Source organism: Netta rufina (genome assembly GCF_964035555.1).
Source record: "Netta rufina genome assembly, chromosome: 3".
In the NCBI taxonomy this organism is placed as follows: Eukaryota; Metazoa; Chordata; class Aves; order Anseriformes; family Anatidae; genus Netta; species Netta rufina.
In genome coordinates, this window is record NC_140125.1 from 38,572,234 (window position 1) to 38,860,591 (window position 288,358).

At 44.1% G+C, this 288,358-nt stretch overlaps 3 protein-coding genes and 1 long non-coding RNA gene across 7 annotated transcripts; 3 read left to right on the forward strand and 1 right to left on the reverse strand.

Moving 5' to 3' along the window:
- Nucleotides 1-11,127: 11,127 nt before the first annotated feature.
- On the forward strand, nucleotides 11,128-23,795 carry CALM2 (calmodulin 2). Its single transcript, XM_084284588.1, has 6 exons — nucleotides 11,128-11,271; nucleotides 15,376-15,406; nucleotides 20,386-20,529; nucleotides 20,607-20,713; nucleotides 21,547-21,682; nucleotides 22,913-23,795. Exons 1-6 carry the CDS (start codon nucleotides 11,269-11,271, stop codon nucleotides 22,939-22,941), a joined length of 450 nt encoding a protein of 149 aa, XP_084140714.1. The 5' UTR covers nucleotides 11,128-11,268; the 3' UTR covers nucleotides 22,942-23,795.
- Nucleotides 23,796-60,361: 36,566 nt separating this feature from the next.
- On the reverse strand, nucleotides 60,362-225,040 carry TTC7A (tetratricopeptide repeat domain 7A; the record flags this gene model as incomplete). Of its 4 annotated transcripts, none has more annotated exons than XM_084284565.1 (20): nucleotides 60,362-65,201; nucleotides 96,046-96,248; nucleotides 107,385-107,519; nucleotides 113,254-113,351; nucleotides 116,604-116,720; nucleotides 145,077-145,237; nucleotides 151,569-151,641; nucleotides 154,637-154,694; nucleotides 161,423-161,540; nucleotides 172,653-172,757; nucleotides 183,985-184,068; nucleotides 184,462-184,599; nucleotides 194,194-194,257; nucleotides 194,696-194,856; nucleotides 198,156-198,234; nucleotides 204,843-204,964; nucleotides 206,651-206,781; nucleotides 222,020-222,188; nucleotides 223,902-224,065; nucleotides 224,890-225,040. In XM_084284565.1, 20 exons carry the CDS (start codon nucleotides 225,038-225,040, stop codon nucleotides 64,980-64,982), a joined length of 2,553 nt encoding a protein of 850 aa, XP_084140691.1. In that variant the 3' UTR covers nucleotides 60,362-64,979. The 4 variants fall into 4 exon arrangements, with proteins under 4 accessions (XP_084140691.1, XP_084140688.1, XP_084140690.1 ...); XM_084284562.1 differs by lacking the exons at nucleotides 223,902-224,065; nucleotides 224,890-225,040 and adding exons at nucleotides 209,510-209,564; nucleotides 221,242-221,300 and having other exon boundaries at nucleotides 222,020-222,105; XM_084284564.1 differs by lacking the exons at nucleotides 222,020-222,188; nucleotides 223,902-224,065; nucleotides 224,890-225,040 and adding exons at nucleotides 209,497-209,564; nucleotides 221,242-221,291.
- Nucleotides 225,041-225,251: 211 nt separating this feature from the next.
- On the forward strand, nucleotides 225,252-228,808 carry MCFD2 (multiple coagulation factor deficiency 2, ER cargo receptor complex subunit). The gene is made up of 3 exons (XM_084283685.1): nucleotides 225,252-225,494; nucleotides 225,947-226,106; nucleotides 227,423-228,808. Exons 1-3 carry the CDS (start codon nucleotides 225,367-225,369, stop codon nucleotides 227,552-227,554), a joined length of 420 nt encoding a protein of 139 aa, XP_084139811.1. The 5' UTR covers nucleotides 225,252-225,366; the 3' UTR covers nucleotides 227,555-228,808.
- A 12,807-nt stretch (nucleotides 228,809-241,615) lies between these two features.
- Nucleotides 241,616-251,245, forward strand: LOC311208433. The gene is made up of 4 exons (XR_014618339.1): nucleotides 241,616-241,721; nucleotides 245,440-245,557; nucleotides 248,667-249,047; nucleotides 249,687-251,245. It is a non-coding gene; the product is annotated as an uncharacterized lncRNA (long non-coding RNA).
- Nucleotides 251,246-288,358: the final 37,113 nt, after the last annotated feature.

Genomic DNA, 288,358 nt, shown 5'->3' on the forward strand with positions numbered 1-288,358 from the left:
CGTGGCTGTGTACTGGCCAATTTGGGTTGGAGTGTGCACAGCTCTTGGCCTCCATGCCTTCCACTAAGGAATCATACAGTCATTAGGGTTGGAAATCCCTTCAAGATCATCTGGTCCAACCATCCCCCTACCACCGATGTCACCCACTAAACCATGTCCCTAAGCACCACGTCCAGCCTTGCCTTGAACACCCCCAGGGATGGTGACCTCACCACCTCCCCGGGGAACCTATTCCAATGCCTGACTGCTCTTTATTGTATCTCACTGACACAGGCTGCCCAGAGAGGCTGTGGAGACTCCCCCCTTGGAGAAGCCTCCTGGACGTGCTCCTGGGCAACCTGCTCTGGGTGGCCTCTGTGAGCAAGGGTTGGGCCAGGTGACCTCCAGAGGTCCTTCAGCCATCCTGCGATTCCGTATTTAAGGAGGAAAGCAGGACGTTGGAACAGGAGTGAATGCCTCAACACCTGATATCCCCTTTGCCAGGTAAGCTGATAGTACAAATTCACCCTGTCGTAAGGCATTAAATGTTTCTGCTCTGACTTGCGCCTGTTCCCAGCTGTTGTCAGCACAACCATTAGCTGCTTGCATCAAGACATTAAGCCAAGTCCTGGCTCCAGTGAGGTCAGTCATAAAACTCAAATTGATTTCAGTGGCACTAGAAATTAGTCTCCCAGACAGTGGTCAGGAGGGAGGAGTTGGAGGGCAGTTTGCTGTCACCTAATGGGATGAGTTTCACTTAAATCGCTCATTTGGGGTGGTACACTGAACTTCCGTGTGCGAGTGTGTGCACAGCACACAGGCATGGCAGTTATGCCACTAAGAGACCCGATGTTGATAGCTACTAAAAGCGATTTCCAAACTTTCTCATACATGCAGATGACTGTTTCAGGCCTGAGGGATGTGGACATCCTGGCTTCCGGCTCTGTATGGCTGGCGGTGCCTCATCTATCTCGCACAGTTTAGTGCTGATACACTGTTTGTTTAATTACTCAACCAGAAAGAAGTATTAAATGGTGTTTCATAATTCCTTATTGCAATATGTGCCTTCCAGTAATTACCTCACGCGTTCTCTGATAGTGTAAGAAAAGCCCTCCCCTCCTTATCTCCTGCATGTACGACTACACACTTCTTTCAAACTGGATTTTGTTCTTTATCCGTTTTTTTTTTTTTTTCCTTCCAGTTGCATTTAGACTGCTATCAAGACAAATGTGCAAATCTCTGTGAATGCCCTTTGATGCACATTTACATTTCCCCCTTGCTTTTACAAAAATGCACACGGACTGCATTGTTTTGATTTCCCATTTCCTTTTCATTTCTCTGTAGTTTCCAGCTGTGACCGCCTTTTTAATATATTGTTTTCAGCCTCCTTCCATCCTGCACACATATGAGGTGAGATGTACTTTCTTCCATCCTGGACCTAAATTTTAAATTAATCATTAACCTGAACTTTTTCCTCTGAGCTTGCGCAGGAGAATCTACAGCTCAGTCATGTCTGCTCTCCTGTGGTAAGACAAGGCTTAGGTTTGTTATAATCACTAGCAGTAAATACTGTATCCATTTTTAGAGAATTATCCAATCTGCTCCTATTTCCTGATCTTTCTTCTCATTCCTTTGTTATGATATGCATTCTGCCTCTTAATTGTTTCCATGTGAAATGGCCTCAGTCCGAGCAGTTGCAGCGAATAACGTCCACTTCAAAATGTCAGCTTTTGGTTTCAGCAGATAACCACGGTCTGGTTCCTCTCTGCATGCAGTAGTGCTCTTTAAGGACAAGCAACGTCTTCTGCAGTCTTGTTAAGTGAAAAACAGTAAAGAACAAACCTCACGGACAAAAGGCAGCTTAGCAAATGTCATTTCTACCCGTTGCCAGTAATCTTGATCCCATTTTTGATTTCTGCACAGCTGTAACATTTTCCTTGCCTTTCAGCATAGCTAAATAGTATTAGGAACTAACTTAGCATCCCTCACATGGACTGTGCTAAAATGTCCTTTGTTAAATAAGCGGGGTGTCCCTATTATGTTTGCAGTGTCGAGGCTGCTTTGCTGAAAGCCCCTTCATCGCCGTGGAAAGCTCTGCTGGTTTTGCTGCATTTCCCCTGCTCGGTACAGGGCTGGATGCGCTGAGCTGCGAGGTGTGAAGGAGCATTCTGGAGGAGAAGGAAGCTAAATATATTCTGCTACAAGATTTCTGCCATTCCTCTCGCCACCCCCAGATCCCAGAGACTACAATGGCTTATGCAGGGCTTTACATATGCAGCAAATGGTGGGGGAGGAAAATTCCCACAGATGAAGAGCTGCAGCCCAGTACCACCACCTCCACCTACAGCACACAGCCTGCAGTGGTGCTGGGGTGGGGTTTGAGGGAAAGCTCTCCAATCGTTGCTTCCACAGAGAGGTCCTACATGACTGCATTTAGGAAAGGATGCCTGGCTACAGGGAGAACCTTCCCTACAGCTTTGCTGTAGCCACCTGGATGAGGTGGGGAGGAGGGGATTTCCTCTTCGACCCCCTGTGCTTAGTGCTCCCTTTTCCTTAGCTCTAAGGGACTTGCTAGCCTGTGGGGGTTATTTTCTTTCCATCCATCCTTTGGCCACCTTCCTACGAGCAGTCTGTGAGCTATCCATATGCCTACATGAGCTGGGTGCTGTGGATGCTCCCCGGGAGGCCAGGAGCCTGACGACATGCTCTCCATCTCTTATGAGCGCATTGCCTTGTTAGTGTTTAAGGAGCACAACTCCCTGTCAACGCAGAAGAGCAAACAAGAGTTTCCTCTCATTTGCCCCTGACTTCATGCTTACATAATCCCACTAATTTCATTTGCATGAGACCAGAAACAGATCCATAGTCTCTTGGTGGAGATGATTTTGCAGAGCTGTGATCCTAGCCAGAAGGGCGAGCAGGAGTCCACTTCCCATGCACAAACCTCCACACCAGAAGCGGTGTGCAGGGTGGCTCTTTTCTGCCCACCCGAGGCTTTTAAGGACATTTGCGGGCCTTGTATGCAGCGGGATGGAGGCAGAGGAGGGCGACTGAGCTGCCCTCCCTCCTCTCCAAGTGGAAGCGGCCTCGCAGGCTGTTTTTATCTCCAGGTACACAAAAGGAAATTAAACAATTAGAACGGATAGCTCAGAGCTGTATGCTCCGAGGGGAAGAAATTACTATCGGTTTGACAGGTCCGTAAGTGAATTACTTATTTATGTAGCTCAATAGATTTAATATTAATCACAGATGAAAGACGCAAGTTAAACATGCTTCGCAAACACGCGGGTTGACTCCTTATTTACCCACGAGTGGCTCGGGCTAGCCTTGCTGCCAGGACAGCCATGGACAGGCAAGGCTGGGATAGCGCAAGTGAAAAATGAATGAAAGCAAAAAAATAGCTCTTAAAAGTTTCAAATGTTGGAATTGCTCTAAGAGATAACACAAAAGAAGGATATAAAACCCACGGCTGGACGTCAATGTTTGCAAGCAATCGCACATCTGAGCTTCAGCAGCTTTGTGCTACTCTGGGGCATCAGACAAGCGAAACACGTTGCCCTCCCAACCCGCTGAGTCTCCTATTCCTGTCCAAAGCTGGCATGGGTAAAAGCAATCGGCGCCTTCTCATTACTTGCCTGACACTTTGCCTTGATACCACTGAAAAAGTCTCCAGAATGTATAGGGGGAGTCAACTGAATTTTTTAAAGCATCACGCACACAATGTACATCAGGTGGAAAAACGCTCTTGGAATCTGCTATCCCATGGGTGAAACAGCTGAGGAGAAGAAAGCTTCTGTCAAAGGAAACCAAAAGAAAAGAGCTTTGGAGCAAATTTTAGGCATAGTGAACTCCCTCTGAAATGTGTCTGTGCCGTCATCTTCTTAAAGATCCTTGAAAATTGTACGTTTTTCATGCCTTATATCTTTAAAAGTATCCCACTCTTTTTTTTCTTCTTTTTTTTTCTTTTTTTTTTTCCAGGCCTAGTCAATGTTGCCATCTAAGCAGCCAGAGGGTCTCTTCTAAGCAATGTGAAAAAAATGTGCTTGTAAAACTGTGCAAATACCTATTAAAAAAGGATAAATAAAACTGCTGTGGTTACGACTGCTGCATTTTGAGCTAGAACTGAATGCTTATTTACATGAGAGAGCATGGTAGTTCTGGTCTACTGATAAATAATGTGCATTAAAGCCTATGCAGCTTACAGTCCACTGAATAAAAAGTGGATTTCATTTGAAAAAGAGATCAGTGGTGTAGTGAACTACTACTGGTTTTACGCAAAATAACTCATTTTGAGGCTTACTGAAAAAGTAGCTATTTTGGTAGTAATTTCTTTCTTTTGATTTTAAAACACGTTTAGGACTTCTCCTAAAGGACACAGTGAACTAATACTCAAAGAAGAGTGCGGGTGAGCACTCGCGGCACCCTACAGCAAAGTGGCAGCCCAGATGCAGATGGCCATACCCTTCCCTTGGTCTTTGTGCTGTTCAGCTGGCAGATGGAGGCTCCAGCAGGTTTTTCAGCAGCTCTTTCTGTCTCCAGCAGGCCGTTTAGTGGCCCTTTGGCGCCAAGGATGCCCATGAAGGCCAGCAAAGGCATCAGGGCGAACGGTCAGAGGAACGGGGACACAGCCTGCGCAGGATGGGGTTGTGATACTTGACTGCTCGAGCAGCTAGCACTAATTTGAGCGGCCCAAAGGTCACAACTATTTATGCAGATAAAAGGTCAGTGGCAAGCTGGCATGCGGCTGCGGGCTATCTTGGTACGCGCTGCGCCCCGAGTGCTGATGTCTGCTTCTGGTTCACAATTTGTCTTTACGCGCAGACTTTCGGGCCAAGCTCTGGCTGAAATAAAACGTGTCGGGGAAAGAAGTCTCTGCCGCGTGAGTTGATGCCGCTAGGAACCAGTTGCAGTTTTTGTGGCTCGGGTTCGTCTGTAGCTAAATCAAACCTTTGAATCATTATTTATAAAAGACAGCCAAATTCTGAACTGTTTGCTCAGTGTTTAGTCAGCTCTTGCACGGATAAACTCCTGTGAAAGCTATGCCTGATGGCAGATAAGGGAAAAACTGAATAAGATGCTCGGGGTGCGACCCAGTGAAAGGCAGCCCACGGCAGGTCTGGGGGCTCCGGCAGCGGTGGGCTTCTGCCGCCACCAGTGTCTGGGCAGAAACCGCCCTGAAACTGCAGGACCTTACAACACGGGGCTAGGAGACATGGCCTGAATTGCCAGAGCAGGTTCAGGTTACGTGAAACACCACCTATGTGGGTGAAAAAGGGAAGCAGATATACCGTGTTTAGTCTAGGTTCTGTACTATATTTGAAACTTTTACAGTCAGTAAGTATTAGTGCCACATCCTTTGCTGTCATTAGGAAACAAAATCATTTCCAACCTTTGGTTCCAGCAGTTGTCTGCCCGCCCGCACCGATTTTAAACAAAACCCCTTAATGTTCTGTTGTAAATCAGTCCTGTACGGCCTGGTCTCCAATACAACGTGTGCAAAATATTTGGTGACATTTCATTCCCTAAACAAAAGGTAATGGGAAAGCATCATTATATTGATTTGTTTTCCATCACAAACGTATTTGGCAGCATGCCCTAATTAAGGTTGTAGCAATAATTTTATTATAAGCACTGCTTTGACTCCCCCGGTAATTTTTTAATAGGAGTTAGCTATTATTCTGTTTTTGTTTGCTAGTTTAAAAAATAAAAATAAAAATGTTGGAATGAAAAACTCCCATGTAGAAAGCAACCCAAGCTGGCTGTCTTCAGACCTGGAAAAGCATGTCTTTTCTCTGGCCATCTCTTCCCATCAGAATGGACAATTTCCAAGTTCTTTCTTGACTGCCCCACACCCAGGGAAGCTTAAGCAGTGGCTTGAGCACCACTTGCTGGGATGCATTTTGTCAAGCTCGTTATTTTCATATCCTTTCTTTACTCCGTGTTGCGTGGGGTCAGCTGTAGGCAAACTGAAACAGACCCATAAGAGTGGTGTAGTCTGATTGCTGAAAAAGCATTTTTTATGTGTGTTTTCCCACTGAAAATGACAAAATTCCAACCACTGCGTATTTGCCAGTACTTTGTCAGTTATGTTCATCAAACCAAAGAATCTCCATGGGAGAGGAAAGTTCAGCTTGGTGTCCATAGACACCCTGCACGCAGCGTAAGTGGCTCACAGCTGGCACAGTGCAGCAGTGCACTTGGTGCCTGTGCCGGGCTTCCCACGGATGAAGTGCTCTGGCCCACCAGTGGGAGTGCAGATGACTCTTGAAGACTTTCTCTTTCGCTCAGATCTCTTCAAAGGAAAGAAAAATAAGCCTTCGCAGAAACTGGAGAAATTGGAACGCATTCTGCCACTTCCTGGATTTCGTGCTACGTCTTGCGTTATTATTTTCAGTCCCTGAAAAACAGAACTGTCCTGTAGGTAATGACTGGGATTTCTAATTAGCACATCTCTGTTACCTTGGAGCAAATACATTTTCTATGCTTCCCCTCGTATTATGGTATTGTAGAAAATGAAACAGAAAAAAAAGCAAGATCTATCTCATAATGAGTGCTGAGGGCCATCAGTTCCTGTATTTCAAGAACATGGGCTAGAAAGGGGATTGTCTACTGCCTCTGCCCAGGCTGCCTTCCCACTTTCTGCATCTCCAAGGAGAGACTGCATTCCAGAAGTTTTCCTCATAGGAGTCCAGAAGATACTGTAGGCTGATGGGCAGTATTCCACCAGAAACCCTCATAAAATGGAAGCAGCTGTTTATCTGTTTCACAGAGAGAGAGAGGGAAAGAGAGACTGTGAGGCTCACCAGCTTTCTACCCTTTCTCCTAGCCTAAAGCCTATGACTAGGTCTCACACTGACCTCCAGCATCCCTCAGTTTTGTGTGAGTGCGCCCACATACATTTTTGGACTCTCCTGTCTTGTTTCCTTTCAGTGCTTGGTTACAGTCCAGTTAAAGACTCAGCTGTAGGTCACCTAAATCAGCTTTAAGATGACATCCAGCCTCGAGTTGGGAGCCATGTAATTCCAACAGCAGAGCTCTGTATCCGCTAACTGCAAAACTGAATGGCTTCTCGAGGGGCTCTGATGGTTCATGTTAAAGCACCACGCTGCTAGAGCTGCCTTGCTATCTATATCCGAGTCGCTTAAACTCTAATTCGGATATGTCTGCATTGCCTTCAACATTGACACTGCTATACAACATAATATTCTGAATGCATTTGACACATTCCCTTCTCTTTGGGACTCAGAACATCTGGAGATTAAATGTAGTGCTCTAATCTATGCACGTCCTACTGAAACTGAGGAGTTGGGAGGCATCCCTGGCCCTGTTCCCCTATAATATGTTTGTATCAGAGGCGGTGGTTTCCATTTAATGCTGTCAACAGACCTGTATTTTTTCCTAACAGCTACTACCGTCCAGGTGAGGTGCGGCTAGCTGGATAAGCAGGCACCCCAGTTCCTGCAAATTCTCTGCACTCTGGGTTGTTGGATCAATATTTGCTGTCAGGGTACCGTGAAGAAGGACTTCTCATTCAACACCTTGAAATTTTGAACACAGCACGGAAGTTCTTCCTTGCTGAGGGCTGGACGGGCCTTCCAAGCACATCTGAGTGGCTAAATATCGATTTGCTCCTTAGTTTCATCCCTGCGGCACTGGCTGTGTGATTTAAAGTTGGGACTGGAGATGAGGCCCTTTCTCAGGGTGGCAGGTTCTCTGCTACAAACAAAACTGAAATAAAATTGGACCTGCTACACAAAATCAGCCATACGCTATTTTCCCTCTATGTGCAGCAGGTAGATAAATGCTAAGTTTAAATACCCGCTACCAGCGGAGAACCTTCTTCTTCTTACCCGAGAAATTCACTTTTAAAAATTGCAATTAATTTCTAATTAGGTTGTTCAACTTATTACTATGGTCTACATAGAAATGACATAGCAGAATTTGAGGAGGCAGCTGTAGCGATTTATACCATTGCACAGTGCTCTGCGTACATCAATCCACGGAGTCCATTAAAGCATCATTAAAACTAGAGAATAAATTGAGTTTACACAGTATTAAATATGCTACATAAAGTACCCGTGAACGTTGCTGGCACATACAGCTCACCTAGTCTCCTACCTCAAATTGCTTTTGTAATTTGTTGCTCCGATCCTGGAACTGGACTTACATAAGGCAGTATTTCTGCGTGGAAAAAAAAAAATAATAATGCAGAGCACACACAAACATTGACAAATCTATTAGATTACATACCAGAGCGAGAAATTATCACACTAACAAGTCCCACTACACCGGGCCATTGTGACAGCCGGCTGCGTGGCTGCTGTGCCGGAGGTGTCCACCCGGCAGCCTGCAGCTGTACCCAGCCCGCTGCTGCATTTCCGAGCCTCCCGTGGCACACGCGGACCCACGGGGTGCCAGCCCGGCTGCTGTGCTGCAGCTCTGCGAGGAAGGGCAGCGGCTCCAGGAGCTGGGAAGCTGCAGCTTTACCTGCCCGTGGCTGCTGCTGGGTGGAGGGGTGACCTCTCCTCTCTGCCCCTCCTGGCAGCGGGGCGTTCGCTTTCACGCGCGGCGGCTGCTGGCGAAATTCCCTGCGAGTGTAATTGCAAGTGAACTTCATCGCTGATCTCTGCAACAGATGGAGTCGGGGTGGGGGTGGCGATGAAACCCACAGGAAATGGGTGCTGCTGAGGGAAAATGCAGATGGAAAACAGGAGACACAGAAGAACAGGGAAAGGGGAGAGAAATAGATCGGGGAACCAGAGGGCACGGGAAACATACGGCAGAAAGAGGATTATCTTCATGACTTCCTCAACCTTTAAAGGAAACTGAATATAACTGAATACTATGAATAATTTAATACATTACAGATATCCAATAGTTTAAAGGACACATACAGAAAAAAAAATATGCTATGGTGGCCAGGATCTCCGGGACGTGAAACACTTGCATTCAAGTCCTGGCTCCACTGCAGACCCTCAGGCTGCAATTAAAGAGCCTGCATTTTGTTTAAGCCCCGGGCCTAAGGTTTCCTATAGCCTCAGTGCTCTTGAGATGGCCAGCAGCAGACTGCAGGAGCAGGACTCGGACAACACAATGTCTCAAACATCCCTTCCACAGTCATTTGGGCAAATTTTTTGGGGTCCATTGTACAGAAACACCTAATTTCAGTCAATTCCTTGAGTTACTGAAGTAGCCTGCCTGTGAAGCCGGGTGTACAATGGTTCACCTCTCCAAAACATGGTGGAGATCGAGGCATAAAAAACTGTGATGTGGTTCGCACAAAGCATGCGAGCACCACCGTGGCTTGGGCTGCCCTGGTACCTGAGCCACTGCCATGGGGTTAAGGACCGGTGCCAAGGCAGGGCTTAATCCATCTGGCATGGCACGGCGCACACGTGGCCTTTTCCTTCCCAGGACCCATGCTAGGATCTCCACAGAAGACTGTTTTGCTCCACACGGGTGCACCAGCCCATGTGGCGTGCCAGCGCTCACGAACGCGCTGCTCCAGATTTGATGGTGCGACATGCATGCACCCGGAGTGCTGCTATGCCGCTTTTATCCCAAAGCTGGGAGGGAGGGGGTGATGATTTTTTTGGTCAAGAACTTGCCTGCAGTGATTCATGCCTCTGGGACTGCAAAGACGTTGGGAACGTCAGAGCAATCCTTCAGGGGGGCACGGGGAGGAGGAAAACTGCCGCAAGACATCCTCATGCCTCACCTGCTTGCATGGAGCACGGGCTAGCCACAGGTGAGGGAGGACTGACTGCTGCTGTTTTGTGTTGCAGAGGCACGAGGAGGCGTGCATGGCAATGATGTGGGCATTTATTGCTTTCTCTGAAAAGTATTTTCCTCACCTAGGCGCGTGTTACACGTTTAAAAAAGCGTTACTGGAGCTGGAAAGGATGATGGTGTGGATGTGCTTGGTTTTGAGGCTACGAACGTGTGTGTTTAAGCGGGACGGAGGCCTGAAAACCTAAAGGATCACAAAACAGCAACTTCAGATTTCAAGACTTGAGGCCAAGTTGAAGTATAACGTTGTTTTCTATGTTCTCAATGACCATAAGGTAAGGAGGAGAGGCTGAGAGGCGCTGGGGTTGGAGGAGTCCCCGCACACTGCCAGCAAGGAGGACTTGTCCTGTGTTTCCTTTGCTCCTCAATCCAGCGGGCACCAGGTCAGCTCCGCAGAGAGCAGGCCCGAGAATTGCAGTTCACAATCAGAGGGCAAAAATCACCGAATTTTCCCCCAGGAGTCTGCCCACACCAGCTCCCCTCACGCGCAGCCCGTTTATATGGCCTGCTGGCCTCGGGGGCTGCCACGGCAGGGGAGCGAGGCGTCTGTGCCACCCGGGAGCTGCTGCCCTGCCTGTGGGGTACAGGGGGCCGTAGCGTAAGCACCGTGTGCCACCTCGGCGACGTCTGCACTGCGTGGGAGCTGCTTGCACAGCGTGAAAAGGCGACGGGGAATTTGCGTTTGGGCTCGGGTCACAGAGTCAGGCTTGAGCACCGGTGAGGCTGAGCACCGGGCTGCGTTGGCCCCGCCGCACCCCGCATTGGGACCGGCCATTTTGCCTCGGGGGCGGCCGCCCCCTGCCCTCCTCAGGCGCAGGGGCAGGGCAGGGAGGCCTCCGCCACCCCTCCCTGTGCTGGTTGTGCCGGGCCGGGCCGGGCCGTGCTGTGCTGCCCAGCCCCGTCCCGTCCCCTCCCGTCCCCCTGCGGGCAGCGGGCGGGCGGCGCTGCCCCTCAGGCCGGGCCGTGCCCCGCGCACTGCGGGCGGGGGGAGGGGAGGCGGCGGCTGGCCCAGGCTGCGCGTGTCCCAGTGACGCATTGCAGGTACGAACCCGCCAATCAGCGCGCGCCCAGCGGAGTCCCTGCGCGACGCGGCTTTTTTCTAGAATCCTCCTCCGCCGGGAAAAGTAGTCCCTCAGCCCCCCCCTTCCCCTCCCTTCGCACCCGGCCTTGTGGCGAGCGGGGCTCCCCCCCCTCCCCCCTCCCCGGTCCCTTCTCGACTCCCCGGGGCGCAGCGCGGGGGTGCGGGGAGGCGGCGAGGGGGGTGCGGGAGGGCCCGCATGGGCAGCGCGGGGGGGAGCCGGGACTCGTTTCGCGGCGCCGTTTCCCCCGGCGGAGAGGGAGCGGCGCGGAGCGATCCGGGCGGGCGGTGAGGCGGTTTATGAGGCAGGGGCGGCGGGCGGGCAGGGCTCAGTGTGAGGCGAGCCGTCGAGCGGGCAGCTTGCTGGTGCGCCCCGTGCAGCCCTCCGCGTCCTCCGCATCCCGCAGCCGGGCCGAGACACCATGGTGAGCGTGCGGGGGGTGAGGGGGGGGGCGCTGCGGGGTCCTGCGGGGCGCTGCCCGGCCGCCTGTGGGGCTGGGGGGGGGCTGGTAACGGTGGGGGGGGGGTCACGGTGAGGGGGGGTCGGCGGCCGCGGGGTGCCGTGAGGGGACGGGGGGGAGGAGGGGGGAGCGCTGGTGGCCGCCGCATCCCGCCCCGGGTGCCCTTCCCGCCGCGGGGCGTTGGTGCGGATTCAAAATTCAAACGGCTCAACGGCCGCTCGGCTCGGGCGCCATGGCTGCGGGTGGGGGGGGGGGGCGGGGGGGAGACACAACGGCTGCTAACGGTCCGTCCGGGGAGGGGACCCGGGGCCGGGGGGGGAGGGCACACACGGAGCCTGCCACGGCGGCAGCGGCCCCGCGCCCTCGGCGCTTCCTGCCCCCCGGCTCCGGCCGTGCCGGGCTGCCGCGCCCGCTCGCACTGCGGCTGCCAGCGGCGTGCTGCTGCTGAGGGGAGGGAGGGGAGGGAGGGAGGGAGGGAGCCTCGCTGCGGCAGCTGCCCCCGCCGGGGCTGTCGCCGAGCACCCCAGCCGCTCTCGTGCTGCTCTGGAACGAGGGAAGCTTGATTTTTATTTTTTTTAATATATATTGTATTTTTTTTTTTAAAAATGGGTTTTGGTTTTCCCCTGTTGGGCACTGCGTTTTCATGGTCAAGCAGGGTTTGGTGTGCCTAGCAGAACGTGTGCTCAGGGTTCCGATGTTCTCTGTCGAATTGAAACGCGGTGGAATTCGAGCATTCCTTCCCATGTAGCATAAACGGTGCAGGCTTAGCTTTTCGTTAAAAGAAGGGGATATTGAAACATGCAAGGAAAAGAACGGTTCACAAAAGCAATGCCGATGACCACTTACTGCTATCTCTGCATTAAAAGAAGATGCAGTGTAGTGGAATCGACTTCTTTTCATTCATTACGTGCTTTTAAGGAATTGGATCGTTATGGACTTGCTGCGTAACATGAAAGATGAGCCCTTTATGCATTTTTTCAACCGCTTAAATTAAATAAATTAGGTGAATGGAAGCCTGAATTAGTTCCTTTGCTTTAGTTGTGAATGCAAGCAGCAAGCCTGTAAAGGAAAGAGTGGTGAATCTAGCAGCAAAAGGCCGTACTGGTTGTGGCCATCTGTAGAGAACCAAAAATGGAGTATCTTCAAGTAAGGTCTATCTAGACATGGGTGTGTCCAGGAGGCGCAGTGGCACTCTGGATGTGGTTACATGGGTATTGGTCTTGACAGACCAGACTGGCTAAACCTGTGGACACGTTGTCCAATGCTGCACATGCTAGATAAAGCAGGATACTTTGCTCCTAGAGCAAGCTCAAGCGTTATAATTTCAGCTCTTATCTGCTAGCCTTCCTAGTTCGTGTTCATTCAGTTAATGCTGGAACAAAGCTGCTCATTCAGACCTAACACCAGCTAAGTATACCAAAAATGCCCAGTTTTGGCAGGGATCTGTGGTATCTGTTGTGTGGTTAGCTACCAGCTCTGTCGGGTGGTGGTGAGGCTTGAAGCTGCCGAGGGTCGCAGGAGCGGTTGCTGCATGGCAGCTCGCACTGCGATGCAGCACCACCTCTAGGGGCTGCGCATGCTGGAGCCGCTGCACCCGCGGCAGCTCCCCACCTTCCCATGGCAGCTCCGGCTCTTTGTCAGGCCCTGGGCGGAATAGGAGGTGGGAGGTACTGCAGGCAAAATGGAGCTGCTGCAGTGCAGATCGGAGGAGGCGATGCGAAAGCTGTGACGGCTTCCCCCCTTCCCTCAGAGGAGGAGGCGGCTTGCAGGTGGATCTCTTCCCCGGGAAGGAGCGCGTTAAGAGCCCGAGCCCCGGGGCCGGGCCGAGCCACCGCGGGTGCCCCGCGTAGGGGCCGGGAGCCGGGCACCCTGCGCGGGGCCGAGGCCGCAGCCGGGCGGCGTGCGGGGAGGGCCGGGGCCGCGCTGCCGGCCCCGCCTCTCGCTGCTGTTGCGCAGTGCTCTCTGCAGAGCCTGGCGCTGCGGAGCACAGATGGTGTTTGTTCAGCCTCGCCCCACCTCCCAGCTTATCTTGCAACTGCCGGCTACCTGTGGCTTCCAGTAAGCCTGGTGCTCTTGGCGGCTGCTGTACCTGCTGCAGGTAGTGACAAAGCTTATCCAAATTCATGGTTAGTGGCTGTAGGGAGTTCTAAGGCTCTGGAAGAGTTTGGAACACTTAACAGCTTAAACGCTGCTTAATGTCATGTCTTTATATAAAACTGTTTATATAAAACAGTATGTGACTCAACTTGGTAACCCATAAGTATTGACCTAAATAAACTAGGTTCTTGCTACTTAAATCTGATCTACAGCTTTCGGTGGATAAAAATATCCTACGGAAATGTAGCGCATAATTCTCTGCACTTGAGCAATAAAAATGTAAATACCACACAAAGGAATGAGTCTGTCTGTGTTAATGATACACTCCAGCCAGGCACCAATCTGTTAGGCTTCTGTTAAGTGACCAGCAGAAGGCATGTGTTTTGGAGCCTAATGAGGAACCGATGGCTTTCTCACCAGCCTCACTGCTGCTGTTCTTGACTATATCATTTTAAAATAAAACATAAAAATTGAGTACTTCTGCAGCTGCTGAAACAGGAACAAGTGGAGTCTATAGCCAAAATGCATCTTGACTGCTCTTTCAGAAGTTGCTCGTGAGCATGATCTTGATTCTTGGAGTAGATGAGTCACAGGCAGTCTGAGAAACTACTTATCGCTGCCTTTATCTTGGGCTGTTGCTGCATTGTATGCGTATTTTTTGTAAGCATTTTAACTCATGTGGTTGCTCAAGCAGCTAATTGAACTTTATAGGAAGAATAACAGAAGCTAGTACCTTCCAGTTTTCGGTTAATGTAGAAATGTACATCAAAGTTCGTAAAAAAAAAAAAAATAACAGTGCATATGTCTTTATTTCATTAGCAGAAGGATGTGTGTGTAGAGCAGCCTTTGTAGGCAAAGGTAGCGATTGAAAATGATGCTCTTGATATTGCAGTAACTATAAGGTGTTGTTGATAAAATGGTCACAATAGGAACAAACCTGGTGTTAAAATGAGGCAGTGAGTGTGTTTTTCCCATGTTTTGAAGGGTTGACTTTTCAGTGGAGGTCTGTGTGGCAAAGAGCTCGAGAGAGCTTCCTTGAAGAAACACGTTGCCTTGTTACTGCAACTCCAATGAAGCAATGCTGGCCTTGTTTGAGAAATCAGTTGACTTGAAAACTTAGGGAAGGTGTTTGCACTGCTCTCAAACACCTTTGTGTTCTATCAGGAGTGAAATTCTTCTGGATTTGTTCTTGCAGACAGGTTTCTTAACTGTCAAATTGAGTGCATGCAAAGCTGTTCCAAGATGGAACAAAAAGCATAAACAGGTACTTACCCAACTACTACGGTTGCAAAAATATTAAGCCTTATAGCAGTGAACGTTTTTCTAGTGATTCTGTAAACTATTTTACATCACTGTAATCTGTAGGTAAGCTTGGAAAAAAAAATGGAGACCTCAAACTGTAATTGGATTGAAACTGCCAGATTGGGCAGAAGCTGTTGGTACCAATTATGTAGACTCGGGTTTTGCTGCATTGTCTTGGACCTACCTGAAGCTTGGTGTTAATTGAGGGGTTACTTTCTTCTCTAGAAGTTTCTCTAGTTACAGGATTGTCTCCCCTGAGAAGGGACTGGAACCTACCTTAAACTTTGGATTTGGGGGGCTACTGCTGCAGGATAGAGATGTGAAGTGTTTAGTGAAAGTATTACTACTGATAGTCTGGTTGTTAATGAGTTCTTTAATCTGGTTTGAAGGGATCTGCAGGCCTTCGGTTTGCCAATGTTGCTCGGGTAGCTGTTTAATATAGATGGAAATCCATTATTTGGGTGCATCAGATATTTACAGGGTCAGGAAATGAGGACAGGCTGCCAGTTCTTGGCAAGCAATCATGATGATTTTTGCGCTGTTCATTAGAAGTATTTTGGAATGTCAGAGGTAAATCCTGAAGCAAAGCTACCAGATTCAGAGGCCTATACAAGTCATATCTTTGCACTGAAATTCTGCAACAACTGATGATGTTCTCTTCTCTTGCAGGCTGATCAACTGACAGAAGAGCAGATTGCAGGTGAGGTTTTTGCATGCTGTGTTGGTACTCCTACTTGACCTGACACATCCCTTAATCCAGTGACAGTCCATGTTATGCAAGATATTTAGCTTTCTTAGATACTGAGGAAGTATTGTGGAATGATTTGTTGCCTAAATCTTAGTCTTCTGTTCTGTAAAACAACCATGGATACAATGAATTTGGAATTCTGCCCTCTAAAATAGATAATCCTTAGAACTTCAATTGCAGACTCAGGATTCTATTTTTTCCTTTGGCTACAGAACTGTCAAAGTACAAACAACGTGGGGGGGGGAAAAATTGTGGTGAAGACTGGGAATCTGAAGTATTTGTTTTAGCAGAAGGCAAAACTAATTTAGTTTGCAGTCTCCTGTCAGTGGAGGTGCCTCAGACTGGCTGTTGAGATGACAGCAGCAGACACTGGCTTCCTGATGACAACCGTTGATATGCCCTATTTGGAACTGCCTTGTGTGCCTGGACATAAATGTTCTTTTCACTGTTCTGAAGGCCTGGCGCTTGCTCTGAAATGCCCAAGCAAATATGCAACTCCTCAGTTTTGGTCCTGGCCCCTCGCAGTGGTTTCTGTGCACAGAACTATCTAGTAGTGGCTAAAATGTCTGGTTATCGTGTCTCCTTCTCATGCAGGCTGCACAAACTAGCATCTGTCACTGCCCTCTGAAGATTGATTTCCACCTGAGTAATTGATGTGGCTTAAAGCTGCAATACATTGGTAATGCAGGATTTGGCCTTGCCATGAACACTTTACAACTTAGGGTTTTCTGATCTAATGAGCGTATAATGTTAATGTTCGGAAGGCTGTGTGCCTAGCTGTCATGTGAAGTGAGTTTAGAGGGTGTTAGGATTCAGCTGATCTAATGGCAGCAAATCAAGCATGCAAATAACAGCCTCTAAGAGGTGTTGCTATTTAACTAGGGTGTAGCTCTTGAAGATGCTAAATACAAGTGTTGTAATGAGCAGTTTGTTTTTTATTGTAATTGCCAAATTCAAAGTGTAAGACCATTCTTCCGTAGCTCTTACTTCAACTTCAGAAGCTTGCTTTAACTCCTAAGAGACTAATGGTGGCTTTGTGGAAAGTCCTTAGTCTATTTATATGTTGCCATGGTACTGTCGTGTAAGCAGAAGCCAAATCTAGTTCAACTGGAGGTTTTTTTGTTAGTGGCCTGCATATCTTAAGGATTTTGTGATCAGTTGGGGCTGGTTTTATCAATTGTCACTGCTGCCTTTTCAATAATGGGTCATTGTTTCAGTCCAACTGTTGAGGCTGTATTTGATCTAGCTGATTATGGAATATAAACAGGAGGCTTACTCCTAACGCTACCTCAGGATTAGTGCAAATGTTAGCTATTCAGTGATGATAGGAGAGTAGTGCTCAGAGCCAAAAGGGAGTATTAATAAGCTTGTCATACTGGAGTAGAGGGTTTTTTCCTTTCTGGAAAGAATATTGGCCTGGCACTTTGAGTTCAGCTGTGGTATTTCATGAAGCAAATGTCTGCGAGCAAACCATAACCTGATGTGAGCCCACTGCTGCTCTGAAGGAACTATCCCTAGTAGTGGTTAGGAAGAGTTGCAGGTGTCCAACAGCAAAACTAAGCAGACTGCTTAAAGGCCAGGGCCTTGCATGGGAAGACTGAGAGGGTACAGGCTGGATATTGGACAAGAATTGTAGCTGAGTAATAGTCTTGAGCCCCTGCTAGTCCATTCCAGTTTATCTGAAGCATCTTGCTTTTGATTTGAAGGTGGGCTTAGGAAATTGGTACTAAAGGTAGAGACAGTGTTCCATTTCTTAATTACTTTGTTCTTCTACTTAAAGCAGACACCTGTCCTATGTTTTTAAAGCTTACCTGCTCTGACATATCAGAATGCAATTCAAGATTCCAGATGTTTTTTTACTTTCTGCTGTGAAAACTTTGGAAATCCTTGGTCATACAGGGCTGAAAAGGGGTGAAAAACTTGCTGGACTCATTTTCATGTGAAAGACCGACGTTGCAAGTTGAGTAGGTGCAGAATGTGAGTGGTAGTTGTAATTTAATTCAGGAAGAACTTCAATAGCCATGTGAATGGGTATCCCTTTGGTTAAGATTTGCATTAAGTGAGGTAAATAGGTCAGAACTATTTGGTGTTAGTGGTCAGGAAAGCCTAAAGATGCTTTTGTCCCAGAGCAACTGGTGTAGTGAGCTGTTCTTGTTTCCATCAGACCTCAGAGGTCTTGAAATAGATTCTGAACAAGCAGGCCTACGTGGGGTGTTCTGGTATGCCTTGTTCCTTAGTGTGCTCTGGTTCTCTGCTGGGGATCTGACCACAACAGCTATTTAGAACTTCTTTCACAGTAAAAATAGTCATGTTTAAGTCATGAGCTGCTGGTGGATTTGAAGGGAACAATTGATGTTCTCCTGTTAAAGCTCAGGCATAGCTGTCAAAGCTGTTGGAGTGTGGGAGTAGTGATTGTAACTCAGTGAATGAAGCCTGCTGCTCCATTTGGGAGGGTGCTGTGGTGCTGAGATGCCTCTGAAGCTGTTGTTGGAGAGAACAGCTTGAGCTAGTGCTGTGGGATTAGCCTTTCTTTAGTAGGGTGTGGAAGTAGTCTTCCCCTTTTCAGAAGGGGAAGGTTCAGAACATGCAGGTGGCCCGAAGGTGCCAGTAGAACCACTCACCATCATCAGGTTTTGGATGGATTAGCCATACCTACAGTACAGGAGAATTCTCCTTTAGTTTGATCTGAAGCAGTGTTGAATAGGAGGATTTGCCTTACTGCATGGGATCAAGATGGGATTTCAGAAGTGTTGCATGTTGCAGGAGCAGAGTTGAGTCAGTCACAAAATGTAAATATTTTGTAGATGCTTTCACTCCAAACTCTGCTAAGGTTTTCTTGTTCCATTGTGAATTGTCTGCTGTGTTTGTGGTACCAATGTTCTAATTATTGGAGGTGGTTCCTAGAAGTTGTTAGACTTAATTATATCCCTAACTTGATGCAGCATCTCAAACAGGAATATGCTGCTGATCCTTGATTAACCTTCTTTGTGTGTGATTTATAACTGATTTTCTCAGCCTTTCTCATATTTGAGTAAAAGAAAGGTAAAATTGTCCTTTGAGTGGGTCTTCCATTCAGAATATATTGCTCTATGGCCTTTGTTTTAGAAATCAAGTATTTTTGCATAAAATTAAATACTGCATTTTTAAGCAGTTGCTGTAGTACTGTACAGCCTGCTTCATGTTGGGTTACAGTGGTAGTTAACCCATGCTAAGCATGAAGTTATGACTAATTATTTTGAGTACCTGACTCTTACTGGAGACAGTTCATCTTTTGAGGTTCTTTGAATGTTGACAGCCTCCAGTTATTTCTACTGAGCTTGACCCTCAGAGCCTTTTCTGCTCTAATATAAACCTTAAGGCCCAGCGGAGTCACTTGTTGCCTTTAAGCTAACTGGAACTAGCCTTGAAGACTATTTGCAGGTTCCTGTGCATACAGGTTGTAGCTGCTTGTTTGGAAAAGCCTCTTTCTGCTTTGTGATTATAAAGTACAGTATTAGAACTGTTGCCTCTGGTCCTTGAGGTATCCTGGCTCTGATTCATGTGTGTTAAACAGCAGGGGTAGGCTTTAGGAACACTTAAAACTGTGAAATGTATAAGAATTTTTCCTCCCTGGGTGGGACTCAGCTGTGGCTCTGGTGTTAGCTGCATTAGAGCTGTAAAAAGCATACTTCTGTAGCTGCATTTTCAACATTTTCCAGTTCATACCTCACCTCCAGTGGTTCAGAGCATGAAATGGATGAAATATGACTTCATGCTGCACTTCATGGTGGCTAGCTCTGGTCTGGGAAACCTACCATCTGGAAAGCTGGCTGTTTGGCAGTGTTGAGGAACTAATTCTTGGGTGTATTTCTAATGCTTTTTAGCTAACAAATTCAAGAGCATGATCTGGTGTCCTGAATGCTGTAAAGGGCTCTGAACTGCACAAGGGAATAGATGAGGTTTTTCATGCTTAACTGTAATTTCTGTATGAACTTCAGACTAGTGAACTAGTTTAAGGTCATAGCTAAAGACAAACAGATGGCATGGATTAAAACCAGCTCCATTTTTGGACTGGACAATTAAACATGTTATGCTTGTATTAATATTGCTGGCAACAATACAACTATTGTAGGGAACTGAGAGGTAAAACAGTTGAGCAGTGTTGCAACTATTATTGAGTAGTTCTAAGGAAGGTTGTTCCAAGTTATGGTAGGGCTTGAAGCAATTTTCGGAGCAATTTTTTGGAAATCAGTACGAGCAGCGACTCTTCCCCTTGAGCGAGTGGTTATGAGAGCTGCTCTGTGTACAGTTACAGACTGAAGAGCTGCAGAAGTCAAATGGAGAGATGCAGAAAGCTCCTTTTTAGCCAAGTATGGCCAGACATTAAAACTGCCTCTAGGTACTGTCTCATCAAGTAGAGTACACAGTTCAGAGTTGCGTGTCCAGCAGAAGTGAGTTAAAACAAAACTGGTTTTCATTTGGTCGGATTAGTCTTCTGCTGGCGAGTCTGTTAGTAGCACTAAGTGCTATTAAGCTGCAGTATTTGCATTCTGAGGACCACTTTCAAGCTTCAACTGTAATCTCTACAACTTTTTCCTAAGAAACACATCCTGCTAGGGATGTGGGTCATTCTGGTTTGATAGGTGTTCCTTTCAGCTCTGTATTAGGGATTCTGGTTCAAGACAGGTGGAGGAAATATCTGAGTACTCCTGAAATGGATGATATTCCATCTCTTTAATCCCCACATTTTGACCTATAGTGGACTGGTGCGTTGCCCAGCTGCTGATGATTCCATGTTGATGTTAGTTCTAGCAGATGGAGCTCAAAAATGAACCTTTTTAATAAGTATGGAATAAGTTCAACTTAGAATAATAAACACCAATGTCTCTTGCATGATTAAGTGAACTTTGTTTGAAAGCTGGAAGGACTAACTCCTTTTTGTTGTTGTACAGAATTCAAAGAAGCTTTTTCACTATTTGACAAGGATGGTGATGGTACTATAACTACAAAGGAGTTGGGGACTGTGATGAGATCACTTGGTCAAAACCCCACAGAAGCAGAGTTACAGGATATGATCAATGAAGTAGATGCCGATGGTAAGATTTTACTAATAAGCAATTATTCAGTAAAGTACTGAAAAACCTGTTTTTCTAACATACTAATTATCTTGCAGGCAATGGCACAATTGACTTTCCAGAGTTTCTGACAATGATGGCAAGAAAAATGAAAGATACAGATAGTGAAGAAGAAATTAGAGAAGCGTTCCGTGTGTTTGACAAGGTACTAGATGTTTCCCTTAAGAAATCTTTGTTAGAAAAGCTCAGACTGATTTCTAATGAGCTTCCTCTGAACCAGGGACATTTCTAGTCCTGCTATTTATGACTTAGAGGTGAACTAGTCATGCTCAAGTTCACTGTGCTGTGGCACTGTGCCTGAAAGCCAAATGTGTCATGATGGGTGATTGTAGTGAGCTGCTATGTTATCTCACTTGCTTGGATACTAAAATACTTGCACAGGGCTGGTAGGGGAATTGTTTAAATTTTTAAAAGTGGTAATCCTTTAAATCTTTCACATAGTCTTTACTAAGTAAATTACTGTGCCTACAGTTAATCAGCTCCTTAAGCAAGGTGCATTTTTAATCAGAAAGTGCCTTGTAGTGTGGGGAAGAGCAAAGCAGTCTTGAGTCCATATCCACTATTTTGATAGCTGGTGTCTGAAGTAGGATGGAATATGTCAACATGGCCTGTGAAGGCCTTGTGGTTTTATGCTGAGCTTCCGTGGAGCAGGTGAAAAACAACTTCTGTCCTAAGAAATAGATACTTGAGCCAAATTGTCTCATGATTGAGTTGGTTGGTATGTCACCTGAAGGTAGTTCTGTCACAGAAGGGAATGTGTCTCAGGGTAGGGCAGCTGAGGTAGACTGTGCTGGGTAAGTTGTTTCTAAAATGTCTCTAAGATCCTGGACAATCCTACTGGAGATCTGCTTGCAGCTCTTGCTTGCCTTGTGCAAATGTGGTTCAAACTGTTAACTTTGAAACTTGCTTTGAAATATTTTATTCAAGTTACTGGGCCTTAGGGAGACTGGAATAGACTTGTATCTTTTTCCTTTGCAGGATGGTAATGGTTACATTAGTGCTGCAGAACTTCGCCATGTGATGACAAATCTTGGAGAGAAGCTAACAGATGAAGAAGTTGATGAAATGATTAGGGAAGCAGACATTGATGGTGATGGTCAAGTAAACTATGAAGGTAAGGAGCTGTTAACAGATTGTGACTGTGTAGCACCTTACATGCTGGTGACTGTAGTGTTCCTGATTGTTAATGCCCGGCTTAAACAGGGCAGTGTTCCCAAGGGAAATCCTCTCAGCAGTTGTTAGCTCTCTAAGCTAACATCTTTTAGTATGTATATAGTGTACCTCTACTGAAGTTTAAGTGAGTTATTGCTAGCTTTTGTGCCTAAGGTAACTGAACTGTGCAGTGTAAGAAACAACTTTCTAAATCTAATGATGTTATTAACCATTAGAATAAGGAAGCTAGCTGAGTTGTTAACATGTTTTGTTCATTAATGAATGTTGATCCTGAACCAAATCAGGGAAGTGTATTAACTGACCTGAAGCAAGTCACTCACTTTCATTAATGCTTTTTAAAATTAATAATTAAATGAGAAATGCCTCTAAAATGCCCGTGAACTTCAAGACCTTTAGAAAACCTTAAATGAAGTTCACAGGAATTGGCTGCAAACACTACCTTTTTATTTTATGGTGTTGAAACTTAAATGAAGTCATGCAGGCAGAAGGAGTTCTGTTAGACAATTTGCTTGGTGCTCAGAACTAAGCTTGCTTTCATTTTAGCTTCCCAAACAACTTGAGAAACATTAACTAAGGTGTTTTCAGGTAATCCCTTTACTGTTCCCAGGGTGTAGGTGTAGCTTTTGTTTTCAGGTACCACAAAGTCTTCAAACTAAATTCATGGTTCAGCAAGAAAAGTGAAGTTATACTGTGTAGTAACTCCCCATGTGCTGTGAATAAGTAATGGTTTGGCTGCTTAAAGGTGGTCAGGTGAATTAGCAAGACTTAAGCTATTCTGCCTTGAAATCCAAGCCGATGTCATGTCTTGCCTGAATTAGCTGACTGTGACTTAAGCAGAACGTACTGATCTCCTAGGGACAAGGCATCTAAGAGTGGCTGTCTGGGCTGATGGGAGATGACCCTGAAGTGTTTTATTTTGAAGTCTCCTTGCCAGTTCAGTGATGAGACTGACTTCTGATTAAAGCAGATGCCTTTGACTGTTAATTTTTTTAATTAAAAGGAGGTTCTTAGGCATGACTGGTAGAAAAGGGAGATGTCTTCAGGATACTTTTTGAATATGACTGGAAACAGTTTTTAGACAGCAATCAGTGCACTAGTGGGGCAGGTTACTTTTCAGATCTTGCAATTCAGATTTCTCTGAATAACTCTTATGAACTCTTTCCTTTTACAGAGTTTGTACAAATGATGACAGCGAAGTGAAGACATTGTACAGAATGTGTTAAATTTCTTGTACAAAATTGTTTATTTGCCTTTTCTCTGTTTGTAACTTATCTGTAAAAGGTTTTTCCCTTACTGTCAAAAGAATATGCATGTATAGTAATTAGAAGGCCATTCCTCCATGTTTTTCTCCTTTATCTTACTGTCATTGTTCTGATTTTTGGAAAATTGATCTAAGTAACAAATGTTGCATGTGGCTTACTCTGGATATTTAAGCCCTTCTGCACATCTAAGGTTAGATGGAGTTGGTTGAATGAGGGAACATCTGGGTTGTTTAAAGAAGTAGCTTTCTTTAGAAGACTTTGGTATGACTGATGTAACAAGTTACATAAAGTAAGTTAGGGTTTACCGTGCATTAGCAATTCCTGAGTTAAAGCAAGATAATGGCTCCAGTTCTCCAGTAAGTAAAGGAGGTGATTCTGCTGTTGATGATGGAGGGTGAATACTTGTGCAGGCCAAAACCATGTGAATAGCATTTATGTGGCTAATGCACTGTAAAATTGTTCTCCTAACTTGCTTCATAGTAACTTGTTTGTGGCCATACCAGTAACATGTTGTTGAAATGTGGAGTCTTAACGTTGTGGACGATTGACAGTCAACAATATGAAACTTTAAAGTTGCACTAATGCAAAACGGGTGTATTATCCAGGTACTCGTACACAATTTTTTTGTACTGCTGGTCCTGTACCAGAAAACATTTTCTCCTCTTGTTACTATGCTTTTTAAACTTTGTTTAGCCACTTATTTTCAAAAAAATCTGCTTCTGGCACGATTTGCCTCAAATCCATTCCAAGTTGTATATTTGTTTTCCAATAAAAAATTACAATTTACCCATACTGTTTCAATGTATCCTTGAATTATTTACAGGATTTGTTCAATACAGTTGCTGCTCTGTTTCAGTATGTAGCAGTTCGATTTGCTTATGCAATGGATTGGCTGTCTTAAAATAGCTTGGAAGGTGAAAACTTAGACCGTAAACTCCAGCCCTTTATTAGTATTGTTGACTTGAAGAAGCTTTCTTACTAGTAGTTTAAAATGTATTTTACAGTCTTGTGTGGAGCTTGGTGCTTCAATATACTTACCGTAGTGACTGGCTATGCCCACTATCTGTAGACATTGTGAACTGGATGTTGACCTAGTTCAATAGTTGACCTAAAATTAAAATTCCTTGTTCAGACAACTAAACCTGTTTGCTTTCTTTTAATTATTTTGGAGTTTATTCCCTATCAGCTGCTACCTTGGGGTAACTTAGTCTCACACCTGGACTTTCTGAAACTGCTGTGTCCAAGTCTGCCTTTCAGGATGCAGTCAGCTCAAAGCTTGTAAGGAAATCCTTCTCTTACTGACCTGCTAATGAGCATGATTGTGCTTGTAGCCCTAGTTTTTTGACAGCTTAAAAATAAAAAGTTTTAACACGGAAAACAAATGTGTTTTTTAACTAAGGGCAAATCCAAGACCTCGAAAGCATGCCAGAGGCTGTGTGCTATTTTGCCTCTGTACTCTGAATGAAAAATTGCTCTATATGTGCTATGTGATTATCTCAGCTGGGGATTCTGGCTGTCTTTAAACAAAGCCTTGGCCCCTGCATCTGGTTACTCTCACTGGTCCCAGCAAAGCAGTTACCTAATGTTTAAAACTTTTAATCATGTTTGAGGTATTTATACTTGGTGAAAATACAGATTTAGGACAGCAGATGAACCTGGTTGTAGCAATACTCGATCAAATGTTCATGATTACTAGTTTCCAGAAGCCCTGCTTCCAAAGGACTATAAGCACCTCTGGTTTTCCAATGAGGCTTGTCAAAATGTTCTGCCAGCATCACAATTCCTTAGAATTGTTTCTTGTGCATTGACAACTGGATTCACAAAGTTCACGGAGTTTGAATATCATGGCAGTTTGGGTTTGCCTTCTACAAAACGAGTGATTTGAAAAAACACTTATCCAGTGTTTGCCCTGCGGCCTAGCAGCCTGGACGCTGCCTTGTAACTGGCACAGAGTTCGTTTGAAAGGGTACCAGGACTACCAGCTGGGACTCTGTATTGCAGGACTATTGGAAGCCCCTCTTCCAGAGGTAAGGAGTGCAAAGAAGGGTCCAACAAGATGTTGCATTTGCTGGTCCAGTGTCTTGACTTTAGCAGTCCCGGAACTATTTTGAACCACAGTCTTCTATTGCAACTCAGCATGCATTATTAGAGTAAAAATAGGGAGTCTTATTTTTGGGAGATTGCCTTGGCCAAGGTGACTGCCTTTCATGTGATAAATAGGTGAGGAATGCTCAAAGGCAACCTCTACATGCTGAGCTGCTTGGTATTTAGTGCTTTGTCATTGTCTTTCTGATATCTAAATGAAATGCTTGGTTTGTAGGTCAATATTGTAAGCCTTATAGTTCTGTTTACATCATAGTGATGTAAACAGAATGGGGGTTGTAGTGCTTCTCAGTACGTTCTGCGGAAGGGAGAAGGGGGGAGCGTGTCTTCTGAGGTACAGACAAAATAAGTGGTGGAAACTAACTTCTGTGGTACAGCACTGCAGTAAAGCACCTGGTGGAGCTGCTTTTATTTGAAACTGGGAGGGGGGATCTGCCTGAAGACAGCTCCCTTAATGTATGGTGTGATACATGCTAACATCTGGAGCACTGTTTCATGGCTCCCTGGTAGAGGAAAGAGGAAGTTCATGGAGTAAGGCCAGTATGGGGCCACGAAGGCAGTGGGGCTGGAGACCTCAACAAGAGGAGAGGGTGAAAGCTGGTGCTCTGCAAGCTGGGTGAGGAGGGAAGGCTTGGTGGGCCATCTTAATGTGTGTAAGTGCCTGTTGGAGGGAGTGAAGCTGGGGACAACATTGCTTTCACTAGTTCCTACTGGCAGGGAAGGAGGCAGTCAGCACAATTTTAGAAAAAAAAAATCCATCTAAACAGAATAGACTTTTTTTTTTTTTTTTACTGTGAGGATGGTCAACGCTTGTGTGGGTTATCCAGAGAGGTGGTAAAGTCTCTGCAGGACTGGAATTCAACTGTGAGTGTCCTGGACAAGTGGCTGCAGCTGACCTTGCTGGAGCAGGGTGTTGGACTAAGTGATCTGAAGAGGTCCACTGCAATCTAAATGGCTCTGGAGTCACAGTGCCTCTACTGCTTTTGTAGGAGGATCACTGTGTGCTATCTTTGCTGGAAGCACTGAGAAGACATCAGCATGCTGATCAGGATGCTGTGTACTTCGGGCCTCTGAGAAGGCTGGGAGCTGTCCTGGAAATACTTCCCTGATAACCTGGCTCTGGATTTTTTTGGGGGGAGGGAGGGGAATGCCTCAGTGGCCAAGGAATAGTAGGTCTAGTGAGCTTGCAGTCTAAGACATAGCTGGTAATAGGTATAATAACAATAATAGGTATAATAACAGCTAATAGGTAAGGGAGAGAGTAAGTGAAGCCTGCTAATAAGGTAAGTGAAACTATTTGAGGGAGAGTATAGCTTAGTAGGTTGAAGATGATGATGCAGAAGCACAGCTGATCAATCCATTGAGGTAATGCAAACTGGGTATTTAGCCTCAAATGCAGTCACTGGTTTCCGAAGGCTTGGCTCTGCAGGAGTAAGGCAGCTGAATCTGCTGTGCTGCTGTGGTTCCTTCCAGGGGCTGCTTGGTAAAAACCTCCACAAAATAAATAGCAAAGTGACTGCTTATTTTTATGTATGTCACTTCTGCAAGACATCTATAATTTGTTTCTTGGGCAGTAGCTCAGTCCTACTGAGAGAATCTATGTTAAACTGAATTACCAACAGCTTGTTAAATAAGGGGAGCTTCCATAGGTTGGGATTAATTACTATGGCAGGGCATTGCTAATAGGAGCTGAAAAAACACTCACAAACTTTAAAAATTCCTTAGATTCTGCATTTTAAAATGTTTTTTTTTTCCATCAAGTCTGTCTTAATAGATAGTTAATTTTATTCTAATCCAGTCTCAGATGATAGATTTTTTCAATTAAAAAGTGTTCAGATTACCAAGAACTTCTCTGAAGTGAATTTGAAGACTAGAATGTTCCTTTTTCAGGTGAGAAAAGTAGGTATTTCAGGTGTCAACATGAATGAATACATTGAGATATGCTAGGTCAAACTCTTAAAACTCAGAAGGGATGATGGCAAAATAATACAGGTACTGCGTAATAAATGTGTACTTAATAGACTTTGAAAATCATGGAGAATCATCTCTGGGATCAAGAGAAGGAACCAGGAGAGAGCTTGTGGAGAGTTCATGTAAGTATGTTTATATGCCACTGCATTTCCCCATCTTAAACCTAGTATTTCATCTTTGGTGTAGATTTGACTGGAGTGAGAACTATACTGCTTGTACTCCAGATCTGGTTTTGAAAAGAAGTTCTATGAGGGTAGTTGCAGTGTGTCAGGTTGCTTGTTTCCTCTGTGCTTTTGAAGAACAGAGATCGTTGCTTTCTCAATATGAACTATAGAGAAGAGAGTATTCTGGTGACTTAAACCTGAGAGTCCTGAGATACGGTTCAGGAAGCTGCACAAAGATCTAGTTCAAGTAGAGTACTTTAAGATAAGCCTCTGAAGACATAGAAGACTTGAAAAATACAACTCTAGCAGTAATAACCTAAGATGAGGCATATTCCATGCAAAACCATTTGGAGATTACCTGATGCAATAACTATTAATAATCATTATTTACAGTTTGAGTAGGCTAAGCAAGAATGGGTCTGCATTTTACCTGGATGCTCTGTGTATGTGGGGTAACAGGTGGTTCCTGCTCTCAGATCCCACCGTACAAACAGGTGCAGGGTACCATGCAGTGTCGTATAATGACAGTGTGTTGCTTGGTGGCCTGTTTTAGGAGGAACTGGGTCAAAAAATGAGAGTAAAAGGGAACAGGGAATAGAGGATGAAATAATGTATCATTAGGAGAACGTGGGGGAAATAAGCTTGCAAACATCTAATAGTATCAAGCGTTGGCACTGTTGTCTGACACCAAGACCCTGGAGCTGGAGTCCTTTGCCTGCTCCTACAGGTTGTTCTCAAGCTGGAAGGGTGGTGGTTAAGCTCATTAATACTTCCCTGGTGGCCCACACAGGTGGAACTGAGTGTTTAGATTGTTCCAGTTGCACAACCCTTATCTTGCAGGTCAGATCTAGGTAGGTGTGCACTTGCTCAAAAGTTAAATAAACTTTCTTGTTAGTAAACCAGTACTGTCAGTGACGATGGACACCTTGACCAGCAAACAGCATCAGTCCTCCATCCAGCAGTGCTCCTTTAGTCATGAGCTATCATCTTGTGCTGTTTGATTCCTTTCATGAGAAGCAGTCTTATGGTGATCATTCAAAAAGGTGTGCTCCTTCTTTGCCTGAGAAGCCCTGAGTTTGCATTAGTCACCTATTGTACCCTTACAGCAACATGCGCCCAGTCCTGTGGTACCTTCTTGGAAGCCACTTGCTTTTTTTGGCAGCCAGAAATACGCAGCTAGCAGCACGTGGAATGAATTTCTGCTAGCTGTATCGGCAGGATTCTAGAAAAGTCATTTGTTTCTGGAATGAGAGATGTTGGGGGTTTGCTTTTTACTAAAGCTTTCTTCACAGTCAGTTACAGCACAGCATGCTACTATAGAAATAAGGCAAAAAAAAAATGTTCAACAACTTCTGCAATATCTGTTATTAACTTTGAAGCACTGGATGATAGACTCAGGAAGGCCATGTGGGGTTTTTCAGTTCCCATGTATTTCTGAGTAGTCTGAGCTTCCACCTGCAATAAATGTTTATTCCTCTTAAAAATGACCAGTTTTTCTGATATTAACTAAACTTAGAGGCTTTGCAAAATGCCTTGGCAGCTCTCTGTATCCAAAGTGGAAAGGCAGAGTTTTGTTACTGCTGATTGTCCCAATGGTTAGGGAGAGGGAAATCATGAGGTAGATGTTCATTCAAGGCCTACTCTGAAGCTCTGCGGTCAGTGTAGTCTTTCCTTTGATTTGCAAGGCCTTGAATATGCTTGAAAATAAACCTTAGTGGATTATGATGTATGAAAACTTCCAATAATTTGGATTGAGTCATGAAGTAGGGTAGTACATTGCCAGAAGTATTTCTTAAGATAGCATAGTTGAGACAGACTGCATAATTTATTTGCCTTTTCAGCTCTAAGAATTCTAGGCATTTTCCTCGAGTTAATATCTATACATCTATTTATATGCTACATTTTAAGAGGCTGCAAAACAAAAAATACTGGAAGGTTGTCTTCTGGTGACATTCACCATGAGGAAGCCATCCCTACTGCCCAGATTAACACACCACTTTGCAAGATCATCTGAAAGAGCAGACAGACTTTGTGATTCTTCCTGTTTTAATCACTCCTTATTCTACAAGCAGGACAAGTTTGCTCCACTTTGGCATCACAGCCTGTTTCTAGAGCCAAACACACAGGGAAGTTGCCTCTCTGTGCTAGCTGTTCCTTTCTGAAACCCTCACGCTATAGCATCACAACTGCTTTGATGCTGTGGGGGTCTCTGCAGACAGCAGCTTCCTGTAAAACCTCTTAAAATCCTCTTGTGGTTCTTTACTGGGAGTTGGAAGAGCTGCTGCAGAAAATCTCCTTTTCTTCTGGCAGCTTTTATTTTCCCTTGAGCTTGCCCATGTTCTACGCTTCGCTAAGGAAGCTTCAGCTAAGGAGAAGAAATGCTGAGGAAATCTCCACAAGGTCAAGGCTGGAGGCTCCTCATGGAATAGCTCAAATTGCTGTGCTGAAGATCTGGGATTTTTCTGCTGTAAAGTACATGTCGGGGTAGCTTCTATTGTCAAGGTCCAAATCGGTTCTATCTGGATATGTTTTCACTGAGAATGGCAAGAGCTGCCTGTTGGCTGCTGGCAGGGTAGAATGAAGAGCCATAGGAACAATGTCCTCCAGCTCAGCTGCCCTTTATTTCCTCCGAGGGGAGATGCAGACCCTGCCTTGCTGGTTTCACTGAGCAGAAGATTTCAAAGCTGACCTGGTATGCTTTTGGGGAAGAGCCTTGAGTCTTTCTAGACAAGAGGCTTCTCTGAGTTTGTGACCCCGCCACCCTGTATCTCTGGATTGATGAGCTGTTCCAATTTTTGCAAGAATCCACTCTTCCATTTCTAATGATTTGAGTGATGAAACAATTAGGATCTGATGTCAACTTGTGCTTTCATCACTCTTTGAGGAACATTTAATGAAAATAAAGACAAAATGATCGCTTACATTTCCAATATGTCTTCAGAGAATAAACTACACAAGGAACTCAACTGCCTAATTGGTCAGTGCTATACTAGGTAGTGATGCGGTCCAATTTTCTTCAAGAAGCCCAGCTCAAGCACGTGGCTTCCACAGGCAATTTTATCAGAAGGCAGAAGGAGGGTACCCATCTGTGAACCAAAAGCTTGTATCTTGCTGCCAAGCGTTTGTGTGCTTCCTTCCTACTTTGCTAGATTTGACAGGGAAAATGCTAACAACAGACTTAAAACTCATGAAGTAGTAGTCCTGGCACCTTATGTTTAAAGGCTATGGAAGCATTCATATGTATGTCAAGATGCACATGAGAGAAGCAATCGCTGTAGCTCACTTCAGAGTGTAAGTGGGTCTAGGGATCACTCTTCAGTAGACAATGTGGTCTGTATTGTCTATTTCACCTGAGCTTTGAAATGTTTTGGGGATTTTTGCTTTTGTTTTTTTTTTTTTTTAGATCATTTTCATTTATAAGCAGTATTTTATTTCCACAAAATCGCTCCAGCTTTGAGTGGTGTAGTGAAAGGTCCTCCCTGCTGTCTACTTGCCCTATATAAAGAGAGGGCATCCTGAAAAATGGGGCTTCTGCGTCTGCAGGCACATAGCCTGGGCAGATATCACTGCGGTTGCAGTACTTTCAGACCAGGACTGTCTAAAGTTCAGCTGTTTTGAAGGCAGGAAAAAAACACTCAGGCTTCTCTGTGCCCTGCCATGTGTACAGGTCCTTCATGTTATGGTAGGTTGTTATACTGCTTGATGGCATTCGTAATGGAAAACAGTTATTTTGAGGCAAAAACTAACAAACCATTGTGAGAGCTGGAACAGTAACAGTAGTGCCTCAACCGACCATGGTTTCTTTTCCAAAATCCAGGCAGTTTGTTTCATTCTGCTGTCCAGAGGCCCTCAGAAACTTACTTCGCTCCAGTAAGTATTATGCAAATTAATACTTCCACTAATAAAATGCACATGGATATCTGAAATGCAAAACGTCCATAAATTGCCATGCGTCAGCAGGGGCCTGGGAGCTCTGCATGCTCTGAGCCCATGCAAGTAATTCGAATCAGCTTAGCCTGCTAGATCATCACCTCAGCTCACTTCTTGGTTGTGGTGCTGCTTGGAGGCTGCCCCTTTCCACAGCAAAACCAGCTGAACAGAGTGTGTGCCTGCACCTCAGCTGCTAAGTGCAAGCCAAACTAACAGCCCTCACACTGGAGCCCTTGGTGCACCGACTGTGTTCTCCCCTTTGACTTCAGGGCGAGCATGGTAACCACAAATATGGGGTGGTAACTCCTTGGGTTATTGCTGAAAGACCACAGCTCAGCTATTAATCCCCAACCATCACTGGTAACTTCATCTCAGCTGGTGCCTGATATCCTGTTACCCTCGTAATCGTTTATTTCTATGCCTGTGGCCTTTGTAGTACGTGAGGGCATCAATCTTTTAAGCACAGCTTGTGGAGAACTGGACTGCATAAATTGCCTTTGTAATGGCCACGAGGTTACTGCTGGAAGCCAGCTGACACATGGGCTTTGCAGGATTTTGGCCAAAGTGTCTTAGGAAGGCTATGAAAACTCCTCAGCTTGTGCCATTTCACTCCTGAAGGCACTTGTGTGCATACTGAAAAGCAATATAGTTGTTGCTATTGTTAAGCATCCTATAAAAATAGAGAAGATAAACAATTTTTTCTTCCCTTGTAAGGGTTTAGAAGAACTCGGAGCATCTGCCAGATTCAGGAGGAGGTGTATTTTGGTGGTACGGCTATGCTGAGTTCAGATCAAAGATGAGCCAAAATATGACTCTTCCTTCAGCTGAAACAGGAGGGAGTGGATGGAGCACATATTGTGACATATTGTGTCTGTGGCACAAAAATGATGCATACAACTCCTTTCTTGCTTAAATTACACTTCCATATAATTTGAAAGGACTTCAAGCCCCTGCAGTACTGAGGCTGAGCCCAGTTGCTTCAGTATCAGCTCTCCTTCACCTGGCTTCTCTGGCTTCTGTAATACAATTCCTGATGTACTGCAAGAGATCAAAATCAAGGCCACTGAAGCTCCATTTTGGCACTTCACTCCCAACCTCCTCTATGTTGTTTACTAAATTGCCAGCTGCCCCTACAAAGGCAGTACTAACCTGTGCAGCCGAGCTGGCTGTGGCTTCTGTACAGTGCTGGGTAAGTTTCCAGCCAAAAAAAAAAAAGGAAAGAAAAGAAAAACCCAACACATTGATGTATGTTCACTTGAAGAACACTCAAGTTACTCTACCGCTGGAGTGTTGCATAAGATAAAGCAGCTGGTGTCGAAGTTTACCTGCCTGAAAGGAAAGTATTAATGCAGCCTCTTCCAGCAGAAATAAAGGCCGAGCCCTGCTGAGCAGCTGGGAGACAGCGCAGTCCCCAGTCAGTGCCATGCTTCACAAAAGGAAGCTTTCTCCTGGCACTGAAGGGGATGTCTGCATGACCTCCTGCAGCAGGGCTCGGGCTTTCTCTGCCCGTGGCCCAGGCAGGTGCAAGCTGCAGGCTGGAGAGGAGCCGGGCAGCCGTGTCGGGGTGGCAGCAAGCCCTGGTTAATGCTGTCGGCCTCCCGGCAGGATTACAAGCTCAGGCTTGGCACCCTGCTGACGAGGACGGCGCTCCTCGTGTCCAGGAGGCTCAGCTCAGCACCGCCAGCCCACACCGTAGCCAGGCGGCCATGCTGCTGCCTGGCCTGAGCATCTCCCTTCCCTTCCCCTGGCCTTTTGTAGGCTGTAATTCTGACTCCTAGGTGCTTAATTTGCCCCTTTTGTTTCACAGGGATCATGGGCACGTAACTCAGCATTGTGAACAAGGGCGTTTCATTTTGCTTTTAGGTCTGATGTTATCTGGTGTTGCAATACCTGAGCCCCTTTTTGGAGATGGCACTGAATATCCCTGTGTTATTTTGCACCTTCCCCAAAGACCAGAATTTATTTTTTATTTATTTATTTTTTTAAAATTACATTTTATTAGGAAATGTTTATTCAGGGGTCTATGAATCTCTCTGCAGCTGACACTCAAGCCCTTCTGTGCAGCAATTAGTTACAGCGCCACTAAACCTGGCACCTTAATTATGGGGTGCCAGCTCCTGGTTTTCTGTTGTGAAGTGAGCGCAGTCATCGCTGCTTTCTATTTTTGCATGGAAATGATTCACAACGTAGAATGTACTGTACTACAAAGGGGACGGAGGAAAATAGTGCCATGATACATGTGAGGAGACAGAAGCAAGGGCTTGCTCTGATTCACATGTGTACTGCCCAGGCAGGCCAAAAATGGCTTTCTTTGCAATTAGATACAAAAAAAAATCTGTAACCTATAAAAGGAAAGCCATTGGTCTAATGGCAAGCGATTCCGGCTGGCTGCTTGAACTCAAGGAAGGCGATAATTCAAAGAGGGGTGAAATGTCCAAACTCACTGGGCGCCTATTGTGACTGACTTCATTATCAGGCAGCCCAAGGTGCTGGTTTTTGCTCTTGAACAGCGCACGCATCTGTGCTTCAAAAATCAGTGCAGTCCGAGGAGGGCTGTTCACTGCTGTTTGTTAATTTTGTTCGACTGTAGCATCGTCATTATCCCGCATGCAGCCCCTGGCCGAGCCCAGGGGCACGTAAAGGCTGGCTGAGCTGCAGCCCTGCTGCTCTGCAGCTCAGGGGCTGCTGCCCACGTATTCCCCCTGGAAACACGCTTGGCAGAAAGGAGGCAGTGAGTGGGCTGAGCCCTGGCAGATCGCTCTTCCCCCAGCGCCACTGAGAAGCGAAAACAGCGCTGCTGAGAGCGCTCAGCTGGATGTCCTCTGAAATATGGAAATGTGGGTGGCGCTTCCCTCAGCACGGCTGCATTCCTGGGACCCCCTCACGCCTGCCAGAACCAGGTGCATCTCAAGGACAGCGTGCTCCTTGCAGGGCTCTTCCTGAGCTCTGAGGGTCCGTCGTCTTTGGCAAACTAGGAGAAGTTTGTGGTAGCTGGAGAAGGGGCGCAGTGCAGCTAACGCTGGCGGCTCCCCTCTCATAAATCACAGGCAGAATATTTATTAACACATGCCTCCCAAGAGCCTTTGAGATACTCTTGTGAATGACTCTGGGAAAAAATATACGCAAATGTAAGTAGAGCAGCTGCTCCTGGAAAAGGCAATTCAATGCAGCTCCTAATTCAATATTATTATTATTATTATTTATAAACCCGAATCAGCAGCAATAATGTTTGTGTACATTTTGTCCTTTGCTCGTCAGGAATTCATGCTTAGTTCAGCCATGGTCTTGGCTGTAGTTCTCACAGCACAAAGGCCCTTTTCCCTGCTGGAGCTGAATCTATTTGCCAGTCAACAATCTCAAGGTGTCGTTCATTTCTAGATACTGGGATGGAAATGGAGAATATGAGAATAGGATTTTTATCCTGCAGTGCAGATTATCTGTGCTGTACCTGTCACATCCAGAGCTCTGGAAGGGATGGTATCTTCAAAGAATAAAATAAACATCAATAGACTTCCTCAGTGTTTATTTGAAACTATAGCAAAGGATTGTATTAACACAAATCATCACGGGACAGCCAGTCTCAGTTAAGTAAATGCTAAACTTTTATTTGAAAATCCTCAAGGATCTCATTAGAGCTCTGTGCCAGGTGGCTTGTTGTGGTAGGAGAGCTGTTCCGAGTAAACAGCAACCCCTTAAATGAGTTACAGGTACTGCTGTTATACAACGATTTGCAACAAGTGATCTGTGGCACTCCTTAAAATTGCACTTCCAGCCCTGGAATTTCAGCCCGAATGTGGTGCGCTTTGCTGACAGATGAGGTCTGTTTGGCTGCTGTTTTGGAGAACAGCTTCATGCTTTGTTTATTTTGCTGCCTGATTGTTCTGTGCCAGAAACCTTCTCAGCTGACCTCGCGCTAGCGACTACTTACAAACGGCATCCATATGGAGGCTGCTGACTACGTACCCGAAGTAATCTCGTAAGCAACTGCTCCCCTTCTAAATCTCATCATCACCCTAATGGCACAAAGTGATGTGCTCCTGCAGCCCCACGGCCTGGGGGGGCAGCTTTTCAATTCCATAAATGCGTATCAACATCCTGTGCATGGCTTAAAATATAGCTACGGCCAGGAAAAGGATTTTGCAAAAGCAACGGCTCTCTGTTCTATATTCATTCTGAATTATAAACACAACAATATACACAAGTCCTACTTTCCGGTTGTTATTTCTTTTTTTTTTTTATCCTGGTATTAGCTGTCAGAAGAAAGCTCTGTGCTATTAACAGTCTCATGTCTATTGCTGAATGTCAGCTTCTCCACGTATAACAACGCGTTTCTTGCCACTTTTGTATTTCCAACATTCATTCTATTTATAAAAAAAAAAAAAGTCTTCTAACAGTCATGATCCCAATTGCTTGTGACGGTCAGGATTAAGGGCTCCTGTTTGTTTCTGGGGTCCGCACGCTAGGAAATGCCTTTGCTATTAATCATCTTTGCTTAATTAATCACCCCCAAGTCAAATTTGCTAATCTTACACGCAAAGGGCCCAACCTTTTAGTAGCTGTTGCTCAAGGAAGTTGCAACACTTTTGGTTGCAGCTGAGTGAGAAGGCTCGCAGCCCCCCACCAGCAGCTCGGTTATACTTCTCCCCTTCCCTGCTGCTCCTCGCCTGCCTGGCCTGGCCTCTGGAGCTGCGTTATAGGTGCAGGGAGGAGGAGCTGGCACGGCCCAGAGACACACGCTCTCCCCCATCGCAGCAGGCTACAGACTTCACCTTGCATTTAGCACCCCTTCCTTTTCCCAACCAGTTATGGTTGTCATCATTATGAGGCTTCTGTCTCGGGCACTCTCACCTACTGCAAAGCTCTGATGCTTGTTTTTTCTTGCAGTGCTCGGACACCAGTGTTTGTTTTACCACTTCAGTAACACGCTGGCTTGGTTTGGGTTACATCCACAGCTGTCTCCCCATAGCAGCTCAGCTGCTTGCATTCCCCAGCACGCCGGCAGCTTGTGTTTTGCAGGTGTCCTGGTACTTCCCCAAGGGTCCCTGCTAGGGGTGCTGGAAAACCTTTTTACTCTTCCTCAGTTGTTAAAACAGAAAGTAATTCTCACCTCACACGTCCCAACAATGCTTGTCGGGTTGGTCTTGTCTTTGACAGAAGGGGAAAACATATCAATATTTACAGAACCATTCCCAGGTGGCATAACGACCTCCAGCTGAAAGGATTTGCTCATATCTTCCTCTGACCAGGATATTCAGGTCAGAGATGCACATAGCAATGTCTGCAAGCACACAAGAGCCACAGCAAACCTTTCTGCTTCTCCGGGACAGATCTGTATCAGACAGCGGCTGTGGGGAGGGGTGTTCAGGTGCTTGTGCCTTGTTTCTTTTTTCTCTTTCAAAGCACACATGGTAGCTATTATTAATCACCTGCAATTGAATCCTTGTCCTGGAAGAATAACAAGCCTCTCAGTGAGGCAGTCGCAGAAGGAGAATGGCAGAATTGGTTATGTCAGGGTGTGCCGGCTGGTTTGTAGGCTGGCACATCCTCTACCTACTACCGCAGCCATCTGAGGTCAAAATTCTTGAAGAGCTAAGAGAAATCTATTAATATCATTCTAAGTACTGGGGAGACGATCTAGGTAAGAAGATCCTCAGGAAGGTATCTTTAGGGAAGCAAAATTGCTTATTTCCTATCCGTTCTATGAAAACTAATAAACCGCTTTTATGGGTAGTCTTTGAATGGTAACAGGCTGCTATCAGCGTGGTTTCTCTGCTGTGCAAGCAGCAGGAACTGTGCGTTCGTGGGATCTGCTGGAGCTGCTCTGTCTCATAGGCCTGGCTTTTCAGAACACATTTCATTCATAAACTCGCTGTCCTTTCTCATCTGCCACCTCTGCCACGCTTTTCCCATGCTGGTCTTTCATTTTAGCTCTTCTCTACCTTGACCATAGTGCTGTACTTAGCTTACCACTCATTTTTATTTCAAACATACCCACTCATCAATCTGATCTCTTAGTCTAAATCACTGGCATGAGGAAAACTGCAACATGAAAGCTAGGCAAAATGCTGCTGAAGTTTAAGAGGGCCAGTAAGCTGCCTTCTTTTGTAATAATTCATTGTAGTTTGTATTTATTATTTGCCGTAAGATTTTAAAGCAGGCTTTAGGATATGGGAGTCTAAGCTTCCCATACTAGATGACAGGAGTATTTGATGGCACATTCAGACATCCAAGCTGATGAAGGCTAATCCTTTGTTATACCGCAAAGGAAAGGCATCATACAATTTTTTTGCAGTGCATCTTGTGACATTTTAGATTTAAATGGGGCTTATATGGTTCATGAATTGGCCTTAAATCATCTACATGCTGTCACTAAGCATTCTCTTAACAGCTGTTCTTTCCTTTAGTTAATTACTTATCAAATGTCAGAATGTGATGGCTGAGTGAAACGTCCTGTTATCTGAACAAACCCTAACTTCTCAATACCTTCCCAGAGACAAACAAAATGAAGTGCTACATGAAAAATCATGAGATGTTCCGACTGCACAAAAGCTTCATTTTTATGCCTGACTAAGCGTGACAATCAAAAATAAGGGAGAGGGAAGGTGAGAATTAATAAATATACATTACCCTGCCTAATGATTATGAAGAGGCTTAGGCTGGACCACAGCTGTTTAAAGACCAAGGCTTTATTTCTGGAGACAAATTGGAGACTAATATGCAGTTCTTTTATGGAAGGCTATATTTCAAAATTAACTAGTGGAAGTTGGATTTGTTGTTATTGTTGTTTTGGTTGGTTGTTTTTTTGGTTGGTCGTGTGTTTTTTTTTTTCGATATTTCAAAATCCACTTGGTTTGTATAGCAAAATGTACGTTTTCATTCAGGATGGCATTCATAACCTGCATCTTCTGGAGAAGCAGGCTCAGCTGTTATCATTGATCAACATTACCCACGTTTGCTATGGCTAGAAACTATTACTTGCTTTTCATGTGGAGCAGAACTGAGCATTGAATAATCTACTCAAAATCCTAGGCTCCCTCTCATTTCCCAGTAAAAAATCAAGTCTATTAGAAAGAAACATAAATACAAAGAAAATGCATTACATAATATGTTGGGGCTATTTTAATGTCTGTGTTTTTCCTCTCCACAGGGTTGCTATATATATATATATATTTTAAATGGCTGAGATCAACTTCCACATATAACCAGGAGTGCCTTTTCTGGATTGCTTTTGATTGCAAAAAGTCTCATGTTTGGGCTGAAAATGAAGTGGGGATGTGTAGAGGAAAACTTGAGTTATGGAGTAGTTTAATGTGGCGTCCATGATTGCAGACAAGGGATATAGGTAGGACTTTGCTTTCATTTCAAGAGGAACTTTCCTAACCAGCGCTCCTGTTAGTTTTCCTTTCACTCTGAAATAACAGGAGATCCTGAAATGATGCATGAGAGTTTTATACTGGAGCATAACAAGTCTAATAAAATAAAGCCTTTAATGTGACATTGTAAAGGAAAAAAAAAAAAAAAAAAGGAAAAAAAGAAAAAAAAAAAAGGAAAAAAAAAAGTGCCAGAATCTGATATATATACAAAAGTATTTTAGCTCAGCAGTGTGAGCCTATATTTATTCTATATTTTGCATTAATTTTTGTGAATGGTGAGCAGGAATTGGAAAAGCTTGAGAGCTGTTTGTAGCTCTGCTCTGAAACGTGTGTATCTCATTTGTGCAGCAAAAGCCTGCTGGTTAAAAGGCTACAAAGGAAGGAGCAGCAAAATCTTGCAGAGCCCCACAGCAGCTCTCTGCAGTCAGCAAACAAAGGCCGGAGGAGTACGTTCAAAAAAGGCAGGCAGGCAGTGCTCTGAGGAGCGGGACAGAGCGTGCCAGCGTGTGGTTCCTTACTCGGGGACTCTGGCAATGCACAAAACATGAGGGTGATTCCTGTGAGGGAGGTCAGAAGGCAAGAAATATCAAAAGGTCTCTAGCTCTGCCATTCACAACGCCAGGGCAAAGGTTTGTTGTGCACAGTGCTGTGAGCAGCCACGTTTTACTTTGATCTGATATAAAACCATGAAGTTATTTGTCAGTCCTTTGTTATTCTTTTCCTCCAGCCAAACTTCTTTACTTGTTAGAAGGGAAGTATGGCCTGTCATGGGAGGCCAGGGAAGGTGCTTTGTTTTCCAGTATCCTGAGCAAGTGTTTAAAGGGGTAACAAAGGAAATCTTACTCCTTCTTGTTGCTAATTATACCTAAGAAAACAGTTGCATCTGCTTTTTATTGGTAGCGAGTTATTCTGTGCAATCTGAATGCAGCCTAGACAATGATGAAATATTTAGAAATGACTTGATAGTGATGCACCGGCAGATAATGGAGTTCTCAGCTTCTTGTTTACATTGCAGCATCCATATGTAATGCTCGGTAATGTATTTATTTGCTGTGGCATTGGCATGATTACCTGCATCAGTTAAAATGAGTGTTAATTTATAATCAGCTGTGATTGGAATACTGTTCCAAGGCATTGAATTATTCACAACAAGAAATGTGCCATTAATCAATCCAAGTGACTAAAGGACAGGTTTAAAAAAAAATATTTAGCTGCCTAGAGATGTTAATGATGTATTTAGGCTTTTTTTTTTTTTTTTTTTTTTTAAATCACAGCATACTGTGAGCAGCTACATTCCTTTAAAACCCCTGCTTATTCTGAAACTATTACTTAGAAGAAAATTTTTCTTACTTTAAAGTGCTTGCATCAATAAAAGTATGATAAGTAGTATGAAGTGGTATGGAGGGCTCAAAATTATTATTTTTTTTCCAGAGAGCTAATTGGAAATTAAAAAGACTAAGAATTATGAAATAATTATCTCCCTTTAATTCTAAATATAATAATTTGGCATATACACGTCAGAAGAATTTTCCTGTGTTACATACTATTGGCTGCGCCAAGGAAGTGCTGCATGTGCACACTGTAAAGCCAGGCTGCTGGAAGCTGAATGCATTAAGTAAAAAAAAAACAAACAACACACACACAACATCTCTTAATCAACATCAATGCCCATTGCTTGGTTGGGGCCATCGTGTAGTTTCTAAGAGCTGTTAGGCATTCTGTTCGTGTAAAAACCCGACTATCACCAAGCAAAGTTTCAGTGCATTAAGATGATTCACATCACAGCTACTGATGCTCAAAATACTGTGAGCTACATGTATTAAAGAACACGTTTTAAGGGCATTTACCTAGCCTCCAATGGCCTTTGCTGTTGATGGGCTGTATAAGGTCCGTGAGTCACCCAGGACATGTAATCACTGTGCCTAATAACAGGAGAAAACATCTTCCCCCAGGAGCAGTTGGGTAATGTTGGTTTTAATAGGCCCTTACCAAGCCCATCCTTTTCCAGGATGTAAGGGCTGTGGCTGGTGTCTTTGCCTTGTGAATACCCCAGGTGATTTCACCGTGAATGGAATATGAGGCATTGTGAAACCCCGGCTCCACCAAAGACAGTGGTAAGACACCCGTTGTGCTCTGCCAGGACAAGAGTTCACCTGCAAAGCCCAGCTCTGCCGGATGGGAGATGAGAGGCGTGGGGTCACGACTTGTGTCTGGCCTCACCAAGCGAACGGGGTGAAGTGTTGGCCAGCCAAGCTGGCATTAGCCTCCAACACAGAGGTTTTGGTCAACGTCTTTGAGTTTTGGGTATTTTGTATTGTCTAATGCACTCCCTCCAGCTTTTATACGCCGTAGGCTGATTCCTGCTTCCAGCCAAGTGTTTCCACAAAGCCGTGGGAGCTCCAATCCCCGCATCAATTCAGGCAGGATGGGGTTAGGAGAGCAAAGCTCACAGCTGGCAGCCCGCTGCTCGGGGATGTGCAGGAGCGCCAAGCTCTGCCGGGACTTCTCCGTGTATAGTAAGGGAGGCCGTGTGTGCTGAGGCACCGGGAGGGCTCGCAAAATTTGGCAGAGCAGCCCTGGGCAGGATCGCTTGTAAGAGCGGCCTTGCAGTGCTGAGGCGCAGCTGGTTTTATTCACAGCAGACGTGCACACGGCAGGGCAGCGAGGCACCAGCCACGAGAGAAACTTGCAGTGCAACAGGCTGAGAAACCTGAAGCTACCGCAGCGTGTGGGCACGTAAATCCCTAGGTAAATTTCACTCCGATTTCACTCCTCGCTGGGGTTGTTCATCCCCCCCTGCAGATGAAGCCATCTTATTCGGGTACCCAGCCTGGTTGTAGAAGACTAATATTGGATCCCCAGGCTTGAAAACTTCGACCTCACATTTTATTTAGGATGTTGGATTTTCATGCAAATTTCAGCACAGAGGGAAAAAATGTAACATCTGGTCTGTTTTTATGGCTTCCTCTCTAATCTAAGGTGGCAAATCCATTTAGCTAAGCTGTACAACATCATCACTTCTGCTTAATTATAAATCTGTTGCATATCATTTCGGTTTTCGAAAATGAATACGGATAAACAGACTTACCTCTAATCTATACTGATCTCTATCAAGAGATGAGCAGATGATAAACTTAAACCATCCAGTTCTATTCCAGTGCATTTCCCATCTGTACAGAAATGGAAAAATGTTTACTGTAATTAAGAACAAACACTTCAAGTAAATGATTATGGTAGTAAAAAAAAAAAAAAAAAAAAAAAAAAAAGAAAGAAAAAAAAGAAAAAGAAAGTAAAGAGCAAAATCACATGTGAGAAAATGTTGCTCCACATTGCCAAGGCCAGCTGACAGCAGGATACAGAGGGTGGGAAATATGCTCGTCAGTTTGAGTAATGGGCTCTGGTCTTCTCTTGGCAAAACACACGAGGTGAGCGTGTTGCTTAATATCTGTGCGCTTCAGTTTTGTCGCCTCTTAAATGGGGATAATAGCTCTCTAAAATGGGTCTGAGAACATTTTAAAGGCAACTGGTTTGTTTTTATCCTGGCACTGTATTAGTCAGAAAAAACAAAGCCACTCATCATCCAGGTCTACTGCTAAATTGGGAATGACACACAGCTAGAGTGCTGGGGGAGCGATGAAAGCGGAGCACACAGCAAGCTCTGAGGAGGGACAACGTGGCAAATGGCACCTAGCATGAGCTGCAGAGGCCAGGAGTGCACCAGCCTTCGCTCCCCATGGCACAGAGCTGTAAATATCACAACGTCTTGAAGTGGTACCTCGAAACTTCTGTCTGCCAGGCAAGCACTGGGTGCAGCCAGGGGACCAGAGCTCCCTGCCAGCTTCACGGAGTCTCGGCTGCAGAGCAGTGTGTGCCTCGGTTGGCACTTGTGGTTCCTGTAATCTGTCACTCCCATCTGCCTAGCTTTGGAGAAAAAAAGGTCTCTGTTTCTTCTACTTCCTACTCAGCATCCCTTGCCTGATGCAATTTGTCTTCTACATAAGGTATCTAAAACGCATAAAAAATGGTTAGCACAGATCTATAAGGATATGCATATATCCAGAGACGACAAACCTTGGTGAGAATGGGATTAGGTCTGTTCAGAGAATGGTGAACAGGAAATAGAAATGAGGAGGGAAGCTTTTTTTCAGTTTAGCCAAGCATAAGCATTATAAAGACTTCCTTATCAACTCTTACCTAAATTCTCACAGGTGTCTGTATATTCAAGCTAGCTCTGGGGCCAGCTGGCACACATTGTACACTGAACATCTGAATATCCCTCCTGTTATTTAGAAAACCACAAAATGCAACCCAATGATTTTTTTCTCTGGAGACAAAAATGATCACAGTACATTTATTTCATCCTTGGAGAAGAAAATATATACACATTTTTGTTTTCTTCTTAATTTCCATAGCTGCAGAAGATGATTAGCTTATTTCAGTGCCCTATTGCAATGCCATTCTGTTTTACAATCCTATAAAATTCAAAATAACGTGAAAAATACTTATTTACCTGTATAGATGTAGAAGCGTGATATGGAAGACTTTGCATGTTTAAAACCAAGCAGATTAAAAAGAAATCCAGCATTGCTTATTTGTGCTTGCTTACTTGCATTACTTTTCAGCTTGGATAATACCAATTAGATGGCTTGTGATTATTTCAGCTTGAATTTCACTCCAGGCTCCTTCTGCACTACCACAGCTCTTCAGTGGTTGAGTGGTTGTGAATCCTTTGGGGAAAAAGTTTATTTCTTTGTTGGAAGATGGAATTTCTTCTGGAATTTGTTTAAATCGCTGATGCCTGATGATGGATCCCAGTCTTTACCATGGACTCATTAGCATGTTAGTTGTACTGCTATTGTACTAACTGCCTTGGCAACCCCCTGCTCTGGCTTGGAGATCTTTTCAGTGCCAAAGAATTAAATCCTGGCCTCACCGAGAGCCAAGAGTGAGGAAGGCATGAAAGAAAAGTTACAAAATAGTAATTGATACGAGTCTGGCTTTAGTGAATTAGCCACGATGCTGGGGACCCCAGGCTGGTGCCTGGTTCCTTGCAAGGTGACCTCGAGTCCACATGGGGTTGACTCAGCACTAGCTCTATCACAGAATTACAAAATACCAGTTTGTGACCTTTTTTTCAAAGCAGCACTGGTCTGGCTGTGGGGCTGGATGTGAGAGGAGCCGGTCAGCGGGCGATGCAGCCCGGCTGGTATGGGGGGATGGGAACCCCCCAGGATCTGTTGGTGCTGTGTGAGCATCACAGCCAAGGGGCACAGCGAGAATGCACTTTCAAACAAATTTACCCTTAGCTGCTATTGTAGAAAGAAGACTGAGGACAGGGAGACTGTGAAATAAAGAACGAACCGTCTTGCGCCATGTACTCGCCTTTCCTGTCCAAATCACCCAGGATGCTGCCCGTCTGAGTAATGTGAAATATCATCTGAGCAATGGTGTCTCAGCAGCCTGAGGTTAGTCACCCGGGGTCAGCTCTGAAAGAAATGATTGCAAAGTCTCATTTTGGGAAACATTTGCTAAGACTCAGGAAGTTGAGACTTTAGCTGTAGAAAGGAAATGCTTTGGGGGAATGTTAGCTGGGAAGAAACACGGGGCTGCTGGCACGGGGTGCCTTGGGCATTGGTGCAAGCACCCTGGGCATCCATGTAAACCCAGCTGCGGCCAGCACCACTCGGCGATGCTGGTCACAGCTGCCAGACCAGTAGGCTGGCTGTGATGGTTATATCTGAGAGACTCTTCCGATTTGCACAGGTGTGGGAAGCGGGGACGAGATAGATGGACAGACAGGAACTCAACTTCTATTAAGGAAACTCAATTTCATTGTTTTTCAGGAAAGGGAGTCTGAGAAAAAAACACAACAGCCCATGGGAGACGGTGAAAGGGAGCAGATGCAGGCAAATGTGTAGAGCAACCATGGTTCAATGCAGTCTTTTATAACAAGACAGAAACTATGAAATGAAATTCTTGGACATATTTTGCACCTTTCCACCATTCCTCTTTTTGGGTTGACATGCGCGTAAGCAGCAGTGCTGTGTGTTTTCAGTGACATGCATGCAGTAGTCTATGAAATGCCTGCAATAATGCCTGCACGAAGTGGTTCACCTCTCGTTTGGAGCTTTCCAGCATTTTTGCAACCCCACTTGTAAAGAAAGCCCTTTTCTAACAGCCCTAATCTGGGAGTTCTCTGTTTGCTCTTCCCTCCTTTCCCTGGTATTTCTTCTTTTCCTTTTGTGCAGCCATAAACCGCTGCTAGCTTGGGTCTTGAGCACAGCACCTCCTTCAACACACAAACTATTGTAAGAAATACGAGGGGGAAGGCAACATCTCCTCCATCACCCTGCTGGATTTGCTGTTTACCTCCTCCCTGTCTGTCCTACCCAGCAGCGTTGGAGGGTCTGTGTGGGCGCAGCGTGGCTGGGTGGGTGCTCTCCCTAGCGGGTAGGGGTCAGCAGCTGATTTTGGGGTCTGGCTGGGGGGACAGCCCTGCCCAGACCTCTGCAATGGCACGGTGAGCTGTAGGGACATGGGAAACAGGACTGCAACGGGAGAAACCACGCTTAGGTAAATGCTAACCAGAAAAGAAGGCTCTAGGAGTAAGGGAGCTTCCTTATTGATAGCAGTGAGAGAAGGCCCAAACTCTGGTAGTTTTATTTTCTGGCCCCAGTTCAGGACTGTACTTAGGTCAGTGAATAATTTAAATTATTGGCTTCAGTGGGAATACTCGTGCTCTGAGGGCTGTGCATGAGTTAAATATCTTTGGAGCTGGGCTCTGGCGGGAGTGGTTAAGGTTGCTGAAGTGTTTTTCATTTTGTGTTTGCTCCATCCCTGGCACTTACAATTGCTTATAACTTGCTGAAACTTCATGCATCGAGCTGCGCTTTTCCAGATGGTTTCCTTTTGAAAGCAGCTTCATGCATGTGGGTTTGAGGAAAAGCAGTTCAGCCATTTTAAATGAGGAATGGCCTTTATTTCCATGCTCTGGCTTTAAAGGTTCACAAATGCTTTCACATCCATACAGTTGTTCTCAATTAGAGGCCAGCCTTGCGTGGTGTGAGGACCCTCTATCTTGAGACCCTTAAGACTGAACGCTTCATAGGGATGCAGAGTTTACTTGTTGCGTTTTTTTTGCAGTCATTTTATTGAAGTAGTCTTAAAAATACATTAAATGCTGTCAGCGTGCTGTATTTCCAGAGTTTTATGCCTCTGCTCCAATGAATGAAATAAATAACTGGGCCTCAATACTACAAAGTGCGACATATTCAAAGGAAATTGTATAAAAATCTTCCTAAAATGAAATATATAAGCTTACAGTGCATGAAATTCACCACTGTTGCTTTTGTTGAAATTTAAGAATGTTACATCCATGTAATTTCTACCACACCTCTGGAAGTGGAAGTGTTAATGGGGTTTTCTTTAAACTCAGAGATCTGAAGCCTAGTGAAGTGTTGCTGGTCTGCGGCTTTGGCTCGTGGGGTCTGGTTTGGGTTGTCTTGTGCTGCTTCCTGCTGCTGGTGGTGGCGTCAGGAGCAGAGAAAGGGGAAGGACGGAGAGAGAAGCGAGAGCAAAAGAGTCTGGGTGCTCGGCACTGTGGGCAGGTCTGGCCCCTCTCAGGTGGAGGTGTGGTAGGAAAATAAGTGTCATAGACGGGGCATGTTTGGTGGCACCACGTTTCTGGGAGCAATACGTCAGGAACTGTAAAGCTTGCTGCGGCTGTTTGTAGAAACCTGAAACTTTTTAGTGAGATCAAGGGCAGAAATGTGCTTGTTTTAATTTTGTTCTTCTCTGAGCAATGTCTCAGAAAAGTTTTGCTTTAGTGGAGGAGACTGGTAGGACAGAGTGTGGGTCATCGTCTGCAAAGACCTTCCTGGAGGTGTTTTATTCATAAGGCTCCCAGTGCTCCTCAGGCAAGAAAAGCTTTCCACTAAGTTGTGTGGCTGAGACTCACTCAGGAAACACTGAACTACTTTTGCAAGGCAGTAAGAATCCTGTTCTTTATTTGACAGCAGAATCTGTATGGTGGCTGTGGTGTCCTGCGTGCGGCCGTGGTGTCTGCTGCCCAGCTGCAGTGATGCGTGCCCAGGATGATGCACTGTGCTAGTGAGGGGTCCAGGTGCTGAGAGAGGGGAGATTCCTTCTTGTCTTGGCTGCTGCTTTGCATCCCTCTTCAGTGGTACCATTTCCTTACAGTTGTGAGAAGGGAAAAGCTGAAAGAAAATAAATTTGGAGGCTGTTGTGTCCTCTCAGAAAGAGCTGTCCCAATTCACATCACCCCTTCAAAGTTTTCCCAGCTCCTTTTCCCCAGCAAGCTCCTCTTGGTGATTTCCACCCAGCCAGGAGAGCAGGCGGGTTCCCCCAGCACACCCAAGAGAAAGCTGATGCTGTTGTGTCTTTGTGTCGTGGAGAGATGGGGCAGAAAGAGGGTGGAGAGGACGGGTGGGGCTGTAAAGGCAAATGGAGAAATGCAGGGGCGGGAAAGCCGCCCTGACCACGCTTGATAAATCTCCCTTTGACTGAGGCACATCAAAGCAGAAGGCAGTAATATCTTCTGGCATTTCCTACTTGGGACTATCACCACGGAGCTGGGCCAGCACAGAGCAGACTGGTGCCCCGTATCAAGTGGGACGGGGAAATGTTCCTCTCCCAGGAACGAGCATCTTCGCAGCCTGGGCGTTATCTGTGGCGGTGATATCGGCGCTGGTAATCAGTAACCAGCTAAGGATGTGAGGAGTGGTTTACTGCCCTGAAGCACATTGGGAACCATTTTAGATATTGGAAATAGTGTGGTCTGTTTGTGTGTCAACTAACTTTGCCCGTGCCCTGCTTGCAGTTTTCGCAGCATGATGTTGCTGAAGGGGTGAGGGCAGAGACTTGCTGTGGGGGTTTGCACGCTTCCTGCAGTTCCATGCAGATATTAAGGAAACACAACTTGTTATTTAGCCCCTGCTTTGTGCTGAGCCCTGTTGCTTATCCATGCACAAACTGCACTCCCATTCCCTGTTAACGAGCCCAGGCACCTTCTACTAAGAACACAAAAAAATGGGAAAACGTCCCCTGCAGTTTTACAGTGCCTAGCCCAGAGAGAATCCAGTCCCAGAGGAGACTTTGGACTTTCTTGAAGCTTGAATAGTTCTAAAGGTCGCTGCTCCTGTGGGAGCTGGGTGAAACTTGCACCCTAAGGTAGGGGAGAAAGTGGTGGTCATTGCTTCTGTGCTATGAGCACTCGGTACCATGCAGGTTGTGTGACAGCAGGTTTTGTGTCATTCCCTGTACGTAACGGATTGCTTTGTGCCCACCAAATGAGTGGGACAAGGTGTATGTAGAAGAGTCTGATTATACCTATGTGTCTTTCTGGACAGACAAAGTATATGTAACTCCTTAGTTTTGGGATGCACAAAGTTTTTTTTGTCTTTTACTGTACTATGTCAGATCTGAGTTGCTGGTAGGACAGGTGTGCCAGGAGACCATGTCTGTCCATGTCCTTCCAGCACCTGAAGGACCTGGGAGAGCTTTCAGGAGGCATTTGGAAATGTTGTTCGAGGAAAGGAACAACCTCTGAATGCTGCAGCCAACCTCATCCTTTGCTTGCTCGCAGCAGTGTTAGCTACGTGTGGCTTCACTGCGGTCAGAGGTGTGCCCTCCACAGAGTGGAGAGGAGCCCCGAGCACATGCTCCCTGCCTGCAGCTTGTTGGGCTGTCCGACAGATTTCACACTCGTGCCTTTGCTCTCACATCACCTCTGTGGTGAGTGGATCTGTAGTGCCTGAGTTAACGAGGTGCTCTGAGAAAGGGTTACGTTGTCCCCTGCTTCCCAAACGGAAGGAAAAGACTGATCAATAACTCAAGGCAACAACTCGATCCGTGGGGTAACTTTGCAACCAGTTATGCTTCTGCTGGTGTAGCCCTGGGGCTTCCCTTTGAGTAGGTGAGGTGGCTCAGCCATGCCCTCATCTCCCCTTTGAAAACAAACCTAATGATCTGTGACACTGATATCCCCACCTTGTAGTGAAAATGCCTCCTTTGATGGCTTTAAAATAAACAGCTATCTGTATAAAATAGCATTGCTCCATAAAAATCAATAGATCCCGGTGCCTGTGAACTTGGTGCCTTTGACCTCCTTGAGCTACTGTGTGAGCGAGGCTCCCGCTGTACCAATGTGGCTCTGCCTTTAAGGCAGCAGGGGACGCATGGCTGAGTTTTCTTTATGGTTGCTTTCAAGTATTTATCTGCACAAGGATAATGCGAGAGCTGTTTCCTCTTGTCGTCAGAGATGCAGAAAGGATTTTATTCCCCTGTGCTCCTCGAGCTTGTTGAGCACCAACGAAAGTGGCTCGCTCTTGCTGGTGCAGGACCAGTGCTCCTTCTTCCCTTTTGCCCTAAGCAGGGAGCTATTCAGCCTGCCCAGACTAAGCAGCAAAATATCTGTGTTTTGGAAACTCAGCCAAATCTGTTTTTCTAGGATGTTTCTTGCCAATGCAGCCATTGATGAGAGCCTGTCTTAAGACAGCTTAGACCCCACTGAAACTTCTGTGCCCACAGCTTCCCAAGGGTCTCAGGTGGGTGATTTTAAACCTGGATGTCCTAAAGCTGCTGCAGGTCTTGTGTGCTCCTCATTTTTAAGTTGGCTCTGAGAGGCTACCATTTACAACAGGGCTGCCCACGGGTGACTGCCTTAATGTGTTCTCTGCTCATTACTGCACGTTTGCTCCAGTTTGAAGGAATTTTCATCCTTTGCTGTAGCTCTGAGCAGGTTTTATTGCATCTCTTGCGGTACTCTGGACCCCAAGCAACACGCTGCACTGCAGCAGGAGCACCAGTGTGCCCTGCCTTTGCTTTAATGACGGTGCTGCAGGCATGTGGTAACAATAGTAAGGGTCGTGTGGGGTTGCCTGCTGCCTCCTCATGCCCTCAGCACGACAATGTATGCACTCACAACATTGTAAAATGTACTCCAGCAACCCCTGTGAAACCAGGGGGAGAGCTCAGTGCCCAACAACCTGCTTCAGCATCCTGGAAATTTCCTCTCTGCTTCTGAAACATGTGCACGCAGCCGTAATGCTGATGCAGAGGGGACGGGGCATGCACCATGCAGAGCCAAGTGCAGCCACGGGCAACGACAAGGTGGATTTCATTGCTTCTTCTCGTCTTGTGAAAGAAGCCATGCAAAGGACAGGGCCCATTAGCCCCTGTGAGCGCTCTGCAGGGCAGCCCTGGCTGAGCACTGCTGCCAGCCATGGGGATCAAGGGTGCAACAAGGTGAGAAGGGCCAAAGTGCTCGCTGGTCTTTCCAGGCCCAGTTAGCCTACAGATGTGTGTTACATTTACATTGTGGCTGATCGAGAGGGGGAAATTACAGCCCGGTAGCTGGAAGGGAAAAATTCCCATGCAGCACAACTGAGAGGAATAACCTTGGACTGTCAGATGCAATCGGGTTCAGGTATGATAATGGCGCTAAGCTTTGCCCTATTAACCGCACGATAGAGCAGCTGGGCTGGTAGATCCTGCGATGATATCTGAAGTCGTGTTTAAGATAATGTGGGCTTTTTGTCCAACACAGGGCTCTTCATCAGCCTGAGCATGCCCAGCGGTGTGTGAGGGAACACCCAGGGCCCGCTGGGCCCCGCCTGGGAGGAGCAGTCGCAGCGCCGCAGCGCGCCGAGCCCTGCTGGGTGCTCGTCCCTCGGCAGCCTGCTTGGCATGCAAAGATGCCTTTTCTGCAGTGAAAAGGGTTTGATTCACCCAGGCTGAGATCGCTTTTATTAGCATGGCTAAAACGCCAAGAGCATATACCGCTGATAACCTTCTGTTCAGTCGGATCATCTGCTACATATGTGATCCTAGCAGAGGTGATTTGGAGAGGTGTGTTTATTGCTTTGCACTTTAGCAGATACGGATGTTCCTGGCAGTTTCACAAACACGTCCTTGGTTAAAGTCTGTTGCTAGGCAATCGTTTCAGATAAGGAATACATACAAATCCCTGAATGCTCAGTTTTTAGGGCTCTGGGCACTCAGAAGAGGTGTGTAGCAGGGTCCTGCGTTTGTCCAGAGCACTCAAAATGAATTTTAATCTTTGTTGGCCTGGGAACACCACCAAATTGTAAGAATCTGCGGGATATCCCCCTCCTGCATCCAGCCAGCTGCAGAATAGGCAGGTCAGGTGAGCAACCAGCCCCACTCCCTGCCTCAGGGGATAAGGTACAGAAAGGACAGCGCCCGCCCAGGACTGCTCAGGGCAGACTCTTGCACAGGGAGATGACAGGCAGGGATGACTCGCTACCCCTCTGTCTGATTCTGTGCGTGTGATCCATGCAGCCCCTGCAGCTAGGGGCCACCTCAGGAGGTCAGCTCACACCTGTCACCCACGTGCCTCATGACCACCAGTCACTGACGCCCTTGGTAAGCCACGGTGGTTCTGTTGCTTAAATCTCACGGATCACGTCTACAACTCGGGCGGATTTCATCTAAAACCAAACCTGCTTCTGCGTTCCCACCTGCCCCATAGCTTTAGGCCACCCAGTTTTCACTTGTGCAGACCTGAGCAGTTTTCTCCACCTTACAGTCTGTCTTTGGGGCTTCCAAGCAATGCTGCTGGGCAGGGGGCAAGCAGCACTGCTGCTTTCAGCAGCAGGCTCGCAGAAAACCGTCTGGTCATCTCCTCTCCTGGTTTCTCCTCCGTGCAAAAGGCCGAAGCTACAAGCTGAGTGAGCTTGGCAGCAGCACTGGCTTTGCGCTGACTTGACACATAGGAAGCAAATAGAGTCATAAAGTATATGTGGCAGCGTGATGCGCACCGAAGCGATTCGGGGGGTAGTGTTTCCAGCGACTGTATTCTTAGTAACGGAGAGCAGCGGCCTGCCCACCTTCACTCCAGCAAGTTACAGCACCCACCAGGGAGCCTGACGGCAGCAGGGCCCAGTCCTGTCCCCACAGGGCCGGGGGCTGTGTGGGCAATGCCACGCACCCCGACCCCGCTGACGGGGGCCCCATGCTGCAGGCTGCTTCACGGCAGCACGGAGGAAAGCATGCCCGAGAAATGACTGTGCTCCCCCGGGAGTTAGGAGGGACCGGCCCGGCTAAAATGAGAGGAGAAAGTTTTCTACCCGCATAGCTACTAACTCTTTATTTGGAAATACAGGCGCTGTTTGTCTGGCGCTTCTTGGAGCTTTGGCTTAATATTAAAATGACCTCCGCGCAAACCCCGGAGGAGAAGAGAGGAGCTGCAGCTTGCTTTCCATCAGCTCTCGCCTCACAGCAGAGGCTCCAAAACTGGGCCGCAGCTGCCCTCACTGGTGTGGCCCCAGCGGGAGCGGCCGCATTTCCCTCCATGAGGCCGTTGCCCCGCGGCCTCCTGACCCACCCCGCTCCAGCCCCCTTCCAGCACAGGTTGCTCCGGGCACGGTCCCGTGGGGTTTTGGCTGTTTCCAAGCGTGTAACCCCCGCCCCCCACAGCCTCTTGGGGAAAGCTGCTCCAGTGCCCGACCACCCCAAGTGAATGAAGTTTGGTTTTTAAAGGGAATTTCTCGTGTTTCGCTGCCGCCACCAGCAGAGCCGTCATCTGAGCCACGCCGGGAGCCCTTCGATCGTGGATGTGCCCGGGGAGGGCAGGGCTCCTTCCTTCTCCTGCTGTTCCCTGGGTGCTGTGTTTGTCCCCACAACAGCCAGCTGCAGGCAGCAGGAAGTAGGGCTATCTGCTCGGCTCCCCGTGGGTTTCAATGTCTGCTCGCATACTTACGGGCACGAGAGTTTATATATGCAAAACCTAATTTGAAGCGCGGGCCCATCCACTTAGCGAGTGTTTTACAACCTCTGGTTGCAGGGTTCAGTCCTACCTTTGCACTTTGCTGCCTCTATCAAGATGCCCATGAAGGCACCTCGGTTGTGCCCTGCCTCTTCTCCAAGTTACTTTTTAACCTGATAAGAATACAATTATCATATGGCCTCTAACGCCCAAGAACATAAATGCTTGGGCTGCAAGAGCTTTCCTGTGTGTTCGCCGGGAAGGCTTTGATCATGGCAGTTACTTTTGGTGTACCCAACATCCCCAATTTTCCTGTCCATGTATCAAACACTGCGTGTTAGGGAGCCTAGAATAACAGCTGCTGCCTCTCATGTCAACCGAGAGGAGCACAGGACGCTGAAGTGTCTGGTTTCTCATCACTTACGGGATGGATAAAAGTATCTCTTGTACTGACTAGTGCATCAAATATGAATGATGCAGATAGAGTGGCTGTTTACACACAGTGATCTATTTTAGTTAAATTGAAAACACACACAAGGGAGTGTTTCAGCTTTGCGGATAGAAAACAGTGGAAACCTTTTTTTTGTTTTGTCTTTTCTGCTTGCCAGTGACAACTGGTTCTCAGGGGTGCTCAGCCTGCAGCTGGGAGAGGATGAGCTCTGTTCTTTTAGGACAAAAATCCAGGTATCGATCGCTATCCAGCCAGATCTCACGAAACCGGAAGGGGTGCTTGCCTCCCTTTATCATGCTAATTTTACCTTAATACTCCAATCTTTTGTACAGTGTTCACATAAGCATTTACAAAGCTGGTCCCTCTGGAGGATGACAGCAATTGTTTTGCTTAATGTTTAATGGCTTCCTCTCCCTCTGGACTCCGTGGCAGTGCAGCTTGTAATGAACAAGCTCTGGAAGGATATTATAGCCTCACTTCATCTATTAGGACACTTTACGTAGAAATGTATTTTGCACCACCATGAATTATACAAACACACAAATTAAAGATACATATGCAATAACTGCACACAGAGAGCATTGTCTGCAGCAAACTCATTAGCAGAATGAATTACTCGGTAGAAAATCACTTAACCTTTGTAGATTTCCTGGTACCATGTGTATTAATGCTGTTGCTTTGCTTTGAGGTAATGTCGCTCTGTTATCTAAAAACATGCTCCAGATTTGAAAATTAATGTTACAACATGGAGGTTTCCTCTGAACACGCTAATTATATAGAAAGCAGGACGTGAGTTCTTGTTTGCTTTCCCCTATCTCCTGTGTGCAAAGACTTCTGAAACCAGAACCAAACGATGCAGGGCTAAATTCGTTTTGAGGAGGAAAAGATAAAAATGAAATAAAGGGCTTTGGTTTCCATGGGTAAATGTTGATCACAAGTGGAAAGCTTCACTGCATAATCCTCATCAGGATTTGCCTGCAGGGCTCAGTGGCTAATGTTTTGCTGTGGAAAATATTTCTCTAGCAGCAAAAAGAGATGGGGGAAAATAGCAGAATAACTGCTTTGGTTAGAAAAACAATGCTCAATGTGCACGTGGCTCTGTCAGGAAGGCTGCTAGCAGGAATATGGCAACTGGAGTGATTTTGCAAGTAGTCAAAAACAGGATGCATCAGGAATAGCACACTGAGGGCCGAGGAACCCACATGGAAACGCACTGCTGCAGGAAGCTCTGTGTGTGGGGAGACCTCAGCGGGTAGGTATTTTTGGTGGCAAAGCATCTCTGAAGCTTTGTGTGGGATTTTTGTGAGAATGGCTGTGCAGCTGGCGATTTAAAGAGGTGTTGGTGACCTGACTTCTGACTCGTTCAGAGGCAAGGCAATCTATGGCCCTCCTGTTTGGTGGGAGAAGAAACTGGGTTTTGTTGAAGAAATTGGGTTTTGTTGGCCCCAGAAGCTGCAGGTGTCTGTTGGGGTGGGTAACCCACTTGGCAGCATGCTGCTGGCTGCCTTGCATGGGCACCGCGAAACAAAAGCAATGGGGAAAACAAAACAAAACAAAACAAAACAAAACAAAACAAAAACAAACAGGCTAAATAATAGGTGTTAAGTTTGCAGACTTATTTCAGGGCCATGCTGATGGAAACGAAAGTAGATGGTGATCCTGACAGGGACTAGACCAGATTGTTGTTCCCTGAAGCTGTTGCAATTACTGTTTCCTGAAGCCGTTGTATGTGGGATTTGTGGGGTCTGATGTTGCTTCTGTGGCACAGAGTTGATTCTACTTTTGTTGGCAAAGCAACGTTGTTGTTTCCAGGTTGGATGCTGTATCACCCTTCTATCTTAGATAGCTGTAATTATAACCCTGCAGAGCATGTTAGTAGAGAGCGAAGGTTATTGATTCCCACTGATACATTCCAGGTGATATTGGTACAAATGGCACGAAACTTTGGCCTCGAGGGGAAAACTTCAGTAGAGGGCTACCTGGAACAATTAAACCAATCGTACAAGCTGTGTCATCCTGAAATGAACCAACACGCAATATTAACCTGGCTGAAACTCCAGCCTCCTCATGGAACCAGTGCCCTGAGCTGCCTGAAAAGGCTGGCACCTGGCTCGTGTCGGTCCTGAATCCTGCTCTAGCTGTCAGCATCGCTGAGCTTTGCAAGTGAGGAGTAAGTAGGGAAAACTCAGTATTCGCTGCGTCTGCACATCAGCATCACCTGCTGCTTTATCCTCCGTCCTTTACATCTAGATGTTGTGAATTCGGTGTGGTGTACTTGCTGGCAGGGGAAAGGAGCATTGGGTACAGGGGGCATCATGGACACTGGCAGTGAAGTAAGCAGAAGGTCTGGGAGGGGGCAGGGGAGGAACCAAGGTGATGAAGAAAGGACAGTCTGAATCCCCCAAATCTCTGTGCACTGCTTTTCACTTGCTGCAAGAAAGCAGCTTCTAAGAAACTGCTAATTTAGCGAGGCCGTGGATCAACAGACTTCAGCCTCCTATGAATTATGTGAGTGCTCTTATTTATTGCTGGAGGTTATAACAGGTTAACTCTGCGTATCGGGATCATGAGATTTCTCAAGAGCAATATAAACTGCTTCACATATGGGCTGAGCAACTGAACTGTAGAGTCTGTAAAGGCTCCTGATCCAAAAGCTGTAATTTGCAGAGACAAATGAAGCAAGGTTATTTATTCCTGGTGGAGGCTTACAAGAACATACATTGTACCTACTTAGATTTATTTATTTATTTTTTTCTATAAGAGGAATGGGAGAAGAAGATGATACTAAAGTAGATTAGCAGCATGTCATCCTTCCTGTAAGAAAGAAAAAAACAACAAAACACAAATTTTCGAATTGCTCTTCTGGTGAAACCAGATCAGCTCTGATTTTTGAAACAGAGGCCACTGTCCCGGAGTTAGAGCACACTGCTTTGTAAGTTGAAGCTAAAACATAACTGTGTATCTTACCAGCATTATTGTAACTATACTCCTCAACTATAACAGCAGAATTCGAGATTTGGGCAAATGCGCTTGCTAGCTACTGAGCAACTCTTTGTGTTTCAGTTTTTGCACAGTGAAGTTGCAGAACCCACTGTATGTTAATGAATATTTCTGTTTGCGTTGTAGGTTGGCAACAGTGCTTTTCTTTCACGTGGGATGATTGGACGCACGGCTGCTTAGTTAGCATTTTAGTTTTCCTCGCATAGTTATCAACACGAGTGAAAATATTCATATGCGGATTTGAGAAAGTGGAGCCACTGTCATATCAGTTGCTCAAATGTTCAGAGAGGTGTAAGTTGAAGACATTTTTCAGCTGTGTAAAAGAGCTTTTATTCCCAATTTCCATATTGAATGGTAAGTCCTATAAGATGAATCCTCTTTTGTAAACCACATTTGCTCCTTGTTTTTACAGATGCTTGGGTTTTCTGTTTTTATTTTTCATAACACTCTTCCACATGCACACTTTCCCATCTCCCACCTCACCCTCCCAAATGCAATCATCTCTCTGCATGATTGACCTAAGTGATCACCATGGTTTCCAAGTCAATTCAGGTCCCTGAAGAGGACTTTTAATTAAGAAGCTCTAATAAGATCTAGGAGAAAACTTGTAAGTCACTGGTCTTCAGGCTGAGAGCTACAGATCCCGGGGGTGTCTGTGGCCAACCAGCAAGGCACCCTAAGCATGTCCTTTCCAGGAAGGTCGTATCCTACACGGAAATCTGCATACGTACATTTAAAGATCTAGACATCTGCTGGAAGATTCCTAGGGATCACAAAAAGTGGAAAAAGTCTTAAATAGGCTGCTTTTGAGAAATGGTAGTCACTGAGAAAGCAGTGAGACGAGGGCTGGGCTGCACAGCAGTGGCTCTTTGTGTCCAGGCACGTGTTCGAGCCAGCCAGGCTTAAATCACCATCGCCTGAATTGCAGATGAGTACATGGATGAGATTTCCAAAAGCACTTGATATTGGTCTGTATTTACGTGGCGGGAACAACCCCACCTTGTGTGCATGGGCACATATGAAGCAGTATGTGCTGGCGTTTACTCAGCATCTCATTACCCTCCATAAAACAACCTGTGCTGGCTGATGTGGTGCTTGGTAATGCCATGCAGAAGCACTCCAGGATGCTTTTGCACTGGGAGCTCCAGCACTGGTCACAAAGGAGAACAAGAAGTGAGACTGGAGAACATTTTGGACCTTTTTCAAGTCTGGTATTTGCTGAAAGCAAAGTTCCAGAAAACTGGAGGTGCATAAAAACTTGAGATAACTTTGGTGAATTGTTCTTGGCCGGAAGACAAAATGGAAAATTTAAATGTTCTGTGTAGATTGTTTTAGGACTAAACATCTTGAATTTCTCTTTCAAAATGCTCTCCCTTCTGGCAATTCTCTCAAAACTTCTGGTCATATAAATCCGAGTTATTGAAGATACTGCTTGAGGACTCCTGTCAGAACAATATTTTTTTAATTGGAATTTTTTTTAAGCTCTATTTAGTTGAAAATCTCCAAAGTTTTCCTTTGGAATGAAGCTCGAAACAAATTATTTTCTTTCAGCTTATTACTACTCGCTTAGCTGTCTGAACAAAAAGTGCTATGCGAGTTCCCAAGAGGGGATGATGGGAAGTTCAAAAAGAGAAGAAATTGTCAAATAAAAGATTCAGTCGTGGTAAGTGAGCCCCTCGACATGGCAGGGTCCAGGCCGGGACTGCTTGTGCCGAGGTGCCCGTGACTCCTGGCTGCAGCACTCCCCGTGCCTGACGTGTGCTGCCCTGGTGATTCACAGAGCAAGGAGCCTTAAATACCGCACTAATGCAACCTGTGGGCTGAGCCCTCCCTCAGCTCCCCTGCCAAACCCCAAAATCAGCAATTTGACCAGTTTTGCAGAGAGAAGCAGCCCTGGCTTGGCCGGGCTCGCAGCAGACCTCGTTTGTATCCGCTGCAAAGGGGGATGCGGCACCTCCCTGCTGCCCTCTGGAAAACCCTTCGTATCCTCCAAGGAGGAATAAGAGCGGCACTATTGTAACGGGGAAATGAATTGCTTACTTTCTGGATTTGGCAGCTTCCCGTTTCGGAAACCTGAGATACTGACTCCAATTTCTGCTTGCTGCCAGCCCAGGAGGAGGGGATCCAAGGCTGCACATCCCCTGAGGCAGCGGTCCATTTGCTAACTGTGCCTGCCGGACAATGCCACTTACACCGGCCACAAAAACACCCCTAACCTGTGCTGCCCAGAAAATCACCACGGCCTTGAACTCCCGTCCTTCTGAAGCAGCTCCCGGCACTGCGCATTCAGACGGCGTACGCTGGCCTCTCTCACAGGGCAGCGAAATACAGGACTGCTTGTTACTGATTAATTTATGAACATGCCAGTTTCCAGACCTAATTATGATATTGTGAGCAGCTGCATTATAAAAAAGATGTCTGACTTGCCATACATAATGTAATGGATCTTTTGCTTCAAGGACTCCGCTGCCCTTTGAAAGTCAATGAGGGCGGGACGCGGGCCTGGCATCGCCGCGGGCGTGCTGCGGCAGCGTGGTCCCAGGGCTGTCACGATGCATTTGGCTCCCCGGCCGCGGTGTGGGGTGGGGTGGGGGAAGAATTAAGGTTCAGAGCCACCTGTGCAGCCAGGAGGCTGTCAAGGGGCTGCTCCGCGGTCTGTTTTCACATGTTTCTGTCAGAAGTGCTGGTAAAGTTGGGCTTTGCCTCTGCAAGAGCTTTTTAGTAAGGAAAATGTCCTTTACTTTACAACATAGTGATTCCTCTTCTGCTGCTTCAGGACACGTTACTCTCTATAAAACCAACGTCTGTCCCATCTGCATGGTCAGGCCAGTCTGCCCAGCAGCTGCATCAGCTTTGAATGGGTTCCGAGCTGAGGCTGGCAGCTCGGCAGACTCAGGGGAATGACCTGCAGGGGTTTTCCCTCCGTGATTCAACACTTTCTTACCTTGGAGCGCTGAGAAAGCCTTTGGATCTTGCCCTTCAGCCGGTGGACCTGTGGGGACACTTTTGGCTGGGAGATGCAGCTCTTCGTTTTGGAGACAATGACTGCAGAGGAAATTGGTTTGACAGCCAGAGCTAAGTGAAATGCTTTCGTGGCTGCAGATGGCAACTGCATAAACCGGTGATACCTACTGCTACTTTCTCTAACACCAGTCTTTACAGATCAGTGGGTTATGTGCATTTTTTTGTGACACCTCCTGAGGGATGTGGCTGAAGACAGAGTCAACATTGCTGCTTTCCTGGCTCCACGAAAACCTGACAGCCAGAGACAGGAGTGCAAGACAGCATCTGGGCTGCGGGGACGCTTCCCATTTCTTCCCTCACCGCTCACGGGACTGCTAAACATCCAGGCTTCACACCAGGCAGGAATTTGGCACAGATATCGGAGTGAGTTCTTCCCCATTCAGCAGCAGAAAGACAGAAGCAGAGGTGTGATTAGGTTATTAAAAGATATTCTTAAAAGATACTCTTTCAAGAGTACCATGTTAAATTGCTACCAAAGTGCAACTGCCTTCTCCAACATGGGAAGGAGTCCACGCACATGGGAGTGCCCAAACCACCTGGAGCAAATCTGAGGGGGAAAATGCTTATTTCTTCCCATTTAAACAAAGGGAATATCAAGCACCTTTGTGATGCAGCAAGGCTAACTTGCCATGCACTCTAGTGAAGTTGAAATTGAAGAGGAGTGGCCAAGCCTATTTTCTTTGCGAGTTGCCCCTAAGTGGGGACTGAACAACCCAATTCTTCAGGTCCAGTTTGGGTTCCTCCCCCTGCCCCCACGGACACCCCAGCCATTGGTTTGCTTCCTTTCTCCATATGCGAAAGAGGGGAAAAAGCCAGAGCTGGTGTTTTTTTGCTTCCATTTCCAGCTTTTAAGGCTTTGCTGTAACCATTGAAGGACTTAGCTTAGAGGAACCCTGTCCTGCTCGAGCTGTGCTGAATGCAGGCATAACCCGAGCAGCCAGCTAGGAAGAACTGCTCTTCAAAAACCCTTCCCTTAATCTGAGCATGACACTAAGGGTCTGGCTTTTTTTAAGGCCCTTTTGAAGCTTGCCCAGAAGATTAACATGTAAATGCAAAGAATGCTCTGGAAGCTCTTGAATGGAGATAGCTATTTCCAAATGGCCACGGGATTAAACTGAAAACAAAAAAATAAAAAAAAAAAAAAGACGTGATTAATGGCATTGTGGCCAAAATAAGGTGAGTCCCTAAACAAGATGACTTAGTATTTGCATATGACCTTGATGTTAGTTTCTCACACTACCTTTGTTTATTTTTACTGGAAGAAGCACAAGAAAAGCACGATGCTCGCGTAAATCTGCATGAACCCAAACATCTGAAGCTACGCTGCTCCTTTTTCCTGGCTCTCTTCCTCTCTGAGGGCACGCTGCTTGCATGCTCACTCCCGTTTTTCCCATGAACTACAGGGTGTAGGCCCAAATGCCCTTTGCAACTGGTAACTTGCTAGGCACACTAGGTTCCCGTTAGTTAGTTGTTTCATAATGCCTCAAGTATCTGTGGCATGAATATATTAAAAGCACTGAAAATGGCAGGAAATAACTATGCATGAGGAGCATTTTTTTTTTTTCTTTCCACAGGGTCAATTTTATTCATCTGCTGAAAACATCTCCCAACGAGAAGAAATGTTAAGTTACATGGAAAAACGACCGCAACAACCGCATTAACAGTGTCTGGGCGGCGCTGCCGAGTGTGAAATGCGCCCCGGTGCCGAAGTTGGAGGTGCCTCTCCGTGCAGCGGGGCAGAGAGGCTCCTCCTTGCACCAGCACGCTCTGCTCTGCAGCGGTGTGGTGCCGTGGTCCCTTTCGGCGGTGTTAGCTACAGACTGGCACGTGTTTCTGTGGGGAGAACGAGCTGGGTCTCTTAAGACCCAGCGGCCAGGCCGGGGGAAGAGCTGGGAAGGGTGGGAGCAGCGCCCAGGGCACCCAGCTGGCACTGCAGCTGTCCCTCTGGGCACGGAGCAGCTCTCCTCTGCCACACACAGGGCCTGTGGGGGGGAGAGGAGTCCCAGCCACACACACTCCTTGAATGACTGCCGAACGTGCCTGTAACACAGAGCAGTCCCAGGCAATTATCACTGCGCCGAGACTGCTCTGGGGAGCCTTGCTTTCCTGGGCCGAATTGCAACTCTCGAATCTGGGTGGGTTTGGCTGAAAAAAGATCACGGCACTGATCTGTTTTCACTGACGGCTGTTTCCCGCTCCGTTGTCATTAAAGTGAAATATAAAGGAGCCAAACTCTGGCTTCACTGAGACTGGTAAAAAATGGGGCTTCGGGGGGATAACTGCAGTTCACACCGCAGCAGCCAGTGCTGTGCCTACCTTGGTTCTCAGCCAGTGAATTTTAAAGCAAACACCCTCCAGGACTGTTCTCCATTTGGATTTATTAGTCATTACCAAGAAAAGATAATTAGCACTTCTGAAACATTGTGATAATCAGTAGCATGAACTGTTACCAATAGAAACGGGCTGGGGTGCTGGTGCAGCGCAGGAACACGGCAGCTCTGCTCTGGGCACAGCGCCCCGCCTGTCCTCTGGACGGAGCGAGGACTCCGGTGGGCACAGCCTCAGCTGGAGGAAACGCTCATAAATACCAGCACGCTCATAAATACCAGCATCCGCGGAGGGGACGCCAGTTTACACGGGCTAAGGCAGGGAGTGGGGTCACCCCTTGGCTGCTGGGCTTCTCTGTTCACCTGCAGGCCGACTGACTGTTGGTACCACGTGCAAACCTGGCTGGTTAAAGGCAATGGCAAATATTGCTCCTTCACTGTGCAGCAGAAAAATAAGAGCTAGGTAGTTTCCTTTTGCTGTTTTTTATCTTTTCCCTGCTGACTCAAAGGAAAATAACCCTGTGGTGGAATGAAGGGAACCGGGCCGCACCTCGATCCTTCAGACAATGATGCTATTTTTTCCCCTTTTCTTTCTAAATTGATGAGAAAACTGTTGGACTCAAGTCAGCATTAAGACTCCAGAATCAGTACTTCCCTTATTATTCCCCAAACTTCCATTACTTATAATCATCTGTAATATTCATACGAGGGATGGGATATAAATCTCATGTGCTTAGTCTAAAACCCTAAGCATTAAGCATGCCGGGCTTCCTGCTATACAAAGGAGTATTACTTAATCAGCTCAGAGGAGTGGGTCTATTAGATTTATCAGTGTTGGTATCTAAATAAATACTAGAATGCATAGGCATGTTTGTAGTCTTTGTTTTTGTTTATCTGTACCTGAAAGTAAAAAATCCATGCTTAAGAACAAGTGTGGATGGAGGTTCTACCCCTGAAATACTTGCAAGTCTGTAAACACCGCCTCCTTCCTGCCCTGTGCAGAGCATTTTAGGGCAGTATAACCTCAGTCTCTAAACCTCAAAGTATTAGGAAGAAAACACAGAAATGTACCGGCAACCTTACAGAAATGCACTGTTCCAGCGAACGTGCTTTGTGCCCAGCAAATCCTGGGGCCGAGTCCAAATCCATCGCTGAGGCAGAGCTGTGTCTGCAGCTGATGTCGGGGCTGTGGTGTGGAGATGCCTCACCTGTGTAACCCCTCTTGATGCTGACAGAAGCTGCATCTTCTGGCAGCAGAGCACCTCAGGGCTGCGATTCCAGTGCCAGTGCCACCCCCAGGGGCACAAAGCAGCTGCAGGGCCAGCACCTGGCTGGCTGATGCACACAAAGCACCCACGCACCTCTGCACCTCTCCTAGGAAGACGAGTGTTGTGGAGGTCCCGGTGCCACCGAGATGAAGCTCCCTCCCTCAATGTGCTGGTGGCAGCTCAGGAGCTACACACGCAGAAGTAACGAGGTCTGCGAACAGCTGCTTGTCTGCTGTTACTGACCTCTTAGCACAGAGATTGCCAGAAGAGTCGCAGGGACCGAGGCACAGCTTGGACTTGAAGAGCTGTCTGGTTCACGGGGGTTACCATGGCAGTGCCCTGCAGACAGATGCTGCAGAGGAAGGCGGAGATGTCAGACCACAGGGACTCTTCTGTGTCTTAGACAGAAAGCTCGCTCCCATCCTGGGAACTGGTGGAAGGTAATCCCAATCTCTATGTGTCTGCCTGTTGTCAGATTGCTTCTAACAGTGGAACTGGCTTTAAAACACCTGGCTAACAATTTACAGACCATGTCAACACTAATTTCCCTCCTCCCCGTCCCCATTTCCCACTGGCAGCACAGAGCCAACCTCAGAGCACCCCACAGAGCAATGTGGCTCTCTGCTGAGACTTTCTGTCTCCATGAAAGTCATTTCATTCTGGTACTACTCTTTCCTCTGCTGCTGGTGCTACCGCAAACAAGTGCTGTGGCTGGGTAACACTGTCTTGGTGGAAACCTGCCTCTGGCCTGAGGAGCCTCGGCTGGGGCCTGCGTGCCACGGAGAAGCTGGAGACCCGATGGGCTGAGCGCTTTCTGCACTGCTTTCCCTCCCAGCACCTGGGTGAGCAGAGGAATATGCTGGGCTCTTGCACCAGTCTGGTGTCACCCCAAAAATCGGCTTGGGCGTGCAACAGGCTGCTTGGAGAGCTTGGTGTAGCCTGCTGCCTGGGCACGGGTGCCTCCAGAGGAGGCCAGGGCAGGAGCAAAAGCACAGGCACGGCCCAGGAGGTCTCCGCTAGCCTGCAGGTCTCCAACCAAGTGTAAACAATGCTGACTTCAAGACTGCTCCAGTGCCTCGGGGTCTTGCAGGAATAACCCCGACTCATTTACTGCCTGAGGATGTTAGGATTTCTGTAAGGAGCTAGCTGCAGACTGCAATACTGGGCACAGCCATCGTACACTGTGTGTTTCAGTGCAAACCCGCTTGTGGAGCAGGCACAAGCCTTCTTTGGTCAGGAACAGGCACGTGGCCCCAACTTCATGCGTAGGAAAGTGCCCACGGCTCATTTTTGCATCCCCTTTGCCTTGGGAGCGCCATGGCCGGGGCTGGCAGCTGGTTACAGCTCCAGCTGGCTGCAGGGGCCGCGGGCAGGTCACGCAGAGCTGGGTGAGGATCGGCTTAGCATGGGGTCCGGCAGCTGCCTCCCCGCCCCGGCCAGCCAGCGGGAGGGCAGGGGATTAGGAGCTCTTCGGACGGCTGCGGGGATCACGCTCGCATCTGATGCGATGCACAACATGCGCCTGCTTCGCTGCAGGCGCAGCCCCTACCTCTGACGTGAGATGTCTGCAGAAAATCCCAGGATTTGGTTTTCAAAGAAAAGCGATTCTTATACATGTGTGCTGCCTTCAGTGCGCCTCCCCTTAGCAGAATGCTGCTGTCTTTTAGGCCACGACAGGACAGGCACGAACAGGTTTGGTGCCGGGAACAGCACCACAGTCAAGCACAGAGCTCAGTCACTATCTGCTGGTAATCGCTTCGTTCCTCACTGGAAGTGAGGGAATGGGTGATTAACGAGAATGAAGCTCAGAGTTCATAATTAGCTACTTCAAGAAAGGCCTTTCAGTAATATGTAACTGGAGATACATAGATGCTTTTAATGCTAGGCCAAGTGTGAACTGATTGGGTCTTTGGTCTTTCTGCTTTTGTGAATCACACTACAATAGCAGCTTAAAAATAAAAAGTATTTTTAATTTAAACTGGTCTAGGCAAATGCCACACTAAATATAGTGTGTATATGCAGTATATAAGAGCAAGGCTAAGAAAAAGGATTATTAGAATAGCTGAAATAATTTTGTAAATGGCATATACTGCACATCTATACGGTATAACTGTCATTCCTATCCTGTCAGATCTGTGTGGAGGCAGCTAGGTGCTTAAATACAACTTGGTACATTAGTTGGGGCGTTTACTCCTGTTTAGAGCTGGTCTGGGCTTTAACTCAGGGTTTGGGGGTTTTATCTTTGGATTTGGGGTTTTCATCCTTAATAAAAGCTGAAAGGTGCAAGTGCTTTGAACTAGATTTGAAATAGATTGTACTCCAGCACAATCTGTTCTACAGACAGTCACCTTGAACCAACACTTTGAAATAAGTCTTTCTATTAACTTGAACAGGGGGTTAACCAGGCATCTGTGAAGAAAAAAGGCATTCTCTTTCTTTGCCTGTTGCTAATTCCTCTACAGTTAGACTCGTCTCAGCTAAGCATGTAGACCTGAGCCCCATCCTGGAATTATTTTGCCCAATTCCGGGTTACAATGGCACTTTTGTGTTAAATCCAGTTTCTTCACTGTATGTCTTTTTGTCTGTCTGTTGGTGTCTGTCCATTGAATGAAGAAGCCTCAGAGCTCCCTGGGTATGACAGTGAAGGGGATGACAGGACTGCTGGATTCGAGGTCCAGAGCGGTGAGGAAGCATTCGATGGCTGCTTCATTTTTCCCCTGAGCTTGCAGGACCTCCCCGAGGCTGTTCCAGGCCTGGTGGCTGGTGTTCTGGATCTGGATGGCGTCTCTGAGGACCTTCTGGGCCAGCTCCCTCCGCCCAAGCCTGTTGAGCACCAGGCCCTGCCAACAAACAAGGGAGGAGCGGTTAGCGGGGGCACCAGGCGGCAGAAAAAGGCGAGCCCAAGCTCCCAGCAGGCTGGGCAGACCTAAGCGTGCAGGCGCAGTAGCCTTATGCAGGGGATCCCCCCTCCCTGCTTCTGGAGAAGAGGAGTGATCAGCCTTTAATCTCTGCTTTTTCTGGTTGCGATCCTTTTGATTCTGTCATTTAAAACAACAGCTGTGAAGATTAAGCAGACCGAGTAGCTGAATTAACACCTGCATGTCTGCAAAACCCAGCTGAGGCTGAGGCGAAGTCCCTCAGCTCCAACATCCTCACCATATAGAAAGAAATGCCTTTCCTCTTGACAAACGGACTAGAGGGATGAGGCCCCTTTCCAGGGCCACGCTGGTCATAACAGCATTGGGGCCCCTCTGTCTGCTGTACAGCCTAAGGCAGTGTGGGGGAGAAGGATAGAGGAACCTTGTTAAAAAGCTGTCCTTAGGGTAAGAAAAGACACAAGTGGGTGTAACCATCTGGAAGGAACAGGAGGGGGAGGATGAAAGAAGCGCTAGGAAGAACGTGTTTTCCTATAGGGCTGGCGTAGATGCCTCTGAACCCACAAAGCATCTAATGAGCCGGGCTCCCTTTTAATTATACAGCCCCCAACCTCGCTGAGCACAGGTGGTCATGCTGGCTTTGGATACCACAGCGTATTAGTGGCATTTTCTTGCTTCCTCCTCACAGTGTTCACACCAGGATGAAGGCCTCGCCAGCTCCATCCAGATGTGGCCTGTGGGAGATGCTGCCAACACCTCCATGTTGCCTGCCAAGCGCTCAGTATGCTTGTATGCTGCTGCACCAAACCTCAGAGATGCCACCACCACTATGAGGTGGCCTCTCTGTGAGGACGAGCTTAAAGGCCTCGTCCTACAGCGTGAGGGATGGCCCATGCTACCTTGCCAAAGCAACCACCACGGTGCAAGCAACAAATGCCTCAAAATTTGTAAGGGTTATGCTCTTAGGGTCAAGTTCATACAAAGCAAGAGCTCACATCTAAGTTGTCCCTGTCCCCTGCAGAAAAAACAACAGTCCTTCCCCATGTAGGGTGAGGGACTGCGGTGTATAGATGAGCTCCTGCCATCGATTCCTCAGCCAAGGAGTTCAGCGATTCAAAGGTTTCCACATCAGAACAGCCCCAGTGATGGAATTCAGTTTTAGAGCGTCATGTGTAATAGCAGCCCAGTAATGAAATGCCATGGATTGGAAATCTTTTACTAAGAAAATACCACAATTTGATTTGGTGGACATGTGGAAATGTTGTAAAGGGAGAGGACTGCCTGGCTTCATGCGTTTCCTGATAGGAGACAGTACGTGGAAGCAGTCGTATAGATGAAGGGAAGCATTACTTCTGCCTTCAGTGGGTCTAGTTGCCTTCAGCTGATATCAAAAGATGTAAGAAACCCAAAAACTCTTGCAACTAGAACCCAAATTAAATTTCTAATGAAAAAATGTTGATACTTTTGGAATTGATGAAGATCGTTCGTCTTGTTTTGTTTGCTCTTCCAAAAATACCAAGAGATGCAGGGTACATCAGCATGAGTAACGCATGCGAGACAGTGATATTACAAATACTGACAGAAAACCACTACTTCGCCAGAGAGAGGAATTAAGAAGCACACATTTAGTCAAATATAGGCAGTACCGTGTAAACTTTCGCTGCCTCTTGCACGTAACTTTGACCTGAATGGTCAACTGAGTATCAAATCTCATCATTCAGAGGTTCAGTGGGGATGTTTTTCCTTTAGGTTCCTCTCTCTGCTGGAAAATGGCAGGGCCCCAGGGCCGAATCCCCTTGCGAACAGACACAGGTGGAACAGAGGTGGTCTGGTGGGACAGCCCGGTTCCCTGGAGGTAGCTGCCTGGAAACGGCCGCCGGCACGTACTGACAGACTGGAAGGAATTTGTGCAATTATAATTTGAGTCACCCGCTTGACAAGGATAATGAGGTTCAGAAAGGGCAAGTAGCGTGGCCATAGCAAGTCTGCTGCAGAGCCAAGAATAGACGGCAGCGATCTCGGCTCGTGTTTGTCCTCGACCACAAAACCACTCTTCCTAAAAACTCTTCCTGTTGTGCTGACCCAGCGGAGCCACTTCTGCTCCCTGCTGGCCGGGGACCCAGCGCCACCCTCGCCCTGCCGCAGCCGCCCCGTGCTCCCGGAGGGCCGCTGGCCCCAAGCGAGGCGCACCAGCCGGCGAGCCCGTGCAGCTGCTGCCTGTCATCCCTCTCCAAGCTGGAGGGGAATTCCCTTCCCGGCTGACATCTCGTGCCTTTCAACAATGCTGAAGTGAAATCCACCTCCTCGTAAAACCCCAGCGGCACCTGTGCGGCACAGAGCCCTGGTGTGCCCCAGCACCCTCGGCTGTGGTCAAGGAGCAGGGGCTGGTGTGGCTCCTTCCCTCTGCGGCTCCCCGGGTAAAGGAGCTCAATATCCACCCCCTCGCTGACACAATACTGGTTGTGCTAAAGGCTGCCCAGGTCCATGCCCTTGCCAGGTGTGCCCTCAGTCCTCCTCCCATCTTGTTCCCACCACAGACAGCCCCACGGCTGCCTTCTTGCCTCCATTTCCATTTGGGGTGGGCAACAGAAGCCGGGCATCAGGCCTCAGCCCAAGAAGCCAGGCTGTGGCCACCCAGCCCAGCCCACAAATGTTCCCAAACCCCAGGACTTCGATCCACTCCTTCGCCCACAGTAAGCCAACAGCAGATGGTGTCAGTCCTTCCAGTAAGGCCGAGCTGAACCGGCAGAAATATGCTGCTAGGTGTTTAAAGGGCAGGCTGAACATCATTAATTCTGGTTGCAGGAGAGTTTCTTCATTTGTGTTTCCTCTCTCCCCTTCCCTCCCTGCTGCTCCTTGCGAGCCACCAGCATTTTCTGAGAGCTGGAGGCTGCACAATCCCCAAGCCTCACTAACACGCAGCACCGAGCACTTCAGTTTTTTGTTTCCCTGAGGTATTTGCACTTGAGAGCTTCTCTTTGCTACTGAATTTCTCATTTCCCCATGGAGTCTGGCTTGCTATAAACAATGCCTGCATGTTGTTGCTATGTAGGTCCAGCTGGAATCTGCCTACAGTGCAAAAGAAAAAAATTATATATAAATTCAGAAAGCCACCCACTGACAGGCAATTTGCATTTTTATCTGGAAGATATTTTTTTAAAAGATTTTTCTAATGAAAGTTCAGTTCCTGAGTTTCTATGGAAACTCATCTGCTTGGTGTGCATGCATAATTTCATAAAGTCAGATCTCAGGAAGACGAGCAATTAGTATAAATACAAGCAGGAAAATGATTAAGGGTTTCATCCTCTTATTCTTGCAAAGGGAGGGTGGGGCTGGGCTTTGTTGTTTTGCTTTGGTTTGTATTTGCGTTTTTGCCAAATTAGCACAGAAACCAGTGCACAAGGTGGCCTGGCTCCTCTGCCACCTCCTGGCTAGCACTGGCACTTCTATTTTTGCCCAGTTATTTTCCTCCCAAAGATGGGGGTGGCCTCTAAACAGGTTCTTCTCCATCAGTTTTGGTGGTACCCATGTCAGGGCAATAAGGACTGGCTTCTTTTTGACTCAAGCATAATATAAATAGTAAAAAAAAAAAAAAAAAAAAAAAAAAAAACACACAAAGAAACAAACAAAACACCCAACCCCAAAGGTGTGTGGGAATCATTTTGCTTTGGAGCTCCCGTTAGGCAGCATGTCAGTAGGGCTTGCACCAGTCCCCTGCTAACCAGACGTAGCATTTCATGTGCTAAGTGCATTAATGTATCTGTACCGAGCTTGGATTGCAATTCACACAGTGATGTGATACTCAGCAATTGAGTGAGGCTGTTCTTGTTTTAGAACAGGAGACCCATGTTTCACTTTAAATGAGCAAAAAAAAAAGAGTTGTTTTCAATTTCTATTAATAAAGGAAGCGAGCAAAACCTCCCCCTTGAAGTCCTAATTCAGGAGGTCTTGGAATTCCTGAGCTGTGCCTTTATTTCTCTAGAGTTTGAAGAAACCTCCTTAAAAGCTGTTAGCTCATAAAACTCCCATAAAATAGTTCAGAAAAGACATTATGGAAGTCTACAAAATAAACCTCAAGCACAAGGAGGAATTTATTTTTAGTAAAGAAAGTCAAAACTTCCTTTGCAAATGTTTAGCTTGAACACCTGATGAGCAGCAGGGAGTTCTCTTGAGTCTTGGCATCCCTGCCTCCTTCCACTAAGGTGGCACAGATTTATTTGTTCTTTCCTTTCTGGCAAAAGATGTTCAGAAAAATATTTTATTTCATTCCAAGAAGGCTGCTTTTTGTTTTCTTGGCACGGTCATCTTCTGGGAGATCTGTACAGGTAGAGTAGCCTCTATTTTTTACATAGAGGCATAATTACTTTGCACACATTTTTCTTTTTCTTTTTCTTTTTTTTTTTTTTCTTTTTCATGAGACTGACTCCGAAGTGGGGTGGTTTTTGCCACTTTTCCCAACTGAGCAGGGAATTTTGGCCCATTATTGTCAAAAAGAAGCTACCTGAGTAAATTAGGCTGTAGACTGTTGCTGGGTACTGCTACTGCACTAGCTAATTGATTTCCAGGTAAATGGGGTATCCTGCCTCTCTACTCCAGCCTGCTATATGGCCATGTCACCAGCAGTTACAAGGAGGGTAATTAGCAGCTGGCAGCACACTGGCATACTGGAGCAAAGTGCGCATTCACGAGTGTGCCTATTCAGCAGAAGCCTGCAAAAAGCCTTTCAAGATGCATTTGGCACTTGGTGAGAACGATCTCATGTACAGGGAAAATCTGCACTGCTACATACACTTCTGTAATTATTTAGCAATCGGAGTAAGTTGCAAGCAAAATCTGTTGCATAAACCATGATATATCAAAGCCCTTTCAGAAAATGGCATGAAAGATGAAGCCTGAAAATCTTAGGTCCCCCAGAATAAAGACAGACCTGTAACTATCTGATGCCTCCGTGATTCTCCCCCCTGCATCCACGACCCTTGCATTTCTGAGGAAGCAGGAGTTTTTCTTAGCCGTGAGCAGTGGGGTGAATTTCTGTTGTGCTGTCACTTAGTCATGCAGAAGCTGTCAGTGTGCAGGGTAGCTAATCATCCATTCTGCTGATTCAGTGCAGGCTGTGGCAAATCTGCGCTATAAATCTGAGCTTTATTCTCTGAAAATTCACTGCAGGAATACCCGGAGCTGGGGGAGCAGTCAGGGTCGCTCACCGAATGCACTGAATTAGAGACCATGTCTTAATTTGCTGCCATAATGAAGGGTGACAGGGATGCAGTTTTGGAGGAAAAATCCTTTCTTGCAGCACTTCTGCTGCCTCTTTAGTCGAGTGCAGCTTTTCCTTCGCTGCCTTCCCTCTCTCCAACTCCTGCGCTGAACCTGCAGCATCCCCTGTCAGTCAGTGACGTCGAAGTGCCGCGTTTGACACAGCAAAGATGGGATGGAGGGAGGTGGGGAAGGCAGGCAGGCAGGGTCACAGCAAAATGCAGCATGTGGAAAGGGAAAAGAAGGAATGGCACCGGAGAGGGGGACTGCCCTGTGCTGGAAAAAGCAGACACCAGAGTTTCCATCTCAATTTGCAGCACTCCTGCAGTGCCCGTGGGCGAACCTCAGCAGGTTGGACCCTGAGGTTTCAGCTCTGCTACCTGAGGCACCAAAGGCAGCTGAGCAGCTCTGCTGCCTGAGCTTCCCTTCAGCCTTTTTGTGCGCTCTGAAGGGGCGTGGGCTAAGAGAAAAGATGAGACTGCAGGAGGCAGCGGGACAGACAGCCCAGCTGAGCGTCAGGACAGCGAGGTCTGTAGCCCACCATGGACCTGGGCACACCTCACCAGCCCCACAGAGGTAGCACTACCCTTTGGCAGGGAAATGTCCCCTGGAAGGGAAGGAGAAGCAAAAGAAAGGCAAGCCCCCACCCCCATGCCTGCTGTACCTATTTCGGTTCATCAAATGTTAGCAGGGATTTTTGTGCCGCGTTCAGAGCTTAATGGTGATAAAACATTTATTGACATAAAAAGCAAACCCTAAGGCAGCGTTTCAAACCAGGAGGCTCTGATCTCTTCACAGGGAGGCTCACAGAAGCCTAGGGAGAATGAAGAGAGCAATGTTTTTCTGCCTTGTTGGACTGGCGTCACTTAAGCTTCATTCAAAGCAAAATCGCTCACCGCATCTGAATATTCTCCAGATAATTCCTCCTTTGCAGAGACCTACGTGGAGATGAGGCAGCAAGCAGCGAAACCTAGCAAGCAAGGATGCCTCAGCCACATGCTTGAGATGAACAAAGTGCCGTGTTTGTTTCACACACTCTTTTCCTGGGGAAGGTGAGATTTCTCCAAGCCCTGATCTTAGCAGTTGTCATAGTAATGCTGCAGCAGAGCGCACAGCAGTTTCTAGCAGGACTCCAGGACTCAACCTCACCGTGCTGTCCGCACAAACACGTACAGAAGGTCCAAATCCAATAACTGATAGTAATTTATAACACAGAATGTATAATTTAAGGTGTGCGAGTACTTCACAACATGCAAACAGAGCCTGGTCAGCCTCGGCACTGAGAGGAAAGTGCAGTGCATGACCAGCACACTGACGAGCACCATGCCCACCGTCAGGTACCAGGCTAGAACACCTGTCTAGAAATCGGTTGCTCTGTGCTTTGTTGGCTGCTAATGCATCTCGTGCTGAATAATCTGCTGCTGTTCAGAGATGAGCCACAGCAGGGATGGGATCCAGGGTCGAGCTTATGGAGGCAGAAGTCCCAGGCTTGACGTTCTCAGGCTACGGCGCAGGGAGAACTCACCTCCCCTGTGCTCAGGGTGTGCACACTTACTTCTAGCGAATATTTTCAAGAAATTAGGGCAGCATTTAAGCATCCCTTGCCCCGGGGGGGGAGCAACTCTCTGCCTTTATTTGACAGCAAGCAAGTGCCTGTGTTCTGTCACACGTAGCAAGACGTTGCTGCATACAGCTGGGGAATGTCCAGCCTTCAGATCTGTACACCTGATTGATGTGAGTGCCTGCAGCATGCTGTGGCTGATGAACAGGGGGTTTCTGGCTGCTTAGGTTTCCTCCGGTGCCAATGCTGGATCTTGCCCCAGTCTTTAATGCACTGGCTTGCATGAAATCAGGGACTGGCGTGCACGTTTCATACGCAAGTTATCTGTGCCTCTCTGGACAGAATAAATCTTGTCCGAACGTATGAGTCACGAGCAGGTTCCCCTACACAGAAGGTTCAGCTCTGCTGAGGGTCTCTGTGCAGCTCAGTCCCCAGAAGGGTTCTCCTGAACTTACCACCAGAGCAGGCACTTGGCTGTCTCATCCCCGTGCTAAGCCACCGAGCTGCTGGGGAACAGAGGGGGAGCTCTGAGGAACGTGCTGCTGTGTGCCAGCCTGTGCCTCCCTCTGCTGTGCCTCCACCCCACCAGCTGCACGTCCACGTACCGCCTCGACATAAGATGTCTCAGGAGAGCTGTGATGTTTTCGTGTTTCCCATTTGTCTGGCACGAAGGGACTTCTGCTTCCTTCTCGCCTGTGGTCAGTATTGGGACAGTTTGCTCAAAACCTGGAATTCTTGCCAGTTCCTGCCCCAGCTTTGTGCAGCTGTGCCTTAGGTACCAGGAGGCAACGCATTCTGTTACTGTGCCACAGGCTACTTTACGAACTGCAGTACTACAGTCTCTCTCACTGCTCTGTCTTCAGTGTGATAACAGGCGGCTAAAACGCTCAGAATTTAAACTAATTATAACTGGTTTCCTTGTCTGTGAAGAAGTATCTGAAGGTTGCAGTATAATTCCATCCCTTCTCCCTTCTGACGATTCCCTGAGCACCTTCCGAAATATCATTTATGAGTTCATCTGTAGACAAGCAGACTTGACTACTACAATTTCTAGGCTTTAATTTGATCTCAGAGCAAAGCACCGCGTGAGGACAATACTGATTAGCTGAGCTGCATGGGATCTAGAGGGCTGTGGATGGCAAACCACAACTAAAGCTAATAATCTTCTGGAAGATCAGGTTGGAGCTCAGTGGAGAGGCATCTGCTGCAGAGTTGGCTGCAGGAAGAGATCAGCCCAAGGACAGTGTCTGTAGGCCTGGATACAAGGCTCGTTCTCCAGAGGTGAACGAAGCACTCCGGGAACTCGAGGGGTTTAAGAAATATTCAGGTTCTCCTTTTGTAAAGGATTGCGCAGATTTTAGAGAAGGGATCAGAAAAGAACTGGCGAGTTTTGTCTTTCAGGAATTTATTTTGGTTTCCAAAGTTACGTAAACAGAGCCTGAATAATGTGGTAATGAGCACCTTAGGGACGTGGAGAATAACTTACCACAACAAAGGAGCACAAGTGATTGGCACGGATACAGATACAGATTCCCTGGAAACCAGGATAATCCACTTCTGGGAAGCAGAACACCAGCTCTCCTGCTAATGGACCTTCCCTGACATCTCTCTGCTCACACTGCGGATCAGTTTTGCTCCTTCCAAGCACGAGGGAAATGCGCAGTTCCCCCAGGAGAGGAAACGGCTACTCAAAGCGTCTAAGTGATGGCTTGGGCTTCAGAGAGTCTCTTATCACTTTGTTTGTGATGGCTCCACTATTGTTTGTGATGGCTCCACTATCTCCTCTGGATGGATGGAGGAAGGAAGCCTGGCAACTGCAGAGGAAGAGAGCAGGCAACAAACCTGCAAAACAATTCTGTCCAGCGCTGCTGGGGACTTGCTGCACAGCCAGGATTTGCTCCGATGGCTCAGCCACTGAAGCTGCCAGCAAACGAGTGGATTTGCAGGGAGGGCAGCAGTGGGGGAGGAAGGTTTCTTCTGCGGCAAACAGAAAGGAGGAGGACAAAGCGTTTCCAATTCCTTGGCCACTGAGTGATTTGACACACAAACTTGTTAATGTGAGCATCCAAAATGCTCATTTCTCCTGTGCGAGCCAGGGAGACCGGAGGCAGAGACAAGCTCTCTCCCTCAAGCTCAGCTGCTTCAACACAAAAATTTGAGTTAAGACGCCGCTCTAAGGATTGCTTTTCCCCAAGGAGAGCTTAGAGCAGTTATTTTGGGCTATCTGGAGCACAGGAACATTCCTGGGATTCTGCAAGAAGCCTCAGAGTTGGGAAAACAGAATCTGCTAATCAGCCGTGGCTTGGAAGGAGGCTACCGACCATCTCCGAAAGCCAGGAGCTGTTGCTTTACCCTTGCCCTGCTTGGTGGAGCTACGAGAAGTGCGTGCCGGGCGGGCATCGTACCCACGGGCAGAGCTCCTCTCGGGGCCAGATCAGAAGCGCTTCTGGCCTGCTCCTGCTCCCTCCTCCCAGCCCAGGGACTCTCAGCTCACCTCTCTGGGACTCGCAGAGCGCCCCTGCTGCTGGGCAGGATGAGGATGGGCAGGAGGCAGCTGTCCCAGCACTCTCAGCACGCCTGGGGATGCTTCCCGGGACCACGGATCTGCGTGCCACGAGCGTGCCAGCGCCCGGTGGGGAATTCCAGCGGGGAGCAGCGGCCCACGGGAGACCCCGCGCTGAGGGTCCTCCAGCAAGCGTTGCACGGCCGACGTGCCATTTCTGGGAGGAGGTGTAACAAGCTATGTCACCCCGCAGAGCAGGCTGAAAATAGGATTGCACTCACTGTGCCATGTGGCTCGGCGGTATGTCAGGACATGTATTTTTAGGAAATTCCTCCTTTGGGCAGAAAGGGTGAAGTGCTTAGCCCGGTTTGCAGGCTGCTGGCCTTGCCCAGCTCCTTCAGGCTGAGTATGGGAGGACATTAGCCACTGGCTGGTCAGTGGATGCCCTTGCTGCTTGGATACACTGCTGCTCCTCGTCTGCTCTTCATCAGGGTGGTTGTGGAAGGGTAAAGGACAGCTGGTCTGCTGCTGCTTTGCTTTTGTTTCACTGCAAGCACGCGCTCTCAAGCATTTTTTAGAGAGGGAACTGCCCTCCAACAGAGCAAGGATGGAGAAAAAAGTAAGGCAGATCAACGTCTCGGGATGAGTATGGTCTCTGAGGAGCACGAGTAAAAATGCACCTTGCAGAATGAGTGTGTGAGGTGAATGGGGAGCTGAGAGACAAGAGCTCATGCAGAGAGAGGGAAAGGCAGGCAGTAGGGGATTTACGCAAGTTTCTGGAGAGGTAAAAAAAGTAACCTGACTTGGTAAGGTACTTTTTGGATGCACAATAGTGAAAAAATGCTGCACATCTCCATGTCCAGCCCACTCCATGTGCACAGAAGACACTGTGACTGGTCTGACCACAGGAGAAGGACGAGGTAAGACAGCACTGCCATCAGAACCAAATTCATCTCCCTGACAGACGCTTGCAGGCTTCCTGTTCTCCCCAGAACACCATTCGGATCAGGCAGTGTGTGCTCAGCTCCAGCATCTGGGTTGTGATTTTTTGGCAGCTGCACAGAATCTCTGCCATCAAGTCCCACCTGCCAGCCTCATGTCTGCTCCCACAGACCTTTGCCTGTTAGCAAATGTTTCAGACTCGCACTGCCAGCCACAGCAGCACCATTCTGCTGTCCTACCTCGGGGCAAAAAGCCCTCACGCAAGGACTCCTAGCTCCAGCAGGCTGCACGATGGGAAGGCTAGAGGACAGGCTTCTGGATCACAGGCAGAGAAATTCATTTAGGTCACAGTTTGCACTGCACTCGTTTCAATACCAACGTAAAGCAGATATTTCCCCCCTGCATTAACTGCATAACACCACTATCTTGTCTGCGACGTTTTAAGAAGCTCGGAGACATGCTCCACGCTACAGCTGTGCAATACGAGAATTTGTGAACTTGGTTCACCATAATGTGGCCTTGGGGGGGTTTTGCTCTGTCGTTCTCCCCTCCTTACAGACCTCTCCTTTCCCTTCTCTTGCGTGTCATCCAGTCCCAGAAGACCAATGCCAGTGACGTGCATAGCCATACTGTGTATCGCTTCACTGTTGAAACAGTTCAGTAGTAAACAAAATGCTGAAATACGGCACGTTCATCTAGCCTGGCTAAGAGACCTAGCCACAGAAAAAATAAAAAAAAGTGCAATTTTTAATTCTGTACTGGCAGAAAGGACTTAAACTTTCACATAAATTAGCTGCTATAATCATTCACAATCTGACCTTTCCCATTGTGAACCTAGGCAACGACGATGTGCTTTTGGTGCAAAGGACAATGCCTCTTGGAAATGCTCTAAGCTACTTTATTACAGTATCTCTAGAATTGCTAACAAGAGACAATCAGTGCTTTTTGATGTGGGCATCTGTCAGCACAGAAACAACCGCTAATTGTCATGTAATAACCACACCAGACACTTCTATAGCAGTCATCTTTCTGGAAGTCAAGCATGAAAAAATGTTACTCATCCAAGCCACAAGCATATTTTGTCCAGATCTGACTGTACTTCTGTAACTGTTTAGAAGACTGAAGTGATACAGTGCTCTTTTATAGACGGAAACTTGAGCTCACACTATTTAACTGAAATATAAGTGTAATAGTTTTTGTTGGAACATGATGAAAGCATCTAGCTTTATACTCTAATATTTGCATTTTAGTTTTATAAGCACTGGAGGTATACTGAGAAAAGATGCTGTTGTTCTTACGCAGCTATTTGTGCATGTGCCTTGTGCAGAAGTAGCCCAGCAGCAGAACTACCTTCACCACCTGGAGAAGTCCTCACTCCTACAGGAGCACCACAGGAGCTGCCATTTGGCAGGTACGTGGCCACACATGAACTCTGAAAGATGCTGAAGGAGTACAACAGTATTGACTAAACCACGTGTGGCGAGGAATAGCTAATTCTATTTTTATTAAAGGGCTGACTCTAGACAGCCTACTACCTATAGAAACCTTGAACAGGATTTCCTACAGCGTCTGTGCACCTCCTTTGTAGGCATGGGTTCACCAGCCCATCACGTAAATGGAGAGAATGGAGAAAATGGCTGCAACCTCTCAAGAACTAACAGGTGATTAGTAACCTGAATCAGATTTGAATTGACCGAACGTTTCTGTAGTGTATCTTTTCTTTAGATTGAACCACAGCTGCCTGCACTACAGACGAGTTATTTTACATTGCCCCATGGTTGCATCAGTTGGCAGTACTCTAATGATAGCCATTGTATTTAGAGGGGGGAAGAATGAATTTTCTTGAGAACCACTCAAGTACAAATATTGGTTCATCAGGAAAGAGGGTAAAATCAATGGCTCATCATTTCAGCAGAACAGTGGAAAAACTCAAAAGGCTAAATATAACGAACTGGGTAGCTCCTGCAATCACACAGAGATGTACACATAAGAGACATTTCAATGCTGCTCACAGACCAAAGCAAAAGAACCACCCAGCCACAAACACTGTGAGGTCTTTTCAAGCTGTATGGAGTGGAGGGGATATTTAGACAGCAGTTGATCTACCTCCGATGAGCCAGCCTGTGCATGTGTCTGAGATGCACAGGGAGGCAGCAAGGTGGCAAGGAGCTGCCGTGCAGTGGCACAGCACCAGGCCAAGCACCTGTGTGCCTGGGGAGTGCTGGAGCCAGAGCGAGGGAGGGAGTGAGAGGGGCATCACTAGTCATAATTGTGTCAAAGCCCCAGCAAAACACATGCTCCAGCAGCAGCCCCTGATAGGGATGATGTACTTGTGAAACATTTACATTTTCAGCAGGATGTTTCTAATTAAGCTCAATTGGCTTGCTCACCTGCTGGGAATCGCTGCTCCGCACCTCATCTTCCTCTCCTGCTTGAGCACAAAGAGGATGCAACTGCCTAGGCTACCGTGTAGCACTGTGTGCCTTGACAGTAATTGAGAAAATGGATGGCAACAGCCGTGTTTTGTGCTTGCTGCTCTTCTAGGAAGTAGGAAGATCCTTCTTTTCTCTTTTCTCTCTCTTTTTTATGTTACTGGGTTGCTTTTTTTTTTTTTTTGAGAGCATGACACTACTCAGGTTTTACAATCCTTTTGAGAGGGTGGGGGATTGGCAGGGCTTTGTGTATTTTCTTGACTGTAGGGCTTCATGATGGATAGTGGTAATAAACCCCTCAAAACTGAGGGAAGTACCTGTATGGACCTTAACTATGCTCAGATCGATGAGGAAAGGATGCTATTGAAGCACGCTACGGTTCGTAGTGCAAGGCACAACAGCAGCTGTCTTTAAAAACCTTTAAGAAAGGGTTTTATTGATACTGTGTAATTTTGTCTGAGGTATTTATGGTTTTGCCAGAAAGGACTGAGGCAGCCAAACATTCAGAGAAAGCTGCTGAAATTTTGTGGACTGCCAGCAGAGCTTCTGGCTCCTGACTGCTGTCCTAGGCTCCCTTGCTACCTCTGCAGCGACCCAGCCCTTCCTCAAAGGGACACTGGACTGTATCGGCCTTGTTGTACTGCGGCGATGTCCCACTGTGAAATGAGAAAAATGCATTTACTGGGCCACGATAATGCTGTTTGGAGCAGCCCAGGGCAGGCGCCAGGGTAACGCGCCTCACAGCAGCGCTCCCAGGGAACATGGCCCTGAATGCATGGCAGTCAATGAGATTTACAATTACCGGGTGTTATAACCTCGCTCAGTCAGGCAGGAAGGATGCAAGAGACCTCAGATGAGGGAAACGATAGATTCGCAGCTACATGAATACTCGTAAATACTAACTGAAATCTGGGTGGCAGGAGGTGCTGTCGCCCACCGCATTGTCCTGCGTGACACAACAAACGCACGGCCTGCTCTTAAACCCACTCCTCGAGCAGCAGCAGGGCAAGGGGCACACAAAACTGAGACTCCAGCCACCCTCCCTCTGGAAAGGTGACCTAAAATCCACGCCATATCACCGAAATCTTGCAATAGCGTTGAGCTGGCCTTGGCTGGAGGCCAGGCCCAGCTGTCGCTGCACGGATGCTGCCCGCCCTCCGCCCCAGCTCTGAGCAGAGCCGAGCTGCCTTTCCACACCTGCACCCATGTAAATTGCCTCAGCGTGGAGGTGTTGGTGCTTGCAGGGTGACAAAACAAACCTATGGATGCCTTATCAACAGCGAGCTCCACGCAGAATAGGTTTTATTTTCAGAAAAGCCCTGAGGAAAAGAAAAAAGTATCAAAATCTCCCGGTACAGTTTATCTGATGCTTTGTTTCTGAATGTCCTTGATGCAAAACAGCATGCTATCATCTCTAAAGATTAAAAACAATCCCTTCTTATTGCTCTGCTGGGTATTTTCAAAGAAATTCATGCGCAGATGAAAACAAATAAACACAATGCCCAATGGCTCTGTGGAGATTCCAGGCCTCTGGTTTCAGGTAGTCTGGAGACGATTTCAAAGGAACAAAGATCTCCTAAATCCTTGTCTAGAGCTGCAGCGAGGACACGCTGGCAAAACTTCAGTAGCTTTAATGGGGTGAGGCTGGTTGAGGATTTTGCACATCTCCATTTTGTGGTTTTTAGGGTATAGCTTTAACTGTCTAGAGTTTATTGTGTGCGATACTGGATTTGTATTTGTTTCTGTACTGGAACTTCAAGTGAAATAACACGCTTATTCAGGCTTGGTTTAAAGGAGAATTCAGGGTGGCTAGGTTGGTTTTCATGATGTTAAGACCTGTTTTTTTGTTGTTGTTGTTTTGTTTTTGTTTTTTTTTTTCCTGATGGACTAAGGCATGGGTGGAGAATGCCCTTCCTATCGTGGGTGTAGGATTAGGGTCCAAAATGACACAATTAAATGCAGTATAAAGCAAGCAAGCCTCCGGCACTGCTGAAGGAGCAGTTCAGCTCGCTTCAGTTAACATGTCTTTTGCTTTCAGCCACTGGCCCAGCAGGAGAATGAGATCCCTTCCCCAGCCTCCACTCTGCTCCCAGCCTTTGCTGCTGGGTGGCCACAGGAGCTATGTGACACTGAGGGGCTGGACACTTAGGAGAAGTCTGAAAATCAGCTTTTTTTTTTTCATTTTCTTCATTCCTGCATTGGCACTAGGCTGAAAACACTGCAAAGGTATACTTGAAGGTTTGGTTTGGTTTTGAAAGGCTGGGCAAACTCGTTCACAAGGTCACTGGCAAGCCAAAATAACTCCAGACAGCTCTAGCACAAGATGCCTGTGCCAAACACATGATGCGAATATTGATTTGGGTTGGTGGTGGTAGGGAGGATAACAGGGACAACGTCGAATACATAAACAGGCTCTGTTGCTCATAAACAGACTCATGATGCAGTATATCAAAATGCATACGAAGGAAGCCACAGCAGGTCATGCTCAGATTGAGCTACTGCACAGTTTCAATACTCTGGCTACTTTTTAACCAGCAATGTGCCAGAATCATTTTTTGCCACTTGCAGCTGTCTAAGGAGAGGAAAAAAATGGGAAAACAAGGTGACAATACTGTTACTAAGATAAATTTGTAGTAGAAAAGGCTGAAGATTGCAGGCTAGTGGGGTAGCAGATCCTAAAGCAAAAGCCAACAGGCATCAGCTTTTAACACAGCCCCTGCAGCTTGCACTGGCTGCCTTTCAAAAAAGAGTTGCTTGTTCCACACACACCAACTTGAATTTTGCAGGCACTTTTGTAAGATAAAAAGCATTCCATTAAAAAAAACAAATCTTTTATTTTCAAATTAACTTTACCCCTGCTATTGCACTGCCCATCTGCTTTGCTGCAGTGGAAGCTTGTTTGCCCTGAAGTCTACCTGCCAGCTGGGTGTTCAAACTGCCTGCAAGTTTTTGAAGCAGTACCTAACAACCTCTCCCAGGGCCTCCCCTTGCGTTTGTTGAGGGGTTACACTTCCACACCTACACCACTGGTTTGCTAGCTCACTTCTTTGAGAACAAATCCTATCTAACATCTAAAGCCTGAGTACAGCTTTTTCTCACTTGCCCCAAGCACTGGAACATGCTGCCATAGAAACCTAGGCCATCATAATTCCTTTTAATTTTAAAGATTTCTGAAAATTATTCACAGTATACGCTTCCTAGATAAAGACGTCCCTCATTAAAAATTTACTGAAATTATCACCGTCTCTCTTAACCAGACGTTCTGTAACACAAAATTTTTTCCTCATCTCCATGGGCTTGAATTTCCCTCTCATTTTCTCCAGCCTTAAAGAGATTCCTGAAATGAGGATGTAGCCATTTTGGCCTCAATAAATCCTTGCTGGATGCAGGTCTGTATCCCTTTCCTGCCTCAAATATTTTGATACTTTGGGCGCCTGCACCCAGCCTGTCTTGAAAGCTGGACAGTACTGAAGAGAAATGCTCAAATGAAACTTAAACGGACTGGAAACTCTCCCCCTATTCATCATCATCCACGTGCTATTTGAGCGAGTCTCTTCTAAAGGGAGCTCTCTTCTAATGCGAGATGCAGAGGAGCAGTCCCTCTGGTTCTTCTCAAGCTGTGACAGGCTCTATGACCACTGAGATGGAAAAAGTTTGCAAGTCATCTAGTTCAAAGCACGCAAAAATAGCAGGGCTGTGCTTTCAACAAGGCTGCTCTTCTGTTCCAGTTTGATGCCAGCTTGTGAGAGCAAATTGAGGAGTGCAAGACAATCAAGATTTAATCCATTTACAGAATTTCATTTGCATGAATTTTGATTTGAAAGGGTTTGTGCTACATGCATACGTCATGACTTGTCATAGCTGCCTGCACTGACACCGCATTATGTGAACATTCTTATTCCAGAGACTGGCTACATTGATAAAATCACTTAGTACAGCTGACCAAGCTAAAAATACATATATATTTTAAAAGGGCTGTCTTTTGGCTCAAGGATCCTGCATACATGCCATTTTTACTTTGCAATGCTGCTGCTTCCAATGCTATTTTATAGCTGCTAGTTTGGGAAAGCCGATTTTAAACAATGGGTTACTTCCCAACAGTTTCCTTTGATTGTTCTTCATTCACTATTCAGAGTAAGAGATTAGTTAAAAATGCTGGATGTTTCCAGGCTGTCTGACCTGCTGTGTCAGCCAACAAATAATACATAACAGCGTATTTCTCAGAGCTGAGCTCTTCTAACCGATGGAGACTATGGTGATATCCAGAGAAAAATAATTTAAAATGGCAGATATTTGAAATTAACAGATATCATATTTGCACAGTCATTTATTATTAGTGACAAGCAGTTCTGAGCTTTCAACATTGCTTGCCTGACCTATTTGCAGTATTCTAGGAACAACAGCAAGGAATCCTAAAATGAGAGTGCCTGCTCCTTCTGATGTCTGGAAATCTCCAGGGCTTGTGGGTTTTATCACTCTCTTTGTACATTTACTTACGTTTCTTGCTCTCAAGGCAAGACACTTTTCAGGCAAACAGGATACTAAATGGTCTATGAACCTGGTGCCAAAGATACTGCAGGCAATTTTGCTCTTAACACGCATGAAATACGTGCAAAATCTCTTACTTTCACTGAAGCCCAAAGGAGACCCTGGTATCTGCTTGTACCTGCAGAAGCCTGTCCCAAACTATCCTTATATGCATAAACTCAATTCAGAGAAGACTGAAATGATGTGGGGTCTGGCTGTATGTCAAGCCTATGTGATCTCTTTCAATGTCAAGCTTCGAGCCTCGTGATGCAGTATGGGATCATATATGATTTTGGGACTGCTTTTTTGTGGCATGCATTTAATTTGACCTAGCTTCATTTGCCTGTATTAGTCACTCCTGTGCTCTGCTGAGCTGAAAGTGACAGCCACAAAGAGAAAATACCATTGCCTGCCAATCTGGCACAAGAATTACTGTAACTGAAAGTTCAGAAATTCTGGAGGTTTGGTTTAGATGCAAGAGAATAATACTGTTCTCTTATTAAAAACCATACAGTCACACGTTAGTGCCAAACCTGTTCACCATCATCATCTGCTTTGGGAAACCACACAGGGGAATATTTACATAAGGATGAAGCTAACCTTTCTCCTCCTTGTTTAAAAAAAAAATCATCGCAATCTCAGCGCTGCTTGAGAATTTATTTGAAATGCAATTCATCGTTCATCCTTCGCTACCAATTAGGCGTGGCCTGCTTGGTATGTTATGCGTGGATGTGCTGAACAAGTGCTATATTTCAGCCGCACACTGCCTCTTTAGTGCTGGTTCGTGTCACGTTCAATGCAGGTGTTCGGGCCTGCGGTACACAGATTGGCTTGACAGGTTGTGGAGAAGAAGGGGGAGCTGTTGCTTGTAATACAAGGAGAAACCAAAACCACAAGGCTAAGTTTGCAATGGCATCTGATGAGCTAATAAGTGGAGCAGTGGCTTTTCATGATCCCCAGGCACACCAGAGGCGAGGCACGGGTAGTGGCTCCCCAGAGGATTTTCATTTCGGGTATCCCGCACTGCCCTCACTGGGCCTCCCACCCCGCCAGCCTCAGCATCACCACCTGCTAACAAACTACGCTCCTCCTGCCCCTGCCTGGCTCATTCTGCACACAAAGTCCTCTGGAGAATGTGGCTCTCCCTTTTCTTACTCCACTCAAGCCTGGGGCACAGCCCACTTGGCAAACGGTGCTGGGGACCCATCCCTTCTGCAAAGCTTCAGAGCCCCAAGCAGAAGAGGTGGCCCAAGGGAAGCAGGAGATGCTTGTTCCTGCTAAGGTTTCATAACCAAATCGTGGCCTGCTAACACCAGCTGATGCCCTGTTTCTGGTAGCTGAGATACATCATTTACATGTATGTGTATACACATACACGTGCATGCACCTCCCTGCTGCAGCTCACAGGATGCCAGACCTGTGTGTCTGCACCAAGGGCACTGTGGGCTACTGAAAAAAAAAAAAAAAAAAAGATGTTGAAACAAAAATCTCAGAATAACTCAGAGATGGCAGCTCTGTGTTTTGTTTAAGCATTGACCAAACGGAGTGAGGATTTGCATTTGGTGAACAGTGACATCTTGCACCTGGGATGGAATAACCCCATGCAACTGTGCAGGCTGGATGCCAGCTGGGGAGAAAGTTGCTCTGCAGAAAAGCCCTCGGGGAACACAAGCCAGCAGGGCACCCAAGCGGTGCTGAAGGCTAATGGCATCCTGGGCTGCATTAGGTAATGCATCACAGCAGACTGAAGTAATTATTTCCTTCCCTCTGGCATTTGTGAGATTGGATCAGAAGTGCTGCCTCCAGTTTTGGGCTCCCCAGTACCAGAAAGATGATGACAAACTGGTGAAGGGCAAGTGGAGGCCACTGAGACGGTGGGGGGGCATACTACTATGAAAAGTCAGAGACAGGGGCATTCATTCAGCCTTTTCCTCTCCAGGCTAAGGAGGGACCCGACTGCCATCTTCAGCTACCCAATGGGTAACTGGAAAAAAGATGGGACTGGGCTTTTCTCAGTTGCAATGGGCAGCAAGGGAAATTCTGATTGAACAGATATCGTGAAAAAAATCTTTATAAGCAGTGGTGCAGCACCAAAACATGGACCTGGGGAGTGGTGAAATATCCACCCTTGGAAATACGCAAAGCTCAGCTGGACACAGCCCTGAGCAACGTGCTCTATATCTGAAGCTGGCCCCGTGGTGAGCAGGAGGGGGGATGAGCTGACCTCGGAAGGCAAGGTCCTTTCTCACCTGAATTCTGTGATCCTAATGTGCCTCACGACATGTGCGCCAAGATCCGAGGAGCTCTTCACATCTCATCACTGGTGTCAGGTATCGTTAACACTTTCATCAGCTGGAACGCTGCCGAGCTGACTCAAACACTGAACGCCTTGTCTAAACACAATTATAAAGGCACATGGCACTTTCTGTGTATCCCAATTAGCCTTGTGCCATGCGTGATGACATTCAAAATTAGCTGACTTGGAGGCCTGTTCCCTACTCAATTCAGAGTTTTTACTGAACTTGCCTGTCTGCTGTGAAGCCTACTGAGGCTTACAATGGGAGGCCCTCCTTCAGAGGCACATTAACCATCGTTAGGATTTTAGCAGAATCAAAGCAACGCTCACACAGTACAACCCTAATGAATCAAACCCTAAAAGATGAATGCCTTTTAGGAGCACACATCACAGAGAGCTCCACAGACCTCTCTCTTCTTTCATTGTTCTGCTCTTAGGACATAAGGGGAGCAGCAGGTAATGACATCTCTCCCACACCGGCATCTATTGCTGTAGTGCGAAGTGCAGGCTCCTATCACCCCTGTAATCCTGTTTGGGAAGCTCTGTCGCAGCATTTACGTTCTTATCTTTGTTTAGTCAATGCTGGCAAAAAAAGCGTCAACAAATAATCTCCACTGTACAGCTTGGCACTACTGAGATGCTGCCATTTGTGTTCCCGCTGATTTTTATTCGCAGCCTCTAATGCTGGAGACAATCTTAGAAAGCAGATACAGCCCGGTAAGTGATGCAACTGGCAAATGGATGTTTTTACGAGCCTACTCTTTGTGTTACAATGAATGCTGAACAGGCCAACGCAAGCAATGAGAGAATCAGGCTAAATATGAAAACATCAATGCAGTAATTTCTCTGGAACTATTCAGGGTGATTTCTCCTCATTTCCTGCCTTAGACCTTGCATTAGGAGACACTCAACAGCCTCATGTGACTGATTTGGAGGTATGTGGTCTATACAAACAGACACCCACCTTGATTACATGGTCCCCTGACGCTCAGGGAAGGACAGCGACAGACTCTTCCACCAGGCACTGCAGAGCAGGAGCCCAACAAAAGGGGCTCCACACCAGCCTTGGAGCAGTCCCTCTTCTCTGGGAACCAGGTGGGGAGAGTGACGGGCACATCTGCCTAAGCTAAAGGCAATGTGCATGTTCACCTACTGCTCAAAAGGAGTTAAAATGGAGCTGCCGCCCCAGACTCACAGAAGGAAGGAGGGAGAATAAAAGCCCATTGTTTTGTTTATTCCTTACAAAGCTGATGGCTATTAAGCAAAGCATGACAGAGAAATTACTACCCACCCAACTTCCAAAAATACTAGGAACGAGAGCCGACTTGAAGCGAACATTATATTCGACAATGCCAGTGAGCTGCATGACTCCGGAGAGCAACCGCAAGCCCGAGCTGCTCGAGCCTGTTTCTGATTATGCAGCTGGGATGCTGCGCCCAGCGACTGTCTCCAGCCCATGCCCTTCCTGCCGGAGGAAAGGCTCAGCTAACTGCAGCAGTCATAAATCTCCCCACCGAAAGGTGATTAACTCGAAACCCCCTGTTGTTCTGTCAGGAAGCCATAGAAGGGCCGCAAATCCAGTCAGTCACATCTTGCAGATATGTATCTGAGGAGAATACATGGCAATCGCTGATATATGGAAACTGCTGCACTGTGTCTTCGGACAGCTTATGCAAGTATCACTTTCCAAATTAACATTCTTGCCATCTGATTCTCATTAGGCTCACTCAACTGTTCCGCTCATCTTCCATTTTCCTCCCAAGGGATTAACATTGATTTTTTATCTTGCGCACACACAGGAAGGTCACGATGATTCCTACGGGGTGGACTCATTCAATAAGGAACTACGCTATTAAACCCGACTTGACGTTATTGTCAATAGAGCTGAGCTGCCACAATGCTGGCTATTTTTTAAGAGAATTTCAGTGCAACTCTCCTGATTCCAGCGACATCCATCACACCACCCCGTGATACACACAAGTCACTTGACAACTCATTAAAATATATATAAGAAATGGAGGTCAGCCCTACTAACATTCAAACTGCACATCTAATTTAAAAAATAATACAACTCAATATAATTACAAAATGCTTCTGGGAATAGAGTATCTTCGACAGAAAAAGGAGACGGGAAGAAAGGACTGCAGGTGGGCCTGCAAGGCATTTTAGCTGGACGCTGAGTTTCAGGTCATGCAGGAGGAGAGCATGATTATTGTCACTAGTGGTCTGGGCATCCAGCCTGCACACAAAAGAGGCAAGAACTGTTTTGGGTTAAAGTCCTATTTTCAGTGACTTTGGGGGCTGCTCCCTTCCTCCCGAGAGCCCTCTCCTAAACCCATCGCACTCCAGTGTAACGGGGTGAGGTGGTTCCTCCCACATCTCCTGCTGCTGGAAGGCTGCTCCAGAACCTCTCTGCTAGGATGGCTCTGATTTAACCCTCTTAAATCTCCAGCACCAACATACAGCAGGTAAATACAAGCATCACCCTTTACTCACTGCAGCTTTTCTCTCTCCACGTTTACTATTTGTTTCCACATGTAGCTGCAGACAGCAAATGTATCCCTTCCCAGACTTTGTTTTGCTACCCTGACAAGTCAGACTCTTCTAGTCTCTCCCTTCCCCGACCATTGTACACGTTAATTCCCCCACCTCTTTTTCCAGCCAGGGCTTCTCTCTTCAGCATTTTGGCAAAAATATAGGCAAAAGTCACAGGAGCAATATGACATAGCAGCTCGTTGATAGTCTGGAGCTTTACAGCAGCACAAGGAAGAGAAGAAAAATGCAAGAGGAGTCTTCTCAACACATAAAAAATGTCACAAACAGGAAACCTATACTAAGTCCCTGCCTAAGGAGTCGTATTTTCCAAACTGCTGAGGAGTTCCTCCTGATTTCTTGGGTCCTGGATGGTTTGAGTGTTTTCAGATCCTCTTTCAACACCACTGGAAAAAGCTTCTGACCTAAGTGCACTTTCAGATTCTTTGTAGTGAATTTTGCCTTTCTTGGATGAAACAGCAAATAAATAGCATTGAAAGAGCCGTCTGGTGCAAATCAGGGCTGGGCTCATCTGCAGAAATCTACGAGGCAGAGAAGGATGGAAAAGAAGAAACAATCTGTTGTGGCTGTGTGGCCAGCAAACAATGGCTGAGAAAAGTGATTTTGTCTGTGGTCTATGCTTTACCTTGGTGTTTCAAAGTAAGCAGCTCCGTGCTTTTTGCAGCCTCTTCTACACCCTTACAACTCCTTCCCCTCCCCTTTCTTCTTACACACCTACGTGTCACCATTCACTTGTTCCCACATGCACTGGAGAACTGCAGTGATGAACAGAAAGAAGGTTGTGAGAAAACTTGCTAACAGCATCCCCACCTCCCCTAGTATTTCTAGGGAATACTTATGGGGCGGGCTAAACTGTTTGAATGTTTTGTACTGGCAGAGTGGTCCAAAAATACCCTGCTGGAGAGTAGGTCTTAGCAAACAGTTTCTTAATGCATCCTTCCAGTGTTTTCTCGTACACTCCATATTAGGTAGACCTAAGAGAGTCCCAGACTGTAGCTCTCCAAGCTGCATCACCGAAGACGTCACTGGTCTTCCTTTGGGTTGCTAGAATCTCCCGTTGACTGTCACTATTACTTACTTAATTAAAAAGAAGAAGAAAAAAAAAGGCACTTTGTTCAAGGTTGCTCCATTTTTGGAAAGACTTGTAACGACTGTCTACTCTAATGCTTTTTCCACCTTTAGGTCTGTCATCTCTCTCCTTAAAAATCCAAAACGCGTCTCACCAGGGGAAACTGCAGAACTGTGCTGGCACAACGATGTTCTGCTTGCACTGAGTCTGCAGAGCAGAAGGATACACTCACTGTCAGAGCAGAAAGGAAGCACCCTCCCTCCCTCCCCCCGCAAAAAGCTATTTTTTGCAGGCGTTGTCATATCTTATCCCCAGGAAGAGAAGAGGGCTGTGCTAGAAAGTCTTCAGATTCACATTTGCTCCTGTTTACTCTGTCCTTCAGAGCACGGCTATAACAATTCATCAATACAACGGAGGGGAACTCACAACCTACAGGCAAGGCAGACTCCTCTAATGAAAACAAATCCTTGGGAGAGGAAGAAGTAGTTCACAGATCTGCCTTCTAAATCCCACTCCCACTGCAATAATGTTTTCATCACTACTTACATTTAGGGACACGAGGGTACTCAGAGCAGTAAAGCGCATCGTTTGGGCTGAACAGTCGCAGCACTGTGCCCAAAACAATTTGTGGTCTAAAAGCCCAAGTGAATAGAGCACCACAGGATTCAAGACGCATAATTAGAAAAAAATAAGATCTCGTGCTTACAGAGCGCTTGTCATCTGAAAGTATGCACAGATATTAATTAAGCTCCGCTAACCCCAGATGAAGTGGATTAGTAGTTTCATCCCTGTTTTACGGAGGTATAGAGGGAAGCATGACACACAGCCACAGCTGACACTGCGGCGGGGCTGGAGCTGGCCGTGCAGGGGATGTGAGTGCCAGGGCTCCACCTCCTCCCCAGCCCTGCTCCGTGAATTGCCTTCAATGGGAAATGAAGGAGTTGCACTTCTCTGCTGTCTGGAAGAGGAAGGACCCACCCTGCCGCGTAACGGTAGCAAGGACACGGCCTGAAGAGTTTTGATAGAAAAACATGACACACATAAGCAAGAAACACATTTAAAGTTAAGAAAAATGTCGCGACGTACTTACAGCTTGGAAATGCATTGCTCAAGAACATAAAATGAGTCCGCGGATTGAAAGATTTAACAAAAAAATAATTTAACTAGGAAAGCTTCAACATTTTTGTATCTCAAAGAACAGTTTGACATTCATTTTGCAGTCATTATCTGCTGAAATTCAAGTTCTTATGACAGCAATTTCTCACAGATTCCCTCTGAATATTTGTAAATGCAGAAGCTGTGATAATGAAAACTCTTCTCAGAATTTATCACGAAAGTAGTACACCTGTCCACTTAATTGAAATTACCTGGGCTCTAACTCTGCTTATCATCTGTGCCAGAACAAAAGCAGGGTGGCATCAAATGCAGCTGGAAAGAACTGTCTCCAGAACACATTAAATGGGTCATTCATTCTGTCTCTAGACGCAATTATCCACCTAATTACAATTAGGACAAATGCAGAGTTTCCTAACTGCAGAGGGATGCGTTTTAATTGTGATGTTCAATTCTCTGTACACAAATACAAAAAACCTGAGCAAGAAATGTCACTAGAAAATGGGAACAGACCATGACATACTTATCTGCAAAACAGCAAACAAACTGGATAAACTGCGGACATAAAGCAGCTCCTTAGATGATAAGTAAATGCATTAATGTGAAAACTATGCTCTTTTATTCCCACATTTAAGCACAGAAAGCATTTTAACTTCAGCTTTCAAGGTAAAAATGCTTTTAATTAGTGTCCTGGCTACCTTATGAGACATAGACCTTGGTATGATAAAGCTATGATAATTTAGCCTTGCCAAGAATCCTCCTCATGATTTATATGATTACTTCATGCCAGCATGAAACGAATCCCCAAGGAAGTAACGCATGTCATCCTTAAAAATATTAAGCAATCAAGCCATGTTTTTATTATGTGAATGGATGCCTTTGAAAACAAGGATGCATGCACCATACTGTGAGGTAAAATGAAATAAATGAACAGAAATAATTCATTTCCATGTTCTAATCAGTGCAAACTGTAGTCTTCAAATTATCCCGATGCTACCAAATGTGAGTCTGGAGACAATAGGTTGACTCGTCTACTAAAATGAACATGAAATTGCATCCTAAGTACACAATGAAGGCCAAATTAAACAGTCCAAGTCTCTTTGTAAAGATTTTTTTTTTTTTATTCTGCTCTTGCATCCAACTGAACAATTAAGAAGAGTAGAAGACTTAAACAAAGCACTGGATAATTTTTAGAAGGCTCAAATCCAACCAAAAGCAAGGCACTTATCTTATACAAAAGGACCATAATCTACACAAAAACTTGTTCTTAGTCAAACTCTTCAGCTTCTAGCATTACCAGCAGAGAGAAATTTGTGTTCCATCGGCTAAAAGGATGTCTCTGGCAAGCAGAATGAAAAATATATATCAAAGACTAGAACTGTGTGCTTGCTGTATTCACAGACTGGGATGCCACTTCTGCAAGGACCCAAGATAACACTGTTACACTGCTCATTGCTATCATAAATCACAATCCATTCATTAGAGCTTCTGACCTTTCAGAAAAAAAGTCTAGCCCCTACAGGCACAAGAAGATGCAAAAAGAGCTGTGGTAACGAGACAGGGGTAATACAAAACATTTGGAATAGAGCATTGTATTTGTATAGGTAGTAATTTACATGAGAAGACCACCATAGGACAGTAAGGTGTTTTTTTAAACACTGATACTATAGCACTGTGTTTGAAGCTAAGCTAAATATTAAACCTAACCACATTATTTCCTTCTGTTTGCTCTTCTTAAAAAGAAGCATAAAAAGATCAGAGAGAGGCAACAGCAATAATGGAAGTAATGAGACTGGTTCTATGTTAGTTACCTATCAAATCATTAATGGGAAGGGGGATGAATAACAAACAGCAGTGTGCTATGTCTTCCAAAGGAAGAACAGGGAACATGAAATGCACCTACGATGAGCAGCACTGGGAACATTCGGAATTTATATACGAAGTTATACAGCACAAAGCAGACCTGTGAGTCGCCTTGCTGAAGGATATGGTGAATCTGAAAGCTAACCCAGGCTCCAGAGAAGACAAGTTCAAGAAGGAGAAATGCACTGTGACTTACTAAACAAGTAAAACCTACATCCACCTCAGCAAGTCCCAAGTCATAACATCAGGAAGTATACGCACTTGCCTTGCTCTCATTCTTTCCAAGGAGCTTCCTTATGGCTGCTGTTGAAGAGGTGAGTTAGATGGACCTTTGGTCTGACCCAGTACAGCAATGTCACTATTATGTTTAGTATGTCCTTTGAGGACTTCTCCCTCGGACATACTTAAAACCCAGCTAGACGTGGTGCTGGCTGTGGACTGGAGGACCTCCAGAGGTCCCTTCCAACCTCAACAATTCCACAACACTGTTAGGTGGCTGGTATCTCCCCAAACTCCGTTCGCTATAGAACCTTCTCCAGAAGGAAACCTGGCCTGCCTGAGGAAAGGCCAAAATCTACGTTCATCTCAGGAAACGAAGGTCCCAGAGCAGCCTACTGTCAATCTGTCAGCCTGTCTTAGCTGACCTGCATTCAGGTGAGTGGGAAGCATGTATTTCCAACTTCAGCTGGAAGGCAGTTTATGACTGTATAGCCCTTCTGTGTGGCTGCCAATCTTAAATTTCATGGTATAGTTGGAAGTCTCCTCAAGAACAAGCAGAACTCATGATTAGCACAACTGGTGTTACCTGAAAAGTCATGTTCTGTTTGACTTGACCGGGCAGAAAATTAAAATGTTCACTAGATTATATTTTCCACCTATTAATGTGGTCATAATAGAACACCAGAATACATTATAAAGACTGCTTTCCAGTTTAACCTTGACAAAAATTCACCAAATGAAAAACAGTATCTATTAAAAACCAATATATATTTCACTTTATTTCCCTATCAAGCATAGGGGTCAGGCAATGAAGACAGCTGTATGGCGTTCTGATAACAACCTTATCATCCTTGCCCCAGCCTTCAAGAGAATTGAGGAATCATTACAATCTTTCACTGCAATCTATAAGACTCAAGTATGAGTCAAGAAAATTCCTTTTTTCTTCGTTTCAGGGGTATTTTTTGTTGTTTTAATTAAATCTGACATAGTGACAGAGATGAGGGTGCCCATTTCCTTCCCTTTTAAATACGTGACTTTCTTCTTCCCTTAACTAAAACACGTCTTTGCAAGGACGGCCCCAGGAAGAGCTTTATTTGGACAAGAATGGGACTGCTTTATCAAAGGGAGGGAAGATTGAAGTGTGTGAGACAGAACGAGGAAAAATGTGGAAAAAAGGAGCCCAGCAAGTCTTACTTCCCACAGAGAACTGTGGTCCTGTAGCATGTGCAGTTTCTAAGGGTCTAAGCAGTGAGCTTTATACAGAAAGCACACACATTTGACAGCTATTGTAAACACCCTCCAGCCACAGTAAAACACATCTGTTTTCAGCTGTGCAGAGGAAGAGCTCGTGTTTACTATGGTGGTGACCCTTCCCTGTGTAAAACTTATTGACACCCGCTGGACATGTTCATTGCTAGGTCCGTGCCCTTCATTTGGAGCCAGTAATGCTCCTCAAGTTGGAGCTTTCCAAATATAGCCCTGACAGCCTAGTTCTGAGAGCCCTGGGGAAGAGCCTTGACTACTTTGCTAATTGATGCTGCTACACCAGGGAGAGCCAGCACTGTCTACAGCAGAGTTTTCCCTTAAAGTGGACTAGGTCAGTTGGATGGTAATTGCACGAAGTCAGACAGTAGTTCTCATTACCAGACCCTCGTTCCCTAAATTATTACACGCCCACAACAGCATTATTACAGAGGGAAAACTAAGTGCTCATGTTTTGCGGGAGACCAGCACTGAAACCGCATGTGTGAATTTAACGTATTGCATAGTTTCAAGCTACTTGGAGCTAGCTGATAATCTAGTTTGGCTTCTTGCATAACACAAGATGTGTATTTCCCTCAAGTAGGGGACAGAACAAACTGTGCTCAAGAACCTGTACTTTTATTAACAGTATGGCTAGCATTTTGATAATGCATATGAATCAGAAAGGATCCAGTCTCCTTTTGATGGCCTCAAAGAGATGCAGAATTTACCACTTGCTACACCGTGGCTTCAATTACCTAAACCCAGCCTAAGTTCTCCATGGGGACACCGTCTCATTCAGTACACAAGACAAATTCACTTAGCTAGCAGCCACTCAATATTTTATTTTTGCCCTTTCTATTTGATGCATAGCCATAAAAGCCTTGTTTACTGCACATTATTCAAGCTCTATTCTGAAGGCAGAATGATTAATTTCTTTACAGGCTTTTCTGTAGTGCTCATCAGATGCTTTGAACTTGCTATGTGCAATTTCCTAGCTTTTGGAAAAGCACAGAAAGGAATGCCATTATGTGGCATCCTAGAGCTACTGCCATGCTTCACATCAGCAGGGATAGACCAGACCTTTGCTATCTTAGCTAGCAGGTGTAAACCATTGGCTGCATGCCGAGCCAAGCTAAAGGAGATGAGGCACACACTTAAGCAAGTGATTTTCACTGATATTTGCCTGCACCAGAATGGAAAGATTTGGGATTTTAAGGAGATCAAAGGCTATGCAGTAGAAGTACTCTCACAGGTTCATGTTTCTATGTGCCTCTCATAACACCAACCCCTTCTAATCCATCCTTTCCAACATGCCCACCCTTTTAACCATACATCTCTGCCTCATTTATTAACCCAGTCTCACTCTTCTTGCCAGTCCAGCCATAAACAGTGTTATTACCTCATTGTATCTAATTTGCTATCTTTATTTCTATTATTCTCTTTTGAGTACATTTTTTCATTAACTTGCTCACAGAATCAGTTGCTGTCCCCTGAAATCCTCATCTCACTGACTTCTCTGCCTCTTCCTTGATTTTACTCCTTGAAGCTTACAGGGGATTGAGGGGAATGAGCATTCACAGACTCTTTAGAGGTTTCAGAAATACATATCTAATAAGCATATACAGGATGTGGTTCTTGAGACTGTAACTTGGACAACCTCAGGGATTTTCTTAGGGATGGTAAAAAGCACATTAATATGTTATAAAAGCCATTCATTCCTGACAAAACCTGGGGACATTAAAGCACTATAAAGAAGGTGTCACTGAAACCTCTAAAGTATTTTCTCTAGCCTCATTTTCAGAAACAGTTAAGCCATGTTGGGTGACATTTTCCAAAGTAAACTGGGCCAGAGCAGATGTGCATCTCAGAAAATGTTATTCCAAATGACTACAGTTTCAGAAAATTGCAAGCAAGTGAAATGGGAAGACACAGTATGTGGCTTTGCTCATAAAATAAGACAAAAATGAAAGCTATTTGTATCATGTTGGCATCTAACTTGATGGCTGCTTTGATAGTGGTGACTTGTCTGAAGTCATGATACCATCTGAACAAAGCACATCTTCCTATCTTCACAGATTTTGTAAAGGCTGGATCACAACAAAGCAATATTATTGCCCCATTAAGCATACAAGTCTGGTATATGCATAGCTGTTTTTTTGCTCAACTCCTGACATATGCATGAGCTATTCATCTGCTGGCTGTGCACTGAACTTTCATTATTACAACTCTCTCATCTCTTGCCTGTAGGTTCTACGATTTGGTCTCAATCATCACTTCACTGTACATTTGTCCTCTTGTGCGTTGATACCCTGTCAGTTTTAGGGCCGCCTGCAATCCTAATCAGGCCCAGATTTATGCTAGGGAATACAGATCTGCTAGCAAAGACTTAAGGCAGTCACTGGGATATAGAATTCCTGTAAAAATTAAACTGTTCAAGAAAGTCTTCTAAAAATCCCAGAGAGACCCGGTAAGGGCTATGATTAATAAGATACGTCATTGAAGAAGTATGATTAGAAGTTCTGATTTCATAAGAGAAGTGGGTTTTGGGCCTCCACAAAGCTCCTTGTGTAAAAATAATAAATAATAATAAAAAATGATAACAACAATTTGAAAGCTATCGGCCCTGAGTCTATAAAAAGGTTTTTTCTGGGGATGGTGCAATAGAAAGAATATTTGCCACAAAGGAATGTTATAAAAACAAAACAAACAAACAGAAACCACACAGAAATAAACAAATGTGGAGTCACTGTCCCTACAAAAAGGTTGGAGTTAAGTAGCGGCTTAAGACTATAGTTTTATCAGAAACTCATAGTTTGTCTTCGTTTGATTAGACACAAGATTTCAATACAAGACTTGCAAACACTGTATTTATCTATATTCTATAGATACTTAGTTCAAATCTTCCAAACATCAGTGCACTGCTTATTTAAAATGCGTAACAGTTAGTAGGAAAAGCAGCAAAGACAATAAAGCAGAGAACTGACTTCCAAAACTATCAAGCATTTGTCAATTAAAATATTTACTTTTGACACAAGTCCTAATTAGTTAAAAGCATTCAATCCAGTCTTAAAATAGAGGTTCGAGCTACCCAATTTATTCTTGGAACAGTCACTTGCTTGTAGGATTAGGAAGACAATGGCATCCAGAGCAAGCACGAACCCTCTCCCCTCTTATTACAGTTAATCAGCAACATAAATACTATAATGGAGCTGAGCCCCTGCAAACTCACCAGGCTGTGCATAATTTCGACTCCAGCTGGATTCACTGTGAGTGCCTCATCATACAATTGCTTAGCCTCCTCCAAATTGCCTTTCATCTCTGCAAGCCTCCCACGCATGTACAGTACAGCATGAGATGTGGGGAAAAGAGTAGCTGCCTCCTGGATACAAAAGCCGGCTTCTTTGAGATGGTGTTGTTCCATGAAGAGTTCAGCTGAAAAAAAAGCACAAAAACACCCTACCATTAGCTGAAATAATTCAGGTACCTTTCTTCACACTAATTGTATATCATCTCCCCTAAACATTAAAACACGAGGCCGTGATCCTGCACAGTGCTTACTACTGTGGTTAAGGTTTACTACCAGAAGCAAGTAATTGAATGGATATTCTGCTACATTAAAGGCTCTGTACAGACATAGATGGACCTCTTCAGGTGTTGACACAGGATAGCCTTAAGGATATACCAGAGTGCTTCCTCAATCAGGATGTAAACACGTACTCTACTGAGCCCTAAGGAAGCAGGGCTGGTAGCCACTTGGAGACATTGTACGTGTTTCCAAATAATCTGGGAAAAAAAGAACAGAATAAGCCATCACTGTCTACCGATTAGTTTAAACATGTCAGAGTAATAGGATACATCTGACCAAGCTGGACATTAAATAACTTCTTTAAGAGAGTATTTCCATATTTTAAAAAATGATTAAAAGTGTTTTTCTCTGCTTACTTGTCTAGTTTATGAGATAGCTGTCTCTTAAGTTTTCGGAGTCTCCATTAAAATCAAAGGCTTATATCACAGAGACTTATTTATATTTTGTATTCACAAATTTATCTCCTCACACATACTCTACAGAAAAAGAAAACAGAGCTCTTGGAAGAGACTGCTCAGTCATCTGCTTCCTTCAACTCTCAGCAACCATCCTAGTGGTTTTCTTACAAAGAAAAAAAAAAAAAGTAACAGGCATACTGATGTGCTTGACTGTCGATTTGTTTATCACATCATTTTTCATGCTAAACAAATTTCATAACGCATCTCATTGTTTAACATTTCTCAGTATTTATTATGCATTAAATCCTGGGAGAAGGCTTCAGAAGTGATGCTCAATTTTCACTGACACACATAACTGAAAAGGGAAATTGTATACATATATGTGTATACATGTATGTAGATAAAATAACTGTCTGCACAGCAGCCAGTGCTGTTAGGTTCTTAACCTGTTTGTGTTCTACACATTATCACTGCAAAAGCTCAGTGTTTGTCTCCATTTATTTTTATTTAAACTGATGTGGCAATGCAGCAAATATTGACAGTTCAGTAGCCCAATTCAAAATGACAAGTTCAGGCTCCGGAGCCAGATAAACAATTCTGAATTTAGACCCAGTCTCGAGCGCCCTGACTTTTAAAGGTAGCAAAGTGTTCTCAGGGAGTCTCTGTGAGGGGGGGAAATCAGCCTGAAAAATTAGGCCTCTCGTATAGCTTTGAAACTCTGCCAGCCTCAAAATGCCAGGAGGGCCAGATGACTCTGGGGACTTGGCATGCCAACACGGAGCTTTCTGGGTGAGAGGGGAGCAGGAGAGCATCTCAGCGGCTGTCCTGCCACGCCATTGGAGGGCTCCTCCTTGGCCCATCCGACGTGAGACTGGGCCCACAGACAGCTCTTCTCTGGCACACGAAGGATGACTGTGCACTGACACGGCATCGTGGCCTTCCAGATCTGAAGTGCTCCTTCTGGAAGAAGGGTGAGACATCATCGATAATAAGCTCGGCTATTTCTTAGCCATGCCTGGTTGGTGCTACAGATAAATGTCATTCTCTAAGGCTGCCAACTCGAGCAAAACAGTTCCTCAGTAAGAGCTATACCCTTTAAAAATGACTCATATACATTTCTGTCTGGTTAATCTTTACAAAATCTCAGCGTGCCTCCTTTCCCTCGACTCCAAGAGGGTGCAGCCATCTAATAACAGAAAGCAAGGCCGTGCAACTTGACAAGCTGAGTATGTGCACAGCCTTATTCCAAAGTTTGTGGGAGGACAGCATTTTTCTTGTGCTTCCCAGGGAACAGAGCATTTTCTGCCAAGTGCTGCGCAGCAGCTGATGTTGTGCATGTGGTAGCGATGAGGATGGGGATGTGCAAAGTGACGATTCACAGCCTGAGGACGCTTCGGTTTGCAAAGTTAGCACAACCCTAGCAGCACAAAAAGAAGGGGCGAAATCCCGGCGCTATTTGAAGTCAGCAGAAGTTCTGGATACTGCTGTATTAAAAACTAATAGCAACTAACAGCACAACGTGACCTGTTTCATTTCAAAAAAACCATCAGGAGCAAGGGGGTTTAGATGTGAAATCATGCACAGCCTGTGATTCAATGCATAGAAAATGGAGAGTACTTATTCTTTCTTTCAATGGTGCCTGTAAATCTTCTTCAGTAATAACAATTATTTAGAGGAAGTGCAGCAACACAGAATCTAAATAAGATCTACAAATTGTATTTTATGGTACGGTAATGTAGCATATTAAAGCTCAGTCCATTTCTTTGCAGGCTCAATAGTCAATAAAAAATGATTTAATGGTGTGGGAGGCCTAATTTGCATAAAAAGAGAATGAGAGAGGTGCCTTTGGGTTACAGGAGGGAAGGAGTGCACCCACCCAGCTAAAAATAGACATTTAGGGAAATCATTTAAGCCTGCATTAAAATGGGTTTTCTGTAAACTCATTTTTTACTTCTATTGCATACTCATTTTATTTACAGATGAACAAGATACACTTACGTAACGTGGAATAAAAACCAAGCTAGAGGCAGAAATCAAAGCCAAAAACCAAGGATTCATTAAATTTATCATGGTAATACTCCCACCTCCTCAACAGTACTGAAAGTACTGAAATGCCTGCCTCTGCATTACCTGGGTTAGCAGTTTCCGTTGGATTATTTAGGATCTCTCCTGGCATCACCTAATCATGCTGTACAGAAAAACCTGGCCAAATTAGCAGCCCTCACAAGAAGTTCTGTCACAGAGCCGTGGCACCCAGTGCCACTCCAAAGCAGACAGCAACTCCTCCAGGTGAAACAGGTACACAGCAGCATCTGTGATTCCCACTCTGTGAAAGGCTCGGTGCTTCAGGAAAACCATTTATGAACCTCCAGCTGTTGGACTACATCGTTCTTGGTGCTGGCATTCTCTGCAGCTTTGAATCCCAAGACAATGTTTGCAGGCTTCCTTGCCATCTCTTGCTTAACACCATCTTCGTAAAAGCTTAAACGAGTTCCCATTCTGTTTTGAGCTAAGTATTACCAACAACTCTCTGAATGCTACACAGCTGAGAGATGATCATCCTGGACATACTACTTCCTCTATTAGCCTCTCTGGAGCAATGCTAGAAACTGAGTGCAGGTGATCAGGGAATATTTGATCATTTTTGCTTACACACATGGGCTAAGACAGATAACACTGTGTGGATGTGCAGACACAGGATGCATCGTGAGCTGTCTCCTTTCCTTTTCTACTTGAACCTTGAGCCTACACCCACTGAGACCAAGAACAGCTATCCAACTGATTCCAAGGTCCAGCCTGGCTTGATTCATTTCTTTCCCAGATCCACCTTACGCTTCCATTTGTGCTCTCTCAGTACTGTCCACCCTTCTCTGCCATTCTTCCAAACAAGAAGAGTCTTCTCTTGTGGCTTCAGCCTCTTTTGTCTTGATTTGCAACTACACTTCCAACTGATACACCGGTCTTAATGCTGGTCCCAGTCCCTGTAAGCAGCCCACATCTCCACTCAGATGTATAACTAGCTCCTAACATGAGCTTCTAGTTCTTCCAGCTGTTTCATCTACAGTGAAGATCCTTAATCAAGTGAGAATTGCCAGAAGCATATCATCTACTCACTCACCAAAGACCAGTAGCAAATGTACAGAGCAAGAGCACTTCCAGAAGGCTGACAAAAGCTGGGTCTCCTGTAGTCAGGCTCTTTTTTTTTTTTCTTTTTTTTTTTCTGTCTCCAGGATAAATTATTTGACAGAGCTCTGTAAAGGAGCCCATCTGAGAAGCAACAACAGAGTGATCTACTCATGTCTGCATCACAACGCTAGTATAAGGAACAGAGTTGTCTGCCATCACCTTGAACATCGACTATTCTCTTTTTCTTAAGTGTTTCACAGCAGCGTCAAGAGTGATTGCACTTGTCACCACAGAGGCAGCACCAACTGTAATTCTAACCAAAAAAAATAAATGGATTTGAAATGTCTTTCTGCAACGTGAAGCACCCAAGAGTTAAAATCTCATTCCTTACAAATCAGCGTTTTCCAAGACGTGGCACTGAACTCCCACAAGCAGGCTGCTGCTCCACATTACTCTGCTCTGTGTCAGCCACATCACCTGCTCTTGCCCACCCCAGAAATGGGACTGTGTGGTGACACGGCCAGCGCCACATAGCCAGCTGACCAGCAGGACAGCACACCGGGAGGCAGCCCTTTACACTCAACAAAGGTGAGACTGCCTGAGAGGATGCCTGGAGAGGTGCTTTCTGCTGCACAGAGCTCATCTGCTTTCAGAAGCTATTAATACTTGTTACTGCAGCAGCCCTCAGCCAGCTGGAAAGACCCACTCCTCCGAGACAGCTCTCTGATCAGCGAACACAGAGCTATTACCATGACAAAGGGTTCTCCCTCTGTCTTGCCTTTCTGTCAGATGACGTTTAGTCACCCTCCCTTATTATGACACAGCCGTGCATGCAGACGTTTGACAACTCGCTGGCAAATGGGATGGAAGATCGTTCAAGCTGTATCCCAACTGTTATCGCTTCATTTGATGCAAACCTTCGGCACAGAAATGAACAGAACCTGCTACGTGTTCCCGTCCACGTGAGCTCAACCACTTACCCTTCTGAATGAGGCAGTAGATGCATTCTTAAAGGCTGTCTTTGTGAGCAAACTGGTAGCTAGCTGGAGCCCAGGGACCTGCTTTCAATTTCCGAGCTTTGGGTCTCCCAAATGCTGAAATGGCAACTGAGCTTCTTTATTTACAAATGCAGCAGTAGAGTGAACATCTCTGGAAGTGACACAGAACTACCACAAGCTATCCTCTATACTAAAATGTACAGTCAAGAAGTTATCTGAAATACAATAAACCCTGGCATGAGATAGCTGGTTCCTTTACATGAAGCGGGACCCCGCTCACTGGTGACAAAACAGCTCTGCTCCACCTGGGAGAGCTGGCAGGAGTGGCAGACCACTTTTTTTAGGCAATAAGGATGCCCCTGAGAAAGGTGTCATAAAAATGCTTCTTTTCGGAAAGTCAGCTTTTTTTTTTTCACCCTCTCTTAGATCACTTATTACTGGCTAAAGTCAAAGAAAGGACTTCTAAACTTTCATGTTCGAGCCTGGTCAAGCATAAACTCCTATATTCTGTCCCTTGTATGGATAAACACCCTGCTGCTTTTTTCAGGCCCAAGCATGCTCTATTACTTGCCCAAATGGTACCAGCAGCCGAGAAATGCTAGGGGTTGGTACCCTCTGTCGTTCTCTGGGCATCACTGGCAGTGCAACAGGTTCCTCTCCATCCGCTGGCTAAGGAGCCAGAGAGTGCTCAGCAAAGAGCACTGCTAGCTGCTGCCTTAGAAGTGCCTGTTCACTTTCACGTTTACACGGCCCAGATTTTGAGAAACGACGTGTGCTTTGAAGCCCACCCATGCCAATGGATTATCAGACCACAAAGCTTGACATCCTGCTCCAGCAGTGAGAAATATCCAGAAGCCTCAGGAATGGGGGAAGCAGTCCAAATGCCCAGTCTTGATAGAAAGCCAAGAATGCTTTTGACTTCTTGAATTCATTGTTAATAGTAAATAAATGAAACCAACCTGGATGGTGTAGATGAAAACCTAGAAGCCCGCTGAAGACATCTGATTCAGAAGAAATGGGGAATTTGGCCATCTTTAGGCTGCACCAGAAAAGACAAGGCCAGAGCTTGCTAAACGAAACCAGGAGGCTTAGCAGAACCCTGGCTGGCTTCTTAGCTGCACCAGTAACATTTTAGAGGGGACCAAACCAGCTCAGTTCATCATTTTGACCTCCAGTGTGAAGCATTCCTAATCCCTCCTAGCAAGCAAACGCTGCAGGACAGCCATCATTGCAGTACACCTTTATTCCCCTCGGTAACAGCTCTGGAATAAAATACTTCGTCCTGTTGCCCCTCACCAGGCTCTGGTTTCTCGCACTCCTCTGTATCACCGTAAAAGCCACAAAAATCAGCAGTGCTTATGGAGCTCAGAAATAATAATAATAAAAAAAATCCAGTAAATGGGGAGCTCTAAAATTTCAAAACACTTTTTTATTAAAAAAAATAATAAAAATAACACAAGGAAAATAAAACTAGAATTGCTTCAACAACCTGCGTTGCATCACAGGAGAGTATCTGACCCCAGCTATTCTGCAACGTCAGTAAAGATGTCTCCCCAACCTGATGATAAACACCTTTAATATCAGAGCTAATAATTTGAGGGGAGCTTAGGACTGCTAAAAGCTGAGGGAGGGGTGAGCATTTCATTACGTACGTGCAAACAGTGCAAATGTTTGCTGTGCTGGTTTGCTGTGCTGGTGAGCTGCTCCCTTTGCTGTCCCCGGGCTCCGTCCCTGCCCGTGTGCGGCTGTGCGGCCGCGGGCCAGCCGGGGCTGCAGATCCCAGCCCACTGGCCCCTGCGACATTTTCTCGTGGAACAAAGCCCATCTCCTCTAACACAGCTTTTTTTTTTTTTTTTTTTTTTTTTTTCTTCCCAGGAATTGGCCCATACTGAATAAAATAAATAAATCACAAGCGTTTTGTGAAGGGAAAAAAAAAAATGTTCCTGCTGTACATAACTCGGGGGAACAGATGTTTTTCCATTAGCTCACTGTTCCCTGCTACATTGGCTCTCTTTACATTTCTTGTTTAGGGCATGTTCATTACAATATTTTTTCCTAGCTTGTAGCATGTTCCTGAGGCAGCAGGTAGCCCTCTCCAGCCCCACTGTGAATACGTGGATAGTCATTCGAGTGATTTTTCTTTAAATGCTCCTTTAAATTAGCTGTAGGTCTACCTGGTGAGGTTTGCAGCCTGTGCTTAGCAGGCATTTAGCCAATCTTAGATCAAATTACCAGACCTACTTTGCTGTGAGTGGCCATATTTGGTAAAGTATTGGGCCAGTCAAGAAGCTAAATTGTCAGATATAAAGTACTAGTAAAGACAAACAAAGTGGACATTGTAGTTAAAAGTAAAGCTTAAAATAATAGAGCAACAGGAGCTGGAGTATTCAAACTCTTATTAAAACTGGCTTGCAGCATTCTAAAATACTCCACATAAATAGAGCACACAACAGTTATTACTGCCTGGAAACATACTCATGCATACTTCAGATAAGAAACCGCTCATTACTGAAAGAGCTTAAAACTACTTCTTTTCAGTACTGACACACTTTGCTCTCTAGGTCAAACGTGATTTTGTAAAAATGCAGAATGAAAGTAAGTTTTGGTCATAAATTTGAACCATTCCAAATATATTTTCCTTAGCCAAACATCATGATTGTGTTTTCTAAACAGAACGGAGGACTACTGGCATGATTCTGAAAAGAAAAAAGGGAGCAGGAACAGCTTCTAGGTCAGACATCTCTCTTGGTAGGAGAAGCTGGATGATCACCAGTAATCTCTAGGATTCTCCTTGCACTTCCTTCTGCAAGAAGAGGTAGGAGAAGAATGCCATTAAAGTTCCTTTTCTCCTCCCAAAGTTGACTCAAGTTCTCAGTCATTGGAAAGCAGAACAAAGAGAAAAAATGGATGCAGGGATCGCACGAAGACCACACCTCTCCTGGAGCCGTGCACAGCAGAGATGTGCACTGCAGCACCCTTCCCCAGCGCTCCTTGCAGCAGGACCCTGACAAACGGCTCTGTCTCAGGTTTGGGGCCAAGAAGAATGTTTAGGTCTGTTAATGTAAAAACCCAATGAAATGACTCTCCTCTTAAGAAGCCATTACATTTCAAGAAGATGCAGAGGGCTGGGTTATTTTTAAGAGGGACCAGACAAGCTGTATTCATCACAGTCTTTGCTTGCAGAGCACTTGAATACAGCATGCCTCCCAGTATTCCCCAAATCATGCCTGCTCCAGGGCAGGGACAATCTCTCTGGTCTTTGGAAACCACAGACCCCTTTCTCTTCCAAAGCTAACTGTGGCTACCTGCGGGGAACGGGAAGATCTGCAAGCCCACTGAAGAAACATGCTAAGTTCCCTGCTGCAGATGACTGTCCTCCCCACTGGGACTACAGAAGGGTGGCCACAGGAGAAAGTGACAATGCAGTTTTATGTAGGTATGTGAAAAAGGATAACGGGACTTACTCTAGAGACCACAGAGATGCATCAAGCAGCTCTTTGGCTGCTGACCAGAAGCTACAAAAAGTTAGCTTGCCAGATCACCAAGACAAAGTTCACCAGACACTGCTGTACAGAAAACTGAGGAGCAGCAGCCATGTATGCAGCACATGTGGACTTTGCAGCTGCACTTCCAAAGCTGCTCCTTTATTAGCTTTCCTACATAACTGCACTGTTCATAAACCCAGAAGTTACAGCTGAGAAGTCTGTGCCCTCTTAGCGCAAGATAACTATCTTTAGCACAGCACAGAAGACTAAATATTTGGGGAGAGTTCACAGCCTTGCCTTCAGCCACTGTTAATGGAGTGCACGTGTTCTCATGCACTAATTAAGGGATGCACTAACTAGGAGATGCATTAGGAACAAGGAACTTGTGCACAAGGCAGGTTAGCCCTGGACTCCTGTTGCAGCTGTGGATGGAGGGCGATGCTGTAACCATTCCCCCATCTGGCACCACCTGATGACTACCACACACGAACGGTCCCCTTGCAAGCCCACGTGCTGGCTGCCGGAGGGCTGTAAGACCAGCCCCATATAGCTGTGGGATCGCTTGCTTTGCATGCTCCTTTCCAACGTAAGCCCAGAGAGCTCTGCCCGATCAATCAGCTGGCACCATTAAGTTCTCACGCCCTGGGACATGACGAGGCATGGGATCTCTAATGGCTCTAATGGATCCCTGACAGGTTCACAGCCTGTGAACCTTCTACATCCATATCCACACACAGAGACATGGCCCGCTGCGTGCTTCTAGTGCCTGGGAAAGACGGATGCTTTGTTATAAATTTACTGCAGGACAAGGTTTAGAAATTATAATGGATTTATCTAAAGATTTATGAGTCAAGCAAAAAAAAGGTTAAAGTGTTAATAACAATAAAAGCAGCAATATGTGAGTCTTTTCCCAAAGGCAGACAAACATTTTCCTCCATTAAGAGATAGGAACCTGAGGTATGAAAAAGTTAGGCAACTTGCCAAGAGTCACAGGATGAGTCATTGACTGAAAAAGGACAAGTCCCAGCTAAACCCGACTGAAATCTACAGCACATCGATGCGGCTCTTTCATGAATACGAAGTGACTCTGGGTGCAGGCAATGCTAATCGTCTGTTATTTTCCACAGCTGTTAACCTGGGGGTGAGCTGGAACACAAAAGCACGTGACAACCTTGTCCGTTTCTAACCACATATTTCTGTATATTTGGTTATTTATGAAATATTTCTCTTTTGGAAGTTATTAACTTATAACTACTTCTGCTTTCCCCTCCTTCTAGATAGGAAATTCTGGGACAGAGGGCCAGTGATGTAGGACTATTCAAGTCAATAAGGCCACTACTGAGACCATTAAGCTGCATCCATAACAATAACTGACTTCAGTAATGAAATCACGAAGCAGTCACAATACATATTTTCCGAACATCAATCCTGATTCGAGTCGAGTGAAAAGCAAACATGAAACAAAACAAAGACTAAAAAACAGATAGAATAGGACAGAGAAGTTACAGGTTATAAAAATAATTTCCGCCTAAAAGAATTAACACCTCTGAGAAAAGCACACTGAAAAATAATTGTAGCAATTCACAGCTAGGTCACAGCAAGCAGTAGGTCTTTATTGCTTTTGTCTTTTCACACAGCAGTAAAAATGTAAACTGCCTAGAGCTATCTCTAGGATGATGGACAACAGACACCTGACTTCTCATCACAATAAACTGTGGTTGTTTTTTTTTTTGTTGTTTTCACAGCAGCTTCCTCTGCGATCTTAAATCAGAAGCATAAACTGCATAAAGCAAAACCCTTCAGGTGATTTTGAAGCCCACAGTACATTAATGAAATTTACATAAGCAAATAAATAAACTCGTGATTAAATTAAAGGATGATGCGTTCCAAAAGGTAACTTCTATACTAGTTAGGCAAATTGTAACAAGTAGAATGTCACAGATTTTGTACCAGAACTGAAGTCAAATTGGTAGAAAATGGCCCACAAAAACAGCTAAAAATATATATTTTCTGAGAAGTAGTGTGAGATTGCCAGATTTTATGTGAGAACTGTCAATTGTACAGATTAGGTAAATGAGAATTTGACAGGTTCTCCTGTGTACAGAACAGAAAATTATCAGCAAGGTTCTAGTGGGCTCTGCTTTTTTTTCTTTTCTTTCTTCTTCTTGCAAATAGTAGCAGAGGCATCTAAGAAGCAATCACAGCATTCAAATATAATTTCAGGTACACAACAGCGTGGACCAATTGTGGAAGAAAAGCTGTTTCTCTTAAGAGCAAAACTGCAGGGTCAGGATTCCTTTTGCCAGTCCCAAATTGCTGGAACGCAAACGGCAGAATGTGCTGTGCCACTCTGCTCCTCAACAAATGCCCTATATAAAACCCTTTCAGGAGTTTGGAGGTTGCCCCCGGGTAGAGTTCTTCTCACTGTTCTCTTTTCCCTTTAAAGAGTGCTCTGCCACACTCTTTGCATGAGTGTCTCAAACTGACATGCAAAACCTACAAGTCACTGGGAGATCCAAGCAGCCAAGGATGAAATGAGTGGAGAATTTTTTCTTGTTTAATAAATTTCACTGGAAACTCAGAAAAACTGGAACACTGTCAGTCTAAATACCATTTCATAGATTCTTTGCCTGTTCATTTTCCGCAAAATGTAAATAATTACTCCTATCAAATAACCTTCCTTAATGATGAACTGCTTACCCTCTTCATTTAAAAACACATTTTAATGATGACTGAAGTTTTCTGTGTTATGGGAAAACAGAGGTGAGCTGAAAAATTGCACTATTCCTATATTTTGTTAGATTTAATCAAGTGGTATTTCAAAAAAACAGGTGGGGTAGATGGGCAGATTTACTGATTGCTTAAGGTGTAGAGACCGCCCTGATCTCAGTTACTCCCTTAATACTTGTGTCATCTCATTCACTACTGGGGGGAAAAAGGAATTCCAGGCCGTCTCCGTAAACATCAGGACTTACCAGCTTGAAGCCAGATTTGTTCAAGAGCTGTCCACAGCTGCATAGGTCCTTGCTTCATCATGCTGCTCTGCATAGTTATTTCAGACATGGCCTGTTCCAGTCTTGATGCAGCAAGGGAAGAGGCTCGCTGTGATCCTGGGGACCAAACAAAGAAGAAGAACAACACATTTTATACTTGCTTGGGATACTGGTTCATTAGATGGAAGGTCTGATTCTCCACTCTACTGCATCAGTTTTGTGCAGTAAGAGCCACACTGAAGCCTGGTGTGACCAACTGGAGAAATATGTTTTATAAAAGGTTAATTCATTGAAAAAAGATGAAATTACCCATGTGCTGCAGCTCAAGCAAGTGAATTAAGAGACAGTAATTTTATAAAGGTCTGCTTAGCAGATTCATCAAGGAAGCAACTGTATTTTGCCCGTTGGAAAAGCAGAATTCGACCACCAAACATTTCCTAAGAATACTTATTAGCAACCTGTTTTATGAGCCCATTGTCACCATGCAATTACAAAACATGGCCTGCTAATGTAAAACCTTCGCACAGCATCGGCAGCATTCACAGAGCACACAGATTTCACATGACATCAATGTTGTCCTGTTGGTTCAGAGACAGCACGGTTTTCCATTTAACCTTGGGGAGCAGAGAGCTCAGCGCCTCGACTGTATTAACCTTTAGCATGCGCCGTAACATTTATGCAAGAATAAAGTATTTGGCGCCCACATCTCGGGGAACAAAACATCACATCGAAAGCTGCCCCCAGGAGGCAGGCACGGCCAGAGGCCACATCCTCAAGTGCAGCGTGCAGGGTTACACAGGTGAGCCGGCCTCTCGGGAGGGCGACCAAGGGGACCGCAACAAGGCAAGAAGCTACAAAATGAGATTTCAGAGATGGCTTTGTAAAGCTTTAGGAAATAAATATTTTAATATACATAGGTTTAATGGGACTTCAAGGCCAATAAGCTCTTTCTCTAGAGAGCTACTGTGACTGAGGCACTTGTGCTGATTAGCTTTACTCTTCTGCCAACCCTTGCAGGCTGACCTTGCAGGCCACATTATCCTGGAGTTAAAATCCCCCTTTCTCTCACAGCAGCCCCCTGAAGGAGCACCAGAGCATAGGAACAGGCTCGGAGAAGTACGGATGGCTCTGGGCAGGGGAAGAATCAGAAGGGCAGCAAACCTCTCACAGGACTTATGCACTAAGTGTTTTTTCTTCCAAAAGGGATGGCGTGCTTCTCCAGCTGGAGAGCCCGGCCTTCAGCCAGGCACCAGGAGCCTCCTGTCCCCCCCCATGCCCCTCTGCAAAGACACCCGTGTGGCCTGGGCACAACACGGTTTTATGTAAACCCGAGGCCAGGCTGCCTGCCCCTGGGGCTGTCCTGGCTAGGGAGAGGCCGCAGCCGCAACCCAAAGCCCGAGACTGCCATGGAAATACTTGTGCCATCATCTCACTGCTAACTGATGGCATTCATTTTCAGCAGCACAACTTCAAAACAGCCCTGCAGTGCTCAGGGCAGGCGCCTCCCCCAGCTCCCTTGGAAAATGCAAATGCGCTCTTCCTAGATGTGGCTTTAAAATTCCTGCGTATTCTCAGAGATACCCCTCATCCGCTGCTCCAAGAGATGACAGTGCAGTAATGCAGCAATTACGGCTTTAACGCTACGGCAAAAGCCATTCTGCTTTGTACGGAGGATTTATTACATTTAGCAGTTTATTTAGCAGATCAATCTTCAGCCTCTTTCGCTGTTTGGGATTCCTCCCCCTGCCCTGCCCACTCCTGCCTCTCCCTCCCTCCAGTTAGGAGAAATCTCACTGAAACACAGCTCCCAGGCATCCTCAGTCAGACAGGGGTTGTTTAACACAGGAAAAACCATCAGGCACCCATCCCTAGCCCCCCCAAGCACTGGCACTTTCTGCATATTATGAAAATTACCACGTGAATAATTAGCGATGCTGCTTAGGAGCACTTCATAGTCAGAGCAGACCTACACTGGCAAACGCGAAAAAACTGCACGGGCTTTGGGGACTGACCAGATCCTTGCATTTGCGCTCCTGATCCCGTTAGTGGGCTTCGAAAGCAACTTTCAGCATTACATTTCTCTGCCAAGACTGCCCTCTTTCAGGAAGGCTTTCCAGAGCTGTCTGTGGCAGTATCTGCATGCAGTGCTGCTCTGCCTGCATCGGGAAGAGGTTTCATTCACATCCCCAGTGCTTGGGGAAATCCTCTTCTCCTGGCAAGTCATTCCAAGGGGACGGTGTCACCGGAAGGCAACTTTGTGCCTTTGGAGACGTTCATGTGCTGCTGAGAGGCTGAAAAGCCACTTAGGATCTGATAAAGCATCCTTCCCTTGCAAAGAAGGCTTTAAAAGAGCACCACTGCGACCTAGTTGCACTCGAGGAAGCACAGGTTGGCTGCTCTGCTCTGTGTTAGTCAGGTAGCTGCCGGGGCAGAAAGCCTGCGATGTGCCACGGATCCTGCCTGCTGCTGTGTGCTTCAACCTGCACGGCCTTGGCAAGGGAACCCGAGTTACTTAGCGATTCACTGCCTCGGGCAGCTAAATGCAAACAGCCTCTGCTGTAAATTGCTAAGTAACTCGGGTTCCCTTTTCATGTAGCAGCCCTTTGATGCTTATTTTCTCTTCCATTCCAGCCTAAGCAAGGCAACAAAGCACCCCAGGCAGCCATCAGCTGATCCTTCCCCACCCCTGCATGGTCGCAGGCACAGACGAGCTCCTTGCTCCCACCACACACATCCAGACAAGGAGTCTCTCTCCATCCCAGCCCAAACCTGGATGCTCACAGAGAAGGTCAGCCTCGCCCTTTTGGACCGAAAGGAGCCCAGCCACAGACCTGAGCCCCAGGAGAGCAAAGCAGTGACCCTGGGGGTGGGCTGAGGGCAGCAGCTTCTTCCAGAAAGGCTACCAGAGCCAGCGTACATCTCCCGAGATGGGAGGTAGGCACGCATCACGCTGACACCGCTGACCTCAGGGTGGAGGGGTGAGCCGACAAAAAGCTGCCAGCGACATTAAAAAATGTCTCTGAATGCCTCACTACCAAGTACCTCTTTCTAAAGGACTGTAGATGTCTATATGCTAAAAAAAAAAAAAAAAATCCACAAAACCTGTCTCACAGAACTTTAATGTCAAGCCTCAAAATACATGCAAATCTTGGCATATGAAGATATCACATCCATTTGTTATTTTAGTGCAGTCTCTTTCTCTTTTTAATAGCTCCACTAGATAGAATGTAAACTTTGCGTTTTACAGTAAAGCCCTCTACACATTTTGGAAAGAAATCATAAAAATAATAAAATGATTTTGTCATGATGAGCTCCACGGACAAGCCGTACAAAAAGATATGTAAATAATTTTAAAGTATTGTGCTAGCAGTGATATAAGACCAAGAAGGACCACGTTTAATATTTTACATCTATGAAAAATCTGCTATCAAAATAGAAATGCAACTCTGTAGATTTACTAGGCTTATAAGAAACACAGAATTCCCTAGCCTAAATCACTTCAGGCAAGAGCATTATAAGATAAGACTAAATCACAAAAAGAATGAAACAGCAAGGCAGCTGACTGATACCAGTGAATTTAGCTAGGAACACTGCTTCAGTTAGGAGAAGATGAAGAAAATAAAAAGGAATTAATCTTCCTGGCAGCAAACCTAAAATTCTAGCGCAGCAAATAATCTCATTGTGGTCTGACTGAGGGAGAGGCCAGCGCCGAACCCAGCCGCAGTAATTCCCCCTTCGCCGTCGAGCCCAGAGGTCGCAGAGCGCCTGTGCGCTACGGCAATGCTCCCTGGGGTCCTCACGATGGAAACTGGACCCAGCTTTGAGCCACAGGCCCTTGCTGGAAACTGCCAGCACCAAGTCATGTGCTAAGGTGGATGGTGTAATTCCAGTACGAGCCACATCCTTTCCTCCACGGCAGGTGTAACAGTGTCAGCATGCAAACCTAGATCCTTGAAGCAGAGGAGGCATACGTTTCTTGGCTAAAAACAAACTCCCTTCAGTGTAAATCACTTTGGATGTGTGAAAAGACTGTTTAATGCTTGTATTTCACACTAATTTTCTCCTTCTGGCAAGAAGCAGCACAGCATACTGCACTTTCTGCTGAACTACGCTCCGCTGCATGCTGGCTGCTGAAATTGGGAGAAAAGCAAGCTGGGACTGGTACCCAACCCAGGTGCTTTTTAGGAAGACTCTAAACAGAGACCAAACGTGTCCGAGCTTTGCTGTAACTCCAGACGAGATGCTGCAGGTCTGTAGCAGAGGAGCAAGCAGAAAGCACAAGAGCTGGAAAAACCTCCAGGATTGTAGAGGAGACAACCCAGGGCATAAAAGCTGATTTTACTGCCCAGCATCAGGTATCATAGAGGGCACTTCTGCAAACCTTCACAATTACCTCCAAGTGATGACTATCCCAAATGATTTTTCATCACCAGGAAGCTTTTGTATTTGCACCCTTTCCAGACCACTTTTAATATACTAAACAGCACATAGCTATTCATTTAGTATATTCTCTTCATCTATTATGAATTTAGGTTCCCTTTAAATAATCCAAGGACTACAGAATACAGATTCATACAAGCAATAAGAAAAAGGTCCTATACAAAATAGAGAAACTTCTCTCAACAAAGAGTAATAAAAGGGAAACGGAATAAACAGATTAAGAATTACATAAATACATGCATATAGAATCAGTAAGATTATAATATCATAAATACAGATCCCGAGGGCTTAACAATATGAACAAAAATAAGAGCAGACATGCTGAATAATGTTTTGATGCCTGAGTGTTTGTATGCTCAAAACCTAACCTTGCAGTGCTTTTTAACCACTGATGGGTGCAAATGGAGGTTAACGAATATAATTCAATACAAGTCACATATTTAATACATACGAACTTGCCATTGTCTTCAGCTATATGTGCTGAGCATGTGACTTCAGTTTTACCAAGTCTATATGTTCAAGATTAAGACTTGGACAATCATTCGTTCCCTGTCCTGAAGGCATGAGACTTGTTTAAAATGTAATGTTTTTAAAAGTAAGCTTTTATACTGTTATATGCTTTTTTGTTTTTGTTTTCAGTTTCTGAGTCTGTGAAGTTCTTTTTTTTTTCCCAAGTGTTCCTCTACATACACAAGGTTAGAAAGTTGTTCCCTAAAACATAAATAAAAAGGCAAGTTTCTCACATAATCATCTGATTTTGAGAGTTAGGGTTTTAAAGGAAACAGCAAGTATCATGAGACTTGTGATAAAATCACAAGTCAGCAGCACTCTCTGAAAGTCTTCTTTCTCCTTTTTGCCAAGATTAGCTTTGATGTCTCAGTTATTTCCATCTGACTATATCCATTACTGAGAGTGTGTATTAACCATTGAATAACGCACCACAAGGTTCACGTACAAATCCCAGACCAAATCACAGTCCGGTCACAACTGACACTAACAGTTTTCCCAGACCATAGTATTAGCTGGCTTGATCTAAAAGGATTAAATTTTGACCAAAAAGGATTAAAGTTTGGAGGAAAAAAAAAAAGAGGAGGGAAAAGGAAAAGAAGAAAAATAAACTGGACTGAACTAGACAGTTATTTCAGAAGTACGGTGAACTCCCACCTAATACCTTTCAGGCTTGCCTCAGAGTGCTCTGTAGAAGAAAGCAGGAACCCATCTCAGCTTTACACATGGGGAAGCTGAGGTACAGGCAAACCACAGCAGCACACTCTGCAGCACAGAGAGGCCCCAGAGACAGATCTGAATCTCCTGACCCCCAGCCCAGCAACATCCACACAAGACAATAAAACATTCCACTCTCATGAAAGCACGTATTTAGGATGGGAAAGCACAGATCTTGTTTCCTCACCAGAATCAGTATCATGAGCATCCGGGAGCGTGAGATGCAGTCCGTTATGCTTTTTGATCACTGGTGTTTCGGTCACACTACTTCCTTTCTCAGAGCCACTGTAAAGAAACAAAAACATGTTATCTAGCCACCTTTCAGCAGGGAGACAACGTTCTCCACGAAGCAGGCAATAATCTCATCTGACTGTCTCTGAAACTGAAAATTTTAGGTGCTTCTTGAAGGTGCCTTTGTTACACCTCCATCCAGCAGTGGATGACAAACCTGGGCACTCAGAGACACCGTGCCCAGCAAGAGTTCCAGTGTGCATGCCACTATCAGTTTATTTTATCTAAGTGCTGGGGTCTTTGTCAACCACTGGATGAGGAACACGCTGCCAGCTAGGATGCCAGATGATAGAAGGACAACCATCAACACCTTCCTCCTCAATCTCCCCCCCAAAAAAAGAACCAATGTCCCTTGCTTTTTTCTGTAGGATTTATTCACAGGTCTGCTGTGATAATCCTTTTGAAACAGACCAATTACCACCTTCCACACAGGTGCTAATTTCTTCATTTCAGAAAGATTATTATTTCCTCTTCCACCTTTGTTCTGTTTGAACAGAGAAGGAAGATAAAAGCTACCACACGGCACTGCTTTATGAAAGGGAGATTATCTGGTCTGCTCTGCTTCTAGACTTCAGTCCTCACAGCAGAGCTTTTCCAAAGGGAAACTCCAATAAAAATAAAATAAAATAAAATAAAATCCCGTGCCTAATGAAAATTACTTAGTGCAGATCTCCTGAGCCTTCCTGTCACCACATAGACTGCCATCCCCCTAGGATCAGATGGTGATGATATCTGCTCTCACCATCCATTAAAGGACAAAATATCCAAAGGAAAAGTGACTGCCCTGGCTACTTCTTCTGGCACACTTCCAAGCCTGCAGCTCAGCCTTTGGATATTATTTCTCTCAGGAAACGAGATGTCACAGAACCATCATTGTGATAGATGCCCAGCCTTCCAGTTCAATCAGCCTTGTGGTACATACCGCATGGGATTCCCTTGAATTTGCATTGATCCAGCAGAAGAATTACCTTGGGACTGCCATTTGTTGTTTTTATTATTTTTTTTTAAACATGATTATTCTGTTATCACGAAAAACAACAACAAGAGATAAACTAAGTCTTGTCCTTGCCAGTTAATATTCTCGGACTGAAAGCCACTTAATTCATCACACTGGTAATCGTATTTATGATAGCTAATTAACCTCTTACTTGGGTTTTGGGATGAAATATTATAGGTTCTCTTAATGGACCCTGACTTCTTGGCCATTTGACTACTTGCCCAAATCTCTGGCCTTGACTCGGCCTCCCTGTTTTACACACTGCTTTCCATACTGCTGTCCCATTTGAAGTTATCGAGTGGTGACAGATACAGAGGAAATACCCATCTCAGTACAGCCAGAGGGACAGCCTTTTAACTAGGGAAACAGACTGAAAACCACGAGGACTACATTCTGCAAACAAGCAGCTTCCAACAACTTTAAGCTTTATTCTGAAAAAGGCCTGAAAGTGAACCACACATTGAATACTGCAGTACAAGGCCTTCAACCCAGAGAGCCTTTCCAGGCACCGTTTCGGTGCACGTAGCACGGCCTTTCAGTGCATAGGGACAGCAGCCAGATGATTTCCCTTCCACAGATGGCACTGGAAGGCTGGCAGTGGGACACTGAATGTCACTCCACCACCCCTGTTTGTAAAGGTAGTTGAGACGGTGGATAAAATGCTCACAGAAATTGCTGAAGGAAGCGTTTGACCGTGAGAGGCTGCAGAGGCACCAGCAGTTTGGTTCATCAGGAAGAAGGTGAGAGGGCACTTGAGCAAGACACACGAATACCTGCCTGGGGAGAAAACACTGGGCCCTGAAACGCTCCCTAGTCTAGCAGAGTCACACTAAGTTTGCACAGCTGAGAAACCAAGGTCAGAGAAATGCAACCAACTATAAGTAAAGTGAGATTTAACTCTGTGGGTGATGAGCTACTGATTGAACTAATAGAGAGTTTGGGGTGTAACAGTTCTGAACCTCACAGAAGAACAGGCTTCTCTTTTCCAAGAGGCCCTAAAAAAAGTATGCATCCACGTCCCACTGATAAGAAATCCCCTTCAATTCCTTTTAAAGTCCAGCCTTGAATATTTTACATATTTGTTAGCTGATACTGCTGCAATTTGCTTAAAACAAGGGCCTTCCTGTGCCACTCTACACAGTCTAAAATTGCAGGTATCAAGTTCATTCTTGTTACCTTTCAAGCACTATTTCCTAATAAGAAGTGCTTTCTGAAGTATTTCTTGAGAAAGACAAAAAGTCCCACTGGGGATAGCAGAGAAATACACATTAGAGTTTCTAAAAGCAAAAGCAAAGCTATTTGTTTTGTTCAGGCTTCTATGGCTAAAGCTTATCAAAAACCTCTAAAGCTATCCTATCTTGGCTTTTTAAATGTAACAGCCAAAGCACAGCTTGAGATCCAAATGCAATCCAAATTCTTGAACTATTTATTTCTCTGTCCTCCAACTCAATCTCTTCAGTCTCAAGCTTGCACCCCCCTCCTTGCAACTGTAAGTTGCATCCAGTCCTGTATGTTCAGTGCAGATTTGATCAGCTTCATGAGGACTAATCACAGGTATAAAGATTATTCCTGTGAGAAATACAAGACTGAAGCCTTAGCCAAGGATATTAAAGCCTATGGAAATCAATGATTTCAGCAGGTAAGAGACTATTTCTCTAGCACTGTGCAAACACCTTGATTTTAGTGTTTGGTCTGCTGCTCACTAGCTAAACCAACAAGGAATTACCAAAAATCCCTCAGGAACACTTGTACATAGACATGCACCATTCTGCACATCCAGTTCTGGTGTTTATAAAACCTATGTAAGTGCATGCACAAACAGGGGATCAATAAAACCTTTGACACCTGACATGAGTGTTCCATTAAGCACGCTGTCCTCTCCATCAAACATAGTGTCTATGAACATTACAGGCAGAAGGTAAATATAGTGTTGGGATAACATTCCCAAGATAGTTGTACAGTGGTATCACGACTGGGACAATAACCAAAAGATATGTGAAAAAAGAAAATTCAAGCTGGTTGTTTTCATACTTTCTGAACTTTTATCTTTTGGAGGGGAAGCAGGTGAAGAAGATAACAAAAAAGGGAACATTGTTTAAACTTTTTTTTTTTTTAAATCATGGATTGAAATATGACTTTTTTAAACAGTACTGTTTGTTACCCTTTTTGCAAAGTAACTGGACAATTAAAAAAGATAACTGTATTCCCATTATAAAATCTGAACTTGTTAGACTGTGAAGAAAACCTACCTGTGCTGTAAAACAGAATATACCATCTGCCACAACTGCAACATATGCCTGCATGTCACCAGAGCCTCCTCAGGTCCTTTATGCATCCATTCCAGTTTTACTTTGGTGAAGAGTAAGCTGCAAGATGAAAAAGAACAACTTCTGCTTTATTGGCACCTCAAATGTGGAGAATCAGTATCACTCTAGTGAGATCCTGGCAGCCAGCAATTTTTTTTTTACTTCCTTTGTATGTCCAGCTCCAAGAGAAAACACCGGAACACAAAACATTTCATTTGGCTCAAGTTTGATTCCCCACAAGGAGATGAGAGGATTAACAATATTCCTCAGCTGCAGTCAAATTTACGTCACAAAGCTGGCAGGACAGTGTTAAAAGCAATGCATTACAAAGCTAACAAGGTGAAACATACAGCGAATCTCATTTTATTGTGGACAGCATTAAAAACAAAATAAAAAGGAATCGCCATAATACATAACCCAGATTGCTTTTTTAGTCTGGCATCCTCCTAGAGCAATGGCTTATATAATGAATTTCAGGCAAAATGTGAGAAAAAACAAACAAAAAAAACTAATACGCTTAATATACCCAGACAACTATGTAATGCCCAACAGGAAGGAAATATTTCCTCTTCACCCCAGCTGACATCATCTTATGCCCCCTAGGTAAGACAACTAATAGCCCTTGTACATTTTTTTTTTTCCTAGGTAGTATAAGTTTAGCTACTATTCTTATACCTAGAGACTATGTACCTGCACAGACTATGGGAGGTCAGCAGAATTAGGTCAAGCTTAGGTTAGAAGACAGATTCAGTAGTGACACAACCCCCATTTGCTGCTAGTATGGCTATTAACATCATCCTTCAGGAAACTTCTACCTTTTTTAACTGCCAAGATCATTGATTTTATTTCTTATGTACTAAAGTAGATTTACATCTCAACTTTAAATGTTTTAACAAAGTCCAAGGTCTATATATTTTGATTTTGCTCAATATGGTTAGCAATCCATCCACTAGATGTACCTACACACATACAACAGCTGAACATCGAAAATCTTAAAAGTCAGTACTGTGAATGGGGGCTTGCAGACCCCTGGGGAACCCAAACAACTTCAGGAAGAGACAACAGCAGGTGCAATCTCTTATAAGAGAAGACTTTGCAGCTGAATAAGAGATTTTTCACTTGCAATAATTAGAAATCTGCAGCCAAGTCTCTGTAATTCTTAACTACGCTCGTGTGCTAAAATAGCAGTCCCATTCTGTATGAATAAACCTTATTTTTTCAGGAGGAAAAAAGTCACCAAAACACAACCCAATCTTATCATCTGCTACAGCAAAGTCTGCTTGTGGACACTGCTGCAGTTTGATCACACAGCTCAGGCTATCAGCTAAATTCCCCAGGTACAAACTTAGGCTAAGAAAGGAAGATCAATATTCACAATCAAGGGAATTTCATTCTGTCCTTTACAATTTTATATCCCTACTCTGTGTTTACCTTTTATGTTCTTGTTACTGGCCTGAGCAAAAAAAAAATGCTAATTAAAACATCCCCTCTTCTTCAAGTCCCTAAATGAAAGCAAGTGCCCTCGTTATGATTCAGTTACTCACTTTGGGGCTAGATCCATGAACAAATCAAAAATCACATAACTTTAGCAACTAGCTCTGCAGTGGAACACTACCACCAGGTCTTGAAGATGCCAAGCGTGGTTAGCTGTTGTGGTAATTTGCCTCTGGCATAGTGCTGTTCATGTTATTGTGTAATAGTATAGCAAAACCAAAAGGCAAGCAGGAAGAACGTAAGTAGCAAAAGGAATTAAACTATACTGACAAGGGTAGCAAACAATGCAATTAAACATAATTGCATGCTGGAAATAAAATCAGTACATTAGGCTATACATGCTATATGCTGTTTGTATTTCTCAGCTCCTAGTAAGCTTGGCACCAGTAAAAACAAAAATACAGGGAAACCACTGAAGTGAAGTAGGTGACACAGTATCACTCTTATCTTAAGCTTATCGTTTTATTACTGAGATAGCACTCCTGCTACAAATAAATCTAATGGGTCTTGTGTCCTATCGGTGTCTGCACTGAACTCCCAGGGGCACAAATAAAAAATTACGTATGCACAGATCTCACTTTATTGTATTTTCTTAATATCATTTTAGTGTACTTTTGTATGAAGCTTGTAATGTTAAGCAGAGCAGACTCTTAAAGAGATTCAACATATAAAAATAGCCCTGAGATTATCAATACAGTCATTGGTAATTCTGTTAGCCTCTGAAAATGAAAACAGAGTGATTTGGGCTAAAGCAAACATATAAATTACTGGTACATAAGCATAGGAAAAGAGAGCCAAAACCCTACAAATCATTCCTGTAATGTGTATCATTTCAGGGACAGGAACAATGGAAAATAACCAGTGCTTACTCTTGATACCGGACTCGAAGCTCCCTCTCAGAGCAGGTTTTCTTTTATCACGTACGTGGACAGTATCAAAAGCTTCTGTTCCCTGCTGTAAGGTCAGGTTACTTGCCACAAGCAAGCATCCCGATCTATCACAGCAACATTAACTGTCAAATTAAAATCTGTATACAGTTGACTTTGCTGAGATAAATTCATTTGTCTGAAGCTCTGAAAATTCAAAATTAGGTTTCACCATTTCAGTAGTATAAATGACAGAAATATCACTGTAATATGCCATGCATTGACAAAATTAGGGGCTGGAATACTGGGAGGCCCGAGACAATTTTCAGCAGAAAGAAAGCTGTTTTCTTTGACTTCAGCAGGCATTCAACATCTGTCTTCATAAAGGCCGATCTCAGCAGGTCTGAAGGTCTGGCCAAAAACTCCTACCTAGCCCTCCTGAGAACTTTTTAATGCCACACGGCTAAATGCTCAGCCTCTAAGGTCTCTTCATACTATCCACAAAGAAAACAGGCTGTTCTTGCTTATCTCTGAGAATTTAATTACTGAGATTTCATTTATTAATCATTGATTAATGAACAGTTAATGCTTATTAGCAGAAGGTTTCACATGTGCATACAGCATATTATCAATGGTTACAAGCACATCTGTGGAAGAAGTTGGGAGATGCTATGTTTAGTAATAACCCATTGACTTTCTGGAAGCTGTAAGAGTATATAAAGATTTATTAAGTAGTTAATTAAGAGTTTTTAAAGCTGCTTTAAAATGGAGTGTTTAGAATTAAATGTAGCCCTTTAGCCATACATTTTCACAGCATCACAATGGGATCTCCGTGCCCTACTATATGACAAGCAATAAATAATACTAACACTATAACAAACAACAACACATTCCACTGACTTCAAGTTTGAGAAACTAAATTAGGAATAATGAGCGTTATGTAGTTGTCTATCTATACATTTAGCCATCCCCTGGCTGCTTTTAACCCTTCCAGTTCACCAGAGCTGGATGGACAATTATGGATGTTAGAACAGAGATACCAAACCTCTGCAACTACTATTTGCACTTGGCGTGTCTTTCACTAAATGGCAGGATGCATGTGCGTGTTTGTTTGTGTGTGTTTACAGCCATCTGCCTGGAGAGAGAAACCAGAGTCCTAGGCAAGGCTCTGAGGACAGCAAAAGCAGTTTATCCAGTGACTGATTTATGGGGTGTTGGAGCAGCGTGGCTTCGTGCAGGTGCCGCTAGGCAGCACAGTCCAGCTCACCCTCCCTAGCTCTTAGTATTACACGTGGCCCTTTACTATAAAGGAGCACCGATAAATAATCCATGCCAGCTCCCTTGAAAAGCAGGGGAATGCCACGACCTGGATGGGCTGATGGCCCAGGGATGCTCCCTGGGGAACTGGGCAACATGGATTTAACACTGAACTCTTGAATTGCTTTCTTCCCCTCTGAGGTAGGGGATGCCAAGGAAGCTACAGGTGGATACAGGATAGAGACTGATTTAACAGAACTAGGAAGAGGATGGAGAAGACAAGAACAATCAAAGTTTTTTAATGCTTTTGATACATGGAGCTAGTAAATAGACTTCTCAGCCTGGAAAAGAGGCTGGGAGAAGAGATGACAGATTTATAAAGTCAGGAATAGCCTGAAGAAAATCAGGAAATCAAAGCAGTCAGTTGTTTTAATGCAAGAAGTGAGGAATATCCAATAAAGCAATGAAGCCCTGGATTTAAAGAGAGCAAATGAAGTGCATTTTCATACAAAGCAAAAGTAAAGTGCAAAACCCGTTGTTACAGGATGTTCTGAGAGCAAATATATAAACAGGTTCAAAAAGGGATTAGATGAATTCATGGATGACAAAGCCATCAGAGGCATTAAACACAGCCTAATGCAACCTCTGGCTCCGAAAGCCTCTGTACCAGTCAGCTGACAGACGCCGGGATGACATCGGAGGGGAAGGATCATCCTCCTGCCACGTTTCTACATGATTTTCCCTGTGCATTCACCAGACACCCTGCTGAAGACAGACAAACCCTTAGTTTGATCAAGAATGGCCATTCTTACATTTTGGGGTGGCCTAAATGAAACTGCAGCCTGCATTCTTTTTATAACCCAGATTGTCTGGTCTTGTTTTACCCGCCGGTATGAGAGGACAGCGTCTCTGGAACTGCAGTTACTTCACAGTGAATTAGCTGTTCAGTTTATCAGCTGCTGAACTTCGGTGGTGAGTCACCTATAGAAGCCAATTAGTTCAAGTATACTCTTTCACCATGATCATTATGGTTTCATTAACCTTCCCAAAGCACCTGCTAAAGCCCTTGTCACGTTATCGATAAGAAAAAATTGGCAAGATTGGTGAGCTGCTTTTAATCTCCTGCATTTCTGTTGATAACATCAACATCAAAGTTGCTGTCTTCTCAAATAACTCGGTGCTTCTTGCAGTCTCCTGACATTTAAGGGCACATTCTCTAGTTAAATTAATGCCAGCAGCGCTGACTGCAACCTCCCTTTATAACTTCACGCAGTGCCATATTATCTATCACTTTCCCTACAAAAATAAATTGATCATATTCTTTTACAGACATAGTCTTTTTCTTTTTCTTTCCTTTTCTTTTTTTTTTTTTTTTTATTAATGTCTCCCTGCCCATCTCCCCCCCAATACGAACAAAAAAAAAATAAAAACAAGAACAATAAACCTCAGCTGAGAAAAATAAGGAGGCTCAGAGCTGACATCTCCTTTAGAAGAATGTCCCATTCAGAGCCCAGGTCCTCCACAGCAGTAATTCAGCTAATTATGCTCCATCAACTACAACAGCACCGCACAGGATGAGCGCAGCTTTCAGAGGCAGATTCTCACCTATTTACAAGTGTGCACGATGAGGACGATTTTCATGATACAAGGCACCCTGCAGGTTACTGCATGGCCACAAAGATCACTTCTCAAGGCAGACATGTCTGTGGCCAGTCCAGTAACCTCATGCACCTGTTTCGGCATTTGGCTCCTTGCTCATGGTGCAGAGGGTAAATATCATTCAGCATTAATACTGCCCATCCATAAACGGCTCCTGACACTTGGAAGGAGGTCTTGTAACTAATCCTCTTTATCCACTAAACCCAGGCAGGTTGTCACTTAAAGAAAATAGAACAACTAACTAATAGTCTGCTGAAAGAAAAAGCACATTGATTTGCTGGAAAACAAAACACTGAAAGTCTCCTTTGTCTCCATCTTTCTTCAGAAGTGAACTGTATTTAGCCATACTCCCCCAAAATGAGGCACAAAGCCAGGTGATCAGCATTCTTTCTTTCATTTCCTTTCAATTATATCATTCATTTTGAATTCTAGATTTGCATTTTATTTTTTGTTAAGAACGTAAGAATCAAGGAGGAACACCAACTTTGCTCCCACCCACCTGCAATCACGCTTGGACTCCACAAACTCGCAGCTTGACGGAGCTCACTGGGATTACTTGACCTGCCTGGGGCCATCAGGCCTCAACTGCTTGTTCTTTCCTTTGGCTTTCGTTACCACTAGGAGACACTGGAAGGAGGTTGTCGTCACGCAGACACAGCAAGGCTTTACTCAACATTAACTGCTTGTACAGCCAAATTACTACCTTCACACTGAATAGAAAAAGAAGTTAACGCTCTTGCTATGCAGTGTTGACATTAACTTCTCCCCTCAGGACTGTACATTAGGCTTTCCTTTGCAACACTTCATAAGATTTTAAATGGAGGTTTAATATGTGAGTGGGTTTTATCGAATTGTGTTTTCCCTGACAGGGTCCAACTACATGCAGTATTTCCCATTGCACTGGACACTGCATGAGGACCTTTGAAAATTAAGGGACAGTTCCCAAGCATCCAAAGGCCAGGAGCTTAGGGGTCTCCCTCCTATTTAATTTCAATCATGAATTAGGTAAGAGTTCATTGTATAGCTTCCCGAGTATGTGGAGTGGTGGCAGTGGGGCCAGTATCACACAGCCTGTGCTGGGGACATGGGAGAGCCACGCTCTGTTTCTTGCCACAGCACGGCCTCTTGGCCAAACCTGGGCAAGTCACTTCAGCCCCCCGTGCTTCTCACTGCAGAGCAGACAACGGGAATGATCTCTGCAAAGCACTGGAAGAGCTGGGTTCCTCCTCATCACCTTCCCCACATGTAATCTCTTCACACTGGTGCTCTTACCTTGAGAGTTATTTATTTGTGGACAGGAAGGCCAGCAGGTTGAGCCCCCCAGTAACTGACCTCACCTTTAAAACATTTCTCATCTCTTGGGCCTGATGCTTCAGAATTTCATCAGACACGCTCCTGGGTAAATCCAGCCCACCCTGACTAAAAGGAAATTAATCTGGAAGGGCAGAACTAAGAAATGACCATGCTGTCACAACCCCTGGAATAACTCTCAATTTGCAGAAACGGAAAAGGAAACCAGGCCTAGGGGCTCTAATTGCCGAGCTGAGATCCTGCCAGACAAGAAAAGAGCAGTAACAGGGCAAAGCTGAAGCACTCATTACAGCGCCAGGACTTCCTATCCCCCAAGACTGCAGAACTGGATGCTTCAGTCACACTTCTAAGCTGCTGTGTTTTTCAGAAAAGCTTCTAGGACAAGCAGTTGAGGCAGCTTGTAGAGGAAAGGATACCAGGACTCTGGCTATTAAAGTAGCACTCAACTTCAACCTCCAAGTCACCTTAATCTGCAACCAAGTACGTGCATTTTGTCTGGGAAGGTAAGTCTGAATCCTGTGTCACACAGCTGAAATAGAGTGAAGTGCCTTCCAATTAACCCAGCATCAAGGTAATAAAAAGTGATAGCATGCACATATTATAGTTGTATAAATTATGCAACAAAATACTGTAAAGCAGACCTCCCCCCGGATTAATAAGATTACATTAACACACTAATGAATTCTTGTATGTTATTGATGCTTGGAGCTAACAGTGAAACTGCATCACACACCCACTGCATTAGTAAATGAGAACCACACAAAACTTGGCTTTGCTATAAAAACCATAGGCTTCGCCTAAAAAAAGGCTTTTGTTTTTTGAAATGCATTCTACAGTGTTGTCAAACAGATCTCACTCTTTCTATCACCTTGTTTTGGGGTAATATGATTTACGCCACTTTGGCACTGCTCCAGCAAAGCACTTACAGAAGACCTTCATCATGAAGCACATGAACAGACCTGCTGAAATCAACAAGTCCATTATTATTCTCCTTGAAACGAAGCGTGTGCTTAAGAACCTTGGTAGATCGGGCTCTTTACCAGGAGAAAGATTAGGCGAGTCTCTCGCAGACGACAGAGCACAGATGTGAGTAACGCTAGAAGGGCCGCAGCCTGTCCGCTGGTATTTCGAGCTCACCGTCTGTGTATCTCAGCAGAGGTGAAGACGGAAATCAATCTGCCAAAAGCCAATGAATTACACTACAGGATACTGGCTGTGAGGTGCACATGGACATGTTTCATCCTCCATTCTGGCTGAGGCAACCCACCATATAGTTATGACAGTTCAGAGGCAGTGGTTTTTATGAGAAGGGCTTGTTCAGCGAGTTATGGAGGAGAAGATTTTTGTGCTAGCCTGAAGAAAGACAAAGAAAGCCATGCTAAAAAGTTAAAAGAAGTTACGAAGTGAAACAGGTAGACAAAAGCTCCTTCACTTCAGAGAAAGCCCCGGCAGAGCAACCCCGAGTTGTCTAAGTAGACACAAAACCGCTGACTTCACCGAAGAAAATCCCAGAGAAAGAACTGGGTATTTTGCTACCAGTGGGAGTCATATTCATCTGCGTCTGCAAAGCAAAGCCATGATGTAAGTGCAGGCTGCACTAGCACCGGTGCCAGCTGAACAAGAGCAGCAGGAAGACACGGGAGCGTGACCTTTAAGGCAGAGCTGGCAGTCGGCGCACAGGCCCAGGGCTGGCCTTCAGCAGCTCGGTGTGCTGAAGATCGTGCTGCTGCACCTTCACTTGTTCCTTCACTGGTGAGACTCAGCGAAGCTGACAAACCTTGGTTTGTGCTACGCAGCACGCCGTCCTAAGGAAATGAGAGAACTGCATTCATGGCAGCGCTGGGCTGCCTTCTCACCACAGCCTGTTTGTGCAGACTCGCTAAATTGGAGAATTACTTCAGTTCTTCTTCATCCCACACAGAGCTACGACTGCAGGGCCGGGTCTTGTAGCCCTTAAGCTCTGTCAGGTTTGAGACCACGCGGGCTGGCTTTGGTGACGATGGCATTTTTCATCATGTTGTTACCTTCGCAGTACGGCTGTCCATCATCAGGCTGACCCAGTACCTCAGTATTACTGACCAAAATCAAAACCTAGCAGTGAATAGCTCTGCACATTTCCAGTCATCCTGAAAGCGGTCACCATGATTTAAATACACGATGGGAACAGTCCAACTGACTGTATTTTTTTATTAAATAAATCCAGCTTCTTTAGTATATGTGCAGACACTCTGACTTAAGTTACGAGTAAAGCCCTTTAAGCTTTTCAGTTTAACTTAAATATTCTTTATTTTCTTGGCACAAATATAATTAAACATAAAACAGTACTTTAGATTTTCTTCCTAAAAAAAATCCTGACTACACACACCAACCCAAGGATGCTGCCCACTTACAGAATACATTTCCCCAGCTTGTATCCTTCCCTACAACTTCAGTATGAGGTTTTCTTAGGAGAGAGCCGTGCACAGTCCTGCTAAACACAAACATCAGTTCAAAATCTTGCAGGCTGTGTTGTAGAGGTGAAGCTGCTTTTCTCAGCTTTGCTGGAAATGGTAACTTCACTGTGGTACACATGACTCCAGCAGGTGCACATTAAACTGTACAAATAAGCTGAGTCACTGCTCATGAGAAACAAAGAAACACCAGTATTGTCTCCTAACCTGTCAGAAATAGCTAACAAACTGCAGGAAGAACTGCCAACAAAAACTAAAAACCTCAAGTGGAAGGTGAGAAACGCATCCACAGTTAAAAAGAAAAATATATATATATAAAAGGAGAATCCATGGAAGATTTAGCCTAAAATCAGATTAACGGATTATTTTTCTACAGTATCTGTTGCACCTTTTCTCTTCCCAATATGACAGCTCTTCCAGATGTGCTGAGGAAAGATGACAATATTACAGACCCCAAGAACTGCATGTATGATCAAGAATATCCTTTGGGAAAACAGGCATAGTTACCACATTTTAAATGTTCACAAATAGCAATATTTGGCCTTCTTACAGTAATAGCCTGAAAACACTCCTCAGTCTAAGACTGTAAACACAATTTAAATATTAGATTGCTTCTTAACACTCAAGCCCCATCTCACTGATACAGTCCAGCCCAGGTGACAGGCTTAGTGGTTTGGGATTTATTTTTGGATTCTTCACCCACAGATTACTGGGAGGTTTTGTTTTTTTTTGGAGAAATGGTCCAGCACTTAGCAACCACTGACCTTTATATATTTTTAACACCACCGTGCTTTACAGACCTGAGCTCTGTTCCAAAATTTAGAGCAAACAGCTGCAATGAAGCAGGTACAAAGAACCAAACATTCAGGGCCAGACAGTCAGCTGAAGGGAATCAGCTCTGTTCAGCTGAAATGAATGCATTTTCATCTTTCTAAACTAGCTGGGGATTGGGCACTCAAGTTTCAAGTCAGGAAAGCTCAGGCAGGCTGCCTTCAGCTCCCTAAAAACAACCATGCATCAGATAAACCCAGAAGTAAAATACAGAGTCAGTGCAATTTGATCGGTTTATACCAGCTGACTTCCTCCTTTATCCCTTTAAATAAACTATAGATTTTCACAATTCTAGCCTGCAAATTAAAAAAAGAAACAAGCTGCTTGAAAGATTCCCAGTGACTCACCAAAAAAAAAAAAAAAAAAAAAAAAAAAAAAGAAATGTTCAGCTCCTCCATAAGGATACTGCAACTGAAAAATAGGAAACGAACAGAAGCAGAGACGAATAGCAAGCCCCAGCCTTTCATACGGAAAAAAGCTTTCTACTTTCCCTTTCCCTTTGTGCAGAGAAACCCTGCGTGGAAATGCCTGGCTCCTTCTGCGGGGCTGCGGCGCTGATTGGCGAAGCAGCCCTGCAGCAGATCTGCAAGGTGCCTGGGGTCAGACGCTGCATCTCCAAACCTCATCCAAAAAGGGGGATAGAAAAAGGCTGGACTGAGCTCCTTTGCACTCGGCTCCTGCTGACGAGACATAATGAAATCCCCACATTTATTCTGTTTCATGTATCCTGGTAATTCAGTGCAGAGCTGTCTGCAGAATAAGAGAACAGAGCATGCTGGGATAAATCAGAAGCGTGTATTTATAATCTGCCTTCTGATAAGTTAGCAGCATGTACCAGCGTTTCCTTGAAATAAGTCTGAAGGGGAGGAACAGATGTCAACCTGAAAGTATAACAGCATTGTAACTGCCCTGTGTTTTGCCACTAAGCATTAAAAATGCTTTGCATTTGTGTATGCCTATACTTTCCCTCTTAAATGAGGCCGTCATGCAAGCCAGCTGTAATCCACAGTACACAATTTAATTTCTATTTCCTTTCCTTTGCAACCAATACATCCCAAACATGGGCACAATGTTCCTCCCTGCTCCCTCCACACTGAAGGCATTGTACTTGCGTTATTATGCCCACACTTTTCTTGAAGTGCGTTGCCGAAATACCCAGAGTTACAGTGCAGAGCTCCTTATTCACTCCATGCAACTGAAAGCACTCAGGCTCTCACTGACCTGATTGGCAGCTCTGCCTCAGGAAGGCTTAACAGAGCCTGTCTTTATGTACGTGATATATCCTACCATAATTAACTTCCTCAGGGAATGACATCCAGAGGAACCTCAGTTCAAATACACAGCGTGCACCTGAAACTTGACATTTTGCATCAGATTCCTAGCACCAAGATGCGTCCATAGAGGATGCGACACTTACATTTTTCTTGACTGTAGCTACACGCCACTAACTAAACCCTGTCGTAAAGAGAAGGGCTTAAAAACTGTAGAAACATACAGATAAAAAAACAGCTTTCTTTGTGCTTGAACAGATCTGATTTAATTCGTTAGAAATCCAGAAGTTGTTTAAAATTACTGTGTGCCATTTAAAATAAGATGAAGTAATAGCTTCCTTCAGCCTCTGTGGAAAAGATTCAGAGCTGTAATGCTTTTTCAAGTAATTACCCTGTTCATCAGGCTTCAGTACAAGATGACTCCATGCAGAAGAGAAACGGAGAGGCCAGCTACGGGAGCCTCAGTAGCTACATGTACCAAGCTGAATGGTGATGAGAGCACTTTGCAGGCATTTGTCAAGTCACAGGGCTAAATTAGGCTAAATTTAGAGCTGCATGTGAAAGTATCAAGTCCATCTACCACATAAAAGGGTCTTGGGGGTGGCGGTGGGTAGGGATGGTGACTGGGTGAGGCAGCTCCTCAAACCGGCAGCACTGAATTAGCGCTCTCTCTCCTGTGTCCTGTGGTTCTGACTCAGCCGCGACCTGCTCTGTGAGGCTGCCCAGGGAAACAAGCTAGAAGAGGAGGGGAAGTCAGGGGGTGACACAGAGATGGCACAGCTTACTGCTACCCTGCCTCAGGAGGCACAAAAGAGCATGTCACTTGTGCAGTTCCAGGACAGCACAGCTACATCCTCGCTCAGGAGAACTGTAGCATTTGTTACCCGGTGCTCAACAAAGTCCTGTGTCAGCTTGCCCAGACAATTCTGAGCAGAATCAGCAGCATAAATCCCAACATGCTAGCTGTACAGAATTGTGAATTAAGTCATTGAGATCAATTCCTGTACAGAGTATTCAGGAGAACAGACAAATTTCTCAGGTATCTTTTCCTGGAGGCCCTGCAGAAATCAGTAAAAGCACAGACACATGAACTTCAGGCACTTTTAGCATGAACGAGACACGGAATGAATGAATTCAGAGAAACATCAGCTCTGTTGGAAGCTGACAGGTTCCTTAATGCATCAGATTTGTGATTGCTTATAGCACGGCTGAATTTTTTCCTGTGTGTTTTTCTCCCACTTTGTTCCTTACCTATAATGAAGTTCTACAGTAGCTGCATTTGACAGATCTGATACAGACACAGGCCTTCCCATTAATTTTTCCTCAGTCTGCTTCTGCTCTTGCTCTCTGCCAAGCTCACAGCTTTGTTTGTCAGGTCTCTTCACATATAAACTTATTTTTCAGGTAATACCTGCCATCCAGCCTTACTGCAGGGTTTTTAGTGATTCTAGTTACCCTAAAGCTCCTCTGCTGAAAATTGTAAATAATTTAATGCACTTAATTCACTCAAATCTGGTGAAGTCTGCTTCAGTAAACCTTGCAGATCCGTGTATTTCAGACCGCCATCTGTTCTGAGTGTGGTTTGCTGTTTCCAATGGATACAAATTCTGATCTTTATATTCAGGATTACAGCCAATGGTCAACTGAAGCCTCAAGTACAAAAACATCACCTTTGCAAAGCCACTGCATGGCAACCATCAGAGCGCATAAATTTCCAAGCCCATAAAAGCTATCATCTAGACGCTGCTTCGGTTGTAAAACTTAATCTACTTGGTTTGCTTCGTAATGCAGTTATGTGGAAGTTATCCCAGCAAAGACTACCCTGGGAAATGGATTAAACCACTGAAAGGTTTCTCCAAGCTGTGGGTTCTCCCTTGTTAAATGAGCTCCTTGCACTGATGGGGTTGCCTGGCATGGCTTGGTACAGCTCTGCACCACTGTGAAACGCTGTGCCCCGACTTCAGATACCATGCTTCACTGCTGCTGTGGCAGCACCTGCAGCAGCAGACAGAAGAGGTTTTGTTCAGACATACTAACTCCTCCCCGTCTAAGCTGAGTAACTGCAAAATTCCCCTATCTAACTGAAGAAAAACATAGCCAGGGCACTGGATTCATTCCTTCTGCTCCTCTCCCATGGGTTGCCATGCCTCAGGACACATCCATGTGACGATTTTTTCTTTTGATGCCATAAATAAAAGTGGAACTGCAATTTACTTTGCCAGATGAGTCATTCTGTGGTTTATTACTGCTGCTCAGGAAGAAGGTCTAAATTAGAGGACTGAAAGAAATACCACTCTATGGTGCGTCTCCATTTGGGTCCTCAGCCGCTTTTTCTGATGTTTTGGTTTGCAGACATGTCCCAAAGCACCTAAGACTACTTTTTAATCAGCATGGTGGGCTGGGAGAAGGAGGAAGAGACAACCTTAGAAGCCACGATTGCAGCTTTATATGCAAGGGACTGACGTACTGCTGGCTGCTGCATCACAATCTGTTTTGAACACTACTGGGATCCTGCAGGGAATTGTGATCTACAGTTTTAGGAGGTCTTGTTCCAGAGAATCCAGGGAATGAACCTGCCCAATTCACAAGCATTAACTTGTGGACCACACATCAAGAGCATAGTTCTGCAGGAAACACCACCGAGAAAATGCTGTGCTCTTACAGCTGCTACAGAACAACACAAGGTTAAAGACTCTTGGGAAAACACCACATGCTGATATGATGTAAAATGAAGCCTGAAACTTACTGCCTGCATTAACTCATCCTATTATTAATTTATTAAAACAGAAAGGAAGGCAAAAGTTCAGGTTATCATTAATAATCCCAACCAGAACAGTGCAGCAAAGATGGAAAGCCCAGCCAGTTCTACTAATTTTAGAAGGTTTCTATTATAGGATTTAGTGCTGTAGCTGATGTAGGGGGAGTAAAAAAAAAATCCAACCATCAAATGAAAGAGATGGATTCAGTAATATCTGGCCAGCTTTCCTTAATACATTGAACTAAATTGCTTTTATTTAGGCATTTAAGATTATGTTTGTCCCCTTAAGATTCATCCTTTTTAATACCCACCCCAACCCTTGTTAGGGCCATTAATTCATTTTAAATTAATTTTAAACCCCAAGCTTTAATTAACCAAAGATATTAAAGAGCTTAAGTCACATTTTTACGTGAACATAGGTGTTAAATCCTACAATACGGTAAAACTTCAGCTCTGGCCTTTATGTTCTGCCTCTACAACTATCTCACCAACTTCAGTGGGCACATTCTTCCTTACTTTCCACCTTAACCTGTGCTGTTGTTATTCCCTTACAAACTGCTGTTCTGCTCTGCCTCAGTCACAGCAGCATTTAACTGGTGGATAAAGTGATTACAAAACGTATGATGCATCACAGGGATGCTGGGAAGTTCAAAGAGAACATCACTGCAAGGAGACTGGGTCTGGGGCTGATACGGTTTATAATGGTAATGTACCATCTAGGAAACAGGCTTTTGCAAAAGAACAGCTGTTTCCTTCCTGTTTACTGGTTGACAAGCCGCGTCTTACTACCCAGAAAAGGTGCATCAGCAGATTTTCTGCTTTGCAGGATCAGCCTCAGAAAACTGTATAAATGCTTCAGGAAGATTTTCTACCTTCTCACAAATCCAAGTAGCAGACTGTGCTTTTCTTCACCTCTTTTCCTCCATTTGCTTGTCCAGTGCTCTAAATACTCTGCCACTGAATGACCAGACTATTATTTGGAGCAAGAAGCTGTTGCTTGAAAGAGGAAATGCATGGGAGAATCCTCTCCAGCTTTAATAATGTATTTAGTTTTATTGGAGGGTCATATACTGAATGTGTCTCTTACCCATTTGAAAAGAAAATTTCTGAACTTTAGGAAAGACAACTATTCATAGACAAGATAGCAAAGGGTCAGTGACCTCCTTAATAAACCAAAAAGGCGTTAGTTTTAACTTGGAATAAGGATGCTTGCACACAGACTGTCCAAGTACTGCTACAGCTTTGAGGCATCAGGGCCAGAGCCCAGTGCTGTGATTTCAGCTTGCTTCAGCAAATGCCATTCTTCCTCTAAAAATGTCCGCCTGCTCCTCACATAACACTGGCTTGGCAATAGAAAACCTTTCAACCCAAGTTTTATGAGACCTTTTTATTTATGGAATAATAATTCTTTCTGCCATTATATAACCCGGCGGTCACTTTTTGGCTATGATTTCTGGAAAAAAAAAAAAAAAAAAAAAAAAGACTACAGGAGGTCTGATACCCTGTTTTGCAAGGAAGGATGATATCTCCAGGCCCATCTGTGACACCAGTCTTTTACTGCACCTCCAGCACGTGCAAATTTAGGTAGTTGTGCTCATCATCCCTTGCAGCATCCCTCATTACCTTCCTTACTCATTTTGCTATTGCCTGTTACCCATGCAAATGAGCACGTAAGAGACAGAAACAAACACCATGTATTTATATACTCTTCATCAAACCCCACGAATTGCCCACTGCCCAAGTGATATCTAGCTCTTTATGGATTTGCATCCTCTGTGTCCATCCCCACCTGGAGCCACGAGTCTGCAGGCAGGTCCCCACTGCATGTGGGCTTGCTGTCCTGCTGCCAAGGAGCTGGGCAGGGGAAAGCTTGGCCCTGCCTGTGCCTTCCTCACCTGGGTGCCCCTGTGCAGCCACCTGCTTCAGGGAAGCTTGCAGAAAGTTAATTGTTGGTGGGACTTCAACCACTCCGCCAGGACTTGTTTCAGATCAGCCTGTATTTTCAGAAGCGTACAAGATATAAAAAGCCCAATTGCGTGATCCTTGCTTCTTTAGGAAAGCAGGTTAAAAAAGAAACAATAGGATTAGATCATTTCACTCTGAAGGCAAAAAACAGAGCAAATCCCTCCACGGACCTAAGGCCAAAAAAATCCCACATCAAAAGTAAACAAAAATTTCTAAAAATCTTTGAAAATACAGTAGTGGCTATTAAAATAGCATTCCACACAAAACTGATAAATAAGCATATTTCAGGGGCTGGATCAGAGACCGATGCCCTGCCTGTTGGAAATATTCCTTCAATAGCTAGAAACTTTGTTTTGTTTCTATAGTTACTCTCAGTACAAGTGGCCCTGACTAAGGCCGGAGGTATTTGTTATATAAAACCTCCCCGCAACTGCAGCCTTAAACCTCAGAAAGCACCGGTCCTGCCTGCAATCTCTATTCAAAGACTAAACTCAACATGCTGTAATGCTGATTAGTGTGCACGCTGGAGAAGCGGTTTAATGGCGCTATTTGAGTGCTGCAAGCACCACCAGCATTGTTCACAAGCAGCTCCTGAAGCCGCCGGCAGGGCCAGAAGGAATTTAGAGGGACTCTGCGCAGAACAAGACACGCAGCGACTTCCTCCCCAGACAATGATGTTGTTAGCAGCAGCTGTCATCTACAAGAGAAACTGGCAAGCCAGTTTAATAAAATTTGTTGAGTGGCCTTTGAATTTAATGGAAAAAAATGCGTGTCCCCAGTTCAGAGAGCACCGGGTAGAAAAGGCCTGTCCTGCAGCACTGATGTTTGTGTTTTGTGTTTTTTTTTTTTTCCTAATTTTTATCAGCTTACTTTGAGAAAGTTTAACTTCAGTAAGAAAAATATATGCCCTCTCTCCCTTGGCCTTTAATGTATTCTAGTTTTCTTTTTCTTCAAGGCAATATTTTCAAACTGCTATTATACATAATATAGGAAAGGTGGCTTACAAGATCCCAGCAGAAAGAGGGATGACAGGACCTCACTTTTTGAGTTAGTTGGCTGATGCTCCTCCTCAAGTACTACGTTCCAGGCCATCTGTACCATTCTCAGCTGTAATTTTTCCCCTACTTGGGTAGGGTAAAACAGCTTTACCATGGTGCCTTTCCTTCTCCTCGGCTTGAAATCTAGACACTGTACTTTTTCTTAAAAGGCCAAGAGTCCAAACAGAACTGCTTGCAAGCAACGATAAGCACGTACAAGTGCTGAGGTCAGAAAATACAGCCCTGTTTGTACACTTGTTTTCCTGCAGTGAGCATCTCTTCAGGTTGTGGCCAAGTCAATGACTAGTCATTTTTCTACTGCAGTGCTGACACAGGGCTATTTAGTTAACTTCTGCAATGACAGATGTAGCCATATATGCTCCAGAGCTGAAGGTTTAAGCCATTCAAAAGCTATGAAAGGCTGGGAAGGTATCTTTCTCTCATCTTTTCTTTCCTCCCTCAGTGCTGACACGCTGTACTATTCTTAGCATGCAGAAATCAGTGGTGTTAATTTCAGAGTTCACACATCAGAGGAAGCACTTAGAATTTATTCATTCATTCGTGAGAACCTGTACATGGTTTTGTCCTTAATGGTACAGCAGCACGCCTTTTTTCATTGTTGTTATGGCATTATTTGCAACCAGCCTTACAGCTTACTACAGCCTCATAAGTGCTGAAGAGCACATCTGCCCTACCCGGTAAGAAACACAATTTCCTTAAGGTGTTGTTTGGATACAGAACTGTTCCACCGCTTCTTCCCTGTACTAACAGTAGTCAGAGTGACACATAAAACCATGATTTCTGCCTCTCCCATGTCTTGCAACTAATCCCAGACTAATGACCTAGTCTATGTAGGCAAATAATGAGTACCTGCTGGAATACATAATTTGTGAATACTGTTTCCAGCTTTTCCTGGCATTGCAGCTTTACATTATACCACAGCTTTACCGTGCTAGACAAAAATAAAAATAAAAATCAAATTATTGTTCAGCTACGACGTTGTTTACATTGAGAATTCCCAGACTGACAATACATATGACTGCACCTTGTAAAATGAGACACCAGCTCTGCCATGTGCAGAGACCAATTAGATGGTATGAGAAGCAGATATTGCCATATCTAAATCATCATTTTTGCTATCAAATGTTTGCAGATCTAGGTGGAAAAATGAGCAAAGTCCAAATTAATACTCCTTGTACAACCAATGACAGCACACATTGCAAGGATTAGATAAGTTTCCAGTTCTGAGCTTGTAAGGCGTCTGAAGCTTCTTTTAAGACACTAGAATTATCTGCATACTTTTCAATATCGTTGTTACAGCTAATTAGCCAAACAAAGTACCCCCAAATGCAGCTTATTTTAGCTACCATCCTTCACAGTATCATCCTAGGGCTAAACTAATAAACAAGCATTGCAGAAGCTTAACGTGTTTGTTTCTAAAACCCCAGAAAAATCTAACTAAAGGGTAAGTCAAGCTTGCTTTGCTCTCTTCTTTTCTATAGCCATTCAATCCTTTATGAAACAATGAAGGTTTGATTCAGATGTGGCTTTTGTCTGCAATTTTTTAATTATTGTAAGAAATGTAAATGGACTTTGCTCAAAAGCAGCTTAGATATGTGGGACAAAATATGGCTAGCAAACCCAAGGAATACACAGTGCCTGAGATAACAGAGAGAAGAGAAACATCACCAAAGACCAAAAGCTTTCAGATGCAAATTTTCCTGCACTGCAAAACCACAGATGGTGCACACCAAATGCACAGAGGTGGCTGTCATTACCCTACAGGATCTCCCTTCTTCTTCCCACAGGTCTTCTGCACAGGACTATGCCTCCAGTGTGCAAACTCTTGACATCTGTAGGTGACCAGGACAGTATCAGGCAATTGCTGGTTGCTACTGAAAAGGACGCAGCATAACCCCAGCTAGCTGGTAGAGGAGGCTTCAACCCCATCACACTTGGGATTCTCTTTCTGTGGGTTCCTTGCCACTCTGCATTAAGTACAGCAAATATCTCCTTCTTTGGAGTTAAAGTGGAAAATCATCCACTGTGAAGGCTCCAAAGGGTGCATATATTGACACCACCCCCCTTTTTTCCCCTCAAGTGGACTTAAAAATAAAAGCTTTTTCCAGTTGGCATTTCCAAACTGACGATGTGCAGCCTCTTGATTAAGATGTGACATTGTTTATACCGCTGGCAACTCAGGGTATTCCAAGCACTTCCATCTGCTTTAGCACGAGAGGAACAAACAGGAAAACGTACCGTCCAGGTCAGAAGAATTTTTTTCTGATTGGAAAATAATTCAGCGTTTGTATCCTGACGCTTCCATGTTACTACACATGAAAGAACCCTAAATCACATGTGCACTTCAGATGGGGGAAAACAACCCCACACTTCTCCAAGCAACAAGTTCCCATTACTAGAGTGCACAGCTCTGAATGAGCCTTTCCACACAAGAAAGCCACAACTTAGGAAAATAGAGGACATCTGGCCGCTCTCCCTCACAGGAACCTCTTTCTGGAGGTGTGGAAAGAATACATTAGATTAAAGCCATCCCGCAATGATTAAAAATCCCCCAGATGTGAGATCAGCACAGCTGGTTGGCAGTGGTATGAACCACTCCAAGCAAACGTTGTCCTCATGCCACTCAGCAGCGGTTTCCTGAGGTGGTTTTGTTTTGTTTTAAACACATCGGGCAGAATCACAGACTATCCCAAGTTGGAAGGGACCCACAAAGATCACTGAGTCCAACTCCTGACTCCATGCAGGACCACCCAAAAATGAAGCCATATGTCTGAGAGAATCATCCAAATGCATCTTGAACTCCAGCAGGCTCGGTGCCGTGACCACTGCCCTGAGGAGCCTGCCCCAGTGCCCGACCACGTCTTGGTGCAGACCCTTTCCCTAACCCCCAGCCTGACCCTCCCCTGTCCCAGCTCCATGCCGTTCCCTCGGGTCCTGTCGCTGTCCCCAGAGAGCAGAGCTCAGCGCCTGCCCCTCCGCTCCCCTCCTGAGGGAGCTGCAGGCCGCCATGAGGCCTCCCCTCAGCCTGCTCTGCTTGGGGCTGAACAAACTGAAGGGCCTCAGCCATCTTGCCCTCTAAATCCTTCATCACTTTGTAGCCCTGCTTTGGAGGCTCTCTAATACAGAAACACAGAATCACAGAATTTCTAGGTTGGAAGAGACCTCAAGATCATCGAGTCCAACCTCTGACCTAACGCTAACAGTCCCCACTAAACCATATCCCTAAGCTCTACATCTAAACGTCTTTTGAAGACTTCCAGGGATGGTGACTCCACCACTTCCCTGGGCAGCCTGTTCCAGTGCCTCACAACCCTTTCAGTGAAGAAGTTCTTCCTAACATCTAACCTAAAACTCCCCTGGCTCAACTTAAGCCCATTCCCCCTCGTCCTGTCACCAGGCACGTGGGAGAACAAGCCAACCCCCACCTCGCTACAGCCTCCCTTGAGGTACCTATAAAGAGCGATAAGGTCGCCCCTGAGCCTCCTTTTCTCCAGGCTGAACAAGCCCAGCTCCCTCAGCCGCTCCTCGTAGGACTTGTTCTCCAGGCCCCTCACCAGCTTCGTCGCCCTTCTCTGCACCCGCTCAAGCACCTCCATGTCCCTCTTGTAGCGAGGGGCCCAAAACTGAACACAGGACTCGAGGTGCGGCCTCACCAGAGCTGAGTACAGGGGGACGATCACCTCCCTAGCCCTGCTGGTCACGCTGTTCCTGATACAAGCCAGGATGCCGTTGGCCTTCTTGGCCACCTGAGCACACTGCTGGCTCATATTCAGCCGACTATCCACCATCACTCCCAGGTCCTTCTCTGCCTGGCAGCTCTCCAACCATTCCTCTCCCAGCCTGTAGCTCTGCTTGGGGTTATCGCGCCCCAGGTGCAGGACCCGGCACTTGGCCTTGTTGAACTTCATGCAGTTGACCTCAGCCCACCGGTGCAGCCTATCCAGATCCTCCTGCAGGCACCCCAAACTATACACGGTACTACTCAAGGTGAGGTGGCACCAGCACGGTTTAGAGCAGGGGTTTTTGCAAGGATCTTTAAACCCTGGGCACTGCCCTGCACATTAGTACGTATTTGGTTTGCACTGGCCAGGGGAATCTCCTAGCTTTTTACTCTTCCACCTGCTACCTAGCTCTGCTTACCATTGACTGCTTTTTCCATCTAGCTCACAGGCACTGCCAATGCCTAGCCGAGGAGCTGCTACACAGCTCAGAGTAGCCTACGGGCTCCACAAGGCTCAAGGTTGCAACTGCAAGCAGCTGGGCAGCCAGCCCAAAGTTGTCCTTGTCCCTGCAGTGGCTCTGCCAGCAGTGCCCCGAGGAGCTGGGCTGCAGCTCCCTGCGAGGAGCAGCCCTGGCAGTGCTGACATCCCTCTAGCAATTGGTGCTCCTCTGCACACAGCAGCTATTCTTTGAGCGTCTTGCAGCTGGTGCACACCTCTCCTGCAGCATAATTTGGCAGGGAGCACCCTTTTTGTGGTCTGGGGCACCTGGCACATGCACCTGGGGGTGGACAGATGCTGCATCCTCCTCTCTTCCATTGCCATTTCTGTTACCCCATGTCACAGTGAATCTCTAAGCACTTCCACTGCAATCATCCAGGGAAGGCTGGAAGAGGCTCACTAGTCTTTAAATATAATCCCAGAATGTGTATCCTATTCCTTTTGCATCATGTTATGTCATTCCTATTTTTCTCTTTTTCCCACTTAAACTGAAATTTATTAAGCCAAACAAAAGATTTTTTCCTATCTGTTCCCCAACGCAAACATCTAATTTTTGAAGAAGTGGAGAAAACGACTGGTTGGCTGAACTCCCGTGGTAAGAGTCAGAGCTTCCTCTTTTACTTAGTCACACCGCTCTCTTGCCTGCTTGTGGAAGGACCAACTGGCTGTCTCTCCTATTTGTTATACATACTGCAGCAGCACGCTATGTTCTCAGCTGGGTTCAGAGCCCCACTGCTCTACCAAGAGCTGAAAGACAGTGACCTGGTCCTGAGAAAATGCAAAAGCTACCAAACAACTTCAAATCATCACAAGTGCTTGGATGGTAGACACAAATGGCCAGATTCCTGGGGAAAAAAGATGCCCAGGAGTCCTTTCACTACGAATTTTAGTGCACCTTATCTTCATTTGAGGTGCTTGTTATTAGCCTCCTGCCACTTCTCCAGCTGATAGAGACATATGGAGTAGAGGTCACTACATTCATTTCTTAGCCTGTTACGATTTCCAGCAGTTTATATTTCTGGGAGGAAATATATAGGAGGAATATATAGGAATTCTGCCAATGAGAGTGGACACTTAGCTCTGTATCCTCGTGTTTGCTGCTCCCCCTAAAATACACTCTTAAGACAAACTTACTGCTGAACTACATATGTAACAGAAAACTTTGAGTGAAGGTAAAAATGAATAAAGCATTCACAAATGACTCACATTATCTGTTTTGTGTTGCGAAATGTTAACATATTGAGGAATATGTCTGGACATTTTTATTTTTAAAGGCACATTGGTAATGCAGAACTTCTACATTAGTCTCTCTCAATTATATCTCCATTCATCATTCCCTTTCCCTTACTAACAGAGACTAAAATATTAAGTAACATGAATATTGACTAATATCAAATAATATGACTGTCTACTTACATACTGGGTTCTGCAGGCATTAATGACAACGGCAACAGAAGCAGACTTACCACTTAAACAGCAATTATTTTCGGTGTTTCTGAGAGTGAGAAGCAAAGGCCTCCCTTTCTCTCAAAAGGCAAAAAACACATTTGTGGCTGAAAAATGACTATGCCTAGTTTCTGTTCCCTGGTGAGATCTTTGGAAAGTCCAAATACTTTCCCTTCCTTCTTCTTTTCAAATGAAATAGTAATAATAATAATAAAAACATTTTGTGCTTTTCTCCTTAGATAAATACAGCTAGGACCTTAGAGTAGAAACCACTCAGATCTGAAATTTCCAGCTGGGTAGGAAAAAAAGCCTTTAATTGAGTGATCAGAGCATGATACTCATCTGTAAGAAAACATGACCTGGCCACGCTGCAAACTTCTTGGAAAGTGACTTACTACACTGAAGAGCAATTTGCTAAGCATAACACTTAATATATTAAGTATAGGCCTTTATGCATTTGAGGACCTGAGTTTTTCAGCAATGATTATCAACATTCATTCTCAGTGAATGCTAATAAAGCTGATGCTCTTTTTTTCTGAAAAATAAATTCCCTACCCCAAAGCGAGGCACTTTATCAACCTTTCATTTTCAAAGCCTTCAGAAAAAAAACCAGGACTGCCTGTTAAGGAAAAAAAAAATAAAGAAAGAAAGAAAGAAAGAAAACAGAAACACCAAAACCCACCCATCTCTTCCTCTATAACTCTAGTGATTGGCCTCTGGGAGCCTCAGGAAACACTTTCAGATTGTCAGGTCTGTACGTTTGACAACATATTTTCCACAGCCTTTACCTTCACCTTTACCAGATGTACAAAGATGAAAGACAGCCAAGTGAGGGCATCTTGTTTCCTCCTTCATGGATATAAAACAGCATTGAAAGAGTTACATTCAGGAGGGTTCTCATTGTTTTCCAGCAGAAACTGATGCCTAATGCTGCTGGTAAATAGTTTCATCTTTTGCAGCCTGGCAGCAGGAAAGGCTGCCCAGAGTTGGGCTTCTCACACAGATGCCACCATCCTCCCTTGGTTCTCTGTTTGATTTCCAGGCAGTAAGCATGCCTCAGGTCCTCCTTCTGATCTCCATTAACTGGGTCTGCCTCTGGAGTTCACGAAAGTGCCTAGCAGAAGCACAGTTATCCCAAACACCGAGTCACCTCCTCGCCCACGCATGCAAGCACTATGGCCAAATTCCACCCAACAGTGTTTCTGGTGGCAACCTGAGTCACTGCTGCCCAGTCAATACACACGTGTTATTTTCCAATATATTCTGGCATTCAACATAGACAGACAGGGCTCCTAAACACTTCCTTTGAATACAAAACAGAACACCCTGCAGCTGTTCCAAAGAAAATGGCACTTAGCAGGGAAAAAAAGAGTGTGTGGGGGGGACTAACTCACTGATAAAGCAGGATGTACAACGCACTGAAGTGAGCCAGCAGGAACCAAAAAGCATCCATTCCTCCAGCCAGGTAGGAAAGCAACAGCAAGAAGTTAATTGCAAATAGAGGGATATAGAATTGACATTTTGATCCGTCACAAAGCACCCATGCTGAGTGGTCAGAACATATTCTGTTAAGGCTTGACCCTTCAAATAAACACAAAGAAATGTTAAGATCAAAAAGGAAGTTAGCCAGTTATTACTCTCGCAAAGTGGTTTAAAGGTCTCCTTTTTTTCCTGCTTATCTGTAGTCACTAAGCCTTAAACATAATGTCAAAACCAACATCATGTCAAAAAACTGCCCAAACACATATACACAGCAGGAACCTACAGGAAAACCCACAACATCTGAGCTTGAAATTTAAACCACAAAGTTACTGACATTTCCTTACGGTATCTCCTGCTTTTACACACAAAAAATATGCTCTTAAGTACAGGACCTTGTGGGTGTTATCTCAAATCATCCAGGGCAAAACATAAACAGAAACCAATCCCCCCAAAAGCCAAAATTGTGAAAAAATATCCAAAACAGTAAAAAATGATATATCTATTTCTATAATTCTTTTTTTTTTTTCTTAACCTTTAAGTGCCTACGTTATCATGAATAGGAGTCGGAAGACTAGATTAAAGATTTCCCTTCATATATTTGTCATAGAAATACTCAATATTGTTACCAGTTCCCTGGAGTATAGTCATGATTATTTCAATCACTTGTGGTCTTTTTTTTTTTTTAATTTTATTGAAAAAATAATGGATCGTAACATGCCAAAAGCAACCGTTCACGGTTAGTACAGCAAAATAAAAGCAACTCCAAACACGCCTTCTAACTTCACATAATACTTTTTTTTGTTTAAGTGACTCATAGATGCCTAGTATGTTTTGTATTATTGTACCGCAGCTCGGCCCCACCATCCCAAGTACATACTCCCATTTTTTATTACTCTGTATTGTTGTTCAAGGCATAATAGAGAGAGAAAAACATTTGTGGGTCACTCTCACCAGCCATGGTGTGAACACATCACTACAAGACATCAACTTACAGAAGCTCCACCCTTCAGAGTTCTGAATATCTTATTTATAAGAGTTGCATAACGTGATCAGATGCTACAGCCAAAATATTAATTTATTGTTGCTTTAGATCCCCAGGCCTTGTACCCTTGAGGAGTTCACAATACAATACAATATTCTGAGAATTTTAACAAGCTGTTTTTATCACCAGGACTGCTCACAAGATGTACCAGGCTTCATTGCCTCTTGCATAATGATGAGCTGGAGTCATATAAACATTGCCGATCTGATTCTCTAAGGCCACACTTCTAAAGCTAAGTGAGGCCACCACTACTTCCATGAGAATAGTGGTAAAACCTTTCTGCAGTATAGACCTAAGCGGGGGCGACAACTATCCTGACACAAAATTGTAGTACAGACTAGGCATAACACAAAGGTTTGCACACCAGTGATTTAGGGAAAATTGACTCCTCATTCCCCACGAAGATTAAAGGCAAAAAAGACAGTTCTAATTTTTGCCTGTCAACGATATGTACTACCCCAACACTGCCCATGAAGATGTTGCCCAAAACAAGCATAGATTGTTTATTTTCAATATACAATAGCCCCACAAGTAATAGAAAAACTGGACATGACACTTTGATTATGCATTTTGAGATCCTGATCATACTTTTATTTTATTTATTTTTTTAATAAGTGAGCAGCAGTACCTGATATCACTGTACCGATGTCACTGGAAAATGCTATTGCTTATACACCATGCAATAGCTCTGCTCACAGCAAGTCTGAACCAGTAATCTTGCCAGAAGATTACTTCACGTCCTTAATGAAATTAATGCAGTAGTGATGGAAAAACAAAAAGCTTTCTGCTGCACCACCATTGAGAAGACTACAGAACAAGCAATTCTCCATGCAAAATTTACCTCCTTTTTATTGATGGTCTCCAAGATACATGTACAGTATTTCTTGGACTTCTGAGTTTTTTTGTGCTAGCTTTACAGTAAGTACTTTGTAGTACCTCAGTAAAACAAAAGCATCTACATATGACAGCGACACTGCTGCTCTCAGACCACAGTAACACAACCCACCTGCCCCTTTGTTCATCTTTATGTGTAGAACAGCAGTGCTTCCCGAAAGGTTGGGTTATTTCTCTTTACAACTAGTTTTGAAACTCTGCAAGCAACACAGTAGTGACTTATAGCTTGGGAAGAGAATGAATATTAGATGAATATTTATTTAAAAGTGTTATGATTCCTGCCCGTGTTGCTGTACTGCTACAAAGATGTGATCATTTAATAAAACATTCACTGTCACACTGGGCAGTGATCAGAAATTGCTGTACGTTATGCTGTAACATTGTATTGTTCTAATTTAACAGGGGGCCATCCAGAAGAGAAAAAATAAACTGGCAAATAACAGGATAGGTTTTGTTAACCAGTCTGTGTTTAAACACTTCATTCAAGAAAGGGCACTTCTGGACATGTTTGGGTCGGTCTTATGGGGCTCTCACCAAAGGATGTTGCCTGTTAGCTGAGCAATGCAGTGATTTTTTCCAATTGTTTGAACCACTCTAACCAACTATGTGACACCCTGAGTAATTATTTCTTTAAAATATACTATGAAAGAACTTAATACAAAAATAAAAAAGCAGGAGCAAACTCATTTTAGTTATATACGGCAAGAGACCAAAGAAAGAGTATATGTTTGCAGTTTGGGCTAGCTAAGGCCTTAATTTTTTTTTAGTTCCTTCTTTTGTTTAGGATATACATCCAGGTAACACTTCATTTATTTTATTTTATTTTATTTGCCATCTATAGTGGCCTGAGGTCCCTTAAGGCAGCTTTCATCTTCTTTTCTTGATACATGCCATCAAACTATGCTTCCAAAAAGAGTCGTCATTAGTAAGGGAACCCTCAAGGCACCAGATTATGCAGCTGCCTAGTTCGTATCAACAAGAACTGGGAAAAATATTCAACCACTTTTAAACATAGCTTTGAAAGCATGCAGTTGAGCTTGTCTATACTATTTACTTGGAGTCTTCTGTAGTCATTCCATGCAGTAGTAAAATTTACTACAACTTTCCTTCAAGGCAATAACAAGTAGAGCTTTGTAATAAGCTTTGTAATAGCATCAGGTCTCTCTTCCTTCAAAGAAGTTTTATAAAGCAGTAAAATCCTCCTATCATAAGCTGCACTTTAGACCTCTAGAAAGTCTGGAATGGTTTTAATATTTAGTCAGAACTGTAGACGTGTCTATTATTCTCCTTCCCACCCCCGCCTGGCCATTGGATTCTTAGTCTTCATTTTCTTTATAAATGCCTTTTTCCCCCCTCTCTCTTTTCTTGCAGCTCTGATATTCTTCCTCGATTCTCTTACTTATCAATTATTTGCTGGTGGGTTTAGAGGAAGACCCATACAGAAACAGGCTAGTTAGATCAGCAGCACAAGTAGCCAGCCCCTACTCCCGCATATCTCTGTACCTGTAAAGAACCCCATTGCCAGCTGTGTTACGTACCACAGCTCACTCAACACACAAAGACAGGTTCTTTCAAGAGTACACACTCTAGCAGGTCTGTGTCAAGGATGAACCTGTGGTTCATCGAACCATTACCAATATTAATTACTTCTCCCAGAAGCCATTTCCTGGCGAGTTATTTCCATACCTGAAGACTGGCACTGAGAAGCAGAGAAGGCATTATTTCCTGCTTTGGGGAAATCAGATTGCCAGACATCACAAAGAAACTCACTCAACAGTCCCCAAGCTGACTGTGAACACCATATGTTTTCTTTGTTCTGACACTGCCCCCTAAAACACACATTATCAGCAAGTGCTGGAAGAAAGGTCCTGGACTTGATGCACCAGTTCGTTGATCTGACCCAGTAAATACTCTGTTCCTCACATCACAGGTTTCTTATTCCTTATCCACCTCTGTCTTAGCTATCTTTGAGTGTTGGTAGTGTAAAAAGTAGAAAATTCCAGCTCCAAGAAGTCTATGATGGTTAAAACCCGGTCTTAGAGAGCCATACCATCCTTTCAGCTATATGGTGTTACAGTTTGGGATATTCAAATGATCTTCTTCCCCAGCTGTGCTATTGCAGCAAATTGTGTCATAGATGAGAATCAAAAGAATGGTCAATACACAATTTGTTTCTCTTTATCCAGGAATTTTATCGAATTACATAACCGTTCCTGAGACAGATAGACAGCAGCACAGTTGCATTACATATTTTAGCTTTACAGTACCCCTACGTGCAGAATAACACACCAGTAGCATACCTGATCTAAGAGGCTTCTGAGATATGTGTAACTGAGAACAGCAGAGCCAGTGAGCAGATCATTCCCGATGGGATGCATCACACCACATAAGAGAATGTGTAATAACTCTTACCTAAAGCTTTCTGGGTATTCAACAATAGCCATGTTGATAACATCCAGCGCATGCTGATAGTGCTTCTGAGCTGAAAATAAGAGGGCCAGTAGATGCAGAGAATTCATGTCATCTTTGCACAGCTGCAATGCTTCCTGAAGATGTTCTATAGCATCAGAAATCTGGGAGGAGATGGGGTAGAAATAAAAATAAAACACATTTCTCCTTCAGTCCTGCATTACCCCTCATTCCCAAAAGTAAGAACAAATATAGTCATTAGGGATTCTGAAGAAATCTTACTCAGCCATCTGATAAGACAGACTTCCATCCGAACAGTCTGCCAAAATTAACGGGCTGCATTGCTTGAAAAAACTCACTCGTTCTAAAGAAAAGAGTCTGCAGCATTACTAAATTGCTGTCTATAAACAGGAGCAGTAGTCCTGATCCAATCAATCCCCTCTTCCTTTGGCATGACGTTTCTATGCTGTAAGCAGATCCACTTGACAGGCCTGACTCTCAACTCCATTTTCTACGATGGGCAGCTGCCTCTTCACCTGGGTGAGAGCATTAAAGATCTTTGCTGCATTTTGTCTCTTGCACAGACTGTACAGGGCCTTTCATGATCAAGAACAAAAAAATAAGTATGAGTGCTCAAGGGTAAAAGAGGCAAGATCCAAACTGCTGTCAGAAAAAGAAATACCTTTCCTAGCAGCTAAGTGAAGCGCAGGCCTGACACCCAGAGCAGCAGCATGTTAATTAAAATCAAGTGCCACTTGGCAGAAAACTTAACTTCTATAAAGAATACAGGTATATCATGTGTTCTTTATGATCCAGTAACTTATTCTAAGCTATCTATTCAAAGGAGAAGTTCCTTGTAGGTTTTCTTAAGATCCTCTAGTGTTTGAAATTACTGTTATTTAAATTACTCCAGTTCTTTGTTTGGCCCTGGAAGCCTCCAACAAACAAAACAGAAAAACGTATAGTTTTCTTTTCCTCTTTTCTTCCCCTTAAGAGATGAAGAATGCCATTTCTTCTTTCCTACTGTGAGAACTTCCCACCTCTCAAAGCTCTGCAGAGGTTCTCCCGCCACGGTGTACCACCAGCGTGGAATTCCCACTGCTTCCAAAGATCCCTGGGGAAGGCAGGTTGCACGTAACAGAGCAGCAATTACACTGCCTGCAGTTACAACACAGTTTGTTGGCCATCTAGATCCCAGACATGCTTCTGGGAGCACAGTCCATATTCTACTCAACGGACAACTTCATTCTAATGCCCAGATGACTTTTCATTCTTATAGTGTATAAAACAAGCCGAAGTACTTAACTACACTATTACTTGCACGGTGACTCCATGCAAGCCTGGAGAGAAGTGATTGACCGATCCACAGATGTAACCCCCAACTGGCACCTGGCCCACTGCTTCAAAACTGCTGAGTGTCCTGGCCTAGGTTCAGATATATGACTGAGTTCCCAGCTTTAATGAATTACTGCTCGTCAGTGCAGCTACTTTAATGAGCTACATGTGTTGTTAGAGCCTACTGTAAAGGTAAACGTATTGGCCAAAATCACCAACGTTCCCTCAGCAGCTTCCTAGAACACTTTTTCATTACCATGTAAAAACAATACCAACAACAAGACTACTTGGAAACACAACAACAGACATGAGGATGCTGTAGGCTCCAATCTGCCAGCCTATGAAGTACTTCAGGAGATACACCAAAGATGTAAAAATTCAGCTTGCTAAAGCAAAACTGCTATCAAAATCACTACCTTCAGGACTAAAAACACTTCTCGGTTTTTCCATTTCTCTACCTCAGACCGGCAAAAGTAGTTATTACTAAATTCCAAGTTTGGGGAAAAACAAAATCATTAGACAAAAACAAATTTATAAACCAGACCAGAGGGGGCCTTGAGCAACCTGCTTCTTTCCAGGTGACCCTGCTTGGAGCAGGGACTGAATTGGATGGTCTCCAGAGGTCCTTTCCAAATGCAATTATTCTGATTCTACTCAGTAATTCAGAGTTTGTGAAGATTATCCTAATTTGCCAGCATGAACCAGATAAAGAGTAATACTTGCAACTATCACCTCTGTTGAGGGACCTTAGAAATTGTAAGAATACTTGACCTTACTTGCATGTGAATGTGCAAACTCAGTTACACAAAGCAGCAAAAAAGTTAGCTGCGGTTTCTCCTACAAACCTGTGCTTCCTGAACAGGCAGCCATGTATGGTTGAAATGGATGTAATCTAAAATAATTTTCCCCTGTTCTTTATCATAGGTCATGCAACAGCTACATCTCATTTCAGTGCTGGGAGACAACTCCTTCCTGTAGTACCATCCATCACAGGCAGTGGCTGGTTATGGAAGTTAACATACGCCCCTACATCTGATTGCTTAAATTCAGCCCAAAAAGATTCTTTAATACTGTAACACCATTAGTAGCCTACACAGTTTTCCTGCTGTGTAATTAGAAACAGTGGACGAAATATAGGGAAGAAAAAATACCCTTTGACATTTTCAGGAGACTCTTCCTCTACAGGAAGCATTACACAAAACAACCTGCAACGGACCAGATGCAACAAAATTCTAACTGAATTTCGAGAATAACAAAAGCAAGATATTTGGCAGCAGGCAGTGCAAACAGAGATCATCAATCCATTGGCAGATGCCACAGCTTATTTATTTACGTAACTATGTAATACGAGAAAGATGGAAGCTGGCAGCGCAGGTGGCACGCTGAAACTTCAGGGCTGTATCAGAGGCAGGCTGCCAGCTTAAATTCCCTACAAGTGCTGCGCCTTAAAGTAATCTTATTTCAGCTGGACCGCAAGTCCGAGTGGGGCCTGCAATTAGACGATGCTCCCCTTCTCTGATTCATCTTTCTGTTAATAAATATACCACACCTGTTCTGCATGGCACGTGGGTATATTCAGATCGCACCGATCAGGAAGCAATGATACTGCAGAAATAGCACCTTGCAGCACTATCGAAATAATCCCACAATGTGGATTGTCTGGGCTGTCTCTTATAATAGGATTTATTTAGGTAATGCTACACGCTTCCTTAAAAGCAATGCTGGGATGTTACAATTCCAGGTATAAAAAAGAAAACAGTATGGGTGTTAAACATAATTCACAATGGTAGAATGCACTTGCATTCTTAGAGCGGTAACTCGAACGGGATCTCATAAGCATTCGATCCAGATGAGTTTTCAGGCCTTATATTTTCAAATCAGTTGAGAGTTGCAGTTAATTAACCATTACGACTATTCCTTCTGTCTGTCATTATAGCATGGGGATTACGGAAAGGAGAAAGCTTCATTGACTGGCAACAACCTCCATTCAAAACAAACTTGCTACAGTCCACCAAGCTTCAGCAAAGCAACCACAGACAAAACGGTGAGTTAGGTTATTATTTAATTCTTACTACAAGTTGCTTTTCATCACCAGAAAAACCTAGGCCAGGACCTCAACAGAAAAACTACATGCTGCTCTACAGCAGAGGAAGCCCTTGTTGGTCTGGGAGCAACAGAGAACAGAGATAACCCCATTTGTAGCGCTGAATGGAAACAGAGCTCCTCTCCTGGGGCAAAGTAAAGACAACACTCTCACCTCCCTGAAACCAGAATAAAAACCACGGAGAAAACAGCTGAAATGTTTTCTTTGGTGTTCGTAACCAATGATTCTTATTTTTACATCCAGACACTCTGGAAGGCAGTCCATGTTTTCTGGATATTGCCACTTGAAACTTCAGGTCTGTTGGCAGCCCACAGATGAAATTGATAAGTGAGACCTCTAATTCTCAGCTGCTGGCCCCTGGCTGTCTTTGCCTTCCTATTTTCATGCAAAGAAAGGTCAAATCAAATATTAAAACGGTACGAAAACCCATATGTTGTTTTTATGTGTCCAATAATGATTTACATGGCATTCGAGGTCAAAAACGCCAACACTGCCCAAAATGAGAATGGAACCGGCACTTAAAATTAACAAGTACTGACTCTCCAGAGTCATTTCCATAGAAACTGGCCTGCTAAAAAACAAGGCAAGGCATTAAAATCAGTGAGCTTGAAAATGCTCGAGCTACCTTGTTTGTGCTGATCCAAACGCTGTTACCACAGAAACAGGAGGAGCAGTCAAACCAGCAGCCGGGAGCTGCTTTGTCCATCGGTGTGGCCAGCCCCAGCGGCCCGGCAGGTGGAGAGAACCACCACACCACGTGCTGACCCCAGCCTGATGGCACGGCCTCTCCAGGGAAAACCAGACTGAGACACTCCTCACAAAAGGGGGAGTTTACTCTGTTTTGATGAAAAGCCCGCCTTAAAATGCCACGGGGCTGACCTCAACCCTGTGAGAGCTGCTGCTGTCCACCAGTGATGCCGGTGGTCTTTAAGACAGTCACACGCACAAACACCATGCATAACATCTTTCATTTTGGTTGATGATGGCCTTCAGGCTGCCAGCTCTGTGAAGGGCTTTTTATAATCATTCCCCGTCTTGTCACGTCCTCATCACGTGTCAGAGGGAAGCTCATGCTTTTCCATTTCCCCTCTCCTGTGCCTGGCGCTGACAGAGACCAGTGCTATCGGAAACATTTCACAGAGTCTTCCAAAGAAGATAAATTGCTCAAACTCTGGCACCCTACCGGTCAAGCTGTCTCTTGCTTTGTTCCACGAAAACATTCCCTTATCGATGCAAGCTGATACCTAGATGTTTCAGTGTTGGGTAAGGTACCCCACATTTATTGACCTTGACTATGGAAACAAAAAGGTCTATTGCTGAGAATAACGTTTGGGTATTATCTTATAACCTACTGTGTGTGGTACTGCAGCATAGGCTGATGAAAGCCCTATGACATTTAATAGTTAATGCAATCTATCAAAAAAAAAAAAAAAAAAGGTATCATTTGTCTTTCAGTTAATCAGAATGAGAACATATTAGATACTTTAAATAATTAAGCATATTAAAAATGCATTACCAAATGTTTATCATTAAGTAAACTGGCAAAAGAAGAGTAGGATATTTTACAGCAGTCTAAAAATAAAGATGTCTCAGGTATCTTCTCCCTCTCCAAGCATGCGTTAAAGATTTATATCTCACTGGATGGAGAAGAGCAGGAGCAGCATAGCAGGGCTCAGGCTGACACTACATAATGCACTTAGATCACACATCTAGGGTAGCAGGGGCGACTGGCAAAATATCAAAGATGAAAATATACAAGAGAAGTAGACAAAAGGAAGTGAACATGAGGACAAGAGACTGAATGGGAAGAACAGGAGGGTAAGGGGATGATGAAATGATGCACACAAAACAGAAGCATAAAGATGGGCTACGACTGGAGAAAAAGAAAGGATAATGAGTTAAAATGCAGTACACCAGCAACAGTGAAGACAAGAAAGAAAAATTACCACACAAATCTTTTTACTTTGAATATTTGAATCTTTATTTTCAACAGCAGTTGAAAAGCTGTAATGCTTTTACTCATGGCAAGGGGCAAAAGGGGCAGCAAATCAGACAACCTCCCTAAGAGGCAGAAGCTGTGGGAGAAAGAGGGGTGGCTGGATATTTTTTAATCAAAGACCCTGAGCAAACTGCATCATAAAGCAGCCAGTAGGCTGATGACAAAGTTAAATAAGCCATTTTAATTATCCTTTCTTATTGCAGGCTTCCTCACAACACACTGCTCTCATTATGAAAGGGTTACAAAAGTGACATTATCGAGAGTGTGCTCCCTTGGAACAATTAGTTTAACCTAATGAACACGCAGCTCTCCTAATTAGCTCAAGAAAGTAAGAAGGATCCAACTGTTTGACTCCGTGGCATAGACTAAGGAGAGAAAACTGCAGCAAGCAGAAAGCCTGCCAAAGAAGGAAAAGATGATGAAATTTCAAATTTAGCTATAGAAGCATTTAATAACTAGGGACTGCTCTAATAAAGTCCTTGGCTTTTAAGAAGAAGGGACAGAGAAATAAGACAGCGCAGTGTATTTTCTGATCAGTTTGATTTTTATGAGCTAACACCCGCAGCAGTGTTCAAATGCCAACTAATCCCACTCGCTGCAGAGCTCCAGCACCCGTCAAAGCCTAACGCCGAACGTGCCCAAGTAAGGAATAAACCAGTCCCCAGCGCTGAGAATGTGAGATCTGGTGTGATACAGAACCAGGCAGTAACAAGAGAGCCTCTGGAGCAGCCTGCAGCAGGGCACAGGGACACGGCATGATACCCAGGGAACGAGAATAAATACCTCTCACCCGCCCTACCCGGACAAAGTTGCTTGGAGCAGGAACAGCACTGCTCAGAGTTAGGGCTGAAAGCACACCCTAGGGAAGGGCATTCCCCAGGGCTACATGTGCTATGGAATTACTGCTTCAAAAATAAAGTCTTAAACGTGTTCTGATTGATATTGGCTATAACGTAGGCAGGAAGGGACCCTGTTTAGCATCGTTTAATCTTGTTCAATTTTACTGCCCTTCTCCCACCCTGCTAACGCCTCAGTGGTTGGCAATTATTGCACGTACCTGTCTGACGAGAGCCAGCTGCAGTGACAAGTAGAGGATGATTTGGTGATCCTCCGGGCCCAACTCACGTGCTCTTCAAGGACGACCACACAACACAAAAAGAAGCGAGTGTTAGATTGTACTTTCCAGAACTCCTTTGCCACAAGTCACAGACACAGAGCTAAGCCCAGTCCTGTCCTACATAATTCAACAAGTAATGGGAGAGCACACTTGAGACGTGACAAAAAGCATGGTGATGCTCACTTGGATAAGGCAGGCTCACAGGAATAAATGTGAGAAACACAACTGTCAGGAACTTAAATGCTCAGTCATTAAACATCATTTAATGTTTTGGAACTTAGGTATCTGATGGACCAAATTAGCTCTTACCTTGTGACACAAACTATTTAAGCGTTATTTTAAGTAATTTGTGTGAGGGGAGATAATTGTCCAACTTGTTCCAATACTGACACTTTAAACACAATAGAGGGTTGGGTTAGCATTGTTTCTGCTATATTGTGACTATGAGCATGTGGAGGACTAAAGACCAGGAGCCTGTGATGTCAGCTAATGTCCAAACACACCAAACACCCTCCACCCTACAGCTCCTAGTCTAATTGCTGACAGCAGACTCCTGATTTGGAAAGGGAAGACACTGCAGGAGGACTAAGGATTTGATGGCAGGAGCTGAGCCTGGATGAGAACCAAATCCCTTGCTTCTCAAGCTAGGGTTTCTCCTGGTAAACCAGTTTGGACCTCTCAGACACCATCTTCTAGTCCATGCCAGGCAGAGGGGCACGCTGCACAGACTGCTTGGCTACTGAGGACTGCAGCGACTCCAGCACCAGCGTGGGCGTCCTTCACACGAGCAAGGCTGGGAGCAGGAATGGACAGCCTGGGCAGCTGGCATGAAACTGCAGCCTGCAGAGAAGCCCTTAAACAGGGCAACGTGCAGACAAGTTTTGAGGACCTAAACTAGGAGCAGCACTGGTCGCAGGCCCGTGCCATGTGGGCAGCCCAGCTCAGGACCAGTGGATCCACAGGGAGTTGCAGATGCATGGAGCTTGCTCCTGGCTCTGTCATACCGCAAAGCCATCACACACTGGGGAGGTGGGAGAGAGAAAGGACGCTCACAGCAGGCTGACATTGCCGACCTCTTTCGCAGGCTGTGGTCCCGGATGACAGGGAAGGTGGTCAAAGTCTTTATGAGGGAGAACTGACAGGCTGACAAGGCTGGAGGTCAGAAACCCTGCCAAAACTATTCATTTGCTAATTACAATCAAGCAAATAAGTCACAGAATTACTTCAGGAAACAAATCACAGACCATTTTAATGGTGGACACCTCCCAAATACCATCTTGGCCTGTGAGCAAGAACCTGTTGGAATTGACTTTTGTAACTAATGGCTCTAGAACTAATTAATTTAGCATGGACCGAATGTGCCTTACAACTCTGCAAGTCAAGATAGCACTCAGGGATTCTAAAGCAATGTCAAATACATCACAGGTGCAATTAGCACAGGCAAGTCACTTCTCTCCACTTTTTAAAAAATTTTAAATATAAGTCCGTAAGGTAGAATCCAGCTTTGCCTCAAACTGTTGGAGTAGGGTGAGCCACCTCTTTTGCAAGCAGCACCTGTGAAACCTTCAATATTCTCTCCAACAATACATAACAGGAAAGTTCACATGGGTGTATGGGAGAAGAGATTAATGATGCTTTTGGAAAGAGACAGTCATTACGTTACTGTTCTGCTTCCTCAAAAGGTATTAGAAAAATACTTGATCCAAGCCTCCAGCTCAAAAGGCCACTCATAAGGATGGCTACAGGCCAAACCACAGCCTAAGAAATCCTAGATCTACTTTAAAAAGAGGTGGAAAACAAGGGGGGGAAAATAAAAGGAAACCAAACCCAGGCATAGAGATACTAGTAGCTACTGTCACAACACCCCTGCTGGCTGAAGTTTGAATACCTCATTTCTGGCTAGAACCTTGTCTGCTTCCTAGCTAGAGCTAAGATACCATGAAAACAAGCCACAGTCAGTGGGAAAGGTCAAAGGATAAAAATAAATGTAGTTTAAAAGCACTGCAGTACTGCAATTGCAGAAAAATTGGGCAGTAGTGAAGGTATTACACTGGAGTCTGTGAACTGGTGTGACTTTAAGTATACTCCTGATCTAAATAATGTCAGTATAAATGTCTTTTTAAATACACATTTTTAAATCATTCAGATCCCCATGGGGTAAATATCCAGAATTTCATTTGTGGTTTCAGCTTGACAAAAGTAAGTTTCCACTACCAGTTGCTCCTGCAACCACTGCAAAAACAGTGCAGGAGAAACATGCAGGGCTCCCCCTTGCTCAGCATCAGAAAAGCAGCGAGGATCCAGTACCACGTTCAACCTGACAAAAAGGGTTTTTAACCTCATGCTACCAAAGGAGTTTTACTGGAGGAAGCAGTAGTTGCAGAGGAGTTTAATTCACAGGAACTTTCAGCGTGTAGCTACTGACTGAATGAGACACCCTGTGAAATACAGTGGGGAGTAACAGGAGAGTGCTGACTACTTTGTATGGCTCACTCTGTAGCTCTTTTCATACAACAGCTTGTGCAAACATTCATTAGGATTGCAATCATATGCTCCCATGGGTAGGCACGCTGATGCCAGGTGACCCCCAGCAGCCTGCACCTCGGTGGTGAAGGTATTCTCCCACCAAGAGGGATTCTTTTGTTTAGGCCTACTTCACGCAGGAACAGAAACAAAGCCAGCCTTCCACGTTCTCCTGCTGGCACCACATAATGAAGCTGCATCTCCCACCACTGTAGACCTCACTACAGCTAACTGGGACTAAGTTTATTTCTTTTAATGGCAGAACAAATACTCTCAACCTTCATATTTAACTAAATAATCAACACATTTTGCCATCACAGGAATGGTTTTGACAGACCATTGCTGAAATCTACTGAACTATTTTCAACATTTCAGACAGCATAGCCTTGCACACACACACACACACACACACAAAATAAAAATAATTTATTTTGGATTCATCCAAAGAACTACATAATGCAAGAATCAGCAAGATTCCTACTCACCTCTCCAAAGTCTGAAGTGCTTTCTTGTTGAATTCATCCTGAGTGCTCTTCAGAGTAGCTGTAGGACAATATACAATGTGATTTAAGAGCTGAATTCAATGTTTCAGATTCAATTAGAAATGTGCAGAGTATTTCAAACCAGGAGCATAAAAACTGTAGAAACCTGGTGGTGTCTATGGTCATGGATGGAAAACATACCATTTTTTTTTTTTAAAGAACAGTACAAAAACAGTATTTTAACTCAAATTCTCAATTTTATTTTTAAATAAAATTCTTCCAACTCTGCTGTCTGAAACCCTGAAGCATTTTTGTTAACATATGCCACTGAAGGGGTCTGGGAGGAGAAGGGGACGTATGCGAACGACATACAATGAGTGTGCCAGGCCGGTGTATACACTGAAGGCCTTAACTAGCAGCATTTCCAACTTTGTAGGTACAGACCGTCACCACCACCATCCTCACGTAGGTGGGTGTTACAGGTAGAACAGGGAACACCAGGAGCCAGATCTACAGCTCCATGACAAATTCCTTGGTAACACAACAAACTTTTAGGTTATTTCAGGTATGGCATTAGCCACTCAATAATGCCCTACTCGGTGCCTCTAATTGACTGACTAAGGATCCTACCCACTAGGCTCACTTTTCAGTGTGTGAATTAATTCCAGTTTCGATGAGAAGAATCATCAAGTTCTTGTTATGCCAGGGTATCATAAGATATCATTACCATCAAGAACAGAGGGAATAGAGGAAGAGCATAGAGAAACAGGACTCTTCATTGCAGAATATCTGGCAAGCTAGCAATAAAAGTTCAGAAGTATACTGACTGACTTGCTCCAGTTCTTAGTTTCCAGATTTTACATTGCAGAAGCTTCTTGTTCTACCTGTCTTGAACTTGAGAGCTTCTGATCAACAATACAAAGAAGCAATGAGTAGTTAATCCACCAAACATCCACCTATGACTATATTTCACTTCATATATCAAGTTAGTCTAAGCTACAGAATAGAAACATTGCAAAGTAGCATATATTTAGCAAAAAAAAAAAAAAAAAAGATAAAATTCAAGTAATCTTTTAAGTTAAGAGGAAAGAAAGAGTTTAATTCTTCTAAAAGTTGTACAGATGTAATCACTTTAGATTCTGCAGCACACTAGTTAGTGAAACATTGCAAATAATGTACATGTATTTTGTGTAAGCAGTTATAGTCACCAGACCTTTTTTTTTTTTTTTTTTTTTTGGTATTCCTAACTCTTTCCAATAGCTTTTCAAAACACCAGCTTCATTTGGGAAGAACAGCAGTCTTCATGATTTCCCAAATCATAAAGATCAAAAATTGCTTATGCCGTAAGATCTGCTCTACACAGTAAAAACCGAACAAAAACATTGCAGTTTAAAGAACGAATTTGAAGACATGCATTTTCATGCAAAATGCTACATTTATAAAAAGTAGAAACACTTCACTCTCAATAGCCTTAAATTCAATATTCGGGTCTACTGCCAAATACTGAAAAGTAACAGAGCTGGAGAGCTTACATAAAAAAAAATAATAAAAGAATTAATATTGACATTCACATAAAAATGCTTGTGGAGACACTGGAAAGGATTTGATTATAGCTATAAACATTCACCCAGAAAAAATACCAGATTCTGTTTCTTATGGAAACTGCAAGATTCCCTATGTAAGTAACAGCAGTTCTGGAGATGCCACACAATGACGAAGACGTCAAGACATTTGCCTCAAAAATAAATGCAAAATGGAGAAGCTAGAAGAACTTCCAGGTTCAGTCTAGTAAGATTTTTTGACTGATGACTGATCAACTTGCAGTCAGAAAGTAAGAGCACAAAACATGTTGTGGAAATGAAGTGATTATTCTTCAACACCACTCAGCTTTGACTCTGCACTGCTAGGAAGCAACACACGAGTCCCACCTCCCACAGCACGAGCTGCATATTCAGTTGTAGCTACATTGGAAATCTGGTTGTTTGTCTCTAGATTTCTGCCTGCTTTTGATAAACAAAGTTTGAGTTTTGCCATTTGTACAAAAAGGGTCTTTACACTTTGAAGAGACAAATGAGGAAAAAAAAACATGAAGAACGATTTGGGGTGGGATACAAGAGAATGCAAGCTGAGGAGACAACTGAGGAAGTTCACTGAAGTATGACTTTATTTTAACTAGAAACATAAATTGAGCTCAAAATGTGACGCTCAGGCTCTGGTGCAGCATTCCACCACAGTCTTCGTGACTGATCCCAAGCACCAACAAACACCACGTACAAAGGCCACATACAGAACGATGGAAGAAGTTAAGAGGTATCTCATGGACGGTTAAGTTACTCCCTCTCTTTTACAATGGAAAAAATCCACATTTCTGCACAAAATCTATGGCTGCCAGAGAGGCTGTGCCATTGTTTGGTACCTCAGCACTGCAAAATTTTTAAACGAAAGTACAGAAAAAATGAGAACAGAATTTGGAAGGTCAAATTTGAAGGACCCTGTACCCTTGTACATCTAACGCAGCAACTGCTGAGTGCATTTTTAGCACATTTAAGTTAGTCTTACATACATTTTATAATAGCTACGTGCTAAGAAGGTGAGCAAAACTTCCGAGTAAATTTGTACTGAAGGGCAGACAGGAGTCATAACTTTAAACATTTCATAGCCTGGAAACATGTTTACTGCAATCTTTTAGGTTCTTTCCACTGCTCCTCCCCCAAGTATTGCTAGGTCTCCATCATAGATAATATTTATATGCTTGATGAATAAATACAGTGATGATATGACTCAGTGTTTAATATTTGTGCCTCAAATTTACAAAATCTGTGCAAGTTCCTCCTACTCCCATGCCCCCCTCATGCATCTTCTTTCCATCTCCCTACCATGAATTACTTTTTTCGTAGATAGTGAGAAGTCATCATCTCTGCAACCTGCTTAGATCACCAAGAAGCTCTCACTTCAGCCAGAGAAAAGCTTGCACTAAGGGGACAGAATTAGATGACTGTAACTAGACCTCTAAAGCTGTGCTCCTTTCTCTAGGGCTGATGGCACGAACAGATTTTCAGCATCTACTCAACTTTACCCACTATGAGCATGGCTGCTACAGTTCTACTAACAAAAAGGTGGTATGATAATTATCATTTAGATCAAAGTAATAGCAGAGCAAAGCATGGTCTGACCAAAGTAAGGGAGAGAACACCAGGGAGCCTAAGTTTCTATAACAGACATTCCTGTAACACACACACCTTTTCAAATGTTACCCTAGGAGCCCAGGATTCATTCTCAGAAGCACTGTGGATTTTAAAGGAGTTTTAGCCTTACCAAAAGTCAACAGGATTTTCAACAGTTTGGTACCCAAATAAAAATAAAATACAAGCTCTAAAGTCACATTTGAAAACGGACGAAGGTAAACTCTGTGTTAGTGAGAAGATGCAGCACTGTAGGTGTGAATGCATAGAGGGAAACAATGCTGAGGATCAGCATGAACACTGCAAACATGGGGACAGGGGTCTAGTCCCAGTCTTGTCCCTTGGGCTGAACCCCCATGAGCAGCTGCCACATAATGACGTTTATTTTTGTAGCACAGTTCTATGAGAAAAGGATCCAGTTTGTGTTCTCCAAAACTGGTCTGTCACGTGAATCACAATGTTAAGAAGTGGGGATGATCGAGATTTGAACTTCAAAAATACATTTCTGATCTGAGCTAAAACACCTACATACATACAGCCTTTTGCACACACCACTGGGTTTCCAAACCATTTCCCTAAGTTAAGACAACTAATTCTGCAAGTTAAACGGTTTTAGCACCCAGAATTATAATTAATGACTGTATGTGCTGATAGTTATCTCCGGACGCAAAAATGATGGGCTTATTCACTAATGGGCAATATTTAACTTTTTGTTTTAACATTGACTGGTAATGTCAGTATGCTGATTATTTATACAATCCACAAGGACTGCTAGGAAAAGTTTCCATTTCAGTCTCTGATTTGTGGCCTTATACCGAAATCCTAAATGAAAACAGAGATGCAGAACACTCTCCTTCTCAACTCAGTATAGAGAGTGAGGGTCTGTTAACCTACAAATATTTAAAAATGAGACATGAAGTGGTGGTGTTAGATAGAGCAGCACTTGTATTTTAGAGTGCATTCTCAACTTGTCTTTCCTCTAGCCTGTGGTAAATTCATCTCACATTTCCTTGCCTTCAACGAATTCTTCATGAGACCTAGGGGAAGCAAAGTTGACACTACAGCTTATGTCAAAACAAACTATAAGAAGCAAGAAAAAGGTTTGCTGTTGAAATTGCCTCATTGGGAACACATTTGGGACACAAAAAATTTAGATAGATGGACTTGCTGTATGAACAAGAGAGTTCTGCTTTTAAGAGTGAGGCAAAAGTGGTGGTGACTTCCTCTGAGGACACATCTTTCAGCAACTTCATCGAGCCTTCTTTCAAGAAAGATGCAATTAGATACTGAGAACTTGGCAGCTACATACTGCTATGCAGCACATGTTTCAGGAAATCTTACTTCATCCAGGAGTAAATCTAATAGTTGCAAATTGACTATCAAATACTCCCACAAGTACTTTGTATTATCATCCAGTGGCGTTCGCTCTTCTCATTTCTGCAGAAAGCGCTCGATAAAGAGTAGTCACATAAGAAAGGCCTTAGTACAACTCCTCAGTGCCTTTGTCACACAGGATAATAAATATTTACTAAAATGACAAATTAAGGAGAAAAAGCCTAACCCTGGTTAGAAGGCATCTTGATAGACTGCTGTAAGCTTTATAAGGCAATTAGTTAAATGTTTCTGAAACAGCTGTCATTTAAAAGGCTGATTTGCTGAAAATCAGCTTAAGTAGAAAGTTATGGAAATCATACATAGACACAGATGTTTGCATGTCTGCACATGTCACTGTGAACTGGTATAAACACAATGATAAATGACTGACGCTATGAAGCAGGATTAATAGCAGGGTTGCTATCTTCCCTTCAACATGTTGTATTCTTGCTTCCACACTGAGATAAGCTTTTTATTAACAACACTAGTGAAAAATGTCTCATTAGTCCAAATTCGATGTTTTCTAGTAAAATGCTGTTCTATATTTGTGATCTTCGTAAGTAGGCCTTTGAAGGATGTGATCCATTTTATTAAAACATTTCACCTGAAGATGAAAATACACTCTTCAGATTTTCCTTGTGGACTGTGTGAGTGGCCCTGTTGACTTATGGGCTAGAGATATGAGGAAGAGAAGGCAGATATTCCATTGGTTCACAGCAAAATCAGATACTAATCTGGACAAAATTCCAAGGCAACTGTTATGAAGACTGTTTATTTAATATTAAAAAGGACACTTCCTATGTCTTCTGAACTAATCTCTTGAATGCTCAAGGAAGACATCTCTTTGAGAAGAAAAAAAAGTTTCCAATTTGTGTTTTGGTGCACCGAAGTATTTTTAGAGCACAACACATGCCTCTACAACTCCATTCTTTAGAAACTTTCTTCTTTCCATAGAGGATAATAAATAGATTGTAATGGGGTTAGCACACAAACCCTTCTATCTCTGAAAATAGTCTCTGGGATCTTGTATAGCTTCAGGGACAGTTTAAACAAAATCTAGGCAAAATGCCCTAAGGAATTAGGCTGTTAAGCAGAGCTCAATGTTTAACGATCTTAAAAAAAAAAAAAAAAAATCTGGCTAGGAAGGACATACGTTTCTTGATATGAACTTACTAAGGGAAACTACTCAGAATCAGAGAAATAGAGAACTGAAAGGAGCAACACTGCATGTTGCCCTCCGTGCTGGAAAGCAGTTCTCACAACACCTGATCAGATGTGCCTGAAAAAGTACACTGACTTGCACTGCTGAAATATACAAGCTGCTTCCTCAAACACATGCCTAACAAAATTTTGGTGCAATCTGCAAGACCATAGTACTTTCATGATACCATACAGGCTGTCACTGTTGCTTTGTTTCAGCCTCATTTGCTGGAAGAAGTTTGTTACTCCAGAACACATCTGACAGAAAAGCCATTGCTGGCATGTGGTGTGGACTGCTGATTTGATTAGGAAACAAACTAGCTCAGCCATTATTCAAAGAAATCATGTTAGGAGGCTTTTACCTTTGGTAGAAGTCATAGAAGAAGCAAAGCTGTACCCAGCTTTGAGCATGAAGAAGGTCAAATCTAGATCTCTTCCAAACACCAGGATTTTCAACCCTTCAAACTACTAAGCACCGATTCTGCAGAAGCACACTGTCTAATCACACAAAACCCAAGCAGTCAACATGAAAAAATTGAATTCTTACATTGTATCTAGTCAACATCCATAAGTACCAATGAGAAAGATATTTTTATCTTGTTTACTTCTAAGCAGAGAAAGAAACTGCATCACAGAGAGGTTGAATATCTGCGGGGAATCAGTATCACGCCAGGAACTGAAGTCAGGCATTTCTGCCTCCAGTTCTTGGATTATATTTCTTTATGTGATTTCTGAGTGGGTGACAAAAATATGAAAATAGATCAAAAGTTCAACTTTTTGTTATGCAAATAAGTGAAAGAAATGTATCGCAAAAATCCAAATAAAGCACACCAAGAATCATTGACTACAGTCAGATTAGCATCTTCTAGATAATGATGATTTTCCTCCTTTACCTAAAAACTTGATTTTTGTTACTACACAAGAAAAGTTCTCTGAGCAAGAGAACAGTCCCAATTTGTCTTGCAATTTTCTATGACCAGCCATCACTAAAAGCACAGGTTCTAATAAGTTTCCCACAGACAGGATAACTCACCATCAGTAGCTTGAAGACTGTATGAAAGACCCAGTGCCAGGTAACCCTTTGCTAGGGACTCTCCAGCATCTTCACCCAGGTCTATCACCATTTTAGCAAATCTTTCTCCTTCTTCCAGCTGCAAAAGATGACAGGTTGACAATTATATGCATTTCTGCTATACCTGCTTCATAAGGCTATCCCCTTACACGTATATCAGTTAGAGATCTGACAGCCACTCATAACAAGGCCTTCAGAGACCACAGTAAGAGCTCATAGAAAGGAGAACATAGAAGGCCACATTATCAGACCTTGATACAAATTCCCAGTTTTCTGAAAAGTTCTAGTCTTGTTTTAAGCATCCACCGTAAACTATTTTCAGTCATTTTAACCTTAACGAAGGAGAGTATTTTACTTCTGTTTCGCTCCAGAGAAATCACACAATCAAATACCAATGGGCTAACCCCTTACATACCATCCTGGCAGTACATTGAGAGGTCTAACAGATATTTTCCTTTAAATAAAGGCTATCTAGGTTTGCCGTACAATGCTTTTAAATCCTAGCAAAATTTTACTTCTTTTTAAAACTTTACAAAACACGCAAGTTCTCCACTGTAAGCTGAGTTCAGCTATCGCTTGCAGTTCTGCCACCACAATGAGGCATCAAATTCAGGACCCAAATTTGATCTGAAAGGCTGTACTACCTTACCAGCTGGTGCTGCATGCACTAGCTACATTTGGTATCATTTTGCAAAGACACAGTTCCCTTAGAGATGCATTTTAGAATCACAGAATCCTAGTATGGTTTGGGTTGGAAGGGACCTTAAAGCCCATCTAATTCCACTCCCTTGCCATGGGCAGGGACACCTCCCACCAGCCCAGGCTGCCCAAAGCCCCATCCAGCCTGGCCTTGAAAGCTTCCAGGGATGGGGCACCCACAGCTCCTCTGGGCAGCCTGTGCCAGGGCCTCACCGCCCTCATTTTATACTACAGATTCTAATGGGAAGAGAAGCATTTGTGAATGTTGTGGCATTTGTGTCTTGGCATCAACCTCCAAAACGGTGTCTTCTATTGCAGTACAGAGTGCTCCCCTCAACCTTCCTTTCCAACTGACGAGGCAGACCTAAGTCTAATAAAAATATAAAGATTCTTTAAAATCAGAGTGAATGAGAATTTTTAACCAAAAATAATTCAAGTCTTTTATGGCAGAGCAATGTTCCTCATTTCTAACCTTAAACTCTCGTTAACATCACTCACCCTTCATGCAGAAAAAGACTAAGAACTATAGACTGTACGTATCTGAAAAGATCAAGGTTAGAGAGGTACGGGTAAAAGCTCTAAGTAAGGCTTGAAAGATACAGAGCCTACAAGAACATCTCGTGTGCGTACAAGGCAGTCTGCAGATCCTGTCAGCCATGATCAGCGTGACCTTTAATCAATAACCAGACTGCTACCAAAAAAATCCTACTTTTAGAAACTTCTGTGACAAGACAACCAACTTTCTGGGATGGAATTATTCTGTCTGGAGAAAATCTTTCTTTTTTTTTTTGTTTGGAATCCAACTGTTTTAGGTACAAGTACTGCAGTTGTAACTGAAATGCAGTCTCTTAAGACTCAGCTTTGTCAGGCTACAGCACCTCACAGTTCTTTAACATCTAAAAGGCGTCACCTGTAAGGAAACCAAAAAAATGGAACAGCAGACCAGAAAATTTCCTTGTGCAGCACTGTGTTCATACATTATTTATGAACAAAATCTACTTGATATACTAGCCTGTCAAGGGGGCTCCTTGTTACACCCCTTGCAGGCATTCAGGTGATGACATTAACTAATAGCTACATAAACAGACAAGTTGGTATTTATTAGATGATATCAAACATAAGGAGGTCTTCACTGTTAATGTAAGTATGAAGAAAGGCTGAAAAGTCTGAGAGTGACGAAGCTCCACTGCTTGGGTCTTTTCCTCGCTTGTGCATCTCCCTGAGGCCACGGCACTTCAGATTAGATGTAGTCCAATAGCCTTCAAATTTCTGAAGCTTCAGACCAGCGAGCCCAATGACCAACATGTATTTTGTCAATCCTTCACTGAAATTTGGAAGCATTACAGTACTGCTGATTGCTTAGTCAACTATGAGTCTGGAAACTACTAACTGAAGTAGGGGAACCCCCCTCACAGGCATACTTGGGGCCACCAAGAAAATTGCATAGATGGATTTAATGGCAAAACCCAAAGTCTTTTGGTAACATTGGAAATAGTTCTGCTACCTTCAGTGATGCTCAAATGAGACCCTTTAAACTCCCAATCACATCAGGAAGACTGAAGTTTATTCCAAGAGACTTAATCCTCTAAGCTGCCCTACAGACTTCCCTGCCACATACTGATGCATGTTCTGGACCACTGCCTAGGACAATGGAAGAAGAAAATGTCCCGTGACTCAGCATGGAAGAAAAAAATAACGCACAAAAAACCTTCACATGAAACAATAACTGAATTCTTCAGCTCTCAGGAACTTTTATGTAAAGCATGAAATCTCTGCAGCCAGAAATTTAATTATGCACCTCTTTTGCCATCATAAACAGTAATATTCCCACTCTTTCTTCATTGTTTCTCCTCTTCTCCCCACATACACTTTCGTCCAAGAAGTCTCCATTAGACGAAGAAAAGAACTATACAAGGAATTCTAATGACTAGTGAACAAGGGTAGGAGTGGGCAGAGCGTATGAAAAAAGATATTAAATGAAAGGTTTGGAGTTGAAATGCAGACATTTAAAATTGGAGAGATTTTGCTCCATTGTTTCTCTGAATGGTCACCTGATGGTGTTTCCAGTCCCTGACTGATGGCTTACGCTGCATAAATCAGCAGCACACCATTCAGCTTTCTTGCCTGCCAGTTATCCAGGGCCACCTGTGAGTGCCAGATTAATCTATTGTATGAATAATTAAAAACGCGACTTTCCAGAATGGCTGAAGGAGCACTCCTAGCACAACCATTCTGGTAAAACATTTGTTCATACTAACGCTGACGGCGCTTTGACCAGCCACAAAGACTTTCACGATTGCAAACTTGGGGCAGCCGAAGGCTGCTTTGAAAATGAGTGGCCTCGCAAAGCCCAGCACAGCTCAGCAGCTGGTTCTGTTTGAGAACATTTACTCTTCCTCCTTGCAGCACTCAGCCACGTCCCCTGCCAGCCCTGCTGTGACTGCCATCTGCCCCCTCTCCTCCAATTCGCCTACTCTTCAATCATTCTGGGCAGGCGTGAAAAGCAAAACCTTCGGCTCACATCAGCCAGCCACTGTGCTGACTTGCCCCGTACCGGCCTGTGTTCGGGGAGAGAAATCCTCCCCTGCTCAGTGAGGGCCCAGGAGCCAGCCTGAGCTGTGATCTGCCAGCGCAGCTGTGCCCATGGGGGTCCTAAAGCATAGGAGGTGCCTCCACTTTGCTGTAGCAATAGGAAAGGGAAGGTTTAAGGCCCCCAAACAAGGCCTCGGTCCCCAGGAGGCCCACCAGGCAGGCTGTCACACGTTATGGAGCAGAAGCTACTGTCCCTTTCCCCTCTCACCACATGGTGCCAGGCATGCAAGTCTCACCCCATGGGGCTCCCAGAAGCTGCAAAGCCCAAGGGACGCAGAAGTGAGCTAAGCTGTGGAAGGTATACGAGGAAGAGATAGCCATGCCTACACTGGATGCATGGCCAGGAGCCCAGACTCAACACGAGGGAACCTAAATGGTTCGTTTGCTTCAAAGGAGGAAGCCAACTATGGAAAAAAAAGATTTCTTTGGGCTGGTAACAGCTGGAATTCAGTTTCTTTAGAATCATTACTTGTTATTCTCTCAGAAGCAAGCAAAAACAGTCTCCAAGGAGGTGCACCTCCAGTCTGGCCCTTGTTGTTATATTCTTCCACATACTTCTCCCTGCAGCCTTTTGCTCAAGAAGCAATTCAGGGAGAGTTCTCTACCTTTTGAGATCTCCATGGAAGAGAGCCCAGGAAGCAGGGTTTGGGGAAAAACAACCTGAAAGCAACTTCTTGTAATCTGAACTGAAGCCGTATAAACCTGTCAGGAGGCACTTGGAAGCACTAGTTGGGCAACCCCTCCTCGACACCAGAAAGGAAAACGCCCATGGCACCTGGAGAGAAACAGGCTGCCAAGCCATGAGCAGGCACTGGTAAGACTGTAATATTGTGGGACTGTAATATTGTGTGTTTTTTTTTTTTTTTTCTTACCCCCTTCTCACCCCCTCCATCTTCTTTGATGAAAAAGGAGCATTTGTTAGCTGCACAACCCTGGGGGATGTTCTCCCTGAAACACAGAGCGGCTGTTCCCTACCCCTGGCATCTGAGCACAGGTTTGGGTGAGCGCTTGAGCCAAGCCCGGGGGCACACTGACAAGGGAGTGGGAAACAGCAGGTGCTGGCCCCTGGCCTGTCGCCACCACCCAGCTTGTTTTTAGAAGAGCTCCGGCCCTACCCCACTGGATCAACACCCTCCAGGACCTCACGTGAGCGCTGCAGCTCCCACCAGCATGGATTTAGAACAAGTGAGGACAAGCAAGTTGATGTCGTACAGCAGCACGGAAATGGCACCTTACTGCACTGAAAGGGGGAGCACAAGGGAGGAGGCAGGAAACACGTCAATGACACTGGCCTAGGATGGCAGACAAGGTTGGTGAAACTGGGGAGTCTGGACACCAGCAAGGCTGAGAAATGCCCATGAACATAAGAGATCCAAACCCTATGGGAAGGGGATCTACACAAAGTTGCAAATGATATTAACTCGGTGGATTGGCTTCTTGGTTTTGTTATAGTGGGCTGTAGGTATGGAGACTAATACAAAGAAGAGGGGAAAAAAAAATCAATAAATAATGGGAAAATGAGGAAAAAGAGGCACAATGCATATGAAGGGAGTGTCCAGTAAGGTGCAGTGTAACAGAGAGGCCTTTGTCCCACAGCTGCTTACAGCATAAAACATAAATCATGTTACACATGTCAGGAAATAAAAATTACAATGCTTTCTATTGTTGGTCTGTTCTGCATTATCTGTGTCACCAGTGCTAAGCCTGACAATTTATTCAGCATGTAAGTTCAGCCCTCTACTCTTAGTAACATTTGGGCTTTTCCTGCACTGCATCAAGAATGGTTTGTTCACACGGAAAATGTATAGGAAGCGAAATTCTTGGTCACCTTTGACATCTGAAATCCTTGGGATTGCCCCGGTAACACTAGCCGTGATGCCAGCAAGAATCTGTTTCAGAAGATGGAGGAAATCTCTAGCAGCTTCTTACAGTTCCCTGCTTCCTCAGTAGCCTCTGGCTCACAGCAATGTCAGTCCTTCGGAGAGCCTGCTTAGCAGGTGGAATAACTCGGATAATGGGACTAGATTTGATCTCTCAATGTTATTCATACCACAGTAAAACCTAAGCACTGCCACACAACTCCAGGGCTCCTAGGTGACTGGGTACGAGCACATGCACATCATTTATCATCTGTAGTGACAGGGTCAACAACAGACAGAAGGAGAGAGAAGCGCTCTCGGATTAAGTGGTCTGTGAAAGTAATGAATGATAAGCCGTTACCTCAGAAGTATGCAGCTCTAAATCTTCATCCTGCCAACCTCCCCCCCCCTCACGTATTGACCTCATGGGACATCTTACACTCTTTAAGACTCCGTGCATGGTCTGGCCTGGCCTGACCCTGCTCTCTTCTCCCTTTACCCTGACTGATAGTATGATCTCCACCTCCCCACACTAGGATCTGTAAGTCAAACCGAGTGAAGGAAGTGGTTGTGAGGTACAGCACTACCTTGCAGTGCAATTTTTGCCATGGGATGAAGTCCCTCCTGAAGTTCATACTAGCTGATAACAGACATCACGTGACAGCACACAAGTTTACCACTACAGTCTTATTTCTGTGGTATCAATTGTGCGTCACTAAAAATAGTAAAAATATGCCTCATGTCTTCTTACTCTTGGACCAGAGTCCTTGAAGATTCGAGCCTATCCTAGGACTACAATTCATCTGTCTCCATGTGTATTTACCAAGTTCTCAATGTGCCTCCATTGAAATCAGTGGAGTAAAAGACACAAGAAAGCATTCTAGTAACCTCCAAGGCCTTTAAGTAAGGCTCATAAAATGGAGAACATCAGCATTTGACACTTGTCTTTAAGCAGATGTTGTAAAAACACCAAAACCAGAACATCTGCCAAAACAGGGTCTTAGGGGAGCTAGATTAACAGTGAAATTACCACCACTGTACTATTAAAATAACTATTAAAAGGAGGAAACTGCAGCAAGTCTTTTAATAGGTGGCACTCTGAATTGGCAGTGGACCAAGACAGGACAACTGCAGCATGGACATTCCCCTCTAAGCTACAGCAACTTTCCTATGAAAATTTAAAATGACAATGAACTTCAGTAGTTCAAAATTTCATAGCGGTTTCTGGAAAGCTAAAGGACAGCTGGCAAAACAAAAAATGGCCTTTGTGTTCCCTGGCTATAATCATTCCCATGTAAGTTCATTAAACTTTTGTGCTGAAACCCTGGCAAAGCAGAATGCCAGCCAGCATGGTGCCTCAAAAGTGATTTTGGGCTCACTACAAAGACCTTTAAAACACACCAGTGTAATGTGCTAAATACAATAAAAAAAGTTCCAACTTTGTTGAAAATTATGTGTCATGAGCTTTGTTAAGTATGGGTCTAACTGCATCTTGGCCAGACAAGCATGGTCTGTACAGGTACACTGTGCTGGAGCTTCTCTAGTCCTCTAAGACAACTGGCATAAGCTTTGGAACTAATGATGTTTGGATTTGCTGTTCAGTCTGCCTTTTTTTTCTTTTTCTCTACAATTTGCGAAAAATGGTAATTCTGAAAACAGCAACCAAAATATTCCTTACTTCACTCAGCTGCTCAATGCAGGCCAAAGCCTGGAAGCTAGTGGCCAAGCGGGCAGAGCATCTGCTGGTGTAGGCCAGCATAGTGCCAGTAATATGGCCGTGGAGCAGGCCCTATTTACATCAGCTAATAATCTGGCCATACTGTCACAACAGAAGCGGAGGACATTCAGCTATTTTCCACATCAGGCTCTGCTACGTATTGATTTGCATGGCCCAGTATGAACACACGCACACACACGTTTCTGCTTTGATTTGTTTTGCACTGAGAGATGATTTCCTAGATGTGATCTGGGCACTCTCAACATTGTAAATCACTACGGTACAATGCTATTAGTTTTTTTCTGGTTCTTTATGTGTGTGGAGATACCATGTACAGAGACGGCAAAATGAGTTAAATGACCATTAGATTAATCAGGAAAGAAACTGCTCTGTGTTCCTCATGACATTCTGCAATTATCCAGCAGCAGAAACGATGTTAGTGGTTTCTTTTATTGCTAGTAACTGAAATAAGACTAAACTACTGCTTGTCCATGGTCTATAAACAATCTGAATACACTACTGCACCAAAAGCACATAATAGGCAGATCCAGGACATATCAATATATAAAGTAGCTGTTTCATGTGTATAAACAGCGATCTGATTTCATCCTTTTCCTGCCTACCTAGCAATCAAGTACACAAATATAAAACAATTAATTTTTCAGTTGGAAAGTATATGTTCTGAAAAGCAAGATGCATTTGAGTATTTGTAACTGTTAATATTTGTCCATTAGACTGTTCCAGTGCCATGCCTACCCTTCTTTCTATTTATACTGGCATTGATCAACTTGTTCACTTCCAGTTTAAATGATTCAATTCTGTTTTGATTGCCATGTAATTTAAATGCAAATAATTACTGCAAAGATGACATTTAGAAAACCAGCTCTGCTAAGCAGGAAGGTCTTTATTAGGCAGAGGAGTTTGCCAGTAATATCAGAAGCATCCTTTTAACTGCAAAATGTGGAAACCTATCATTTCAGTTCTTTTAAAAGATACTCAGCTTTCTCTCTGACTCCCCTTAATTAAAACTATTCTGTGGTATCACTAAGGTTTGGTATCAGGGTATAGCATAGGCCACTGAGTGAAAGGAAGAGGGGAGGAGAATATTATTTGTTTTTAGTTCATATGGCTATGCTCTAGATACCCACAGGCTATACTCTAGATTACCATCTTGTGAAATTATGTTTGTATTTCAGACTGCAACCTGGTTCTGATGCAAAAACACCGAGAAGTGTTTCACGTAATCACAATGAAAAAGCAGCAGTGACAGGGGAAAAAAAAAAAAAGAAAAAAAAAACAACTCTGAAATAGTTAAAAACCAGCTCACTTCTCCCTTCTTTCTTCTGCTATTACGGTTAGATTGTTGCTTCTACACTTTTGTCACATATGAGAAATCTAGAGATACCAAACTGCCTGAGGATGGAGATGTGATTGTTGCAGTCTCACCTTTCCTCAATGCCCTTAGAGCAAAGTATTCTTTATGTGTCAGCTGTGAATCCAAAGAAATGTTGAGAGGCAACAATGAGGAGGACAAATTCTGCCTTTGCTCATTCCCTGCCATAGCAGCATCTTCAGTTTGGGCTCATAACTGGACATCCAACTCCTCTTTCCTCACAGCTGGCAGATTTCAATGGCACCCCTTGAAATTTAGTCTTCACTAGTGAGAGCTTCATGAACACCAGGGTAACACACAAAAGAGAAGGAGCCTGACATTTCTATTCTTGCATTACAGAAACCTGGTCCTTTCACCTCAACAAAAACCCGTGACTCAGTGTCTGGTAGAGTGCCTTCCCTAAAAGGCACTGCTCCTGTTAAACAGATCATCCCAGGGATCTTGATTCTAGCACAGAGCCTTACAAGGTGCATTCACTCCCCTTCTCAAAGCAGGGTTAAACAACTGAACCTCAGAAACTATTTTTAAGTTCTGAGTATCTCCAGGTATGGAGACTCCACAATCTCTCTGAGCAACCTGTTTCACTGCCTGAGCATCTTCACAGTAAAAATAAGTAAATTAAAAAAAAAAAAAAAAAAAAAAGCATAGATCAAATTTCCTGTAGTCCAAACACTCATCCTGTCACTTGGTACCACTAAGAAGAATCTATCATCTTTACTCTCTCTCCCCTCATCACGTATTATATACTTAGATAAAGATCCTCCAGAGCCCCATTCTCAAGGTGGAACACTCCCACTCTCTCAGTTTCTCCTTACATCTCAAGTGCTCCAGTCCCTTTGTGAGAAGTCATTTTTGTGGCCTTTCACTGGACTCCAGCATGTCTTTGTGCATCCTGTACCGGGGATCCCAGAACTGGACTTCAGACGCAGTCTCACCAGGGCTCGGTAAAAGAGAGGATCACTTCCTTCAACCTGCCAGCAGTATTGTCTTCCTAATGCAGCCCAAGATGCTGGTGGTCTTCATCACAAAGGCACACTGCTGATTCATGTTCTGCCTGTCTAGCAGAACCCCCAAGTCACAGAATAGTTGAGGCTGGAAGGGACTTCTGGAGATCATCCAAGCCAACTTGCCTGCCAAGCAGGGCTACCCAGAGCATATCACACAGGATGGCATCCAGGCAGGTTTTGAATATCTCCAGAGAAGGAGATTCCACAGCCTTTCTGGGCAACCTCTGGTCCTTTTCTGCAAAGCCACTTTCCAGTTAGTTGGCACGCCAGTACGTGATTATTCCTCCCCAAGTGCAGGACTTTGCATTTCCTTTTGTTGAACTTATTAAGAAGTGTTGGCCCACTTCTCCAGCTGATTTGGTCCATATGAACGGGGACCAGACTCAACTACAGGTGAGCTTTGGCTTTCCTAGCACTTGTTGGCTTTCCTTCCCACCTTGTTGGATCTGTGTTCACAGAGCAGGAAGGCAGAAGAGTAGAATAATCACTTGTAGTACAGAGATGCCAAGTTCATCTCCCATATTAAAGTTGTCTCCTAAGTAAAACCTACTCTGATCTCAGAAAGATTTGCCTTAAATTTCATGTCTGTTCTGCTGGCTTTTTTTCCTCCTGACAAGCACTGAGACAGCAGAATTGCTAGAGGAAGATGTCAGGCTGCAGGTCCCCTAGTATGGCTCTATAGGAATGCATGAATTTAGCCCATGAAGCAACTCTAACTTCAGAGGCTATACAGAGGAAAAAAAAAAAATCAATATAATTGCTTTTTTAGGCTAATAACAGCTGGATTTTGCTCTGAAAACCTCAGACATGTTAATGAGTCTTCAGCACAGCTGTAATGTCCAGCTTACATACTGTTTTAAAATCTCCAAGAATCAGAAGAAAAATGCATTTGCTTTACTGTAAATGTTGTTTTACATCGTGAATATTTTATGTCACTGAATAACATTCAGCCCTCAAAATTTACATACTGAGCTAAGGATACAAGAGAGCTAAATTGCTCTGTAAGTTAGGTAGCAAGTATTCCCTCAAGGCTCTCAGACCTGAAAGATTTTTTCCTCGAACAAGATGCTTTCTAGTTTTTGCTGACTCACATGAGTTCAACCATTACAGTTTGAGCAGTATAGTTCATTCAAAAACGTATATAACCAGGTGCCCTCACGGAGGCCCTGAACTGACACAACTCAATTAAGTTCAGCTCAATACCAATTTTTACCAGAAAGGGATTGTAGAGGCCTGGGGAAGAGGTAGAACATCTTGTCACCAAAACCCGAGCAGATTCTTCTGGTATTTTCTTTCATGCTTTCCTTTCTTGTAGCTTTGTTTAACTGGTATTAGCAATTATAATCCTTCACTGACTGTAGGGACACCTTGTGGTGAGGATAGGTGAAAACAGCAGGCTGCCATTCAATTAATTAAACCAAGCAGTAAAAGACTGACAGATGTTTCTTCTCCTTGGGATAATCAGAATTTCACAGGCACAGACTTCCACTCCCACTCCGCTTCTGAATGGGGCATACATTAACACATCCAGAACAGAAAACACTGACACAGGAACTTCAAGAACAAAAGATTGAGTCATCCAGCAGACCTCAAATATCTAGCAATCTAAGGGCCAGACCAACTTATTAACTTTTGTCTTTCAGGGGCTACCAGGGTGGCAGATTCAACTCTGGATACTCACTTGAAAAGGCAGTTCCCAGAACAACCATTATGTTTGTTTCCCCTCCTCCTTTTTATAACAGGCCAGCAAAGCTCATTTCAGTGACTTACTGCAGTATTTCTTTCTGGGATTTTTATTTTCTTTTAAACGTGCACGCATGTGTGATTTTAAACAGGGATTTCCTTTCTCACTGCAACTACCCTATGGTACTGTCACTGCAGCATTGAATACATTACATAATAAAAATTGCATCAGCTTGCTTACCCAGTGCAGTGACCCAATGCAGACCTTGGCAGCCAGAAGAGGAACGGTGGGATCTGCTGGTCGCAGTTTAGCACACTCTTTGAGCACTGATACAGCATATGCTGACTGGAGAGAGGAAGGGGAGACAGAGCAGGAAAGGAAAAAAAAAAAGGCTGATTAGACAATGCTGTTAAGAGCCCAAGCAAGGTATTTCAGTGAAATGTACAAAACAGTGATATGAAATTACAAAAAAAAAAAATCATGTCAGCAACAAGTTAGCAACTTTACTCCCACCTCCACACACACAGACACACATGTGCACACAAACACATGCTTCCCACGCTCAGAAGAAGTATGCTGAAGAACCGTCCCTGGCTGTGCACTTTACAAGAAACAGTCTTCTTCAGCTATCAACACGCTGGTTATTTTAACTCTGCCCTTCCAACTCACAGCAACTCTGCCATATAGTTCCTCTTGCATGCAGCCATCTTCCAGTAAGCCAGAGATCACAAAGAGGTTATCCTTTTGCACGTTACATTTTAGACCAACTAAAAAAACCTGTCAGACAGAGGTTTGTGTAGCTAAAGTGATCTGTTCTGTAGGCTGTTTTTTGTCTTCTCCCGGTCCGAATGTACAAGAACCCAACTGGGATCCCACCATGCAAATGGTGGGGCAGGCAGCTGCAGAGCTGTGCACCCGCTGTGCAGCGGGTGGTCTGAGAAGCATGTGGCAGACAGAAAGCCCACGGAGCTCTTCCTGGTGTAAGGTTACCATTAATAAATGGTGTTCATTAAGCTCAGCCGTCACACGGCCTTTTGGATATTCCACGTGCTCTACAAACACTGCTTTTACAGCAGTGCCATTCATGGCGGCTGCATTTCAGCAGTTTAATGGGGAATGAGGAATGCTCTGGTGTGAGATGCTGGTGACAAGGAAGGCTTGGGCAGCCCTGCCAGTTTCCTAGCCCACCCTAACCCACCTGAACCAGTTTCTTTGAAGCTTCCAACTCTCCTCATACACGACCCAGAACCCCTCAAAGCCCCATTTCTCCCAGCCGAGAGGCACGCAGGCCTCTCACTCGTATGCACCCCCAGCAGCATGTTGCGCAGCCACAACCTCTCTATATCCCAGGAGGGCAGTAAACACACTGATACAAGCTCACAGAGCCTAACTAACAACCATCCCTATCAGGTCCTGGCCCACGAGGGCCCTCCTCACTGCAGCTCCTGTGAGCACACACTAACACCATGCAGCTGGCAGCCCCGCAGGACGGTTTCACACTCCCACAGGCCATCAGCACTTCCCCTCCCTCCCGCCGCAGCAGGCTGCCTGAGCCTGCCTCCTCCTCTCTCCGCAGAGCTGAAGGTCCAGTTCTTGCTAGAGGATTCAAAGCCTGGAGAAAAATGGGCTTGGAAGGCAGCCTGGAAAAAGGGGAAAAAGCAATGCACAGCAGCCCTGCACATGACAAGGCAAAGATGAGCTTTTTAAGAGAACACACAGGCTCTGCAGCAGCACAAGGCAAAGCTTCCTGCTTGAAAACCTTGAGTACCTGCTATGTAACCTAAATAACATAGCCTAAAAAAGAGCAACAGCTTGCCCTACATTCTCCAGACTGCTCCCACCAATGCGGAGCATCAGATATCATCAATACAAGTAATGAAATTTTGCTCTGTTACAATTCCAAACACATCATTCAGCTGCTGGTCCGAAGCCAGGAAGATGCCTGTCTGGGAACAGAGATGGGAGCTTAACCTGTACCTCGCCCCGCTCAGAAATAAAGGCTTGGGTAATTCAATCCTGAAGCAGAGCAAGAAACGCATCACCGCGCTCTGCTGTTACTAGATGACTCGCATCCCTCTGAATGAACCTTCTTGACACCTATTTGTTTAGAACAAGTAATGTCTCAGGTTTTAATGGCTTCTTTTTCCTCCTTTACAGAAGGCTGCCTGTGCTGCAGGGAGCTGGTATTCCCAGTGCCACCACTCAATGTGCTTTAAGCGCTAGCATAAGCATGTAGGTGTCCTAACCTGGCACATCATCTTCCTGCCCTCTGTTCTGGCCCACACGTGTTGCAGACTAGAGAAACCCAAGCAGTACCAGAGGACCACATGCACTTTACCAGGCAGCGTATATGCAGCTGAACACCTCCAGCCCTTGTTATCCCAGCATATAAAAGTAAAATGAAAAGGCCAGGCATATACAAGACCACCTTCTGTCCTGTGTCACTGCTTTGAGAAGATGTGGACAGATCGATGGGGGGGGATTCTGTTCCCCACAGGAGGGAGCAGGAGGCACCTGGGGCTGCTGCAGCACTGCTGGCGATCACAGCTGGTGCGAGTACAGGTCAGAGCAGCGAGACGCCTGCTCAAAGTTGGGCCGCAGCCACGAGACTGTTGGGGGGCAAGGACAAAGCAGCCACTACTGAATGCAGCACAGCAGAGAAACCCACCTTGTGGCCATGCCCAAATTCCTCTCCTTCGTAGAGCCACTTGACTGCATGTGCTGAGGAGCTTCTGAACACTAATTGACCAAGTCAAAGCTATACCTTCCATGCTGCTCTCAAAACATCTACGAAGTTATGTTACTTTAGGCAAGTTTATAAAGTTTGCAATTAAACATGTACAGCAGAAATGGTTTTAGAAACATGGCAACATGAAGCCTTCCTCCCCAGCTGCATTTTAAAAATTCAAGAGATCTATAAAATTGCACCTTGAAAACTTTACTCAGCAGAAATTATATATAGATGAAAATGGTGGCCAAGGAATGACTACAGGAAGAATAACATCTCAATCCCACTGTTACTTGGTTTAGGGGACACTAGTGAGAAATATACATACCAAGGTGTAACACAGATATTCATTACAGGCATTAATTGGCAGGGAACAAACATCACCCACCCTGTATTGAATACAGATGTCATTGGTTTGTAAAAATATTTAATATGAAACAGTGTTTGTGTAACACTGAAATAATCTGATAATTAAAATGCACATATTCTTTCACTTAGCGTGGGTGGACCAGGCAGCCAAGTGCATTGTTTGTGAGACTCACTGCAAGACAATAATAATTAGATTTATTGGTGAGGCATGATTTGAGAAGAGCAGAGCTTGAACTCCAAGTGACTGCATGCTTCCTGCTCATAATTTGGAGCTTCAGTACAGCTCACATCAAATCTCAGGCCAGGGTTTAAGTTCTTTCTGTTTAGATCTCTAATTGTTGGATTATAACAACTGCACTGGAACCAGTTCTCAAGGATTTCAGAAAACAAAACAAAACAATTTGCCTCTGGGCCTCATTTGGACTCTCTCTGGGAAAAAAGGCTTGTGAGACTCCCTAAAACAGAGGAACTCATTGAAAAGACATAGCTTAAAGAAACGGCAAGCTTGCCAACAGCTGCCTCGTGGGGGGTTCCAGCTTTTTTAAATGGGAGATCTGAGTTCTCAGCCTTAGGATCCTCATCAGATTTAAGGAGATTCATGACAATTCTCCTTTTTGTTATGACAAGCAAGGCGCAGAACTCAAATCAGGATACAGAGTGAAAACACGGCCTTAAGGGACAAAACACATACAAAAAAAAGTGTAAAGGACTACAGAACCTCTCTTACCTGAGTTGGACATCTCCATCTTTCACACAACAGCTTTGTTATTTTTGCAGTGGGGACAGGTGAAGCACGTGGCACTACTGTTGCATGTTTAAGTTCAATATTTAACGAATCTGTTCTCTGTTAATTTTTTTTTTTCACCTAATCTACTTGCATACACTATTTTCCTTCTGCTGAGTTCACAAGTGTGCTCTGTAATAATTTCTGAAAAGAAAATGAGTAAAGACAGGTGCTGGGAAGCAGTGAGCAACACTCACAAAAGGCTGCTTTCAGGACAGGCTGAAAGGGCTCTGTGTGCTGCACTCAATACACAGGCGGCACCTCTCAACCTGCAGTGAGGAATCGTAAGGAAGCTACTGGGAATAAAGATGGAGAAGACACCTCTCCCTAAGTAGTTAAAGTTGTCATGGTTTTGAATCCTGTAAAACAAAGAAAAACTTCTAACCAAATACTAACCACAGCTCTCCTTCCCCATTTGCTAACTACACAATGAATGACACAAGCATATTCCTGAACAACATTTGCACATGACCAGTATACATGTAGAATGAGGAACAGGTCACTGTTAGTTTTCTTTCTTAACTTTTCCAAAAGACTCGAGAGATGAGAGATTTTGCACCATTAGTGCATTTACCTAAACGGATGGCAAAATCTCGAGTGCACTCCAATACTATTTATCATTCTTTCCTCTCCTACCACAGCGAAGCAAGGAAAGGAGGATGGCAGAGAATTCATTTCACACTTAGAAGATAAAGAGACCATAAATGTAAGTAAAAGGAAGAATTTCTAGACAGCAAATTGTGCCAAGCAGACCTGACACACCATACACAGTTGCTCTTCTCTTGCATAGGTTCCAAAAACCTTTCTACTTTTTTTTGCTTTCAGCCAGAGGGAAAACGTTCCTCAAGGTGGTGGTCTTGGTAGACAGCCTCCCTCCCAATTCACCTGGCAGTCCAGTACAGACAAATCTCCCCAAGTAGCATTGCCTGTCTTCGAGCATCATCCTGCCTGATCTTAAAAGCTGCACCATCTCAAAGGGATTGTGTCTGTGCGTGTGGCAGGAATCTTTCAACACACACGAATAAGTATTCCTGGTATCCTGGGATTCACAGCCATTTAGCTGTAAGTGACCTTGAACCAGCAAGGGAAGATGACATTAGAGGGAGCCAGCAATTGAGAAGTCAGGAATTAGCTGTTCACTGAATTTCTACATTTCTGTGAATCCCTCAGCATGGATATTATTCTCTTAAGACATTCACTTCTCTCAACATAGGGACTGCTGCTCCCCTTTTCTTTTACCCTGTGCTTAGCAAATCAGAGCACTGCAGTAAGGCAGCTTCAAACACTCACTTTTAGGAGTACCTCTTACATTCTGGGATTTAAAAGCATGACTTTGCCCATGCTAATGTGACAAACACCACCCTTCACACTTTCTGTCAAGAAAAGAGAGTTAAGCCTGAAGGCAGCTCTACAGCCCACCCAGGTATTCTGCTCCTCAGGCAGGAAGCTTTCCATTTTTAGCACCATCTACAGCACACACACGCCCTTCTCATCTCCCTTTTGCACCAAAAGAAACCAAACTACGGAATAACCCCTAGCTGGCTGACCTTTGTAACAGGATCTTTACCCAATGACTGTTCAATATTTTAACTTTCATTCCCCAGCAATGCTATTTAAGGAGCCAGCCGAGGCCTCTGCTGCTCCCAAGGTTCCTGCCTGCAATGCAAAAAGAAATGTTCCTTTTTTTTTTTTTTAAATGCCAGTTGCTTAGCAACCAGCCTAAGCTTTTGCAAGGAAACCAACAGAAGGAACAGCCTAAATCATAAAATTCGTCTGCTGTTGCTGCAGAATTATGTATCGAATGTATTTATAACTTTCCTCCTAACCTTCTGGAAAGCTGTATATCGGCATTACAGGCATGGCTGAGTCAAACTTGAAGCTCCTTGAAGCTATTACAGACATCTGCTTTTGCTGCACTGTTTTAAATAAGTGGCAGCATTCCTTTTTTGGGTGCAACACAGATAGGAGCAGCTCAGACATTAGCCTGACATTATTTGGCTATGACCAGTGCGTATCAGCAACTTGCAAAAGGCTTGAAAATCAAAGTGCACGTCTGTCTAAGGCTGGTTTCAAAACCCTAAAAATGCTGCCAGCACCAGCCCTGGGCAGGGCTGCATTATCTCCACTGCTGAGCAGCCAAGGGGAACGCAGTGACACTGCACGATTGGCTCTGCGAGAGCTGCAGCCTGCTCCCTCAGAAAAGCAGCTGAATGACAGATGCCACGGAGGATGCGATTATTTCCCTTTGTATAGCACCAGACACCTCCTGAAGTGTTACGTGATTAAGAAAATCACTCAGGTAGACAAGTGTGACTCTTTCTTCCTCTTTGCCTTGAAGATGAACAAACACAGGAAGGCTGAAAGGAGACAGGAGCATTTTGTGTAGCTGAAAGCAGATTTATCTGCCTGGCTTTGCAAGGTACCACCCTCGGAGAATAAATCCCCCTACGGCCAGCCATTCTTATTTATACAGTAACATTGGCCACTGTCCCTGGGGTGTCCTCAGCACAGGCTAGCAGGGGCTGGGCAGGACCAGCATTTGCTGAGCTAAAGGCAAGCACTGGGCTGACGGTGTTCTGCAAACCCTGGGTGAGGGTGGCTGGACAGCTGAGCACCGGGCACCCCAGGAACACATCACCTCCATCAGCAACCCCAGCACAAGGCCTGCTGAGCACAGCCCTTGCCTCCAGGTAACTGCTTCCAGCTCCAGTCTCTTCCCACTGCCCGTTCACCTGCTCCAGACCCCTTCCCTTATGCACATCTTGCTGCTCCTCATCCTCTTAATGAGCACAGGGGTGAGGGGTAAGGGCAGATTACCTCCTCAGCTGGCCGGAGACTGTACGACTCCTCGCCCCTCTAGTCAGGAAACACAAGCAACCCAACAGCTTTTAACGCAGTAAAAAAAAATAGAGCAGAAATATTAAATTTGAGCACAAAAATTATTTTATGTACTGAATACACTCATAACAACAGCTATCCACTGGACATGAGCAATGTGAGACTGCTGCAGGCTGACTGGCTCTGTTGGTGAGCCCCGAACCTGCAGGCCAAGTACCCTCATCGTTCACAATTCCACAGCCATCTCTGGCAAATCCTCCCTCACCACCCTCAGGAAAACAGCACCTCGCTGTCATTGAATACAAATCTCATCTCCTTGGATTGTTAGTTGGAAGAGCCATATAAGCATTGCTTTACACGTGCCTGTACAAGGCCCATTGTTTATCAGTTTATATTACCCTTTGGCCGTATCTCAGGTAAAAAGACACTCGAGACGCAGATCCTGTTGACCTAAGCCAGAGTCCAACCCCATGCACTTCTGAGTCTCTAATCCCAAAGAGCTCTGGTGATGCTTTGAGGCCCCCAGGCTGGGCCCCACATGGGGCAGTTAAGTGTTCAAGGGGACAGGGATCTGAAAAAGGGAGCATGTAACTGATCCAACTGGTCTGAGGCCAGGGAAATGCCTGCAAGTACACGCAGACCCTATTTCACATCCCTCGTGCCTGCAATACATCACCTAGACGCTGTGATCATTTTGCCTCCACCTGCAGGTACCTCGGCAGAGCTGCCCCAGCCTGCAGGACCGCTGTGTGCTGGTCTTCTCCACCACTTCCAGTGCAAACTGCTCAGCTGAAAAGCAGCAGCAGAGGTGGTCTGCCCCAACCAGCCATCCTTCACACAGTCTCCTACATCGTAAATAAAGATCTGCTCCTTTCCCTCCCTCTAATCCTGCTCAATACAGGTCACTTCTACTTTTCCAAAGTCTTGAGACCAGCAGATGCAACCTACTGCACTCATTTCGGCCTGGCAGCAGGGCAGTGGCTCATCCCACAGCCCGAGGACGCTGCCAGATGGCATCCGGCTCGCACACCACTGCCACTCAGGCTCCAGCCTGTCTGTGCATGGCAGACAGGGAGCTGCTGTGCCTGCTCAGCCTCTGGCTGTCGTACTACCAAATGGTGAAGGTGATGACCAGCAGAAACAACTCAAAGCATCTGCGCGGCGTTCAGCATCCAGTTTTCTAGTACCAGTGCAGAAGAACAGGTGTTCTGCATCAGGCCAATGTAAACTTCTGCCTATCCAGAATGACACACGATGACACAGGACATCTCCCACTACTCTCTTCCTACAGCAGGCATGCCTTAATGCCACTGTCTATGCTTTCCCAGCATTTCACCTAAATTTCTTCTAAAATTGTCTACAAAGTCTTTCACATTTCAGGATGGACTTCGACCATTTAAATAAACACCCTCCCTTCATTCAGAATACAAACAATTCAGTACACATGCATCCCCAAGAATAAGTTAAAAAACAAACAAACAAAAAACAACAACCAGACCATACCATCTTCTTGGCATCTTGCGTGATGAGAGCACAAGTTAAATTGCTGTCACTCCATTACTTCTGGTGTTTTAAGTGGATAGAAGAATAGGAAGGTCACGCTTCTCTGAGCTTTCTCATTCACTGTTTTATGACTCCCTAAGGCCCTGCTTGCCCTAAGGACTTTCTGAAGCAGTGTGCCTATTTTTGCTAAGACACATCCGTTTAAAAATAATGTGTAAACTCAAGCATACACACAGTAATGAGCCTAGCTGGTTGACTTGACATTCAGAGTGATCACTTGAGAAAAATGACAGCCACCATTTGGCAATTTTTTGGCTGGCAGAGGAAGAAAATAGTTTATGTTAAATTCTGACTTAATCCGAAAGAGATCAATATACAAAATAAAAGCAACACTAATCAAATGCAACACAGAACAGAGGACAAGATAGGCTTTTACAGCACTTTAAGAAGGTCAGAGTTTGCAATTCCTAAAAATATTTTAAAATAACAAGACCAAGTTTCTAGCATTTACAGGTTGATAGAGGGTTCCTGTCATACCCAAGATTTATGAGCATGATTTGCTGTACTGCAGAAGAAGTAACACTGCAGGATGCAAGATTTCGTTACCAAGAAATGAGATCAGGAATTGGCTGCGACTGAGACAGGTGAAAACAGATCTTCTACCTATAAAAGCTCAAGCGTGCTCTGCAATCTGCAGTCTAGACAAACCACACTCTTTTCTCATCAGTTCCTCCTGCTGCACTGGAGCACTTCCATTTAAACGAACGCTGTCCTGCTATCAGTATAAAAATGTATGCCACATCTCCCATTAGCGAGATGACGCATTGCAGAGTGTATGACAGGAATCCTCAGGGAATACTTTGGGATTAGAAGTGAAATGCTGCACAGATGGGATTGTTGGGTAAGGGAATCCTCACTGCCCCATATAAGGCACAGAACATTTAGAGCTTTGACAAAAACAGACGAGATCAGGCCATTTTACCTTCTAAATATTTCAAATACATGACATACTTGAAGATCTTAAAAGTTGGGACAGTTGTAGAGATACAGATACTCATGTTGCTCATTTTTAAGTACCAAATATACAGTAACCTCTAGGGGAAGCTGAAGAGATACATATACACTTAAGGAGGACAGATTTCTCATGCAAATTGTTAGAAGGTAAAGATGGTGCCCTATTTCTCTCTTCCATTCTAACTTAAGATCGAACCCCAGTTACTCTGGATACGCTGCCAACCATCAGCAGCTAATCTGCTGGGAAGCAGTTCTAGATTTTACCAGGGTTACATCATGATTTGCTGTCAAGTAACAGGTTACACAACCTGTAAAGCCACTAAACCTTCCGGACAAGTGAAATGAATTTATGGGAAGCTACTGTACCTCCCATTGCTGCCTATGTAGTCATTGTTGCCCTGAATATCAAGAGATCAGGTATCCGGAGGATTTGCAAAGGCAGGGAGGGCAGCTACGTGCTAACTCCAGCTGAATGCCAAGGGGAGCTGGGCCCGATTTTTAAAGCCCTCACCTGACATAGGCCAGCGTGAGGTATTAGCACCAAGGCAACAGGCTCACTGTTCAAGTATTCTTCCAGCTGCTTCGGGTTTCCCTATACATAACTGAGAGTCCAGCCATTGTTTTCATATCTGGAATTGGATTTTGAAATGCTTGTACTGAACTCCTACAGGAATCTGTCAGCCTCCCTCCCATTAGACATTTCCCTCCAGCCCCCCACTGTTCTTTTACCTAATGTACTTTATCAGAGTTTTGATGTCTCCTTCTGCTTATAACAGACCGAGCTGATTTATGAGATAACTGTGGAGTCCCAGTACAGACTCAGAGCTTGCTGGGTCCCACCACGTCCAGCTCCAGTGCCTTACAACGTGGTCGTGGCTGACTGGTATTTGTCCGTGGTGTTCCACAGATCCCCAGTGACGCAAGCTCTACACGAATCTCCACAGGCAGTCTTCTTCCAGCATACTGATATCCTTTTTTTTTTTTTTTTTGCCTCCTAATTGGAAACATAAACTTGGGTTGCTGCAACTGGAAGACATTATGTCTTGTCCTACCCACCACAGACAAGAGGAAACCCTTCTTCTTTGCAACAGCTCTTGAACATTTCTTTCTCTTCAAGCCCCATTCCCAACCTTTATGGGAACTTTTTTTTTTTTTTTTTGCTGGTCTTTCCAGAGTCCTATTTACTATGCTTAAATATAAGTGGCACCATCTTACATATAAGGGCACCATAGCCCTTAGCCATCCTTGATGATCTTTACTAGACTCTATTGTTGGTCTGCTATTTTCTTAACATATAGCACCCAAAAACAGTCTTCTGTATAAGGCTTTGTGCTCATAAAAATAAAGGAACACCTTCAGACATCATCTGAGCTTTACTGCCACTTACACACCACAGGAGGACAACTTCTTTACAAAAGTTTAACACTGCTTATTCATCTCGAGCTTTCACCCCAAAGCCAGTTTCCAGTTCAAGTTATAGCCATAAAAGGCCAATAGTGGTCATCATTTAACTGATGATAAATGGTTGGTGATCTCTGTCTAATTTTACTCGGACCCCCTACACTCCATGGTCACAGAATATAGGACCATGCTGTAGGCAGTCTGCTACAGCTTTAATCTGCTCACAGCTCCTAAAAGATGTAGGTGGGGATCCCCACCATGAACAAGCTAAATTTATCATCTACTTTTCCTGCGGGAAGTCTCCTCTTTTAAGCCTAATAAAGAAAAGCTCAGCTATCTTTTGCAACTAGACTTCAGGCATCTCAGTGGTCTACTGAGAACTTTCACAAATACTGTATTAATTTTAAAAAATGGTGTTAAAACACAACCGCATGCATTCACATATCCTTTGTTTTTCTACATTATCTGCTGTACCAAGATTAAAGCACTTCAAAAATACAAATCTTCACAAGCTGTCTATGAAAAAGCACAAACATTTCCTAGGATCTGATGGAGAATCACAGCTTAGAGAGAGGTTAAGTCAACTGCCCAAAGACACAGAATTGCTGACAGTTTGAGACATCAGTATCTTTCTTATGCTACACATATTTATGTTGAATCTGTATAGTATGGACAGCTATATAACACTTTTCAATCCACAGCCATACACAAGGTATGTTTTCTCCTTAATAATGAAGAGCAAGCACTACATGGGAAGATAAGTACACAATACCTCATCACAAAGAACAATCAAATGTGAGCACGGTCCTTCTACATAAGTTATTTGGTGGGACCTACCACCACAAAACACGTCTCCACACACTGAAAATGGTAAGCGAGACACATTCTGCCAGAGGAAAGTGTGCCCTTTCAGAGTCCTTTAGTTTGAACTTTACCTTTCCACAAGCCACCATGGACAGGGCAAGCTGGTACCAAAGGTGAAATTCATCAAATGCAAACTTCATGGCTCTCTCCAAGCACTGCAAAATAAACATTGGAAGAAATGTCAGGAATTGTTTTTGATATCCTTTGTCAATACTGCTGTTTGGCATGGCTCAGTAAGCAAATTAGGGCAGACGCCTTGTTGTGGAGCAAGTATGTTTTTTTTTTAAATGACAATTTTCTTCCTCTTAGTTAATGGGGCCTGCTACCATACGATACCACTTTAAATTAGGGCTGCTTTGTTCAAGAGCCTACATATGAATCAGCTTAAAGTCTCAAACAGTTCTGACCTGTGCTGCCACAGGCCTGTAGCTGTTTCTACTAATTGCCAGCTAGTGCGCTTCACCTCCCTGACCAACAGCCAACAGTTACTGAAAGGCAGGTTTTGTTTGCACATTTCAGATGGAAGTCGAGCCAGAAGGCAGAGGTACCTCAGAAAGCATGACATACTGCCCTCTTCTGCCCAGTGTGATGCTGAGAAGGTCGTAGACTGCAGAAGCATCCCGGAGGCTGACAGCCCGGTCATCCTGCTGGTCAGGGGCACGGCTGATCACTGCGTCCCGGTTTGCCTGGGGACAGACACAAACATAGCATCAGACCTCAGCAGAGCAATGAAACAAAACAAAACAACACAACTCCTCCATAGGAAGCTCTACCCATCACCCATGGTACATTGTTTACAATCGTCTCAAGATTTTATTTATTTTGTTTTTGTTGTTTTGTTTTTTAAATTAAAAATATTCCCAGATCAGCAAGGTGTTTCCATACAGAAGTAGACTTTTTTTTTTTTATCCACAGAAAGCAAACTCAAGAAGACAGCTGTACGTACAGAACAGACCTGCTGGGAATACTTCATCTGGATTTTTTTTCAGAATCAGAACATTAGGAAACTGACCTAACAGATCAGATTCCCCAAGACGTCAAAATACAAACTATCCTTAATCCATGTTCTTTATTACTTCAATTAGCTGCAACTGTGATAAAATACCAACCATGGAAGCAGCTGTCCTCTGTGCCTGCAACTGTTTTCTTCTCAATACCATGCGTTTCTCTTGTTCTTTTCTGCTACTCACTTTTTATTTTTTAATTTGAGCAGGTTGCCTGAGTAATCATATTTGCCATCAATTTAATGCAATTAGAAGCCTGGGCAATGCAATACCAAATAATTATTTGGAAAATATCTTATTTTGTAAGTATTAATTTTGCATAATCTATCAGTTCATTGCTCAGCTTAGATACATTTAAAAGAAACATTACTTTTGACAGAAAATGATCAGTCTAGCAGCTTGCTAGGATGTTGCAAAGTACCACATCCCACAGACTGAGATCTACCTCAAGATCCCAGCCTCTGTTTTCTGAGGACAAAGAGGGAAATCTTGAACCCAGAATGAAAAGAAAATTCCCTCTGGTTTCTGAACATGACTGCCTAACCTCTGAGAAAGGCAATACTGTATGCTGCTGAGCACAGTGGCATACACTGAGCACAGATACCCTGCCCTGGGCTCCTCAGCTGGATGAGGTGCAATGTAGGACATTCAGGTCTGACATCTAAGAGATCAGAAAAATTAGGAGACTGCAAACAGTTTCACCTGGGGCAAAAACAAACAAGATGTTTCCTCTCTAAAGCAGGGAGGCTACGAAATTTTTTTTATAATACTCACTACTATAATCTTACATCTATTTCTTTTTAATTGCAGGGAGCTTTTTTTTCCTAAAAAGGTTAAACACTGGAATTAAGTGTAATAAAAATTTCCAGAATATGCAGCTCCTACAGCCCACGCATATTTCAGGATGATTAAGCTGCAACTGTTTCATCATGATATTATCTGTGCAATACCCAGTTCCAAGCATTCTTCATCACAGCTGAGACAGCAAACACAATTACTGCCAACCAACCCAATCACAACCAAGAGCTAATGGCAAACGCAGCTAAAGGCAAGCTGACAGGGCAGACTCAGTCTAGTGTTTGGATTGCGTACAAAAATTTACACCACCTCTTGTAGCAAGGGAAGTGGTTTCTTTTTTTATGTAAATACAGAAGACATAATTTGTGATTTAAAAAGATAGCCCAGAACAATACATTGTATCAGAGAATAAGGGTGAGAAAATAAGAAATTCCTGCAAGCAGAGCACAGAAGCATGGCTTATCTGTCTTTATTAGCAAAACAAAGTAAATATAAATGGGAAAGAAAATGTTCAAGTTCTGTTTGGATTTAACCCAAAACTACTTCAAAAGAAAAACAAAATTGCTGTAAAAAAGAAAAAAAAGAACATATACAGTATGATTCTGAGATTACTATTTTAAAAAGAAAGTTAAAGCAGATCCAGAATGATCCTTACTGCCAGGTGAATCCTCCTAGATATATACAGTAGCAATAGCACATTTTTCCATGAGTTATATTAATTGTTTGTAGAAAATAGCTAATGAGATATCACCTGCATGCTCTGTAGTCTGATCAGCCTCCCATTACAGCCACCTATAGCCTGATGCTTTTTTTGGGTATCCATCTAGCACTGAGCTATGGCTTTTAAATTGCTGCATTAACACAGAGAAAATTAATCAGAACTAGAGAGTGCCCATTAATGTCTCCTAACAGATGTTGGTACTAGATGCAACAACATGCCCAAATTCTGCAATAAACAGGAATGAGACAATACATGTGAGAACTGCAGTCACACTGAACACGTTGTACGTATCGCACTTCACCTAGGCAGAGAGCAGTTACAAACAACATATGCACAGGCATGACTAATATTCCTTCCAAGGTCATAAACTTGCTTATTTAGCTCAATCCTTTAAATCTCAAAGCCACGGAAGGTCTTTGCAATCCATCACTCTCTGCTTCCACACATGAAAGTTGCCACTGAGCAAATACATCAAGTCACTTCTACCCCGACAGCGTGGTTTATGGTTATGTAATTACTGGCCCTATTTCCAATTGCTAATGCCAGAAATGCTCAAAAATCAAGGAGCCCTCATATTGCTACAGAGCCATAAAAAAAAAAAAAAAAAAAAAAAGACAAGATGATGCAACTCTCATAACAAACACTAGTAGCAAGAACACAGAGTGTGTCTCATACAGCACTGCAAATCATCATCCCAAGGCTCAAGGTACCAGTTACTTCTGCAGTGTTACATACAGGAGGGCAGAGGAGGGAAATGTGGATCACTTACTTGAAATCCCCTCGGGGAAACCAGAATGTTTCTAGGGACTCTCAAAAGGAAGGATATTGTGATCCAGATCACCATTAGCCAGGTTTTCTTTGTTTACCTTTGTGTACACTTCAGTGGGGCAATGAGAAATCCTGACAGTAAGTACACAGGCAAAACAGCTGCAGAGCTGGTGCAATGCTGCACATACTGGTTTTGTCCAACAGCAAGTTTTACTTACCGAAAGGTACTGACAGACTTCAGTGACCATTTGAGTCTGCATGCATTCTAAGCCATTATCTGAACATTATTCCAACACCTGTGTTTCTAATCTTTTAAGCCATTAGTTTTCCTGAATGCAACTGGAAAAAGGCCTATTCGCAGAAGGTTTGCAGAAGGCTGGCCAAACAGCTGCACCTAGGCAGCAATTCCTGCTTTGTCCCATTGCATTACTTCCTCCTCCCCTATAAGCAGCATCAAAACTGCTACAAATACGCTTCCAGCACCCCCAGTATGAGTCTTCCTTTTAAGCTGTTCCCATTGTAACACAGACGTGCCTCACTGCACACAAGTGGGATGGAGAGAGACGGTGAGTCACGCCATCAGAAGAAGAGACCCTCTGTTCAAGGCTGTTGTGTAGGATGGAGAAGGTCACTCCTGCTACCAACAGGAGTTAGTGTAATTTGCATTATTGCACGGAGGAAAACATACAGTCAAACCCTCTTTATTTGGGCTATTTCTCAGTTACAGGGCAACCCAAAGATGCATCGCATTTGCATATTTTGGGATGTGTTACAGACGCAAGCATCTCTGCAGGCAGGTGGCTCAGACATGACACCAGCCCTATTTTGGGACATAAACACATCCTGGAGTCAGCGCAGCCTGAGCAGCATGCAGGCCCACGAGCACCTTCAGCCCTTCCTCCTGGCACGATGCCCACAGGCTGCGTGCACCCCAAAGGCTCCAGCACAGACTGGTGCCCACAAGCTGCCCCAGTGCTGAAGCTTGCTGATCTCTGTGCCAGATTTTATGTACATGAACAATTTACCTAACAATCCCGCTGAGCAACAGGCAGCTTGTGTCTTCGTGTCCACATGCACAATATACTCACCTGCAGCTGAGATAAGCCCCCTAGCCACAGAGGATGTGCTGTACCTCGCTGACACTGCTATGCCTCTCACATGCTAACTACAGCTTATTTATGCTGTGTTTAGTACATGGAGCTGCAGAAAGGAAAAGAGCCACAGCAAATCCAAAGAGCCATTACTTCAGCAGATATTACGCACACAGTTACACTGCAGAAAATTAAATTTTACCACAACACAGAGATGTTCTTCTTAATAAAAGTCAAGCAATCATATGAATGACAATGGAGCATATTCCACATAGCAGCCCCTTCTCACTGCAATTAGCTATAAAGTATCCTTTAATTGCTCACTTTGAAACATGGCTCCCCCTGCTTTGTTTCAAAGAAGAAAAAGAAAGCAATTAAAATCTTTAATGAGTGCCTGCTGCCTGCGCCCTAATTCATGGGCATTCTAATGTTCAACTTGTGTCTTTTGAAAGGAGACATAATTGCCAGATCCACTGCAACCCAGCTATACAGAACAGCCGCATGTTTTACAGTGTACTGTAATAATGTAATTGGTGTGATTCAATACTAACATTAAGAGAGAAAAACAAATGCTATGTGTGGAAGATCGACAACAAGCCTTGGAAATCGTGCAATTGATGCCTCTACTGCTGAGAGGTGGGAAATACTTAGCCCACATCCTTGGGTCTCCGTTCTCTGCCATGGCACAGATCCTTTCACATCAAGAGGCTACTGAATTTCCACCTGAGGTGCTATCTCCACACAGCATGTGAAGGCTCTCCTCACCAACGTACACATAGAAAGTATTCAAGGTCGACCACAAGGCCGCTGTGAAAACAGGAAGCAGGTGGAACAAGGAGGAAATACCATACACCAACCCCTCCCAGGCCTGCTCTTACAGAAATACCACAACCTGCTCCATTTAAGAGCAGAAGCACAGAGAATGAAAACGCAGTGCCTGTATGAGTTGTCAGGCATCTGTCTCATTTCTGGAAGGCAATAGCTCCCAGGGCCTAATCTAGATGTCTGGCAAAATAGCCCATGGATACAAAGGGGCTGGAAGGCTGAACTTTTCTTACCCAAAGCACAAATGCAGCAGAGTAAAGACTTCAGTCTGTGTCAGCAGCAATTTCACTCAGGATGAGTAAGCAACTCCTTTTCTACAAGTATCAAGGAGGCACAACAGTATCATAAGCACAAAGCAAGCCAGCCAGTCACATCCCCAAAACAAATCTGTGCCTGTCTGACCTACTGAGGAGGTCTGGCTCACAAGTGAATGTTCTACATACTGCTCTTGGTCCTCTCTTCCCTCAATGTGAACGCTTTCTTCTAAGCAAAATGTGGCTTATCACAATTAGAAAGATGCCCATTACAAAAAGCCAAAGAATTACAGTCCAAAGAAGCAACAACTCTTGGCTATTTTCCACTACACCACACAGGCAGTTTGCAAAGCGTATCAGAGACTCAAATCATCCTTGGACAGCCAACAACATACGAATACTCTACTCAATTTTTCCTTTTGGTCTGGCATTTAGTTATAAAATATGACTGTCATCTCCTTCACCAGGTGTATTTCAATACCTACTCTTGTAGCAGACCTAATTCTGGAAATACCACTGAAAGCAAGAGAGACATGACTCCTGGCCAAAACAGCCCCACTTCCCTATCCAGAAGGAGAGGAGGAGAAAAAGTAGATGGGAAAAAGTAATGCAACAAAGGCAGCTTTATGTATGGGTACTGTCTTGGGTACCAAAGTCATGTATCTGCTATCAATAATCTGCATTTAGAGTTATCTTCCAAGAATTTACATCCTCCCTGCAAGTTTGGAAATAAGACTGTCTACTGCAAAGCAAAAGAAGAAAAAGCTGGCTAGCCCATCTTCTGGGGCTTGCAGTTGAACTGTTCATTCACAAGGAAATTCACAGGGGCGGTATATTTCCCACTAGAAACATCCTGCAATTTATCTTCACAGGTCCCAAATGCACACACAGCTTTGCCTTGCAGACCAGTGATTTGGCAGGAACCAACAGAACAGGCAATCCTGTCCCCAGCTGTCTCCTTAGGCTGCCTTAGTCCCCTAGCCCTCAAAGAAACACTCGTGACAGTCGTCCAGCTGTGTCATTCAAAAAAAAAAACCACACCGTAAAAGCAACAAGAATTTCTGCTCTTTCACCAACCCATTTGTTGGCCAGGATTACTGTATAAAGCTAGGAACTGCAGAGTTAATGTGTTTTAATTATTTCTGTGTTTAAAAATAAACAGGCTAAGCCTTATTCCCTCACAGGCATGCTCAAAGCCACAAGTTTTTACTCTCACCAGTAAAAAGATCAGGGCCAGTCCCAGTATCTTACTTCCCCCCTCACCATCTGTTCTGCGCTCTCAGGCTCTGCAAGGTCAAATCGCCTTTAGGGATTCAAGTCAGAGATAAGATGGGGATGACATTTCTAATCTTTGTTACCCAGGCACAGAATTTATTAGTTTTGGACACAAGGAGCTTCATTTCCACTAGTACTGGAGTGACCACGGAATCACCAAGGTGACCCATGCTACCTGGGACATTTGCTGGACCACAGCGAGGGATCCTGGCTGGTGTAAGAGCCAGCATTCCCAAGGGCTGAGCTAAAGATTTTAGGCTATGTTTTAGACCTTGGATTCAAAAAGGGAAAGCTTATAAGTGCAAATAAAGAACTTTCACTTCAAAAGTACACACCACAAGTCATAGAAAGTTTCCAATCCTTGCCCTGAGAAACTTCTGGCTGATTTTAAGGGGCAGCAGAGTCAACTCAGCAAATATTCCTGGGGGCAGTTATTAAAACAAACAAATCTGCAGTTCAGGATTAGTGCTGCCAAACCTCCCCCGCCTACTCGCAGCCACACAACAGGCCCAGAGCCTCTGACAGCAGAAGCAGTGCCACGGTGCAGAGAAAGCACACGCAGCAAGCCTCCGCATACTCGGCTCGCCCCAAAGACAGTGCTGTTGGTCTTGATGAGTTAAATATAGACAGAAGCAGGACTAGCCATTTAAAAATAGGCTGGCCCATCTTTCCAGTGCTCAACAGGAACACATCTTTCTACTGCAGCCTGAGCTTGCGAAGGCTGGCACAAGCTGGCCTCCTCCCGGGTGAGAGGGAGAACATTTTTCTCTTCTTATGACCAGCCTGTCCATCCTGCAACTCAGGCTGTGTGTATGGAAGGAGAATTTCACCCAAAAACCTCCAAACCCCCTGAAGAAGACAGCCCTAACTGTGGTAATCTTCAGGCTGCCTGATTTGTTTCACTACACTCCTCCACGAGAGCTCCACAGCCAGCCATGGGAGCTAAATAACAACTGGCACCACAGGCGAGAGCTTGCCAAACCCCAGAGCCAGGGTGCTCTTCATTGCCTGCAGAGATGCCTTGGCTTAGGAAGACAGGTTCCCATTTTCAACAAGGACAGAACAAATACAAGAGGCAACTCAGGAGAGGGCCGTAAGGAAACGAGCTGTTACTCTAAGTGTTAATATACCCACAGAAGCATTTCCAAAGCTATGACAAAGTCTACCATGCTGCTTGGTTTTTATATACTTAGGCTCCAAAGCAGAGTGAGTGAAATACTGAAGGAATGCTTAATTACCAATTTAGAAGATATTCCCATTCCGTTCCACCAGAACATGCAAAGCTGCTACCTTCAAAAGCAAAAGAAATGGGGTAAGAAAAGCACAGACAGCATCTGGAGGCAGAACCCTGCGCCACTGGGAGTCAGAGGAAGTTTGCTGGGATGTAGGATGAGGCTCACAACAACTTACATGTGGTTTCTTTTTTCCCCTTAGCCCCTGCAGGTAGGAGTCCTGTAGCACTAGTAACTTTTTTCTGGGGAGTCACACAGATCCTTGTGAGGTAGGCGTTAGCTACACCTTATGAAGGTGAGACAAGCAGAAGAACAGAATGCATTTCAGCTGGTGCAGCAAACTGCCTAGCAATGATTTACTCCCTCCTTGTATGGCTAGGAGAATTAAAAGGTGTTCAAGATGTGTATTGCTAAAAAAAAACACAACAACTTACCATGCCCTGTATCTCCTTCAGCCAATTTCTCACATATTTATGGTTCTCTGATATCTACACTCTTGCCCAGAACATGTCTTTATGTCCCCTCTTTGTGCTGACAATTCTCCTGTCCCCAAATCCTTCCCCCCCACCACCAGTTTTGTCCCATGTCAGCTCATTTTGGAATGGCTAAAGTCAGAAACAGGCAGGTGGAGCAGCTGTTTGGTTTTACAGTCCTGCAAAAGAATTAGAGCAGCAAGGTTGCTATTTTTTCTCTTTAAAAATCAGACAGGGAAAGTACTGTTCTGGTGAGTTTTGCTCTGACAGAGCAGTCAAAGTGTCAGATTCTGGATAGCTCCAAACAAGTCAACTTAACCGTAGCTGAGGGGTAGTTAAGGGGTTCTTAATCAGAGTACTGAAGATACTCCCAACCCAGCCAATATCTGGGATCACCAACCATGTTGCTTGCTGGCCTACAGAAACATATCACTATTACTTGCCACCAACACTCTCTCCAAGAAGGAACGTGTGTTATCCAGCCAGCGTCACATCATGAGGGAGACTGCAACTGCAAATCTGCTTTTTGTTAACTTATGTTCCACAAGGCTCAGCAAATTTTAAAAAACAGCAAAACAACCCACACATCTCCAAATGAACAGCAAACCCGTACATGAGAAGACTCACTGGCTTACAACAAACAGCTGTAATAGATCTCTCGTTGTATCAAAAATTAAGCAAAATTTCCTCTTCCTAATACTACAGCAGCAGAACCGCAGGTAAATATTTATGCCATGCAAACAGATATAAGAATCAGATTGCTCCTTCTGTTCTCTCACTCAGAAAGCACGTTCCTGTCACTGCTATGTGTATTTCTATACACAGCTGTACTTCTATACACTTGTCCTGTAGTTTTGTTAAAACAGTAAACAAATGGCAAGCCTACTGCTAACGCGAGAGGAAAGCAAAGGCTCAGGTGCTCCATTCCCCCCACAGTGGAGTCTGTTATGGTTCCTGCAGAACTCCACTACAGGACCTCTGCTTATTTAAGTACTTTACGCACAGCAGATCAAAATGCCTTGCACCTACCTCCAGACAGTTCCTCTATATAAGAGACAGCACTCAAACACACACATACTTAGTTAATATTGAAGTCAGCCCAGCAGTCCAGCTCCTATCAGTATCATTTTCACACTGCTTCATCCACAACAGTTACAGGAGCAGTTTGCCATTTTACATGCTCCTGGATGAAATGGTAGCTTTCATTCCCCTCAGCAGAATAAGACTACAGTGTTCAAGGTCCCGTAAGGCCTTTTCAGCTGAGGTCAGCCCCAGAGAAGGCTGGAGCAGTCAGTACTCCCGCTGCTCCAGATCCCTCCTCACACATGGATCAGCCCAGACAAGCCACACTGATACAAATTCTTCCGATACATCTGCATTCATCACACTACAAGTCCCTACTCCAGGAGGCTCCACTTCTAATTACAAAAGGGCCTTGAAAACACAATACAGATATACTGCAGAGATTTAAATTAGAAATCACCAAGAAGTCTTTAGTGTTATACTGCTCACGTAATATTTTAAGTCATTTCAGGTTCTACCTCCTAACTTTTGCCTCACATTCTAAAAGCAAACAATATTATGACGGTGTGTTCAGAATTTTGCAAGAAAGGGGAGACTTGAGCTAGCAGGTATTTCCTTTTAACGACTCCCCAAATCCTTCACTGAAGTTTCACCTAATAAAAGTGGTGTCACCAAGAGAAAGAAATAGCATTTCCTGTTCATGAGAAGAATCTTTGCTTATGTAGGGAAGATTCTGTAAGCAAAACCAACCAGAGGACTCGACATAGAAATACTCCTTTTTTTGCTATTAATATTACAAACTCATTTTTGGCTTACCATGGATTCACTGATTAAGAGGAGAAGAAGAGCTTCTTCTACGTTGTCCCGAGGGCAGTAAACGCTGAAAGACAGAACACAATTTTCTGAGGAAGGTCAAGAATTATCCCATCCGCCTCTTTCTCATTTCACAAGAAGAGCAGTAACTTGAAACATCTCATACATAATTCATTTGCTAGGTAATACCTGCTTTTTCAGGTTCACACAATTAAAAGCTCTGAAACATATCCTAGATGAGCTATTCTGAACTATAAATAGATTATTTCTATTTCATAGCAAAGACAGCTATTTGGTTGGATTTTCTTCCTTCCTGGAGGGAAAAAACATCAAAACACTCAAGGTTTAATGCTTTACTCTTCCCAGCAGGCCTTTTGATGAGAAGTCAAAACCAAGAACACACAAAACTAGCACATCAATCAGTGACATAATTAGCAGTACTGAAGAGCATTCAAACACTCTCCTTCCTTCTGTCAATAACCCAAAATAAAAAAAGAACGCTTACTTCTCTTCTGTGTATAGCTCGGGCTTCCGACAAAGAAGATTGCTAACGTAAGACTGATCTTCCTTGTTCATGAACTCAGGAAGAGGATCAGATAAAGGGCTCCAGTAACAGTCTTCGCTTAAGGAGTGGAGAAGTACTTGGGCTAGCTGCTTGGCTGCGGTCTAGAGATCAGAGAACAGTACAGAGAAAGATGCATCAGTGAAGCCTTCTCAAACACACGCAGACACACAAAATATCCCTTCCTATGTCTCACCTTGGGAAGCAGACATACTGATACAAATATACGTTACAGTACCTCTTTTCAGAGTAGCTAAAGCTGCTGCTACAAAGTCTGCCACAGTGGCTGTTGCTTCTCTCCTCCAAAAAGCCCACCCTTCTGCATTTACATGGTCTTGCTGCAATGCAATAGTTAAAAAACAGCCTGACAGGAAGGGACACATTAGTGAATGAAACCAGCTGATTGCCACCTGGACTTTTGAGACAATCTCACAAGTGTTTCTATTTCAGAGTATGATGACACTCCACTGCTTTCTCAGCCTCAAAACTTTGGATGCAGGTTACAGCCCAGAGATGACTTCTGCCTCAGGTTTAAAAGCACAGCCCTGTAGCTGTTAATGTTGTCTCCAACCACAGCTTTTTACAACTTCTTCTCTGTATTACTTCTGTGTTTTTTTTTTTTTTTTTTTTTTTTTTTTTGTTGTTGCTATAATAATAATAGAGGAAAGAGAGAAGAGGGTTAGAACTTCATGTTGAGACAACAACATCGCATGCCCTTTCTGACCATTGAGCGCCCTTAAGTACTCGCTTTCCAGTTCCTATCCATAGCTGGCAAGCTGGGCCCAAAAGACACCAAGCTAAGTTGATTTTGCAAAGCTATCCTTGGCATTTGTCTCTGTTTAGACTCACATAATAAATCTCTAGCTTTTTGCATTGTAAACAGAGCAACATGCAAACAAGCAGAGGGAAATCAAAGCAGGGGCTATCTGCTGGGAATTCTCAGCAGCGCACTACTCTATGCTGCAAAACAAACATAGCACAGCACAGAAGCAGAATGAAACTTCAGCCCCTCTGTCCTAATGCCTGCAAATATTTTTGAACTTCTCTGACTACTGCATATGGATTTTATGTGCGATTCATGCGTTATGATAAGGTACGAGGCTGCCAAGAGGCACTCTCTTAAACACCAGGGTAGGTACGATTGATGAACTGAACCACTACGACACTCGAGGTGTGACATCTGTGGGACCACACAAATCACACTGAGGTTTAAGAAAATTCAGGTCATCGGATGCAGAAAAACAACCTCTTTTAATACAAGATTCTGTATTGTCACCTACCTGAGCACACACAAAGTCACTGAGTTAGCCTAAAATGCAGCCACACTAGCGTGTGTGTGCTCTCTCTGTTTCTTCAGCACCAGAAAGGGAGGTTTCATAGCTACACCTAGCAAATGGCAAGCTGATTTGAATGTATGGCAAAGAAATCAAAGAAATATTGTCACATACAACCCCCTGGAAACCCCAAGACCTTCCCTGCGCTTCTACTGACAAGTTACAGAAAGCCTTCTGTATCTAATGATGCTTTCCTATGCTTTTTATAGCAACTAACCATGAGCAAAATGGCCTAGGGCACCGTGACATTAGCCAGCATCATTTTACCATCTCGGTGTGTAATTATTTAGTCAGTTTTACCCTAAGGAGCCAACTCTCCTATATTTTTTTCCTACAGCTTTAGAGGGGAGGGAAGAATATTATGCTAGCAACAGAAAGATCTTTACTGTTTCACACAAAAGTAGGAGTACAGTTTGTGATAAGCCTTTCAAAAAGCAAGAACCAAACACTCGCAATGCCTTCGATTTTAACATACAGTACAGTAGCTGTGTAAATTAGCTTCACTCTTGTTTTGAATAAGACCAAACAAACCAGAACAGGCCAAGACTGTGATTTATGTTATTACTGCCTTTGGCTAAAAAAAGCATCATTATGCTTGGAGAACACTGCGATCCCACAAATTAGGAAGAAGAAAATTGCGTGTTTCACTTTCATGCTTGAAAAACTTGTTTAATTAAGCACGTTCCTCCCTTTGCCCTCTTGACAGCTCTTTAAAAATAAAGAAAATGAAAACACAACTTCCAGTAAAAGAGAAGTCCCAGGAAAAACTACTGGATGAACACCTTCAAGTTTCCCCTTAGGAGTAAACCCCCCAGGGGTATTGGATAGCTCTCCCCAGCTGCGTAGGGACAGGAGCATTCAAGTGCCACATTCTGCCATGGTACAGGAACAGCAGATGGTTACACTCATTTCAGCAGAACAATAAAACAGATGAGCAAGAAAATCCCCTGAGTCCTGATCTCAATCTGGGAAAGGATATGACCATTTGAGTGTGACAATTATTTAAGTCACCTCTTCTAATTCCCTGCACGTTATTCCACATGCATGTGTATTCTCCACTAGGCATAGGTGATCCCTGGACAACAAGAAGATTCATTTCAAGAACAGAAGTTCCAAAACATATAAATGTGAGAAACCTAGGCAAAAAATTTACCCAGGTTGCCCCTTCTGCTCATGCTTTCATTGTATTTCTGCATTTGCATATGAAATAGAGACACAGATCAGTCCATCCATTGGAACCCAGCACTCTCCATCTTCAAAACACTAAGCAAAACCATGTCCACCTCTTCTTCAAACTTCTCTGGAATTACACAAAACACAAAGATAGCTAAACTTGTTTCATATTTAGTTCAGATCCATGTCAACACTTTTCAGGCTGCAGAGTTTTCATTCATGTTCTCAAGACTACTCTTCTCCTTGCTGTTGATCTTGTCGCATCCTGAGTAACCTCAGCACAAGATCTCTTCAAGAGGAGGTAAGGAAGGACCATCTAAGTTAAACTACACAGTTAAAGAGACACAAATAAGTTTCCCCATGATTTCTTTACCAGAGGCACTCAGAACGGGAAGCAGAATGCAAATACAAAAGAAAAATCACTCTGTGCTACACTGTATTGAAAAGAGTTTTACATGAATACTGAAGCACTTGAACCTAAAAAAAGCCGCGTTTGTTGCAAGCACCAGAAGTACTTTATGTTGCTACATGCAAAAGTGAAGAGGTACATATGGACACATTGAAAAGCAAGCAAGAAAGCAAGGCATTATCACCTGGGATAGCACTATCAAACTCCATACATCTCCATTTATACCAGAGTTAGATAATGCACTGAAAAAAAAATAGATAAAAGTATCCCATATGCCCAGAGCTGAAGGCTCAGAGGTTTCAACTGGATAGCTCTCTGAATTAAGTGCATCACTAGACACGTCGCTTCCAGAAGTATTAAAAAAACAAACACAACAACAAGCAATCAACCGAGGAAAAATTTGTCCAAACGCCATGGTTAAGGAACAGAGAGAAATCCATCACAGCAGATGACCCCCACCTTCCCAGCTCCCACTCATTCCCCTTACCATTTTGAAGGTCTGAGTAGCTTTCGTTTCCACAGTCCGTAGTATTTCTCGCAGACTCCTCATTCCTTTCACAATATTGCTAAGGGGAGACCAGGAAAAAAAAAAAATCATAAAAAAAAAGCAAAAGAAAATGAGCACATTAGACAGGAAATATTTTCATGGTGCACCAAAGCTGGGCAACAGACTTGGCATTCGAGCAAGCCAACAAAACCACCACTGAGAGCAGAAGCGAGACGAGTCACTCCGAGGCAGACAGGACAATGGCACCGAGAGAGGCAGCGACTGTAGCATGCCTACTCCAGATGGCTTCCTAGGAGAAGATCACATTCACATTTGAGGAACAGAGGGGACATTTGGAAGCTTTTCATAGTTCATATTTATAAAGCAGATGCTTCTTCTTAAAAGCATCCACATCTCCTCTTCGTACACACAGACTGCACTGGTTTGAATTATAGCGAGCTGATGGGGTGCTTTTACGTGACGATTCCTTTTAGGTGGTGCTTAAATGCCTGGGGTCTGATGGTCCAAACACATGATGAAATTACAGTGGTTGAAACAGTTTACAGTTGGGCACCTAAAGTTGCAGGAACTGTCTGCAAGCACAGCTTAACCTACAATGAAAGTGGGTTAGGCTGAAAGAAATAAATCACATTCTGTGTACGCGATGAGCAATTAAAGCAGTCTCGTTGCCAAACGGTATCTTAACCCTGTGTCTGAGCACTACAAGAGATGGAGAGAGGAGAGGTTATACACCAGACATACTAGTTAGCACACTGGCAGTTTGTAAGGTTCTTCCAGGTTAAGAGCAAAGCTCTAACACCACAGTAACTCCAGAATAGTCTAGCTCACTTCCATCAAAGGGTGGAAGCTACCCGAAGAATTACAAGTCACGATGCAGGTGTACAGTCTTTATTCCAACCAAGACTCATCTCAAAACTCTAAACTTGGAGTAGAGAATTCTCATCATTACCTGACTGGTGGTAACCTACAGACAAGCATCCAAGTATGGCAAGATAAAAACACTGGTGATCCGCTCCTCTAGAGAAAGCCTGATGCTGTCTTTTTTTTTTTCCCCTTGCACTTTCTCCTAGGTAAAGGATGCACTCATAATTTATCCAGGAAAAAAATATTGAGGGAAATTTTGTAAGCTGGACTTTAACACTTCAGCAAGCGCTTCACTTACATGGCCTGGTGCATTTTTGTGGGTCTAGAAAAGAATATACACACAGGTATGCAGTTCTGGACCTTAAGCTGAGGAAAGCAATTAGGCACATGGTGGTATTTACACACACGAGTAGTCACACCAAAGCCAACAGAACTATTCACAGACTGTTTAGTGCCAAATACTCCAAAACAAGCAATTCCCCCAGCTGCACAAAGAGCATCTGCCCACTGGCTCCCCTCAGTTACTTAATGAGTGCCAGCACGTCCTGTACTTCCTTGGGCTCCCCAAGAGGCTGGGTAGAAGAGTTGTGCTGTACAACAGCTCCACAACATTTTCAGAAATGCACGTTCCCATTTCTTGTTATGATAACAGTATTTTTTTTTCTCCAAGTGACAATGGATCCATTCACTAGCAACAGAAAGATCAGTGGCTATTTGCAAAGCCAGTTAATGCCACATTTGGCATATACTTAGAGACAAAAAAAAAAAAAAAAAAATAGAGAATGTACTAAAAAAGACCATTTTATTCCCAGGACACTGGAGAACCATTTCAGTTTTGCTTTTTAGACAAGGCCATAAACCAAGTCAACACTTCATAGGAGAACCACTGTGCTCCAGAAGGACGGGGAGAGGAAAAGGAAGGATTATGAACCACTGAGGTGAAGGGAAGAATCAATAGCAAGCTGCTGCCCTTCTGCAAGTAGTCAGGGTTGAACATGAACCACAGGCCAAACACCTAGATCACCTTCAGCAGAAGGCAGCAGTGCCCAGCAGGCAGGCAGGAGGAGCACCCAGCGCCTCCCTGACAGGCTCTTGTGTGCTCAGGCTCTCCCAGAGGGCACTCGCTCCAGGCCCTGAGCTCTTAAGTCGGAAACATGCGAAGCATCTGACAGCAATACCAGTTCCACAGGACCGAGGATTTGCTTTGGCAGCCCGTATGTTTTGAACGTTATTGAACATTATTGAGCTGTCACAGGAGACAGTACACCTGCCAGCAGCTGGCAAACACACCCCGCTGCAGGAGTTTGCCTTTCCACTCAGTGCTCCAAGGCACTGGAAGGCCAAAGAGCACACACACACTTCATTTTGAGCGTATGAATGCTACTCATGATTACAATGGACTTACTGTTCCACATTAACAGATGCCCTTCACATATTAAACATGCACTTGACGAGGTTTCTGAAAATAGAACCTGAAGAAAGCAAAAATAAAAGCAGGTCTTTGAACAGAAATAAGCGTGTGTTGATAAGCAGATGAGGATGTAAACACAAAACCCTTGGCAATCCACGGTGAATCCGTTTGATCTTGTCTAGATCAGGAATTAAGCAATTCTGAGCCTCCCCAAGATCGGGACAGAAGACTACCTGGAAATCCAAGGTACTGCTGGCTCAAGTCAGGCAGAAGCAAACATTAGGTCATGGAAATTACATGAGCTGAAAGACCCCATAGGCCCCTACTGCACTGCTGAGATGCCAGAGAAAGAAGTGAGGAGGAACAGGAAGAAAAAAGCACGTGGTCATTAAATGAACTGCCTTGGTTTTAACCACAAAGGTAGCAAGAGAAGTATTTTAAAAGCCATGATGAAATGTGGTTCAGGATTCAATTACATTTAATTTAATATAGAGGAACAGAAAATCATGAGTACTAACTGTGACAGACAGCATCATGAGTGGCTCAGTCCAGCTTGGCATGAAAATACTGGTTTTTTTTCCACAGGTACCCCCCCTATAAAGGGTAATTGATTACCAAACTACTAATTAGTCACACCACATTTATGTCATACTGTTTGACTACTACTACACAAGATTTTAAGATAAGACCATTAAGAAATACACTGTTTTCTGTGCAAATTGATGGGAAAGAAATACAGATACTAAGCCAAAGCGGACCCAAAAGTAAGCATCAGAAGATCGTGTTCTCATCCCCATTCATTAACTGTAAAAACCTAGGCACTAACAGGTGGAAGAGATCATCTTCGGATGACCGCGTGGCAATTTGCAGAGCCAACTCTCTGGGGGAAAGCACACAAACAGCAGCAACACCGTTGCCTCTGCACAGCTCCTTTTGAATCTCTCACAGGTTTCTAAAAATTCATACTCTCTCCTTCAACAGCGGTTCATGTGGGTAAAAAGCACCCACAGACAACAACCCTGGATTCTTATGAAAGATGCAAGACGAGTAACTACAAAGAACACAACATTTTCCCAGTGGCACCCTAGCAAGTATGACCAAAAAAAAGACCACCAAAACAACAATAAAAGCTTAGCATTTATCTAGTTTCATCCAGTAGACAGGAAGACTCAAAATTAATAACTACCTTTACTAGGTGCTAGACTGGGAGGACTGAGGAGGGGATGAAGGGCAAGCAAGCCCATATAAATTCCTCAGAAAAGATTAGTATTCTGGCAGAGACAGTCCTACCTTTCTAGATTAGATTCCACTGTAAAAATAACACATACATGAAGTTCCTCTTTCAAAGTGCCTTTCAACAGAAGCCTATAAAATTTCAAAAAGGGAACTGAGAGCGCTAAAAAAATATGACAGGAGGAAGGAAGAAAAGAACTGTGTAAGCTTGCCCTCGTAGGCAATTTCATCAGGGTTTTCCAAAGTAATTCAGGTCCCTGACTTGAAGGCTCATAAGGAAATCAGATTTTTACTGAGTGTTTAATGCTTATTTTTTCAGAAAATCTTTTTCTTCAGAAGTGTCTAGAGCTGCCAAAACCAACAGCATCCTCTGGAAAGCCCTGACATTTTTATTTATTTTGCCTTTGCTACTCCACACAAACTTCAAATGTCATTAAAAGAGCAGCACAGAAATAACCATTATCCTGCACAGGTGAAGCCTATTTGCTCTAAGCAAATAAGAGCATTTAGACCAAGCCCCTACAGCACTATAAAATAATAATACCCATTCAATACGAACTAAAGGCAGTCAAGGATGAGCCTAACCTTCACAGAGAAGTCACTCAGAAAATCAGAAGCAAACGTTAACATGAAAGGCAACAGGCTGCATCCTCCAGTACGTCTGCCTGCCTATCTTCTGTATCCACAGCACCAACGCCGGACAAACAGAAGAAAGCTTCCTCAGGATGCAGAAGGGCAAACTGCAGAAGTGTGCTTTCAGCAATGCAGTGTTGTTTAAGTAAATATCTCTTAACAGCATCAGGGGCTGGCACAGCTGCAGGACTTGCTGGTCCTTACAGCATGCACCTTTGCTTTGTAGGGGTGCGCATGAGCGAGGGAGGTGCCTTCTTTCCACCACCACACACTACAAGAGGGAAGGGCATCCCTGATCACACTCCAGGATGTTGGCAGCAGGAACAAACACAAGCTGGACAACACCTCTCCCATCTCTCAGCTCACCTGTCCAAGGAGACGTCAGCCCTCCTAAAGGAAATAAAGCATTTGCTATTCATTCTCTACACAAGGGCCACTGGGAAAGGACCTCCTTTCCTAGGACCTATCCCCCATCAGCCTGGGAGATCAAAGGCCTATTTCCTACCTGGACAAGCTGAAACCAACAACGTTTCTTTGAGCCTCTGGATATTGTGTGGAGAGATTCATTATATACAGGAAAAACCTTCTCCCCTCACCCAACCCCCCTTTCTTAATACATCCCAATGCTGCTTATGCCCTCTCGTGGCAGAAAATGCACACTAACACAAGCAGAAGGTACAGAAACAAGCTGGGGATTCCTGTTTGTCTTATTTTCCCATTGGCCCTTTAATTTCACTGGATCTTGCTTCTGATTTGCACTGACAAGGTGCAAAGCAAATGGAGCTTTGTTCCTGCCACAGTCAAGCCAGCTCTGAGGCTGTTCTTCCATCAGGAGACAGCCACAGAGAACATTTTGCTGCTTGTGCAGCAATTCAGCTTATAATCAAAGCAGTGCTTGATTCACGCACGTATTTTATTTCCAAATTGTTTTCTAGTAGTTTTTTTTTTCTTTTTTAAAAGGCTATCATTAAAATAACGTGGGGAGGGAGCAAGTGGGGCTCCCAGTAACAGCTGAAACAACCCACTAGATATACTGAACTGATGAATACTGAATTTAAAATGCTGCTGAATAAAAGGAACATGAGTGAGTTTGTTATTCAAAAGGTGCCTAGAGGACATCAGTGCCATATGTTCTAAATGAGATTTTATTTTATTACATAGTTAATGAGCTTACTGGCAAGTCCTGAGCTTTTGTTTCACCACCAGACCAGTAAAGGGCTAATAAAGCCTACTCTTTGTGCTACAGCTGGACAACTACCACCTCACATGGGAAAACCACCTACCTCTCCCAGATTACTGAGATGATGCTGAGAATATGCCTCATACTTATAACCTCATACTTCTTTACACATAAACTCGTACCCAGTTGACTACACGGATCATTCCATGATATCTGGGCTTGTGAATAAAGCCTTTGGGTTAAAGAAGACTTACCTGAAGGCACCTACCATGGACATGCTTGCAAGTACAACTTCACTGTACGTGCAGGTTTTCAACCCTGACTTCACATGAAACAATGTAGAACACCAAGGATACTCATAGTATAGGATATTCATATCACAGCTGCATTTAAATAGTTATTAGGGGAAAAAATGTAAGAAAAACCTGAACAGAAACTGTCCTTCCTCAAACAGAGGCAAGAGGTATCTTTTTTTTTTTTTTTTTTTTTTTTTTTGCTATTTACCTCCCTAGTTTTCTTTCTTTTCCTTCTCCCCATATTTTTTATTTTCCCCTTCCTTCTCCATTTCACTCTGAAGGAAGAGTGAAGAAAAGGAGATAAAATATCTTTAGGAGCGAAGGTAAAAAAAAACAAAAAAACAACCAACCAAGATGAAATACTTTGAAAAGGTGGTTTGCTTAAGGAAGTTTACAGAACTTTGACCAGTGATACTACACAGAGCAGTGAGAAATTCAGTATGTGATTCCTTAAAAACAAATGCGATAATATGCTACAAACACAGGAGCAGGGAAGGAAGAACTCTTACAAGTATTGTTTACAAGTGGTGAACAGATTGTCCCCACATGGCAATCCTTCCATCAACTAAATGGAGTTTGAAGATACTGCCTGTTTTAGGGGTCACCATGCTCTCATCTACAGCTTCTGAGGGTGGGCACTCTCTAGTAAAACCACACAGAACTGGTGTTTTGATCAGGACATTAAGACCTTAAAAGAATAAACAACCCTTACGACTTGACTGAGCTGTAAACCAGGTCTTGTGGCTGAGCATTTAAAAAGAACTCAGCAGTGTTTAAATTCCACTCACTCTCTATGGTCAGACTCCCCTCATCTCCACAGGGAGCAAAGCTGAGTCAAGACAACAAAACTGTTCTACTCCACCCTACTTGTGGGTCCGGAAAACTGAGAATTAGGATAGGGTGTGGGGAAGGGAGAGCGCGAAGAAAACCTGAAGCGAGCCAGCAGCAGAAAAAAGTCACAACAGAACATATGAAGAAAGAAGCTTTCATCTGTTCTGAGACAAAACATGCAGTACTATCTATTTTTATGAACATCTGCATCCACCTACCCCTTCTTTAAATGAGTCACGTAGGCACTCTGTAGAGCTGCTTCCAGGAAGTAGGACAGTTCAAACTCAGAGTACGTCATGTTGCTGCCCTTTATACTCCTTGAATGTGTGCTGTTTAAGGTCTGCAAGAAAAAGAAACCAGTGGGATTACAGACAACTCTTTGAACGAGCCATTTCCTCATAAGCCAGAGATATTGCCAGTAACAAAATGTTAGCTTCAACCTTCAGATTCCTCCTCAGAGGACTTGAAATCTTACCTTCATCAGCTATTCAAAAAACCTTCCAAAGGCAACTTTAAAATGAACTATACAGTGATTTCCATGAAACATCCTGTGTGCAATGCAAGTTTTGAAGCACCACCCCTTACTACTTTACACCTTCAATAAAGCGAAAAGCTACACATTAATATCGAGGGCTTCAGAAATACTACTCCAACCACACAGATCCAGCATCTTGCACAGAAATATAAACACAATGTTTAAGTGAGTATATCCAGCTTAACATAATGTAAATATTTGTAAGAGTTAGTAAACTCTAAGGAGTATCAATGGAAGAATCTTAGTCTTTGCTCTTTTAGCCTTACCAAACCTCTCTTGCTTTGGCTTCCTTAAAAACTGTCTCTTCCAGTAGGGCTAACAAACAGCTTTCATTGCTGTAAGCTGCACTGTGTAGACTCTCCAAAACAGGAATGAAAAGGACCTATGGACTTTGAGTATATGAATCCTGCATCCCTCTGAGTCCAGAAGATGAATGAATTGCTATTCAAACTCTTTCTCTTCTTGGCATACATAAATTGTCAGTAAAAACATTTACAGTGCCCAGTACTGGCAGGAACTGGTCCTTCTGCAAGAAGAGGGCAGTACTTAATTTTAAATAAAAAGACAAGTAGCTTTTTCCTTACAAAAAACAGACCAAATAAATTGTTATCTGGCTTTCTTCATGGATTTTTGTGTGTGTTCCAAGCTTATTTTTCTTGTTTTAATGCAATTTAAAATAAGATCTGGAACAAACACACCGTTGCCACTGAGAAGAGCAGAAATATCAGGTCAGAGAGTAAAAGGCAGTTAAGTTACAGAACAATAGGCAACATTCATTGCCTCAGTGATGCTCGTGTCAAACATAATGTGTGGCAGAGGACAGGGTGTGAAAACTTACGGTGTGCCCCTGCTAAATGCAAGTAGGCAAAGTAGCAGATACAGAGATCTCTAAGCATGTGCCCAGTAAATCAGTGGCATGGATTACAGCTCAGTGCAGAGCTCACAGTACCCAGCATCCTAGCCAGCCACTGACTAAGCAGTTAATTGATACTGATCCAGGTTCCTCCAGTTTCACCTGGAAAAGGCGAAGCACGAGCAATTAAATTGCTATCGTCGACCCAAAAGGTTACTTTGAGCTCATGAGGGATCTCGATATCCAATGCTGTGTATCACTTACATGGCAGATACGTAAAACATCTCGGGTTCCTTCATGGTGGCACTTGCTATGCAAAGCCTGTCATCCCTCCTTAGTAAGAGCTAAACTTGAGATAAAGACTCGAGCATATCTGAAGTATTCAAAGCTTTACCGCAGGCAAAACTGGTTTCCACACGTCATGCTCAAAAGAAACTGGCAGAGACCAGATAAACAGCTGTTTTGCAACTGCTTATACTGAAAAACTCAGCCCACAGAAATGCTAAGGCACTTCATTCTTTCGGGCTTGTTCTCATGTTCCTCGTCTATCACTTGACCTTTCCGCCACCAGTTCTGCTGTCAAAATCCCTCGATGTCCCACCCAGGTCACCAGGTAACACCCTGAGCACACTTCTTACCTTTTCAAGCTCCTGCAAGTACACTTGGGCAACGACACACGCAGTCTCGAAACAAGCCATGACCTCCTCCTCCCTCTCACACAGGCGAGCGCGTGAGGCGATTGAGTTGGTTGAGCGCTCCAGCGACAGACCTGCAAAATAGCAGCACCTTCCTGAACCTCAGCCCCCAACAGCAGCAGAGCCATGCTATACTTTCGTTTACCAGCTGACAGGAAGGCTTTTCCATACGTAGGCTTCTCCCTAGTTTTAGGGACTTTTAGGAAAAGACCCAAGGAAAATAAAATTCCTACACATGCAAGGCGTTTTTTTGTCATGCTGCTCTAAGCTATGGTACCACTGCATGCTTCTACGGTGCCTTTCAAAGATTTTATGAAGAAAGGACATACAGTCCCCCTGGCAGGGACAAGCAAGCAGAGAAATTATGGCCTGTATTTCCAAAAATGGCTATAGATTTTGGGTGCTTCAACACAAGTGCTATTTCAGAAACACCCTGGCACTGGATTTGAGGGTTTCTAAGTGTCCACTATTCCAAGTGAAGCCTTCAATGGCAGCAGTTTTGAGGAACAAACTTGGAAAAAGATAAAACGGAGTTGGAAAATCTGAAGCCTCTTGTGGAAAGTCTAAGCACATGCAAATTACACGCGGACACACAGCAAGCTCTTGACAAGACATAAGAGACTCTTCAACTACACGATCACCCTCCTTTCCAAAGAAAAAAGTAATTGTTTTTTGTACTACTCAAACTCTTCCTTGTGTCACCAACCAACCCCTCTCATAAATATACAGCACGTTAATTGGAGACCCACAGCTACTGCCCCTACAGCAGAACTATTTATTATTTGATCCTTGTCTAGCATCCTACTACTATATCCTTTATATATCTAGGTCTACTTGGAGAGGCTGCTTATCTGCACACTTTTTACTCTGATCTACGTAGATTCTTATATTCTTATGCCACAGCACATCTCCACAACACATCACTGTTTGGCAGCTTAGGCCTTCTACACCAAAGCAACTGCAGGGATGCCTAGTAGCCCACGCAAGTCGTAAACTGTTCAATACACATTTCCCAATAAGTTTTATGTATAACACTCCCTAATAATAATGAAAAACTTGTAACGCAAACTCCTGGCCTTCCTGACAGAAATTCATGGAGGTATGAAAGACGAGCTGCCTGCCAGGCTCTCCAGAGAAGCAATTTGGACCATTGCAGCATGCAGCAAAGGCCTCTGCCCCACATGAGGAGCTACAACACGTACACCAGGAACCACACACTCTCCTTGTCTCACACAATCCTCGGCACCTCAGCACAGCTCGCTTTGGGAGTCTTGTGGCAAACCGCTGTGAGGAGGCCATGGGGACTACCCCGCGGTGAACGCTGTGGTAGGAGCACTCGAGCTGTGGAGCCTGAGGTTCCTAGGCAGCCTCAGCGTTGTTTACTTCCCACATTCAGAGTTTCTGTTTTGTCCCCTTGGTAACTGTACTATGAGTTTCCTTATCTCATGCTTTGCAATTGAGCCAGACGCGAGCAGTCAGTTCAGTGGGTGCAGAAGAGAAGATATCCCACAGATCTAAGTTCAGGAGGTGGCTCCCCACTGCCCTCTCCCAATTCAGGGGTGCACAGCCCACTCCAGAAGGAGCTGTCTAGTGGAAACACTCATCTGTACCTTGCACCTTTGAAAATCCTGACCAGACCAGAGCAGGGGAAGTAGATTTACAGAATCACAGAACAGTTTGGGTTAGAAGAGTCCTTAAAGATCACCTAATTCCAACCTCCTGCCATGGGCAGAGACACCTCCCACCACCCCAGGCTGCCCAAAGCCCCATCCAGCCTGGCCTTGAGCACCTCCAGGGATGGGGCATCCACTGCTTCTCTCATTCACCACCTGTTACAGTGCCTCACCACCCTCACAGTAAAAAAATTCCTTCCTTATATCTAATCTAAATCTACTTTTTAAATCTACTTCAAACTGACAGTGTTTGGGGGACAATAATTATTTTGCTGTTCTTCACTAGCACCCATTCTGTGGTGTCTCTTTTCTACAGACATCCATCTTGTGTTGGAGAAGCAGCATCCCATAGATTTTGTCTTCCAGTCCATTTCTGAAGTCTATGGCTTTTTATCATGGGGTTCCCCCACCCCGTATGTCAAAGTTCCTACTTCCTTACCCTGTCACTATGTAATGAAGGGGAAAAGAGGAAATTAACTCTCTATACAAAAAGAGAAAACATTCAGCAGAGAAAACATTACATCAACTTATTCTTCTCAGATCCATCTCATTTTTATCTACCTATGAATATCCAGACATTCCCCTTAACAGAAAATAAATTCAAAAAAAAAAAAGCAGCGTTGCATTTCAGAGGCACTGTCCCATGAAGCACAAATTAGGGATGAGGACCCTGAAAGAAGCCCAGTACAACCCACTGACATTCATGCAGCATCTAATCAGGCTGCAAGAGCCATCCTAGCACAGCCTGCATGGGGGCGGTTATCGTGGGAGATGTCACACAGAGAGAACAGGCTGATAAAAGCTATTTACATGCATGTTACAGCCCACTGCAAGGAGCTACTATGTCTAAGCTCTGATGTGGGGGAGGAAAACAAGCAGCCTCTGCCAGCACCGAGTACTGACAACAAACATGCCATCCATGCAGGCAGAAAAACAGAGGTGGGGCCGATCAGAGACAGGGTAATAAAATTCCTTGCCACAGTAAATAGAGAGCCATATATGATGCATTAAAAGGAGACAGTATGCTACATTGCACACATTTTTGCACTTATAAAGGGCAAGAGGGAAAACTGACCCACATGATGCGAAATTAGTCATAGTGCTTTCTGCTCATACCGTCTGTGCTGACCTGATGCCACCAGCATGCAAGATCCTCTACGGAACCTGAACAAGGCTGTTCGTCCCTACCACAGAAACACGAGAAGAAAAATCAGAGCAAGCAGGCTGCAAATCCAGCAGATAAAACGAAGAACAGAAGAATGAGAGCTCCCTAACCCTGCAGCCACCGGTTCAGTTCCCACAGTGCAAAGCCCCAACAACCGCAGGTTTCCTTGAGTTGCAGCTGCGTGTGGACAGCACTACTTACAAGCCCTCCAGCCCTGAGGGCATAAATTCCACGAACTCTGCTCCGCTCCTCAGCTATCAGCACAGAAAGACCTTTGCAGCATAACATACATTTTTAATTCAACTCAGTTCCCAAAAAGCTTCAGAAAAATCACAGAGTGCATGGTACCGCCACATGGGATTTAGTAAGAAAGCGTGGCTCTTACTCAGAATTAACTTCCAAGTAAAGTATAAAGTTATATACTTTCTTGGTAGCTGGTTAAGGTAAACAGATGTAGGTATTTTGTTAGAACAGTTATGTTAAGACAGTAACAACTTAGAACTTACCTATGCTAAGATTTTTCTCATACAAATCAAGGGCCCCAATTTAAACACACACACATGCTTATATATGGAAGATACAGCTTTCAAATGGGGTATGCCTCAGGCTGAATATTTAAAGAGAGACTTGCTTCCAAATCATCTTTTATAAAAGAAAAAACTCTTCCCACCCACTTCAGAGGCAGTAGCTTTCCATGTATAGAAACACATTTTTTCCTTCCTGAATAAAGAAAAGGCTCCCATCCACTTCTAGTTTCCCCAAAAATTCATCTCTGGCTCTTGATCTCTCTAATCTTTGCTTCTTCTTTTCCCTTCTAAAGCTAATTTGCATTTATGTCAGTAAAACACACACCATAAGGCTTGTAAGAGGTGTCACGGACTGAACAAATTTCTTCCTAGAGTTGAAGTGCACTGCTTTTCACGGAAACCTGAAAGGGGACATTCTGTGAAGGCTTATTTCCACTTTCATCTCACCCAGTCCTTGCCAAGGGAAGAAAGCATATCATGTGGCTGCAGTGCTCTGAAACATTATTACCAGAACTGGAAAAATACATGTGCAAGTGGACTTGAGAGCTTCGATTCTCAGAGACAGAGATCACAGGAAAATTCAGGTTGGAAGGGGTCTTGGGAGGACTGTAGTCCAACTTCTTGCTCAAAGCAGGGTCAGCTCAGGCTCATCAGGGTTTTATCCAGTCTGGTTTTGAAAGCCTCAGCGCACAGATGGTGACTGCACAACTGCTAGTGAGAAGAGAAGGCTAAAGCAGCTTGCTTCTTTTCTTCCAATTCATGAACTAGTTCCCCAAATAGCAGCAGTGCTCCAGCTCAGTAGGAAGGACATACCAATCCACTCACGGGTTCTTATTTTCCTTTTAACGCAGACCTCCATGCATTTGGATGAGTTAACACAGCTGGGAAACAGAGTGTTTACTGGTAGAAGAACTCAGGGTCAGCAGCAGCACACTACTTTAAACCCCTTTTGCCAAGCGCTAGCCTGTGGCTGCTAAAGCCCTGCAGCAGGGGCAATTTAATGAAGGAATTAAAGAAAGACCACAGTGCACAGAGCATGAAGCCTACCTGTTGTTACACCTGTGTCAAACACAGCTACAGGAACTCAAAGCAAAAAAGAGCTTAGGGTGGAAGTTACAGCCCTGCCAACAGCACCAGTCCCAGCCTGCAAGGCAAGGACCTGTGCTCATATGCCCTGCAGAAAGGCTACCCTGGCCAGAAGCCAGCGTGCCATCAAGCTGAGGACACGCAAAGGTGTTACAACAGGACCACAAATAATTTGTCTTGAGGTAAGGTGGTGGGCAAGCACATCACAAGGCACTCAGCCTGCTGCAGTCTGGATTAGCTTGACCTAGGGCAAGACCCAGTGGTGTGTGTTATTTCTACCACAGTTCACAGCAGTTTCAATAATTCACATCATGGGTCTTGATGCTCCTTTCCTCAGCAATTAGGTTTGGCCGAGCTCTAGCTGACTGTTAAAATGAGGAAAAAACTTCTTGACTGGATTACCTGCGAAGCCAGAAGGTGGCAAGCATGTCTGAGATGCCACCTCAGTCACCTGCCCCTGATCAGTTCCATGTAGGCTGTGCATACCTCGCTGCATCAGCCACCTTAATCCAAGGGTGCTGACTCTGCTGATACATCAAAAGGCACTGCCCAGCAGCTGGTGGCTCTTCACGGCAGATCTTTGAACCCAGACTTCAACCTACAACAAGGCAGTCTGCAGCCTTTTTGCTCACACACTCCTAATAGCAAGAATTTTATTGAGCACGCAGCCCCAACATACGTATTTTTAAATTATATACACGCTGCTGTACATAGTACATTATAAAACACAAAAATACAAACGAGAAGAATGAAAAAGAAAAGTTACACTGTTCAATTTCATGAACTGTACAAAACTTTGTTCTCACTAGAGAAATATTAATATGCTTGATTATGGTTACTTTTGAAAATAAATCTTGATTTAATGCAGATACATTGACAGGAAGGTCTGGTTCTAGGGTAAGATTATCTTAATACCTGGCTTTAATGGCTGTCAGTGCTAGCAAAGATATGTAGATCCAAAGAGAAGTGTGTCATTAGCTGCACCTACTCAATTTGTATTTATTTTTGTAATTCTCTAGTATATTTACATCTTCCTTGGTGTCAGCCAGTTGTTCTTACAAACAGATTTATTAAGAAATGGGTTCCAAACCCAATGAAACGTATTTGGACAGACTACAAACAGGTAACAAACTGTATACATGAGAGTTGTAGGTGACTTTCTGCACACACACAAAAAAAAAATAAAAATCACACCGACTTGGAAACGTTTCCAAACATCTGTTCTAAAACCAGATGCCATTACTTCTTCAGTTGTTAAAACATCATCTTTAGCTTGAAGGGACAGACAAAACGTGTTGTTTCCATTTTAAAAATACCTGCAAGGTAGCATAAAACTGACAGATGCTTATCATAATAGAAAAGATCTGCAAATTTCTAACATTTATCTTTGCAAAAACAAGCGTATAAATCATCTTTAACTTCAACAACTCCTAAGCACTTTGCCATGAGACCACCAGTGAGCTTCTGTGCGGCACAAAAGATGTTCAGGGTCACTCCCCACCGCTTCTTTAAGTATTAGAGAGATTCTACTGTTTAAAGGTCTTGTGTTTAAAGGAAATAAGCCACACTGATACAGTCCTGTATTAGTCTGCACATTTCTTGGCCTCACTTCTTTTCAGCAACAGCTTACTTACAAACAGTGATGAATGAATTTCATGTGATGCTACTTCTGTAACCTAACACTAGAATTCCTTTTTATTTTATTACCAAAGCAGCTACTACATTAGTGATTAAACTTGCACAGCTTTTTAACAAACATTTTTATTAAGTAATTTAGTTTTTAGTATATTTCACTACTGAACCAGAATCTAACAAATACATTAAGCTATGCCATGTTGGAAACATCTGTACTTTCACCAAACTGCATAGCAAGTTTCCCACATCATGTTGTTTGTTCTAATACTTGTTTCTTCACATCTTCAGTGTCTTCTATGTGTCTCTCAACACTATGGGCTGACAAAGGAACACATTTTAGTTTGTCACCATATTGTCTTCCATGTATTATTTTAGCTGTTTACCACTGTGGGAAGAACAAATGCTTCCCCAATGGTATGTGATTTCATCTTTTGCTATTGAGGAAGAAAGCTCAAAAGAGGCTTCTACAAATTTATCATGAAGTTCAGTGAAATATTGGAGGTATTGAACCGAGTATTGCTGGACTTCAAACATCACTGATGAGATCTGATTACAAGGTAAAAGCAGTGATTGTCTAATGTGGCTGATGAAGAGCTCTTATTAGAAGTGTCAGCTCTGCTTTTTTTTTTTTTTTTTTTTTTAGGAGATAGAAGTCAATAAAAAAGTCTAGTATTTTCCTCCTATACCCCAACAGATCATTTTGTGCATGACATGTCATCCATGACATGCACATCCCACTTCACAGACCACTGCTGTAACACACGAGTTGTCCTGGTACCAGAGGCCACCTCCATTCCGTGATGCATCCGATGGCAGTGAGGGAGGTATCTCTATTGGGGTGATGCTCTGAGACACAGCAAAGAGGTGAGAGCAGCATTCTCTCACAGCCTCAAAGGACTTGGTCAACACCATCCACATACTCCCATGGCATGCCATGAGAATTACATTTTTTCCCTGGTCACAGGGAGCAGCCACTGAACTAGACTAGCCCACTTTCATGAGTGCTTTGGGAGCAGGACAGAGAAAATAGGAGGGTAAGCAGATGGAAACCCTCCCAGAGCCACTGCCACACAGCACACTGCACGGAGTGGTGCACAGCCACAGAGAAAAGCTTGCCAGTGCCCACAGCACTTCATGGTGGGACGTAAAGCATCAGCCTCAGCTGCTGTGACCGCTCAGTGACTCCCAAAGCGAGTGTCAGTAACACCCAGTGTGTGCACACACTGCCTGCTACACAGCACAGCAGGAGAATGGCATCAGAGCCAGCTGACAGCTACCTGTGGCTCAGCCACCTCGGAGCACACTTGCACTCCTCAGGAAAGCACACTGCAGCTATTCCTGCACCTCCTGATGCTGCTGCCCCACTGGCTTTAGGGAGCTAAGTCACAGCGCAGCAGGGAGGTGGGGTTTTGTGCACACACGTGCAGCCAGCACAAGCTCATCACATGCTTGTGTGGGAAGAAGGGAGTGGAAGAATAACGTGATAAAACCTTAGAAACCACAGACAGCAAGTCACATTAATGAAACCCAGGAGGGTGTTTATCTTTTTCTTCTTTCCAAAGCGGAGTTATCCACATCTGGTTGCCTATAGGTATCTCCTTCCTCAGAAGCCCAAAACCATGCTGCATTTGTGCACAGCAGATTGTACAAAACTACTGCCAAAGCACAGAAGAAGACCTCAGCTAGCCTGTCTGACAGCAGAGAAGAGCTGACAGGGCACGGCTGTGAAACCAGCTTCCCTGGCCACCACAGGCAGCCTACACACAGCGAGAAGGCCAGGGCTGGGCCAGGCACACCGCTCACAGCAGAGCTGGGAAGCAGGGGCACACAACTTCCCAGCACACAGCAGCTTCAACACCACTGCTCTGGCAGGCTAAGAGCAGCTCAACTCCCCCCTTAACACCCAAATAGGACGTAGCAGTACTCAGCCCTTTTATTAAGACAGCAGCATCTACAAACAGGAGCTTTTGCCCATCAGACAGCTACTCCGGTGGCAGCACAAGCAAACAGCATGCTTCCTGGCTGGCTGGCGTGATTGCAAACAGCAGCGCTTTGAAGATATACAAGGTGTAGAACAAAGTCTCTCTCCCTCTGATGTGAATTAGCATTTAAAAGCTGCAGTTTTTGTCAAGCAAAAGTGAAAACAAGTTCTGTCAACAAAGCGTCTTACTTGCAGGGAGGCGGTTTTCAATGCCAGAGTGTACCATAGGTTCTTGTGGCTGGGAGGCAATTTTCCCAGTGGTCAGGCACAAAAACTCACTACATTATTTAAGCTCTGTGTCGAAGAGCCCATCTCCCCACAGATCCTAATGCCCAGAGATGAGTACCACCCATTTTTAGTCATCGGATGACTCCACCATAGAGGAGTGTGTCCTGCCTGCCCCCCACCCCCTTTTTTCCCCCCTTTTGAAAGGATGAGAAAGCAAATTATTTTTCCTCCACAGCAATCCTACGTTGTTGCAGCAGCTGCAAATACTGACCAAAGCAACATTAGTAGCAGCTGCCAATAGAAGAGCAAGCAGTTAAGGAATAGGAGAAGACTATTGCATGCCCCTATTTCATCTCAAAAGCAACATACAGGTTAACAGAGCTGCATGCTGCCACCTGTCATCCTCACAAGGCCCATTACTACCTAAGCATCATATGCCTGTACTAAAAACGCAAAAGAAAATTGAGTTAGTTTTTCCCCCAACTTTAACCCCAATCTGTGCTTCTCTCTTCTTAACTTTGCACCCAGTATAATTTTGGCTCTTCAACAAGCTTTCCTAAAGACTATGAGCAAGGACCAGCAGTGGTATCTTCAGGAGAGCCTTGACCCCGAGCACTACCAGGAATTCAAATGCATCAGCCAACGCTGTCATTTGCAAGGTTGCCATCAATGGTTTTACATCAATACTGCACTAATGGGGGAGAGGTAGTGAGGGAATTCCAGCTCTCAGGATTCTCCTTGCCCCTTACAACCTACCACCCACTTCTGCTGTATGGTGCATCCCAGCAAGCTGTCCCCATGTCAGCCAGAAGCAGCAATGCAGGCAGAATGCATGCTCATGTGTGGGGCAGTGCTGGAAGGAGAGAGGAAGAGCTGCATTCCCTCTTTTTGCCACTGGCAGGACTGGAAGCCTTCCTAACAGTCAAGAGGCTACTGAGCAATAATACAGAAATGGATTATCTTTATCTTGACATGTGCAATTACAGCATGATTTTTACTTTCCTCTATTAGTGCCCAGAAAGGACATAAAGAATTATTTATTTGAACATGGAAAAAATGTCATCAGCCTTCCAATAATCCCCTTCCTACATCTGTCTCACTTGACAAGACAAGGCATTTCCTTACATAGTAAAAAGAGAGCATGTGGGGATCTACAGCAAAGCTTTTCTTAGAGGACTTCAAGAACACTTAAGATCAGTCTATGAAAAGATCCCCAGGAACAAGAATATGCATAACCATAAGGTTTTGGTGGTGTTTGTGTTTGATTTTATTTTTTTCTCCCCATCCAGTCAGGATATTCTAAACGTTAGTCTAGGAAAGGAAAAGTACACCTTGCAAAACAGTATGTCCTCTAAAAGCAGGCTCAAAAAGCATACATATGGCCTGAAACATGCTTTTAAATCATGACCTGGATTAAACATGCTTCTAACAATGAAATTAAAAGTGTAAATTCACTTTTACCAAGTGAATTTTTTACCAAAATACCAAGTGAAATTCATTTAACTGAAAATGTTTTAATTTTTTTAAACAGAGTAAAAAAGTGGATTTATCAGAACTCCGCTTTGCAATAAAACAATTTTAATTTATGCTAATTAACAAAAAATGCAGCTGAATACAAATCTCACCTAGAAGATCAGTCATCCTGTAGAAAACAGTATTAGAAAATGATGAATGACACACAAGCAAATGTCAAAATTAGAGACTTCATTGAACTGTATGAACAAATGGACAAAGTATCTCATGATTAGCTAGGAAACAAACAATTTAATTGCCAGGCTTATGTCTACTGAATGCAATTTACTGAATGTTTTTAATAGTTCTGCAAACCAACAAAAATACCTTAAAAAATAAATTACGATGCACAAGCACCAAGGAAGTTTAATGTAGATGATTTTCAAAAAGTTGAAGCATAAGTTGACTGATTTAAAATCATAATTAGAATCAAGTGTTTAAATCAGCTGAGCAAGAGATCTTTTAGGAAATAATGAACAGAAAGATGGATTAGTTTTTCCTGTTTATTATTGTGCAATACCACCATTTTCCATCCACAACACTATTATAACCTGCAAGACATCACTTCCAGTATTACAAATCCAAGATAGATGGGGATAAAGCAGAACAGTATCCTTCTAAGCAATACTGAGCTCCTCACAGAGGTTTGAAAAGATACAACCCTAACAGAAAAACGTGAGACCAGCAGTTTCTCCTCAAAGTGAATAAATAGAAAACCCCAAAAAACACAGTGAGCTGAACCAGAACCCTAGACGTACACACTTGGTTGCTCAGCATTGTGAAGCGCAGGAAAAATCCTCACGTGTTTGATTCACAGTTCTGCTTTCAGCAGTATCACAGCTCTTTGAATGGTGCTTGGCTTGAAGTTCACTTCACAATGCAGCAGAGTTAGCATGGTGACCTTACAGGTCTTCAGAAGTACCACATTTACAGCTCTTAAACATCTTCAAATTACTAAAGCGGGCTAAAGAACAACATAAAGGATGCATCAAGCCACTAAGAAAAAAACAAAAACAAAAAAACCTTAGCTGCCTTGCACATGTGACTTGTGGTTAGACTTGTTAAAACAAAACGCAAACTATGATCAAGGCTTCTCACAGTCACAATATCGGCTAATGGCCTCTTCGACATGTTTTTTCCTGAGCTCTAAAAAGGCTGAGCTTACACCGCAGCCTTTTGATAGAACAGATCTCTCTTATAAAGCTTCAAAAAAACCCCTAACCTTCAGAAACAAGTTTACTAGGGATTCATCTCGCCCATCTTTGGACACCCACAACCTGTTACTCCACAGCCCCCTTGCAGTCAGCAGAGCAGAGGCAGCACCGTATGAGGCCACACGCTCCAGCCCTATCAGACAGGGGCAGTGGGACTACCAAAGCCCCACTCTCCATGAAAGCAGCTAGAAGCCCTTTGCAGTCCTGTGCTGCTGCTGATTTGACCGGGGCTCTGCTGGATGCAGGGGCTCCCCTCCGTGGGGCTGACTCATCCCGCAGCAGCTGTGGCACCACACGCCCTGACGAGCTGAAGGCGCTGCCAGCCCTGACAGAGCCGGGCCCGCAGGCCACGTCAGCCCTCCCTGGGCCAGCATGACTCAGGCTGGCAGCGGCCTTCTGCTACAGCAGCCCTCTGCACGCTCCCACACAGCACAGCAAGAAGGGCCGTGCACCAAACGGCTCCGTAACGGAGGAAACTCCTCTGACCTACCTGCGTACCACCTCCTGTCTTCATACTGAGTACTTGGGCAGTAAGAGAGAACCAAGCACAACTCCGCTAAGGCTAATCCAAAAGGTTTTAAAAAGTAACAAAACCACCACAAGAATGTTGTTCACATTATCTTTTCTGCATATATATATACACACACACACACATATAATTTTATCTTTCTGTATTTATATAGGCATAGAAGAGCTTACACTGGTTGTAACGCTACAGAAAAGGACTGAGCCAAGAGACAAGTTATCCATGGGAGATCTTCCTTCCTTGCTTTCTTCAGTTTTGGCCCTGACTCACAATGACTGAACACAACTTGCTTCGGTACTCTATGCCTCAAACTTCGCATCCGTATGAGTAGCTTAAGCTTTATGTATTTCATTGGCATTCACATGACATTATTTCAATCACACTTTAAACAGCCAAATACCAGAGGCAGCAATATCACCAGAACAAGTACACCATTTGCATTTCTGCAGGGATTGGTGAGGTCAGCTGGGGAGTGGAAACCCCCAGAACACCAAGCAAAGATAGGTACCTGTAACCCTACATGATGGAAATACATTTGGTTCTGAACATCATAACTACAAAAACTCATTTATTTACAGAGCGAATCTATACCCTGGGTGTTTAGATGAGCTGAAGTCCTGGCTGCTGATGCACTTTGCTTTGCAAAGAGTTAGGTTATGTCCAACCCTACTATACCAGAAAGATTTATTCACTGGGAGCAGCCAGGGGTCTCCGCAGAGTGCATGCAGTAAGTGCAGCAGAGGCCAAGTGGCAGTTATGTGTGCTGTTCAGTAGCTCTGCTCATTTCAGATGGACAATGCCAGGTAACAAAGCCACAATGTGTCCCAAGTGAATATGCAAGCAAGTTTTATTACTCAATACTGTTTCCTGCAATAGACACAAAGACAAAATGAACTGTTTGCATCAGAGAGCCAAGCATAAGTTTTTAAGGAGGAATTGACCTCCTGGAGAATGGGGAGAAAGGACGGAGACATGCACAGCCAAGCCACCTATCAAATAACCACAGAGGTTAACCACTGCTAAGAATCAAACTGTTGTTAGCACTTCACTCACTGTCCACAGGAGTATGACATGATGCTCTTCTCCCCACAATGTGGGGATTTAGAAACAGGATAAGCAGGAGCAGTCAGCTGAGACATTGGAAGAATCTCACCCTCACCACCATTTCTCCTGTAACTTGCCAGCCGCTCAAGCTCTAGCATTTATAAAGAAAAACTTTAGTGTTTACTGCCTGACAGTTACTTTGGTAAAAGACTACTGAGCAAGAAAAGCAAGAAAACTTTTTCCCCATTTGACTTCTATACTCCAATGACAAGGCTACAAATCCATATTACTTCTTGCCATAATATCATCTATCACATGCTAGGGGCCTTCAGAGGAGCCCCCACAGCTCAATGCCCAGCCACCAGCATCACAGAATTCAAAAGGCACTCTAGCCCACTTTCCATTTCTACCACATGCCCTGCCTGCACAGCTCCTCCCAATGTACCCCATCTCCTTCTCATTACTGTTTAGTTTCTTTCCAACAGTAAAATGGTAACACAAATGCCTTTGATTTGGCTTTCTTTCTGCCATGACCCTTCCTGCATGATCCTGAACACCTGCATGGCCATTCTGAATATATGCACAACCCAACAGCACTAGCTACACAAAATCAAGCTCGTTTCAGGTTTGTACTTGAACTGATATAAAGTTCTAGCGTGTTACTGAGTGAACATGGGCATTCTGACCACCTCCTTGTATTACTGAACATCTGAGTAAGAAATTAAGCACAGAGAACTGATGCTCCTGGAATAAAGATGGAACACAGAGACAGGCTTTTCTGGATTGCTGTATAAACAATCCATGAAGAAATGTTTCGAGTGATGTTCGAGAGTGTCTTTATAGAAGGCTTCAGTTTGTATAAGCTAACAGTAATTCAATCAGAAGCAATAATGCAGTACAGATCAAGAAAATCTACACAGATACCAAGAGGAAAACAAAAAAAAAAAAAAAAAAACAAAAAAAAACAGAAATCAAGAGAGTCTTTATACTAATAACTAAGTTTTAAGTAATTTAAATCCATGCTCTGTTACTTATCTTGCAGAGGTAGCCTGGGCAGACACATTTTGAAGTGAAGATTTAAATCTACACTGCTATTTCCTCATCCAAACTTCTAACATTTAAAGGCTTATTTCTGTAAAAGTGAGAGGTTGCACATAAAAAAAAAGAGATAAACTAATCCTAGCAGCAAGTGTTCTCTCCAAACTCAGTTGGAGAAGCTCCACTCTGATGGACTTTTCTGACGCAAGCTTTGTTAGAATACCAAGTGACTTTGTATATCCTTCATATCTTGGTTAATCTGAAAATAATCATCACTGAGGATAAAAGCTGTGGAACAGGAATAGCACAGAGGTAACTCTGCAATGGCAGAGACTACTTACGGTTTACATGCACAGAGGCAAAAGAACACTTATATTCCATGCTAAGCTATATTTAAAAAAAAAAAAAAAAAAAAAAAAAAAAAGGTCTGATCCTGTGAGGCAAACACCTCCGCCCCCTTTATCTTCATATGGAGGTGAGATAGCTGCCATGGAAGAAGTCTTACAAGTGCAGTGTTATTTCACCAGCATTCACGCATACCTTATATTCATGTCCCACCTAGGACCAATTCCCAGCAAGGTTAAGACTCTTGAGTACACCGTTAGTCTCAAAAAACACACACAAAAACACCTGCAATAAATGCTTGCTCCTCTGCACATGCAAACATTAGTACAAGTTACAAGTAAATTAGTCCTACACCACAAAACCTCATTAATGCAGCAGATTCAACCAGAGCCATAGGAAACACAACCAAAGCAAGCAAAGCAGCAAAAACAGGTTTAAAAAAAAAAAAAAAAAAGCAGAATGACTGTGTGAGATCATGAAACACCCAAATTATCGTCAGTAATACTAGCAGCCCAGTCAAACAGTATTTGGGGTTGATTTGGTATCACTCTTTTACATACCATTTGAAGGTATCTGATCATCACAGAGTTCTCATTCACCTAATTAGCTGGTGGACATGCTGAAAAGAGTAGAAAGCAGTAGATAGGTAGCAGTACTTGAGCAACATTTATAAAGGAACTGAAAGCAAATGAAGGAGAAGATTACTGATCTTTTTCCCCCCACCAAGTCAGTAACTGATTAGGGTCTTCCTTTCCCCCACACAAAACTGAAATGCAATTCCACTACCCTTAGAAGCAATTTCCATTAGGATCTCTCAGCGCAACATTTGTAGAATTAAAGGGGGGAGGAGACTCCTTTTTGTACTGATACAACATGACATGCATCGCAAAAATACACAACCTGCTTTGAAAGCGTATATTGTGGTAGTCCAGAGTTTAAAACTTGGGAACTCCATCTATGCTCATTTCACAGAAATCAGATAAAATTTCAAGTGGACGAACTCTAATAGAAAGTACAGGCCCCAATTCAGAGCGATTGATTTAGATTTTCCCAAAACGTATACGCAGGCACAGGTGCATTGCTGACTTACAGCCAAGAGTTAGCACACGACTTCCAGCATCAACCTTTCTTTTACAAGTCAGCCAAGTTTAAAAATCATGGACCAAGACTGCACGACGCCTTTAATTTTAAACTGTACAGATCATACCCAGTAGGACTTTAGAAAGTCAACAAAAAGTCAACAACGCTGCCAATCTGATCTTATCAAGCCACTTGGAGAAATACCTTCAACTTTCTACCTACACAGCATACTTCAAATATATATATGTGATTCTTTACCTTTAATAACGAAGGCTTCAGTCACCAAACGCAGCATGTACAGGGGTTCATCTTTTGTAGAGATGTCATCGATCCCTGCTTTTGCATACATGCTGATGGCATCTCTGTAGGATCCCTCTACGTAATGAAGCTTCCCTAGGATCAGCATAGCTTCTACCATATACTTGGGCTGAAACAGAAGTGAGGGGAAAAGAGCGTTTACACAGTAAAATACCAAAGGGCACAAGTGAGGTACTTCAGCGCAAATTAAGAAGATTCAAAATGTTTTGTTCTTAACCTCGTCAACTACACAGGTTGGAGAAGTAAGGATTTAAGCGTCTAGAGATCTTAGCACTGTGCTTATGAGAGCAGCAAGCCACAAAGGTCAAGGAATTACTTTGGAGCTCAGTTTGGCAACACACAGCTTACAAGTCACCTCTTCCCTTGCCACTGACCTATTCTATTGATTCACCAGCCATGGGTATCACTAAAGCCTGTCACTATCATAACTAGACACACACACCAAGGAAATCCCCTGCTTTTAAGCTGTATAGAAAACATTTTTCAGTCATTCAGTTACTGGTCCCCTCTGCTCTGTACATTTAATTAAAAAACAGGAAAGTTCCCAAGTTTTCTTAAGTTCTCAAAACATTTTCAGGCAAAAGTAGAGGCAGAAGGCATGCCTGCCATTTCTAGAATTTGTTTACTCCTTAAGGAGTACTGAAAATGTGTATACAAATGCGTGCAAAAAACCCTACACTCATTAAAAGACAAACATTTGGGCCCTTTCTAATGTTTCAGAAAGCAGAAAAGGTTCCTAATCCTTCACCCTCATTTTTTAAACACATTCAGTCAACACAGGTTCATGAATAGCCTGGAAGTAACCAACATGAGTAGCCAAATCACCGCTACAAAGAAACAGTAATGGCAATTCACTAAACCAAACCTAACACCTAGACCTGGAAACAAACAAACAAACCAAAAAAAAAAAACAAACAAGAACAGTGTTTTTGGCTGTTACTGGGGTTAAACTATAAAGAAAAAGGGTTGAATGAATCCTCCTTCCTACCCCATCTTTTTATTTAAATACACTGACTTTTGAGAAGATACAAACAAGGAACTGCCCCACATTAAAAAAAAAAAAAAAAAAAAAAAAGCTGAACACGGGCTCTGTTGCAAGTAACACGATCAAAGTATAACATCCACTTGCAAGCTTGTTACCCTGTAAGTTTCAGGACCAGGCCCAGTACAAGCCTAGAACTTCAGACTTGTAATTTGGAGTCCTATTAAAGCTACACTGTCCAAGGTCAACAGTAACCATTGAGGCAGTGTCTTGAAACTCTCCTAAAGCCCTCTGCAGCTTAGCTAATGGGCAGCTATGAACCACGCACTCAGAACATGAAACAAAACTGAGACTAAGTTGGCATAACTTATCTGTCACTGACTGAAAGCAATGCAAGGCAGTAACCTTGGACTTGCACTATGACCTCAATGGCCCAGCAGCAGCGTGAAGGACATTTTACCTCTGTCCTGGTGTTGACCAGGTGCAATTCCCCCAGCCCCAGAGCGGCAGGAGGTTCCTCAGCTGGGCAAGCCCTGCAGCACCATTAGAAGGCCCTGCACCACAGCTGCAGAGAGCTCCTACGTACTCAGCCCACGTCTTTGTAATTAAAAAGAAGGATATATTTGTAATACCTAACCTGTTTGGATGTGAAAAAGCAGTTTCCCAACAGAAGACACTGCAGAGGGGCATTAAATTACCAGGACATTAGTAATACCTATAAAACACAGCACTGTACGTAGAGAGACGTGATAAGGCAATGTCACCACCTTGTATCAGGCTAACAATCACGTGAAAAAAAGCATCAGGTTATCAGCAGTTACAGTGACAGAGCCCACTTACCCGCAGCTTTCCTCTGCTTAAGACGTTGGTCAGGTACCGCTTAGCCTCACTCAGTTTGGGCTCATTCTTCTCTGTCAGGGGGATGGAGTCCTTCAGTTTGGCAAAGTTTTCCTGCAAGCATTCTTCCAGCAGGGTTTCGGCAAGCAGCATGCTCCCATAGTCCTCTGAAAGCATATCCCACCCAAGCAGAAACATCACTGAGCATTTCTGAATGCTATTATCAGCGCTGCTTTATTTAAGTAGCATTACATTAACATTTCAATGGGATTAAGAGAAAACTCATCATCTGTGAGACACATAAATAGTAACTCCGAGGGCTGAGAGTAACTAGCGGAGGAAAAAAGGAAGTTGTGTTAACTCGGGGATATCGGGAACGTTGTTAGCTATGAAAAATAAAGTGAGGTTTCCTTTTAATTAAAAGGATTTTTGCCAGATGGGATTGTTTCATTTTGACAGCACAGCTCAGCCTTGTATTGTCACTAGCGTAACAATTAAGAGTTGGAAAGCGGGCTTTGGGATGAAAAAGCGTCAGATTTATCAAGCATTTGAGCACATGCTTAAGATTTGTAAGTGTACGTGAATACAAGTTTGCTGCAGATTTGGTACAAGGCACGAAGTTAGCTTACTGCAGAACAGCAACCGCATCAGCAGCTTAAACATTTCGCTTTAAAGAACCGTCCTCTGGGAACCGTAAGACGTACGTCCTGTTAGAAGACCCCACCGGCCAGCCACGCTGCGGCTGCAGGTTGCGTTCATTGCGGAGGAGCACCTCACACCGCTGCGGGCGCGCTGAGCGTCCCAGGGTAAGCGCATCTCCGCACACCCCCCGGCACACCCTGCCTGCCCCACAGCCCTCGGCGCCGGCCCCCTCGCCCCGCGGGCACCCACGCGGGCAGCGCCCGCGCAGGACGCGCCCCGCGGCTCCCCCAACCGCCGCTCCACACAACCGGCACCCGGGGGGGGGCTCCCCCTTCCGTCACCCCCTCACCGGCTTCCTCGGCGCCCGCCGCCGCCTTGCGCGGGGCCCTGCCGTGCGGCAGCAGCTGGTGGCGCAGCAGCAGCTGGAGCTGCTCCCAGTGCCGCTCGGCCCGGCAGCGCTCCAGCTCCCCCGACAGCTTCGCGTGCCACAGCGCCGCCATCTTAGCGCCCCGCCGAGGGCGGCGCCGCGGCGAGACCGCCCCGGCACAAGCCCCGCCCGCCGAGGGCGAGGCCACGCCCACCGATCCGCGAGGCCACGCCCCCCCTCCCCCGCCGCACCTGCAAGGTGCAGCCGCGGGGCGGGGCGCTGAGGGGAGGGGAGGGGCGGGGAGCGGGGCGGGGCGGGGCGGGCGCATGCGCAGTGGGCTGAGATCAGGGCCCCGCTGCACCTGGGGGCCAGGGCCGCCATCGCGCGGCGGTTGAACGGCCGGGCGCTGCTCGTCGCTCCGCGCTCCGTTTGTTTTTTCCTCTCCGCAGGAGGCTCGCCATGGCCCCGAGGGGTGCGGCAGCGGCTCTGCTGTGCTGCTGCCTGGCCGCCTGCCTCCTGGGCGCCCCGGCGGAGGAGAGCCAGCCCGCGGGTATCCGCCTGGACAAGAGCCTGGTGCAGGACAAGGAGTACGTGTGGGGCAGCCCGGGGCCGAGGCGGCAGGTGCCGGACCTGCGAGGGGCTGGGGAGCCGTCAGCACAGCTCGCACCAGCGGTTCCTTAGCTCCCTAGTTGAGGCGTGAGGGTAAACGCGCTGCCTGCAGTCCCTTCGCGTTGGGGAACAGCCCAAAGGAGGCTCTGAGGGCTGCTTGGGGTGTTTTGATAAGCAGCTCGGTAGGCCAGGAGAAAGAGGAATAGCTACCTGAGACACTAGAGGCCACTGCAGCACCTGTAAGGACCAACCGCTGTGCCTGCCTCGTTTCAGTGTAAAACTGTCAGCTGTCCTGCTTGCCCAGGGTGCTTTTAGAGACACGGTGCTTCCTGGGCACTTGGCTGCTTGATCAAAGACTGATGTCAACAGAGAATTAAATATTAACTAACTGGCTTGTCACTTGTTGTTTGTTGTGTTTTCTTTTTCTTAGCCACATCATGGAACATTTGGAAGGTGTTATCGAAAAACCAGAATCTGAGATGTCTCCGCAAGAGCTGCAGCTTCATTACTTCAAAATGCATGATTATGATGGCAATAATTTGCTAGATGGGCTAGAGCTCGCTACCGCTATATCACATGTCCACAAAGAGGTAGGTGGTATATTGTAATGGCTTGTGCATTTGCAAGCAGTTCTGACTTTCTTAAATCAGCATTGTCACAACACACCTTCAGTTACAGTAGAACAGTTTTGTGTGAAAACAAGACTGTTCCCCCTTTGGCTTGATTTATAAACGTACTAACTTTACCATAGTTTTTTCGTGACACATCACAGTTTTAAGGAGACTCCCCTGTAGTTTAAGCTTGACTGTGAGTGAAGACTGCAAATAATTTGACAAAGGGGATAAGCAGGGATGAGGAGAGGAGAAAGGGAAATTGTCCATAATGGAATTAGATTGATGTGTGATTATAGAAGTAGCACGTGACACAATGCTGCTGCAGGTTCTAAGCCAACTGTTTTCAGGCCCAAACTACCACTACCATGGATACACCAAACGTAAGAGACCTCTTGCACAAACTCAGCTTAGAAGAACCAGTCATGGTCTACCTTTGTTTTCTTTACCATTTCTAAACACGTTTTCCTCCCAGCTACAAATGTTTAAGAACAAAAGCAAGTATGATCCTTAGGAAGACAACGCTTACAGAAAATCATGTACTGACCTTTCAGAAATTACAACTCAAAATAGGATAATTTTATATATACCTCTGGGGAAAAAAACAAAAAAAACTTGTCAAGAACACAATAATGGCTTGCTGTTTCTTGTGCAAGGGCACTTCTTCTCATTCCCGTTTGTTCCTAAGAGGTGATACTAAGAATTTTACTATCTTTAAGCTACAACAATGTATTGAACGTGCTGTTTTTTTTAATTTCTCACTGTTCCTGCGAACTCCATATGTTACAAATTCATGTTACAAACATGAAACATGTTACAAACATGTACATGTTACAAACATATGAAACATGTTATATGAAATATGTTACAAAACATATGTTACAAACTCCATATGTTACAAAGGATGATGTTTCTATACAGTAAAGAAACTATGTCTGTGCAACATAAAGATTCAAATTAAGAATATGCCTACTAGGTTAGTCTATTGTTGTACACTGCGCTATTTAGCTTTTAGATCTCTTGGCTAAGAATATAAACTGGATATAATGGATACAAAGTGCTTGTTTTGAAGTACAGAGAACTTGGACTTAATAGCTTGCATCTGGTAAAAGTTCCATGTATTGGAATAAATGATTATATAAAACTTAGAACCACTTTAAACATCAAACATGAACTGCTTAACAAAAATTAGTTGTCAGTAATCTGTCACATGTGCCACTAGATGGGAAACACTGCTAAACTTGTTTTTTTGTTGTTTTTTTTTGTTTGTTTGTTTGTTTGTTTGTTTTTTGTAGGAAGGTGGTGAGCATACCCAGGCAATGAAAGAAGAAGAGCTAATTAGTCTAATAGATGATGTCTTGCGAGATGATGATAAGAATAATGATGGGTACATTGACTATGCAGAATTTGCAAAATCACTGGAATAAGGTGTTGCAGGGGGCTTGTTTCTCCCAGCTAAATGGAAATGTGACCTGGTATAATGTGATTTATTACTCCTGTTGATCTTTGTGCTGCAGTGTTAGTGAGGAGAGGTGTACCAGTTGCAGCTGAATTTCCTTGAAAAGTGTACCTGTTAAGGGGCTGGCTAATGCAGACTGATAGCTGTGTTTGACTAAATGGTTGAATCTTGAAGCACAGAAGCATCATCAGTATTCTCAAATTCCAATTTTTGACTATTGGGTTAAATAGTACTTGTTTGCTTACATCTTAAAATTATTTTTTCTTACATCTTAAAATTATAAACTACCTAGAAAGCAAGAAAAGATAACTGCGTGTGTCAAGGAGATGACCGTATATCAAGGAGGAATTTCCTTACCTTCCCACTAATTTCAAAGGAAACTTGCATACAAGTACAGGTGCTTAAAACAGCAATTGTAGAGGAAAAGTGTTTGAAAGTGACTCGTGTTGGAGGTCCCCATGACATCATGTGGGCTTTTAACACTATGTTGCAAGAAATTGATTATTTTTAAATAGATGTATATCCTAGTATACCCTCAAATGTTATATATAAATATGTATACGCGATTTTCAATTTATTCTCATCCTTCACAAATTTACTTTTTATATTGCATTTTACTAAATTTTTCTCTACCTTCCCTGGTCTCTTCTTACAAAAATGAAAGTATTTTATTACATGTATAATGTTGTATTAATGCTGCGTAACATTTACTAGAGTAGCTTCTGCTATCTCGTTTTGAAGGTCATGTTAACAGTAAACCAATTTAATATAAAAGTTTCAGTTCAATTTGATTCTTACAGTATTAGCCAGCAGGATAATCTGTGAGCAAGTAATGCTGCCTTGTTGAAGTTCAAGTTTATTTTCCTTGATGCTTAAATTATGGTGTTAATTTCAGGAGGTAGTTCATAACTAACAGTTTGAAGATACTTGAATGTATGTGAATAAACATGGTTCTAGGAATGTCTTGAGTCAATAATTGGTAAGTCAAGCAGTGTAAGGATATGAAACAAGTGGTGTATTGCTGCTTTGTTGGTATTTGGTAACTATAAAGCATAGCAGAAGTCTTAAATTGCATTCAATCATTACCCATGAATAGAGAATCTAAATGTTAGCATTTCTCTAAAATGTATAAAGAGCTATTTTCTGTACAAATTTATTCTTATACAAAGAAACACATTTGTAAAAGAAATTACTTCCTTTGTTTAAATGTTTGAGCAACAAATGAATGAGTGTTGGACTTTTTTTTTCTTACAATAACCACTTATTTGGATGCATTTGTAGCCAGGGTTGTGCTGGTTGTGCAAGCAATAAAAATAATTTGGGGTTCTAGCACTTTGGAGCTGGACATGCAAGGTGGGAAGTCTCTGTTGGCCTTTTTAAGGCCATCTCTATTGCTAGCAGCTATATTAAAAACAAAGTTCTTTTTTTACAGCACAATTAATTTGGAGTGAATGTTGAATCTGAAGGAAGTACAGAACATGTTTATGGGTAGGAAGGGAGGGGGGACAAGAGGAAATGAAGATTATCATCTTTGGACACTTAAAGGAGGTTGCTCATAGACCTAGCAACTCTTACATGCTTATACCATAAGCTCCTGTTCTTAAAAATCATTGTTTACTTATCAAGTACAGTGGTCTTAGATGGAGCTATAAATCCTTAAGCTTAGTACAGCAACCACCTGTGTGGCACATATGCATATAAATTACATTATTTATATAACTATTTCACATCTATTAACAGCAATCTTATGTGGCAAGTTACATACACAATGGAAGCTTGATATCAGAAACAATTACGATAAACATAGGTAATGTGAACAACATTTCTTACTAAATAATTTTATTTTAAGGTGTCATAAGCATATACCGAATTGAGAAACTACTTACCAAAAATGGAGAGCAAAGATAGCACTTTTCTTCGTGATGTCTGAAGAAAGAACAATATTCCTGCTTTCCTAGAAAGACGGAACAGTTCTAAAGATGCTATCTAAGCTAAAACCCTGCAACACGATGTCTTTACTCAGCCTCCTAAAACAAATACACACATTTAATTAAGTGCACTTGAAGATAAATGGTTTAACAGCTGTCTAGGGAGATTTCTCCGTTAATAAGTAGGAAAGTGCAAAATTGCTGAGGCAGAGGGTGAGTCAGAGTTCTTAAAAAATAAAAAGAATTTGTGTGCTAGTTGTAGCTTGTGCATTACCTGAAATGTACAAGTCCTATATACAGGTAGTATATTCCATTTCATATGTGTATATAGATACAACATAGAAAGTAAGGCCTTTACAACAGGAGTGCTCACCAACTAAAAAGCTGAGTAAGCTGTTGAGGAACAGTACTATCTCCCTTTCACATCTCAGTAACAGATAATAAAGCCAGAGGGGTGTATGATTTGTTGAAGGTTAACAACATCCCTGTCAGAAACAGAAAACTAGGAGAAGCCTGTGTATCATCTTCACCTCTTCCTAGTCTGTGATCTCAGGGAACTAGAATTAGTTTTCCCCATGGGAGAACACAGCTGGCTTTGCATTACTGTATGCTATATTTATAGTTGAGATAAAGTATCTAGATTGTCCGCTTTGACCTTACAAAATGCTGCCTAATCTAGCAGGTAAAGAGAATGCTTAAACTGGTTCTTGAGCCGCTCATAAACTGAGCTGTTGGTTGTTAGTCCATCTAGAGACCACAGTTTGAATACAAAGGAGAAAAATCTTAACTGCTTATCCAGTACGTGCCAGAATATTAAAGACAGAAATGCCTACAGCAACAGTTTTGTTTGCAAACTCACACAAACTTTAGTACCTTCTTTTGGTTAGTCATCCATAACCTCTGAAAGTCTTGGATTCATTACAAAGTTATTACGGATTTACAAATCCTGATCTCATCTAAACCCAGACATGAGTACAGACTGGGTGGAGAACTCGGTGAGAGCAGAGCAGCCCTGCAGAAAAGGGCTGCTGGGAGTTTCAGTGGACAAAAGGCTTGACACGAGCCAGCAGTGCGCTTGCAGCCCAGAAGGCCAACTGCATCCTGGGCTGCACCACCAGAGGAGTGGGCAGCAGGTCAAGGCAGGGATTGTCCCCCTCTGCTCTGCCCTTGTGAGGCCCCAGCTGGAGTGCTGCATCCAGCTCCGGGGCCTCCAGCACAAGGAGGACATGGGTCTGTTAGAGAGGGTCATGAAGTTGATCAAGGGGCTGGAGCACCTCTCCTAGGAAGAAAGGCTGAGAGAGCTGGGGCTGTTCAGCCTAGGAAGAGAGGGCTCTGGGGTGACCTCGTTGTGGCCTTTCAATATTTAGTGCTTATAAAAAAGATGGAGAGCAACTTTTTGCTCAGGCAGACAATGACAGGACAAGGAGGAATGGTTTTAAACTAAAAGAGAGGATTTAGATTAGAGGTTAGGAGGGAATTCTTCGCTCAGAGGGTGGTGAGGCATGTACAGGGTGCCCAGAGAAGCTGTGGATGCCCCATCCCTGGAGGTGTTCAAGGCCAGGTTGGATGAGGCCCTGGGCAACCTGATCTAGTGGGTGGCATCCCTGCCCGTGACGGAGGGGTTGGAACTAAGTGCTCTTTAAGGTCACTTCCAACCCAAGGCATTCTATGGATCTATTTATATATATAGTATATATATATCTACAGATATATATATAAATAGAACCACAGAATAATATTTGTATATACATGTGCACACTAACAATTCACAAGCACAGTAATCCAGGACTCATGTCATCACCAATACAGCCACTAGATAGCGTATCGACACCGCACATTGGCTCTCTACTTACTCCAGCATGTAAATTGGAGAGATTGGGATGTGGATTTCACCGTAACACCAACCCCTACCCCGATTACAGGCACGGCCTGCTCCTCTGCCTTCCAGCAGCACGCTGCCAGTATGATGCTCACAGTTTTATTACTTTGCAGCTGTCATAAAAATTGATCATAGCCGGGACTGGGTACTGGTAATTCATTTTCATTGTTTAGGGAGTCAAGTCTACTTGAGGTGACAGTAAAACAACTCGCATTGCAATATTGTCAGTTAATAAATAAATAAATAACCAGAAGGCTTTCTAATGTGAGCACCAGGCCTGGCCTGACTTCTTGACCATCACTAGCTGACCTGTGAGAGGGTCCATCGAGGTTTCAACCAACGCTGAAGGAGGTCATGGGGTTTTAGCAGAACCTGGAATCTTACTGGTTTTGCATTTGATGCTAGTAGAAACTGGTGTTGTTTCAAGGCATGGTTCCAATGTGGTCTGTCACATACTTCCACTTAAGATAAAGTTCACTGCTTTCTTCTCTGTCTCCCCCGTGACAGTGTCACTGTCTGCTTACTGCACCATGAAACAGTTGCGTAACATTCAAAGTTTTCAGCCAGCAAATTAGAGCGAGGATCATTGCATATCTTGGTCTGCATTATATATCCTCACAAAGAATTTGTGTTCTAAATGTTTCATCAGCACAGATAACTGTGTTGAGTGAGATTTGTCACAAGGGCAGTTATTACTGCTGCACAGAATGTTTAAGTTACTTTTTTCTTCCTGTTCTTCATGCTAAATTCTGAACTGCATACTAAATTTTAAGAGCTAATATGTATTAAAATTGTCACTACCTTCCACAGCAGAGCAGCAGTTCTGCAGCTAGGTAGGGGGCAGTGTAACATGACTCAAAGCGTACTGCCAAATATGACATCTTTTAAGAGAAATCAGTACTGCAGTGAACATAGTGTCAACTTCTGCCACTTAATCCAACTCAATGACTGACAGCACTAGGTTTCAAGAAGGCAGATATCAATAAACTCAGAGAGTGCGTAAGGGAGGTCTCATACGAGGAAAATCTAGGGGAAACACAAATTATGGAGAGCTGTCAGTTCCTTCAAGAAATGCTAATAAGAAACCAAGCGCACACTATACCAGTTTGGAGGAAAGTAATGAAATTCAGTGCAAGTCAGCCAATTCGTAACATTTTAATTGACCGCAAGCATGAGGGAGATAAATCTGTAAAGTGGAAACTAGGTCAGCTGTTTGAGAACCCAGCACAATACACCATTCATAGGTGCGTGTGTGTGCGTGTCTGCACAGGCAGTAAAGACAAAGCACAAAAGATGCAACTAGCAAAACATATCAAAATAGAAAGTTCACGAGTAAGGTTGTAAGAAAAAAAGGAAAGTTTGGACCACAGCTCAAAGACAGGGGATGCTATCAGCAGAGGATGTTAAGGAAGCCAAAGAGTTTAATGTATTTTTTCCCGCTTTTACTGAAAAGGTCAACAGCAAGCAGACAGTGCAATGAGTACCAGGAATAAAGTGGTAAAATCTCAGCCTGAAATATTAGAAACCTGCTTAGAAAATAACCAGATAAATTAGATGTTTTCGTATTGCCTGGGCTTAATCAACTTCATTCTAGGAGTCTTAAAGGAAGGGTAAAGTAATGGTTATAGATGTCATATAGCTATTTTATTTCATTTCATTTCATTTCATTTTCATTTCATTTTATTTATTTTTTTTGCAAGGCCTTTAGCACTATTTCCTCATAAACAGCTGTGTTCAAGATTGAAATTCTGCCGGAAGGGGCAGGAGATCAAGTCTGGTAGGGCAGTTGTATCCACAACAAAATTGAATCAAAGCCTATCAAAATACATGTGTTTTGCAAGGTATTCTGTGGGGCTTGGTCCCTTCTCAAGTTTTATCTGATGTTTTCATTGAAGGCATAGAAGATGGATGTGTGGAGAAGTTTAATAGAAGTATGATTATTAAACTTGCAGGGAGCCAGGAAGGACTGCAGATATTATGGATGACAGAATCAGGTTTTTAAATATCTTGATACATTTAGAGAAGTCATCTAAAATGGATGTTTTTTCATGCCTAAGCAGAAATACTCATCTATCCAGTTAACAATTCACAAGAGAACGAATGTATTGACTATGGTGGAATGCAAGTTGAACATGAGCAGCAAAGCCATGTTTTTACATAAAACACCGACATTGCATTGGGATGTCCAAAGAGTCTTTACAACAACTGAAAGAGTCCTTGTGGTCTAATCCCCACTGTTAACGACTCACACAGAAGATGGTGTTCTGTTCTGTGTGCTGCGCTCCAAGAGAGATGTGAACTAGCTATCAAGAGACCAGAGGAGACCAATAAAAATGGACCAGAAGTCCAGAAAACGCCAGAAAAAAAAAAATCAAGAACCATTTTTTATTTGTTTGATTGGTTGGTTGGCTTTTGCCTAAAGAAGTGACATTTGAAAAGAAAGAAGGTGAGTAGTCTTCATCTAAAAAGAGTAGCGTCAGTCAGTTCTTCAGTCCCGGAGAACTACCGGGGAGGACAGACCTGCTGCACTGAGTTCCCGTGCTGTGTGCCAGAGCAGTCTGAAACCAGGAATCTCCTGCTCAGTCCTTTCAGTGTACACCCACTGCCACAGAGGCGAAGTACAAACCCCTACCAAGTTTCTACTGAGCACGTTCAAAGTGTGATTGCCAAGAGCTAGAAGCGAACAGTTTGACCCAGAAATGGAGGGGTAAAGCTTATCCCTGGCTCCAAGATAATGTTTCACTTTGGATTCAAGTCCTAGCTCCAAAGCACAAAGATATCAAGGCTGCTTCTTCAAAAAGGAAAAAAATAATAAAGAAAAATAATTTTAAAAAGACTATTAAGAGTTTTAAAATGACAAAGTTAATTCCTAGCCCAGTTTTCAGCAAATAATAAACTATTTTTGTTGGTGCTGGGAATATAGTGTAAGAACATCCACAGTTAGTTAAAGCAAAAGTCCATCTAGCCCAACAGATCGTCTCAAATAGTGGCAAAGAACAGATGCTGATGGAATAATAATATGGAGAAAGTATTATTACGGATAAATGGATATATATATGGATGCTGTAGTGATCCCAGAGAACAACATGAATGCAGTGGTGTAGCACAGCTGTACTGTTTCTAGACATCACATGCTTCTTATCTAATGGGAGGCTTTCAAAATTGTCTAATGGTTCTGTTCACCTCTGGCTGTGGTCACACTTCAAGAATCACCGTTAAAAATTACACAATTTTGAGAAAGCAAAAGCACATATTTTGAAATAAATCCTCTTTAAGAAGAGCAACATTACGCCTCAGAACTTATTTTGTCATAAAACAGAAATAAGTCACACAAAAAAATATTGACTTAAGTGTCATCATCTGTGGCTCGCAGCCACTGGAGACTGACATATTGGCACAAATCATGACAGGTATGATTTCTTGATCCAGGAAAGAGAACTGAGATGAGTAGAATGACATTTGAATGCTGGTCCCTTGGGGAGATATTTTCAGGGACTTTGCAGAAGTGACTGTAAAACCGTGCTATCAGCCTCAGCGTGGATTGGAGTAGGAGTCAGGAAACACGCGGGTGAGGATTTTAGACAGCAGCACACGTGTATAGGACTGGTCTAGGAGAAGGAATGCATATGTTTAAGATACATGCAGAGTTGTTTAGAAACCTTACATATGCCATCATAAATTTATGAACACGTTGGCACTGACTAGCAAAGTAAAGATCTCCAAAGAACACATAACACATATACATACACCGAGGCAGAAACCACTTTCAGTAACCAAATAATTCTGTCACCAGACAGCCTAAAACTACTCAAAGACACCATTTCTAGCCAAGACCAACAGATTTTAAATATTTTTTTGAATCTAGGCAAATGAATTTTCAGGATATGACAAGCCAAAAAGTCTTTAGGAAAATCTCCAAGCAGATGATCTCATTTTTATCCATCATATCTCTTAAACACCTTGACCAGTTTCCTTCAGCTCTTCCAAAAAATCTGTCCCAGAATAAGATTATGCCTGTGAAGTTGTAGGTGTATAGGGCTAATTTTGGCAGAGAGAGAAATCGGAATAAAATCAAGTTTACAATGGAAACTTAAGGACATCTGCAGTTCACTGAATACTGTTCGGTGTGATCTATCTAATGCAAAATCTTTCCATTGTAGCAAAAAAAAATAAAGCGCTTTTATTATCGACAAGGGAAAAGGCTATTTCCCCCATATGAAGTTCTACCTCTGAGATGAAAAGTCCTGGCAGGTCACACAAATATTTTTGCTTCCTCCCACTAAAATGTTTATAGGATCCAGATTCATTTCCTAAGGTCTGGCTTGAGGATTTCTGCAGAGCATTACACCATGTTGGCTGTGCAGAATTACGACTATTTCTGACTGCAGATGTGTCTCTACCACAGCCCTTATTAAAACTGCAGCACGGCATTGACATACCCAACTAGCTTGAAATTAGCCTGATCAGGTACTGCAAACATCACACCAACACCCCTGCAGAACACAGCACAACTGCAAAACCCACTATAAAAGCTGAGTACAGTAAACAGATATATTTTGCAGGCCATTCTGAACACCGTGTTCCTGGAATAATGTTACTCACTGAACACAAGCTAGCTAGTTTAATGGTGATTTAGGTATGTCTAAGCAAGCTCTAAATCATCTGAAGCCCCTCTAGCATGACTAGTTAAACGAGAACATCCTGGGTGCTTGTAAAGTCTGTCTCTAGATTGTTCCTAGCCAATAGCTCCTACAATTCACGTTGATGCCCAGTTTGGGAAAACAGCACAGGCACACGGATTTTACTGAGATCTGGAAATTTTCTGGCTTGTGCAATGGTTAAGGGAAAACTCCTCTAGGGAGTTTAACGCAAGCCTTCACAGACTCCTGTGGCATTTGGAGGTCTTTTCATTTTAAAGCTCCCTCCAATAAAAATATCCGTAGGAAAAGGGAGAGGGCTATGCAGGCTGCAGATCAGACAGGACATTTCCTCCAGCATGCAGCTGAGCTGCCTTCTGTGGATACTACTCCCAGAAACAACACTTCATCCTCAAAATTACTTTGTGTCCGCTAAACCCCATGCCGCTCCCGACCTGCACCAATGCCACTCGTTAGCAAACAGCTTTCCAACACAAGCACCTCTTGATCTTGCAGGGGGGAAATGGTCTCAGTGGACCAGAGGAAAGTCTTCCTAAAAGCCAAACTCACTCGTCTCCAGAGTTAGCAACTTCAGACTGGTGCTCAGACCAGCATGGAGATCTGAAAACCTGGTCCTGATACCATCTGACAGGGAATGTTGGTCAGGAACACAACGAATGGACAACAGTGGAGAAGCTAAAGGGTAAACTAAGGAGAGCTATAAGCAGTCATACCTACCCAAACCCAAGATGTGCTCCACCACAAGCCATTAGATGCCACCCTCCCAAATTCTGCTCCCTGATAGTGTAATCTCAGTCTGTTTAAACAACTTCTATCAACAACATGAGCTTCAATACAGGACCAAGTATACCGGGAGACCAAAGTACAGCCTCACGACATTTGGGAAAAGGTTAAAACTGTCAAGAATATCTACCAAGTTGAGAGTCCTGGACATGGAACCCCTTGTACCTGCACTGTTTAGCTGCAACTCCATCTTCTGCTTGAGCACTGACCACTGGGGAGCATCTAACTCCAGATGCTTTTCCTGCTCTCTCAAGAAAGGAGAAAGGTACAGTTAGTCTCTGAAAATTTGTATTTAAGTGACTTTTTCACTGATACATGAGCTTAGAAATGCCATGAATATCCATTTAGGCCCTTCCACACACAAAAATTCAGTTTGTGGTGACATATGGCAAGGGAAATTTCAGCTCAAGGAGTTGAAGCCTGGCAAAATTATAAACAATCAGAAATGAGGCCTTCTAATGGAAACTGTTAGACAGCCTTAGCTATTGGGCCACTGTCATCTTCACAGCCAGAGAGTGATTTAATCTGTCAGTTATGTGAGCACTAGGAGTGATGAATAGGTCTTTGTATTCATTCACAGCAAGTACGTTCCCAGAATGACATATGATGTGGAGGGTTTTTTGCCTCAAAGTCCACTGGATCTTTAAAGAGTCAGGAGTCCGCTCAACACTGCTTTCCAAAGCAGCACTACAAAGGACACCATCCACATTCAGAAAGATGGATTCCCAAAGTGACTGAATTGCGTCCCTCCTCCCCAGCTTCACTTGCCTGTTGTTACACAGGCAACTTATGAGACCTGTGACAACGAGGGAGCCCAGTTTTGCCCTGACATCCCTGACAGTCACACTTCTTATAATCAGGGTGGCACAGGAACACAAACACAGCTTATCCATGGCTGCCAGCACAAGATAGCACAGCCACAGGGCTCCTCCGCGGAGCAAAGCCACTCAGACCTACCAGGGCCACGCTGGCAGCCCACACTTTTGGGACAACTCCACTCCCAAGGGTGCCCTGCTGTGCTGGCAGCACAGGGAGCAGAGCAGGGATACAGGGCTGCCCAAGAAAGGTGACTTCTTTGCAGAAACACTTCTCCACACTATCAGTGAGCACAATTTTCTAACACCGTTTATTGCTGCAGCAGCACAAGAAGATGGGAAGAGGGCCAGACACTAGTGTTATATTTTTACCTGGTATAACTAAGAACCAAATATTCTCTATCATATGTTCAAGACAAATCTTTTAATAAAGCTGGTTACAGCTCTGCCAAGGTCTGGTGGATGCAGTAGACCACCCTCCCCCTGGCAGGTTCCTGGGCTGGAAACTGGCTGGCTTTAATCCCCTGTGGAACAGAGGCACAGGGTGGGAAAGAGTGAGGTTTGACATCTAGTCAAGGTCATTTATTAACTTGGCTTTCCTAATACTAGGGAAGCCAGTGGCAACTAGTCCTAAGCCAAACAGCTTTTTCATTGCCATAGATACAAAAGATAATGCACGCTGATTCAAGCAAAATGAGATGATTGTAAGGCTTCCAAGGATACTTCCAAATGCCAGCCAAAAACTCTGTGAAAAGTCTCAACTGGAGATAGATTACTACATGCTACCTCTCCAACAACCTCTCCTCTCAGAACAGGTACAACTTCTAAATTCATCTGTTTTGCAACTCACACGAAGAAAATGGAGTCTAAAACTGGCCATACCTTGACATGTCCCATTTCATTTTGGCACCACTTTCAAGGACAATTTCTACCATTCAGATGAATATGGCCTATTTTCTCTTATTCTCGTGATCAGTAATTTATTAGCTCATAATCCCAGTATGGACGAAGTGCTCAGACTTCAGTCAGAACTTAAACAGTATGAATGATGTTTTTCCTCTCTCTTTTCATTTCCTGAGCTGTTCTTAAACATACATATTCTTGACTTTCAAGGGTGAGCTGATCCTGAGAGGAGATACAGCAGGGAACAGATTTGTGTGGGTGACTGTGATGGTGGTAAAGGATTTGGAAGGGATAGGGCACAGCTGACTCCACCAGGTTTGTGTTGGAGAAGTGAGATTTTATGGCCATAGCACAAAGGTACCACTCCTTGCTGTGCTGCTGGTGTCCCTGGTGTCCTACACCAGCAGAGTGAGGTGTCACAGGCAGAGAAAGTAAGGAAATCTTTCCCTCTCCCCTTTACTTATAGGTCACAGGTAGGTTTCTGGGGAACACCATTCCTCCATCCCTGGTGAGCATCTGGGCCCAGGGCTCTGTCCACCTCTACTCTGAAGTATCATGAAAGGTTTGAACAGTGTTGCTCATCACTATCCAAAAGCACACCATACAGCCAGGCGCAGGACTGTCATGGATGGTTCCTTTTATCTTATCCAGCCACTGTCCAAGAAACTGTTGAGGTGCTAGAAAGCCACAGACTACAAGTAGGCTCTTAAATCCATCCCTGTTCAATGAAGTGACAGGAATGAACTGATCAGAGCTAAGTGCATGCTTAAGTGCTTCACTGAAGGGCATAAACCTTGAACTGAGGCAGTTGTCCGAGGACAGCAGATAAGGAGTGAGGGAACATTCACCTACAGGCAGTATTCTGAAGGCACAGGATGGGGTTTGCTGTCCAACATGAGTGAAGCCAGCTGCATTTGGGAACTAGCAGTCCTAGAGAAGCTAGACTGGAACTATTCACAGGGGTCACATTTGCCATTTAAATAGTGCAGAGAAAGATCACACAGTACGGTACCTGTGAAGATGCAAGTCACTTCAAGTGGTTAATAGGTTCATTGAACAACGATCAACCCAGATAATTAGAGAGAAAGTACCAGCTTCTCAGTGTATTCTCTCCTTTTGATAGACAGCTCCCAGAAGTCAGGCATGATTTTCATAAGGCGAGATAATAAGCTGTCAGTTGTACGAAGCCTAGAGTGAACCACACAGAAAAATCAACACAGTCTGAAAACAAGAAACATGTCAAAATGCAAAAACAGTTTCTTTCTTTAAAAATAAAATGGGAGTGTGATTTGAACAAGCAAGCTTTGGCTTACAAGTACTATTCTAGTCATCAACAAAATAGGGAAAAAATGATAGGAAACATTCTGAAATTAACTCTTGCTATGATTTTGCCCAGTGTCATCGCTTGCTTTCCATACTGTGATTTCATCCACACACAGCTCCTCTTCCTAGTAGACATCAACTTAAAGAGGAGAAGAAAGAGAAAGGGAGATCACAGGATGATGAGAGGGGAGGAAACCGCAGAGGAACAGTACATAATGCTTGTGTATGTTACATCCCATATACCATACACGTTTTGACTCTTAATCAATATGCTTAGTTACTTGCATACTTACATAAGTGACAGGGAAGACTTAGACTGTCATCAGGTTGTGTGAGCGCAGGACGTCATCTCAAACAGCACACACATGAGAAAGCTCATGTAGCCCATGGCCACTGCCAGGGCACCGGGTAGGCCACGGGGACAGGGATGGGCCAAGGCTGGGCCAGGCTGTGGGGAGCTGGATCCCAGCCCTGCTGGATCCCAGTCCTTGTTGGGGCAGGGGCTGACGGCCCCAGGGCTGAGGTGGGCTCCTGGGTGGGTGGGTGAGCCCCACTGAGTAGACAGCAACATCAGGGGCTGGTAGGGCTCTTGGGGTGCTGGCACTCATAGCCCAAAGGCCAACATGAAGAGACACGCTGTGTAGAGGCAGAGGTAAGCTGTGCTACCTCCAGCTGTTCTGGGGCAAATCCATCCGTGCTGGTGCGGGGAGGATGTAAACTCCCCTGATCCACACGATGCAGTTGTCCCAAGCAGGGAGCTGTTGTTACCCATGAAGAACCCCAGCACGTCCACTCCTAGCAATGGAACAGTTTATGCACAACAGCCTCAACCTGAGTTGGGCGCTGTCCTCATCCTGCACTGCTTCACTCCCACCTCACTCTGGGGCTGCCTGTGACAGGGAAAGGAGAAGGTTGGACAACTGAGGCTATAGCTGCCTTCTCAGCAAAGCATTTGCCTCAGAGAGGACCAGAAATGTGGGTTTATTCAGGTGGAATACTCTGCATGAGGCCTTTATGTTATACTTTTTTTTCAGCAGTGAGAGTCAAGAAATTGTCAGCAAGTGACAGTTTGGGTTGCTGGGCTTTATTGGTTTTTATTTTTCTCCCCTCAGTGATTTGTGCCAACTGTTACTTCATGCATATGGAATACACAACTTCTAGCCTTTCCTCACTGGTGTGAAGTAAGAGTTTGGCACATGTTGAAAACAACAAGCAGAAATTAACTTGCTCTCTCCCATCTTTAATGTCAATAACCGCCAGTAATTATTTGGAGTATTAAACACAGTCATCTTGCCGTCACCTTAATTCTTCACATTAAAAAGGGATTATATAACAAATTAGCCTGATTTAGTCTATCTTCAAGGGACTTACCCAGTGGTTCGCTCTTCTTTATTAAATTAGCAGTCGAAGAAGCTTTTGGCTTGCAGACATGTTATGAAATCCTGCCCAAGTTCAGACCACCGGTGTTAACAATTGCTCAAGTGCTTACTGCTCTGGAACCACCTCCTCAGTATTTGCAGGGCCTGAACTCCAGCTGACCCACCGCACAGGGAAAACACGCTGGTAGACACTTGTAATCTGATCGTCTGACATTTGCCTTCCAGTTTAGAACAACTGATCCCCAGTTCACCGGGGTCATGGAGTCTCTCGACTCTTTCCTGTGCTTGTTTAAATATAACCCAGCATTCAGATTTGGGTATGTGACAACGAGGTCTCTGCTAATTCTCTCTCTTGTGATGACTTAGCGGGAAGGAACAGTTGCCGAGCACAGCTAGGTGCCTTTCCACCGGCTGTGAGGGAACATCTCTGTTGCTTTCAGTGCTGAGGATGTCTGCTCGCCAGAAGGGTAAGTTGCAAACACACGGAGCATCTTATTCCTCCTCGGCTGACTGTATGCCAGAGAACTAACACTTCTTTCATACAGAATTATACAGAATGAAGTCTGCTGATAGCTAGTCATGTGAAGGCCTGACGCAATGCCCACTGAAGCCAAAGGCTGTTTTTCTTCTGCCTTTATAGGCTTTGGATCATCGCCTTACTCAAAACACTAAACCTGTGAGAATTTCAAGCTTTATAGTCAAAATCCATTATTTTCTGTATTCTTTGCTTCTAGCTGTAACAAGTCCATGTCACCACCATAATGCTAAATTTGATGGTAAGCAGACCTGTGAATCAGTACAGAAAACCATTTACTCCTGTTTTTTTTCCCTTCTCTTTCTTTGTCTTCTGCCTTGAGGGTACAAAACCAACTGTTCCAAACAGATCCCTCTCATATTTATTGGAATAGCAATCCATGCCTGTCCTCACTGTGTCTGAAGTACTCACCTGAAGAAGTCCTAAAGGACTGATTGCTGATGACAGCCTTGAGTGCTGCCCACCCTTGGGGATTTCACAGTGCAGACATGCACTTGTGGGTACTTCATGTAGGACTATATTTGGTGATCAGGTGACCACAGCCTTTGGCAACCACTGTTGGAAGCGATGGACAGGCCAGAGATGGAGGTCCCTGTGCTCAGTATACTAACAATCCACTTCCCATTCAGTAGACAAAACAATTTGAAGAAGAAAATACAACCTCTTGTTTTCAGAGTTACTGGTACTTACAACTACCGATTGCAAAAAATAAACGTTCTAGTTGAATCTGGCTTATACTACTGGGAACAGTTCTTAACTGGCAAATTTGAAAAGGACCACAGTTGCTTTAAAAACCCTCCTTAGTGTTGATTTCCATTATTTTCTTATTTAGGCTATCTTTTTTTTTTTTTTTTTTTTTTGCACATGCAGTTACCTCATGACCTGTTAACCCACATTGCTTTGGGAAAGCTTAGTTAGGGAAAATAAAGTCACTTTTTCTTCCAGTAGTACCAGTTCCCTCATGATCTGCCTACCACAGTTGTAAAAGTATTGACTTTATCCACCTGCCCAAATGATCAGTGATATTCAACTGACATTGGTGTTTCCCTTTAAAAAGTCTTTATGAGGGGTGTTTTTTGGATGTGTTTTGTGTGTTTTGTTTCTTTTTTTTTTTTTAATTTTTATGAAAACCCGATTCTGTGAAATGCTTTGTTATATTCCTAACAACCTCTGACTTCAGAACAGCTGAACATTCTCATGGGAGGAACATATTGTACTATGCCTCAATATTCATCACTCAAAGTAATTAAAGTCACCCAAAGAGAAATTAATTGGTCCTACAATTGCATAAAATTATTGAACAATTAAGTAATAATTCATCTGAAGTTGTTCATAGTAAGAAAAGCTATGTGCAAGCACGCAATCTAAGATAGAAACTCAATGTACTTGCCTAAGGAGTGATGGTTTACAGAAGATAGGCTGGAAAAATCAAAAAGCCAACCCAACCCTCAAGTGACAAACCACATGGAGATCAATAGCAGTTCATGCTGCCTTTGGGGATCTTCACACCCAGAAATGGAAGAATTTGCAGTAATTGTCCTTCCAACCACGCTATTATGTGCAGTGTGGAAACAGCTTCTTTCAAAACCTTTCAAACAAAAAAATATAATTTCTACCCGCTCAGAGTGAGTATTGAAAATAAACAGGATATCTTATAGAAATGGACAGGATTAAAGAATCTACTTATATTGGAAAGGATTTTGAAAGATAATAAACTGACGATTCTATATTTTAATAGTGTATTTTTTCCCCTAATTTTTACAGTTTCAGGATTTTACAATGCTGTTTTAAACACCTCCAATTCTGCAGACTGGTTTAACGTGACCTATATGTAAAACGTCCCACTGGTGATGTGAAGCACATGCTCCCCTGTGCCAACATGCACAGCTTTAGTTCAAAGTGCAGCAGCTTGTACTTTTCTGTCTAGTACTTTTGCTTTGGTCCCTGTTGTCAGGCAGTATTATAGTACTGAAATGTAATATTGCAAATATATTTAAAATGTCTTCTGTTCTATAAAATGCGCTAGCCCTGCAAAGTGAAATTCTGTTGGAATCCTGATAATGGGGCAAAATAACCAGACATTGGCAGTTTTTGTAGGATATTTGTGACTTTCATTTTTAGTCCAGCAGCATGGACAGGGTGGAATTACTTTGGCAAGCCCACATACTCACCAAAAAACTTCAGCCCCCTGGTACAGTCATATGGGATTCAAAACATCGCAAAATACTTCTGACCTCTCTGAGCAGTGATCACCCCTAGTCATGGCATTCTTCAAACTGGAAAAACAAAGAGCAACTTGAGATTTTTTTATTTCTTATTTTTTCTTACATAACAAAAGACAAACAAAACAAAAACATTTCGAAGGGAGAGACTGAGCCAAGAAGCTACGCATTAATATGTCTCCTCAGAGAGATTTCCCACTCCTCCTCTCCCCCCCCAAAAAAACCCAAACCACAATCAAACTATGCGTATTTATCCACTTGAATTTCTTTTCTGCTATGTTTTGCCTTAAAAAACTACAGAGGAAGGGAAAGAGAGGAAAGAAAAAAGGAATAGGAGACAAAAAAGGAAGAGGAAAATCTCATCCTAAAGCTTTGAGGGACATACATGTATTATTCAGTGAGGAATGTATTCAAAGAAGCTTTGTGGTGTTCCTCACATTAATCCTATTGGCAAATAGTGGGATTTGTGTTGCAGAGCTCCTAAGCTTTCTACAGGATTGCTACAAAACACAAGCAATGGCAGTACTAAGAATAGAACAACTCTAGAAGTGCAGAGGAATGAAACTTAAGAGACTGATTATCAGTTTTAAGAGTAACATATTCGGGAAGAAGACAAAGTCAGTGAAAAACGGAAGTACAAAACACCTCCAAAGCCATCAAATGCTAAAAGATTCATTCAAAAGTGTCTCTTCCACAGTAAAATATTCCTGTTGCCTAACTTCATTGACAGCACCATTTCCACAGGGACTGGAATCTGATCTAACATCTAATTTACAGAAGCTTATAACATTTCTTTACTGTAACAGCTCACAAACAATAACGTATTATGGATTTTACATGGGTATTTTATTTTCCCGCAGAAGTCAATAAAGTCGTGCCAGCAGAAATCTTGGCTTTACATTCACATAAAATATTTTATCTCAAAGAGCAATAGAAACCCTAATCAGACTGCATCAGTCTATATTGTTACAAACTGCAATTAATCTGCTCAGACTGAAAAAACATACCAGTTTTTGACTGAAAGGCATGTCATTAAGTTTCTGAGTTGTTTACATGTAATGCAACATGACAGGAATTTGTGCAGAGATGAGAGAAAATGAGCTATTTGAAATTAACTGTTTGGAATCCTGTCTATAGCTGTTTGCAGTCTGCAGTGAATTGGCAGGGCTGACTACAGGGATTTGTGTGGGTTTTGTGAGAGGGTTTCTCATACTGAGTCGTTCTTTAAGAAATGCTTGGTAAAAACTCACTGCGCCTTTGGGTGTTCAGGCCTAGGAAGAGAGGAAGTATGCACTAACACCCTTGGTTTATAGCAAGAGTAAGTAGTAAATCTAAAATAAGGAAATATACGGAATATATAAACCAGGAGATCACACAAATAACATGATTTGTACCTTATATGTGAAGTGTGGCACTTACCTCCCCCAGTTCCCGTACAACAGGATGCTGAGGCAGCTGATGGAGCCTGCAAGAATGGTTTGGCAAAGAGCAGCAGTTAGGCACAACGGAACCACACCTGTGACCACTGGAGACGCTGTGCAGAAAGGTAGGAAGGAGAAGATTAGACAAATACAGAGGAAGATCTGAAAACTTGCCTGTACAGTGGCTTGTTGGTATTAGTTTGGATGTAGAGAGTCAAGGTAAGCACAGGACCCAGGCTCTGTGCTCAGGCCTGGGCTGAATTAATGCAGATATATCCCACTTGGGCAAGCTCCCGCAGTGGAGCAGTGTTTTACCTCCTTACCCTAGTAGGTTAGTTCAGTAGGGAGGCAGGCAAGAAGTCTTCACTCTTCAAAATACAGGAACGATTAGATTTCCATGCGATTATGCTTGAAAACATGAACCATGACAGTTCAGAAAGCAGGAAGCAATTTGAAAGATCCAAGTATTTATTTATTTGTTTGTTTTAAACCTCATACTTGGCACCTTGGCAACCTTCTGATCTGGGGCAGAATTTTGTGAACAAGGTTTTTGAATGTAAGAAATAAGGTTTGGGCCAAAAATGAGTGATCTTGCATGCCAATTTAGGATACCTCAAATAAATAGCATCAGGGATCAGGGGACAGGTACACAGCATTTTCTGTCACTTTATAACATTTCAAACTTATTGCTTGAAATATTGAGGACCCCTAGATCACCACACACTTTGGAAGTCTTGATTTAAAACCTTTTCTGTGTCAGAAAAGAACCTTCTTCTTCCAGAAGAGAACCTCCCCATCATCTGGGAAAGTACGTTTGATGAGGAGGAAAATTAATTAGACTAAATAGCAACTTGAAAAATTGAATTACTTCTCAAAGAATTAATATGCTTATGGAAAACCGGCTGAAAGTTAGGGCTTCGAATCAAATTTATTTTTTTTTAAGAGGAAGAAATTAAATTGCTGGTGTTAAAAAGACAAGTCTTGAGATAGATGTTGTCATTTCTTCCACTGGGGAAGAGCTGGTGCTGGTCCCTGATGAGAGCAGTTACCCTTGGTGGGTCCCAGTCCAGTGGAAAATTTTGTGACCGCTGCTGGGCACACAAGGATGCTGCGGTTGGGCAGACAAGGATGCCGCTGCCTCCCCTAGCACCCTGACTACCTTTCACACAGGTGCTGTGCTGACCCCCAGCTGCTGGTGGCCTGTGCCTGGTCTCTTCCCGTCTCACCATATATCCAAAATGGCTGAAATCCAATAGCTTCTGAAAATATATCCTCTAAAATAGCGCTTCCTTAAAAAAAAAATCAACAGAAAACAAACTTGGACCAAACATAATGCTATGAAAAGCCTTCTCTCTAAATAGTTCCTCTGACGAATACAGTAATGGAAAGAAACAGAGAACATTGAAGCAAATCTATCCCATGTTAATTATGTTGCTTTTTCCCTTGGGAGACAGTGTTGGATATATGGCAGAACACAAACTGCTGAAAAATAAAATGTGCTGCAGAACTGGAATCTCATTAGTCTCTGCTTAATGTTTAGCCTTTCACTCGCAAGCTGGGAGAGATGGCAGTTCGTGTAGGAAACACCGTGCCTCTGCCAGGCTGTGCACAACAGGGGTAATCAAACAGTCTGCAAGCACTGCACACACATGCACTTGTTCATGCCAAGACCAAAAAAAAAGTGTTTTGGGGGCACAAACATACAAGCAGCTGCTGCAGCGATTTGAGGTGCTGTTGTTACTACCTCCAAGCCTCTTTCTAAGTTATCAAGTCATACAGTGATTCACAGAATCACAGAAAGGACAAATAAAACCTCATGAAATGCTGTATTTAGAGTACAACTGAGATATGGACTTTTGTCCAAATCCAGGTACGTTTGCCCCCACTGCTAGTGGCACTTGCCCAAATAGCTAATGAGACATCTACTTCTTATTCTTTAGTTATAGGAAGCTGTTGTATGTATGTTTTATGGCTAACAAAACACCTCTACAACTAAACTTAACACTTGAAGCTGCTGCTCTCAATTTTGAAACGCTGTGTAACACACCAGAGTCCCAGTCACAACACAGTATGAACAGTGGGCATCAGTGACTATGTTCCCATATAAAGCTGATGAAATACCAGAGCTGACCCTTATTTTGCACTCCAGCAGAGAATATTGATGTAAACAGCAATCCAGCAGCTCATCCACTACAGCCTAGAGCCTACCATTGCAATGAAGAACCAACAGACAACGTTGTGCCCAGCTCTTCCCTCAAGAGCAGGCTGTAGCCCAGAGCAGTCACTTTGATCCACCTGGCTGCCATCTGCTTGAAGTTTTCCCTTGCATGCCAAGGTTCAGCTAGGGAATGGGAGATTTGAGAGTCTGGGTCAGAGCTTGTCTGGAAAAGCAGTTTTCAAGGGAACTAATCTCTGACTCTGGTCCAAAGCATCATGAAAGTGTCAAAGGGATCAGGTACCAGTACTGGGCAGGATAAATATACCAGCATTTATTAGTGATATGAGTCAGCAAATCATTCCTTGCCTTGAAGAGTCAACAAGTTTGCAGCTTTCAGACTCCGTGTAAAATTTAACGTACAGTCATGAAATGCACTGAATTCTTCAGTGACTCCAGTCATGAGTCAGAGGCTCACACTGCCCCATCCTCAAGCACGATAGCCATGGTCCTTTCATCACCAGCTGTAGGATCTGGCTCAGAATCACAGAATAACCCATGCTGGAAGGGACCTCTGCAGGTTATCTGGGGACAACCACTTGCCTGCTTAGGTCACATTTGTTCAGGGCCTCATCCAGTCAAGATTTGGGGCTCTCCAAGGTTAAAGAACCTACAAACTCTCTGGGCAGCTGTTCCACTGCTGCACTACCCTCAGAATGAGAAAAAAAAAATAATCCTAATAACTAAGAGTTTTTATCATTGCGACCTGTTCTTGCTGCCTCTTGTCCTGTCACTGTGCTCCTCTCAGAAGAATCTGGCTCCACCTTTATACATGGGCTCGTTCCTCTTGCTGCCTATTTCCCCTCCAAATACCCTCACATTCTCCATCCTCAGACAAACTAATCCATCTCCCAAAGAACTAAGTCAGGATGACCAAGTTCATCCTTGCTACCATCCTCCTTCATGATTTGCAGTCTTCCCTCATTGTAGCCACGCTCACTTCACCACCTTGATCACAGAAGTGTTTAAGTTCACCCCTGAAACAGCCTTCACTTTTTTTTTTTTTTTTTTTAATCAAGACAGGCAATCAGCAGTGGACAGGACAGTGCCCTACAACTGGACAAGCTTTCCTGGAGTCAACACAAGTGACGAGGCATTTGGGTAACAGGATCCAAAGTTCCTCAAGCCAGAAAGTTCAGGCCAAACTCAATTAAGCCTTCAGCAGAAGAGGGCATATTTTCCTCTTCATATTCTTTCCTCCAGACATTTCAAATTCCCTTTTTTGTCTCTTGCTCTTTCTGTAATCTGTTCCTCAGCCTGTGTTTCCTAGGCAGCTCAAGCTGGTGGGAGTCATTTCTGCGATGCCAGTGTTCCTTTCACGAGTCTGCCTTAGCTCAAGACAAAGAGCGTGAGCCTATTTGAGACTGAAATGCTATTCTGCACCACGTTGGATCAACAAGGTACAAATATTCTCATGTTTTCTTGTCTTTCAGCATAGCACAAGAGTCCTACCCATTTCATCCTGTTACAAAAAGCATACATGCAGGGAAGCAAAAGCATGCCCGGCACTATCAAAATGAAAGAGCATTCTCACTTACTGCTTATTGACACTCCAGTCACGATCAGTTTTTGATATGTGCAATGAGGAATTCATATATATCAGGAAAATCTTTATATGACAAAGTTAGTAGGTTGAAGTTTGTATGTCCTGAGGTTAAAAAAAAAAAAAAAAAAACTACTGCAGTAACCTACTCTGAGACCAAAGGATCACACAGGACATGTTCAGGCCTAGTGCAGACCCCAGAACAGCGTGAGATAAAAAAATACCTAAAGTGCTGCTGCAGATCACTATGTCACAGGCATGTTCCATGTTTCTGAGCCACTAAGACTATGTCCACTTTTCCTATCAAATTTTAAACAGTGACTTTAGATTTTTTAAACATATTTTCAGTGTCTGAACCTAGAATTTTCCACACTTGGGTTTTCAGAACTGTCCTAACCCATATTTTGATCCCAGAATGGAAAAGTTTATTCACTTTCTTTCCTTTCATTACTTAAATAGTTGAAATATATTTTTCTTTCTTTGTCATTCCTTGCAGTTGATGGCAGTAATCAATCAGCTTATTATTATTGGAAATAATCTTGGCTATAAGCCAAACCCTACATTACAGCCTTGAGGATGTTTGCATGCAGCATAAGATCTGGAAAGCATTCGTGTGGCTTAGCAGGATTTCCACACAGCTCCAGAGAGCAGATATTATGGAAACTCTGCAACCTTATGAACATAGCATGTTCTTCTTTTTTGGCATTTCAAACCTGTGAGGCTTCATGATCAAAGCCTTAGCACACCCCAAATAATAAAGGAATCACCGAACACTCTACCTTGATGTCAGGCTCCTGTTTCCCACGTAATTTTTGGCTGATGACTGGGGTGGAGACACAGGGGTAAAGCAACACTTTATGAGCATTGCAGAAGTCTAGACTGAAGTTTTTCATACTTCAGTGAAGTCCAAGGCCGTTTATGTGCTTTGCTGAACACGCTAACTTCAGAGACGTTAGACTGGGAAGTACATGGAAACCAGCAGGACCCAAAGCATCAGCTCACAATAACCAACCACTGAGAAGCTCACAAAGGATTGGGGCTCACAGACTGTGTCTAGCACCTGCTAGAGTGTTCCCAGGGTTGCAGTGAAGATGAAGATCTCCAGCACTTGATGGCCAGATCTTCTCAGCCTCAGCTCAGGCTTAGTTCAGTCTGAGCCTGAGCAGGAAATGCCAGAACCCATTGGCAAGGCCCAAGATCTGTGCAAGGTGAGATCTGAGTGATTCTTTCTGCCAGACATTGTCACCACAAGACCAAGGAGAATAGCTGGAAACTGTACAAAGTACCAGGACCTCGTCATGCCTCATGGTAAGCCTGCTCTGGGAGGACCCTATGCAGTAGGCTCACCCACCTATTTCTTCAAAGAATATCCACCAGTTAGCATGCAGTTACTGGTAAGGATCCTATCGTTGAGAAACACAGACGGCCACTCAGCCTCGTGGCACCCTGGGTGAACTTCACAGAGCAATGTGAACAAGCTATTGAGTCCGTGCTCTATGACGGGCACAATGCCCAGAAAGATTTGTGATTTTCTGCTCCAGCTCCGCTTTACAGCCAGGTAGTTTTCTTCCTCCTGTTACTCCTACTGGTTGTAGATTGCCATTGCTTTGACAATTAGAAAATTTTTCTAATTGCCAATGTAAATGTATTCTGTTTGGTTTAATGCCCTTTGCTTAAAAAAGGTCTTTTTCCCCTTCAGATATTAGCCCTCTAATGTTCTCCTAAAGAGTGTCTGACCTTGAGCTGGGCAGCTAGCCTCATTCTTCTCACTCTGCTGGAGACAGACTAGGAATACCCCCATTTTCCCATGTTTTCCTTGATCCCTGATATTGATTCTGGCTCTGACTGCTGTCCTCCCCAGAGGAGGCATCCCTCCAGGAAAAAGAGATTCAAAGGAAAAGGTCACAGTGTTAGCAAAGGCCATGGTCTTCCTGTCCACCGACCCCATTAGGCTGAGATGCTCATAACAGTGCTGTGATGTTGCCCCTGTGACACTTCTCCCCCTCACTGGGGAGCACTGTTTCTCCTTGGATTCTTTCTTCTTGCCTAAAAGGAAGATGCATCACTAATTGTTGTGACATATTCAGGGAAAATTATTATTATTCCTTTTGTATGAAACAGATCAATATACCACAGACTTGTAGCAACCAGATTAGAAAGTAATAGAACAAACTTAGGAAGATGAAGAGGAAAAACCCGCAGATTATAAATGAAACAAGCCCTGCCTCCAACCTTATATTTAAGCCAACAAATATATTAAAACATGTTTTTAACTGCTAAGTATTGGCAAGCATAGCCAATCCTAGAGCAATCACACAGCAATAAAATAGCAGCCATAAAAAACAGATTGGATACTATGAGATAAACTGCAGCACATCAATTTACACAATTAATAACTGCCAGAATAATTGCAATTCATTTAGGAGTTGGAATCAAATCATAAATCAGTCCCAGAAACGTGTTAAATAACAAATACCAATTTTAATACAGAATTGCTGAGTATGGCATTAGTAATTGTAAGGAGTGTTGTAAGTACAGATGCTTATCCCCTAGTGTTGCTCACAGTATTATTTACACATTTTGCACTAACATTTTGTCCCCACTGGTGTCACACACAACAGTATTTATTCCCAAAGTGCTGTATTATTACTTTTGGATTTCCATGTACCTACTTTGCCTATTGTTCAATGGACTACGGCCATATCTTTTGCCCAGCAGTCATGCTTAGCAGCCCTTCTTTGATTCATGTCAGAAAAAACAAGGATTTTCTAGGCTGCAGCAATGAGTTTCTGTGATGGTAGAACTGTTCCCAAATACCACTGATTATTATAACCACAAAGCAAAACACATGATTCCTGTTTGTAAACTATTATTACAGGGCCTTAATATGTGTAGCTGTAAAGCTCGACCTTGATTAAAGGTTTAATTTGCAGTGCAATACGTTGTGCTCACAGCTTGTTCCAGAAGAGAGGGAACAAGTTGCATCCAAGACAGACATGCGGTTGCTGACTGCCTGTGATGGCTCATTTCTCGTGAGCAGGCATGGTAAGGGTGAGGCAAAGGGGCATACCTGTCTCCCTCTATTCTTCTTCTATTCTTCTGTTCTTGCTTTTCGCAAGTCCGGCATAATGGCACCCTATCTTCTTCATATCTCGGTACTCAATGTAGAAGCCTTCCTGCTTCTCTGTCCCCTTGGATATAACTCTGGAGAATAATCCAGAAATCAAATTTGTCATCACATTCACTTTGAGAGGAAAAGCACCTTCCTACCTCTTCTCCTACGTAACCCTCATGCAGAACAAGGCTGAGGTTTAGGGGAATTGTTGTGCCTCTGCATTTGAGATAATTGTGCTTCAGAAAGTCCCATAACACATGCAATATTCATGCACTGTGGGAGATTTTCTTAAGCTTCACTGAGCTTTGGATCAAGCTTCATATCACCTTAAACTTCCCACAGCCTCAGCCTGCATCATTACTGGCCTCTCTACAAGCCTGCAAGGGACCCAGCAGCCCCCCCCCAGCAGGATTTCAATTAGCTCCATCTCCATCTTAATTCACCAGTTGATCTAATGATGTTTTGAGTGAGGCCTGTTCCACATTTGCTCATCAATACTACATCTCAGCCTTTCTATATTTATCTTCCCTGGGATTACAGGGAGGACAGAAGGAGACTGTAAATAGTTTGCACCATTCTTCTTGCCTTATCAAGGGCTTCTGGTATGGAAAAGAGTGCTGGTTGTTTTGAAACCAAATTGCAAAACAAGCACACTTACCAACAGCTACACCATGTTTCAATACAGTATAATATATAATATAATAAATATAATATGGCTGAAATATGTTTCACTTACATGTGTTTATCTGTTTCATAATTGTAAGATTCTTGTCCATGGCAAAGCAGGAAGCATATTTCTATAACAATTTCCTGATGAAAGTAGGTAGGTACATCTTCAGAGCACACCTACAAAGAGAAAAGCTTTATGCACGCCACACAACAGATCTGTATTTCAGGTGAAATCCATAGGGTGCAGCTGAGGGCTTGAAACACTTACTCCACCTCCCTTTCCTTTGGCATCATTCTAGATTATGCTATCTTGTTATTTTGCCTTTATATGATACAATTTTTAAGCGCTTATTTGGACAGCTATCAAGTATCCTTAAAGACTCCCACAGATGGAGAAGCAGATGCACTGTAACCATCTGGGGCCAGAACTATGATTAACTTTCAAGTTAATGTGCCTGTAAGAATGGACTGCGTATTAGAAATGTTTCTTCCATTTCAACCAGGAAAAACAAAACAAGGTTTAAAAGTAGCCTCTAGATTTGGGTGCCTACCATGAGATTATTTTTTTTTCAGTCTTTTTCATGCAAAATCAGCAACACGCCTGAAATGCTGGAAGCTGGTGGTCTCCTGTCCTTCAGCCAAGAGAGATCCTCCCTCTTCTGCGCTGGTGACTTGAGATGCATTTACGACTCCTACAGAAATGCCTCAAAGGAATTGTGTCCAGAATCACACTGGCCTTTCATAATGCTATAACATACCTTCCCAGCAGAATCACAGAATCACAGAATTTTCTAGGTTGGAAGAGACCTCAAGGTCATCGAGTCCAACCTCTGACCTAACGCTAACAGTCCCCACTAAACCATTTCCCTAAGCTCTACATCTAAATGTCTTTTAAAGACCTCCAGGGATGGTGACTCCACCACTTCCCTGGGCAGCCTGTTCCAATGCCTCACAACCCTTTCAGTGAAGAAGTTCTTCCTAACATCCAGCCTAAAACTCCCCTGGCTCAACTTAAGCCCATTCCCCCTCATACTGTCACCAGGCACGTGGGAGAACAGACCAACCCCCACCTCGCTACAGCCTCCCTTGAGGTACCTATAGAGAGCGATAAGGTCACCCCTGAGCCTCCTCTTCTCCAGGCTGAACAAGCCCAGCTCCCTCAGCCTCTCCTCGTAGGACTTGTTCTCCAGGCCCCTCACCAGCTTTGTCGCCCTTCTCTGCACCCGCTCAAGCACCTCCATGTCCTTCTTGTAGCGAGGGGCCCAAAACTGAACACAGTACTCGAGCAGGAAGAGGAATGGCTATTTTTGGTACCACTAACCTGCAGTTTTCATTTTCATTAATTTTATCTGCTGTTTCTGTTTATGAAAGCATGAAACCAAAACAGGCAGCTCAGCCAGTTGGAAAGATTGGGATGGGTGATTGTTCCTCATCTACCCATGAACTTCTTCAGATGTTTTCACCACACTATATTCTATGATTCTATGATATGAATGCCTATAGGATGATTATCTAGATCTGCAAGCATTACTGATCCCATAAGCCAACAACTCTCTGACCCCAAGAAAATATGATTTCTTCTTTGCTGGGCAGAGAGCCTCTCTTACAGTAGCACCCTACATCCCCTTTTACCCTAGAACACACTACCAGCTTACACCTCACACACATCCCTCTGGGCCTACAAGCATGCTACTTACTTCCACCATCAGCAACCATATCCATTTTAGCTTTAGCATTAAAGGAATCTCCTTATCTCCTTACCCTGCCTGATTATTGTGTTTGGTTATATTATGGCTTTCTGGTTCATGCCAGATGAACATAAGCTTCACAGATGGGTGGTGAAGAGTCTATAAATGAAATTATAGGTTGGGCAAAGTCAAAGATAGACTGGCCCAAAGAAGAAAAACTTTCATAAGTGACTTCATATACAGCTGGTCATGCTTAGCTTGGGAATAGCCTCCGTGCTTCAAGAAATGTGAGAGACTGTATCTGATGTATCCCCTTCCAATTGCTCTGAACTCTGTCCTTTCTCTCTTGAGCCCAGTTTCAGTCAGATTACTCATGTGCCAACTTGGACTGAGTGCAATAGTAGGTCAGGAGAGGGTGTGAAGAAACAATGCAACAACACAAATGGCCCGGTCATGGGGCTAACAGGGGAAACAAGGACTGTACAGGCCAGGCCGGATGAGATGTTGGTGGACATATGCCCCTGGCAGCTAAGGCTGCTCCACCTTGGTGCAAACAGCAGGGCTGAAGGTGGGACATTGCTGCCTCATGTTGCATCAAAGGACAAAGAGATGTGAGAGCATGTTGCACCTTTGCCTCAAAAGCCCATGCAAACCTTTGGAGGGAATTTGGCTCAGCACTTTCAGAGCCCACGTGCTATGTAAATGGTAGCAGGTGTCTACAAAGCTGAAAATAAGCTGGTATTTTTCATACTCTTGTATGCCCAAAGCTCCAACAAGAAGCACATCTGCTGTGGGGATGAAAGGACCCCTTTTAGCCACACGGGTGCCATGCACGCAGTGAGGGTCACAGGATGAGGTGGCTGTGTCAGCTACAACAAGCCTCAGCCAGCCACATACTTATGCCTCTTACCGACATCAGGAGCACAACATCCTAAGGCAAGCTTCCCAAAACTTTGAAGATACTTAGACTAAGGAAGAGGGGATGACAGTTTGTTTGGGCTGTCTCTGATATGAATTTGGATGAAGAACTTCAGGTAACACCAAGCACACCAGCTTGTACAAGCATAACTTCTTTTATAGAGATTCCTGCAAAAAATCAGAGGATGTAAAGCATCGTTATTACTTAGAGATAGCATTTTCAGACAAAAAATGTCACAATGCTTTGTTATCTTTAACTAATTAACCTGAATTATTCCTGTGAAGTAGAAAGGCAATGTGGATATGGCTCACTTCACCCCAGCCCTGAAGTGTAGTCATCACCAGCGTGCAGAACGTCAGCTGCATCATAGCACGCAGAGATCTCACTCCCAACAACGAAGTGAAGACTATCATCTCTAGTTAAATTTCACGAGGAGCCTGGGAGGTCAGGAAGCTGTGTGCATAAACTCAGACTGGACCTGGCAAGGCTAAGATCTGCTTACAAGACAGCTGTCACTCTGTCACAACAACATTTCTCAGGACTGCTGGCGGTCAGGGCAGCAAGGCAGGTCAGAGTCCACGCATTGCAAGAGCTTTGGTTTCTCAGTCAACAGCTGGATCAGCCTGGAAATAGATCTCAAGGAAAAATCCTCAGCACCCTGCCAGGCTGCTGACAGCCCACATGGGATGGAGCAGTGCCTGTTTGCATCATGCTCCCTCCCCGCCAGCACAGCCACACACGCTCTCAGGGTAGGAGCTCTCTCTGCTAAGTCCTTCCCTATTTAGGGCAGGATTTAAGCTTGCACTCACCTGGAAGTAAGGGCACGCTTGTTCCAATGCTTCCCCATCTCTGGTCAACAAGTTCTGCAACAGCAACAGACACAAAAGGCATTAATGAAATCAGCAGTGCCTCACATGATTGCGAACAATTCCGCATCAACAGCCAGCAGGTGAGGAAATGCAGCAATAAAATTCTTCTGCCTATGCAAAGCCAGCATACAACAACTCCTGCCTGAAGAAGAGAACATATGAACTGAATCCATTCATTTCCATGAAAGGAAGGCAGAAGGGAAAGTGTTAATTATTCTTTGTGGGATGAATGAAATGCACTGTACAATTAGCACCTTCTGTGCTCCCGCCTAATGACAGGCTTAACTTAAGAGAATTCTCCATACTGTCCTACGTATCACCTTTCCTTTGACATTATCTTCCTTTTCTTGGCTCTCCACATAGAATTTTAATGAGATCTTAATTGTTTTTCCATCAGCTGCAAGGATTTCAAACCCAAGTCATATGCTGGTTGTCATTTTGCAGAAGGTGGTACGGGGAGCTGTAGAGATGTTCTCTTGCTAAAAAGGAGCAGGAGGCAGCCCCCACACCTCCCACTGCATCCCGGGGAAGGGCTGTCTCTGTATTTCCAGTGCAGGCCTAGAGACTACAGCTCGGTGTTTTTTCACTTGCACAAGGAAGACTGGAAAAATCTGTCACGCACGTGACCGTCACCACCTCCCTGCGACTCCGCTGGCTGCAAGGAGGCTCGAGGCTGGTTTCTGTGCCTGCCTTGCTAGGCTGGCTGAGCAGCACGCAGCCAGGGGGCTCATTGTGCTGAATGAGCTGTACATCAGCCTCCTTTCTGTCTTTCACCATCTACTAGTCACTTGCACACTCTCTTCCTTCATCATTCAAGTCATTTTTGGCGAGGCAACATATTTCAAGCATAGATATACTTACTTCTCTTGAACCTTTTCAAGGGCACTTCTGGAGCTGTCGCAGGCTCCCTGAAGCATCAAGGGAAATTGCAAGCATGACTGGAAGGAGCTCACCATCTGTCCTGACCCCAGGGGGTGACAGGGCACCCATGGTGCAGCACTAGTAAGCGGAGAGATGCTACACATCAGGATTACCCTTTATGGTCGTTGGACCACGTTAATTTATTGCAGAGTGGTTAGTCCAGAGCTTGCTACCAAGGTGTTTCAGCAGATCATGCTGCCTGTGGGAGCCTGGCACTAGGTGTGAATGCAGAGGCAGAAGACAGCTGGACGAGGAGCAGCAGCGCTGTCCCCTGAGCACCGAGGCTTGCCTGAGGCTGGCAGGGCACATCCAGACACAGAAAGGGACAACAGTCTGGGGGTTATGTCAGCCAACAGCAGCATTTTAGAGATTTGGAAGCTGAAGCACGTATTGCTGGCCCACAGGGCATGGAATCAGTGGAAAATACAACTCGCTGAGGTTTTAGAGAAAACTGGTTTCAGGGCTAGGAAAAAAACCTCCGCTTCCCACTCTGAGTCCTGTGGTTCTCAACTGGACAGTGCTGCACAGACTAGCCAGTTGTGTTTAACTAACACTTAGATATTTTTGTCATTTGTCCATGCACTTAATGTTTATTAAAATATTTCTAACAGCCTTTTTCCTGCTCCATTTCAGTGCATGGAGCATACAGTGACAGCTTCCACGTAGCTGTCTCCCAGAATCACATCTTCTGCCCTCCCAAAATATCTCTCTCCCTGATGGGAAGGAGTATGGAGGTAATAGCATCTTTTATGACATAGCTGCTGCGTGACAACTATGTGGTTTCCATCTACACCTTACTCTCGTTACAGACATTCACTTTTTGACAGCTAGATTCTTCCCTGTTGGGCTTCAGTGCCAATCCAAATCTCAACAAAGTATAAGAAAACAAATTAATTAGTAGTCACTGGAGAGTCTGAACATTGCCCGGAGATATACATTGAGAACTAAATAAGAGAAGCCTCTAATGCTTATTAAGGATTTGAGCTTGCCTGGTTTTTATTTGCAAAGACATGCCTCCTGCGACCAGGGACTGTGGGCGGCTCTGCAACTGGAAACCCGGTCAGGGCTCAGTAATGAGAAGGGCCAGGTTTCCCACATTAATATCCGAGGGTACAAGCAGTGAAATCCCTGTAGGGACAGACCGCGACCCGTTCTGCCATCCTTAGAGCATCACAGCCATTCATACAAGAATGTTGGTTTTGTCCACAAATAGGAAGGCATCAAATAAACTGATGGAGCCTGGGAAACTTGCCTTGCTCCTTCTTTCTTGGGCTACATTTTATTAGCCATGACAAATATTTAAATTAAAGCAAACACTGCAGATGTGAGTGGATTTTTAATTCAGTGACAAGACACACTGCCTTCAGGACCTCTTTCATGTCCATTATAAATAGAAAACCATAGCACTACAAAACTAAAATCAGTGCTGACAGTCCAGCTCTTGCCTTCTTTCAGGAACTTGCCAAAATGTGCAAAAATTTAAACATTCAGAGAGATAACACGCTGCTCACTCAGTGCACCTCATCTGTAATTTACAGATTGTTATTGCTAGCAACATTTGAATACTCCTTACTTGCTTAAAAATGTGTCCCATTGCCTAAAGCTTTCGGCAGATCATCCAATTTCCTAACAAGCCAGTAATGTGCTATTGAGTGCTGCCACTGGAGCAGAACAAACTAGGTTCCCGTTGTATCCTAAGTGTGGGGCTGCTCAGTCTGGAGCTGAAATGTAAAGGTCCGTGCAGGGTTGATGCATCTGTCATTCCTTACGTATCCAGGTGAACTCCTCTTTCAAAGCATAACCATACTTCTGAGTGTGGGAGATGGACACTTTCCTCCCTCCTTCTGCTAGGAAAAATGTGATACTTGACATACAAAGCAAAAGCCCAAATATTTCAATTTGGAAATTCCTCTGAAAGTCTTATGACAATTGTGGTTTGGGTCCCTCATGCTCCCCATTCCCCTTTGCTCACCTGCCTCCCTCTCCGAGCTGCGTTTTCTGGTCCTGTGTACCTGACAGCCAGAGGAAAGGACGTTCAATTTTGTCTACACCAAAAATCTTTCAACAGCCTTCTGAAAGCAAAAGCCTTTCACAAACAACCCCAAATTACACTGAAAAATAGTCTCACTTGAAAAGTAAGCAAACAAACAAAAATCCATAAAAGTCCCTGAACAAGCCCTATCTTGTGAAAGAATGACCCTGCATGATTAAGCAGTGATATCCCCAGGGACTGGACAGCTTCCCAAGGGATTAAAAGCCCTTTCAACATAATTCCCTTGGTGACCAAAACCAAAATGTGAACCTAGCTCTTTGGAAGTGAAACTCTAGCCTGTTCACCCCGGTGACCCCGCAGCGAGGCACCGCGTGAAGCGCTTGGATTTCCAGCCGACAACTTTCTCCGTCCCTTGGCAGAGAGCTGTGGCGCTGGGGGTGGCTGCGCAGAGGAACCTGCAGGGTCCCAGCCCGGCTGCCTGCTTTCCTCCTCCCGGGAGGTCATTTGTGAAGCTCATTACCAAATGGAGCACGTAGCTGCAGACGTGGTTCGTGGGGGTATTCTTCTACGTGCACACAAAACGTGCAGGGCTCGCAGGGTGTGCGTGTGCCTGCACTGGCTGTAGGAAAGGCTGCATGGGGTCAGCTTGGGAAAGCGCCTCAGATCCTCAACTTCAAAGGCAGGGAGAAAATCTCCAGCAGATCTGGGACTTTGAAAAGCTGCTAGACCCACCCAAAACAAGGCAAAGAAAGAACATCTTGAGACCCTGAGCATCGTACATTTTTTCCATTATTTCTGAAAATGATAACATGCCTTTGCCTGCGCTGCAGAAACCTCTGAGACAGATCTGTCCTCAGGTCAGAGGAAGTGGTGACATAGCAGCGAAAAATGTCAGCTTTCCATTCAGTTCACATCTGTGCGGTTCCCACTGCTAAGGCCAAGATTTTTATTTTTTTATATATTTTTTTGAGCCTTTAATTTTAATCATGCATGCAGAAAATGAAAACTATGTAGCACACTCCCAGCAAGCCAGAGCGACAGACGCCGTGTCTCCTCGCTCCTACCACTGGTCTTTGGGGCCACACCACTCCTGCCTGTTCAAGAGCACGGCTTTACTGGCAGGGTACACAACTTGACAAGTAACAAGTACGACATGGCGAAGGAATTTTCTTCTGTCTCTCTTTTCTTCTTTTTAGTTGTACTGAATGTATATAAACAAATTATATTTCTGACCTTGCCAGCAGATGAGCTTTTCCATCTGGGAATAATATTCCATTTAAACCAAGGGGTTGGAAACCCTTTGCAAGAGACATGCAAACCTAGCATGGACACAGCATTCTCATACGTATTGTAAAGAGAGAGAGAGAAAAGAGAGAGAAAGACCAAGGAACCTACAAGGGCTTTTCCATCTCTAGCTGCTTTAGGCTTTCTTGGAGAGAAAGCAGTTGCCTTCTCCCTGAAGTGATGAAAGCCTGGCTTCTCCGCCCTGGCATAGCTTGGTGCTGGGAGAAATTGGAGGGGCAAAGCAACTCAGAACAAGCACTGGTTCCTCCTCCCCCTTACTTTGAGGAAGATGCTTCCACCACGAGGAGATGTGGGGAAGATGTGTCCCCTCCCTGCCTCAGGAAATAGATGCTTCACCACCATTTCAACATACCAACAGAACTGCCCACCCAGGCAGAACACACCGTACCTTTTAGATGCTCCCCGAACTAGTCATCTTCCTTGGATTTTACTTTTTGGCTTTGGAATGACACCATCAACTACAGGCAAAGCCACTTTTTTCTTTTTTTTTTTTTTTTTTTTTTCTATTCTTGCTGGAGGAGTCCTTACTTCAGTGCACCCCCATCACAAACCCTTCATAAACCCTGTGGTGTAAACCCCTGAAAATCGTTCTCTGTTGTTTCGTAACGATGACATAAAACTAGGGCACAGCACAATTGGTAAGAAACCACAGGTGTTAAGCCTCCCAAGGTAACCACGTTTATGACTTGTGGCAAGTTCCCAGAGATAACACTCACAAACCCACTGCAGAGCCCCTCTGCATCTGTAGGGGTGCCGTAGCCCCACAGTCAGGCATGGGCCACCTTGGGCTGTCCACAGAGAGGGGAAAAAAGGAGGTTACAAGCCAAGATGTCTGTCTGTCTGGCTGTCTTTCTTTCTCTTCCTTTCTTTTCTCTCCAAGATCCACAGACTAAATAATCTCATCTTGTTGGAATTACCTTGATAATGAATAATCTATGCTGCTCTTGCTTCATAGGATATTGTTCCCTTGCACAGCACACACATCTATTAAACAATTTTTTGTTGAGATAAACTTCCAGCAAAGTTCAGAAAAAAAAAAAAATCATGTCAGGGCCAATCAGTGCCCTGGGGACAGGGGGAAGGGGTGTGCATTTTTTCCCCAGCTAAGTACTTTGTATAAATTCAGCAAAAAAAATTCACTTTACTTTCAGTCAATATACAAGTTCTTTGTATGTTTTTGTTTGGGGGGGGGGGGGAGGAGGACTGAAATTGCTTAATTTCACTGAATCAATCCATCTTCTGCCAGTCAACAAGAGCTTTCAGCTCAGACAAAGACTGAAATAAAGCATACCAAATAAAACCCATGGACATATAATTGTCATTTCCCAAAAGCTTCTTTCAGTCCCAGCTTCTCAGAAAACTAACCAAGCATTAAAGCTGCTGCCTCTCAGGGAAACTAATTATAACTCAAAAAAAAAAAAAAAAAAAAAAAGAGAGGGAAAAAAAACCAACCCACACATCTAACTGAAAATATGAAGGATAATTATGTCATTAAAACTAACAACATTTCAGATGGCAAAAGAATCACAAGGCAAGAATGGATGTGTTGGACACCATCAGGCTCCCATCAGATTATTCACAATAAAACTGCAGCCGTCACCAGAAGAACCTAATCCGTGTGTGCTTCCACTGATCGGGCTCAGATGTGTGCGCTCATATTCTTTAGCCCCAGCAGAGCCAAAAGTGTCAGCAGTTCATTGTTTGTCTGGACCAAATCGACTCTTCGAGCTCCTTAATGACCCACGCTGAGCGCCATCCCAGCGAGGACGAGCTCTCGCAGCGCTGCAGAGAAGGCTCCTCCTCACGCCGGACGAGGAGCTGCTCACAAAGCCCCTGTTTGACCAGCGCAGCTCCATCACAGCGGTGTGGGCACAGCAGAACAATCGTCCTTTTCAGAAAAATGAAGCCCTGGAAGGGACGGAGAGCAATGGGTGCTGCGAGGACCGCCAGACGGCAGGAGGTCGGTATGTTTTCTGGCCATAATGTGTCCTGAACCACAGCAGCCATCTCCGTCAGCACAATTGCACAGCCCCACAGGAATCACGGGAGCATCTTTTCTGAGTAACTTTAATCATTCCCTGTTCTAACCTTGCCAGCAAAGGACTTGATAAAGCAAGTTGTTCTGCGAGCAGCTGCACTAACAGAACTCAGTTTCCTGCGGATCGCTGCTCTGCCCCTTGCACTACCACTGATGTTAGCCCCGCTTTCTTCCCACCATCTCCTCCCTGCTTCAGCTTCGGGGTCACTCCGCACCCCTCAGCCCTCACCGCCACATTCCCAGTTTTCCTGAGGTTTGCTCCTCCTTCAGACTGGTTTCCCAGGGACGTGGCTCTCAGCACTCAATACCTACCAGATCCCTCCCTTGCTGCCATCACCTCTTCACTGCAGTGGTCCCACTTCCTTCTATTTCCCACCCAACACCCCACAGCTCCCCTCCCGTCCCTGACACGTCTCCAGTGACATCTCCCACAAAATCTCCACTCGTCTAAAGCCACTCGCAACAACGGGGCAGATGGTTTCTGTACACCGACTACTCGGGGCAAGCAGAAAGGGCAGTGGCTGAGCGATCACAGCTTTACCTCGAGGGGACGTTAATCGAGCCTTTGGGAAATTTCCAGCAGCCCTCATGAAATTCATAAAAATCGCGATGTCTCTGAGGCGCTTCCCTGCCTTGCCAGATTGGCTAAAATTTGCTGACAGTTTGGAAGTTACAGGGAGGAGCGGGGGGAGGACCGACAGATGGACAGACAGCCACGGAGACCGTATAAGCCTCATTTCCCTAGAAAAGCAGCCTAAAAATAGAAGAACACAGGGGCTGGCGGGCTCAATTAACACAAGCAGGCAAGGTTTTTGACTGCCAGGGCTGGCCCGTGAACCTGATTACTGGCCTTGCTGCTGCACAAGAGGTTCAGGTCCCCCTTCTGCATCATGGCTGCAGGAGCCCGCAGCCTCTCACTTCCTAGACTCATTAAATTCACTCGGAGTGGCAACTAATTGGGCTTCAAAACCCTCGGTGGGTGTCAGAGCATCTCCTGTGGCTGAGGGCCACTCAGCCCAGGGGGAAGCTAGGATGTCTGCCCGAATGCTGCCTTGGGTTTCTCACACCCCAGCCTCGGGTCAGATGCAGCTTCCCTCAGTAACACAGCACACGGCCTCTCGGGCACTGCCGCGGGAGGGATCTGTCCACGCCAAGTGGAATTTACCCAGTGGAAAAAGCCAGCACAAAGTGCCATCTGAAATTCGCCACAAAATGTCCCTGCTAAGCGGTGACCAAGCCTTGTTTGTGCATGGGCCTGGATTTAATTCCATATAAATATCAGAGGTGCTCATCCTGCGGACTCCTGACACATCTCCCACCCACAGACCTAGCAATTTTCGGGTGAACCATTATTAACCTCTCTGGCTCTGCGATGGCAGCAGGGCAGTGGAGAGACCGCACGGAGAAGTGCGGCAGTGTGCAAGGACAGCAGAAACTGAAATCACTATATTTCATTTCAAAGTGCTTAATCTTCTGCCCGAGGAAATTAATGTCACAGAAAAAGATGATCTGAGATAGCAAACTGCTGGGAGAGCTCAAATCTTTTTTGATCTGCTGCACTGCTCCAGGCGGGCTTTTTTTTTTTTCCAGGCCATGCCGTGCAATCACACTGGGGCGTTCGTGAACTTTTGGTGACCCTAAAATTGCCCTATTTAATTGTTTTGCAGACTCAACCACCTTACAAGGGCCTGAACCTTCCCCAGGGGTCTGGGCAGACCTCAGAGCCCTACAGAGGCTGTGAGACTCACCCTTGCAGCCCCCCGGTGGGGTTAGTGCCCTGCCAGGTGCCCCAGAAGCCAGGAGCCACCTCCTGCTCTCCTTCCCCAGCACCTCCAAGCAGCCCCAGTGCTCCAAGTGCCTGCTCGCACCCCTCCGAGCAGCTCCTCAAAGCTTCCTCCCTGCTGCTGCTCCTGCAGAACATTACCTACGGGGAAGGAAGGGGCAGATGTCGAGCTCAGACCAGCAGCCAAGAGCCCAAATTTCTCCTGCTGCTGTTATGGTTGCTTCAGCTTTTCCATAGCTGTTAGTGTCACTGTCTGCTGCGCCTTGTCACCTTGGGAGCTGCTGCCAGTGTTAGCAGGGGCTCGTGGGGCAAAGAGATGAGCAATGGCATGGGGAACAGACCAGCGGCCACGTCAGAGACAGGGGGCTGGTGGGGAACTGAGCCCGCATGAGATAGGAGAGAAATTCAGGTTCTTGCAGAGATCTCTGCGGTGATAAATAAATCCCGCCTCAGCAAAACTGCCTTCTGCTGTGGGTATTTCAATGGCACAATAGCTTGGGAAAGGATTTTTGCTTTTCTCTTCTCCTTTGATATTTTTCCCACCAACTCGATATAAAACTTCATTACGATAAACGAATTGATGCAGGCAGGAAGAAAGCACAAGCACCTTAGCTTCTTGTGAGATCTGCCTGGGGGATGAGACGAAGGGAAACCAGGAGCTAAACTTAGCTAGGGAAAAGGAAGCAGGCTATAAAAACTCTTGTCAGGTGCAGAGGAACCTCTTGGGAGCTCCAAGGGTTTTGTCTTTCTAAAAGGAGAAGCGCAAGCAATTAGAAAAATGGTCACAACATTATCTGTTCTCAGGGAAACGGATGAATCCTCAGCTTTCCAGGTGGCGGAGAGCTGTGAAGACGACAGCTGCACTTTTTTAGAAGTTGAGTTTGGGTAGTTATGCACCGGGGAAAGCTGCTTTCTTCTGACCCCATGAGTATACCACAAGCACTCATTTTTCGTGGGCATCAATGACAAGAATCTCAATACCTCCTCCTCCTTAGCATGCTCCCTGGGCCAGAAATAGTGGGGACAGCCATTTGGGAGCATCGTGGGGACAGCAGGCAAGTCTGTGTAGTAGCAGCTGGGAATTTCTGGTCGTTCAGAAGGAACCCAAGTCTACCTGGAAGGCACCCAGATGCAGTGAAGGAAAGCAAGATGTGTCGGCATGCTAGCAGGGAACCGGTGCTCCCAAGGGTGTCCCACCCCAAAAGTATCCTGACAAAATTCCCTAATGACTCAAGAGCCAGAAAATGCCCCAGCTGGGTGAAAAGCCAAGGCAGAAGAGGGCATGGGGGAAGGAGACATTTCTGCAGCACGCAAGTGCACACTGGATGAACATTTCACCAGAAACCTCACTACATCTCCTCTTGCTGAATGCTCAGATCAGCCCCACAGGAAAGGCTGAGGAAATTTTCATCTTCAGAGACAGCCAGGAACAGGAGTTCCAGAAAAACCAGGCCAGAAGCAGTTCCCTCATAAATAGCAATAATATCAGAAAGTCTCCCGCACCTCAAAGAGAAACCAGTGGGCCAAGGATCTGGCCGCTGGGCTGCACCGGTCCAGGGGATTGCAGCTCAGGATATGAATCATGGAAGCAAGGCAGTCACATCCTGCCATGCGAGCGCTGTTTGTTTTTCCTGCTCCTTCAGCCCTGGGCCTCTGTGCCATGCCTGCCACCGAGGCTGCCAGCTGCGGGGGCTGCAAGGTGGACGCCTGTCAGCAGGAACGGGGCCACGCTCACCAGCTCACTTCTCTGCGACTCCTGAGGTGGCACTGTGGTCATGCAGCAGTCAGCAACCTGCAGGACAGAAACCTCTCCAGCTGCTGGCTGCTTTTCTGGAGAAGAGAGGGCAAAGCACGGGGACGCACTGCTCCCATTTGGGAAGCTCTCCGTGGCCACCAGCCTTACCTCCAGGTGAATGGTTGGCCAAAACCTGCCGCTGAAGAAAACCAAGCTCCCAACCAAAGACTGAACGAGGAAGCCCTGGCTAGCTTCAGCACCTCAGGAACTTTACTAGTGCCTTCCTCGGGACGGAGCTTTCCTCACAGGGCTGCACTAACACCTTCCCAACCACTGCAGCTTTGCAGGGAGCCAGCAGACCCAACACGGGTGAGGCTGATTTTCCAATGAGTGCCCTTATTAACTGCGACACCGCAGCTCGGCCAGGCAACACAGCTGTGCAAAGGTCACCTTGAAAGGAATTGTACAGAAGATCCCAGCTATAAGATACAATTAAAAATATATTACTTTAAATAACTCCCAAGGCTGTGTCCTCACTGCTGCAGGAAGGCAGGCATTTAGGACTCTCGCTTCTTTGTCAAGATCTTAAAAAATCCTATTAATGCTTAAAAAGCTCTCCTTTGTGAAATCAGCCATTTAGAGCAGAAAGGTAGCGGGAAGTGCACAAGCAGGAAAGCTCCATCAAAAGCAAGCCTTAGGTTAATTGGCACACACAGCAGAGACTGGATAAGGCCCAGGTTTCTGTAAGGAGACAACGGTGCAAGGTCTCCACTCCCAGACACATTAAGGCCCAGCCTCCCCACCATGCACAGAACTTCCCCTGACCTCAGCAGGGCTGAGCCCAGAGCACGCACCCCTTGCAAAGCCCTTCTGCTGTCCTCAGTGAGAGTTTTCTAGCCCGGTCTGCACTGCATCAAAAAATCTCAACGAATTGTGTCAGGTCACCTGCAAGTCACTGGCACGGCTGGCCCAGGGTGGTGTGAGACACTGCCACTCCCCAGGCACTGAGCACCGGCCCAGCCATTACCAAATTCAGGGTCACGACCCCGTGTGGGTTGCAGGAATTGTGAGAATACTTACAAGGCTGAGTAAAATTCGTTTTCATCCAATATCTATGTTAGTGCTGCAAATCCACAGAGCTATCCGCCCACACCAGGAAACTTCAGCTCCCCATCCCACTGCAGCAGTGTTCCCTCCTCTCCTAGGGTCCTCTTGTTGCTCTTTAAGCAAGATGCAGAGGCAGGCAGAGCAACGCAGCACTTCCAGTATCTATTTCTCTAAAAGTGTGTTGCTATAAAAAAACTCCCCAAAGTTACTCCAGATTCACACCCGTGTTTCATCTCAGCAAGTGGTTTACCTAAGCAAAGAGAGTGAATACGAGAAAATTTGGCTCCCCTGGTACTGTTATCATAGTTGAAGAATTTGGAAAAATATTACCCACATAAACGGCTTTAGAGGTAAAACAATCTCCCGTGAACAAACTACATGGGGCATAGATGTCACTAAAAACAAACATATAACTTCCCTACCAAGGAGCTGCAGAACTCCCCTACGAAGCAGCTATCGAGGGCCATATGACAGCAATCTCCTTGCATACCAGCAATATGCTCTGCTAAGGAGAAGGTAAAACAAACACTACATAAAGGATTAACATCTCCCTGCAGGAATGTATTGACTCAGCCAGAAATTCTTGATGTACCAGGCCTGTTAGGAAAACACTCTTTTTAAAAAAAAAAAAAAAAATCTACCCTGATACAGCTTAACATTAAATAATCCCAAAGCTTGTAGGTCTGCCTCTTACTCTCGGGTTTGCCTTGGTAAAGTCTCAGCATTCAGTTTGCTCAGTAGAGGTGGATGGTACAGAGAAAAGAGAAAATGGAAAACCAATAGATAAAACAGGGATGAAAAAGATATTTATGCCAGAGGGCTCTCTTGTTCCCTAGGAGTATGGGAACAGAAGCACTCCAGGAACAGCAACAACAAGACCCCATATCCTTCTTGGTTTTGCTGAGCATTTCAAAAACTTGTCTTGAACAGCAGCTCTAAATTTTTGCAAATAAAATCTAACCCCAAAGTGTTCACCTACTTTTCTATGTCAATTATATGGCTGGATGCTAGTTAGTTCTTCTCACAGAAGGATCTCCCTGCAAGAGAAGTAAGCGTGATTATACTCGTTTCATGGATAACCCAAACCATCAGGATGTTTCCGTGTGATCCTGCTAAAAATAGCTGAAATAGTTCACAGCAAATTATAAATCTTAGACAGTTTCCTCTGTGCTCGTCATTTTAAATCACTTCAAGCATGTAAATAATTGACATTGATTCAGAGAAGGGCTGACTGCTACAGTGGAAGAAAGGCTCATGCTACTCAAACAGGCGAGAACCACCCTCACCAGCAGCACCAGCTCCAAGTGAGACACTCAGTGCCTCACCTGCCACAGACACAGATTCAACATGAGTTTAGGATGAGTACATGGGGCTCAATGTGTACACAAGGTCCAGGAACAACTCTACTGTCTCTCTGGGGTTTAAAACTCACTCACGAGGGGGCAAGACAGATGTGGGACCATGGCCTCTTCTAGAAGATGTAGAAAAGAGCCCTACCCAGATTTCACTGGAGACAACAAGCTGCTGCATACCAAGCCAGGACAGGCAAGAGGTTAATGGTACTAAGTGGTCCAAAAAGGAAAATACTGAACATACAAATCAAAGACCAGTGACAGCTTTGGAAATCAGCTAGTCCATTGCATCCTGCCAGCCTGAAAATCTGCATCTCCTCAAACCCAGAACTGTCAAAGCCACTAGAGAAAAACTAAGGAGAGCAAAATATTGACTTCAAGCCCTTCATGCTCATAAATCAGAGTTTTCATTTTCCAAGCTGCAACAGTTTTCTTGCTTATGTGAGTGCAGGAAGTATTTCCCCACCAGTTGGTTCATACCAGCAATCATTCTGGTGGCCATACAAAGTACCCCTGTTGTATAACATTCCTTTGGAGGAAAAAAAAAATCTTAATTCAAACAGTCATCTTCCCCTTCATTTCATTTCATTCTGGTCTTCACAAATAAAATGAACAGCTGACAATGAACTGTTTAAAATCTAGGATCGCACGAACACCGGTGTAAATCTCAGGCCCGAAGGCTGAAGCATTTCTCCAGCAAAAGCCTCCTGGGCGTCTGTTACTGGTTTGAACTTCAACCCGCGGCACAAGGATGACAGCATTACCAATGTAGGCTTGGACAAAATCTATCTGTGAGGAAGCACAGATGTAATTCTGCTGATGTAAACAGATCTTTATGTATTAATGGCAAATTTAATCCATGATACTGATTACATTCCCCTTGGAGGTCCAGATAAACATCTGGTATAAATCAGTCTGGTTCTTTTGACTTCAGTAGGATTACAATGCTCAAAGCCAGTTAAAGATCTCACCCAGTGTCTAAGGAATATTTACAGATTTTCGCTTAAACCTGGCAAATACTATCAGCTTTAAGTTTCCAACCAAAGGCAGAAGGGATCAGAATGTGTTCAGTCAGAATAAAAATGATTTTTTTAAACAATGCAAAAAAGGAAAAGCAGACATTATTTCAGTGCAGCCAGCCTGAAACATTTAGTTCAAAGTAAAAGGGTTAGAATTACAAATGCTTTTAAGTCTCCTTAAAAAAAAAAAAAAAAAAAAAAAAAGGCAAATCTTTATGCTTAACAGTACTGTGTCAAAACAGAAAGGTAAAGTTTTGTTTTGAAAACACTGAAATGAGTTATTCCATTTTTCATTTGGGAACAACAAAGAAAAATTACTTTCTTTTTTCTTTTTTTTTCTTTTTTTTTTTTTTTTAAAGAACAAGAGGGCCTGTTCTGCTCTATGCAGAAATATTTTTTGAAAAAAACATTTTTTTTTGTAGTTCTTCAAAAACTCACCTTTTTTCAGGCAAGCTACGAACTGGGGAGCGTGGAAGCACATTCTTTCAAACAGGAGCATTTTTGGGGATAACGATAACAGCAGTAAGAGAACTTCACAATCCCGCTCATCTCCATTGCTCTCCCTTCTGAGGCTGTCTGGTACCTTTGATCACTTGGTAGCAATAGTCTTGTAGCAAGCTAATGTTAGCAAATCTGGTAACTCAGAGAGAACCTGGTTTCCCCCACAGCTGAGCTGTGTTTAGTAGAGACACAAAAGAGCCCCTATCACACCTGCAATTACATACGAGTGTCTGTGCTCACCTGGAGGTGTGGGTCCAGCAAGCACCCAAACACTGAATTCTTAGGGTTCAGCAGCATCAGGAACAGACCTGTGAGCTAAAGTCTCAGAAAGGGTCCTGCTTTCTCCTCTCCCTTGTACCACTGCCAGCATAGCACATCACGCCCATGCTGCCTTAATCCCCATGTGTCTCTCAGGCCACAGACAGATGCTTCTGCTCAAAACCAGCTCCTGCCTGCTGCCTATCCCTCCTCTTCCCTGCTCCTTGCCCCACCAGCTAATCCCCAAAGAACAGCATATCCCTGTACATCATGCTTAAAGCATTTTGTCCATACATAAGAGTAACAACCGCAGGTATTTAAAATGTGGTGCAATCTAGATAAAGCAACCTCTCACCTTCTAGAGACCGCCATGCATTCTCTCATAGAGTTGTGAGCTCTTGGCGTTATGGAAAATGTTTCCAGTGCCCAGGTGACAATTGGCTGCTCCTTGGTATTGCTTGACAAAGTTTTCAACATCTAAAAAAATAACATTTCTTTTGGTGTGTGCTAGATGCTCTAGTGGCAAGCAGGAGGAGCATACTCGTACCAGTAGCTATGTGCAGACCCTGGACATGTATGGCCCTTAAAACCAGTTGAGTGCACCAGAGATACAACCCCTAAATTCAGCAGTAGCAGGCTGGCATTGCCTATTTCTTTTTAAAAGCAGACTTTTTTACCTCCTCACAGCTGGTGCTTGCGTGGTATCAGCCATCTGGAAGTTGAGCTTCTTTCTAGGAACCTCATTTCACTAGATACATTTTCATCTGCTCTTCAGAGAGAGAAAGTAAGCAGAAACCAAGAGTGAAGCCTGCTGCAGGATCCTCTGAACGCCGCTTTGCACTTCACTGCAACCCTCTCTTGCCTACATTTGTTGCCAGGTGTTTATATTCTTTAAAACAGATTGATTTGCCATTGACTTTCCAGAGCTGCTTTCAGACAAGGAACTCTAGTTTGAAGTGACTTGTGCAGTCCTGATCCTTAGAAGTGCTGAGCATGGCTGCAGTCAGCTCTCCTGTAAGAACAAGACCATCATTTTTAATCTGTGAGGAGGGCAAAACCAAAAGCAACAGCCATTTGACCCCAAGAGATTGTTATTTCAGTAAAGAAAACAAGTAAATCTTGGCATCGGCTTTGGGGCATAAAAGAAACATTTAATCATTTCTTAAACACATTGCACATTAAACTAAATGTGAATCACCCAATCCAAGGAGAACAGATTTCTGTTAGCTGGACAGTCAGGACAGCCTTTTTTTTTTTTTTTTTTTAAATCAACAAACTTCAGAGAATGACTCAGCTGTGACCCAAGCTATTTTATGATTATTTTCCAACACAAAGAGATATTCTAGGTCCCAAATGTGGGGACTGGAAGGGAAAGGAAAAATTACAGAGCTTTTGGAGAGTACTAGAACAAAAGAGCTGAGAGGGTTATCACCCTCCAAAGCTTTCAGATAGATAAACAGTCTTCAAAAGCAATATAGATCAGCTGTTCTGGCTCCATAAAATATTCCTGGGCTGGGAGCATCAGTTTTATGACCCAGTGTTCAGACATGGGTGGCCATTCCATCAGAGTGCAAAGGTGACCTGGCAAATGCCTGCATGACTGAGGAACAACATCCTCCAGTACACGCGGTCGCTGCGAGCCTCACACATCAGATGCCGAAGGGCCGCAGAATCGATCCTTTTCCAAGAGGTTGGAGCAATGGAAATCACTGCTTTGCTGTTGTTTCTGCACAGATCCCATGTCTGTAGTATGTCTGGTCTTTTTTCACCGCAGTCTTACACTTTGCTTCTCCTGTGAAGATTGCCTTGTATGTTCTCTTACCACCCTCTTTCCACACATTTATGCAAAGGGAGGCAAATGACATTTACTTGCGGTTTGCATAATCTCATCTGTATTTATAGCCACAGGAATTTTGATGCAAATCTTTCCTTTTCCTTCTCCCTTTTCCTTTCCCTTTCCCAGTACAAAGACCCTTCAAGGAAAAGAGTTCCACAGAAAATCTGAAAATTCATAATAGTGACTCACATTTATTATGCCCCATCCAGACTTATATAAGGCTGAGTCACTCATTAGCTGAACCTTTGCAAAGAAAGAAGAAAATTTGATTTTTTTTTCAACATTTGTTCAGGTCTCAGTTTTCTCAGTTACAGCAATGCAGGTTATAGCTTCACCAGAATCATCCTGATTTAATTCTCTGTGACTTCTCTCTCTCTCTCTTTTTTTTTTTTTTTTTTTTTTTTTTTACTTAATTGGAAATTGCTAACCTGTAAGACCCACAACAGAAGGGCTCTGCCCAAACAGAGGCAGCAGTGATCTGGTTTGGCTTTTGGGCTGTTACCTGGTACGATTTTAGGTGAAACTGGTTCTCTTGCAACACCTTCTTCCATTTCACATGCTCTGGACATTTCATATTTATTTTCCAAAGCCCCCACAACACATATGTCACGGAGATATATTCGTCTCCCTGTGCATGTAAGTTGTGTTGTTTGAGAGTTTATTGCTAGTTTGGACCTCTGACTTGCCCTGCCTCGTATATAGCCATCACCCCATTAGCTGCCTAGCCTGCCCAATTTGGGGAAACACAGTGGGTTTGTGCATCTGCTGGTTTGCTCTGAACCTGAACAAGCCTCTCGAGGGCTGCCATTCCAGCAACGCTTCTTTCCAAACCTTTCCTGCCACGCTCTATGAATGCAACACATTTCACCTTTGTTTTTCATCAACCCTTTTTGTGGCCAATCATTTAATGTGGAATTCGAGGAAATTATAATCTTCATGGTACCCTTAATATTTTTTTTCACCTTTAGGTACAAATCACACATTTTCTTGTCATGCTGCACGTCGTAGTGCCCTAGGTTTCATTGTCAAAGCTTGTTTATGATGTCGGTGGGTATTGTCTAAATGGCAAAACAAACAGATTTACCAGATTTTCCCAAGAAGAAGGTTTAGGAATCCATGCGGCTTCAACAACCGATGGAAAGATGATCAAGAAAAATAACCTGCTCTGGACTTCTTAATTATATAGGAATAACCAGTGCAATGTCTTTGTCCAGTGGGAAAACAAAGTGAGCATTTAAAGATGTGCTGGTTGGGTGACTGGCAATTAAATCACATGCAGAGCAGTGAAAAGTAATTTCTATCTTGCAAGGATTTCGTGCTTGTGTTTGGATGTGTATGCTCCATCGCTGCTCAGTAGACAGCAGCATAACCCTGTGCAAGCTTCAGTGTGTTGCAGCTGCCAACGCACTTCACATCTGTTTGGAGGGGAAGGTCTCCGGGGTTAGGCAGAGAGTTCAAGCCCCACGCTTAGTTTGAAACTCATCCTGCAGCTGGCTCCCACACCTCTGAGATTCCTATCACTGTGTCCCTGGACAAAAAGCTGTCCCAAAGTGGCAAATCACTGTCACATCTGCTCTCTATCAAAAGCCAGTCAGCAATTACATACACCTAACTCATTTAGACACTTGCATCAAGTAGCTACGTTGATACAAACAGACAGGCACCAAATATTTGGCTCTAAATGAGGAGATGCTTCAGGCAGAAATGCTCACAGTGAGGCCATGATTTCAGAGAGATGTTTAGCCAGGATGGGACAGTAGTCCCATCCTGCCCTTACCTGCCCTTTTGCTGGCGTCAGCTCAAGCATTTGTGCAGCCTCATGGTCCACAGGGTGAAAGAAATGACCCAGTGAAAGACAGCCTGTCATCAGCAAAAAATAAAGGTAAGTCTCAGCACAGAGAGATGGCCTAACCCCCACCAGCATGTCCACGGCCACCATGGAGGAGGTGGCAAAGCCCCCAGAGAGTCAGGAGACCACCAGCCAGAGGACACACCAAGATGAGATCTCCGAGGTCCAAGCACACGTTCATGTTTTTTCCACCTAAGTTGCAGTTGGACTTGATGATCTTTGTGGGTCCCTTCCATCTGAATTATTCCATTCTCACGTAAATACCTCTGACTGTTTTGCCTAGTGAGTACATTGTAAATAAATAATTGGGATTGCATTTTACCTTAACCTAACTGAAGTATCAGTGACTCACAGTAACTTGCATACGTTTCTTGTCCAAAGGGTGCAGGGGAAGTGCAGTGAATCTGCACACCAGAGCTCTAGGTCACCATAAGCAGTGCCCAAGCCTTGCAGGGCACTTTCCAGAGCACCCAGAGGGTAAAGAAGCATACCACAAATAAGTTGCATAAGACAGTGTGAGAAATGGCGCTGGGGGCCAGAAGAAAAAGAAATGTGTGCCACCTACCCCAGAAAACATGACTTGACAATTTCTTACACAGAGGCAAGCCGCAGGAACAGGGATTTCAGCCTCTTAGCATCAACACATTGAGTTGAGCTGAAAACAGGAATAATATGCCAAACGTTTATTCTGAAAATGAAAATTGATCTGCTCACAGCCAGTTCTGCACTTTGCTTTTCTGTTGACACAAAAGGGTCAATATTTGCTATTCTCTGGCTCCTATGGGCTTGCCACCAATACGTATTTGCATGGAGCTTAGCACTACCCAGGTTTCTTGACAGTAAGCCAGAAGGGCACAAATGTACTCAGAGGTTTTATAAATGACTAGGAAATCCCTCTCCAAAGTACTAATTCTCACAGACAAGTGTTTTGAAGTACTCACCTCATTTAGGTACAGTGTAAATATGACTTTCAAGAAAAAAAATGCCCTGTTTTAGCTGTAGATCAGCTTGAGTGTCAAAATGAACTTCTGAGTAGATCCTCCTGCACCACATTCTGCCAAGCAGCGTTAGTGTTGCGGGCCAAGATCAATTGAATAAATGTGAATCGCATCTACCTCATTGAATCCTGTTATCATTATTACTTCCCAGCTCATTTTTCCTTCCCAGCACAAGGCTTTCTGAGCACAGGAGTTCACTGAGCTCCTGGTAACTTGCCATGCACACTGACAGAGCTGGCATTTATCAGGCTTTGTTAGAGGGACGTTGAAGCTTCCGTGCTTGCAGTCCCTGTTCGCACACGCTACCTCTGTGTGATGTTAGTGTGTCATTGAGCAGTCCAGCTTCTTGAAAGCTGCACCAGCAGCCTCTTTGGTTCGTTTTTTCCATTTATGAAATATATAGTTTTAAAAGGTTGTATTATCACAGGTTCTTGTTGTTAGCAGCACTTCTAATTCCACTGAGATCGCATTTGTTTGGGATGTGGCTGCCCACCATGGAGTTTGCTAATTCTTTTATTTTCTTCTAGTAGTATTAATGAGCTAATGGCTCACCTTCATGTTTTTGGTGCCTTTGCATTAGCATACTTTGGAATGAACTACATAGCTCAAAAAAAAAAAAAAAAAAAGTGCTAAAGAGACTTAAATTAGTCATAAAAGGGACTACACATTCAAAATAAAATTATTCTTTCATTTGTCTCCTTAGGAGCTTCTTTGACAACATCTGAAGACAAGGCAACGCCTCCCACTAACTTGTGACACGTTGACTTTCATTTTTAGGCACCAAATATTGGAGAATGAACACTCAAAACTACTGTGTCCTGCTGCTCAGCTTCCCTGTTCACATCTACAGACGAGTGAAGTGTGGGCAAGGACAATAACTATTAATATAGCTGATTTTATACAAGGATTAACTAATTCTCAGGTGAGTAAAACCTGACTCCAAAGAGGAACTGTTCCCAAATTTTCATGCATATGTTAAATGAGGAATGAGCAACACAGGTAGGGAGAGAAAAGGGCTCTTCTCTTTGTCCCCAGTTCTGCCCCTCATTAAAGCAGTATTTCTGAGGATGCTCACAGTGCAAGTCCCTGCCCAATCCAGCATTTTGGGGATGCGCTGGCAGCCTCTGTGCTCCTCTCACTGGCGGAGGCCTGGACCACTGGCAGCGTGGAGTGCAGCTCTGAGTTCAGCCAGGGGAAGCTGTCATAAGTATGGCAAAGAACAAGCTGGTTTTAGCCTAATAGGCACTATCAGAGCCTAAGGTATCCAGAAAAGATTTTTAAATCTTTTTCAAGCAACAGAGTACTTATGAAATATCAAAGTGCATCTCCAACCCACTGAGCAAGCCTACCTCAGTATATACCCTTCCAACAAGAACAGCATTTATTCTGAGAACTGGAAATTTCTTTTAGACTTTTACCCTTCATAGACTGCCATGATTTTAAGTTTCTCTTTTCATCACGAACTTGACTTTCTCATTAAGCCACTCATATACTTGAAGTATCTGTCAGGGACACTGGGTGAAGTAATGCTGATGACTACATGTTCCCAGTAATCAATACCTAGCATGTATGTGATTTTACAAAGACAGAAGAAAAAAAAAAAAAAAAAAAAAAAAAAAAAAAAGAGAGAGAGAGAGAGAGAGAAAGAAACACTACTATAATTAGGGCCATAAGTTTTGGGGGAATTTGCCCATGCTCTGTGGTAGGTTAACCAGTTTCAGGTTGAAGAACTTCAAGAAAGCAGTCTACATCCAGCCTGACATTTTTATGACATGTTTAACTGAGGAGCTTATAATTAACTTCCGAGGCACATTGTTCATTTCAGGAATGACTGGCCATCTCTCCCACCCATCCCTGCCTTTGCCCACTTTACAGCCTGTGACTGGAAAAGCTGAAGTTATAACAAACCTTCTGCTGGAAAGGCAGATGACTAAATTGGACTTAAGGGGAGAAATTTAATACAATACTGTTAACTCTGACAGTCATTTTGTAACACCAAAGCTGGAAAACAGTGCTCTCAGCTCTCTGATGTTCAGATTTCTCCCTCTGTAAAATGGGATTAATAGTACTTACCTATTCCACAGACATGTTGAGACAATTTGTCTACCACAATTTGAAGTCCTCATCTGAGAGATGCTTCAACAAAGCAGATTATTATTAAAATCACAGTCCTTTTGGAAAAGCAGTTAAAAATAATACTTTGTATGTTCAAGTGCATGCTCTAGTCTTTTTTCCACTGCTGGTCTTCATTGTATATTTGTTGTGTATTTTAAGAATGGCATGGCTGCAAACAAATAACATCTGCCTGAGAAGTTTTCTTTCAAACAATACCAAAAAAAATGGGCAGATGAAATGGAGGGAGCTCTTTGCCATCTCTTGGGTCTTTCCTTTCTCACCAGGTACAAGGCTAGAAAACAATAAAGTGGAGCACCATAAATGACAGAAATCTGCATGCCATTGTCTCATTTGATGCTTACTGCAGAGAACATGCATTTTACGGTTTTCAGTCATCATCTTTGCATGAGTAATGATCCATTTTGTTGCTAAGGATCTCTACTGGTGGCAAATTAATATGTGTGGATTCATTAAGCATGTTTTCCCTTGAATGTGTGATTGTTTCGCTTCCCCCTCCTCAGAATACAAACAAATGCTGCTGTGCCTCACCGCGGTGTGAATCAGTAGGATCTTCCAGTTTCGCAGGCACAACCAGAAAACAAAAAATGACACATTTTTCACACAAGTTAAAAATATCTCAAAACAAACCTCTTTGTCACACAGGGCTGGATTCTGATCTTAGAAAATGCATGAAATAGGAGTAGATCCATGGAAGAGAAAGAAATTATTCTGTACTTCCCCTAGAACTGAGGATTTTGGTCCTCTGAAGATGTGAAATATGTACAAGCTCCCTCAGCTTCCATCTTCTCCCTGCACTACCCCACCAACAGCCCGGGTCCCAGGAGCTCCTGCTTCTTACTTTTCCAAACCACATTTGGCATCTTTTCACCTCACTTTCCCTGGCCACACAAACACACTTAGTTAGGGAGAGTCTACTTGATGTTATACAACTGCAAGATGTCTGTCCTTCAAAGGAAATTATGTAGGTATATTTGAACAACAATTAAACAACATTTCATATTTGAAATGTCTTTCAAATAACCTTAAGCTATAAGCCAAAGAAACCGCTCCCAAGCAATTGCAAGTTCCTGTGTGGCTGACATGGATTTTACCTTTTCAAGTGGAAAGGCACACCAGGCCAATGAGCTGATAACGCATGGTCAAGCATAGTTTTGAATTTCCTCATAAATCTGGCATCATAAATTTGGTACTTGTGTAAACAAAAGGGAAGAAAAAGAAAAAAGGATAAACATTCCTATAAATCTTAGAGTACTTACCCTGAAGATCAGAACAGTTCCTTGAGTAAATATGTAATTAGAAAGTGTTACAAAGTGCATTTAATTTACTTCAGAGATGAGAGTAACTCCGCTGGAGCCTTTCTGGTCCTTCAACTGCATAAATACCTACAATTAGATTTATTTTACTTTATTTTTTACTAGACAAGACATGCTATGAATCCACTGGAAAAGAGCAATCCCAGCGCTAGCTATATATTCATTTAATGCTTATGTAGCATTTCATTAATATTTTGAAATTATTGGATTTCAGACCTTGTTATGAAGAAAAGACAAATGACATCTCCCCATCAGAACCAACCTGAGACATCAAGCTTCTTAAACCGCGTTATTCCCCCATCCTCCATTTCTTAGAATATCTGAACAGCCACTGAACCGATACATTTAAAATTACTAGGGAAAAATGATTTCTCGGCTGTCACTTTGCCAAGTTTCACTATGAAATGTGTTTTTGTATCTCCATTATGAAACTCTGCAAGTAGGGAGCAAAGACCGAGCAGCATTGGGAGGGATACTGAGCTGCAGTCACAGCGAAGCAAAGCAGCCCACTGTGGATCATTCATCCAAGCCTGCACCCATCCATGTGCGAGCTGAAATACCAGGTGAGGAGCACTGAGGAGGCTTTTGTGGCTGACCGGAGCATCTGTGTGTGTCTGCCTGGGCTTTGCAGCTCCAGCAAACACCTTGAACAGCAGCAATTGCAATTTTGTGATAGTGCTCAATGGCATAGCCATTTTCTTTCACGCTAAATATGATCTGAGGTAAGGTGCTGAAGAGTCGGCAACTATGACATTGAGTGAGTCTCAAGTCATATGCGTGGTTTTACCAACGTCACCATCACTTGCTTTTTCCTGATTCCACATATGCATTAGTAAAAAGTAAAGCATTTTACTATGAAAACCATCTTGACACTGCTGGATCTCAGATCTTTTTATGGACATACGACAAATGACATCTCCCCATCAGTAGCCAGAAAGGCCACTGTTTGCCTCAACTCTGTTATTTTTAACTTTAAAGTTCAAAAACCAGTTTGCTGTCTTTGAATCCGATTGACGTGTTACAATGAAATGCACAAGCAGTTATGAAAAACTTACCGTTTCTTGCTATATATCATTGCTTCATTACTTCTAGCTGTTGAACTTGGATCGACTTGGTGGCATGAACAGATTTTCCAACAGGTAATCGACTTCAAGAGAACGCCTGGAATAATTTTCGCTGGCTGTTACACTGAGAATGAGTCTCCTTCCATTAATTAATCACTTTGGGGGAAATGTTTCTTTCTGAATAAACTCATTATTTTTAAACACATGACATTTGGCTGTATAAATAAGCTCTAGAACTGTGATTTAAAACGTGTGCTTACTGTAGGCATGGTATGCCATGGATAGCAGAGCCTCCTCTGCATTTTCTGAAATGACTTCATCTTCTGATTACAAAGAAAAGGAGGCAGGGAAATGAACTGACTTGTGATTTCACCCACTTATTATCAGGATTTAATACTTGCGTGACTTTTGAATCTAAAGATGCCCACAAGGGGACATCAACTGTGTACCCAGAGAGACTGAAGCATACTCACAGAAAGCAAAAGCACATCTAAAGATGACAGAACCCAACCAAACCCAAACCAAGATGCAACAAATTAGTCTTTGCTAACACAGAGATACTCCCTCAGGCTCCACTGCACCAGTTCAGTGACAGTCATTCAAAACTTGCTTCATTTTAAGATGGTTTTCACACGATGAGGCTTAGGCAGATGTTCTCTTCCAAATCTGGTTTTACCATCTGAGGATATTACTACCCACATTGCTAACGAAAGGTTACAATCTCCCAGCTAATTTTATCTCAAGTGCATTGAGATTTCTCATCAGCAGAGCTGGGTGGAAGTCTGCCTCCAATACAGAAGCCGAGTTAACAACACCAATTAACAAAAATAATAATAATCTCGCTAGCAAAAACGCAGAGTGCCTAGTAACAATTTCTGGCTGCAAGTCTAAAAAAGCCAAAGAAAATAATTTTCCTTGTAATGAATTACTAGATGTGCAACTACTTGACTAGGGGAATGGAGTTAGTCCTGGTACTCATTGCCACAAAATGCTGTGGTTTGCAAAAAGTTTACGTTGATTTCAGGAGATGAAATATGTTGATAAAGGGTAGGGCCATTGTTTGCTGGACCACGATGGTCTGGATGCTGAGGTTAAAACCTCTGACAATCAGAAGGATGTATACCACCTTCTGTAAGAATTTGCTGCTAGCCATAGATACCTATGCCTGACCCAGAAGGGCCGTTTTTATCCTGACAGAGTTGCTCTGCTTTAGTTTTTCAGAAGTACCTGTAAGGGAACAGTGGCTTCAAACTCAGTCTGGACCACTTGACTTTTGTCTTTTCTCTGCCTGCTTTTTCCTAGCATTCATACAAAGGAGGACTTCACACCACAACAGCCCCCAGCCCATCCAGGCTGAATTCAACTCAAAGTACTCTCCTCCAAAAACCCATCCCTGCCACTTCCACCAGAGGAGGCATGCCAGCAGTGACAGAAGTACTAGCATTTCACTGGAAGCATCAGAAGCCAGACTTTCCATGCCAGGTATGCTAGCCCACACTGGACAGTAGTTCACACGGGTGGGTACAAATCCAGCCCCTTTAGGGACAGGCAGAGCTCTTGACCTATTGGCTGCATGGGTCATTAAGATATTAAAAAGAGAAAAACAAACCAAGATTAAAAAAAAAAAAAAAAAAAAAAAAGAACAATCTTTGCTTCTCCAAGTATTAACATGATGCTCCAGAGCGTGCAATTGGAGCAAACACTCTGATAATGATGGTTTTTAAGGGTCCCAACTAAAAGAAGCATTTTTCTAGCCACACCACTCAAGCATCTCCCTCACTTGGTCTTGCCCTGGCCCCAGGCCAGCAGCAACAAGGGAGCAGGAGCCGTCCTGCCTGGCAGCCCCGGCAGCCTGCGCCCTCAGCTCCCACCAGCCCGTTGAGCAACGCGGACAGGAAGGGAGCTGCAGCTGCAGCTTTGGCTGCACTTCACTCAGAAGGTATGCAGCCACAACTCCAAAACGCCGAGCGCTTTACTGACCTTCTTAGAGCACTAGCTAAAACAGGAGGAAAAAAAATAAATAAAAATAAAAAATAAACTAAAATTTGTTAAATTCATTTAAACTTTTTTTTTTTTTTCAGTCATTTGGGAAGCTCCAGTCTGCATGATGACTACAAAGCAATGCATCCGACAGACTTGCCACATAATTTGAATGTGTCTGCGCAAGATGAAAATTCAAACCTTCCCTACTTAAGCTATCAATCAAAGTGAAGCTAAAATTACAGCTTAACGAGCAGGTATACATGTTTTAGTTAGCAAATGAGGCAAGCAGGGCACAGTATTTTTAGATGCAGTTATGAGGAAAAGGGTGAAAAATAGAAGGAGGAAGGAAGGAAAAATTGTGTCTCTTAGCTTGGCTCAGGCTTCTGAAGTTTCAGCTAACATTGGCGATGTTTGGGTATGATGCTTCTCCTAATGGCATTCAAGAAGTCTCTCGGACTATTGGTGTGCATGTAATTATACTGCAATTTTAAAATATATATATATGAGCTAGAAAAGAGTGACTGAAACCTCCCCAAAACTTACAAATTACTTATGAGCTGCTTTATTAGGTGAGCCCAGAGGGTCAGGATGATCATAAAACACTGCTTTTCAAGCAGATGCTCACCAAAATCCAACGCACATCAAGTTGATGTGCCTTCCAGCTGAACCCACAGAGAACTTTGGGATTACTAAATCTGTATCAACATTGAGCTGCTTTTCTCTCTCAAACTATGGAAACGATTTGCCCAAACATAGCCATCATTCATCTCCCCTAACACCACACAATAACATGCCAGTCGCAGCGCTGCTGATCTGACTCTAGTCTGGGTTGTTGGACCCGCAGCCAGCCAAGTTTCCATTCCCTGCATTGTATCAGCGAAACTGCTTCCCGTAACGCTGGGTGATGGAAGGGGACATCTAATTTATCTTGCAGGTGCGCTGAACTCGTTGCCGAGCATATTAATGAGAGTGACAAATAGGCTACGGCCTACCACAAAAGCTTTGTGGGTCTGGAACCACTTGCATGCTTGAAAGAGAACTCACAGCAAAGCACCCGTGTGCTCGCTGATGGAAGCCACAGCTCCAGCAGAGGCATTGCTGCTGCTGCTCACATCTTTCCCCAAGGCTGATGGACAAAAGTGCTCACCCCCACAGATATAACCCTGCCCATGATGTGACTACATGTACTTGTGCTTGTCCTACCTCTGCTGCATACCTGTAGGTGCTGCCTACTTCTGCTCCAGAGCAGAACAGTAGGAGGAGGCATCTTTTGCTTTGCTGCCAGCATCTCAGAGAGTTTTTCAGGTACCCAGGAAGCAAGTAGGTCCTCATTCCCCAGGCCTCGTGGCCTTGTGTTCCTCCTTGTTCCCCTCTGGTTCCCAAGGTGGGGGCTGTGGTGGGTGCTCCCATGGGGCTCACGGTTTCTGGTCAGCTCTGGGGCAGCCTCAGGACCCTCACCCTGCCTTGCCTTGTCCCAGCAGTACCTACACAGCTCCTGCTGCTCAGCTGTGGTCCTCTCAGCTGCCTCACAAGGTTCAGTCACTGCCTTCTGGAGGCCCAGATCTTCAGAGACAGAAGATACGAGGCCTCATCTTCGGGGTCAGGATCAGCAGTTTTGGCTACAGCATTCCTAGAAACACTCATAAGTAGACCTTCCAGGTATGTCCTGGATGTTAATTTGGGGCTTAATTCAGAAACAAAAGGAATTTTCCCTAGCTTTATTACATGCAAACACACACAAACACAAGCGCAGTCACAATTGCATTAGGAGTAAATGAGTTCATCCTGGCACCCCTTGCAATGAAGAAAACCACAACGGAGGATGCCAGAACTCTGCCCTGTCCTCATCTTTTGGCACATTTTGCTCCTGATTCCCAATCTTCTGCCTTGGCTAAAGCATATCCACCCATGGCAGCATTGAATTCAGGTCACAGAAGCTGGAGGTTTTTGCTAGAATTTGATTTAAACTGGACCTGTCCTGGTAAACTGCTTATCAGAAATAACATAAGACTGTCTTCTCAAAAAAATGTTGCAAAAACCTGTTTGCAAAAGACAGAAAGTCAGCCGTGAAAAGCTAGCTGTTTTTCATAGCAGAACAGTTTATTTGCTAATGTCTAGTGGAAATGGAAGAAAAAAACCTCAAGGGTGCTGCTTGATTCATTTTCAAAATAATCAGCCAAAGTTTGAAGCAAAGGCTAGCTGGTTTCATGATACCAGAATCTGCTGAATGCTATTCTTGTTGGTTGGATGAATATGGGGAGTGGGGTTCTCTGTTTCTTTTCACATGTCTTTCTCCAAAAGGAATCATTTCATCCTAAATGGCAGCTAGTAACCCGCTGAAGAGGGAAAATAGACCAGCTGGTAGTGAAGAGTCAACTGTCTGGCCCCAGCTGGGGACTGAAACAAGAAGCCTTTTTGTATTACTCTTTAGCCCATCCTGGGGTGTGACTCATTAGTGTCTTCATGTCTCATCGAGATGTTTTGGTCAGTCTTTTAATTTTAAGAACAGTCTGATCTGTTTTTCCTTTTCTTTCGGGGTGCACGCTGTGTTTTCTTGCAGCTTCTACACTCTCCTGTCTGCTGGAGCCGCTTCAGGTTCAAGACTGCAATTAGGAGGAAGAAAGGCTGCTGAGCCAAACAAAAGACCTGTGGTGAGCTTTTGTCCTCCACCAGCAATTAGCTCAAAGTTAAAGCAGAAGTTGGAACCTCTGAGCTGCTGCAGTCCCACAGCTGTGAGCAGGCTGAGCAGGGCACAAGGACCTCACTCAGGAGGGCCTGGGCTGGTGCCCTGAGCTCAGGACAGGGCCTGCACAGGATGGAAACACAGGGAGGCTGAATCTCTGCTTCAACAAGAAATTTTGCTGAAGTGCAGTGCGTGCAGGAGAGTCAGGGACAAGCTAAGGCAGCTGTGCTTATTGATTTTGACAGGTTTTTCTTTTGCTCAGGAGATTTCAGCCGCAGCTGGCAAATCTCCTGGAAAAAAACAACTTGTCCAGTGGGTGCTAGTAAAAACAGGTCCTCTCCCCAACCAAAGCACCTCAGCAAGCAAACAGCACGGACGAGACAGGAAAGTCTGAGAATAAAGTCAGAGGTAGGAGTGCTGGGGAATGGAAAAGTAGAACCTGAGAGCAGAGTAAACTACCTGAAATAAAGTCAAAGACATCCATTATGCAAGTCTTGATCTATCCAAGCATCCCATTTTAAATCATTCTTTATTCTCTGAAACCTAGTGAGTTTGTAGCCTGGATGACAACTCCAGTTGCAACTCCAGTTGCAATTCTCACAGCTTCATGAGCCTGTTTTCCTGGGTTGCCTTTCTCTTCTGGGAAGCAGAATGAGTATAAGCAAGATCTGGGCAAGAAGAGTAATGAGGAGGGGAAAGCGAGGAGTAGATTTCTGATAGCTTGGAAAGAAGACGCGATGGACAGACAAAAGAAAGCTTCAGTGTGGAAGAAAAGTGAAGGCAGAGAATGAGCAGGCTGTTGGCCACAACAAGAGTACCTCGAGGTATACACACACAAGCCTTACTGGTGTTGGTTGGGGCCCAGGCAGCTGAGAGCCATGCTGGTGAACATACATTTGACTCAAATTTTGGAAGTGGATGAGCCCAGGACACACCAGAGCCAAAGGGAAACATTTCTCATAGAGGGCCTGTGCTGATGCAAAGACCAATGCGGAGGCTGCCTTGGGATTTTCTGGGTGAACTGAGCCCTCGTGGTTGCAGGGAAATTCTGTAGCTAAGTCATTCCAACCGCAAACTTTAATATTAATTGTGTGTGTGCATTTCCTCTGCCATGTTTATCAGCCTGGAAAATTAAGAGATGAGGAAAACAAGTAATGCCATGCCATGCTCCACTGGCTCTTCCCACTTAGCATGTCACCAAAGCCAGCTGCAATGAATTCAGAAAAGAAAATTTGGGCAGCCGCTATTTCCACTGCAACCATGCTCATTTGTGCCCGCTAAAAATACCACCTCTGATACCACAAGAGCAGTTTACTTGAACTCATCGGAGTCAGAAAGAGGTCTGTCCCTCAGGAAACAAGACTACCACAGAAGAGGTTGTTTGGAGAGATTTTTTTTCTTTCTTTGCCTTTCTGCCCTAGCTGTATTTTTATGTGCACTCCAGAATAAGCACTGCTGTAACCAGTTTCTTTCATATCATAGACCCTGGTACTCAGCACTCCTGCTCTCTGCCCTCCTTTCATTGTATTCCTTTTGCCAAGCTGTAACCACTTTTTCTGAATCGACCTCGATGACTCTGTCCAGCCTGAAGATTTGTGAATATTTTGAGCAAAACTGTTGGTCTGTTTCCAAAGCAGAAACTGTTGTTTGAGATTTTGCCCATAACATCCTTGCATGAGCAACTCTGAACCACATGCTCTGGAGCACAGACCTGATATGTGTTACTGTGGTGGCCTTTGTATTTAAAGACTAAAACTTCCCACAGAAATTTCCCCGAAATGCGAGTATTTGGGAGGGGGGAAGAAAAAGAAACCACACAGCCAAAACCCTCCTCTAATAGTTCGCACGCACTCAATAGAAGTTTATAGCACAAATCCATCTCCCCAGACTTCATCTGTGTTCAGCAAGTTCCCACTTCCTCTGATACTCTGGTGAAGAAACAGAGAAGATCCTGAGAGGTCTGCAGCCAATGGGCAGACAGAAGGAAAGAAAAGACACCCTAGGAAGCAAGGATAAACTCTTGAATCTACCTACACACGCTGCAGAAATGCACTAGGCATACACCAGCTTTTACAAGCACACATAAACGCTGTTAATTACTTCATACTGTAATTGTGACACTGGTTGTAACTCTGTCCAGTTCCACGCTGTACGTCCAGCAGTACAGGAGTTAAACAGACAGGGACTGAGAACAGGGATCAATTGTTGAGATTCAAGACAAGAGGATACAGAGGGGTATTTGTGTGCCTGCGATCTGGACTTGGAAAGAGTATCGGGAAGAAAACAAAAGAAATCATAATGAATTGTGGCACTTCAGGCTTTTCAAACGTGGTGCAAACATTAACTGACAGGATTATCTCGAAGGCAAATTCCAGACAACAGTGTAGGTAAAGAAATGAGCTCAGAGAAATATGCAGCCGGGAAAAGGAGAAAGGAATTTGCTCTGGAAAGAGACTGTTGGCCATGAACGGTAAACCAGCCCTGGCACATGCCTTAGAACAGATACTTCTGGGGATCTGTGGAGGAGTTCAGCACACAGATGGGAGCTTATGGGAGCAATAGGTCAGGCTCCTTTGCCAGCCAGTAGGACAAGAAGGTTTTGGCATCATTAATACCGGATTAACATATTTATTCACAAACACACACAGCTGCAGAAGGAAAGTTCTGACCCTGGGGTGCTGATGCATCACTGTCCTCAGCTCCCCTTCACCAGTGGGCTCCTGGTGCTTTTTCCCACAGTAAATCTCTTTCTCCTCCCCTACCTCTGAACTAGCAATTTCCTAACTCTTAGATTAACAGCACTTCAGTGGAGTGTGAACAATGGGTTTGCACACTACATCATCCAAAGAGGCACGTGCAAGTCAGAAGAAAGAAGGAACAGTACTCACAGGCTGATAATTTCAACACCAACAGGAAGGGCAGAGTCACCTGTTAAAACAATATATTTGGAGCCGAACTCAGTAAGAATTTCTACTTCGGTTTATTCTTGCTACTTCTATAGTTTCACAGGTAACAGTATACTTTGTGTAGAGGTACCTGCAAGAAGTACTTTGCTTTCATGCTCATTTTGTAATGGCTATGAAAGAAGACAGGGTGATGGAGAACAGTTTGGTAAGAACTGGGGGTTTATACAGAGCATAATAGAGAGAGCTGTGCAGTAACTGATCAGTCAGCTTGACAGCTGTCCTGGAAAAGTAGAATGGGGGAAAGATTTATTTCAGGTTGGCCTAAACTTATTTTCAGTTTTTCCTGCCAAAAGGAAAAAAAAAAAAATCAAAAATTCTGAAAAACATGAGAAATTCAGTCAGGAATAGAAGCCTGGAGCTGCGCTCCAAACTGTGACTGCTGAGCAGAGCTGCCATGCTGTCAGCTTTTGGCTTCTTGCCTAATGGTCATAAGAAAGAATTTATATGGAAAACCGTCGCTAATACAAATCATATTTTAAACTTTTGATCAGCAATTAAATTTTGACTTCTCAAGAACTGACAACTAATTCACGCTCTGTACCAACAAGCTTGGTGTTATTAAAAACATTCCAGGCCAACAATACCAGTAATGTCACCAGCATGGTTTCTGTCGTGCCAAGAGTTATATTAAAAAGAAACCCATGCATAGCAAGGAACAAGAAACATATGTAGGTGATTTAGACACACACAATTGTTTGGGGGAAGTTTGTTTTCTTTTGTGATGTCTTCAATTATGAGTCCATGGGAAATCAGTGCAAGTATCGAAATTATCATAATGAAACATTTAATTTCCTAGCTGGTCTGTGCAGCAATCATGACAGCAAGATGCTGCCACGTCCAACCTCTGTGAAGAAACCAAGTGGCGAGCAGTCATGGCATAGCTCATCAGGCTGCAACCTTTTCTTCTGAGGCTAAATCCCGGTAGAGACAAGTGACTTGGCTGTTATGATCACTTATATGAAAGAATTTAAGATTAAAATGAGATATGATTTTGCTTTACTAATTGCAGTGACTTCTACTGGACTTCTCACTTCAAGATTGAATCTGCATTAAATGCATTAGTGAAT

Bases quoted from the DNA above. Each gene is read 5' to 3' on its own strand.
- CALM2 (XM_084284588.1), top strand. The intron at 20,530-20,606 runs GTAAGATTTTAC...ATTATCTTGCAG, and splicing joins CAATGAAGTAGATGCCGATG to GCAATGGCACAATTGACTTT. The intron at 21,683-22,912 runs GTAAGGAGCTGT...TTCCTTTTACAG, and splicing joins TGGTCAAGTAAACTATGAAG to AGTTTGTACAAATGATGACA.
- MCFD2 (XM_084283685.1), top strand. From the start codon at position 225,367: ATGGCCCCGAGGGGTGCGGCAGCGGCTCTGCTGTGCTGCTGCCTGGCC. The intron at 225,495-225,946 runs GTACGTGTGGGG...TCTTTTTCTTAG, and splicing joins AGCCTGGTGCAGGACAAGGA to CCACATCATGGAACATTTGG. The intron at 226,107-227,422 runs GTAGGTGGTATA...TGTTTTTTGTAG, and splicing joins TATCACATGTCCACAAAGAG to GAAGGTGGTGAGCATACCCA.